Below are 288,358 nucleotides of genomic sequence, written 5' to 3'. Positions count from 1 at the left end.
ACATACCACCGATGAATCCCTCACACTTCCATCTCGTAAGCAATTTCTTACTCCGTCACAGTCCAAACTACCACCACCGCCCGTAAGGGTGACATCTTACCTTTAAGGGCCCCTCTGCACCATCAAGGCACATTGAATCCTATTCTGCAACCCCAGGGACCACATATCTATCCCCACCGCCAATAGATGGAATGACCATGCCCCCATTTCGAATAAAAAATCAGCCCACCACTTTATTGACTTTAATGCGGGCCTTGTTGAGTCTTGCAACCGACCTCACCATGCGCCAAGTCGTCTGAGCCACCACGTCGGACCACAAGACCAGCAAATTGGGGAAGGCCGTACGGAGATGCAGGAAATCTATCTTGATATCTATGATAAGCTTCCTACTGGAACAAATCCCCAGATCGTTCCCTCCAACATGGAGCACTATAATGTCAGGTGACCTGTCAAGGCGCGCAAAACGATGCACCTCCGGCACCACCCTGTTCCACATCATCCCTGGTATGCCTAGCCAGTGAATACACGCTTCCCTCCTTGAAATAACTAGCCCCCTGCCATCCGGCTTAACATCAGCTCACCTGGCCCCCAAAATACGTATGAGTGGCCAAAAATCCAGACGAGGTGTATCTGCACTCCATCTGAAAGAAAAGAAACGAGAACCACAGGATAACACCAAGACCATCATGACTAACTCGCCCACATGCAAGAACCACAGCGACCTATCCTTTATCGGTCACCACCCATGATCGGCTAATCGGCTAACAAATGCGGGTGAATGTAGGCACGAAATCTCCTTGAGTCCCACCTACCAATCCTCCTCACAGCCGCCTCTCGTCCAGCCCACACCAAGCGGCCTCCGTGGCTGCCCCGAAGCGGAAGGAGTGAGAGGCATACTGTTTTTCTTCCAAACTGGTCGCCCGAAGACTCTTCCTGAAAATGGCTATGAACTGAAACTTGGGCAACGGCGACCCATCCCCGTGTAACAGAAAGGACCCCGCCAAGAATTCCCATACGACCCCCACCGGACACACCGGGAAACCTGGCAGTTGAAACAGTTGTACCCACGTGCCCTTACCGTCTTGGTCTGTCTTGGACCTGCATAGCAATACCTGCACCCTGTCCCTCTCCCAAATTACATCCCTCGCCAATATTCCTCCCGGAACCTTCCTAGAAGGACTGACCAGCTTGCTGATCCGGAACGCCCCAAAAAATGCCAAAGAAATAGCCGCTTTAAACAAGGATATCTCATACCTGGAAGTACAGATGGTGCCCAATTGCATAAAAATGGTTACCCCTTTAAAGCCTGGCAAACTCAAAAATCTTTTGTGAAATCAACCCCACCCCATAATTTAAAGAAAAAGGCCGCCAGTTTCCGCTCAATGGCAGACGCTGACACGCCCTGCTCCAGGTTCCTGGAAACAAAGTAAAGGACCATCAGCCTTACCTCCGACTCCTGCCGAACCCCTTCTGTGTTCCGCACCAACTCCAACCATTCCTACCATACCTTGGTATATGCCGCCCATGTGGCCTCACTCACCGACCTTCTGATCCATCCAGCAATGGCTCCAAGGCAATCTCCCACAGCCAACCCGGACAAGGAACCCCCGTCGCTGCTGGTGCCAGCTCTCGGAACCTGTCAAACTGAAACCGAGACAAGGAGTCAGCCACAGTATGGTCTATCCCCGGGAGGTGTACAGCATATGGAAAAATATTCATCTGCAGGCAGCGGAAGACACCATGTGGCGCAGCAGCCGTATCACAGGTTGCGACTACGCTGAGATGCGGTTAATGACTTGGACCACACCCAGGTTGTCACAATTCAACTGAAGTTTCATATTCCGAAATGATTCACCGCAGTTCTGACCAGGACTTCGGCCAAGGTCCTGTGCTCCAGTGACCCTGGTAGAATGCCTGCAGCATTGCACTCCAGTGACACTGCAGCATCTGTAAACAGCTCCAAATCAAAATTACTCACCGGTCCGGACATCCAAACTGATCTCCCATTATAGCTTTCCAAAAATGTGTGCCACACCCGCAAATATTCCCGATGTTCCCTAGTGAGACAAATAAAATGGGTAGAGGACCTAATCCCTGCCGTCGCTGCCGATAGCCATCGGCAAAACACTCTACCCAGAGGGGATTGTAGCCTCTGAAGCTGAATCTTGCGCAGTCCTACTATCTCTAATCTCCGTCTTGAGTGCCAACAATTTATCCTCTGGCAAGCGACACTCCATGGTGTCTGAGTCCAGTACTATGCCCAGGAAACTGCGCATGGTCGTCGGACCCTCAGTCTTGTCCTCAGCCAAAGGAATACCAAAACTCTCTGCAATGTGCTGCAACATGGCGAAAACGATCGCACACACATTAGAAGCAGGCAGCCCCACTCAAACAAAATCATCCAAATGAATGACAGAATTCACCTCCGACAGATCCCGAACCACCCATTCAACAAAAGGACTGAACGTCTCGAACAGAGGGCAGGAAATGGAACAGCCCATGGGGCAAGCAGCGATCGACATAAAATTCGTCCTGCCAACAGCACCCCAGCAATCAAAAACTGTCAGGATGAACTGGGAGCAAACGAAAAGCAGACTCAATGTCAGATTTTACCATTAGAGCCCCTTTGCCTTAGCAGCAAACCCAGCTCACCGCTGCGTCAAAAGAAGTATACGACACCTTACACGCTTCCGGATCAATTGCATCGTTGACAGAATCTCCCTTCGGGAAGGACAGGTAATGGATCAGAGGCAGAGGCTTCACAGCAAAAGGCCCACCCATGCGACCCAGTGCCACCTCCTTAGCCAATTTTTCAGATACCACCCCTGGATGCTGCAATGCTGAACGCACCATAGGCGGCACGGTCGCCAAGGAACATGGGATGCGAAAACCTTCCAAGAATCCCTCAACAGGCACGCAGCATCCTGGTCTGGATATCTACTTAGGAAAGGATGCATTATTTTCCCCCTCACCAGCATCATTCCCCTTGTTTGCAAAATCTCCGGCACGGGCCTTGCCTTTTTTAAAGCATCGGGATACAGGGTGCGAACCTCCACAGCCTGAGCATTCATGTTTAAAACGGCATGATCCCCCCCAAATTACATGATCCCTCGTTGTATTGCCAACATTTGGCTGGTTGTCCAGTGGATGCTGCACCACCGCCCCCCCTGGAAAAAACTGATTCGTGGCCCGCGCTGAGGACATGAGCCGCATCCAGAGGCTAATGTCCTTGTGGTCCCACTGAAGGGACAACTGGATAGCCCTACGCTGCCGAAACTGCTCGTCATGACGTAGCCAAGCAGTTCCCCCATAGAATCTGTGAGCTTCGCCGATGGTGTCCATGTAGCAAAAAGTGCCAAACAGTGTTCTAGATTCTTATCCCCGATAATGCTCTCCATAATGGCAAATGCTTGCAGCCAGTTGGCGAAAGTCCGTGGAATAAATCGATACCGCTGCTTCTCCTTGTCCTCCTTTTTAGTGTTGTCAGGCTTGCAGTGGCGTCTCCAGCTTTCAAATTTAGGGGGGGCACATGGGGGGACAGGGACAAAAGTAGGGGGGCAACTATAAAATGCATATATATATATATATATATATATATATATATATATATATATATATATATATCCTGGGGCCCTTTACTACGACCCCACAACGGGCCCTTTCACATGTTCTGCAGTGAGCTCCCTTCCTACTGTATTGGGGTCCCCCAGGGTGGCAGAAAACAAGAGATATATGTCACCAGCATATCAAGAAAATATAAGGATCCAAAGCAGTGGGAGAACTATCAGGGTTGTAAAGGTTGTCTTGCCTCCGGGCCCTGGTGTTCTGCCACTGTGGGGTTCCCCAGCCTCCTCTTGCTGTCCTGCCCCTGCTATTGACAGCTCTGGTCTGGCATCTCTTGGAATTTACAGGCTGGTCCTCCTGTCCTAAGGACGGGAGAAATCAGTCTGTTTTTTCAGTAACTGAAAGTCCTGGTGGAGTCCTTCCTGCAACTCGCTCTTCTACCTGCCAATGAGGATGCAGGTGAAGGAGCAGATCAGGCGGCCGTGGTTGTGTGAACGCTCGCATTATGCAGTGTCAGCGAGCAGGGGAGGGGGGAGGAATCACCCGCAGGAGCTGACTGGGGACTCTCTCCCTCTTAGACATTGATTTTTTGTAAAAAAAAAAAAAAAAAAAATTTTTTTTTTTTTGGGGGGGGCACATGGTGGGGCACAGCATAATGTTGGGGGGGTCAGGGCCCCCTCTGGCCCCCCCTAGGGTCGCCATTGCAGGCTTGAACCTGTCCAGGTTAAACTTCTCTAAAGGCAGTAAGGAGAAAATCTCCACATACTCACCCTTGCAAATCTTTTCTCAGAGTTCCTGTTTTAAATGCACCCCTAACGGACCCTCAAAGCATACATAAACTTTGCATTTTGCCACATTGGCTAACCGCGCAGCATCCGTTTTTCCTGAGACCTCCTCCCGTCTTCTCAGGCACCGCAATAGTTGCCCCCACTGCCGGGGGCGACACTGAAATCCCTGTAGCTACCGGGCCACCACTGAGACTGAATGTAGAGGGGTGGGCACAGCACTGGACCCCTGATTTGCCCCGTCTAATACTGCCCCTCCACCCGGCTGAAGCCAAGGTGACACCTGTGGGGACTGTAACCCTTGCAGGCCAGCCGCCGAACCCCGGCCTGCGGCGCGACCCTGACATCCACCGAATCCCCCCCATCCCCAGACTTACCGGGCTGACCAGGGGAGACCGCAACAGCCGCCGCTCCCAAATCCACCGGTGTCGGCTGGTTCTATGACTCCTCCTCAGAGCATGACAGCTCTCCTTCAGATGGCTCTGCTGGAAGGTGCTGCTCCTCCGCTCTTCGCACCCCAGGTGTGGAGGGCCCTGGATGCCAAGGACCCGTGCCGTTGCTGGCCCCTCCTCACAGCACTGGATCCGCCCCCTGCACAGCTTCTGAGTTGTTCCACCCGTCTGTTGCCCCCGGAAACCGCCTGTGTTCTCCTGTTTCTGCCCCTACCGCCTCTTACAGGGGGACCTGGCCTAGTGTTGGAGCCGCCGGCCACGTCTGGCTCCAACACTGATCGTCTCCTTCGCTGGGACCCCCCCTCTCAGCAGCGTCAGAGGGGGCGGAGTCCGCTGGCTCCCGACAGTGACACCGATCAGGCGGGGGCGCAGTTTGAGCATGACCCGCTGCCTCGCTAGCAGAGCTCCGCCTCTGATGAGGATTCCATCCAGGCGATCCACCTGCTGCTGCTGATGGTGGCCCAGCATGTGTCTCTGACGGGTCCCGTTCGGGGCTCCTGACCTGACGCAAAGCTCGGGGGGGGGTTCTGGGGAAAAATGCTCTGGAGGCCGAGACCTCCGAGCGCGTGAGAGTTCCTACCCCCCGTTGCCGACCCAGATGCCTGGCCCTCTATAAGGGACCCTACCTGTCTATGCAGCCACTCCGGTCCCCTTGTGGTGGCAGCCAACCGCAACTGGGCCAAAATCCTGTCCACCTCTGCCATAACTGTTGCTGTTCAGCATGTAAACTGCCTGCTTCTTTACCTGCTGACCCTCCAATAATGTCCGAGAGCCCTGCCTCCCCCCTACCAGACCCCTCCTTTTCCTGCTTTTCCCAGCCAATCCTCTTTTTCCTGCTTCTACAACTTTAACTTCCTTAACCCCTTCATTGCCTCTCCTTCTCACTCTGTCATGCTGGCCCTTCACTATTTTCATTACATTCCTATCGTTCCGGGCCTCACTCTTGGGCTGCTTATATGGGTATCTCCTGCACACTTTGCAAACCTATTCGCAATGAACACTGCACTTTTAGGTCCCAGACTTTCTTAGTCAGCCTCTCACTGTCAATAACCATTGTAAGAGCTGCTTGGTAGATTGTGTTTTTTCTTCTTCTGTCTCGACGCTGAGAACAACCTCAGCCCCACTGACACACCAGGTTAAGCAAATGGATACTGCACTGCTATTGGGAGCATTAATTTAGATACCCTGCATGCAAATAAGGTTCATTATCAAAAAGCAAACATCATGGTAAATGAACCCAATATATTGTCACGGGTTGCAGTAAATAGCAGTATGCACGTAAATCAGTAAGTAAAGAATTAGATCAATCACAGTTCACTAGACAACATGATCACTAGACTATAACAGCATAGAATTAAGTTCTATGCAGCTAAATTAGAGTAAAACTGGTAACCCACAAAATCAGCAAAAAGTAATATTTTACACTTTATATAAATGGCAGCAATTAAATTTGAGATGTCCTAAAAAGGAACCTCCAAATATGGACAATAAACAAAGTTCTTGGGAAGCTAGCTGAGTGAGCAGTCTTTAGCCCTAGTTCTTCAGCCGGCTAATGTTGGGGCCCAGTCTCTATGGTGATACACATGAGTACAGTCCCAGTAAAGTCTGCATGCAATAAATAATGCTGCTAATGAGATGACCGGCCACTTTGTGCTCAATCTCTGCTAGCAGCAACAAGTTAATGGCAACAGTGTCCTCTCACCTGTCCCAGCAATACAGCAACAGGGGTCTCACTGTTCAGATGTCAGCCCATTTTTGGATCTGCCTGGAACGACTCTGGTCCTCAGCACACAGCCACAGGCTTGCAGCAGATTGATGTGCAAACAGGAGCAGTGATGTGCACACCTTGGTCTCCTCGCAGCAAAGATGCAATTCCTCCGTATTCAGCCTGTGAAAATACAGCCATAGCTCTCTTTATACCCATCTCGCATTAGTAATTGTAGTTATATAGTCTCATTTACTCCCATAGCATGATCCTTCCCCTGCACTACATCTCCCATGATTCAGTGCTGCCCACGATCAATTTTCTTTAGCTCCTCCTGGTGGATGGAGGCTAGGTAGTGTTAACTCATTCAGCTGAAGTCCATTGGGAGCACAGAGAGCACTGCAGCACAGTGTCCTAAATCTCTCTCTGTCTCTTTAGTCAAGCACCTGGCCACACATGGATTGCTGCAGCATTGAGGAGCTTCCTGAGATGTCACATGTGTGTAGGCAGATGTAGTCTTCTTTCTCCACTGCAAGTTGCACTTAACTGTAGCGGCATTGCAGAGGGAGAAGAAGTCAAGAGGAACCTAGTTCCTCTATGGTTTCCTGGGTCACAGGGGCAGCTATCTGATTGGATGCTGGCATCCCATGTGACTCTGGTGGCCATCTTGGGTCAGGCAGAGTCTATTTTAGACCCTGGTTCCCAGACTTGGGCCGTGCATTTCGTATGTGGGTAAAGTAGGGACAGGTGACTTGTCTGTTAGGGATATGCTTAGCGTCAGGGAGAGATTCCTGAGGAGTAGGGAAAGTGCAGGGATACGCCATCCTACCTGGAAGCCTCCCCACTGGTGTACGGACTGGCCAGGCCACATTCTGCTTCTCAAGACAGATGCTCTAGACGTGCCTGTGACCTTCTGCTACTGAAACATCGCTGCTACATCTGTGAGTGCTCCCAGTCGTGTTGCCTTCCCATCGAGCTTGTTGTGTATTCCCGAACTTAAATTACAGTATTCCAGTTACTGTGCATCTGGAGTGTTTTCTGCTACCACACCACACCACACCTAACAACGTGTGCCTGCAAAGAGGTCCTGTCATTCTTTATCTATGCAGTAGGTGCTCTATGCTTTTCTGCAGTGGGTATCACAAACCTGGGCTTATCTTCTGCTCCTCTATCTTCTCTACAGCAAACCTCTTTATTTCAGACACGCACAATGATTACTGTAACAATGTTAGTGTCCTTTAGTGTATGGTGGTATTTATATGCATTGTCATCAAAAACCTCACATTTCCATATCCCTGTATCCCCACAATGCGCTATAACCACCTGTTGTCTCATCATTTTTATTCTTTGTCTTTTGTTCTTCTATACCTTCATAGGTGTCCCATTAAAATCACAGAAGGTCAATGCAGAGAATATAATAAATTGCCTCTGGGGTATTTGCTCATGGTGCCTAGACTAGGATAAAGCCTGGCTATATAAAGTCATTAGACTTTGCCTTGCACCTAGAAGCAGATTGTATGTACAGAACAAATGACTTGTCACATGAATTTTCCTGCCTTATACTCCTGTATTATGGGAAACCATGATCAACTGCAGATTAAAGTGTTATAATAAGGATCCTGTTTACATATCTTACAGTAATCCAAATGTTCTGTTTCTTTTCACAAGAGGCAAGGATATTTGGCCAGTGGCTGAACAAGAAATATAATTATCTGATCATTTTTTTTTTTGGGACGTATCTTTTTTCAACCAAACTAGAAACTTGAAAGTGATCCCTTGTAGTGGATCTGCGTCCGGACTCCAAGGGTTGATTGCTCATTTAGTCTAGGGGAGAGTAAAAACATTTTTACTTACCTGATCCTCCACTCCCCTGGCAGGTGGCCCTCTTCCATGCTCCAACAGTGGACTGTCTCTGAGCGTCATCTTCGTCAATGCAGGGATATGGACCATGCACTGGTCTTGATGACATCAGGACCTTTATTCCGCTGGATCTAGGGGCAGAAGACGCCGTGGAGACTGGTCTAGCAGTGCAGAGGATCAGATAAGTAAATCTACTTTGAGCAGCATCACTGCAAGAGATAATTTTCATGTTTCCCTCTGGGAATCCTAGAGCTCTGAGAAATAGGGGATCCTCCCTCAAAACTCGTCAGCAGGGCTCTGAGGAAGAGGAGATCCCCATCGAAACGCATCAGTAGTTTGGACAGTCTTTTTATGTTTGGGACTTGCGTAGGTGACCAGGCTGCTTCAAATATATTGTGGACTTTGATGTGCCTTATTGCCAATGTTGTTTGTGAATATGCATCTGTCTGTTTTACACAATAAAGCTTTTACAAAGATAATGCGCTAGGTTGGTGTGCCCTCTGTTACTTGTTTTTGCAGTATTTCCTTTGGGTTTCCCCAGCCTGCGGGGGCAGTAAAACCGGTGCAAAAATTGGATCTGTTGAAGAATATGGATTGTCTTTGGCTGTTGCACCTCTCTTGAGTCCAGGAGATTTGTCTTGTGTTATCAGAGACTGGCTATAAACTCCAGGCAGAATGCTAAGCACATACACCAACCTGTCTGTGCTGTCTGGCAGGGGAGTCTAAAGTACAAGTTTGAAGAGAATTGCAAATCCTTTTTATAGGCACGAGGGTTCACAAATATATTTTAGCTACAGTCAGGTCCATAAATATTGGGACATCAACACAATTCTAATCTTTTTGGCTCTATACACCACCACAATGGATTTGAAATGCAGACTTTCAGCTTTAATTTGAGGGTATTTGCATCCAAATTAGGTGAACGGTGTAGCAATTACAACAGTTTGTATATGTGCCTCCCACTTTTTAAGGGACCAAAAGTAATGGGACAGATTAACAATCATCCATCAAACTTTCACTTTTTAATACTTGGTTGCAAATCCTTTGCAGTCAATTACAGCCTGAAGTCTGGAACACATAGACATCACCAGACGCTGGGTTTCATCCCTGGTGATGCTCTGCCAGGCCTCTACTGCAACTGTCTTCAGTTCCTGCTTGTTCTTGGGGCATTTTTCCTTTACTTTTGTCTTCAGCAGGTGAAATGCATGCTCAGTCAGATTCAGGTCAGGTGATTGACTTGGCCATTGCATAACATTCCACTTCTTTCCCTTAAAAAAACTCTTTGGTTGCTTTCGCAGTATGCTTCGGGTCATTGTCCATCTGCACTGTGAAGCGCCATCCAATGAGTTCTGAACCATTTTGCTGAATATGAGCAGATAATATTGCCCCAAACACTTCAGAATTCATTCTGCTGCTTTTGTCAGCAGTCACATCATCAATAAATACAAGAGAACCAGTTCCATTGGCAGCCATACATGCCCACACCATGACACTACCACCACCATGCTTCACTGATGAGGTGGTATGCTTTGGATCATGAGCAGTTCCTTTCCTTCTCCATACACCTCTCTTCCCATCACTCTGGTACAAGCTGATATTGGTCTGATCTGTCCATAGGATGTTGTTCCAGAACTGTGAAGGCTTTTTTAGATGTTGTTTGGCAAACTCTAATCTGGCCTTTCTGTTTTTGAGGCTCACCAATGAAGGCCTCTTGAGCCCCTAGGGAAAAAGAGCATTGACTGATGGGGGCATGGCTAGGTGTGTATCAAGGGGAACGATTGGTTGGGACATTGGGATGGGATGGGCCTGAGCTCAGGAAATCGTGTGCCCCAGGGAATTCTGGGTCTTTCGGAAGAGTCGTTGGAAGAGCTGCCCACCCTCCCGCCCCCTTTTTTCCTATGTTTGGTATGTCACAGCTTGCTGCGGTTTTCTTGACCTTGCCAGCAGTTAAAGTTGCTGTAATGGGCTATGCCCTTGATGGAAAATTGGAAATAGGCTGTCTGTCCAGCACTTATAGTAAGGACAGGCCCCACTTCCCTCTTTTGGTTAAGTGCTCACAGTACGACTGTGACTGGTACTGGTTAAATATGTTCACCACTTCCCTCTTTTGGTTAAGTGCTCACAGTATGACTGTGACTGGTACTGGTTAAATATGTTCACATGTTATGTGTTGGAATTTAATAAAGCTGTGGCCTTGCCCTTTCCAACCTAATGGTTGTAAGTGCCTTATTTAATGGAGTGAAGGGCAAGGGTGGTGGGGTATTTTATCCCTTCGTGTTAAGTTACGTGGGACCTAAGCCCATTGCGCCTCAGCAGTCATGGTTTACATCTTGTGGTGAACCCTCTGTATTCACTCTGGTGAAGTCTTCTCTTGGTTGTTGACTTTGACACACATACACCTACCTCCTGGAGAATGTTCTTGATCTGGCCAACTGTTGTGAAGGGTGTTTTCTTAACCAGGGAAAGAATTCTTCGGTCATCCACCACAGTTGTTTTCCGTGGTCTTCCGGGTCTTTTGGTGTTGCTGAGCTCACCGTTGCGTTCTTTCTTTTTAAGGATGTTCCAAACAGTTGATTTGGCCACACCTAATGTTTTTGCTATCTCTCTGATAGGTTTGTTTTGTTATTTCAGCCTAATGATGGCTTGCTTCACTGATAGTGACAGCTCTTTGGATCTCATATTGAGAGTTGACAGCAACAGATCCCAAATGCAAATAGCACACTTGAAATGAACTCTGGACCTTTTATCTGCTTCTTGTAAATGGGATAATGAGTGAATAACACACACCTGGCCATGGAACAGCTGAGCAGCCAATTGTCCCATTACTTTTGGTCCCTTAAAAAGTGGGAGGCACATATACAAACTGTTGTAATTCCTACACCGTTCACCTGATTTGGATGTAAATACCCTCAAATTAAAACTGAAAGTCTGCAGTTAAAGCACATCTTGTTTGTTTCATTTCAAATCCATTGTGGTGGTGTATAGAGCCAAAAAGATTAGCATTGTGTCGATGTTGCAATATTTATGGACCTGACTGTAGCTAAAATATATTTGTGAACCCTCGTGCCTATAAAAAGGATTTGCAATTCTCTTCAAACTTGTACTTTAGACTCCCCTGCCAGACAGCACAGACAGGTTGGTGACCTCTACCTCACTGTAATAATCAAATTGTTTTATTCTGGGATCAGTAAGTTAAGACACCACATCCCATATTATTTAGACAAATTACACAGGGGATTTTTAGGGTGCCAAGAAATTAAATATGTAGAAATAGTATTAAATCTCTAAAAATGCATTGTTTTTACAAATTCACTTTAAAACCATAATTTCATAACATTTATAGAAATTATTTTAAGGGATCTCATAGGAAGATTTCGATGTTAGAGATACCTGTACACTACCCATATACATAAGCTCTCTACCATCCACCTGTTGGTGCAGAATACATCAAGTTTAATAAAAATGAGATGGTGACAATGGGGGTTATTTACTAAAGGCAAATCCACATTGCACTACAAGTGCACTGAAAGAGCACTTGGAAGTGCAGTCCCTGTAGATCTAAGGGGGACATGCAAGGGAAATAAAAAACGGCATTTTAGTTTGCACATGATTGGATGATAAAATCAGCAGAACTTCCAAATAACCTTTCGTAAATAACCCCCAATGTGTTACATGTGTCTGAGAAACAAGTCTGCTTTCTTAGACTGTATGAGATTAATAGCTAGAGTAAGTATATATTTATAAAAATTGGATCACATATCCACTATACAAATAAACATCAAAAGCATCACCCATTTAATCCAATATCACTTACATATGTAAGGTAAGAAGCAGACTTGCTTCTGAGAAACATGTTGTACATTGCCGCCATCTTACTGTTAAAGTAGAACTAAAGGTAAAACTTTTTATTAATTTGGATAGATTAAAGGGGAGGGTTATAACCCCTGTCAGGTTTCTTTGCCATCGTGTGTATTATGTGTGTATTGTGCTTGTATTGTGTAAACCTTGTGTGTATATTGCGTGTACCTTGTGTGTATTGTATGCAATGTGTGTGAATTGTGTAGCACCCCCCCCCCCCCCCCAAACCCCGACCCTGTGATGTGTACCACCTGTGAAAGAGAGCTGAACCCTGCACTCTATGTACCGCGCTTCCTAACCCTGCACTCTGTACACAGTGCACCCCTGAATTCTGCACTCTGTACATAGGGAACCCCTGAAACTGAACACTATAAATAGCGCATCCCTGAATAACGCACTCCTGGTATTTATTGCGTGTAATGCACCTATTCTCTGAGAAAAAAGCCATGGATAAATTTATATAGTGTAAAGCTCAGTACACACGTGCGAAATGCCGGGCTACATCAGCTGGTTCAATAAAAACCGTCCGACATTCGGATCATGTGTATGCCAGCTGGTCCGACAGAAGCCGGCTTCTGTCGGACGAGCATGTCGACCGGCTTCCCAATCGGTGCTGATCGGATGGTTCTGGCGGGGGAGGGGGGGGGGTATATTGTCAGCCATGTTGCCTTGCAGCTACCTCCAATTGCCAGTAGACTCTTTCTATTAATGCCACACTGTGTTGCTCTGGGGATGTTGGTGTGTATGTTTTGAACCTCAAAAGAAAGGAACGTACAATGTGAATCTCCTTTTTAAAGTCAGTTTAATAGCACATAAAATAGACATAGTAAGGCAATTCTAGTTAAGTGAACAAAGGCGGGTGCCAACCTCCCTGCCCTTCTTACATGCTGTCACATCTCTGAACAGTGAAAGCTGAAATTATCAGGAGCAGAAACGAGACTTCATTTCTCTATGTAAAGTAAACAGATTCCATATTTCATTAGGGAGAAAACATCCGCTTACATCCAGCCGCTCATATAGGGATACATTGCAGTCCGTTTTTGATGTGCCTAATCATGGGTCAAAAATGAACTGACAGTATGCCTGTGTGAAAGGGGCCTAAATGTGAGATTTAGTAACTGAAGCATGGATAGTCAACAAAGAATTGGTGAGATTCCATCCATACAAGAAACTGAAACTGGCATCTATTAAACACAGAAAATGCTTAAAGGATCAGTCCACCCAAAAGTTATATTTTCAGTAAAGGTGGAGCTTGCCAGTCCCTGCATTCTCATATGTCTTAGATATTCACATTGCTAAATCTCCCAGTCCTAATTCTATTCCTATTCATCTGGGAGTTTTGTGCCCCCCTGCCCCCAACCCTTTGAGTGTTCCAGTTCCTCCTATTGCAGTTGACATAGTATAAAATAAATAAAAACCTACAGCAGGAATAGTGGGAACCCCTCATAATGGTCAGAGGAGATGTGCAGGCCCAGGGACTAAGACGTAGATATCCTCCCTGCAGACTAAGTATATTTGTTTTTTCTGTTTCTCCACACAAACAAGCATTCCGCTGTAGCCTGGGTTCACACTTGTGCGTTGAAGACACCGTATATTTGATTTGCACAGGAATCGCACCGCAATCCTGTGCACATCACATGTGATGTCTGTGCGGTGCGATTTGTGCCATACATTTTGCATGGCTCAAATCGCATCAGCAAAAAAATGGTGCAGGACCCTTTCGCATCTGAATTGCATTGCATGGGTATACACACCCATGTGATGCGATTCTGGCAATCACACTGTGTTTTGCAATCTGTTTTGGGGTGTTGTTATTTAACAGTGACACCTGCAGCAGATCACATGGATGCCATACGATTGCAATGCGGTGCGGGAAATGCACAGGATTCGCTGCGTTTCCCGCATCACATCAGTGTGCACCTAAGTGGTAGTTCACAGGAAGTGACAAAGACGCTACATTTCTCGCAAGGTCATCAAGTACTTGGCTGAAAATGTTGTTGAAAAAAACGTATGCAGCCACCAGATCTAAGGACTGATAAGCTGCAATATATTACATTTATGTTCTTAGGTCTACAGTAGATATACTTTAGTTTCCATGTACACTTTTTGGGTGCATTAATGTGCACTGTGCTAAGGCAGCCCATTAAAAAAATGGCAAAATATCAAAAATCAGACGTGACCTATTTTTTTCTAATGCAACTCACTGACATTCATACTACCAAACGTTGCCTTAGGGCGGCTATACACGGATCGAATCTCAGCCGGTTCAGCAGGAACTGGCTGAAGTTTAAATCATTTATTAATCAACTTGGGTACAACTAGCCTGTCGGATTCGCTTCTGATTATAGCAAGCAGCTGCTATAGCCACTAGCGATAATCACTGGGGACACCCATGGTTGCAGAAAAGAAATTTGCCCCATGTATGGCCTGCCTTAGTGTGTTAAGGTGTCATTGGAACCAATAGACAGCAACGCATATAACACAATGATGTAAATGGGCCCCTAAGGGTCTATTTGTTTTCAGATGGTGTGATCAGCATAGAGGAAGTTCATAGAGGAGCTTTTAACGTTATGGCTCTCACTGTGAAAACAAGGGTTCTGTATCTGGTTTAGTATTTAACAGTGTAGGAGAGAGGAAGACGCATGACTTGTGAAATAATATAATGTTACAGCTCTGCTTATCATATCGCACGCTCTGACAGGAGAACAGGTTTGCCCTTTGCCCATATTGTACAGTGCTTATCATTCTCAGTACATAACATTTATAACCCTCCCACCTATAGATGTTTTATTAGTAGACAGAGACGTGTAAAGCTGGCAGGCCTTATTTATACACAGTTTTTTTTTTTTTTTTGCTATGAGATCTATAGTAGTTATGTGATGGAGGAGTACTGGACCCCAGAGTGGGCCAAGATATAGCAGTCAAGATTTTACTCTCAGAGGCAGCTCTCAGGCAGGTTGTCCCATGGGAACCCCGGAGAAGTCTATAAAGCATTAGAAGGATGAGAGCCACACTAAGCTTGATTCAGTCCACTATTAATTTTATTTTTCACCAAACGAAAAAAATCCAACGCATATTGGTTCAAAACTCCCCCTTCATCAGGGCTTGTATGCTGACAGTGGGTTTAAACTTGTACTGGACAACAATTGTAAAATCATATGGATAATATGAGATCCAGGGTGCCAGATTAGCAGCCAAGTCTGGTGACCGGAATCTCATATTATAGGAATTGTTTTACAATAGTGGTCCAGTACAAGTTTGAACCCACTGCCAGCCAAGCCCTGATGAAGGCAGAGTTTTGAGCCCTTGAAACGTGTTGGGTTTTTTGATTACTCTTTGGTAAAAAAATAAACTGAAAAGGGAAGTGTGGTCAAAGCTTTTTTGGCCATACTTCTCTTCTGAGCTACAGGAGTGCATTTATTTTAGCTCTCCTGTGACCCAGAATCAACCGACAATGACCTAAAGCCTGCTGTCTGCTGACATAGCAGAGCCACTTCAAGCTCTGAAAGGATCCTAACCATATTGTCGGGATCCACCCAAATAACTGATTAACAACTGGCTCCAGCTCTCAGTGTTGCTGAGAGCTGAAGCCAGCTGTGCCCACCCCATCTCTAGCCCGGCGATCCAGTAAGCACTGGAGGGGCAGAGTAGGGAGCTGGGACTGAGCATCGCTGCTCTCTGCTCTGTGAAGACTGAGAACTGAGCTATCAGCAGCCATGTGATCGCTCGGTTCTTGGTCTTAGAGCTGATGTGGGACAGCTGCAACTTCACACTAATGCTGCAGCATTGAGGTGAGTATGTATTTTTGTTTTTTTCCAAGTCCTTACTTCTTTAATACAGGACTGAATAAAGCTTTGTGGTGCTCTCATCCTTTTAATGCTATATGAGATGCCTTCATATAGGAGAAATAGGGTTCAAACCATGTTAGCAACATTTCTCATCACTGTTAAAACACAAGGCATGTCATCAATGGCTTCTCTGGAGGTGACAATAATCCTTTGTTCAAGCAAGAACATGCACAGTCCATTGTAGAGGTCACTGGTGCTCAGTGTAAGGTGCACTTAGGTACGAGGTGCTCCAGATGGAATAGTCAGATCAGGTGTAGGCTTCTCTGAGGGTGAAGAGGTGTGTGCTGAGGATATCTCCTCATGTGCGCTGGTTTGTGCTGTGCCTGGCTTGGGCGTGTTTCTCGCACACCAGGTTGTTGCCTGCCCAGAAGTGTCCCCTCATTCGTAGGTTGAGGCCACAATCTTCACACACGTAGCACGCTGGGTGACGGTACTGTCCTTCTGAGATCCTCACAGCCAGATCACTGCACAGACACAAAGATGACATTAGAGCTCCCGTAATTATTACACGCATTATCTAATCAGCTATACCAATAATGAAAGGGATTTGCATTTCAGTTAGAAGAGTCATATGTCTGTCTTTTACCCTTTCATGTCCATTTTCTTCTGTATACTACAGCCTGATATACTAAAGAGACTCTGTCATATGAACCTTCTAATGGATCCTTTTCTCTGTGAAGCCTTCAATTTCGGCAGTGGCCTTGACACAGTCTTGACTAGCAGGGGAGGAGACCTGATTCTTATCTGCTGCAGTTGCTACACATACTTGTCCCTCCTCCAGCCTGTGACTAGACAGTGAAAAGAGAAGCAGCAGACTATAGAGCTGGCCTCTCTGTCTCTCTGCTCTTGTCTCCTATCAGCAAATCCCTTCCACTGCAGCACAACTAATTGACTCCTGGTGGTGCTTCTCTCTCTCCCAGCCTGAGCTCTGCTAGTAATTACAAGAGGCTGATACCAAGTCAAATTTAAATATTTGCACTTCTTGCATTTAAAAAATACACTTTGAGGGATATTAAAAGAGAAGTTCGTCCAAAGCCTTTTTGGCCATACTTCTATTTTGGGTCACAGAGCTGCTGCAGGCTCTCGAAGGATCCCGGATGTCGGGATCCACCCAGATGCCCGATCAGCAGCTGGTTCATCCTCGCAGTTCCCCACTGAGAGAGCCTGAGCCAGCTGCTCCCACCCCCTCTCCAGCCAGGCGCTCCAGGGGCAGAGCAGAAAGACGTTGACTGACAGTCACCACTCCCTGCTCCGGGAAAACCTAGAACTAAACACCGTAGTCACATAATCTCTCAGTTCTCGGGCTTAGAGCTAGTGGGTGACAACTACAGCATGAAGGTGAGTGAGTATGTGTGTTTATTTGTTTATTTTTTTATTATTTTTTATTCCCATACTTCTCCTTTAATTATTACAGACCTGCATTAACCACTTGACCTCCGGAAGATTTACCCTCCTTCATGACCAGGCCATTTCTTGCAATACAGCACTGCGTTATTTTAACTGACAATTACATGGTCATGCAATGCTGTTCGCAAAAAAAAAAAGATGTCATTTTTTTCAAACAAATATAGCTTTCTTTTGGTGATATTTGATTACAACCGACAATTTAGAAAAAAAAACAATATTTTTTCCTTTCTGCTATAAAACATATCCACAAAAACAAAAATAAAAATTTTTGATCACATTTTTTCATAAATTTAGGCCAATATGTATTCTGCTACTTATTTTTGGTAAAAAATAAAAATCCCAGTAAGCATATATTTATTGGTTTGAGCAAAAGTTTAAAGCATCTACAAACTTTGGGATATATACTGGAATTTTATTAATTTTTTTTTATACTAGTAATGGCGATGATCAGCGACTTATAGTGGGACTGCGATATTGCAGCGGACAATTGGATACTGACACTCTTGACCCTTTGTGGGAACCAGTGACACTAATACAGTGATCAGTGCTAAAAATATGCACTGTCACTATACTAATGACACTGGCTCAAAAGTGTTTAAATATGTAGGGCGACCAAAGGGTTAAATGTGTGCCTAGCCAGTGCTTTTGTGTACTTTGTGAGGTGCTTTTACCAAGGGATGTCATGGATTAAATCCATGACATCCCCACTATCAGAAGGGAGCTCTGCCTTGTTTACATAGCTCCAGCCTCTCTTCCAGACGATCAGCGGGTGCAGGCGGTCATCCATTATCCAGCACCCGCTGATCGGCTTCTGCTGCGAATAATCACAGCAGTAGTGATGCACCCCCTAGGCGGAAGTGCAGAATCATGTGTGTGTGTGTGTGTATATATCTATAGATCTATAGATATATAGATATATAGATATATACATACATATCTATATATATATATATGTGTGATTCTGCACAGAACGGACGCCCTGTAGCAGTAAATCTGCTATAGGGTAGTTGTTAAGTGGATAATCTGTGTCTTTTTGCATCTGGCTGCAGTTTAGCCTTGTAGAAAGTCCACTGATACGCTAATACTGACCTACTGACCACAGCAAAGGGCATGAATTCAGAAATAATATATTGCTTTACTTATTATATAATTCAAAAGGTATAAATGCCAACTCATACAGCTGCCACACAGTGTCATACAGACAGGACAGGCCCATGAATCAGATAAATCCGCTGCAATTTGCATGAGATGCAAATGATTGTAACCAGAGTTTACCGTCAGTGAAATCAGCATGTCAGAACATTTAGGGCTCATGCACACTGGGTGGCAAAAACGCCGCTTTTTACAGGCATTTGATGTTTTTTCTTTCTACCTCTAAACGCCCCTCAGTGTTAGCCTATGTATCTATGGACACATAGATGATTATAGGTGTATAAAGGCAGAGAAAAAAAATCATCGGAGTGTTTGGGCAAAAAAAAGCTGATTGTGCCTTAACGCACTTAATCGCGCCCTATGCCCGTTTAGCACTTGAGCGTTCATTCATTTCAAAGGCCAGAATAAATGAATATATTGTGGCCAATGGAATGGATGAAAGCCCAAATGCTTGACGTGCCTAAAACACATGTGCAAAACAAGGCTTTTTTAAGCTGTTTTTTTCCTGCCAGGAGCAAAGGAAAGCTGGGCAAACACCCACTGCGCATGAAGTCTTCAAAAATCCAGAGTTGTAGACAGCTGATTTTCTTTTGCCCGAATCTTAAAGTGGTTGTAAAGTCAGAAGGTTTTTCATCTTAATGCATTAAGATAAAAAGCCTTCTGTGTGCAGCAGACCCCCTAATACTTACCTGAGCCCCATCTCTATCCAGCAATGTTGCACGAGTGCCTCAGCCGCCTGGGACTCTTCCTCTGATTGGCTGAGGCACAACAGCGGCACCATTGGCTCCCACTGATGTCAATCAAAGTCAGTTAGCCAATCAGGAGATAGAGGGGGCAGGGCCGAGCTGTCTGAATGGACGCACGGAGCTGCAGATGGGATCGGGTGCCCCCATAATAGGCTGCAGGGAACTATAACATGTTTGTTATATTTAAAAAAAACTAGACTTTAGTATCACTTTAATATCACTTTAATATAACTTTCCCTGCAATTGCTAGTTTTGGCCTTACCACCTCCCAATCCTCCTGATTAGTCAGTCAGGTCACTTATCAGATTACAGACCAGAAATGAGGCTTTGGAAGGAATGGTGCAAAGGTCAACTGTTTCTAAAAATACACAGAACTTCAGCTGCCTGCATTACTGGGTTGACGGTATGGGCTGCCTATTCACCAAAACATTCTGAAAATCAGACAAGCCATAAAAGTTGTAATGCAACACACCCTAGTGCGTTGCCATGTGTTGCGGCATGCTGCAACATGTGCATTTCCTTTCCATGCATCGCCTTGCATCACTGCGATGCAGAGGTCTAAGGTCGTTTACACCTATGCATTTTTTAGTGCGTTTTCAGTTTTTCATAAACACACTACAGTCCATTTAACATGATTTCCTATGGGTCACATTCACATCTGTGCATTTTATGGAAAGGGCCAGGGACTTTTTTCATTTTTTTTGTTCCATAGACTTCAATGGATCAAAACCGTGTATTGCAAAACACAAAATGCACCCAGAATATGCAAACTGCAACCTGCATAGGTGTGAGCCAGGCCTTAAGATATACAGCCTGCATTTTTTTAGGGCGATCTTTGCATTGTGGTAACACGCACTTTTTCCAAAATGCATGGTAATAAATGTTATAGTACATATGTCGCAATGTCATAATTTTGCATGGCACGCCACTGTGTGGAGGCAACACAGCATGTGGCAGTACACCATAGTCTGATGCATTACAAATTTTGTAGCACATTCAAATTTCAGGACCTTTAGGTGTGTTGGCAACCCAGTGATTTCAATGTTCTGCCTAAACATAGTGCACATTAATGCACCAGAAGAATGTAAATGAACCCTTAGGCCTGGTTCACAACTATGCATTTTTTAGTGCATTTTCAGTTTTCACACTACAGTCCATTTAACTTAAAGAGCTGTACAGAAGACTCCTGCGCTGTCAGAGGAATCCTATACTAAGGGGACACTGCTGCAACACACAAAACTGCTCCAAAACAGATAAAACAATAAATATACTAAGAGGGTGGTGGCTGCGCTGTGATAGAAAAGGAAAGGGAAGGGGGTGGGGGTAGGTAAGGGGAGGGGGGGGGGCTATACTAGATGGATCAAATGACCTCCGTTATAAATAAATGATGTGGAAACGAGATCACAAATGCAAATGTATGAACAAATAAAATAAAAAATAAGCACAAGCAAATATCAAGGGATAATATATCCCAAATTCATGTGATCAAATCTAAATGAAAATACAAATAAATGTATATCAGCAACGTATGTGCAAGGGTATGTGAATCTGCTAGAGAAGGAGCATAAATCCGAAATCTATCGTGATAACATGAAAAGGTGCTCCAATGACATTACTAGAACCATGTGTATAAAAATAGAATATAATATACAACTAATAGGTCCACACGTGAATAATAAACAATGTGAATACAAAGTGGATATAGGTGTCCATAAAAATAGTCCCAGTGATTGGTGTTGGTGTCCCGCCAACACTTGGCGAAAAAATACCATAAAAATAAAAAATGATAATAATAAAGATGACAACAGTCCCACCACCAGATGTAACAATCCTGGATATAGATAAGGTGTTGATGAATCAGGGGGAAGGAAAAAACCAGTGTGCTGACAGGTGGGGGCACCTTCATGTTCCCAGGCCCCTTACCTTACAGCTGTAAGGTATACAGCATATGCCGAGGAGGCCCCGCAGGCGGGGGAGTCCAGCAATCCAGCAGGTGACGTTGGTTGGTGATGCCGTGTATCATATATAAAAAACAAAGAACGAGTGGTATATGGTATGATACCGTTTGATGTAAAGACACAGGTGGGAGAGAGGGGGAGGGGGGGTTGCACTCACTTTTGGACAATGAGCGCACGCCTCAACCCACGAACGCCGAGCTCATATAGTCCCAGGCTCTGAATCTTCTGAGGGACTCTCCCCGCTTCCAAATCCACCACCCGTTGTGCAGAGTTGTTTAGTGCGGTATATAGGAAACAGAAACCGCACATAGCATAATCCCGTATGTCATATACTTTATTAAAACATTCCTAAAATTTGTACACTTACATTTAAAAACAGCTGGGGGGTAAAACATCTACGAGCGCCCAGCTCGTCACATCCAGCTAGTGTGTGGCAGCGTCCCGTGCTCCTGACGCGTATCGTCACGTCACGTGACTTCTTCAGAGGATACTCTGTTTTTTATATATGATACACGGCATCACCAACCAACGTCACCTGCTGTATTGCTGGACTCCCCCGCCTGCGGGGCCTCCTCGGCATATGCTGTATACCTTACAGCTGTAAGGTAAGGGGCCTGGGAACACGAAGGTGCCCCCACCTGTCAGCACACTGGTTTTTTCCTTCCCCCTGATTCATCAACACCTTATCTATATCCAGGATTGTTACATCTGGTGGTGGGACTGTTGTCATCTTTATTATTATCATTTTTTATTTTTATGGTATTTTTTCGCCAAGTGTTGGCGGGACACCAACACCAATCACTGGGACTATTTTTATGGACACCTATATCCACTTTGTATTCACATTGTTTATTATTCACGTGTGGACCTAACTATTAGTTGTATATTATATTCTATTTTTATACACATGGTTCTAGTAATGTCATTGGAGCACCTTTTCATGTTATCACGATAGATTTCGGATTTATGCTCCTTCTCTAGCAGATTCACATACCCTTGCACATACGTTGCTGATATACATTTATTTGTATTTTCATTTAGATTTGATCACATGAATTTGGGATATATTATCCCTTGATATTTGCTTGTGCTTATTTTTTATTTTATTTGTTCATACATTTGCATTTGTGATCTCGTTTCCACATCATTTATTTATAACGGAGGTCATTTGATCCATCTAGTATAGCCCCCCCCCCCCCCCTCCCCTTACCTACCCCCACCCCCTTCCCTTTCCTTTTCTATCACAGCGCAGCCACCACCCTCTTAGTATAGTCCATTTAACTTGGTTTCCTATGGATGTAGTTCACATCTGTGCATTTTATGGAAAGGGCCAGGGACCTTTTTCAGTTTTTGGTTCCATAGACTTCAATGGATCAAAAACGTGTATTGAAAAATGCAAAATGCACCTGGGATATGCAAACTGCAACCGGCATAGGTGTAAATCAGGCCTTACTGTTTGGTGGTAACACACTGACTACAACTGGATTTTGCACAACCTGGTAATCTTATAGAAATCTGTACTAGGAGTAATATGAAAGATGTCATGATGCTGACCTACCTCTTAAATCACCAGAGGCCTCAGTGTTTATAGCTTCCATACTAAGTTATAGATTACAAACAACATGTAGGTTAGAAAGCCAAAGTGAAGAAAGATCTCCTTATCTGTATACTTATCAGAAAATACTGAAGTCACTGGATTAGTATGACAGTCAGACAGCCAGAGAAATGGTATTTTGGAAACTGGAGGTCAGCAATTTTAGCCTCCAAACTTCATTGTAAGCATCGTCAACCATGTTCACCATGGATAGGACCCGTGAGTATGACCATCTGTACAGTGTGTCATTATCTTCCCAGGATGGGCAGATCAGGAATCCGCTTCTGAATGCTGACTGATCGCTGTGTACTATACTGTACATATCAGTGTTGGTCACAGCACTGCCTTATTAAGCAAACCTGTTCCCTGTTCATCTGAAGGAGGAAAGTCTCTATAAACACATCCCAGATTCTCAGCATAGCAGTGATCATGATGAATATTGCTTATGGAATTCCAGTTACTGTGACACACACTGGATAAACAAATGTCATACACTCCACATACATCACTAAGATAAAACATACATTATATCATTAGGAAATACTTTCAGAAGAATGGGAGTGCCACCAAAGATTTATGACATTGTCATTATGACATACCTGGTCAGTACGCAACAGACACGTAAACTAAGATCATAAGTGTCAATCGCATGCAAAATGAATGAACTATATACACAATTATAAAGCCTACACATCCTTACTGGAGGTAAAGTTTTTGATGGGTTATAGCTGATAATGACTATCCATGGCCAACAATTTTCTGCACCTCCATCATTGCACCTGTACCATAGGGTTGCCAACTCATCCCTTTAAAACCGAACACATATTAATTACACAGGTTCTGAGGCTGATTAAGGTGGTAATTAAACTCACTTGGTGCCTTACCTGCATTTAATTAGCCTCAGAACCAGTGTGATCAATATGTGATTGATTTTAAAGGAATGAGGTGACAAACCTACTGTACCCCCTCTCTCACCAAGCCTGTGCATGCCTCCCTCCACTCTCACTCCTTACCCCTCACCCCTGCTAATACCCTATGCATGCTGGAAGCACACCCTCTTTTTTTTTTTCTATAATCTTTATTTATAAAGGACAAGGTTGTACATCTCAATAAAGGTGCCATAATAAGCACATCAACTGTCTCGCTTGTAATTTTTTAGATAAAAAAAAAACATAGAACAATGGGAATAAATAATAAAGTAAATAAAGAGAGGAGAAAACACAAAAGACAAGAATAGGATTGATTGTCCAACTAATAATGTGAAGGGCTCAGTATTGGGTGGTTTGTGGGGTCTCCCTTCTCTCTCGGGGACTGAGGGGTATATCTTCTACCTCACTGTCCACAATTCGTTCTGAGTGTTCCTGACATAGGGGTCTGAATATGAGAATATGCCAGCCAGGACCTTGGCGACCCTTAAATTAGAGTGAGTCACAGTGATTTAGAGATGGTTCAACCGGGCGGGGCATAAGGACAAGGGGGCATCCATTAGCCTCCAACCAACCTATCCCCATACACCACCCGCATCGAGATCACCTCAAGGCAGGGCGGCCTTTCCATGCCAGCACTATTGTTGTCGACCCCTGAATGAGTTGGGGCACACCCTCTTTTACACTCAATGCACCTAAAATGAATCCCTCCTTCCTGTTCTTGCCTCTGCACCTGCAACACACCTTCCCATGATTATACCACCCTGACCCTGCCCATTCTAGAACAGGCACACTTTTGCTAGTTCACCTTATAAAGTCTACACCCCCCTTACTGGAGATAAGGCTTTTGATGTGGTTAAAGCTGACAGTGACTATCTATGACCAATGCTTTTCTGCAGCTCTGTATCTCCTTCACCATTGCACCTGTACCCCCTCTCACCAAGCCTGTCCACACCTCCCCCCACTCTAACTCCATGCCCACCCCTGTTGCTACCCTATGACTGCTGGAAGTGCATCCTCTTTTACATCTAGTGGGCCTAAAACAAATCCTCCTGCTCCTGCTCTTACCTCTGCTCCTGCAACTAACCCCCCCCTTCCTTTCCATGCTTCTACCACCCTGGGCCTGACCTCACTCATTTTGGACGAGCACTCCATCATAGAGTCTACATGACCTTACTGGAGTTATAGTTTTTGATGACGTAGAAGCTGACATATACTATAAAAATGGGCAGCGTTTTGTCGCTACTGAGGTGCAGGCTGAAATCTGGACAACTGGAAGAGTCAAGCTATTGAAGACATATGAGAGGCCAGGGGCTGACCTTGCAAACCAGACTTGCTTATAGAAAAACTGCATCTTTATTAAGCCTTTTCGCTGCCAGAGCCATTTTTTGAGTTTTTTGCACAAATGTTTAAAAAATAATTTTAGGCCTGAAGATTACACAAAACCCACAAATATTACATATTTTCTGAAAGCAGCCACCCTAGAGAATAAAATAGTTTTTAGGTCACGCGATTTTACCGCAAAGGTCTAAGAAACGCAAAATTTCAGTAAAAAACACACTAACGTGAATCTTTGGCCGAACAAACACAAATTTTCAGTAAAATATAAAAGACGAGGTTGCTCCGAGTAAATAGATACCCAACATGCCAAACCTTAAATTCATGTAAAAACCATGAAATGGTGTCAAACTTCAGTACACTATATATTTTGTATAAGCGACGGTTCAAAAGCCCCCTATAGGTATCAGAGTAGTGTTATGGAGGAGGTCTGGTGTTAGAAATATTGCTCTCACTCCATCGTACGTGGCGATATGTAACATGTGTATCCTATTCAACATTTTCACGCGTAGGCGCCCGACGCATGCGTTTACGTTCGTGTGTGAGTATATGTGGTTGTGGGGGGCCTCAAAACAGTTTTGGGGGGGGATTTTATGTGCTTGGGTGTAACACAGTCCCCTATGTGATGATTTTTAGGCGACCGGTTCTCTTTATTGAGATATGCAGCATCTAAAAGACCACACATGTCTCCCCTGTACTCCACTGAATGTTTTGTAATGCAGATCGCATTGCAAAACATCCTTTCTCGGCTAAGCGAGCTGGGGATACCGAGAGCTCGACCCGAGATGTCGCTTTCCGGGTCACAAGAAGAAGGGGGGGAGAGTGGACGAGCGTGTGTCTGCTCTTCTCCTTCCCCTCTACCCGCCAGCACCCGCCATGGAGATTTCAGGCCGCAGATGGGCAAACTGGGCCTGGTAAGCATGGCGGGGCGCCCTGGTACCAGGGGTGTGTGCGAGCAATCGGGCGGCAGCGGATCCGCCTGAATGCTCTCACCTGACAGCCAGGAGTCTGCCTGTCAGTTTCACAGGGGGTGATACCCCCCGCCATTAGGTCCGTATGACGAATGGACCTGGCGGCGAAAGGGTTAAAGGCCCTGGCTTATTATGTCTTCCATATTTCAAATCTTCCAGGCGCAATCTGAGTTTAGTTAGCGGAGGCAGTGTATATCACAAACAATTGACATTTTAAAAAATGTGGAAAATTGTAGGTTGGGCCCATCTGAGGTATGGGTGTCCCTTCCTAACAATACGGTGGTAACATTGGGGTATTAATTAGGTTGTATCTGGTAGTACGTAAGGGGTTAATTGTCCCTGAGACGGTGTAGTTGTAGCTGGTGGCCTTTGATTGGGTGGCAGATACAACCGGTAAATCAGGCTTTCAAAGACCTTAGACCGGGCATAAGCTGAGGTTGGTTTATTTGTTATGCACTGACTGTATTATATGCATTAAACTTGTTTTTTTGGGAATGTTGTATTTAATGGTTTGTAATAAAAGGCTGCTATGGCCATTCGACTCCAAATAAAATGTGTCGTCTGGTCAATTTGGAAGGGGGGATTGATCAAGTGTTTAATGTTTTATAGATAATCGGAGCCTCTACATTCTGCAGGTCCCTCAGTCATGGGTTTCCGGATGGTGACAACAGCGCACCAAGCCTGAGTAATGTGCGTTTAAATGGCCAATCATAGCCTTTATAGGAAGCCGATATGACTGGGTGACAACATAGGAACACAATTGGAAGACAAGGAGAGAGTGTTGCCACCCTAATAATGGGAAGTGCCTGAACAAGGACCTTCATGGAAGGATCACCAGGAATTATATAAAGCAAAATGTTATATATGTTTGATTATTGCAAAAATTACCCGTTGGTCATGCCAGAAAATCAGAGTTGTCCTGTGTCCCTTGCACACTTCCTGTGTTATCTGGTTCTTATCATGGACTACAGATGGATTAGCTCTAATGCCGCGTACACACGGTCGGACTTTTCGTCTACAAAAGTCCGACAGCCTGTCCGACAGACTTCCGGCGGACTTTCGGCGGACTTGCAGCAGACTTTCTAACGAACGGACTTGCCTACACACGACCACACAAAAGTCCGATGGATTCGTACGTGATGACGTACACCGGACTAAAATAAGGAAGTTCATAACCAGTAGCCAATAGCTGCCCTAGCATGGGTTTTTGTCCGTCGGACTAGCACACAGACGAGCGGATTTCGGGGTCCGTCGTAGTTACGACGTAAAGATTTGAAGCATGTTTCAAATCTAAAGTCCGTCGGATTTGAGGCTGAAAAAGTCTGCTGAAAGTCCGGAGAAGCCCACACACGATCGGATTACCAGCCAGCTTTAGTCCGTCGGCGTCCGTTGGACTTTTGTAGACGAAAAGTCCGACCGTGTGTACGCGGCATTATAGTGTAGGGATCTAAACTGGGAATGGTTGAGCAGTTTAGCAAAAGGCACTGGGCAGGGCTGACACCACTCAGTCCACAAAATCGCTGTACAAGAAGACATTTGACAGATCAACAGGCATTTTCCTGTACTTGCAAGGTCTGTAAGGCAGAACTAAACCCTCCTTTCCTTTACAGCCATGGAAGCTGCCATCTTAGCCTCTGTTTGACCAGCAGTTGCCATGGAAGGAACAGGATGGAAAATGTTTCTCGAATGAACAAAATTCTAACTGTGAGGCTCCAATCACAGCATGGGGTCCGGTGTATCCCTGTTCACCGATTCAGGTGCGAATCGGGTCCAAATCTTTGCCTGAATTCACACCTGAATCAGGCCAGAAGGCCCACAGGACCCTTTCTAAATGCGCATCACAGCCGCCCCGGAGCTGTGTGAACCGGCTCCATTGAGAGCTGTTCACAGTCTCCTGTCATGCAACTTGGATGCGGAGAAATCTGAATCCAATTCGCATATATGTGAACCTGGCCTGAATGTGGTTTTTGTTCAAGAAAAATAATACTTCTTGTAATGATACCTGTTTAATACATCTGGGATTTTATTCAAATAGCAGATCTGGGTGAGATTTTAAGGGCTTTAGGATGAAATGTCTGTATAAAAGGGTGCTCATTCGTTAAGTGAATTAAAGGTGGCCATTTTGCATAGATTCCATCAGTAAATTTGACTGGGTGAATCTGTATGAATTTGAACTGAACTTTGAACTATTATTAATTTTATATAAATTTATAATAGTGTTTACTTGACCCAACTATTACCCTCTCATTCACCGTTGAGATCATGGTGTCACAGGACTCACCTGATGCCTTTGTTGCACTTCTCGCATACCCTCACCGGGGAGGGCACTGAGTTGAGGATGGGTTTCTGCATAGTACTGCTGCTTATAGGTTTCTGTGCACTGGGTGACAGCCTGCTAGGGAAGGTCGTGGAAATACCTGGAATACAGCAAAACAATCCCCCTTATTGTGAGCTCCGTACAAGACATTCAGAGATTCCGATAGGACTGAAACCTACATTTTCCAACTATTCCTACAAATAGTTTCTACAAGTGAATGAGTCATCTTTATTTTATTCAGAGATGTGTTTCCTATCTGTGCACCTCCTGAGCATGTCACATCTTCCTAGGAAAAAGATAAATCGCATGACTGTTCCAGTTGGTTCTTGGTGCCAGCCAGATCACAAGACCGTTTCTATTGTTTGTCCATGTGCATACTTCAAACACTGAAGGTTGGCAGCTGATGTGTACAGACAACAGATAACAACTGTTTAAATGCATCTCAACATGTTTGTTACATTTTATTAAATTGATTCAAATGTAGGGGATGTGAAGGGTTATGGTTTTCTCAACCAGGATTCTTTTGAATCCTAGGGTTCCTCCAGAGATTGATAGGTGTTCCTCAAACAGTGAGTACTTTTTTAATATTGGATAAGCTACCACTGGCCCTAATGAGATTTTCAGCCATCTGTAAGGGGCTATCTTCCTACTGACCACTAATGTAAGGGAAATTCTTCCCAGTAACAACTAATCTAATGCCGCGTACGTGATGACGTACACCGGACTAAAATAAGGAAGTTGATAGTCAGTAGCCAATAGCTGCCCTAGCGTGGGTTTTTGTCCGTCGGACTAGCATACAGACGAGCGGATTTCTGGGTCCGGCAGAGTTACGACGTAAAGACTTGAAGTAAGTTCCAAATCTAAAGTCCGTCAGATTTGTGACTGGAAAAGTCTGCTGAAAGTCCAGGGAAGCCCACACACGATCGGATTGTCTGCCGGACTTTTGTAGCCGAAAAGTCCGACCGTGTGTACGCCCCATAAGAAGCAGTCATCCCACTGACCACCAATATAAGGAGTAATCTTCCCAAGGACCAGTAATGAAAGGAACATTCTTCCCACATGTCCCACATGACTACCAGTGTTCTAGGTGTTCTAGGGTTCTTGTATCACTAACCAGCAAGAGGTGACTTTTTGACTGACCACCAATCTTAAAGAGCATTGCAAATTTCACTGTCTGTATTTATGTTCTGACCATTATTATTTCATTTTAATAGAATTACAAAATAATTATATCGTATGGAGCAGCCTTGGATGTCAAATATAAGTACGACAGATTCCTTATTCTTTCATCTTAGATCTACAACTTACGGTTTACACTTGTAGGCTGTATTTATAAAAATGATCAGTAACCTTTCCCTGAGATCTTAAAGTAATTTCAAGGGTTGCTCCATGTTACAAAGGTTGAGAAAGGCTGGTTTACAGTAACCAACCAGTCCTTTTGAGCTTCTAACTTGTGCTAGAAAAATGACAACGGAAAACCTAATAGTTGTGTTGGCAATCTGTGTACATTTCCCTATATACATATAAAAAAAAAATAACCTATTTTATTTATGCTGTAGTTCTATAAAGTATCTACCCCTGAAAGATTAACTTCAGAGATATTATGTCGAATAAACAAGTTGAACTTTTAGTGCTGTGATTGCTTCATAATGTAAAGCAAGCCAAGTTTTAGTTCTTATTGCTTAAATTTAGCCCTAACCTTCCCCTTAGGTTTGTGTTTATGTCGGTCTACCTTAACAGTCCTGTAGAAGAAATGTCTCTGTTATCTTCAGATCATTAAGTATATTCCTATACATTAAGCAATCAGGCCTTTTGGCAATCTATGCAGTTTATCTGTTAGTCCTCAAAGTGTCACTACATACTTGAAATGAATTATTGGTCTCATAGCGTTGAGGCAGCTTGTGTTTTGTCTGGACTTAGTTTGTACAGCTTTAGATTCAATGCCTTATAAGTCTATTTCAACCTCACCCCAGACTGCGCCAGATCTTGGGGCATTCCAATAGGTGCTCCAGTCTCAGCACTGACAGCTACAAACTCTGATCCCTGCGTTCAGTTGGATCCTTATCAATGTCACAGCCTGGGGAGTGTACACTAATCTCAGTGCTGTCTTAACTTGTTCAGAGGACATGTGACTATTCTACCAGTATCAAAGCACAGCGTTAAGAATTTCTAGTCTGGGTCAAATGCAGCCGTGTCATTGACCTGAACGGTGGGATCTCCAGACAAACGAAAAATGTCATAGTTCCCAGCCGTCCTTCTTTTCGGCCCCGATCCCTGTTGACTCCACAACTGTTCCTTTTTAAGGACTGATGTATAAATTGGTATAATACCAATGTATTATTTAATCACAAACAGATTGTTTTTTAACTGCTTATTTTCAAAAAGTAAAAGTAGTGATATTGCCCATAGCAGCCTTTCCTAACTTTTTTATCCCAGAGGAATCCCTAAAATAATTTTCAGGTCTCAAGGAACCCTTACTTAAAGCTCAAATCCGGGTAAAAGAAAAACAGTTTCCCCATGCAGTCGGGCTGTGCCCGCACTGCACAGATCATCTGTTCCTGGGGTGAGGAGAAAGCTTATATTAACCTGATCCTTCATTTTACTGAAAAATGGCACTCCCCTACAGTCCAGTGGTGGATTGTTCCTGGTCTATGGAACCTGCTCTGGGCTTGATGACATCAGGAACAGTCCACAAATCAAGACTGGTTGGAATGCAGGGGTGCCAGAGGATCATAGGATTAGGTAAGTATATCTCCTTTCTCCTCTCCCATAAACAAAAAAGAGCAGTTAACCTGTGCAGTGAGGGCAGATGGGCTTTAAACAAATTCATCAGAGGATTAATGGGAAAAATGCCCATATGTTGGAGATTAGTAGTCAGAATATCTCTTACATATGTGGTCAGAATTCCACTTGTATAGACAGCTAAAAAGATCATTGGTATCATGCTACTGGCTTTACCAAGTGGCGTTGGCACCAGAACGATGCTGGCATTTTTAAATTAGCAGGACAATCAACCACAGCTCAAGGAACCCCTAGCAACTTATGGAGGAACCCTAGGGTTCCAGAGAAACCTGGTTGAGAATGGCTAGCCTATTGCAACCAAATTTCCTTTCTCATGGGTATGTGGAAGGATGTGATAAGGGTCTGTTTTGTGCCTTCAAAGGCGTGTAAATATATGATATTACAGTGAAAAGCAGAATGTAAATAGAAAGATAGGTGCAACTGTGAATCTTGTTTCAAATGGCAGCTATATGTTCGCCACCTAATTGTAGACTTAGAACATGTCAGTCATCGTTATCATAAGAGAAATATATAGGACTTTCCTTTTAAATAAAATGCTAATTTCCTGGGTGCTGTGCTGATGCTTGTAGATATAATTATAGATATAAGGTATTCTGACTTGCCTAATGTCTAAACTTTTTTTTTATAGTTTTAGAAGGGTTATAACTTTTTTCAAGTTTCTATTGCTGTCTGTGTCGCCGCTGGTGAGATTTGCCCTAACTATTTGTTTTGGTAACCATTGTCTCCGGTACAGAAAGGAAATGCAAAATGTTTAAGTTATCCAGGAGGTGAGGAGAAACTTCCAATGGGGGCACTTGTTCTGGTGACAACAGTCCTAAAGGGGATATCCCCTGTGAAGCGCTCTTCTCTCACTTCCTGATGCATCTCTGGGACAGAAACTATCTCCCTGGTGGGATATGGACTGCAAAAGTAAAAACCTGATAGGGGTCTTAGGTCCCATTCACACTTGCAAATAAGTCTGCAACTTATTACTTGCGAGAAACCCAGCAGGTGTTCCTGGCAATTACATGCAGTAGGAAGCCCCATTGAAATCCATTACATGTGATGACATGTGAGCGGCCGCAATTAGCTGTGGGAGCTCTCAACCACCTATTGATATTAATGAGGCTGCCTCCCACATCTAATTGTTTGGAACCCCCCGCTGAGGTTCTCGCATATAATTGGTGATGGCCCCATTCCCAAGTGTTAATGGGTACCTAACCTACTCCAACCAAAATTACAAAAAAAGAAAATGTTGGCTTCACACACACTTTATAATGGCAGCCTTCCTATTCCTCTTATAACAGGTGTACTTTAACACCAGTCTTCACAGTGTGGTGGACAAAAATGGATGACTGACTGTGCCAGCATGCAGGCAACACCAATTAGTAAGAGCAAGAAGAGTTTTGTCACAAAATAGGTTTTTAAACCATCAAGCCAAAGAAAACTGGTATGTCAGTGATGGGTGGATGCTAGTAGGATAAATCATCTACTGTATTTTTTGATGACACCTGCAATGACATCTCCCTACCAGAATTCACATCTCTGCCTGACACCTACTATGTAGTCTCACTCCTTCTGATACATACATAAAAAATCCAACAATAAAGCTCCCTCCTACACAGAGATTAGATGACAGTCTTAAATGGTCATGTTTTCACCATATCTGATGACCATTTAGGTGGTCTATAAAGCCCCCACAGACACTGCCAACAAAGGCTCATCTGGAGAAATACTGGTGAGACAGGTTAGAAGACCTAGTCCATTTGTTATTGTTCTCCCATAGTAATCAGACCCTTGAGGTGTCTGCAGGGTGCCTTCCCAACCCCCTTGCATGGACTGTCTAAAACCCTCTAGAAGCAAAATATTCTGATAGCCATAGAGAGAAACCTTCTAGTATGGTAGCAGTGTCTTGGACGAGTAATGACAGGTACTGCCGGTGGCAGAAACCCAATTTCCTCCTTCATATCAACGCATACCACAGACTACATCCTCCTTTACTCTGCATACCACATACTGCATCCTCCTTTGCTCAGCACATAGTTAGTAAGCTATTGGTTCACTTATGCAACAGTCTTACTAATAGAAGTACTTGGTATAAAAATAAATCAGCTAAAGACGGTGCTAAGCTGATGGTATCTGTCAATGAATCTTTAGCAGTTACAGTATGTGCAGTAGTAGTAGGGTGAGGTACAGTCCTAAGTGGTGGCATGGTCTACAGGTAGAGATATTGGTAGTTATATTTATGGGATTATTGGTATTGCTGCACAGTAACAACCCAAACAATTACATCAGCTATTAAAAGAACTATCAGCTAGAATGGGGCAGTATGTTAAGTGGCAGCAGTGTATGCAAAAGCCCTTAGGACTTACCACCTACTAGAGGGTGTGGCAACAGCTATAGTGTTAATTATATTACTAACACCTGGTTAGATGGCTGTAGTGGCAGAGTGTCCTGTTGTGGAACCGTCACAAATGAGGTGGCGACCACAGGCTGAAGCTTAGGGAGGGTTCTAGTAGTGGTAATAGCTGTTAGTAAGTACCAGTAACAGTCATATATAAAGTGGTAACCCCAGGGTGAAGCTTAGGGACAGTACTAGCATTGTTAATATCTGCTAGTAAGTACTAGTAACAGTCACATATGAGGGGGTAACCATAGCTTATGGAGAGTCCTAGCAGTGGTAATATCTGCAAGTAAGCCAGGACTGGACAAACTCTTGGAGCCAGGCAGTCAATGCTCCATAAAAATTACAACTGGCACCTAACTTTTGAGGTTTTCTCTAGTCGCTGTCAGTGGAGCTAGCTCCCAAAAATAATCCTTCTTTCTCCTGCATTGGACCGATTGGCTTCTATATAGTAACAGTCGATAAAAAGGTAGTAACCACAAGCTGAAGCTCAGGGAGAGTCCTGATACTAGTACTATCTGCTTATAGATGCCAATCAGTCGCAGCTGTCCTAGTAACCACAGGTAAAGCCTGAGTGCAGGTTCAAGCAGTGGCATGTTTAGCGTCAATTGTCAGCTTATAGCCCTAGAATTAATAGCACCCTAATACCAGGGTTCCTCCAGGGGTTGCTAGGAGTTCCTTGAACAGTGACTCATTTTTGATAAGTAACCACTGACACCAATGATCATTTTAGCTCTCTTTAAGGGGGCATTTTGCCCACTTGACCACCAGTATAGGACATATTCTACCAGCTGACCTTATTGTAAGACGCATTCAACTCACTGTCCACCAATGTAAGGAGTTTTCTTCCCACTGACCACCAATGTAGGCATTCTCCCCAGTAACCAACAATGTAAGTAGCATTCTTCCTACTAGTCACCAATGTAAGCATTCTTCCTACTGACCACCAATGTAAGGAGCATTCTTCTCACTGACCACCAATGTAAGGAGCATTCTTCTCACTGGCCACAAATGTAAGGAGCATTCTTCTCACTGACCACCAATATGAGGAGCATTCTTCTCACTGGCCACAAATGTAAGGAGCATTCTTTTCACTGACCACCAATATGAGCAGCATTCTTCTCACTGGCCACAAATGTAAGGAGCATTCTTCTCACTGGCCACCAATGTAAGCATTTTCCAACTGACTACCAAGGTAAGAGGCATTATTCCCACTAACCAACAATGAAGGTTCCTACTGGTCACCAATGTAAGCATTCTTATACTGACCAACAATGTAAGAAGCCTTCTTTCCACTGACCACCAATGTAAGGAGCATTCTTCTCACTCACCACAAATTTAAGAGGCATTATTCCCACTGACCACCAATGGAAGGAACATTCTTCCCACTGAACTCCAATTTAAGGAACATTCTTCCCACTGACCACCAATGTAAGGAACATTCTTCCCACTGACCACCAATGTAAGGAACATTCTTCCCACTGACCACCAATGGAAGGAACATTCTTCCCACTGACCACCAATGGAAGGAACATTCTTCCCACTGACCACCAATGGAAGGAACATTCTTCCCACTGACCACCAATGGAAGGAACATTCTTCCCACTGACCACCAATGTAAGGAACATTCTTCCCACTGACCACCAATGTAGGCATTCTCCCCAGTAACCAACAATGTAAGTAGCATTCTTCCTACTAGTCACCAATGTAAGCATTCTTCCTACTGACCACCAATGTAAGGAGCATTCTTCCCACTGACCACCAATGTAAGGAGCATTCTTCTCACTGGCCACAAATGTAAGGAGCATTCTTCTCACTGGCCACCAATATGAGCAGCATTCTTCTCACTGGCCACAAATGTAAGGAGCATTCTTCTCACTGGCCACCAATGTAAGCATTTTCCAACTGACTACCAAGGTAAGAGGCATTATTCCCACTAACCAACAATGAAGGTTCCTACTGGTCACCAATGTAAGCATTCTTATACTGACCAACAATGTAAGAAGCCTTCTTTCCACTGACCACCAATGTAAGGAGCATTCTTCTCACTCACCACAAATTTAAGAGGCATTATTCCCACTGACCACCAATGGAAGGAACATTCTTCCCACTGAACTCCAATTTAAGGAACATTCTTCCCACTGACCACCAATGTAAGGAACATTCTTCCCACTGACCACCAATGGAAGGAACATTCTTCCCACTGACCACCAATGGAAGGAACATTCTTCCCACTGACCACCAATGGAAGGAACATTCTTCCCACTGACCACCAATGTAAGGAACATTCTTCCCACTGACCACCAATGTAAGGAACATTCTTCCCACTGACCACCAATGTAGGCATTCTCCCCAGTAACCAACAATGTAAGTAGCATTCTTCCTACTAGTCACCAATGTAAGCATTCTTCCTACTGACCACCAATGTAAGGAGCATTCTTCCCACTGACCACCAATGTAAGGAGCTCTTTTCCACCCTGACAACAAATGTAAGTCAAATGGCCATAAATTCTTACCTTTGACCACCACATCAATGTACTGTGAGTTGTAGCTATAAAAAAACATTGGCAGGGGTTTTCTGAGAACTAAAACAATTATTTTAAGGCTTCCTTCATTTAAAAAAGTTTGAGAAAGGTTGATCTATAGAATAAAGTTCTCTAAGTACCGTCAGGGTTGTTCTCCAGGGCTTCCGCCAGTATTTTGAAGCTGCTGGACTGTCTTGGGCTAGTTCTGACCTCCTCGTTCCCATGAAGCATCTTGTACACATCGGATTGTTCTTGCGTCCAGCTCATCTTGTACGATTCGTCCTCTTCTCCTCTCTAGACTGGAATAGAGAGAGTTTGAGAATTCAGCAAACACAAAAGACTGTTTACTTCTCACACTTGTCTTTCATCCCTCTTCAGCAGACTTCCTCTCTCACTAATTTTCCCCTGTGTAAGCATGTTTCCGCCCTGTGCTCGGCTCACTCTGGTGCTTTTCTCTCTATGCACTTTTCTTTCTTCTCTGAATATTTTCTCTCTCCCCCCCCACCACACACACTTTATACCCAGCACTCTATAATTTCCACCCCATCTGTACTGCTGGTCCCCTCCCTGCCCTCAGGCTGTCTGTATCCTAGACTGCTCACATGTCAGACAGACGTCTCTTCTCTTGCCAGCGATGCCCAATGTACCAGTGCCAGTCGTAGATTCTGAGTCTTGGTCTGCTGAGTGTGTCTGCTCCTGCTTCACTCTGTCTGTCCTTTCTTCTGTCACTTGCAGTCTCTTCTTCCTGTCCTGAGGACACACCTGATTCTCTGTGTCCCCGCCTGTGTGTCTCTCCTCCTCGCACCGCAGGCACACCTCTGTCTCTTCACTCTCTACCCCCCTCCCGTTCTCTATTTCAAATTCAAATAAGCTCTATTGGCAGGACCAAATACATTTTAGCATTGGCGGCAAAGTGCAGAAACAATAAAGCTAGCCATACACAAGTAGATTTGTGAATGAACATTCTCGGTGCATTCGATGACTTGATGAATGTCAATTCAAAAGTACGTCAACACTCTCTTTTGCTCTTAACAATCAATTTTGAAATGAATGGACTTTACTGAAGGCGGCCAAGCGCAGGAAGGAGGAAGTGGGACAGGAAGCCCCACTCTAAACCAGGTACCCCCCACCCCCCCAAAAAAAATGACATGCCAAATGTGGCAAGTCTGGGGGCGAGGAGTGCTTAAAGCAGAAGTTCCACTTTTGGGTGGAACGCCACTTTAAGGGTAAGAAAAAAGAGGGGGAAAAATGCACTAGACTGCATCAAAAACGCACCAAAAACGCACTGGAACAGCATCAAAAACGCACATGCAGAAAAGCATCTGGAACGCATCCAGACAGCGTTTTTATGGTGTGAACTGGCCCTTAAGGATAAGGGACGGTTCACAAACGAATGTGTTCTTGCGCATCCCAATAGCCCATTCATTTTAATGGGCTGCCAAACGTGCAGGAAACGTGCGCACCAAACTGCATGGTACTGTGGTACTTTGCATTTCAGTTTCCGCAATGCGCATGCACTTGCTAGATGCGTTTTTACAATTAATGGCACCCACACGTGTCCAACGAGGGCAGCCCGTGTTCCTGTGCAGTATGGAAAACACGTATTTCCCACGCCACAGTTTTATTATTATTATACGAGATTCATAAATATAAAAGGAATAGGAGGGGAGTCCAGGTCAGTTGTCAGATTAAAGCTGTGCATTGGCCTCATGCACATGAGCATAGGCGTGCGCAGGGGGTGTGCAAGGTGTGCTCGGGCCCCCCTTTAATCACTCTGTGTGGTGCCGATTCCCCTAGTGCCCGGGCTTCCCCTCGTATTGTACCCTCCACCGTAGTGCTGCTGGCTTCCCTCCTCTACCCCTGGCTGCTGCAAGGGGGGGGGGGGGGTGTTTCAGGATGGAGAGTGGGGGAAGGAGTTAATCAATATGTCATTTACCCCTTGCTTTTCTAAATGAACACAGTGAACACACTCACTGTGTTCAATCATAGCAGAAGCATAATAAACTGTGTTTACTATGCTTCAATTTGTAAATGAATAGGAAGCCGCTCAGCGCAGATCACTATCCCGTTCATTTACTGTCCTGTGCAGCTCAGGCTGCAGAGAAAGGCATGTGTGTTTGAGCTTTGGGGTGCACACCCTAATGCAATAGGCTGCGCACACCTATGCACATGTACATTTAAGTTTCGGTTCACATCTACAGGTTTCTGTGGATTTTTCGCATGTTCCATTGAATTGTGTGAAGGGCAGCCTATTCATTTCAATGGGCTGTTCTACGCATGGGAAACGCAGACTTATTTCAAAAACGTGCCACACCAAACCACACAGCACTGCAGAACTATGCAGTTTGACACACACAAAAACACGCTTGTTTGGAGATGTTTGCGGGGGTACCATTAAAAGAGAAGTTAAAGGTTTGAAAAAATAATAATATATGCTTACCTTGGCGGATGCAGCATCTATCTGATGCTGCATCTGTCCAGTACTGGCTCTGCATTGAAAACTGAGTGATCAAACACCGCTGGTCGCTCAGTTCTCAGCATTCTGTGAGTAGAGAGTCGGGAACTGTTAGTCTCGGGCACTCTTCTCTGCCCCCCAGGCTCACTGGAGCACTAGGCTATGGAGCTGCCAGTCCAGAATTTTGGGTGGATCCCAACCATATGATCGGGAGCTTTTTAGAGCCTGGACCAGCTCTGTGACATGAGACTGATGAAACCCGCTGTCAGCTGAAAACAGGTCACAGGAGTGCAGAAGCAATTACGTGCGTAAGGGGTGTGCCAGGTGTGCATCAGTTGTGATCTACCCGTCAATCGGAGGCAGGTGACATGTAAACCATGATCCTTCCTTACTGACCCCCAAAACCTGGACAGTAGGAGTGAAATGAGTGGAATCGATCACATTTTCCTCCTGCAACAGCAGCTAAAAGTCGGTCTCTCCTCCTCTCCCTCTCGCCAACATTCAGCTGCCACAGGAGGAACATACAGGGGATTGGAACCAATATATGCCACCCACCCTGTCCCTGTTCCTCTTCTTTCTGCTGCCCAGGTCCCCCTGTGTGCTCCCTTGCCCCCTCCCCTTATTGTTTCAGGATGTAGAGCGAACACACGCATATGTGTTGGAGCTTTGTGGTGCACACCCTAATGCGATAGGCTGCGCACACCTATGTGCAGAACGAACTGCACTCCTGTGATCCATAGGAGACGTATGGCCAAAAAAGCTTTGGCCATACATCTCCTTTAACAATTGCACGTGCATTTAGCAAACACATGGCGGTGTCATTAACAACTAATGCCAGAGCTGTGTGTCTGCTAAAGGGCAGCACGCATTGGGAAAGTGCGTGATTTTGCATGCGTTCTCGACGCGCAGAGAACTGAACCTAGCTTTAGGGAAAGAATATGAATTCCTGCGGGAGGCTCTGCATGATTTCTGCGAATAACTGCGAGCATATAAAGCAATGAGAGGCTGACAGCAAATGCAGCTGTTCGTGGCTATTTGCATATAATGGGACATGCAGCGATTTCAGCTTGCGCCCACAGTCGATCATCCACAAGTAATCGCTGTAAGTCTGATTACATGCAAATGGCCACAGCTGTTAGCAGAAAAACTTCTGAGTGCTTTTGTCCATATGGTATAAAAGCCAGGAGTATTCCTGAGCCTGGGTGACCCATACAGCCTGCTGCCAGCAGCCTGTCAAAATCAATGACAGGCTAAAACATGCAGCATCTGAACAAGTAAGTACCACATGGAACATCTCCAGGCATGTACAGCCTCTACGTATTTTTGCCTGTCATTGATTCCGACAGACTGCAGGCAGCAGATTATTCTGGAATATGCCTGAATTTTAGGCTCTGTTCTCACTTGTGGGACTCTAAAATGCGACTTTGGAGTGCAACTTTGATGCGACACTCTCTGGCACTCAATTTTCAGCAAAGTAGTGCAGGAACCTTTTCAAAGTTGCTGCAACTTTAAGTCGCATAGATCTGAACGAGTGCCATTGGAAACAATGGGCTGCCACTTGTCATGCGACTTTATGTGTCAAAAGCCACATGACAAGTCACACAAGTGTGAAAAGAGCACTACTCTTAGTGGGCAAAAGCACCCGTTTTCATGATATATATATAGTACAGTATCTCACAAAAGTGAGTACACCCCTCACATTTTTGTAAATATTTTATTAGATTTTTTTTATGTGACAACACTGAAGAAATGACACTTTGCTACAATGTAAAGTAGTGAGTGTACAGCTTGTATAACAGTGTAAATTTGCTGTCCCCTCAAAATACACTCAACACACAGCCATTAGTGTCTAAACCGCAGGCAACAAAAGTGAGTACACCCCTAAGTGAAAATGTCCAAATTGGGCCCAAAGTGTCAATATTTTGGCCACCATTTTTTTTTTCACTGCCTTAACCCTCTTGGGCATGGAGTTCACCAGAGCTTCACAGGTTGTCAATGGAGTCCTTTTCCACTCCTCCATGACGGAATCACGGAGTTGGTGGATGTTAAAGACCTGGCAGCACTCATACGTCTATTTCCCAAAGACAACCTCTGGATATGACGCTGAGCACATGCACTCAACCTCTTTGGTTGACCATGGTGAGGCCTGTTCTGAGTGGAACCTGTCCTGTTAAACGGCTGTATGGTCTTGGCCACCGTGCTGCAGCTCAGTTTCAGGGTCTTGGCAATCTTATAGCCTAGGCCATCTTTATGTAGAGCAACAATTCTTTTTTTTTCCTAGATCCTCAGAGAGTTCTTTGCCATGAGGTGCCATGTTGAACTTCCAGTGACCAGTATGAGAGAGTTAGAGGGATACCACCAAATTTAACACACCTGCTTCCCATTCACACCTTAGACCTTGTAACACTAACAAGTCACATGACACCGGGGAGGGAAAATGGCTAATTGGGCCAAATTTGGACATTTTCACTTAGGGGTGTACTCACTTTTGTTGCCAGTGGTTTAGACATTAATGGCTGTGTGTTGAGTTATTTTGAAGGGACAGTAAATTTACACGGTTATACAAGCTTTACACTCACTACTTTACATTGTAGCAAAGTGTCATTTCTTCAGCGTTGTCACATGAAAAGATATAATAAAATATTTACAAAAATGTGAGGGGTGTACTCACTTTTGTGAGATACTGTATATATATATATAAAGAGGGATAGGGGTGAGTCTATGACAGGGATTATAAGTTCACGATTTCTCAGTCTGTGACATTTTGTAACCTATCATGCAGCTGTTTTCACCTCCCTCAGTTCTCGATGTGCGTTTCTGGATGCATGCAATAAGGCACTCGGGAGACGTGTGACTTCCCAAGTAACGGCATCATCCTGAATTCTTGGTCCCCCACATAGGAGCCTCTCACATCTGCTTTTGGTTAAAGAAAGTCTAAGAGACGGCCAGGAAAAGAGAGCATGAGACTGCCAAGGAAGAAAAGGAGAGCTGCGGGGTACTCCCAGAGATAGGGGCTGATTGCTCAAAAATTAAGCAAGCTGATATGGGTTGCCCAAGGTGACCACCAAGGTTTTACTTTTCATCTAAAACAAAGGAACTGATTGCTGTAGGCAGCAGATTTCCTTCTATATCAGATTTCACTGACACTGAAAACCGAAATAAAAGTGACAACGGTAACCATAGCAACAAGTTTGTTTTTACCCTTTTGCTCTCCGGGTAAATGAAAGCAGGAGTGTGATTGGCTGCTGGAGGCGCCTGCTTCAGATTTATTCTCATTTGATTCCTAAGTCCCCCGTAGGGGAAACAAGAAGACGGCAGAGGAGGAACGCAAGTCCTGTTCTGACTTCACAAAACCAGTTGCTTAATTTTTTGGAAACCGCACAAGAATTTGCTAAAAATACAAGTTATGTCTGCAGATTCTTGTCTGGAGGGGGTGATGTTCAGTGAAATCAGATCCAAGTCATTGGCATGGAGTGGACTAAGGACTCAGCAGTTCTTTATACTGGGGGAAAAAACATTTTTTTCTTAGTTTTGGATAATGTGTGAGTTCTCACATAGGGCTCATTCACACATGAGGTGGGGGGGGGGGGGGGGGGGCGGTAAACTAACCAGGTGGTTAAGCCTCCCAACTGCCCACACTCACACACAGCCAGCCAGACCTGTACACATGCCACAGGTGTGATGCTGTACCTTACGGCTGCGGCAAAACTCAAATAGCATGTTGCTTTTGTTAGGTGCTGCCTAATGCAGTTCTATGGGGCTGCGCCGCAACCATGCCACGTGTATTTCGTGCAATTGTGGTGCAGTAGTACGACAATTATAGCTTTAAATCAGGCACTGAGGCAGCAACATATCGCTTCCTCACCACCTGTCAAACGCCTCTGACAATTGGTCCAAGCTTGGAGTCCTAGGATCCCCAATTTTTAAACAGTGGTGGGGTAGGACTTTGGCTACCTACCCTCCAAATTTAGGGTCTTTGTGACCCCAGGTCGCCGAGCTACGACCCTCAAAGCTTGATAGTTTTTTGGGGTTTTTTTGTAAATTTTTTTTTTATGTTCATGGCAGGTGAGGCTCTGCCACCCCTGACTGGCACGTCCCTGGTGTACAGTATTACCACTGATCACTGTATTAGTATCACTAGCAAAGTCAGTGTCAGTGACCCTACCAAACAGTTACATAGTTACATAGTAGGTGAGGACGGTGAGGTTTAAAAAAGACACAAAGTCCATCAAGTCCAACCTATGTGTGTGATTATATGTCAGTATTACATTGTATATCCCTATATGTTGCGGTCGTTCAGGTGCTTAATAGTTTTTTGAAACTTTCGATGCTCCCTGCTGAGACCACAGCCTGTGAAAGGGAATTCCACATCCTTGCCGCTCTTACAGTAAAGAACCCTCTACGTAATTTAAGGTTAAACCTCTTTTCTTCTCATTTTAATGAGTGGCAAAGTGTCCTGTTAAACTCCCTTCCGTGAAAAAGTTGAATCCCTATTGTGGGGTTACCAGTATGGTATTTATAAATTGAAATTATATCCCCTCTCAAGCGTCTCTTCTCCAGAGAGAATAAGTTCAGTGCTCGCAACCTTCCCTCATAACGAATATTCTCCAGACCCTTTATTAGCTTAGTTGCCCTTCTTTGTACTCGCTCCATTTCCAGTACATCCTTCCTGAGAACTGGTGCCCAGAACTGGACAGCATACTCCAGGTGCGGCCGGACCAGAGTCTTGTAGAGCGGGAGAATTATCGTTTTATTTCTGGTGTTGATCCTCTTTTTAATGCATGCCAATATTCTGTTTGCTTTGTTAGCAGCAGCTTGGCATTGCATGCCATTGCTGAGCCTATCATCTACTAGGACCCCCAGGTCCTTTTCCATCCTAGATTCCCCCATAGGTTCTCCCCCCAGTGTATAGATTGCATTCATATTTTTGCTACCCAAATGCATTATTTTACATTTTTCTACATTAAACCTCATTTGCCATGTAGTTGCCCACCCCATTCATTTGTTCAGATCTTTTTGCAAGGTTTCCACATCCAGCGGAGAAGTTATTGCCCTGCTTAGCTTAGTATCGTCCGCAAATACAGAGATTGAACTGTTTACCCCATCCTCCAGATCATTTATGAACAAAATTAATAGGATTGGTCCCAGCACAGAACCCTGGGGGACCCCACTACCCACCCCTGACCATTCCGATTTGACCATACTCCCCAGTTATCACCACCCTCTGAACTCGCCCTTGTAACCAGATTTCAATCCATGTACTCACCCTATGGTCCATGCCAACGGGCCTTATTTTGTATAGTAAACGTTTATGGGGAACTGTGTCAAATGCTTTTGAAAAATCCAGATACACCACATCTACGGGCCTTCCTTTAACTAGATGGCAACTCGCCTCCTCATAGGTTAATAGATTGGTTTGGCAAGAACGATTCTTCATGAATTCATGCTGATTACTGCTAATGATACCATTCTCGTTACTAAAATCTGCTATATAGTCCCTTATCATCCCCTCCAAAAGCTTGCATACTATTGATGTTAGGCTAACTGGTCTATAATTCCCAGGGATGTATTTTGGGCCCTTTTAAAATATTGGTGCTACTTTGGCTTTTCTCTAATCACCTGGTACCACTCCAGTCAGTAAAAATTAGGAACAATGGTCTGGCAATTACTTGACTGAGTTCCCTAAGTACCCTCGGATGCAAGCCATCTGGTCCCGATGATTTATTAATGTTAAGTTTCCCAAGTCTAATTTTAATACTGTCCTCTGTTAACCATGGATAATATATGATTGAAGAGAAGTCACCTGAGAGTTATTTCCCAAAAAAACCCCTACCACATCCCATAATACAACAATTTTGGAAAGAGATGCCCTGGGGATTGTACAGGTAGGAGTAAAAAGTAAGGGATAGCTAAGAGAGTACCAGAATGTAAAAAATATATACATTTTATTACAAAGTAACCAAAATTACAATATACAAATAAATGCACCTAAAACAGTGAATAGGACGCATATTACATATACAGTTTCTAATTTTTGGAACACACAAAAAGACTCCAAGCACATGGAAAGTGTGATCACAAAAGATCCCAACATGTTTCGGAAAAGCGGGGGAATAGGGGCATGCGTATTGATTTCCTTCCTCAGGAGTTAAACAGAAGCAAACTGTTCTATGTCTAATAAAAAGAGAGATTTTTTTAAGTATAACAGAAAATACAATAAAAAGTATATATTTGTAAATATAACACAGTGATTGATGTAACAAAGCAAATTAAACCATTGGGAGAAACAGTACTCACAATTTCAATGTCCTTTTAATTGAAATGCACAACCCTCATTGCAGAGAGGTGGGTTCTCGGGTCTCAAAAGCTGTTGTGTTGCACAATTAAGGACAATTAAAGACCAATGGAATGGGGTTCAACCGATCATTTGTCCAGTCTCCAAATTAGTAAAAGAAGGGTGAAGTCCCTATACTGGAACACTAACTAAACATGTGAGGCTATGGTATATGATGTCTCCACCTTCAGGCAGCGCACCAAAGCCCACAAGGAACACCCATAAAGACAGGGGAGCAGCGATCTGGCACAGAAAAAAAGAAATGTATATGGGTCGGTTTGTATTCAAAACTACTCATAAGCATATATGTGTGTGACTGTTTATAAAATAGAAAAATTGCCAGAGCCCGAAGGTAGCTGAGCTGAATAAGGGATAAGCTATAGTGAAAAGTAGAGAGCAAGGTATAAAAATAAATAAAAATATGAGCATAGATGTAAACCATATAGCTAAAGAAGTTCATATTAAAGTGAGAAAACAACCAGAAGTGGTCAAATACATCCTGAAGCATTGTCTCACCTTATACAGCAATCCCTGTCTGTGGCCGAATCCTGGCTGTGCAGCAAATGTAAGCTGCATTTGGGATGTATATAAGCCAGGATGGGCCAGTGATCAACCAATGGTTGATCAGTCAGCTAATTTGGATAGGGACAGAGGCTTGAGATTGATGGAATATGCCGATCAACTGCGCCTCAGGTGTGTGTGGGCGGCGTTCCCCCGAGGGGGCAATCCCCCGGCCAATGCGGCGTCTGGTGTCACCGCGTGGACAACGCGGTGACGTTGACAAGGCCGCCGACACAACAAGTGGGCGGACAAGTACTGGCAAGATGGAAAAAAGCTAGACAGCGCAGGCGCCGCACGGAAGAACCATCCAAGCGGCCGCACAGTGTACTGCAGCCCCACAAGTGGGCAGTCAGTGCTGGCATAATGAAAAAAGCTTAAACTGCGCATGCATCGCCATCGCCCGGAAAGGCATCCAAGTGGCCGCGCAGTGTACTACAGCCATGGAGGTGCTTCCTGTGATGTGTCATAAGGATAAACACTGTAGTTTCGGTTACTGAAGCCCCCCGATTCCTTCGTGAAGACTGAGGAGAAGAATAAATTCAATACCTTTACCATCTCCCCATGCTTTGTAACCAGATGTCCTTCCTTATTCTTTATGGGGCCAATATAGTCTGTCCTCCCTTTTTTACTGTTTATATACTTAAAGAATTTCTTGGGATTTTTTTGCTCTCCTCCGCTATGTGTCTTTCGTGTTCTATCTTAGCCGTCCTAATTGCACCCTTACATTTCTTGTTGCATTCTTTATAAAGTCTGAATGCTGATGATGATCCCTCAACCTTTTATTTTTGAAGGCCTTCTCCTTTTCTTTTAGATGCATTTTTACATTGGAGTTAAGCCATCCAGGACTTTTGTTCGCTCTTTTAAATTTATTACCCAATGGGATGCATTGGCTAATGTCCTTATTTAATATGCTTCTAAAGCAAACCCATCTCTCTTCCGTGTTCTTTGTTCCTAAGATTTTATCCCAATTCACGCTTTCTAATAAGGTTCGTAGTTTAGGAAAGTTGGCTCTTTTGAAATTCAGTGTATTTGTATTTCCCTTATGTTTCCTATTTGTGGGATTTATACTGAAGCCAATTGACCTGTGATCGCTGTTTCCTAAATTGCCCCATATTTCCACATCCGTGATCAGGTCTGTATTGTTGGTAATCAGTAGATCAAGTAATGCTTTATATCTTGTTGGTGCGTCTACCATCTGAACCATGAAATTGTCCTGCAAGACATTTAGGAACTGGCGAGCCTTAGACTAATGCGTGGATCCCTCTGCCCAGTCTATGTCTGGATAAATAAAATCCCCCATTATGATAACACTTCCCATACTTGCTGCTAATCCAAATTGTAATAGGAGATCCGTCTCCCCCTCCTCCCTCAGGTTAGGGGGCCTATAGCATACCCCCAGTATTATTTTCCCCTTAGCTTCATCCCTTTGGAGCTCTACCCATAAGGATTCCACCACTTTCCTAGCTCCCTCAGTGATGTCATCTCTCACATTCACTTGTACATTATTATTGATATATAGGCATACCCCTCCCCCTGTTTTACCCTCTTTATCCCTGCGATAAAGGGTATACCCTTGAATGGTTGCCAGCCAATCATGAGAGCTGTGACTTTATCCTATCATATACAGGCATTGTTTGGATATTCAGACAGCCACTGGTACCATGGCTGCTAAATACAATATCAGTTGCTATTAGCATGGATGGTGTTATCAACTGAGTTTATTCTTGTTTGGCCTGCGGGAAAATCTTGCCGTGTCTGACTACCTTATGTCTGTCTGTTTTACTGCTCTCACCACGCTACTTTTTGATTCCCACTTAAAGCAGTTTTGGGAAATTGTCTCTGACTAGTCTGACTTGTCCTCCTCAATAATAGGGATAAAAGCTTCATAATCTTCCCTCCTGGTAATTATCCTGTGAATGTCTCTATGCTGGAAATTCAGGAGATTAACCTTTGAGTAACACTAAAATTCAGCTAGAGGGGGGATTTCACAGAGAGACATAAATGCTGAGTAGTATTCCATAATGTGCTGAAATAACGACTTACAGTAATCTGTAACAATGGTTTGAAGCTTTGATCTGCTTGAGTAGAATGCTAATAGCAACAGTGATTGCAGGTCACCTTATAGATTCAGCATCAGTAGGTCTTAAAGTGTATGGCCGGGCAAAATTAAAAAAAAACATACTTATTGTATGCACTACATCTCTGCAATACAGGCATATTTCCAGTGTTTTATCCATTTAAAGACAAGTGCAAGTATCAAGACTGCCAGAAGTACATAATTTCTTCTTGTGGTTGATAATGCATTGGCTGAGTGGTGTCAGCCCTGCCCATCTGTCTTTTGCTAAACTACTGAACTCCTCCCATTCTCTAAAATCCACAACATAGGGGCTAAATGATCTGTAGAACAAGATAAAAGCTGGAAGGGCTCATTAGACTTCTTGGTATAACATAGGAAGTGTGCTGGGGACTCTGAATTTCTGACAAGTATGCTGTTTGCACTTATCGAATACGTACAACAAAATACTTTCAATGGCATTTAAGTATGTAAACCTCAACAAAATGGTGACTGTCGGCACACAGACACCGACTCCCTGCTACATAAATGTGAATGAGATGGGTAAAAGATGGCTTCAGTTCCTGTTCTCCACCAGTAGAGAACTCCTCAGACGTGTTTTGTCCTTTTCAAGGGGCTTAATCATAGAGGCCAACAGTACTATTTTCATTGTTCTGGGCTACATATATAAGTATGTAAGCTGCCTTTGCTGACTTCTCATTCCCAAAATTCTAGTTGCCTGGCTTCCAGGACAACATTTTACTTGAATATTTTGAATAAGAAACCCAGAGGAAGTAAAGTGCACCCAGAAAGTATTCACAGCGATTCAATTTTTCCACATTTTGTATATTACATTCTTATTCCAAAATGGATTAAATTAATTATTTTCCTCTAAAGTCTGCAAACAATACCACAGAATGACAACGGGAAAGAAGTTTATTTGAAATCTTTGCAAATTTATTAAAAATAAAAAATGAAACAAATTAATTGGAGCCCACCTGTGGTACATTCAGTTGATTGGACATAATTTGGAAAGGCGCACACCTGTCTATATAATGTCCTATAGTTAACAGTGTATGTCAGAGCACAAAACCAAGTCGTGAAGTCTGAGGAATTGTCTGTAGACCTCGGAGACAGGATTGTATTGAGGCACAAATCTGGGGAAGGGTACAGAAAAAGAAAACTTTCTGCAGCATTGAAGGTCCCAATGAGCACAGTGGCCTCCATCATCCGTAAATGGAAGAAGTTTGGAACCACCAGGACTCTTCCTGGAGTGGTTCACCCGGCCAAACTGAGCGATCGGGGAAGAAGGGCCTTAGTCAGGGAGGTGACCAAGAACCCTATGGTCACTCGGACAGAGCTCCAGCATTTCTCTTTGGAGAGAGGAGAACCTTCCAGAAGAACAACCATCTCTGCAACACTCCACCAATCAGGCCTGTATAGTAGAGTGGCCAGATGGAAGCCACTCCTCAGTAAAAGGCACATGACAGCCTGCCTGGAGTTTGCCAAAAAGCACCTGAAGGACTCTCTGAAACAAAGGTTGAACTCTTTGGTCTTAATGGCAAGCGTCATGTCTGGAGCAAACCAGGCACCGCTCATCACCTGGCTAATACCGTCCCTAGAGTGAAGCATGGTGGTGGCAGCTGTGGGGATGTTTTTTCAGTGGCAGGAACTGGGAGACTAGTCAGGTTCGAAGGAAAGATGAAGGCAGCAATGTACAGAGACATCCTTGTTGAAAACCTGCTCCAGATCCCTTTGGACCTCAGTCTGGGACGAAGGTTCATCTTCCAACAGGACAATGACCCTAAGCACACAGCAAGATAACAAAGGAGTGGCTACAGGACAACTCTGTGAATGTCCTTGAGTGGCCCAGCCAGAGCCAAGACTTGAACCCGATTGAACATCTCTGGAGAGATCTGAAAATGGCTGTGCACTGATGCTCCCCATCCAACCTGATGGAGCTTGAGAGGTCCTGCAAAGAAGAATGGGAGAAACTGGTCAAAAATAGGCATGCCAAGCTTGTAGCCTCATACTCAAAAAGACTTGAGGCTGTAATTGGTGCCAAAGGTGCTTCAACAAAGTATCGAGCAAAGGCTGCAAATACTTGTATACATGTGGTTCTTTTCGTTTTTTTTTTTCTTAATAAATTTGCAAAGATTTCCAACAAACTTTTTTCAAGTTGTCATTATGGGGTATTGTTTGTAGAATTTTGAGGAAAATTATGAGTTTAATCCATTTTTGAATAAGCCTGTAACATAACAAAATGTGGAAAAAGTGAAGCGCTGTGAATACTCTCCGGATGCACTGTATACAGAAAATATTTTTCTTTCACTTTCAGGACCTACATACTTGTCTTGGGTCCGTGACTCATAAAGGATTATTATCTGGCACGGTTACTAAACAATACAGTAGCTCATAGGCAAACAATAATAATAAAAAAAAAAAGAGTGGTATTTTTCCTGAACAAGTGATTGGATTGACTTGAAATCAAACATTTCTTATGACCTCTATCGTACATCCATCACAACGTCTGAAATGTTTGGATACTATGATCAACACAATTTCTTTAAACGCCCTAGAATCATGAAAGGTGGATTTTATTTGCTGCGGTCAGGACCATTCTTTCAGGCATATCTTCTATCAGGCTTTTCGAGTAAAGCAGTACAAAGAGCGGTGATGATGTCATCTAGTTACAGTATTTAGCCCTTTGCCCGCTCTTATTACATTAGCCTGTGCTGGTCATTGGGCTTTCATCCTGACATCCAGAGGACCATGTGCTCTTCATTATATTAGCTAGAAAAGTCATATGGAGTCTCTGTACACTGTGTAGTTCTTTCTGTCAGTTTAACTTACACCCTCCTGTTGCGTGAACATGCTGTATATAATCAGATGTATACAAGGGAATATTGTATTCCTCGTAATGATATACTATCTACGGCTGTTAAGTGCCTTCCTTTGCATCATCGCCATAACCTTGTTTTATAGACAATGTTCTCAGGAGGTTTTGATGTCAGATGACTTCACTCTAGATATACGCCGCTCTCTGCTTAACTTTGCCCTAGTTTTGAAGGTGGAGTTGGTATGCACCACTCACAGGGAGATCCACCTTTTGGTGCCTAATGCCTATTGCATTAGGGTGTGCATCCCAAAGCTCAAACACACATGCCTTTCTCTGCAGCCTCAGCTGCACTAGACAGCGGATGAATGGGAAGTGATCTGTGCTGAGTGGTTTCCTGTTCATTCACCAACGGAAGCATAGTAAACACAGTTTACTATGCTTCAGTCATGAGTGGACACAGTGAGTGAGTGTGTTAATTTAGAAAAGGAATGGGCTGGTAAATGACATTATTGATTAGCCCCTTCTCCCACTCTCCATCCTGAAACATCCCCCGCAGCAGCCAGGGGGAGAGGAGGGAAGCAAGCAACACTGCGGTTGGGGTGGGGCACAACACGGGGGAAGCCAAGGCAGTAGGGGAAATCGGCACCATACAGAGTGATTAGGGTGTGTCCAGGCACACCCCCTGCGCACGCCTATGTTGGCGCCATATTTGTGGATGACTAAGGGCCCATTCCAAACTTTGATGTGATGACTGTATTCACTTCCTTTTTAGGCTTTCATCTTCTAATTTTCAGCAGGTCTGTTTTTCAAAAGCACAAGCTCTCCACCAAAATGTATCAGTTTACATGAAGGAAACAAACCGCTTAACACTGGTAGGGGTGTTTTCATTTATTTATGCAAAAACTTTATCCCAAAAGGAAAAAAGAAACTGTTTGATGTAACCCTTATCAAGTGTGAGCTGGAGTTTGCTTTTAGTGGAGTTCCACCCCCCAAAAAAAAAATTAGTAATATTCTTAAAAAAAATTTAAAAAAACATTTGGAGAAATTTTTTTTTTACTCACCTCTAAATGCCTGTTGCTAGGGGGTCCCTCGTAGTCTACCTCCTTCGGTGCCTGGGCTCCTGACGTCACTTTCCACGGCGCAGGAAGGGAGATCGCCACTCCACCCTCCCTCTTGTCAATCATCTGGGACACGTGACCGGTCCCAGATGATTGCGGGGCCAGTGACGGCACGCGGCTTGTGCATGTGCAGTGGGTGCCCGGCTGTGAAGCCACAGCCAGGCGCCCACAGTTGAAATGCCGGCGCTGAAGAGCAGAGGGGGGGGACGAGCGGGGCTTCGATCCCCCGCATCGCTGGACCCTGGGACGGGTAAGTGTCCAATTAAAAGTCAGCAGCTGCAATATTTGTAGCTGCTGACTTTTAATTTTTTTTTTTTAAATGGGAATCCCGCTTTAAATTTGTCAGTGTATCTAAATCTGCTAATACATTTAAGACTCGCCTCCCCCTAGACCAGTGATGGTGAACCTTGGCACACCAGATGTTTTGGAACTACATTTCCCATGCTGCTCATGCACTCTGCAGTGTAGTTGAGCATCATAGGAAATGTACAATAGTTCTAAAACATCTGGGTTGCCAAGGTTTGCCATCACTGGTCTAGACTGACAATGCTGTTGTCTGCTGTGCTTGATTCCATTGCTGCTACCACGCTTTCAGGTTGAATGTTGGTTGAACTCTTTCAGGTTGAATGTTGGTTGAACTCTTTCACGTTGAATGATGGTTGAACTCTTTCAGGTTGAATGTTGGTTGAACTCTTTCAGGTTGAATGTTGGTTGAACTCTTTCAGGTTGAATGTTGGTTGAACTCTTTCAGGTTGAATGTTGGTTGAACTCTTTCACGTTGAATGATGGTTAAACTCTTTCAGGTTTCAGGTTGAATGACACTCAACTGCATCCTTCAATCTACTTCCTGTGAACCAAGACTCTCATGGACAAACTCCCTGAGGGGTGTGTCATCCCATCAGGTTTCCTGCACCACTCCTATATGAACCTAGGCTTGCATTGTGATTTTGAGGTTCACACAGGAGAGGTGCGGGAAACCTCCCTGCATGATGGGGTTCCACCAGCTAAGGCTCCCAATCTAACTGTGGACATCTGCAGCTGCGACTTGGGCTCCTCCTGCCTCTCCCATGGCTTTGCTCCCCACATTTCCAGGGGCTCTCTCCCCTCAGCCTGACAGTATGGACTACAGGGGTTCTAATTGGTCAGCACTGTCACATGGATGTTGCTGACCAATCAGAAACTGTCTAGCCTGTACTGTCAGTACTGCAAGGAGAGCAGAAATCCCTGGACCGGTGAAGTGGCTTTTCGGTGTCTGACAGCGTCAGTTTGCAGCAATCTGGTACAGCGAGACTGGGGGATTGGGGGAGGGGGGGTCCAGTGGATGGTTGGAACTGCTGGAGGCTGGAGGGAGAGAGCCCCTGGAGATACAGGGAACAAGGCCATGGGAGAGGCAGAATGAGCCACAGTGAGATCGGTAGCCCGAGCTGGTGAAACCCATCATGCATGAAGGTGTCCCGCACCGCTCCTGTGTGAACTCAAAATCACTATGACAAGCCTGGGTTTACACAGAAGCAGTGCGGGAAACTGCATGTGATTCGGACAGGAATCGCAACGCATTGCTGTTCAAATCACATGCAATTCTTTGCAGTGTGATTTGCGCCCATTCATTTTGTATGGATGAAAGTCGCACTGCAAAGTATCAGTACTTGGTATCAGCGAGTACTTGACCGAAAGTATCAGTACTTGTATTCGCTGATAAAAAAAGGTATTGGTGCAACCCTAGCTTACAGTACTATTGCACCTTGTCATTACATGTGTGCTGTGCAGGAGTATATCACTGTATACCCCATAACACAGTGTGTGTGTGGGGGGGGGAGGGGGGTTATGGTGTAGGGAACTGCGGATGTAGCTGCCTGTAGGCAGGTAAAAGATTAAGTGTTTCTAGCTCAGTACCAGAGCTTTTGATCCTAGCCAGCACACCTGCCACCAGTGTCGGTATCCAATAGCAACTGGATCAAAACTCGCATTATGAAAATCTATGGCATGGTCACAAGGTACCAGAAGGAAAGAGTTATGTGAGAGCATGCAGGAGGTCCACTCTAAGTGCTTGATGGGACCCCATTCTGTTAGTAGGAGTGCGGTAACAGAGGTACGCTGGGCTGGTGACGTGGGCACAGGCTCAGTCGCTTTTCAGAGGAACTCTATATTTTTTTACTGTACACAGTGAAAGTTTATCTCAGGGGACTGCCTTAATATTTGATTCTTCACATGACTGCGGTCTCCGCCTGGTCCCGGGCACTAATGAGCACGCTCCTCGCGAAAAGGTACCCCTGCATGCACAGGCACAGATGACCTTGCCCACATGCCCATTCTAAAGCCAGAGGATGAGAATGGCAGCATAGAAGCTTATCCCTGGTAGTATAAATTGTCCTAGCTGGGACCAGGATGTGGGACAAGGACAAAGATATGCCATGATGGAGAGATGATTTATCATGGACCTGGTAAACACTGAGAGTCAGCACAGCTGGAGATACTTATCCCTAAAAATAGCCATTTATTTTAATAAAGTACAGAAATTTTTACATCCTGCAGCAAACAGACCGACGTTCACAAAGAGTCATATTTACTATACGAAGTCATAGTCTCATCCCAAGAAACTTTGTTTCTGCTGGAGCTAAAAGAACATGTTATAGGCTCCTGCTACTTCCTGCAGTTGGTGGATTTCAGTTAGTGAACACTGCAGCAGTCCAGAGTCCAACAAAGTTCTGTAACTACTAACCAAACACATCATATAACTACATTGCATGCCATAAACTAGGACTTTGAGAATCTCCCAGCATTCCGCTCTGTACATTTATGGGCATATATTTATAGAAATGCAATCTATCAGATAGTCTGCATACTAGCGCTGCATTCCGCTGTGTGTCTTTTTTTTATGGTCTGGTGTATACATGTGCAGGACATAGTTGGCAACAGTCCCTAACATCACGGGACAGTCATGAATTTCATTATTTTCACCCTGGGGTTTTAGTTGTTGGAGACGACCTGATTTTTATTTTAGCGTACTGTGAAAATGAATTTTTTTTTTTTTGTTTCTCAGCAAGTCATGATTTTATATAATCTTCTAATCTTCCTGTTCTATAAAGTAATATGGAGGGTTCTTCAAAAAGTTTCTGCACTTTTTTAAAAATTCTTTTTATTAAGAATTTAAAAAACAAATTATATCACGTTTATACCGTGTTTCCCCAAAAATAAGACTGTGTTTTAAATTAATTTTGGCTACAAAAAACACACTGGGGCTTATTTTCAGGGGATGTCTTATTTATTTACGGTATGTACAATGACGATCTTAAAGTGGTTGTAACCCTAAAAAAAAAAAAATCCTGATCCTTTAAAGCAGTGGTCTCCAAACTGCAGCCCGGGGGCCAAATGCGGCCCTTTACTTGACTTTATCCGGCCCTTAAAGCATTGTTCCAGCCACTGACACCAACAATGGGACATAATTCCTTCCAATGATGGGACAGTCTTGCTCTCACTGAAATCAACGATGATGCACTATTGCTCCCAATGACACCAACTATTTTTCCTCCTAATACCAAAGGTGGGGCTTTGTTTTCAACCACTAGGCACAGTCCAGCCCCCCTTAAGTCTGAAGGACAGTAAAATGGCCCTATGCTTTGAAAGTTTGGAGACCCCTGTTTTAAAGCATGATAGACAGCACAGTGTTTGTGCTGTGTCATTTACCCCTCTATGTTCTAAAAAACCTGGAATAAAACCTATTTTATAAAGTTCCTGTGTCCCCAGTGTTTTCTCCGCCCAACCCCCCCCCCCCCCCCCCCTCGTCAGCTCAGGAGTCATCTTTAATCCCAAAAATAAGCCTTAGTTAAAGTCATTGTACAAATATATAATCTTTTTACAAAACATTACATAATGCCCAGTGTGTCTCCTTTTGTAACTTTATTGTTGAAAATACCTTATTTGCAGCGCTGCCGGGCGCTCACGTGACCGGCTGGGGCTCTTCTTCCCTGCTGTGAGCACTGCCGAGGGAGGGGCCGAGATCCCCACTGACATCAGCCCCGCTCCCAGCATTGCCGAGGGAGGGGCTGCTGACGTCAGTCGGGAGGATAGGAGGAGATCCCTGGCAGGTCACGTGAGCGCCCAGCGGTGCTGTAAATAAGGTATTTTCCACAATAAAGTTACAAAAGAAGACACACTGGACATTATATTATCCTTTAACAGCACAGAATACATATTTTTACAAGAGCTTTACTAGGGCTTATTTTCGGGGTAGGGCTTATTTTACAGCCCTCCCCGAAAATCACATTAGGTCCTATTTTTTGGGTAGGGCTTATTTTTGGGGAAACACGGTAGTCACCTTCCTTTTACGATGCATTTTCCCCAGTCACAAGACACTCTCAGACATGACCAATTACTACTCCTCTGCCCTCACTGTTTCCAACGGAAATAGAAACGTGCGGAAACTTTTTGAAGACCTCTCAGAAAATGTATATTACGGCACAACACTATGGTCAAAATGTAAAATGAAATATTCATTTCCATGTTGTATTTCAATTATTTCTAGCCTACTCCTATTACTCTGGACAATCCTGAAGTTTGTAAATTTACTTTGTGAAGATCCCACATATTTACCTTCTTGAATTCTGTGACACGTAGTCACTATGCTCAGTGGCTAGGTACTGCTATGTCAAACCTTTCACAGAGCCTACCTTCTTATCTACAAAGGCGATGAGAGGAGGAGTTTCAGGAGGTGGAGTCAGTACAGGAATCACGGCTTGCAGACGGCAAGATACCATGGGATATGTAGTCCTCTGAAATGGGAAGTAAACAGCAGAGGAGAAGCCCTTCCAGAATACCAGTGTTGTCACTCTGGTGGAGGAGGCTGATCCCTCCCACAAGCGTCATGCCTAGCTCTTCCTCTCACTCCTCTCAGGTAATTTGCTGCTGATCTCTGATTTGCATGGGATTTGACATCAGTAGAAGAGACAAATCGATCATGTTATTCAACACCTTAAAGAGATTTTAAACGATTACCTTGTAAAACAATCCATTCGGGTTAAAATAGAAATGAAATGCAAAACATTTGGGTACAGATATTAAAAAACATTATAAATACCTTTTTTCTTATCGTACATCATGGGACACAGAGCCATAGTAGTTACTATGTGGGTTATAAGCCACCTTCAGGTGATGGACACTGGCACGCCCTATTACAAAAAGTGCACTCCCTATATAACCCCTTCCACTACTGGGAGTACCTCAGTTTTCGCCAGTGTCTAAGGTGTTGGTCACGAGTAAAGATGTGCTGTGCTGAGCTCCACTGGAGCAATCCTTGCTGGAGCTAGCCATGCAGCCGGATCCATTCAAAGTGTCTTTTAGGCCGAATTGAATGGTACCCGGGTCTCGTATCTGAAGAAACGAGGTCTTGCCTGTAACGCTTCTGTTTTTAGAGAGCTGGAGCCCGGGATCCAGTACTTTTTGGTATTAAGGCCATAAAGTCTTACTGGCGGTGGTGCTAATACAGGTCTTGTGGGTTTCCCCGAGGATCCCCAGCTCCTGAAGGTTTAACGGAACCCACCATGAAGGATGAAGATTGGGTCTGTTGGTTTACCACAGAAAACTCTGCGGCGGGAAAGGTAAGTGGTGTTTTCTAAGAAATTTTCAAAATTTTCTTATGAATGTCTCCTTTGATTTTGTAAATGTTGTTATGCCTATGTGTCACCACTGGGGGCTGTATAGAGCACTTACCGTCTCATGCATCTCAGAAATCCCACGTGTCTAGGAAGCAGCAGTTTTTTCTTCCTCCAGCCGGCAGCTGACCTCCGGTAAGTCTGGGAGGGGGGGGTTTTCCTCCCCACCAGATGCCCCCCTGTGCTGTTTTTTCTTCCCCTTTTCTCGGGGAAGGAGTGCTTCAAAAAAAAAAAAAAAAAAAGGGCACGAACGGCGCGCCGCTCGACGACTTCCAGGCCCCCCTTCGCCATGTTTTCCCCTCTCTCTGTGATCCCATAGGATCAGAGCCCACACTCGCACGGGAAAAGCTCTTTTTTGAATGCAAGTAAAGTAAAGGCCGTAGACGACGGGGGGGTGGGGCTTGTCGCGACGTTGGCGTCCTCCAATGTCCAGCGCGGGAAGGGGTGTTTTAACCGCTTGCTGACTGCCGCATGTACATTTACGTCGACACAATGGCACGGACAGGCAAATGGGCGTACAGGTACGTCCCTTTAAATTTGCTGCCATGCCATTGCGTGCACACCGCCACAAGCTCCGTGAGTGTGATTGCGGGTCCCGCGGACTCTATGTGCATGGGGATACCCGCGATCGTCTCACAGAGAAGAAGAACGGGGAAATGCTGATGTAAACAAGCATTTCCTCATTCTGCCTAGTGACAGGACACTGATCACAGTTTCCTGTAATCGGGAGCGGTGATCAGTGTCGTGTCACACATAGCTCCTCCCCCCCCACAGTTGGAATCACTCTTTAGGACACACTTAACCCCTACAGCGCCACCTAGTGTTAACCCCTTCACTGCCAGTCACATTTACACAGTAATCAATGCATTTTTAATCGCACTGATTGCTGTATAAATGTGAATGGTCCCAACATAGCGCCAAAAGTGTCCGATGTGTCCGCCATAATGACGCAGTCACGATAAAAATCGCTGATCGCCGCCATTACTAGTTAAAAAAAATAAATAAATCAATAAAAATGCCATAAAACTATACCCTATTTTGTAGACGCTATAACTTTTGCGCAAACCAATCAATAAACGCTTATTGCGATTTTTTTTTTTTACCAAAAATATGTAGAAGAATACGTATCGGCGTAAACTGAGGGGAAAAAAAAAATTTATATTTTTTGGGGATATTTATTATAGCAAAAAGTAAAAAATAATGCGTTTTTTTTCAAAATTGTAGTTTTTTTTTTTGTTTATAGCGCAAAAAATAAAAACCGCAGAGGTGATCAAATACCACCAAAAGAAAGCTCTATTTGTGGGGAAAAAAAGACGTCAATTTTGTTTGGGAGCCATGTCGCACGACTGCGCAATTGTCAGTTAAAGCGACACAGTGCCAAAATCTCAAAAAGTGCTCTGGTCTTTGGCCAGCCAAATGGTCTGAGGCTGAAGTGGTTAAAAGGCACCATTTTTGCTGTTGCACAAGAGCAAAGGTGGCATGTAAGAGGTTTGGTGACACAGGCATTCCTTTTGACACATTTACTACTGCATCAGGCTGAGCATTAATAGCAGCAGCAGAGCTGGACTATTGCTCAAGCAGTGGATGCATTCCTTCTGGTAGTATCTCTGCTTTGTGCATCAGGCTATGGTCGGAAAGGGGGTTTAAAACACCTCAAAAAGGGGCTCTAGAAAGACTATAGTCACACAGGAGCCTAGAACCATCTCAAAAACTATGGCATCCTCCCCTGAGAGTAATATGGCTGGTCAGAGTGAGCCATCAGGATGGGCAAGTGTTGCAGCTGCTCTTAACACTGCAGCCCCTGCATATATTACTAAGGAGGTTTTTTCTTCAACCATTTTAAGTTTGGAGCAAAAAATTGATGCTTTAATCGCATCCCAGAGTGGGACTAAGCGTAGCAGGTCCCCATCCATTGCTCAGGACCCTCATGCTGAGGAACAAGGGCGAGAGATGACAATTTTCTCTCAAGGGACCAGGAAGAGGCTGATGTCTCCTCTTCTGGAAAACCTAATACGGAAGGATCAGGTTCGCAGGAAAGGTTGTTGGTACAGTCTCTCAATGAATTGGTCTGTTCCACATTTTTACTGCCAATAACGCAGTCAGTCGATGAGCCCACTTCTGGTTTGGGTTCACTAAAGCCTCCCCAATCTGTTCATGCTTTTCCTATCCATTCATGGCTAAAAAAGCTTATGTATTCTGAGTAGAAGCAACCAGATAAACAGTTTTTTCCTCCGAAAAAGTTTTCAATAATTTATCCTATGGAGGAAGAGTTCTTTAAGAAATGGGGAATTCCAGCAATTGATGCTGCTATATCCTCTGTAAACAAAAACCTGACTTGTCCAATAGACAATGCTCATATGCTAAAGGATCCAACAGAAAACAAGTTGGAATTCCTTTTTAAAAACTATATTTTGCTCGCAGGTTCAGTCGTTCAGCCTGCGCTGGCAGCGATCAGTGTATCTCAGTCGTTAAAGGACCAGTTTATAGAAGTGCTCAAGGTTATACCTGATCAGCAGGCCCAGGATTTGGCGGGGATATCAGAAGCGTTGTGTTTTACAATAGACGCTATGAAAGATTCTGTTCTCCAGGCCTCACGGCTCATGCTAGGGCTGGTACATGTGCGTAGAATCCTATGGTTGAAAAATTGGTCAGCTGAAGCACCATGCAAAAAGCTCTTGGCCAGTTTCCCATTTCATGATGAACGCTTATTTGGAGACAATCAGGATATGTATATCCAAAGAATTTCTAATGAGAAAAGTTCCCTTTTACTGGTTAACAAGAAGTTTAAGCATTTTTCTTTTAAACGTGCTTCTTCTCCAGTGCCAGGGGCATCAGCCTCCAGACAGTCACGATGGCCTCCAAGTCAGGTTCAAGAGGTAAACCTCAGGGTCAGTCCCAGGGCCAAAGAAGGACCAGGGGGAGGAAATCCACAAAACAAAATACTAAAGCCTCCTTATGAAGGGGCGCCCCCGCTCGCTCGAGTGGGGGGAAGGCTTCTACAGTTTTCAAGGGTCTGGCAGGAACAATGTCAAGACAGATGGGTGGCTTCCTCAATTTCTCTAGATTACAAACTAGAGTTCCGAGAGTTCCCATTTCCTCGTTTTCTCAGATCAAACATTCCCAGAGATCCAGTGAAATAGAATTCTCTATTTCTAGCTTTGGATCATCTTTTGTCTCAAAGAGTGATATCGGTGGTCAAGGATTAGGGTCTTATTCAAACCTATTCATGGTTCCAAAACCAAACGAGGATGTCAGACCCATTTTAGATCTCAAAGATCTAAACCAGTTTTTGAATATCCGTTCCTTTCATATGGAGTCAATCCGATCAGTAGTCTCTATCCTACAAGGGGGAGAATTTCTGGCGTCAATCGACATCAAGGATGCTTATCTCCATGTGCCAATTTTCTCACCAGAAATGTCTACACTTCGAGGTAGAAAATCTTCATTTTCAGTTTGTAGCTTTGCCTTTCGCTCTAGCTGCTGCACCTCGAGTGTTTACCAAGGTCCTGGCTCCTCCTTTAGCCAGGTTAAGGGCTCAAGTGGGCTGTCAGCTTCAGTAGTTTCTACTTTGCTTAATGCTAGGAAGCTGGCCTCCAGAGTCATATACTATAGAGTCTGGAAGGCATATGTCTCCTGGTGTGAATCCAGGGGTTGGCACCCCAGGAAATATGTCATAGGTAGGATCCATGAATTCCTACAGATGGGATTAGAAATGAAGATGGCCTTGAGTACTATCAAAGGCCAGGTGTTGGCCTTATCGATGTTTTTTCAACGACCTCTTGCTTCACACTCTCTGGTTCGTAAATTTTCTCAGGGGGTAACATGGATTAATCCTCCAGTTAGGTCACCCCTGAACCCTTGAGACTTAAATTTAGTCCTGTCGGCATTACAATAACAGCCTTTGGAGCCAATACGAGATATTCCCTTAGTCCTCTTGACGAGGTAAATAATTTTCTTGGTTGCCATATCTTCTGCAAGAAGAGTATCAGAGTTGGCTGCTCTTTCTTGTAAAGAGCCATATTTGATTATTCATAAGTATAAGGTTGTATTGCGGCCTCATCCTAAATTCCTACCGAAGGTGGTGTCAGGTTTTCATTTAAATCAGGATATTGTTCTGCCTTCATTTTTTCCAGAACCTTGTTCTTTGGAAGAGAGGTCACTACATTCTCTTGATGTGGTAAGAGCGGTCAAGATCTATTTGAAAGTGACCGCTCACATTCGTAAAACTGGTGTTTTGTTTGTGTTGCCAGACGGTCCTAAAAGAGGACAGGCAGGGTCGAAATCTACTATTTCTAAATGTATTTTTCAAGTGATTGTTCAAGCTTATGGTTTAAAGAGGAAAATTCCTCCTTTTCATATTAAAGCAAACTCCACCAGGGCTGTTAGTGCTTCTTGGGCAGTGCATCACCAAGCCTCCATGGCTCAGATCTGCAAGGCTGCAACTTGGTCTTCAGTCCATACATTTAAAAGATTATATCAAGTAAAAGGTCATGAGGATATCGCCTTTGGGCGCAGTATACTACAGGCTGCAGTATAAGTCCTCTAGTCTCTTGGTGCCCTACTTTTGTTGTGTCTCTCTCTCTTCAGTTGGCATTGCTATGGGACATCCCACATAGTAACTACTATGGCTCTGTGTTCCGTGATGTACGATAAGAAAATAGGATTTTTATAACAGGTTACCTGTAAAATCCTTTTCTTTGAAGTACATCACGGGACACAGAGGTCCCTCCCTTTGTACTCCCAGTAGTGGGAGGCGTTATATAGGGAGTGCACTTTTTGTCTTAGGGCATGCCAGTGTCCATCACCTGAAGGTGGCCTATAACCCACATAGTAACTACTATGGCTCTGTGTCCCGTGATGTACTTCGAAGAAAAGGATTTTATAGGTAAGCTGTTATAAAAATCCTATTTTTTCTCTTTTTTTATAAGGGATCACATTCTCTCTGTTTTTAGCTGCATAAGGGCTAGGGGGAGGAGAAGCGGGGGGTGGGGGGTGTCAGGACAAGTCTGATCATTGGAGGAATTTCCAGCATAGCTAGAGATATGCTCTCCTGTTTAGTGTGGTCAGTTTTTTTAATAGTAAAGCAGAGGGACTGGCAGGTACACCAGGAATTTCACACAAAGGAAGTGATACATAGAGGACAGGATACTTTCTCATACAAGTACATAGTACAGCAGGCACATATCAGGAATAATAAATGTTGGGGTAACAACCACTTTACGTTCTTGCCCAGCATATTAGACAAAAGTTGTCACATGACTGCTGCAAATTGGTTAGAAATGGTATTTAGAAGTATTTTTAAAAATATATTATTATGAGAATTATGTTTATTAGTAAATGCCATGTATTTTATTTTGGTGGCTTAAGCGGTTGTAAAGGTTTGATTTTTCTCTAAAATAACAAAGATGTTATACTTACCTGATCTGTACAATAGTCTTGCACAGAGCAGCCCTGAACCTCCTCTTCTGGGGTCCCCTGCTAGCACTGTCCGCTTCTCCTCTGCTATGTCTGATCTATAGCAAACCACTTGCTATGGGGGAGACTTGCGGGTGTACTCCCAAGTAGTGTGCGTCCTTCGACACAGACAGAGTGGCTCAACCCTGCTTCCTCCTCCCAGGATTCGATTGACAGCAGCAGGAGCCAATTACTCCTGCTGCTGCCTCTGTGTCCTGTGAGGAGAGGGACAAAGAGCAGCGCCGATGCAGGTAATGCATTAAAGTGATTGTTACCCCCCCCTCAAAAAATGATGCTCCTATCCCTTTAAGGTACAAACTGTAGCATAGTACTTTTGCTTTTTTCAATTGCCCCTTCCTATCTACAGTACCTGGTTGATCCTGCCTGGTCCTGATTTCCCCTCTGAAAGCTGACCGCTGTCTCTGCTCTCTCCCCCTCCCTCCCTGCCTGTCAGCTCAGTCTGTGTGTCAGCCATCTCCTCTCCGTCCCTCCCCTCTTGCTGCATGCTTACATGAAGCTTCAATGTGCACTATCTCTAGTTTTTAAAAATGATTCGACAAAATACCTTTTTTACAGAGCCGCTGGGCGCTCACATGACCTCCTACCGAAACACTGCCCCTCCCACTGTAAAAAAAAATGTACTCAGTACATATTTCTAATGCACATTGTCACATGCTGTATATTTTTAGCATCACTACAAGTACAGAAAAATACCCATTGGTCCTGCCAGAAATTCTGTAAGCTTCTAACTTCCTGTGCTGCACTGAAATCCTAAGCAGTGTTAATAGCCCAGTTATCTTCTGTGTAACACTAAACATATCCCATATTTATTTGGGAGGAGGAGGAGAAAGGGAGGTGTTCTGTGGTGTTCAGAGAGAAGTTTTGGATTTTTTTTTCTAAAAATCATACTTACCTAGGTGGATGCAGCATCTGTCTCCCCCCCGTGACTGTCAGTCACTGTTGCCTGCTCTGCCCCTCCAGTGCTCACTTGAGCACTGGGCTAGGGAGTGGAGGGAGCAGGTGGCTCAGTCTCCCAGCAGTGCTCCTGGGTGGATCCCAACCATATGGTTGGCATCTTTCCCCAGCCTGGGCCAGCTTTATGACATCAGCTGACAGCAGGCTTTACCCTGTCGGCTCAAAACGGGTGACAGGAGTGCAGGGTGAACACAAGCTTTGGTCGTACTTCCCCATTAACACACTTCCTGTCCTAGGGTGACAATGCTGCTCTTTCATAGATACACTACACTTAGTGAATGTTACCACCTAGGACAGGAAATAAGTTAGGCCTCTTTCACACTTATGTGACTTTTCCTGTGACTTTGGCAAGTCGTACCCCATGATTCCCAATGATAACCACTCATATCTGTGCGACTTGAAGTTGCACCGACTTCAAAGTAGTCCCTGTACTACTTTGGTCCAACTTTGATGCGAGTTGAAGACCTTAAGTTTACAAAGGCATTCCCTGAAATCGCATCAAAATCGTGGCCGCATTGCGTGACTTTCAAGTCGCGGCAGTGTGAAAGGGGCCTTAATGGCAGGATCCCCAGGTGAAAATAAAGAAAGAAATACCAAAAAAAAAAACAAATTCAGCCACAAAATCAAGTAAGTGGAAGGCTGCAATATTACATTTTTATCCTTGGATTTAGATTTGCTCTAGGTTTACATCTTCTTTAAAGCCCAAATCTTGCAGAAGAAAAAAAATGCCATTGCAGTGGGGCCCCTCACACTGCAAGGGTTAAATGATTTTTTTTATTTACCCTGTGTAATAATACTTGCCTTATTCCTTGCTCCAACAGAATCCCTGCAATGGCGTGATGGGTCCTGCAAAGCTATTGCTCTAAGGCGCTCCTGGCCATGGCCGCGCTCCTGCCTCTTCCACATACAGTGCAGGGTTAATAGCCCTGCATTGTACGTATAGCGGTACCCCGTAGGAGCTGCTGAGTGTTGTGGCCCACCTGTCACCCTGCCAAGACCTGGCGTTCACTCCTCAGTAACTCTCAGGCAGAAAACAGTCTATGTGCTTGTTTTTGTTATTTTTATTAGGGAATTTACTCGGATGGGGTCAGGGAATTATGAGATGCCCAGCAGATTGTATCTCAATAATTAGGTGGATTGTATATCAATCAATTAGAGGATTGCATATCAATCAATTGGGACAACTATGTACACAATACTTCTCCAATATCCTCCTGCACAACTCTTGCTTGCAGACTATTGCTCTTTCTCTCTCTTCCTCCTGCACAACTCTTGCTTCTCAGGAACAGCTAGCACATGGTTAACCCCGACACTGAATCAGCCAGGCCCAAATAAATTGCCCTTTGCAGGCAGGGACCGCGGGCCCCTATGGTGTAGCAAAAAAAAAAAATAGGAAGTCTTTTTATGCTAGCTGTCCTATAGGTGGACTACTGCTCCCAGTCAGCCCTGTTCAGGCCCTGCCAGCCCTCCTGGCTGCAGCGGCCTGACTCCACTGCCCATGACATTGCAGTCCTCACTACTGGCTCTGCACCCATCTCTGACTGCAATCTCCCAGTCCTCTCAGGCGTGCCTCCCCAGTCCTCTTGACTGCACATGTCAGTCACCAGCCCTCCTGGCTGCAGCCGGTGGTTTATTCCTAAAGACTTGCCCTGCTGTCCTCTCTTGCTCCTCCTGTGCCTCCTGTTCAGAGCCTCCACGATTTCCTGGAGCCCATCCTGCACCCGAGCCCAGGCCCAATGTCACTCCCCCCCCTAGACTGGGGAACTCTCTCAAAGGCCCAGACAGCGTAGTACTCAATCCTCAGTTCTTCCACCTGACAACTCCTCCCCAGCTGGGCTGACTCTAGGTATTTAAGGAGGCCTGCCCCCAGCCAATCCAGGTTGGGGATTAGTCAGGACTCCTTAAAACACCCCAGGCAGCTCCACCTCTCCTCCTCTTCTTCCAGCATCCTCTAGAAAGAAGAGGAGGTCTCAGTGACACTGCCTGTGAGCAACCAGCTGCTAACTCTGAGCCACTCCCAGCCCACACAAACCAAAACAAACAGGAGCTAGGCCTGCTTAAATTTGCCTATACATAAAAAAAAAAAAAAAAAAATGAATCTAGCACCTACCTTTGTAGAGGGTGCAACATACGTTATGACACTAAAGGACTGACCAGAGCCGACAGGAGCGGGGGCTAGGAAACAAATGCAGTTTTCTCATCTCTCCCTAGATCAAATGAGCATTTAACCTTTGCAGTGCGGGGAAGGGACTTTAAAGATTCATATTTAAAATTCCCTATAAAAGGCTGCTCTCTCTATAGTAGCTGGCCATACTGCAGTGATCTCCGCTGAGCCTGATTGTTCCACCCATAGGTCTACGAATTGGTGTCAGCATATTTTATATAAGCATGCAGAATAAAAGGTGTATATACAGCAAAATGAGCTGGCCACATCCCCGTACAGAAATCTCAGGTGGCCTGATTCATACGGCATGGATGTGGAATGCGAACAACGCTTCACCTCACCCCACAGCTCTGCCTTGGGCACTGGGCACAGTGACAGGTAGAGGCATGGCTCTTATATAAGGAACACTGTGATCTCCACACCTAGGGGAGGGTAGAACACCAGACAAAGGTGAGAAAGTGAACAGAATGATGCGGTGCAATGACATAATATATGGGCTGGAGGGGGAGCAGAGGAGAGATGATGGGGAGGGAAAGTAATACAATAACCATTAAAATAACCACATGACAATTGACTATGCTCAAATCACACAGACCCACAATATTGTAGCTGATCTAGTCATTTATGTTGCCTTGAGCAATGATGACATCTTCACTAAATAAAAATAGTATTTAACCAACTTATCAACTTTTAGAAATAGAAAATAAGGGGCAGATTTAGTAAGAAATATTGAAAATCAACATAGCAAAAATGACCTGTTAGGCCCCTTTCACATAGATCAATCAGGGGATCAATAGATAGATCTCTTCCTGAATTGGATCAGTACAGAAATGGGTGAATATATGTGACTTCTGTGTCCGTTCTGTTTTTCCTCCATCTTGTGATGAAGATAAACAGACCCATATACTCCCTCTGTGTGGTTAAATAAAAATGGATGTGCATCCATTTCTATTTCTGTACATCCATTAATTTCTGTTCAGGTCTGCAAAACCAGACCTGGATGCAAACATATTGTATTCGGTGTGAGGAACCTGAGTGGACCAGATTGTTAATGGACAATTTATTTACCTCCAGACACACATAGAATACATTACAGTGCATTTTTTTTCTACTTATCAAAAGTCAAAAATGGACTGATGTAATGTCCGTATGAATGGGGCCTAGAAAACTCCAAAATTAATTCAAATATTTTCCCTGAATGAACAGTTCCAGCTATGTAAAAGACTAGCTTAACAACCTTTTATTTACTAAAATTCACTTTGGAAAGTGAAAAGACACTTTAATTGGTAAACAGCCTTTACTCTATTAGTAAATCAAGCATGTTGTCTCACACAGCTCAGTCGTCTTCTGCTGCTGCCTCTCACTCTTTGACCTTCCAGTGTAAAAATCCCTCAAGCAGCTCATATCTCTCGCCCTTTCACTCACTCACTCTCTCTCCCCTTCTCTCTCTCTCCCCCTCTCTCCCTCACCTTCCAGTGTAAAAATCCCTCACGCAGCTCATCCTTATGATGCTGCCTCTCACTCTCTGACCTTCCAGTGTAAAAATCCCTCAAGCAGCTCATATCTCTCGCCCTTTCACTCACTCACTCACTCACTCACTCACTCACTCACTCACTCACTCACTCTCTCTCTTTCCCCCATCTCTCTCTCTCCCCCTCTCTCCCTCACCTTCCAGTGTAAAAATCCCTCACGCAGCTCATCCTTATGATGCTGCCTCTCACTCTCTGACCTTCCAGTGTAAAAATCCCTCAAGCAGCTCATATCTCTCGCCTTTTCACTCACTCACTCACTCTCTCTCCCCCATCTCTCTCTCTCCCCCTCTCTCTCTCTCCCCCTCTCTCCCTCACCTTCCAGTGTAAAAATCCCTCACACAGCTCTTCCTTATGCTGCTGCCTCTCACTCTCTGACCTTCCAGTGTAAAAATCCCTCACACAGCTGTTTCCTCTCACTCTTTAACCTACCTCACCTAACCATCACAGTGCACTGAACAGAGTGATTACTGGAGGTAGGAAGACAGGGGAAGTGCTTCCCCTGCCTACAGCAGACTGGAGACATCATTTTCCTAGGAAGCTCCTCCCCTCTAATAAGAAAGCCCAGTACTGTCTGTTTAGTGTGGAATTCCTGCCTAACACTAACTATGTCTAAAAGTGGTCCCCCCCCCCAACACCTATTCTGACGAACCTGTGTAGGAAAGATGTATATACTTACCTATTTTCATCTAGACACATGACCCCCTGTGTCTGCCATTGGCAGCTACAGGTGAGAGGAGAAAGCACACCAACAACTGATGTAATGGGCGTGGTGACGTAACCTATAGCTTGCATGGCCCATCCATTGTCGGCGCTCCCTCCTCTCCTCTACAGCCACCGCTGACTGACTCAGGGGAACAAGATCATATGACCGGAGCAGAGCATGCTGAAGATAGGTAAGTATACACACTTTTATTTCACACAGGTTAGGCAGCATAAGTAGTAGGGGGGGGAGGGAGCATTTGTAATAATAGTTAGTGTTAGGCAGGAATTCTACTTTAATTCTAGTCTGCTGCTGCTAGGATTGAGGAAGGAGGGTCTGCTGTTAATGCCTGTAGTTAGCACAGCTGCAGAAAATCCACCACAGCACATATAGTGCCACCTGCTGGATGCCTATGGTAAATATGAAATGCTCATTTTACCTTGAGTCTTCAACCAACCTATTTGAAGGCTAGAGCCCTGAGAAAATATCCAGAATGTCTGGGTATAGGGGAGAAGGTGAACTTCTCCTCTTTTACCCACAATGCAATGCTCAGAGCCTGATTGGGTAATCATCAGAATGAAGCACATGCAAGGGAATAAAGCAGAACTAAACCCACTGATTTAATAGTTCGATTCAAGGCATGCCAAGAATAATAATTGCGCAGTTCCGGCACCTCCAGCACTGAATGTATTCTATGGCAAGGTGTGCTGGAGGGTCAATTGATGCTGACTGCTGGGGGATCTATTGTTACTGGGGATCTATTTTTTTTTGTGGGGGATTATTGTTGCTGGGGTGGTATTTTGTTGCGGGGGGGGGGGGGGTCTGTCGTGTGTGGAGGGGATCTATTGCTGTGGTGGGGTCTGTTGCTGCTTGGGTGGGGTCTATTAAATTACATACAATTTAGTAGCACAAAATGATACTTGGTTCTGTACTCTCTAAAAGGAGCGGTACTGGGAGGTGGGTAGGGGGTGGAGCCAAGAGACAGTGCTCGGAGGTGGGTAGGGGGCAGAGAGGAAGGAGGACTCATAAGGAGGGAGTTCCTGCACCTATTCTCTGAGAAAAAAAGCCCTGATTGTTACAGTTACTTTTGCTCTCAACAGAACTATGAAGCCATCAAGTGTTTGGTGTCATAACTGATCACATGTGCAGCATCATGGTAATTGCTGAACAGAGGCCAAGATGGCAGCTTCCTTGGCTGTAAAGGAGAGGAGGGTTTAATTCCACTTTAAGTAATTATATTTTTATTTATGAATTGCTGTTCAGCAATAAATGCAGGAATATGTAATGATATATGACCTCTGGTAAACTGATATATCACTATATTATAATATCAGTTCCCTGCCACCCCCAGCTAGTGCAACCTCTATAGCCCCAGCCTGTCCATCCCTGGGATTCCTCAATCCGTTACAAGCTGAGACAACACAGAGCTGTGTCATTTTGTATCGGGGGAAAAATTCCACATCTTGGACAGAATTTTTCTTTTAACCTTTCCAGCCCTTCACTTCCTTTTCATGAATTTCTTTCATGTATGCTGATCTCTTCTCATGCCACTGGTTAGTATTATGTTGTCGGATGTAATATCATCTGAGGTTCAAGATCCCTTCAATTATCATAAATTAGTTAAGGTTTGCACTCTTGTGGGGGGTTTTTTATGCATCTTGCATATCACATGTTCACATTGGCGGCTGGTGCTCAAAATTTTTGGGAGGGGGCGCAAACAAACTGAAAAAATTTTGAAAAAAAAAAAACATCAATTGCAGCCACTATGCCCATCAAACGCTGCCACTGTGCCATCAAATGCAGCCACTGTGCCAAACGCAGCTACTGTGCCAAACGCTGCCAGTGTGCCCATCAAATGCTGCCAGTGTGCCCATCATATGCTGCTAGTGTGCCCAACTGCCCATCATATGCTGCCAGTGTGCCCAACGCTGCCAGTGTGCCCAACTGCCCATCAAATGCTGCCAGTGTGCCCAACTGCCCATCATATGCTGCCAGTGTGCCCATCATATGCTGCCAGTATGCCCTTCAAATGCTGCCAGTGTGCCCATCAAATGCTGCTAGTGTGCCCATTAAATGCTGCCAGCGTGCCTCCTGCCCGCTCGCCATCTGTCCAACACTTACCCTGTGTCTGTGGGGCAGCGGGTGAAGGCGATGAGCGGGGTCCTTCATGCGTCTCCTGCCTCCTGATAGGCGTCCAATAGCGATACCTGTCGTTTCAGCCAATCAGGTGACAGGTAACAGACCCGAGCTCCTGATTGGCGGAAAGGCGGTTCAGTGTTGGCAAAGCGAACAGTCATTCACTTTCCTAACACAGCTGAGTGGACTGTGAACACCAAGCATGGCGCTCGCAGTTAACCTATTTTGCAGCCTCACTTACCAGCTCCGCTCGGGCTGTGTGTTCCACGGACCTTCTGATGTCACTTCCGGTTTCCCTGGCACAGGGAAACCGGAAGTAACATCTTAATTCCAAGAACAAAGCACTGGCGGAAGTTGTTCGGCGCAATGGAATGCGCCACAAAGCAGGTAAAAATCCTGCAAATGAAGCACCTCGTCTACAATCTCGTGAGCGCATTGACGTGGCGCTTCCCCTAGTGTACTGTGTCTGGCGCCCGAACACAGTGCACTTAAAGGAAATTTCTTTCTATTTTTTTCTAAAGGGCCTTTTTAAAAAAAATTAATTTAATTTTTTTTTTTTTTTTTTACTGCTGGGGGGGGGCGTTTGGGGGCGCCCCCTATGGACGGGCCACCATTGCATGTTCATTTAGACTATGCTAGAGATGGGGACGAGGGACATTGCTAGCTATGCTGAGATGGGGACGAGGGACACCTAATAGCAAAAGTAGACAAACATAGGACGCCACGCCCATTAAAGGAGAATTATACAAAAAAATTAGTTATGCCTAAAATTGCTTTTTTTTTTAACCACTACTCTTTCTTTATACTGCCTTTTGAAATCTACAAATGCAGCCATATAGAAAGTGGATGAAATGTTTAGCACTGGCCAGTGGCGTTGCTAAGGGGTGGATTTTGGTCCCTGCAGTCTCTGCAGGGGTCCCCAAGGGGAGGGGAGGCTCTGAGGTGACCCTGATGTAAGTGGGGGGCTCTCTAGGTACCCTGATGCAAGGGGGAGGCTTTCTGGGGACCCTAATTTTAAGGGAGAGGCTCTCTGGGGACCCTGATTTAAGGGGGAGGCTCTCTGGGAACCCTGATGTAAGTGGGGGGGGGCTCTCTGGGGACCCTGATGCAAGGAGGAGGCTCTCTGGGGACTCTGATGTAAGAATGAGGCTCTCTGGGGACCCTGATGTAAGGGGGGCTCTCTGGGGACCATGATGTAAGGGGGGCTCTCTAGGGACCCTGATGTAAGTGGGGGGCTCACTGGGGATATATATATATATATATATATATATATATATATATATATATATATATATATATATATATATATATACACACACACACACACACACGTGCACACACACACGTATATTACTTTATATACATGTGTATGCCCGCCCAAGCTACATACGCTGCTATGGGCTCCAGATCTTTTGTAGACCTAGCAACACCCCTGCGCTGGCAAACACTTCTTGAAAGATAAAAAGTGTTTTTTTATATACAACTATATAGATCAGACCAAAATGAGGGACAAATGAGGAGGAAAGAGGGACAGAGGGACTTTGTTCCAAATCAGGGACAGTTGGGAGTTATGTAATTCCTTTAAAGGGTAACTTCACTTTTATGAAAAATATAGCAAATAAAAAAAAATGTTTGCATATATAGTTTCTGTATTATAATTTTGTTATTAAAAATTACTTTCCGTTTCAATTTGTAGCCGCTGTATTTATTTAGTAAAAGAATGCAGTTTGGCAACCTGGAGGCCAACTGTACACAGTTGGTGTACAGATCTTTTCCAGAAATGTCATTTCCTGCATGTGTTATTGACTGACTGATTTTCCCAGAAGTTTGCAATAAGATACAAATCAGATTTTAGGCATCCTCTGAAACAGGAATTATATTTTTGGTTAGATACACCCTAAGGGTTAATTACTTCTAAAGGGATGCAGACACAGCAACTTTTCCCATTAGAAGACCATGAGTGCATCAGCTGATTAGACTGAATGCAAACACTCCCATTTACAAACCAGACTACCATGGACATAGTGGCACATACAGGTTTTTCTTAAAGTAGTTGTAAACGCTGTTACACCACTTGTACCTACAGGTAAGCCTATAATAAGGCTTACCTGTAGGTACTGTAAATATCTATGGCTTCCACGGACCTTCTGATGTCACTTCCGGTTTCCCTCTGGCACAGGGAAACCGGAAGTAATGTCTTAACTCCAAGAACAAAGCACCGGCGGAAGTTGTTCGGTGCGATGGAATGTGCCACAAAGCAGGTAAAAATCCTGCAAATGAAGCTCCTCATCTACAATCTCGTGAGCGCATTGACATGGCGCTTCCCATAGTGCACTGTGTCCGGCGTCTGAACACAGTGCACTTAAAGGAAATTTCTATTTTTTTTTAAAGGGCCTTTTTAAAAAAAAATACATTTTTATTTTTTATGTTTTTTACTGCTGGTGGGGGCGGCGCCCATGTGCCCCCTATGGACGGGCCACCACTGCATGTTCATTTAGACTATGCTAGAGATGGGGACGAGGGACATTGCTAGCTATGCGGAGATGGGGATGAGGGACACCTATTAGCAAAAGTAGACAAGCATAGGACACACCCCCCCTGTCACACCCCTTAAAGGAGAATTATACAAAACAATTATTAGTTATACCTAAAAGTGCTTTTTTTTAACCACTACTCTTTCTGTATACTGGCTTTTGAAATTTACAAATGCAGCAATATAGAAATTGGATGAAACGTTTAGCACTGGCCAGTGGCGTTGCTAGGGGGTGGCTTTTGGCCCATAGCCCTGAGTCTCTGCAGGGGTCCCCAAGGGGAGGGGAGGCTCTGTGGGGACCCTGATGTAAGCAGGGGGGCTCTTTAGGGACCCTGATGCAAGGGGAGGCTCTCTGGGGACCCTAATTTTAAGGGAGAGGCTCTCTGGGGACCCTGATTTAAGGGGGAGGCTCTCTGTGGACCCTAATGTAAGGGGGGCTCTCTGGGAACCCTGATGTAAGTGGGGGGGCTCCCTGGGGACCCTGATGCAAGGGGGAGGCTCTCTGGGGACTCTGATGTAAGAATGAGCCTCTCTGGGGACCCTGGTGTAAGGGGGGGCTCTCTGGGGACCCTGATGTAAGGGGGGGCTCTCTGGGGACCCTGATGTAAGAGGGGGGGCTCACTGGGGATATATATACACACAAATGCACACATACACGTATATGTACATGTGTATGCCCGCCCAAGCGTATGACTTTCTTTACTATGCTGCTATGGGCTCTAGCCCCAGATCTTTTGTAGACCTAGCAACACCCCTGGCACTGGCAAACACTTCTTGAAAGATAAAAAGTGCATTTTATATACAACTATATAGATCAGACTAAAATGAGGGACAAATGAGGAGGAAAGAGGGACAGAGGGACTTTGTTCCAAATCAGGGACAGTTGGGAGTTATGTAATTCCTTTAAAGGGTAACTTCACTTTTCTGAAAAATATAGCAAATAAAAAAAAATGTTTTTTGCATATATAGTTCCTGTATTATAATTTTGTTATTAAAAATTACTTTCCGTTTCAATTTGTAGCCACTGTATTTATTTAGTAAAAGAATGCAGTTTGGCAACCTGGAGGCCAACTGTACACAGTTGGTGTACAGATCTTTTCCAGAAATGTCATTTCCTGCATGTGTTATTGACTGACTGATTTTCCCAGAAGTTTGCAATAAGATACAAATCAGATTTTAGGCATCCTCTGAAACAGGATTTATATTTTTGGTTAGATACACCCTAAGGGTTAATTACTTCTAAAGGGATGCAGACACAGCAACTTTTCCCATTAGAAGACCATGAGTGCATCAGCTGATTAGACTGAATGCAAACACTCCCATTTACAAACCAGATTACCATGGACATAGTGGCACATACAGGTTTTTCTTAAAGTGCTTGTAAACGCTGTTACACCACTTGTACCTACAGGTAAGCCTATAATAAGGCTTACCTGTAGGTACTGTAAATATCTATGGCTATGATTAGGCACCCACTTGCAGTGTGAAACATGTAAGCCTTGCCTTGTCCTGTTCCTCTGGGATCGATGTGATCGTTTGTGACTGTTTGGATTTTATCTGACCTCAATAAAGGTGTCTTAATGGAGTGTGGCTGTCCAGCCATTTTTTGCTCTTTCTATACTGTAAATATCTCCTAAACTTGCACAGTTTAGGAGATACCCACTCTATACACTGCTGCCGACATCATCAGCGCATGTGCACTGAAGAAACGGGCCTCTGGTGCCGTTTTTTTTCAGGGCCCGTGCCATGACCGGCGGCTCCCAAGCGCATGCGCGGGAGTGACGTCATCACGGCTCCGGCCAATCACAGCACCGGAGCCCACAAACCCAGAAGTAACCCCGGTAAAAGCTGTTGGCCGTGGGAGTGGACTACGGGCGGCACTGCAGGGCATCATTCTAAGGTAAGTATTTCATAAGCTCATTATGCCTTTGTCTTGCAGGGTTTTTTTTTTTGGGGGGGGGGGGGGGTTCGGAGGTTTACAACCTCTTTAAAGAATGTGTTGATGTTTCAACAACATTTTATATTCCTGGTATGTGCTTGGTGTACCATGTACTTGTTTGACAATGTATCCTGTTCTCTTTGTATTGTTTCTTCTGTGTAAAATCCCTGGTGTTCCTGCCAGTCCCTCTGCTTTCCTATTAAAAACTGGCCACACTAGGTATGAGAGCTCAGAGTGGTCAGTGTTCTAGCTATGCTGAGAATTCAGTCTGCTCTCCTGCAATTCCAGCTAAAATAGTATGAATGAGCGCTCAAAAGAGGGATCGCAGCTAGCACAAAAGAAGGTGATCGGCCAACCTTATATATAAACACAAAACGTGATAGTGCAGCGCTTAAACCAATATAAATACACTATACTGTAAGTGACTAATAAAGTGCTAAAATTAGTGCCAAAATGAATACGCAACCAATGATAAAAAATTAGAACATTGGCAGCGCTAAACCATTGTTTTAGCATAGAGTGTCCAATAGTAAATAATTCAAAGAAACAAAATGTCCTGAATATAGATAAAATCACTGCGTTATGGTGTTCGGGCAATAGCTGTCTTTGTTTGCTGTCAGTAAAGTCCATGTCTGATCTTTGGCAAGGATACAATGACTGAATCTTATGGTTTTTTTTTAGTTCTCCACCAAAGAAAACAGTTAGGATTGGAGGAAAAGTGACGGAAGTCCTGTCTAAGTATTCAGAGTCCGTCTCTGTACCGCTGATGAGCTGGGGATCCATTAGCAATCAATTGGAGTCCAGTATTTTAAGATCTAATCCCCGTGAATCGGTGCTTGGAACTTGAGAGCGTTTGTGTTGGGAGTCCATACAGATCTATTATTGGCGAAGTTAGGACTGAAGCTTAAGAGGTAGTCTGTACCATGATCTGACGATCAGAGGAGGAGGTCTGCTAATCTGTGGAACTTAAGGCTGATTTCCATTTCTGGTAAGTGTAACATCCTAAGGGAGTGGTGTTCCACGCAGTGTGGCGAAGGGATGAAGATATTCAGTGATTAAATATATTTTTTCCCAACATCCCTCCGTGCACTGTCCGTCACCTTGATACAGCTGACCACTCCATACAGACGTTCTTATTTTATCTATATTCAGGACATTGTGGGGTTGATTTACTAAAACTGGAGAATGCAGAATCTGGTGCAGCTTTGCATGGTAGCCAATCAGCTTCCATATAAAGCTTGTTCAATTAAGCTTTAATATTAAAACCTGGAAGCTGATTGGTTTCTATGCCGAGCTGCACCAGATTTTGCACGCTCCAGTTTTAATAAATCAACCGCTGTGTTTCTTTGAATTTTTACTATTGGACACTATGCTGAAACAATAGTTTAGCGCTGCTAATGTTTATATTTTAGGGTGTGTAGATGTGTTTTGTACTATCTGATTTATTTACTAGCAGCAGCTGAAGGGTCTGTGACCTTTTTAGTTTAACAGGTTCATGAGCGCTGAGGGAAAGTGGATACGTGCCTTTAGGTGACTGTTTACTTTCATTTTTGTGGATGATGATAAAATAAATTTCAAATACAAATGTGCTACCCCAAATAAATTTTATACAAATAAAAATCTGTCTCTAATAGTGCAAAAAAATAATGAAGGAAAGGGCCAGAGTTTGCACATGTTGAATTTGGAACTATAATTTTACACTATTAAGAGAGCTTTTTATTTGTATATAATGTATTTGGGGTAGCACCTAACTATATGAATTATTTTTTTTCCTTATTGGATGCATATTAATTTTTGCATTAGTTTTAGCACTTTATTAGTGACTTATCGACTTACAGTGTATTTGTATTGTTTTGAGCGTTGCACTATCAAGCTTTGCTCTCCTCCAATGATTAGACTTGCAATCATGCCGCCACCCCCCCCCAGCCATTTACTGGGAAGACTAGTGTCTGCTGTTTCCCCTCCCCCAGCCTTCTGAGCTCCTTATGCAGCCGAGAAAAGAAGGTATGTGATTACTTTAAAAATAACATGTTTACACAGATGTTTTGCCTTTTATTTCTATTTTAAACTGCATGGGTTGTTTAGTTTTACAAGGTTTACACCCAGGAAAGGTTTTTTTTCTTAACAAAAGTGGAGTTAAAGTGGTTGTAAACAAAAATTCCCCCAAAAAAACTGCAAGACAAAGGCATAATGAGCTAGTATGCATAGCATACTAGCTCATTATGAATTACTTACCTGAGATCGAAGCCCCCGCAGCAGTCCTTGTTCACCGCTCCAGCTGCCGACATCTCTCCCGGGGGTTACTTCCGGGTATCGCAGCTCCGGCGCTGTGATTGGCCAGGGCCACGATGACATCACTCCCGCGCATGCACGCGGGAGCCGCCGGTAACGGCACAGTTGACTTTGCTTAACTGCACATGTGCCGATGACGTCGGCACATGCAAATACAGGGATATCTCCTTAACCGTGCAGGTTTAGGAGATATCCAGTGTAGCTACAGGTAAGCTTAATTATAGGCTTGCCTGTAGTAAAAAGTGGTTGTAAAGGGTTTACAACCACTTTAAGCCTGGTACACACAGGTATTTCTTTTTTTTTTTGTTCAACACAGTGGACCGAAAAAAAAAAAAAAAAAAACGTGGAGCTTGCTGTACTATGTGATTTTGGTACAACGATCTCCCCGCTGAGCTATTCTATTCTCACCATAACACAGCGGTCAGCGCTTGCAGCTATTGGCTGCAAGTGCTAATCGAATGCTGGTTGGCTGCTGGTTGGCTGCTGGTTTTCCAGCATGCCTGTTCGATAGAAGCCAGAGGTTAGTGCTGTATACACTGGCTGAATGTTGGACAGTTTCTGTTGAACTGGCTGATATCTGTCTCATAAAGTTGTATAGAAAGTTGCTACTAGATAACTTGTTAGGTTTAACAATATTTATTGCAATATTAGCTCATTTCATCAGCCTGCATAATGCAAGTGCACAGATAACCCACAGCCCTCCAATTTATTTGGTGTAAAAAACATTTCTGTGCATTCAAAAAGCAAATACAAAGCAACCTAGTATGGATGAGACCATAATACCATCCTTGTTTATTCATTTACCTTTTCTAAAAATTGATTTACAGGGATTTTATACCTAAAGGAAACATACTGAGAGTGATATGTAGGCCATTGACAACTTCCTTCTAAAAATAATAGTTGCCTGGGTACTACCATGCTACGACTGTAAGAGAGGCCTTGAGAGGATGTCACTAATCTCCCTTAGGAAGTTCCTTGTTTGGTCTGTGAACATTTTTAGTAAAGAGACAGCTCCTTAGGGTGTGTGGCATAATTTAGGGCACTTGAGAAGATATCTGAAGGTTTGGAGGCCATGTCTTGGATCTTTCTAGAAAGTGGTGAATGAGAAGTCGCCATGTAATCAGTATCTGGGTTCTCCCAACCAGGAGCAGAATAGCATTGTTGACTGTGCTCCTTTGAGCATTCCTCTTTATTGTAGCTGAGGTGAAATGGAAGAACATTTGGTCGTCTGTGTGAAGTAAGGCTCCTAGAATTCCTGTGGAAACTTCAATCCTAATATGATACTCATACTTTGAAGTGAAAAGTTACTGTTAATTCTGTGCATAACAGAATAACAATCCAGTAAAAAAAAATAGACCTTAAATACAGTTATGTGGACATTGAACACTCTTTTACATCAAAAAGAACACCTGGTCTAAAAATTATACAGCTACTTTAGAAGGGACATGTCCAAAGAGAAGTCAATAGTGCAAAGAGGGAGGAGACCACTGTAGAAGCAACTGGGGCCAGAAAACCTAGGTGTAATCAGACAACTTGAAGTCCCTCCTGTGAGAATTTGAAGTTCATCTACGAAAGCCTGGAGAGAAAGAAAGGGATGGCTGATCTGCTGGGTACATGAGAGAGGCAGGGAAGAAATGCCCATAAAACTGAGCCTAGCCTAGTGATGTCCTGTAAGTGGCAAAGCACTAAGGGAGAACTCAGCTGCATGAGGCCTAGTGAGGTTCTGCTCATGGTAAAGAAAAGCAAATGGCATTGGGCACAGCACATACTTGCAGAGAAGTATTCCTTCTACCTAATATATACAGTTCATCCAGGACAAAAAAAAACAAACAAACAGCTAGGTGGTATAAATTGTAAGATCGGCTGTACTATCAGCAAAACAAGAAAGAAAAAGGTGCATTTAAAAGCTTGAAACAAGGAACATACGTGGAAAATAAGATGGAGTTATGGTGTATGGACAAATTGGAGGGTAAGATCATTTGGACAAAAATATGGTATATAGTAAGAATAATATTAGTCATTTTCCCTCAGTTGCAGTGCTCTGTTCACTGACAAGGTAGGTTGCATCAACTAGTCCCCCATCGGCTGAAGGCCATGGCTAGTATATGCCAGAAGGTTATTTCCTCAATCTCTTCCCTGTATTTCAGCGTGGCCACAGCTGTCCATGAAATCACTGAATCAGAGGGGTTGGCACTACTAGTCCAAGAAGGATTCCATAGAATGTACACAAGCACTTGAAAGTGAAGCCTCCAGGACTAAGAAGTCACATATGGAACAACATAATTTCCAGGGAAGGTTCCAAATTGATGTGTTCTCCAGCAGACACCTGAGAAAGGGAAAAATGGATGACTTACACATTCCGGTGATATATTGTATACTGTCAGGATCTTTTATTCCAGTTCAAAGTCACTTACCTACATACCACCCATCCTCACACTGCTGTGTCACAGTCACCACATCCCCTGCCAGCAACTGCAGCTCATCTGAGTTATTAGGAGAGAAAGGAAATACTGCTCGGTACCTAAAAACAACAAGAAATTATATTTCTTGATTAACAACTTCAGTAGCATAACCCTACATACATGATTGGTTCCACTGTAAAATCATGATAGGGACAACAATCCCTGATCTTTAAATTTTAGGAACACCTCAACTGTAAAGATTTGGCTAAAAAAGGCTATCAGAAGTAGTCATCAGTATTGTCTGTGGTCTCCATGCAGGTGATTACTGACTTGCCATGCATTCTTCTGCACTGTGCTCTGTGTAGAGTCGGTCATATTAGTATTGGAGAAGGTTTTACTACCTCATGTCAGAGCTGCCCCTCTGATGCAGTGGCGGCCCGTCCATTAGGGGAACAGGGGAGCCGCCCCCTAATCCATTTGCCCGGCCCCTAATCTACATGCAGAGCGCCGGACCTATGGATTTCAATGGGGTTTTTTTTTTAAGCACATGATTAGAGCCTGAGGCTCTAATTGGCTTCAAAAAAGGGTGGGCTCGGGGTGTAGAGGATTGCGCCCTGAGCCCACCCAGTTATGTGACAGTAGCGAATTAATATTCGCTATCGTCTTCCTGATTCTCCTCCCGCTTCCTGAGACCCGATTGGCCGAGTGGAGAAGCGATCGTATTGGCTGACGCGCCGAGGGAAGCCGCCAAGGAGGAAGCTGCCGTGAAGCCCGAGACGCAGGGTAAAGCCGCCGAGGAGGAAGTCGCCGCCGAGGAGGAGGAGACGCAGGAAGGAGCCAAAGCTACCTAGTGACCTAGATGGGGTAAGTGCAGTGCCGACTGATCAACTGGGGGGGTGGGGTGTAAGAGTGCAAGGCAGACCAACCGTGGTGGGGGTGTAAGGGTGAGGACGGGTTGTCTTGTTTGCCCCCCCTCCTCAAAATATACAGCACCAGCCGCCACTGCTCTGATGACTGCTAATCTGTTGTGGGTTATGTTCATAAGTAGCTGGAGAGGTGCAGAAAGCACAGATCCACAGAATAGATGAAGCAAAAATGAGATCCTTGCACTGCAAATGCTCAAGCACACCTTCCCCTCCAGCAAGAAGAAAAGTAAGCAGCACAGTAGTGGCATCACTAAATCTCACTCCAAACTTCCCAAGACTAGTAGTCACAGTCAGCTATGCTTAGCTGTAAATCTGCAGTGTGAGATCAGCTAAGAGTCTAGAGTCACAGGAACTGAACTGCTATTTTTTAGGAGGAATTAAAGGCCAAAGTACATTTTCAGCCTACTGTTCAAGCACAATTACCATTTCTGTATGTTCTCTATAGCAGTGTTTCTCAACTCCAGTCCTCAAGGCGCCCCAACAGGTCATGTTTTCAGGCTTTCCATTATTTTGCACAGGTGATGTGATCAGTTTCACTGCCTTAGTAATTACCACAGCTATTTCATCTGAGGTAAATCCTGAAAACATGACCTGTTGGGGCGCCTTGAGGACTGAAGTTGAGAAACACTGCTCTATAGGATAGTAGATCTGCACTTTTTAAGTTTAGGACCACACAGGCTTTGTTTTAGCAGAAGCGCATCATATTAATAATATATGTATTCCCTTTATTGCGTATTAAAGTGAGCCAGTTTAAAGCTGATGTTTAGCCATAAAAATAAAAAAATCTATGTAGATTTAGTGAGTTAACTTACCTGTAATGAAGGTTGTACCACATCATGCAGGCAGCTGGCTCTTGTAGAAATCTTTACTGCAGGGATGCCCCGTCCTCTTCCTGTCTCTAAACTTCCTGTGCTGCAGGATTAATCGCTATGGGTCTTCTGTGAAGCTGCCGTGAAAAAGTTACCGATGAGAACCCACCCTCTCCTCCCACTTCCTCCATTGAGAAACATTCTTTTTTTCACTGCTTTTACTGCCTGTAACACAATCTAGGAATGATAGAGAGCCTGATAACTAACAATATTCTCTCCCCCATTTACAGATCGAGTTTTAGACAGGTCACAGCAGGAAGCGGTTGCCCATGTGGAAGTTTTTCACAGCAGCTTCAGAGAAGACCTGAAGCTATTAACCCTGCAGTGCCAAAGGTTCCAAAAAAGGAAGGACAGGCCACCCCTGCACAGAAGGTTTTGATGGTTCCACCTGTTTGCACAATGTGGGGCATACTTCATTACAGTTAAGTTAGGTCACAAAAGTGATAGAGAATGTGTTTTCATGGCTCAGCTTTAATTGTACCAAACTGGCAATATAAGTGCAAAGCAAGCACCCGAAGCTGACTGCCGATACCTTTCATATCTTTTTGACTTTAATGGGAACCCCGTAGCCCAGGGCATTCATAGAGAGTATTATATGTGTAAGCACTCCCAATTATATGTTGCCTACTCCCAACACCTTGGTGTGCAACCCCCAGATTCTTGGAAACCATCCCCAATGCAGTGTGGGTGGTTTGTGGATTTGATTGGCAGTATGCCTTCTTGATTCTTTAAAAGTTAAGATATGCATGTGAGTTCTTGGGACTCCCAGACCATGCTTAAGACCCATTTAAATATGCTAACGCATCTTGTAAGCTATGGGTGCTCCAAATATCACAAAAAAATGAAGTAAATGGTAACGCTTCTATCAAAAACTAAAAAAAAAAATGGTATTTGGTGTAGATAATCTTTATTACGCATAGGCTGCAATGTAACATCTAGATCTATGCCCTTGTTTGCTAAACGACAAATTTGTAGCTAGACCTAAAACACAAAATGATTTAGCCCAAAATGGCAGAATCTCTAAAAAAAAAAATATAAGTCTCCTCACCCAAAGGGATTTGAAAGACAGCTAACAAGTATGATGGATAGTCCCCATCATCCATATGTCTTAGGTTCTAACACAACTTACATAGTCCCCTGGAGCTGCTGCAGTTTATTGGATGCAGGTACCTTGACAACACATGGTTTTTCTCTGAGTGTGACACCATCGGAGACCTGATAAGGAAAATAAGGTAATTGGTCTAAAAATACTTTTTATGTAGTAAAGCAGTTTTAAAACGATCACTGGAGTTTTTCTACATCCTGGCACCTGTAGTGGCAGACTCAGGCACCCGGTCATGCTTGGCCATCCATGTCCTCCATTGTATGCCTGCAAGGGGCCAGTGTGCTAGATGCTTGTTTTAAAAGATTGTAGTAGAACAGAAAAAACTAAGTGCAAGAAAAAAAATTACAAGCAAGTTAACTTTTCAGCCTCAGATGTCAAACAGGAAGGTTTTTTTTTTTTAAATCTCTGTTTCACTCTAGAAGCCAAGGAACATGTATGCATGTTGTATTTACACCAAACACAATCTAAGACCTTCCAGTTATGAACTCCAGCATGCCCTAACATATGTTTAATATAGACATACTATAGTAGTTAGCACAAAAAGGCTGTCATATTAACTATTTGTGCTGAGAAAAGTTGTTTTTAAAGCTGAACTCTGGGCGCAGAACTTTTCATTTAAAAACATTCCACAATAAGTATAAATCCTCTTTAGGTGCACAAATTGCCTTTGCAGACCCAATTATTACCTTGTAAAAACAGTGATGACATCATTGTGCTGCATATAACCTGTGCTGAGAGCAGAGCTGTGGGAGGGACCCCTAGCAGGGCCATCCACTACAGGCTGTATGCAGAAAACTACAGGAAGGGGCGAATACTAGACCAGTCACCCTGCTCCGAAGAGAGAGCAGCAGTGCCCAGTCTTTATTATAGGAAGCCCCTACACAAAGATAAAGCTTCACACTGGATTACTGCACAGATCTGGAAGAAATATATAAGTAACTCAAGTAAGAATTCACATGCCTCTTGTATTTAGACAATATTAGTTTATCCCAAAGTTCAACTGTAAGTCTTTAAAGCAAAAGTATAGTCAAACTTTTTTATGGTTTTGGAATCAACAGAATTGCTATCAAGTTTTTATTGCGGTCTGTGTCCCTGCTAGATAGATTCACTCTTCTGTTTGTCTTTTTTGACCACTGTCAAGAAAACAAATATATAAACCTTCTCCGCTCTATTCAAACTTTGGCTTGGTTCACACCTATGCAGCTTGCTTTTGATCCATTTCTGAAGTGCTTTTTGCTGGATTTCATTTTGCATTTTTTATACTTATTTCTTTTCAACCAATTTGATGTTGGGTATATAAAAAAAACATGTGAATTGTGGTGAAATCGCAGCAAAAACATACTATATGCTTTTCTGTAGCTTCTCCATTGAAGTCTATTGAACCAAAAAAGAACCGTTTTGCGTTTAAAAAAAAAAGTCAGACTCTTTCCAAAAATGCAGCGGCTGAAAAACGCATTGATGTGAATGTGTCCCATATGAAAAAATTTAAATGAACTGTAGTGTGTTTCTGCAAAACGCACCAAAAAAAATGCATAGATGTGAACCAGGCCGAAACCAATTTTTCTGCTCCTAACAGGTCTGATAAAGATTCAACTTTTATAAAGTCAAAACTGGGGAGTCTCAGGGTGGTCTGGCTGAAATTTGGAATGGCAAAGAGTACGGGGTAAGCAAATAGGGGCAACCTACAAGGTCTGTAGTTCCAAAACTTGTTACTGTGCCCTGTATATGGGCAAGTACGGGTACACTTTTTATGACGGCCAGTTTTCTTGCCAATACCTTTACAGTTGGCTTACTTGTGTCACAAACTACCTTCTCCTTTCTATGAAACCAATCGGATTCTTCTTTCCTTTTAACCAGATAGCACTTGAGCAATGACATTGAGAATCTGGTTTCTATAGAGAACAGGTCCTCCCTCAGTCTATGTCTAAGTTGAGAGTCAGTGTGTTAGATATTGTTAGTACCGACCTGCACTATAGGCTTTGTACTTTTCATTGCCTTAACTTGAGGGATCTCCTTCTTTTTCTTCAAAGGCCAATCTTTGATCTGCACATAGTTTGCTGGAAACAGACCAAGACGTGGAGAACCTTCAACTCGCCCTTCAAACCACCTACCATCCACCCTGCGAGTTATGGAGACAAGCTGACCCTGTTACAAAGACAACAAAAGAGGCACATTGACACACATACAAGGACCAACACAGTTAGGGGGATCTGAGGGGGTACAGCACATGCAGGGATTAGACTGATCACAGACTGAATACAGTATTATTTGGACATGAGCACATGAACAAATACATCCTTTTATGTTTAGTGTGTTACAATGGTGACCCATACAATGGCAGTAACACACAGAGTTGAATTTCTGTATAGCCACCATAGGCCATGACCAGGGGCTGTCAGGGGCCACATGCTACCACCCTATTATGCCCGGAGCTGCCCGCCATGGTGGAGGTTGCGGATCAGCAACAGAACTTCTGTCTTTTGGTAAGTTTAAGTTTAGGCAATTAACACATATGAGGATATATATATATATATATATATATATATATATATATATATATATATATATATATATATATATATATATATATATATATATATATATTACACACAGTGGATATAAAAAGTCTAAACACCGCTGTTTTTTCCACCTTTTATGTGACCTGTAAACTGTACAACTCAGTTGAACAACAAACTGAAATGTTTTAGGTGGATGCGAAGTAAAAATAAAAAACTAACATATGGTTGCATAAATGTGCACACCCTTAAATTAATACTTTGTTGAAGCACCTTTTGATTTTATTACAGCACTCAGTTTTTTTGGGTATGAGTCTATCAGCATGGCACATCTTGACTCTTCTTTGCAAAAACACTCCAAATCTGTCAGAATTCGGGGACATCTCTTGTGCACAGCCCTCTTCAGATCAGCCCATGCATTTTCAATGGGATTCAGGTCTGAGCTCTAGCTGGGCCATGCCAAAACTTTAATCTTCCTCTGGTGAATCCATTCCTTTGATGATTTGGATGTATGCTTTGGGTTGTTGTCATGCTGAAAAATTAAGTTCCTTCTTCATGTTCAGCTTTCTAGCAGAAACCTGAAGGTTTTGTGCCAATATTGACTGGTATCTGGAACTGTTCATAATCCCCTCTACCTTGACTAAGGCCTCTGTTCCAGCTGAAAAAAAAAACAGCCCCAAAGGATGATGCTGCCACCACCATGTTTTACGGTGGTATGGTGTTCTTTTGGTGATGTGCAGTGTTGTTTTTGTGCCAAACATATCTTTTGGAATTATGGCCACATAACACATTTTCCCACATGCTTTTGGGAGACTTCATGTGTTTTTGCAAAATTTAGCCGGGCTTGGATGTTTTTCTTGGTAAGACGATGGGCTCTGCTGATGCCACTGCGTCACTTTCCACACTTTTTACTACAAAGCGCTTTTTATCTTCATAAAATGTGAGTGTTCCCTTTTTTATATACAATAAATGTTTTATATCGAAATGGAATCACACGATGTGGCCTATTCCTTCTTCTCCTAAACATACCACTTGGGAGAGATTTTCTGATTGACTCTCTGGTCATCACCCCTCCGGTGGATATCCATTGGAAGCTGTGCTGTGAAGTATTATAGGAGTCTATATCCTCAACTGGATGCCGTGTGTACCGATGAATGGTTCCCTAGGCGTATTACACCACAAGCTTTACTGACTTATTAGGCATACGCCTATTTGGGTTCATCTTTTCCGGTAAGCCTTGTATTTATCGGTGGTGGATTATCTACTGGCAAATTGTCTGCACCAAGTATTTATTTCAAGTCACCATGTCACTATGATTATCTGTTCATGGACTTTGATATTCACTTATGAACGTATATTTATTTCACAGTATTTTTTTTACAACTGTCTATGGTCTATGTAACTACATGGAGATAGTTTGATTGTTTCATTACCGAGCATGGATATAATTTTTTATACATATATATATATGCATCTTTTACTTATGAGGTCACTGCATTGAGTATACTTCCTATTTTTTTTTGTGGTTTATTCCACCGATATCACATTAGCGCTGCACTTTGTTATACATATAGTTTTCTGCACTTTGCAAATTGATCTCTTGCTGTGTCGGCTGCTATTTTTCCATTTAAAGAGACAGGGCGGCTTACCTGTTTTGAAAAAGAAAAGGCTTCTGTCTTGCCACTCTACCCCATAGCCCAGACATACGAAGAATACGGGAGATTGTTGTCACATGTACCACACAGCCAGTACTTGCCAGATATTCCTGCAGATCCTTTAATGTTGCTGTAGGCCTCTTGGCAGCCTCCCTGACCAGTTTTCTTCTTGTCTTTTCATCAATTTTGGAGGGACGTCCAGTTCTTGGTAATGTCACTGTTGTGCCATATTTACTCCACTTGATGATGACTGTTTTGACTGTGTTCCATGGCATATCTATTGCCTTGAAAATTTTTTGGTACCCTTCTCCTTCACCTTTTAACATTGATATTCCTCTGATGCTTTGGAAGCTCTCTGCGGACCATGGCTTTTGCTATAGGATGCGACTAAGAAGATGTCAGGAAAGACCTACTGTAACACCTGAACTTTATTTGGGGCTAATCAGAGGCACTTTAAATTATGGCAGGTGTGTACTGACTCCTATTTAACATGAGTTTGAATGTGATTGTTTAATTCTGAACACAGCTACATTCCCAGTTATAAAAGAGTGTGCACACTTATGCAACCACAATATTTTATCTTTTTGTTTTTACTCCCCCCCCCCCCCTAAAAGATTTCAGTTTGTTTTTCAATTGAGTTGTACAGTTTATAGGTCACATTAAAGGTGGAAAAAGTTCTGAAATGATTTATCCTTGTTTCACTTTTTTACATCACAGAAACCTGACATGTTAACGAGGGTGTGTAGACTTTTTATATCCACTGTACATTTCAGACATTTCTAAACCATGTCAGCTGAAAATTGGCCAACTTATGCACATTGCATACTTTTCTTTCACATAAAAAATGTTTATTATATTTATTGTTTAACTATATATAAATAACAGCAGTTTTTTGTTATTGTAATTCATTTAAGTTACTTTATAGAAATCTGTTTTCACTTTGACCTTAAGGGTCGGTTCACACTGGGGCGACTTGGGATCCGACTTGTACGCCCTCAAGTCGCCCCAAGTCGCTTTGCATTTAGATTATCATGGTAGGCAATGGGAGCGTCTTAATTGACACTACTGAAGTCGCTCCGACTTCAGAAAAGGTTCCTGTACTACTTCTATCCGACTTGTAGGCGACTTGTACCCATTCAACTCAATGTAAGTCGCCTGCAAGTCGGATCTCTCAAGCGACTTTGCAGAGAAAACCCCTCCCTCCCCCCTCCCTCCCAGAGAGGTGATTGGCCACAGGCGAAGTCGCCTGTCATGGAGGCGACTTCAAGTTGCCTCGTAATTTGCCGAAGTCGCGCTGAAGTCGCGCTAAAGTCGCGCTGAAGTCGCGGTACAAAGTCGCGCTAAAGTCGTGTTGCCCATGTGTGAACCGACCCTAAGGGTTCATGCGCACTGGGCTTAAAAATTGTTGCTTCTACAGGAGTTTTGTGTTTTGCCTGTAGAAGCAGCTGAATGTTATCCTATGTGTCCATGCACATTGGGACGATTAGAGGCATATTTTAAGCTCAGCGTTTAGGAGACAGGAAGAAAAAAAACCTTCTGGCTTGCGTTTCTGATTGGAGCTTTCTGGCAGAAAAAAAAAAAAAAAACACTAAACACTGCTAAGACCCATTTCACACTGGGGGTGCTTTTCAGGCGTTTTAGCGCTAAAAATAGCGCCTGTCATGCCACCCCAGTGTGAAAGCACGAGTGCTTTCACACTGGGGCGGTGCGCTTGCAGGACAGGAAAAAAAGTCCTGCAAGCAGCATCTTTGGGGCGGTGCGAGAGCGGTGTATACCCCGCTCCCAAAATGTCCCACCCATTGAAATGAATGGGCAGCGCTGCCGAAGCGCCTGCAAAGCAGGCGCTATTAACCCTTTCTTCGGCTGCTAGCGTGGGTTAAAAGCACCCCGATGGTGGCCAAAAAGCGCTGCTAAAACAACGGTAAAGCGACGCTAAGACTAGCGCCGCTTTACCACTAACGCCCGCACCGCTCCAGTGTGAAAGGGGTCTAAGCTCTCCTAAACTCCTGTACAAACACGCTCTATGAGCTTTTTTTTTTTTTCTGCCAGGGGAACTGGCATTTTTTTAGCCCAGTGTGCATGGACCCTATCAAGCAAGTTCTGTTAATCAGTATAAAAATGTAAAAAAAATCTTAAATCCATCATAATTCTTAGTGACAAAAGCTTCCTTTTTGGTGCATACTTTTTGTATTAGGCATTATCTCACATAGAGCAGAGTGCATACTAAACAAGAGGGTACATATATTATAGAGCAATTTATATATTGTGCAGGTTTTAGTGGTAACACTGTATGTGAGATTTTTCTGGTGAATTCCCAGTTCACTTCTACAGAACAGACTATGGCTACTGTTTTAAATGATATGCTACATTATGGCTAGGGTCGAACCTATGCGCATTTGGATGCGGGTTTCCCCGCATCCAATTTGCATAGCAGGAGATTGTGACCGTCTCTCTATGGAGCCAGTTCACACATCTCCGCAGCAGGTCCTGTGCGTTTTTCAGGAAAAACGTGTGCTCTTTTGGTCCGTTACAGGTCCAAATTCAGCCCAAAATTCGGTCTGAAATCAGATCTGATGGTGAACCAGCACGCACCGGACCCCTGCTGTGCGACGGATGCAGCTCATATGTGAACCCAACCTTAGGGTCTCGGTTCTGGTTGGATGGGGGTTAGGTGAGGAGTGCCACAATAATGGTATTGCCTCTAAATTCCTGTAGGTATGTTAGCAGCCAAATGCCATTCTAACTGCATTTGACTTTAATCACGCATCATTAAAGGATCTATTTATAAAATAATAGGGAAACTATGAAGGCTTCATTATCCTCGCTAGATCCTCTTAGATCCTTCTGCTTTAACTGTCAACCTCCCTAGCAGTTAAAGCATGGCTAAATGTTATAATTAGCAATACGTAGGTCTGTAGTGGTGGATTTTCTGACATTTACAAATCTTTTTTTTTTTTTATTGAGATTTTAGAAGAAAAGAATTACAATGCATAAAGAGATACAAGTTATATGGTAAGTATGAGAAGTACAGGCGCTATGGAGGTGTCATTCCACAGTATAGTAGTTTGAGCATTACATCTTGCACAATGGTGCAATCTTGCATAAAGTATGATCACCTCAAGCAGGTCTTGGAGGAAACTACTGGATTGGATACCCGGAGGTTTGAGGGAAGGATTAAGTGTGGGATAAGGGGCATGGATAAAAGGCAGAGGAGTTAACAGGAGGACCTCCCTGAGGAGCAGAAGAGTACAGAGAGGTTGGAGCCCATCAAGTTATGTGTAGGAGTTGTTTTTATTATTCTGAGTATCTAAAGGCCAACTATGGAGGGAGCCAGGTAAATCAGAAAGTTTTGTCTTGATGGTTTTGAGACATGCTGAGGTCTTCAAGTGGCAACTAAAGTTCAGTTCTCTCTACCAGTCTTGTAGTAGGGGTATTCAGTTATTTCCAAAATTTTAGTATAGTACAAATCCTGATTTCTAGAGAACAGATATCCACTGAAACAGGTTAGCTTACATGAGCAAAGCGTATGTGTATATCAGTGAATCGCACTGGACATGAGCGGCAAGTTGTAAGTGCAAACAGCATGCTAGAAAAGCAATAGACAATTAGTTGAAAAATTGTCACGTTCATACAGACCTCTAAAGTACCAGGTTTTTATACATCTGCTAAATTGTTGCTCCCTTCCATGCATAGGGAAGAAAAATCTTGGCTGTGTGCAAAACTGGTTTCCTTTTACTGGCTAGGGGTGAAGCACTTTGATGGGGTCTTGATGAGGTGATGGAGGGGCTAGCATGAGAAACTCTTTGGTGGTGAACTGCTGTCTGCTGTTATGTGTAATTATGTTTAGGACATTAGACAGGGAGCTCTGTGACTGATGTGATTGTCTCGGTGCATTCTGCAATATTATATTACATGGTATAATATTCTAGTGCTGGGAAGAAAAGGGAGTGTAGGTACTCAGAAACTCAGGAGGCTGGACTACGCAATTAAAAATGTATTACTCTGGATTAAGAATCTAGAAAAACAAGTTGGGTGTCTGAACTTTGTTTCATACGTAGAGGTGTGTTTGGCAGCACAGTTTCTCTGCACGCATCTGATCGGAGCCTCACCATTGCGTTATGTACATGGATTTTCCCTGGATCAACTTTACCTATACATTTATAGGTAAAGTTGATCCAGGGAAAATCCAATTGCCTCTTGGGGGATCAGGAAGGAATTTTTTCTCCTGCTGTAGCAAATTGGAGCATGTTCTGCTGGGGTTTTTTTGCCTTCCACTGGATCAAATGAGGGTATAAAATTAGGTATATTGGATTGTACGATATTTTTTATTTTATTTATTTATTGTTTTTAAGGTTGAACTGGATGGACTTGTGTCTTTTTTCAACTTGACTAACTTGTAACTATGAGGCCAAACCTATAACAACAAGCCTGATATGTACTCTACCAAAGTCTCCTGCGCTACCACACAAATTGTGAACCAAATTGAATAAATAATATAAATGATTGCTGCAGCTGTTGCCATGGGTTCCCACAACAAAAAATGCAATAAAATTAAATAAAATTCCACGCAGTCAAACAAAACTAGACCATATACATAGCATATAAATCTCTTTCAAGCGCATGAATAGATCGGTGTGACAAAAAAAATACTATCTGAATATCTTCCATTCCAAAAGATAAAGTGCCAAGTCCAAAATACAGTGTAGCATCCACTTATATGCAAATGATAATAAATAGTGAAAAAAAGCATATATATATTTATATATTAATAGTCCACCTCCTTTTTCTTCCATCCCAATTTGAGTCCATAAAGAATGAAACGTGCACCAGTGAATATTCTAAATGAATCACCACCAGTGCTTTTTCCACCTTCCAAACAGGCTTCTTTCCTCAAATTTTGACCTCTTGAAAATTAGGTCTCTATGCGCCTTGCCCTTTAAAAGGGCTTTGCAAACTTTCATCTGTGTCTTTCTCCACATTTGAACACCTTTCCTCCAAAAGGTGTAGCTCAAAAGAACAAAAAGAACCTCATTGCGCAATATATCAGCTTACCAGATCAATTTGTTAAAACAAAGGATTAAAATCCTACTCACAAAATGATTGCACTTCATCAAGTGCACATAGAAACGATTATCTTTTTAAACAAACATTTCCCCCTTAAGGTTAGACTTTAGCTTCAGATACCTATCCAAGATGGCCAACTTCTGGTTCCTGTCATCCGGCGTCACTTCCTGACATCATCCGGCCACGCCCTTGATGCGTTTTGTCATGCAATCATGACTGCTTCTGCAATTGTTTCTATGTGCACTGGATAAAAGTTCAAAAGTGATGTAATGTATTGCATTGTATTTGTATTGAATTTTTTTTTTTTTGCAAATCTGTTTATTGAGTTTTAAAACATTTAACAAACAACATACAGTGGTCATGACGAGCGTTAACTTTTGGTTTGTACAGAATTATGACATAAGGTAAACTGTTACATGAAACACGACAGGGATCATACGGTATCACGATGATTGCAGTAGGCCTGCTCCATAAGTAGGAGGACAGCGTGGAGTTAGAATGTGCATCTCAGAAAAATATGTTATATTCACCATTGCATATTTCTATCTATTAACAAATGGTAATGGGTTAAGTAGGGTGCGAGTCTGAGGCTGTGGAGGAATCCGCCAGCCATTTGGACCAGACCTTGTCATATTTTTGAGGGCATCCCCTATTAGCATAACAATCTTTGTAAATAGGTAGGCTGTTGTTGATCAATTGTTTCCACAGGGAGAGAGGAGGGGGAGTAGGCTTACGCCAACTGAGGGCTATGGCTTTGCGGGCGTAAAAAGAGAAGTAGCTCGACCAGGGTGCGGCCTGCCACCGTGGGTATTAGTTGTTCTATCAGGCCCAATATGCATATTGCCATGGAGGGTTGGAGTGGTATGGTGGTGACCTGTGTTATGACATTTAGTATCTCCTTCCAATATTCAACAACGGCCGGGCAGGTCCAAAAAGATATGAGTAAAGTCACCAGGTTATTGTTCCACAAGGCCAGCACCCTGGGGGAGAGGCGGGGTTAATTTTGTGTAATCTGTGCAGGGTAAAATATGCACGATGGACCATCTTGAACTGGATTAGTCGGTCTCACAGGAATCTGAAGGGGAAGTCCCATATGTGATCCCACACGTCATTCTTAAAGTCGGGAATGTCTTGTAGCCATTTGTTTCTGAGTTTCTCCAGGGTAGGGAGGGAGGTCATTATCAAATGGGAATAAAGTCTCAAGGTGGGCTTATTTGTACACTTGTATCTGAGGATGTCCTCCAATGTAGACTGAACGATCTGGAGGGGAGAGCTGGAGAATTGGCGACTGAAGGCATGGGAGAGTTGTCGATATCGAAAAAAATAGTTCTGCAGGACCTTGAAATTGGAAATCAATTTAGAGAGTGGGGCCAGAGATTGATTGGATATTACTTGGTCCACTGTTTTAATGTTAAATTTAGTCCAAGCGTGGGGTTCGGGCAATTTGTAAATATGCTCCAGGGTGGGGTTCAACCACAAGGGGGCAGTTGGAGAGAATGCATTTTTTGAGTATCTTTCAATTTTAAGGCCCGCCCCCCCATGCAGGTAGCGTGGTGCGCATGGAGAGGTTCAGTGGGTATGGGGCCCTAGGGCCACGGAAAAGTAGAAATTTCAGCGCTTGCAACGATTTCACCACTGCCGCCTCAACCAAGGTAGCGGGGTTTGTCGTGTCGGGAGTGAGCCACCAAGCCTCTGTAACTAGCTGGGTGGACAGGAAATATTTATATAGGTCAGGGCATGCCAGTCCTCCCTGGAAGAACGGGCGCACAAGTACATCCGTATCTGGGGGAATCAATTGCGGGGATTGGCGAAGTAGGTAGGTAAATTTGGGTAGGATTTTCATTTTTATCAGATTTATCTGACCTAGCAATGATAAGGGTAGTGACTCCCACGCCTTCAGTCTCAGCCGTGTCTCCTCAACCACTGGGGAAAGATTTAGGGGTAAGAAATCTGAAGTCTCGAGATTACCACCCCAAGGTTGAAACTTTCAACCCATTGTAGAGGTATATCAGAGGGGGTAGTGGTACGAGCTGCAGGGTCAATAGGGAACAGAAGGAACTTTGACCAGTTAACCTTGAGGCCTGTGACCGTGGAGAATGAGTTCAGAATCTGCAGTGTTCCTTCGAGCGAGGAGTCTGCATCGTTGAGGAAAAGGAGGAGGTCGTCCACACACAGGGCGACCCTCTCCTCCAGCCAGCCAACGTGCAGGCCCTTGATCTGTTGGGAGGTGCGCAGGGCCTCCGCCAGCGGTTCCATCGCGATGGCGAAAAGGGCTTTCGAAAGCTGTGTACTAATGATCAGATTTTCGTATGATCACTTTGAAAGTGGTATTTTTCGTATGATCTTCTGATCATGTGTACTAGGCTTAACATTGGTAAGCAGGACAGTTAGAAAGATTGAATCTTCCTAATAGGGACCTCCAAGCAGTAGAATGCAAAACTCAAGCAATGCTTCTCTCACATTTTTCAGAGACTGGAAGATGCAATTTCAGACTTTCCTTAATGACATTGACCTAATATGACCATGTGACCATATGAGGGCATAACATACATTGTGCCCTAGTTAGGACTGTGATTACTGTATCTTTATGTCTTAATTTTATTTGTTTAGCCACTTCTTGTACACTGTGCATCAAACTAGAGAATAGGAGTGTTTCTTTATTAAACTAAAATGTCAAAAATGTAATGGCTCATTGAAAACCACTCTGGCATGGACTGTATTGATTCATTGACCAATGTTACACTAAAAACAGTTCAGCACATACAACACATAATTCACTGTGCAAACAGAGGTCAGTACAAAAGTATTCTTCTATTCTATTCCTCTTTCAGTTCAATCAGAGTGTGTAGACTATATTGTGCCATTGCACTTGGAAAGCCATAGAACTTTAATAAACATTCAGTTATGTAATGTATGTTTGTACTTTAGTAATATGTTTCTGAGTCATAGCTAACAATACCAAACACATATGGTGATGGTTACAGTGACTGAACACCAAATTCACCAATATTTCAGTAACTGGTTATCATACAGTCATATTTTTATATCTCTATGCAAAAGCAGGCTCCATGGGCTTATACCCAGGAGTATACCCTAGGATGTCTACACAGCTGTAATAGGAGACCATGCTGCTCAAAAGTGAATAATAATACCCTTTCTCACAAACTTACCTACTATCCCCTGGGTGGATGTACCTAGTCCACCTAACTTCTTCCCACAATTTGACTATATTTAGAAAGCCCACACTCAGTTTTATCAAACTCTGCTTGTTTCTGAAACTGCACAGTAGAGAGGTAAATTGTGAACTCTAAACTTCTATCAGATGTCGCATGATTAATATTAAAACCAAAATGTGCTATTGTAAGCAAAATGCTGCCTTCTTTGTAATTGGTGTTATCTTTGAATTGTGTACCCCACCAACATTGCGCTTTTAGAGCACTGGTCTCAAAACTGTGGTCCGCAGGGCCAGGTGTGGCCCTTTGCTTGCCTTTATCAGGCCCATGGTGCACTATTCCTCCCACTGATACAAGCCATTATTCCTCCAACTGACACCATTAATGCGACACCATTTTTTCACGGATACCAACAATGGGGCATTATTTCTCCCACTGACATCAACGAAGGGGCACTATTACCCCACTCACACTAACAATGGGGCACCATTCCTTCTAATAACTCACTATTTCTCTCATTGAAACCACCAATGAGGCATTTAGGGCCCTTTCACACTGGGGCGGCGTTGGTGGTAAAGCGCCGCTATTGTAAGCGGCGCTTTACCGTCGGTATTCGGCCTCTAGCGGGGCAGTTTTACCCCCCGCTAGCGGCCGAGAAAGTGTTAAAAACCACCGCAAAGCGCCTCTGCAGAGGCGCTTTGCCGGCGGTATAGCCGCGCCGTCCCATTTCAATGGGCAGGAGCGGTGAAGGAGCGGTATACACTCTGCTCCTTCACCGCTCCGAAGATGCTGCTAGCAGGACTTTTTTTCCCGTCCTGCTAGTGCACCGCTCCAGTGTGAAAGCCCTCGGGGCTTTCACACTGGAGAGACAGCAGCGGCACTTTCGGGTCGGTTTGCAGGCGCTATTATTAGCGCAATAGCACCTGCAAACCGCCCCAGTGTGAAAGGGCCCTGATACAGAGGGGCACTATTCCTACCACCAATAGCAATGATGGGGTATTATGGGGCATTACGTAATATTTTTTAATCCCACTGACTGCTAAGCCTAAAGCTGGCCATAGATGCATTGTTTTTGTGTTTTGATCAGCTGGCAGGTTGATAAAATAAAAAAACAAACAAACAAATGGACACACCCACCCAAGCTGGTAAATAGTGAAATCCTCCCTGCTGTGCTATTGTATTCTGACAGCAAGACGGTTACATGCGCTGATCGAGTGAAAATGTTCTCATTAGCAAAATAATCTCATTAGATCGACTTCTCTCAAGCAGGTACATCCATAGATGGATCAAAGACTGGCCTGTCAATGCTGAACCGGATGATTTTGGAGTCCGGCCCCTCTAAAGTCAGAAGGACAGTAAAGTCGCCTTTTGTTTAGAAACTTTGGAGACCCTTGCTTTAGGCTCGGTTCACACTGGGACGACTTGGGATCCGACTTGTCGCCCCTCAAGTCGCCCCAAGTCGCCCCAGAAAGAGATTCACATGAGAGTGAATGGGAGCGTCTTAAATGACACTACTGAAGTCGCTCCGACTTCAGAGCGTACTCCCTGTACTACTTGGATCCGACTTGGTAGGCGACCTGTACCATAGAAATCAATGGAAGTCGCCTCCAAGTCGGATCTCTCTGTAAAGTCAAGCGACTTTGCAGGGAAAACCCCTCCCTCCCCCCCTCCCTCCCAGAGAGCTGATTGGCCACAGGCGAAGTCGCCTGTCATGCAGGCGACTTCAAGTCGCCTTGTAATTTGCTAAAGTCGCGTCGAAGTCGCGTCGAAGTCGCGTCGAAGTCGCGTCGAAGTCGCCGTGCAAAGTCGCGCTGAAGTCGTGTTGCCCCAGTGTGAACCGAGCCTTAGAGGAGGAAGATAAGGCTGTGTGATACTTGCTCTACAGAGCAGCTTGGCTTGTGAGACCTCTCAGAAGTTCCTATACTTCATAACCCCCCCTTCAGCTCTGCTAATATAACAGAGTGGGCACAATTTATTTGTGCACACCTGTCTTGGTTTTGCCTTTCTGTATTGGCCTAAGTTCACTCCCCCTTTATTAATGTGGGTGCACCTTTGGCAGGTCATTTCTGCCCAATGGTGTACAAGGGACCTGGCCAGGTGTCTTGGGGCATTGGTATTTAAAGGGGCCTTGGCTGATGGTTGGCCTTTTGGCTGAACAGTTTGAGCAAGAAGAGCTACTCCCCCCCCCCCCCCCCCCAGGTCATCCAAAGCACTTTATGTGGTTCGTCACCTTTGTATCAAAGGCGGAATTTATTATGAATTGAAAGTTATGTTTGTTTGAGTCGTTATGGCTAAGCATTATCTTTTTGTCATATGAGAATATAATGCATTTATTTTGTATTTGCTAAATGGTCTGATTTTTGAAACCAATAAAAGTGCTGTGGGCAATTTATGCCAATTTCTGTATTCTGTGTTTTCATTAGTTAAATTTGGTTGTATTTGGTATGTTTTTTGGGTCATGTGTGCAAAGTGCAATCCCATGGATTTGCCCACGAATGTTCATGGGGTAATCTGACTTAAATGGTGTAGACTTCCACAACCAGGTAGGATCAGAAGACCGTACAACAGAATTAAATTGTCTGTATTCAGATGTAAAACTAACAAATTGTAGATAAACTGCTTGGATCTAAGCATAGACTTTAGTCTAGTTCAGGGGTCTCCAAACTTTCTGAACAAATGGCCAATTTACTGTCCTTCAGACTTGGAGGGGGCTAGTCTCTGGGCAAAGAAAATGCCCTGGTATCAATGACAGTAAAGAATGCCTGATCAGTGAGAGGAATATTGCTCCATTGTTGGTATTAGGAGAAGGAATAATGCCCCATCATAGATGTCGTTGCACATCCGGCGGTTCTGGGTGGGTGTGATGGACTGTGTTAGGTCGGTAACTACAATTGCTATTGAAATTTGTCTGTTGGGCCTGGTAGACACATTAGCACCCAAAAATGTGATCCATACTCTGCTCACATTGCTCCTGTATTATGCTAGCAAAGTGATTAGCTTATTGTGGAAGTAACCGCTGGCTCCTACCCTCATGGCCTGGAAGGCATTGATTAACAAGGCTCTACCGCTGTATGAAGCTACATATCTCAGTAGAGGGGTACCTGATGAGTTTAAAAAGGTGTGGGGTGGCTGGATAGATGACAATTCAACTGCATCATATTGCCTCCTGGTGATTAGTTGAACTATGTGGCGGATGGGGAGGCTTGGGTAAGCTTAGATGGGAATTTATAATCTCCTTTACTACGGCTATTGGAGGATATTATACTGCATATAATGACTGTATATTGTATGTGTCCTCCCCCTTCCGCTCTTTTTCCCCTTTGCTATGATTTTTATATGGAAAGATTTCTGATGTCTGTTATTATTAAATATGGGAGCTGCATTGTACACTGGTGCTGGAAATTGTACAGGCATAACCCACTTTTAAGTACACAATGGGGTTTATTTACTAAAGCTGGAAAGTGCAAAATCAGGCTCACTGCTGCATAGAAACCAATGAGCTTGTAACCCCAGCTTGTTCAATTAAGCTTTGGTAATAAAACCTGGAAGCTCATTGGTTTCTATGCAGAAGTGAGTCTGATTTTGCACTTTCCAGCTTTAGTAAATAAACCCCATTGTGTACTTAAAAGTGGGGTATGCCTGTAGTGCTGAATGTTTATTATATTCTATGTTTGTATGTGTTTTTTTTTCTATGTGGAAAACCTTTAATAAAAAGAATTTCCAAAAAAAAAAATTGATGTCGTTGTGAAGAAAAGGGCACTGCAGTTGGTGTCAGTGGGAGGAATAGTGCCCCATCATTGGTGTCAGTGGGAAGAATAGTGCCCCATCATTGGTGTCAGTGGGAGGAATAGTGCCCCGTAGTTTGAGGTCAGTGGTAGAAATAGTACCCTATTGGGATCAGTGACAGGAACTATGCCTTGTATCAATAGAAGGAATAGTGTCCCAAGGGCCTGATAAGTTGGTATAGGCACCCACTCCAAGACCATTACCATTTCCAGATAAGCCAGTAAAAGAGTCTACAACTGACTGCACAGTGCCCCAAGGCAGTAAACATTATCAATCATTGACAATATTTTCATATATAGTAAGTCCAATGTCCACTCCCTTATGGTAAATAGGATTCAAATCAGATAATGAAGTATCAGCACAGAAGTGCTAAGTCCATACTCAGCATTCACATCACGGCACTGAAACTGCCATAGGCCATCAGATAAGATATAGTCAGTGACCCTGTACCTTTCTGACAGCAAAACACCATCAACATCACGGACAGGTTGCAATGGAAAAACAGACAGTTCTTATTTCAGAAAGGTTGACTACTGTGGTCATTCTACAAAAAAAGGACAAACGGACGCAAAACACCGCTGCTGGGTTGTGCATATGGAATGCAAAGTGTGTGTAGAAAATATTTTGTAAATGAACATTATTTTCTATCTTGTATGTGATTTATTAACAAACAGAAACAACAGGATCTTTCATTATCATGGTCCTTAGTTGCCTGTCTGTAACTGATTTTTTTTAATCAAACATTTAGTTATTTTAGCATTTACACCAGCCTTGTCACTCCCTCAGAATCACACTCCCCCGGCGATCAGCACTTTCAGCACCTCTCCTCCTCATTGTCCATTCTTCTACCTACATTTCTGGAATGTTCCATCAAGGCTGAGTTGGTGTGTCATGTTTTGACTGTCATCCTCCTAGTGATAAACCCGTGGTATTTTTTCATGTTTATGTATCCATGGCAATAACATTTGCTTCAATTTCATGCTCTCTTCAGATAAGTATACGAATCCTTCAGTTACTTAAAGTGGTAGTAGGTCATTTTTACCTACAGGTAAGCTTGCTCTAAGTATTTCAAATGTGGGTACTCCCCCTGTTTCCAGGTTCCAGATACTTTGGAATGTTATTTGCTTTGAAATAAAAGCGTAACTTTAATGACAAAAGTGTTGAGTGATTTTTTTTTTTTTTTTTTGTTAGCAGAAGCGACTTTGCATGTCCTGTCCATTACCATTGCCAGCTTTCCTGAGGAAGCCCCCACCACATGTAGAGCCTGCATGGTCCATCAGCATCCTCCCTCTAGCTCCCTGCTCCAGTAAGTAGCCCTATTTATTCTTCTGTCATGCTACCACTTTCCCTGTGTACACTTATATGCTCAATGTGTCCTAGCTTCTTCCCCCTTAAATCCATTTTGGCACAATGCACATTAATTATTTATTTACTTGCAATGATGCATACTGATTCAGGGTTAGATTGGTCATTATGGCTTCTAAATTGATTATATCCTTGTCTAATTCTGGTTTAATGTGGTTTTAAATAAAAGATTTCTTGTCACGTAGGCCTATAAGTTTGCTATTGTTTCTTGGAATTTTTCAGTTGGTAATAGTTAGCTTTGTTCCAAGGGTAGCATGCCTGGACCCTGGCTCATCTGGGCCTGCTAAGGATGACATGATTGATCACCTAAAGTCTAGAAGTACTTCACTTACCTTTATAACAAGTCTAGGAGTACTTCACCTACCTTTATAACAAGTCTAGGAGTACTTCACCTACCTTTATAACAAGTCTAGGAGTACTTCACCTACCTTTATAACAAGTCTAGGAGTACTTCACCTACCTTTATGACAAGTAGATGAAAGGTAACGATTAAGGGTGCAGGAACACTTTAAGACCGAGGCATGGGAACCAGAAGTAACAGAGATTGCAGTTGCCTCTTGGCCCCTAGGGGAACGTACAGTCTATATGTATAAAACACACCCTTCTGTCACCATCACTATAACCTGTGTATCTAAATTACTTTTCCTGAGAAGATGGGACAAAATGTGAAAATCAGGGATTTTAGGTAGAGAAGCAACTGGGATAGGCATTTTATCTAACTACAGGGAAAATAATAGTGTTTGGGGATTTTAAGCTTAGAGATGTGGCAGGTGCATCAAGCCATGGCATTACCTTCAGGCTGGGTTCACACCCATGCGAATTGGATCTGCGAATTACACAGCATTCAATTTGCAGAACAATGTAAAATCTATTACTTTCAATCAGTCTGGTTCACATATGTGCATTGCATTCGCACTCCGCATTGCCCAAAAAAATGTGCGTTTTCTAGGAAGTGCGGTGCGAATTCCATGCACATATTCTTCTATGGGAGCGCATATGATTTCTGTTTCTGCATCTGTTGTGAACAGGCATTCTCTCCCCTCCTCACTACACCTCCCCCTCTCCCTGCTCAGCTGATTCGCAGCTACAACGGAGAGGAAGCGCTGAACAGCTGCTTTTTCTCTTCGCACAGAGAACGGAGCTGGAATTCGCACCGGACTGGTGTGAATCCAGCCTTAGAAATATATAGCTCTATTCTGTAAAAAAAACAACAAATACCTACCTTGAAATTATGGTTGCAAAAGCTTGACTATACCTACAACATGGAGGATCTCCCCTTAGAGCTCCATAATATCCAAGCAACCTTCACTGAAAGGTGGGCATGTTGGCTGACGTTCAAGTCCTACCCTCAATATACAGAGATTATATCCTCAGCTTAGAGCTTATCTCGCTCGGTTGCTCAGTCTATGCTTTGGCTACTTATAGTCGTATATCACTTTTAATTGTGTTGTTAAAAGAGAAGTATGTTTTTTTTTTGGCTAATCATACTTACCTACAGTAGGTGGATGCAGCATCAGACCAATGCTGCAGCTGTCCCCCGCCATCTCTGCACTGAGAACCGAGCCACCGAACACCACCGATGGCTCGGTTCTCACTCCTTCTCGAGCAGAGTGATGCTGACTGTCAGTCAGCATCGCTACTGCTCTGCTCCTCCATGCTCATTGGAGTGATGAGCTGTGGAGGAGCGGGGAGCGGCTGTCTCAGCGGCTCCCTGAGACGCTGAGACTGCCATCAGTTAAGGCAGCTGGCGGATCCAGACTTGGAAAGTTGGGATGATGAGCTGCCTCGACTGATAGCAGTGAGGTCCGCGGAGAGCAGACTTCAGTCCGCTCTCCACTGAAAACGGGTCATAGGAGTGCAAAACGAATTGCACTCCTGTGACCCAGAGGAGAAGCCCAGCCTAAAAAGCTCAGGCTAGACTTCTCCTTTAAGCTACATATAGTGACAAATAGGGTCACCGATTTCTGGTTTATCTCGGCACCCTCCCTCCTCTTCTTCCCTCTCTACTGTTACTATGTCTTTCTTTCCTACCTTTCCATTCTTCTTCTGTCTCCCTACCTTCAACTCTAATATAGCGTAAATATACCTGAGATGACTCATTACACCATTTCTCTTTGTATATATTATTGGTAAACCTTAACCTCTTGTCATTTTAACTGTATATGTACTGTTTTACATTATGTTTCATCTCAATAAATACATTTAAAAAAAAAAAAAAAGGAAATATATTTTTTCTAATATGTGAACTTTACAGGTACCATTGGAGACAGCAATGCTATAAAACATATACAAATGTTTATTGTTCACGTGGCTTTATTTGGATCCAAACTGATCCCAAAATACCGCAAGTGTATACATGCAATACAGCACTCTGTTGCAAACAGGAAGGAAGGGACGCTTAGCACCAAAATTGGCCCAATACATTTTCATAGGTTTAGTTTTTCAAAGTATATTACTATATTACACAAATAAGAATTTAAGGCCCATGACAAACATTTCTTTCACTATTCAATGTGTTTCGTGGATTAAAGTTGCTTCTTCAGGACAGAACAGAAACACAATAGCAAATTAGAAAGTTGATTTGTCCAAACGTGTGAGACCATATCATGGATGGGCAGCATGGACATAGGGACAAGAAGACACTAGTTCTGGTTCTGGTGACCTGGGGGTCCGCAAGAGATTCCGTTAATTTACAGAGATTTCCTCTCATTTCCTGATTTGGCTAATGGACAGGAAAGTGAAGGTAAATCTCCCCAATGGAACACAGATGGCAAAAATAAACTGACAGGGGTTATTACCCTCCCTTACTCTATCAATAATGCAAAAAAAAATTTTGTCTATAGTTCTACTTTAACAGACAGCAAATCTAATAATTTCAGGTAATTTTTTTTTTAGGTAAAGTAGCTCGTTATTGGGATATTATAGCAATGGTTAATAAAACACGTCAGTCGGGTCATAGTCATAACAAAATGGTGTATGTCTGAGTAAGCCCCTGACACTAATTTGAGCCAGCACCATTTTCCAGTACCATCGACATGCGTGAAATTGCTCTGAAGACCGTTATGCTATTGTAATTCCACTGAAACTTTGCCCACCATAAATAGCATAAAAATCTTGAATTGCATTTTTTTCATACTTTGGTTCTCTTTCATGTACTAAACTTGAATGCATCTCATTAAAATACAAAGAGAACTGTGTGCTACTATGTGATGGCTGCCAATGTTGATTCACTTGGAGGTGTATTCACCAAAATTACAATCAAAATAAATAATTCTATATATGGAAGAAAAGTCAGCATACAGATCATATTTGGCAGGTTGACGGTGAAGATTTTACGGTTGTTTGAAAATAGCCATTTAAGAAATGTCGTTGCTAGGGATTTTATTTGTTTGCAGAGAGAGAGAGAGAGAGAGAGAGAGAGAGAAAGACTGAGAAATATATTAACCCAGGTGTAATAACATTGCCTTTCCCTTACTTTACGTAGTGGTAGCTCTACGTCAGAGTCAGCCTTGAAGTCATACAGAGCAATCGCTGAGAGCTGGGGAGTGTCCGCTCCATCATGCTGATCAGGGGAGATAACCTGCAGGAACAAGCATACAATGGCTGTTGCCTTAATACTAGAAGGATCACACTTAGCTGATTGTTTGGTTATAGGATATAAAGACAATACGCTATAGAAAACTGGATAATAAATTGCATGTAGCACTCTGTACATACACGCAGAAAATTAATATATTGCAATATCTTAAGGTGTGTCAGGGAATCTACAGCACCTCTAAATATGACCCGATTAGAACTGTAGGCTGCCCTAAGCCCACTTGAGTGATGACATCCCATTGTAGGGGCTTAGGGGTTTGACAGGGTCAGGTGTCAGGTGTTAGGGGTTGCGCGACACAATTATAATACAATTCTAGAATACTCTATTCTATAAAGACAGAATAAAATAAACTCCTAATACGTTCTATTAAGATGCTGTATGGGCACAAAACAATGTACTAGTCAATGTGACCTGACCAATGCACATTATAACAATACAAGTATATCACAAAATCTAGAATGCTGAAATCCACCATTTTCAACTCTTTTTTTTCTACCATGGAGGAACGCTTGATATAGTGTTCAAGTGTCAGGGAACCAATATTAAAAATTACATCTGCAGATCGTTGTTCATCATCCAAACCACATTGGTTGTCAGGAGAAGGACACCCCAACAATGGTCGTCTGTAGAAAGAATGCCCATTATAGTGGTAGTCAGTCTATTTAGTCCCATACAGTGGTGGAAAAAGGAAAGAATGCCTTTTACAGATAGCATTGGTGTCAGTGGTGTTTGAGATTTAAAAAGGAGAAGTTCCACTGGTCAAATGACGATGGCTTTGCTAAGTGACCTTGGTGCCAAAATTTTGCAGGACCATCAGGCAGGAGCTCAATCTACTACTGCTCAAGGAACCCTTAGCAACATATGGAGATACTCTAGGGCTCCACAGAACCCAGGTTAAGTCTCTAAACATGATTATGACAAGATCATAATACAATTCTATTAAACTCTATATAAACACAAATCACTACACTACTCAACATGAGCTGACCACTGGATATCATCACAGTGCAATTATTTTACAATTACAGAATACTATATTCTATAAATGAAGAGTACAGCAAGATCATTATGCAATTCATTTACATTCTATATGGACACAAGACACTCCCCAATGTGACTGTCAGGAATCAGCAGCAGAGATGGACAAATCTGCGAGGGTACACTCAGTAAAATTGGACCAGACTGTGTATAGTATGTTTTTAAGTGAGATAAATTTACAGTGAAACAAAATCCTTCCAAACACCAGAACACAGCAAACATGAAAATTTAAGTGAATCAAAAAACCCAGTGATAGAATACCGGACTAATAACAAACAGGGGGATCAAAACTGGGATCAGGAACAAGAGAGAGCAGGTACAAGGCAGCAACGAACAGGACAGGAGCAGGAACAGGATAACAGCTAGCAGTATCTGGCAGCAAGCAAAGCACTGGAGTGAGAGGCACTTAGTAGGGGAGGACCTAAATACCCTCCCAGCAGCCAGCATCAGGTGGAAACTGATTACTGGGGTCTGCTGGCTGCTAGGAGACACCCGTTGATGGACACTAGAATTACAACTCTCCGCCAAGGCAACCACAGTCCCACCAGTAGAAGATCCAGGTCTTGACAGTGACCTAACCAGTGAATATTCTAGTAAAACAAATATAATACCTCTTATATGGGCACAAAACACTGTACTCCACAACACAACCCGACCACTGCACATAATAATTATGTTATAATTCTAGAATGCTTAATTCTATCAACAAAAAAAGATGACAAAATCACAATACAATTGTATTACACTCTAAATAGTCGCAAAACACTGCAATAGCCACCATGACCTGATCACTAGACAAGTGTCTGTGTTGTCCTTTCAGTATACTCCAAATTTTACAATGACAGCTGCAATTTGATTAGTTGCTAAAGGTAACACAGACACTTTCATTTTAGAACCTTTTGATTCATAAGGCCAAGAATAATCATATCCGTAATGCCTTCAGCAAGTGTGGTAACAGACCTTGACATAGCTCTCGGGGAACAGGCCTCGTCGCCCTTTTTGTTCTACCAGAAGCCAGTTTTTGTCTATTTGCTTCAAAATGTGGACTGTAGTTCCACGCTGCAATGAGATTTCTCTGTAAAAAGAAATACAGTAAAAGAAGACATATGGAAAATTAGGAAGGAGTCTTGTCATATCATATATACAAGAAGTCTAGGACAAATTCACGGGCTCATATGCACAGTATTCCATAGATCAGAGACTTAAACTTGCCATAAACATCAGACATGCTGCAGGACCATACCATCTGAAGATGTATTTAGGTCCAGAACAAACATAAGTGCTCAAGACATCCTAGTGTTCATTGTTATTCTATGAAGTAAAAAGAGGTCATGCAGACACACCTGGATTCTCTTGAAGGAAACAATAGTGATCAGTGTTTTCTGACTTGTCCAATTAATATCTTCTCTGTGATCTCCAAGCCCAGGAGCCAAGAAAAAGCAGCTTTCCCAGTCCAGCAGGGACACTGACTATACATTGGGTGATATTTGTCTGGTTCCTAAAACACCATTCAAAATTTGGTCAGTGGGTGGCCCACTCTACCCAACACCCTTCGACTAATGGGTTGGTGGACTGTTGGTGGAACAGCAAATGCATCTAATTAGATGCAGCCACTGATTGGGTATTTTGACTGCCAGTGATGTGACAGTCACAACCATATCAAAAGATTTGTCTATCTGTACTGTTTAGCACAGATAGAAGTCCTCCTCTTCTTGGGTCCCTCGCTGGCCCTCCTGGCTCCTCCCTCCTGCCAGGTGCCTCCACAGCAAGCAGCTTTCAATGAGGTCACCCAAGCAGGCACGCTCCCGATCAGCAGCTCTGTGTGTCCATTCACACACGGAGCCGTGGTGCGGCCCCTCCCCCTCCTGATTGGCTCATTGGCTGTGATTGACAGCAGCGGGAGCCAATGGCTCCCGCCGCTGCCAAAAGCCAAATCGGCAGTGCGAGTCCCGGGAGAGGCAAGGCTCTTGTGGACATCGCTGGATTGAGAGGGGGCACAGGTAAGCATTAGGGGGGCTGGGGAGGCTGCTGCACACAGAATGTTTTTTACCATCATGCATAGAATGCATGAAGGTAAAAAACCTTGTGCCTTTACAACTACTTTAACCCTTTTCCGCCGACAGTACACATAAATGCGGCCTCACTGGAGTGGGCTTTTTTTCCATGGGGCTGCATATACTGTATGTGTATCTGTCTTTGTGCCAGCACAGACACCAGGGTCTCACCGAGAGCCTCAGGTCCTGTACTAACTGCTGGTTCTGGGTCACCTGATTGCTGTGAGAGCCTCTGATTGGTTATCACAGTGATCAGTCACTGTGAAGCCCACCCCCATGTTTTCATTCTCTCTGAATGGAGGGGAGAAATACATTGTATCTCTCTCCTTGCAGAGAGAAAGAAATAAACAAAACTGTGTGTAAAAAAAAAAGTTCAGTGCCTGGGTTAGTGTTTTGGGTCAAAGTCAGGGTCAGTATATTTTGATCAGGTTTTTTTTTTTTTTTTTTTTAAAGCATTTTTTAAATGAATATAAGTGTCAGTTAGTATCAGTGTGTTTTAGGTAGGATTAAAAAAAAAGCAAAATGCGCACTATTGTTTCTGGGCTGTACTACGGGTACAAACAACAATTAACATACACATATGTAGTATCGCTGTGATCGTTGTGAGCAGAATTTATTTTTGCTTGTTCTTTGGTGGTAGGTTATGGTAGTAGCAGAAAAAATATACAGCTAAATAAAAACAATAAAAAAGATTTTTTTTTTTACTATTTTGGTCCAGTTTTTCTTTGATAATAATAATAAGAAAAAATCAGGAGATAGCCATTACTATTTACCACCAATTGAAAGCCCAATTTGTCCTAAAAAAAACCAAGGTATAATCCACCTGGATGCACAAAGTAGATGTGATGATAAGTATGGTTGTACTAACCCATGTCACAGTTGTAAAATTGTGGTTAGGCAATAAAATTTATTTTACCCTTTCACACGGAGGTGCTTTACAGACGCTATAGCGCTAAAAATAGCGCCTGTAAAGTACCTCTCCTGTCACTCCAATGTGAAAGCCCGAGGGCTTTCACACTGGAGTGGTGCTCTGGCAGGACATAAAAAAAAAGTCCTGCAAGCAGCTTCTTTGAGGCACCGCTCCTAAAGCATCTCTGCTGGGGCTTTTAACCCTTTTTCGGCCACTAGCGGGGGTTAAAAGTGCCCCGCTAGCGGCCGAAAAGTGCCGGTAACCGCCGACACCCAGGCGATGTGAGTGTCAAAGTGCCCTTAGGTGCAAAGGGGAGTGTAAGTGTGAGATTGATGTACTATTTAAAGTAGACTTATGTATTTTTTTTAAGAATGCATAACTATATTAAATATTGCAGCTTGCCAATCTTTAAATAAGATGGCTGTATTTGTTTTAATTCTTTTATACTTTTTTCCTTCGTTTTTGACCAGTAACACACTTACTGTCTTAGGGTGTTGCAATTGTGGATTAAGGACTCAAATAACAATTTGAAGTTGAACTCCATTTAACACTTCTTAAACAGTTAAAGCAAACAGTTTTTTCCTTTTGGGATAAAGGTTTTACATAAATGAATAAAAGCTGTTCATTGTAATCCCCCCATTGTTATGGTAAGTTATTTTAACCCTGTAACTTCTACTTTTGCTGGACAGCTTAGTCTGTTATTGAAAGTAGAAAAATGACAGATTTACTGTCAAGTTTACCAAGTGAAAATAAAGGAAAAAAAGCCTAAAAAAAAAAAAAAAAAGAAAATGAATGCAGCCATCGCAACTGCAGTAAATATTGGTGAACTGCAATATAAACCATTTTTGGTTTTGCATTTAATACCGCTTTAAGTTTTCAGCGGATAAAACATTGCGTTCTCTATATTTTTCCCTTCAAAGAGGTGCACATCTAATAGACCTCCTCAGGGGCTTGCTTTAAACTGCCGCAGTGGTAATTCTAACAATCAAAGAAAGAATTTACAAAACAGCTGCAAGCTCATAGTAATTTGGGCTCATTAGTGCAAATCAGGGTTATTTTTAAACTCACCCAGCAATATTGCTTTTTTAAACACTTTATTAGCTTAAAGGACACATGTTTCTTTATTTAAAGAAAAAGAAGACGCCTTGTAATAGCCCGTACGCTGCCAACATTTAAAGGAAACCCATGTGAGAAAACCTGGAAGTTTCCATTGCTGACCTATCACTCAGCAGAGGCAGATTACCTGACTGTTAGGCCCCTTTCACACGGGCGGATAGAATTGTGCTTTTAGCTGCGGACAGATGAAGTTATCTACCGCACCTAAACGCACACAATGCTTTCCTATGGCCTCATTCACACACTGCATTTAGCGACGGTTTCGTTACATGCAGTTTTGTGCAGATAGAAAAAATAAAGTTGACTGTGCCCAGGAACGATTTAGCACAGCTATCTGCACATAATCGCAGGTAATCGCAGTGTACTATTTCTCCTGCAGATAGCAGCGGCAACAAAGAAACAAAAACAGGCAGCACATCAGAAATGGCAAGTATGTTCTAAAACGCAGCCGCATGTAAACGCACGTAAACGCAGCTAATCGCAATGTACACCTGCAAGTAAACGCTGCGCCAGGATTCTCTGAATTTCAAAATAACAAAACATGCTTTTAACAGCGGCAGAACAGTCGCCCGTGTGAAAGGGGCCTTATGCTGACTACCTGATAGCTACCTAGAGGATGCAGGTAAGGACTTCAGACTCACAGCATACCTGCAGCTAGGGGTGAGTGTAACAGCCAGGGAACTAGCTCAGCAGTAGGGTTTCCACCTCATCCCTTTAAACCCAAACCCATATGAATAAGGCACCAAGTGAGTTTAATTACCACCTTAATCAGCCAGAGAACCTGTTTAATCAATATGTGTTCGGGTTTAAAGGAATGAGGTGGCAACCCTACACAGCAGTAGAGTTGGGCGAACGGTTGGGGCTGAGCAAAAGTTCGGCCCGAACATTGCCTATTCGGTGAACACCTGAATTTGCAGAGCATTCGATGGATGCTGCCCAACGCCCTGCAATGCGCTGTGTGTTGCAAAGTGCATTCTAAGCCCTGATTGGGCGCAGTGAATAGCAGTTTGTTAAGGAGCGGGGCTGGAAAGCTGGCTGGAAATCCTTAATAATCGATGAGTCATCAGCAGTCAATGGGCTTCCCCGCTGACAGCTGAATAAAAAAAAAAAAATAATAAAATTGCCGGAAATAAAACAATGAAAAAAAAAAATGACGTGGGGGTCCCCCACCCCAAAATCCATACCAGACCCTAATCCGAGCATGCAGCCTGACAGGCCAGGAAGGGGGGGGAGCACCCACCCCTAAGCACCTTGTCCCTATTTTGATGGGGACAAGGGCCTCTTCCCGACATCCCTGGGCGGTGGTTGTGGGGGACTGTGGGTGGGGGGCTTTTCGGAATCTCAAACCCCATTTAACAAAGGGCCCCCCAGATCGTGGCCATGTGAATGAGTATGGGGTACACAGTACCCCTACCCATTCACAAAAAAGGTGTCAAAAAGTAATAAAAACACAGAAACAGTTTTTGACAATTCCTTTATTAGAAAATAAAAAAAATGATGCCCCCCGATGCAGAAGCCAACGCCACCAGCGGTTAGCGGTGGTGGCGGCGTGATTGACAATGGATCTACGCTGTTATTTAATTTTTAAGGAATTGTCAAAAACTGCCTCCTGTTTTTATTTATTTTTACACTATTTTGGTGAATGGATACCCCATACTCATTCACATAGAGGGGGCGGGATCTGGGAGCTTCCAGGTTCCGATAACCTCCTGCCCGCAGACCCCCGCAAACACCCCCCCAGGGATATCAGGAAGAGGCCCTTGTCCCGCTCGCTCGTCCCTACCCCCCTTTCCTGACCTACCAGGCTGAGTGGTCGGATAAGGGCCTGGTATGGATTTTGGGGGTGGGGGGGGGGGGGGTGGGCCCATCCTGTTTTGTTTTATTTTACATTTTGGCGTGGAATTCCCCTTAAAAGAGAAGTATGGGTTTCTTTTTTTTTTCCTATTCATACTTACCTAGGTGGATGCAGCATTGGTCCGATGTTGCATCTGCTCCCCAGTGCCTCTGCACTGAGAACCGAGCAATCGAACACCGCCAATCACTCGGTTTTCAGAGCTCCACGAGTAGAAAGCTGTAGACTGTCAGTCACAGCTCTCTGCTCATTTCCCTCCGTGCTCATTGGAGCGCTGAACTATGGAGGGGGCGGAGCTGGACGTCTCAGGCTTCCATCGGCTTGCTGAGAGGCTGAAATGGGTGTCAGTCCAGGCACCCGGATCCAGACTTCCATTGTCGTGATGATGCGGTGCCTGGACTGATTTCTGTGACATCAGCAGAGAGCGGACTTCAGTCATAACGAATTGCACTCCTGTGATCCATAGGAGAAGCCCAGCCAAACAAGCTTTGGCTGGACTTCTCCTTTAAAATCCATACCAGACCCGAAGGGGGGGGGGTGTTCGGCCATCTCTACTCAGCAGGCGGTCAGCAATGGCAGACCATTTATTTGGACTTTGCACTTCGGGCAAGATCTACTTATTCAATGTGGCTCTCTTTCCTTAAAGCGGAATTCCACCCAAAAGTGGAACTTCCGCTCTTTTGTTTCCTCCCCCCCTCCTGTGCCATAATTGGCACCTTTGGGGGGGAGGGGGGACAGGATACCTGTCTTTGACAGGTATCCTGTTCCCACTTCCGGGAGCTTTAGCCGCAGATATTGACGTCATGGCTCGGCTCCCTCCTCTTCCCCCTGTCACCAGGCCAGTAGAAAAGAGGAGTGGAGCTTCGCGCATGCGCAGTAGGGTTCCCGGCATGAAGCCCTAAGGCTACACTGCTGGATCCCCTTACCTGCAATGGCGGCGGCATGCACCTGACAGCTGATGGAAACATCAGCTGCAGTGCCGACATCGCTGAACTCCAGGACAAGTAAGGGTTCTATCATTAAAGCGGAGTTCCACCAACTTTTTTTTTTAAAAATATAAAATATGGACACTTACCTGTCCAGGGCGCCTGCGATGTCAGCACCCAAAGCCGATCTCTTGGGTGGAGGCACCGCCATCTTCGGTAAGGGAATCAGGAAGTGAAGTCTGGTTCCCTACTGCGCATGCGCAAGTCATGCTGCGCGATCCGCCTGGCTCCTGCTGTCTTCTGGGACTTGTGTGACTCCCAGAAGACAGCAGCGGGGACGGAGGAGGGGCCGGACAAGGCGTAGATATATACGCGGATACTGCGGCACCAGAAGTGGGAGCAAATACCTGGATTAGACAGGTTTCTGCTCCCCCCTCCCCACTGAAGGGTGCCAAAAAGCTGGGTTGATGGCTACAGTCCGCATCAGCGGGGCCGTTTTTAAGGCAGGGCAAAAGGGGCAACTGCCCTGGGCCCCGTCATTGTTTTGGGGCCCAAAGCAGCTGCCTCATACTTGCCAACTATCCCAATTTAAATTCCTTTGACCCTTGAAATTTTAGTCCTGTGCCCTGATATCTCAGTGTGAAGTTCTGTTACTAATGCTGCCCAGCTCTGCCCTATTGTTATATACAGTTGACTCACCTGCAGACACCGTGTTTACATGAAAAAAACCTGCATTGCCATGTAAATAGCAGCAGCATTAATATGTTAATAGCATTGGACCGTCTGCATTGATTTGTAAATAGGAGGCGGCATTCATATGTATATCATGCAGAGTACAGTCTAGCCATCAATCAGTAAGCAGTACTAAAGTGCAGTAACCTCTAGCAACCAATTAGTGAGCAGTATTGATGTACAGTAATCTCTAGAAACCAATTAACAAGCAGAGGTCATGTGCTGTAACCTCTAGCAACTAAATCAGTGATGCATAATCTGTGCTGTGACCTCTAGCAGCCAGTCAATGAGCGGTAATGATATGCTGTAATCTCTAGCAACCAATCGCAATCATTGCCTGATCTGATTTAGTAAACTGATTTTGAGTCTAGCTGCTATTGTATGTCTCAGAGCAGGTGAAACACAAAATTGCATGGGGGGGGGGGCTAAGAAAATGTCTGCCCAGGGCCCAATCAATAGTAAAGACGGCCCTGTGCATCAGACTAGTCTTTATTAACTAAACACCAAGCTGATGCAAAATTTGAGTCACTGGATACATCCTGTAGAGTTTGCTCATCACTTCTATTTAAGCTGCATTGCAATGGCAATACAGGTCATTGATGAAAAAAAACACTTTCTACCTTGGAAAGTGCAGCTCACAGGTAAATGTTGGCATCATACAGCTTGTAGAAGCTTTTTTTAACAATAATCTTCTCATATACCCCACAGAAAGATCTGCATGTTATATACTGTATATACCGTATGTTACATAAAAGAGTTGCTAATAACATTTACAATTATGTATATATAGAACCCCAATTCCAAAAAAGTTGGGACGTGTAAGATCTACATAACAATAGAATGCCATGATTTGCAAATCCCATAAACCGATATTTTATTCACAATAGAAAATAAATAACATATCAAGTGTTTAAACTGAGAAAATGTGCCATTTTAAGAAAAAAATAAGGTAATTTTGAAATTGATGACATCAATCCATCTCAAAAAAGTTGGGACAGGGCAGCAAAAAGCTGGCAAAGTAAACGGTACTAACAAGGAAGAGCTGGAGGAACATTATGCAACTAATTAGGTCAATTGGCAACAGATAAGTAACATGATTGGGTATAAAAAGAGCATCTTAGAGAGTCCCAATTTGGAATTGTACTACATTTTTGGTTTTGGGCTTGATTCCACTTTCATTTCTCAAAAAGCGGTTACATTAACCACGTAAGGACCAGCCGCCGCAGTTATACTGCTACAGTTTGGCTCTCCTGGGCGAATTGCCATCATGGTACGTTGGCCACTTTAGGAGCTGATGCCCGCCAGCCACCCGCGATCGCTCCTGACAGAGACAGAGCGGAAATTTGTCAATGTAAACAGACAGATCTCCATTCTGTCAGGGGAGGAGAGACAGATCTGCTGCTCCTAAAGATTAGGAACAGCGATCGGTCTCCTCCTCCAGGCAGTCCCTTCCCCCCACAGTTAGAACACACACGAGGGAACACATTTAACCCCTTGATCGCCCCCTAGTGTTAACCCCTTCCCTGCCAGTGACATTTATACAGTAATCAGTGGCTATTTTTAGCCCTGATCGCTGTATAAATGTCAATGGTCCCAAAAAAGTGTCAAAAGTGTCTGATATGTCCGCCGCAATGTCGCAGTCCCGCTAAAAATCGCTGATCACTGTCATTACTAGTAAAAAAAAAAAATTATAATAAAAATGCCATAAATCGATCCCCTATTTTGTAGATGTTATAACTTTTGCGCAAACCAATCAATATACGCTTATTGCGATTTTTTTTACCAAAAATATGTAGAAAAATATATATCGGCCTAAACCGATGAAGAAATTTGTTTTTTCAAAGTTTTTGGGGGGATATTTATTATAGCAAAAAGTAAAAAATATTGTTTTTTTTCTAAATTGTCACTCTTTTTTTGTTTATAGCGCAAAAAAAATAAAAATGCAGAGGTGATTAAATACCACCAAAAGAAAGCTCTAATTGTGGGGAAAAAAAGGACATCAATTTTGTTTGGGGAGAGCGTCGCTCGACCGCGCAATTGTCAGTTAAATCACAAAAAATAGCCTGGTCATTAAGGGGGCAAATCCTTCTGGTCCTTAAGTGGTTAAACTAAGTTTCTTTTACAGAAGGCAATCTATACACCGTACAATGCACCAGCAGCCTGGGAGCCTGTTTGCATCATATTGCTCACAATGGCAAGTGGTCATTGGTCAGTGTGCCCATGCAACCACGCTGACCAAGAAGAATCTCTTCTCTCTTCTGTGACACGGGTCCAGAAGAAGAAGCCCCACAAGAGATTCTGATTGATTAGTACAGTCACATGGCCACGCTGACCAATGACTGCTCCCCATTGTGAGGGTTATAAAGCATATAGGCTCTGGGGCTGCTACTGCAGTGTACATTGTTTGGATTGAACTCTGTAACGGTAGACTTACCCTTACCCTTAAAGGCAATTCTGTTTTATATTAACCACAATTTAAGATAATCATATATTCTATTGCAAATGGCCACTGGATCACTGCTCAGAAAATGTCACATACTCACTTTTCCGAATCTGCCACAAAGTCAAATTTTACGATTGCCTGTGCCACGGGGGAGAGAGCCTGCCGAACAGAGAAAGATTTATTATAATGAAAATATGACATGAGAATTAAAACAGATCTCCAGCCACAACTTTTTTATCACTGGTTTCAGTATTGTCTACCCCTGTCAGGTTTTTTTGCGCTTTGTGTCCCCATTTTGGGGTGGTTTTACTAAAGGCAAGTAAATGAGCAGAAGCTCTGCTGACTGCCATCATCCAATCATGTGCAAGCAAAAATGCATTTTTCCTTGCATGTGATTGTGTATTGTTTGCAAAGTGAAGGTTTACCTCATTGACTAAGCTCTGGAGCAACTGCGCTTTGCAAAGTAGACATTCTATTTCCCTTTAGTAACTCACCCCTTAAAAGGAGAAGTCCAGTCTAAGCTCATTTGGCTGGACTTCTCCTCTGGGTCACAGGAGTGGAATCCGTTTTGCACTCCTGTGACCCGTTTTCAGCAAAGAGCAAACTGAAGTCCACTCTCTGCTGACGCCGCTGGAATGAGTCCAGGCAACGCCTAATCGTGACAATGGAAGTCGGGATCTGCCAGGTGCCTGGACTGATGCCTGTCTCAGGCTCTCAGCGAGCTGTCGAGAGCCTGAGACGGCCGCTTCCCGCCCCTCCACAGCTCAGTGCTCCAGTGTGCGTGGAGGAGCAGAGTGGAGTAGCTGCTGATTGGCAGTCAGCAGCTCTCTGCTCGGGGAGCTGAGAGAACTGAGCCATCGGCGGTGTTCGATCGCTTGGTTCTCAGTGTAGAGGTGCCGGGGGACAGATGCAGCATCGGACCGATGCTGCATTCACCTAGGAAAGTATGATGGGGGAAAAAACCCCAAACCCATACTTCTCTTTTAATCTGACTTTCTACCATAATGACCATTGCCATTGGAGCAAAGAGTGGAAATCTGAAATTTTACAGTTGTCAGGGGAACGGAGGTAGAGGGGAAATCTTTTTTAGGTAGTTTATAAAGGTCTTAGGTTAGTTTTGTTGTAGTTTAAGCTCACTTGTTTTTAATCAAATTATTTTTACTATAAATACAATATGTGCTTTACAAATGGACATTTAACAAAAGACAAAGGATTCCCAGAACACTATGGATTAGCTAATGAGACAGCACATCAGAGAAGCTTGCTTTGAGGCTCTGTCTGATTGAAGTCGACTGATAAAGTACAAGTCACTGTTGTGCCTCATTGAGTTCTGAGAACACTTAGCTTCTTTTAGTACAGCCAAGACTGATATAATGCCAGTGATGTGAAAGCACTGTAAAGCCTAATAATTAAATGACTACCCACTCCGTGCTCTTACTATTGTATTAGAAGAAAAAAATGTGTGCTAGTTAATGAATTAATCCCGCAGCTGCAGTATACACCCCTAACCTATATAACAGAATATGCAGATACTATAAAAATCACAGGAATCTACCTTGCTGCACTGTAAAGCCCGTGCCTGCAATCTTTAGAATTATTTAAAGCAGTTTCCATGTATACATACCAGTTTCGTTATGCTGCAGAGAAGGACACTTTCTCTCTGAATGGAAGCAGTGGTTCTATGTAGAGGTCTGACATGCCCTCTGCTGAGTCAGATCTAGAGCTCCCCAACCAGCGGTGGGCATGAGCTTTACTGGTTTGCATAGTTTTAGGTATGATTCAGCAAGAGGTTAGTCAGATGGACCTCTGCAGAGAGACCACTGCTTCCACACAGATAACTAGAGTCCTTCATAGAAGCATGCTGGCAGTTGACAGGCTTTTCTACTTTCTAAAGCAGGGGTCTCCAAACTTTCTGAACAAAGGACTAGTTTACAGTCCTTCAAAATTCAGGGGGGCCGAACTGTGGCCAGTAGGAGAAGAAAATGTCCTGGCGTCAGTGGGAGTAAACAATGCCCCATCATTGGTATTAGGGGGAATAATAGTGCCCCATTCTTGCTATGAAATAGTGCTCCGTCATTGGTCTCAGGGGGGGAATAGTGCCCCATCATTGGCATCAGTATAAGCAATAGTGCCCATCAACAGTGTCAGTAAGTGTAATAGTATCCCATTATTGGTGTTAGTGGGAGTAATAGTGCCCCATCTTTGGTATCAATGGGAGGAATAGTGCCCCACCATTGTCATTGCCCCAAGGGCCAGATAAAAACAAGAAATGGGCCACAGTTTGGAGAACAATATTCTAAAGCAAACAAGCACACCTTTTTTAAAGGCACCCAATGTATATTATAAACACACACAAGGGGTACAGAACAGTCATTTTATTTTATTTATTTGGATTTGGGGAGGACACAACTGGTTGCATGCATATATAAGTCGTTTACAGTGGAACAAATTCCAGCATCTAAAATGAACCTGGCTTATAGTCAGATTTTGGCATTGTCATGTTCTGAAATATCACCCAGCAATTGTTGGCATAAATCTGTGATTAGCAACTCTGGCAGTTTCATGTTACAGCTCAGAAATATTTAACTGTTCTCTTTAAGCCAATGTCACAGAATGCAATGCCTGCATTTATTTATTTGGATTTAATCATGGTATTTGGATGGAAGTGGCTATGAATAGTTGATTATAAGCTGGCAGGGATAAAAATACTTAAGTGGCACCGCATTCCTCACATCGCCACCATCTATAGTTAGGTCAGTAGCTTAGGACAATGACAGATGGGCGATTGTTGTAACACGTTTAACTGGAAGGACAGAATTTATAAAGTAACACCTGCTGTCACATTTGTCACAGTGTAATCCACTGCTATGCTGCCACGTGATCAACCTGCACATCTTCATAGAGCCTGCCCAATGTGTTCTTGGAAAGGATATGATATGTAGTTTATTGATAAGCTCCACCGCCCTGTCTGACAGATGGGCATGTTGTACTTTATTTTAGTATAAGGTGTGTTTTCCTTTTTTTGAAACGTAGTGCTAAATTGCTCTTTTTACCATGTCCTTACACTATAGTACACTATGGTACCCACCTGATTGTCCTCTGTGTCACTTCTGAAGTTCTGAGCTGCACTGTTCTGAGTACTATTTAAGTTTGACTCAGCTCTGCCATCTGCTGGAAATAACATGATATAGTTACAGTATGAAGGTAGCATTGAAAACGTATTGTTTCATCCATTCCTCTGGTGCAGCATAAATAAAGTGACAGATTTTTTTTAAAATCACGAACTCTATTGAAAAAGAAAAAAAAAAAAAAAGACACTTCAATTCCAGTACAGATCAGTATCCACAGCCAAAGCTAGCAGTTTCATGTACAGAATCAAAATCATCCAATGATACAGACTGGGAATGTCCTAACAGAGACCAGCAAGTTTTTAAAAAATCATCCTAGCGGCACAATAAATGAAAGACATTATACAATAGAGGAACCTTCTTTCGTTTTCCAGCCTCTAGGCTGCATTCAATAGCCAATGGACTATACTTTAACCGATCAAGAACCTATCCAAGATTAGGTCAAGCGTGTCCAACTATGGGCCCCCCGGAGGGTTATCATATTTTCGAGGGCATCCCCTGTGTTGGTATAAGTACTTCTCCATCTTGAGAGTTTCTCCCGTACACTGAAACCATTCTTTATAGGCAGGGCCGATCCTAGGGTCACAGACGCCTGGGTGCAGAAATATTTCTGGTGCCCCCACGTGGGCGTGGTCATCTTACCAACTCCTCCCCTTTACAAATGTTACTATGGCAACAACTCAAACACAGAGATGCTCCCCTAAGAAGTCTTCGTTACCCTGGGATCCTCCCATGATCTTTTAACAATAAAGAAAATGCAGGAAGAGCGTACACTAATGAGACCTGGAGGGGAGTGTCTCTGATGCACACAGAGAGGGCTTCTGTTAGAGTGTCTGTTAGAGAGAGGCCCCAGACATAGTACAGGAAATGGTTAGAGACAGTAGACATGATACAAGAGATGGTCAGAGACTGCAGACATACTACAGGAGATGGTCAGAGACTGCAGACATGATACAAGAGATGGTCAGAGACGGCAGACATAATACAGGAGATGATCAGAGACTGCAGACAAAATACAAGAGATGGTCAGAGACTGCAGACATAATACAGGAGATGGTCAGAGACTACAGACATGATACAAGAGATGGTCAGAGACTGCAGACATAATACAAGAGATGGCCAGAGACTGCAGACATAATACAAGAAATGGTCAGAGACGGCAGACATGATACAAGAGATGGTTAGAGACTGCAGACATGATACAAGAGATGTTCAGAGACTGCAGACATAATACAGGAGATGGTCAGAGACTGCAGACATGATACAAGAGATGGTCAGAGACTGCAGACATGTTAAAAGAGATGGTCAGAGACTGCAGACATAGTACAGAAGATGGTCAGAGAATGCAGACATATTAGAGGAGATGGTCAGAGACTGCAGACATACTACAGGAGACGGTCAGAGATGGCAGACATAATACAGAAGATGGTCAAAGACTGCAGACATAATACAAGTAATGGTCAGAGACTGCGGACATATTACAGGAGATGGTCAGAGATTGCAGACATACTACAGGAGATGGTCAGAGACTGGAGATATAGTACAGGAGATGGTCAGAGACTGCAGACATAGTACACGAGCTGGTCAGAGACTGCAGACATGTTACAAGAGATGGTCAGAGACTGCAGTTCCTATGGACGTTAGTAGATAATAGCCGATCGGCCCTCTCACCTGACCTAGCAACAACGGTTCCTCTGATCAGGAGTCAGCTCACTCTGAATTGCCCGTGGCGACTCCGCTGGGTAGAGCCCAGATCTGTATTCTGGCAATGACTCCATTCCTTTCTCCGCCAGGGATGGCACTAGGCTGTGTGGCTTTCCCTCTGGTGGTGCAGGGCAGCAGGGTTCTCTCTCTGATGGTGTTCTCTCAGCACTGTCCTCTCCCTCTGGAGTCCTGGGTGTACTTCCCCGAAAGCTTTCCCGGGCTCCTGTCTCTCTCTCTCTCCCATTCAGCTGAGCATGCTGTGTGGGCTGCAGTTTCTGCGTTACAGTGGGGCTGCCAGTCCTCGGGACTACATGTTCCACAATCCTCTTTGCTCCTTTTTTTTCTTCCCTGGCCGATATGAAGGCGGGGGAAGAAACATAGTGCGTCGCTCACTAGTACAGTAGCGTGCGCGCAGAGGAGAGGGAGAGGAGTGTCACCCGGTGCTGTAAAAGATGGTATCACCCCCCTCCACCAACTATAGTCGCCCCTCAGTACAGACCCCCTCCATCAGTGCAGACCCCCCACTAAGTATAAACCCCTTCATCAGTACAGACCCCCCATCAGTATAGACCCCCCAGGACAAAACACCCCCTCTATCTGTATAGACCCCCCTCAGGACAAACCACCCCCCTCCATTAGTACAGAACCCCCCTCAGGACAAACCGCCCCCTTCCATTAGTACAGAACCACCCCCTCTTTTAGTACAGACCCCCTCAGGAAAAAACAACCCCCATTAGTACAGAACCACCCCCCTCCATTAGTACAGACCCCGCCAAAACAAACCACCCCCCTCCATAAGTACAGACCCCCGGGACAAACCACCCCCCATTAGTATAAGACCCCCCTCCATTAGTACAGACCCCCCCCAGAACAAACCACCCCCCCTCCAATAGTACAGACCTCCCTCCATTAGTACAGACCCCCCAGAACAAACCACCCCCCTCCATTAGTACAGACCCCCCAGACAAACCCCCCCTCCATTAGTACAGACCCCCCAGGACAAACCACACCCCCTTCATTAGTACAGAACCCCAGAACAAACCACCCCCCTCTATTAGTACAGACCCCCTGGACAAACCACCCCCCTCCATTAGTACAGACCCCCCAGGACAAACCACTCCCCTCCATTAGTACAGACCCCCCAGAACAAACCACCCCCTCCATTAGTACAGACCCCCAGAACAAACCACCTCCCCTCCATTAGTACAGACCCCACCCAGGAGAAACCACCCCCTTCATTAGTACAGACCCCCCGGACAAACCACCCCCCCTACATTAGTACAGACCCCCAGAACAAACCAACCCCCTCCATTAGTACAGACCCCCCGGACAAACCACCCCCCTACATTAGTAGACCCCCCAGAACAAATCACCTCCCCTCCATTAGTACAGACCCCCCAGGACAAACCATCCCCTTCATTAGTACAGACCCCCCGGACAAACCACCCCCCTACATTAGTACAGACCCCCCAGAACAAACCACCCCCCTCCATTAGTACAGACCCCCTGGACAAACCACCCTCCCTACATTAGTACAGACCCCCCAGAACAAACCACCCCCCTACATTAGTACAGACCCCCCAGAACAAACCTTCCCCCCACATTAGTACAGACACCCTGAACAAACCACCCCCCTTCCATTAGTACAAACCCCCCAGAACCAACCACCCCCCTCCATTAGTACAGACCCCCCAGAACAAACCACCCCCCTCCATTAGTACAGACCCCCAGAACAAACCACCTCCCCTCCATTAGTACAGACCCCCCAGGAGAAACCACCCCCTTCATTAGTACAGACCCCGGACAAACCACTCCCCCTACATTAGTACAGACCCCCCAGAACAAACCAACCCCCTCCATTAGTACAGACCCCCCGGACAAACCACCCCCCTACATTAGTAGACCCCCCAGAACAAACCACCTCCCCTCCATTAGTACAGACCCCCCCAGGACAAACCACCCCCTTCATTAGTACAGACCCCCCCAGACAAACTACCCCCCTACATTAGTACAGACCCCCCAGAACAAACCACCCCCCTCCATTAGTACAGACCCCCCCAGAAAAACCACCCCCCCTACAATAGTACAGACCCCCAGAACAAACCACCCCCCCTACATTAGTACAGACCCCCCAGAACAAACCACCCCCCCCCCCCCACATTAGTACAGACCCCCAGAACAAACCACCCCCCTTCCATTAGTACAAACCCCCCAGAACCAACCACCCCCCTCCATTAGCACAGACCCCCCCAGAACAAACCAACCCCCTCCATTAGTACAGACCCCCCGGACAAACCACCCCCCTACATTAGTAGACCCCCCAGAACAAACCACCTCCCCTCCATTAGTACAGACCCCCCCAGGACAAACCACCCCCTTCATTAGTACAGACCCCCCCAGACAAACTACCCCCCTACATTAGTACAGACCCCCCAGAACAAACCACCCCCCTCCATTAGTACAGACCCCCCCAGAAAAACCACCCCCCCTACAATAGTACAGACCCCCAGAACAAACCACCCCCCCTACATTAGTACAGACCCCCCAGAACAAACCACCCCCCCCCCCACATTAGTACAGACCCCCAGAACAAACCACCCCCCTTCCATTAGTACAAACCCCCCAGAACCAACCACCCCCCTCCATTAGCACAGACCCCCCCAGAACAAACCACCCCCCCTCCATTAGTACAGACCCCCAGAACAAACCACCCCCTATATTAGTATAGACCCCCAGAACAAACCACCCCCCCTACATTAGTACAGACCCCCCCAGAACAAACCACCCCCCTACATTAGTATCAACCCCCCCAGGACAAACCCCCCCAGGTGTAAAGACCCCCCAGGACAACCCCCCCTTCCATTAGTATAGACCCCCGACAAATCACCCCACCCCTCCATTAAGATAATTAAAAAACACCCGGGCAGCAGCTGGAGAGGAGAGGTTGGGCAGCAGGCGGGAGTTACACAGGAGAAGGAGGAGAACTGGAACACGTCGGGCACGGACCGCCCCCCGTGACGTCACTGCGCGGCTGGTCTCTCTGCACACAGAGACATAGCTGCTCCGATCTCCAGCTGTTTCTGCTCCCCTCCTCTGACAGGAGGAGGGAGGGGGGATGGGCTTCGGCAAGAGACACAGCGGCGGCGACCGGCAGAGAGAGCCGCCAACGTACAAGGGGAGGAGGAGGAGGAGGGAGGGGAGCACTCTGGCACTTCAGCGCCCCTACCTCCGTGGCGCCCGGGTGCACTGCACCCCGTGCACCCCGTCCAGGATCGGCCCTGTTTATAGGAAGGGGAATCAGGTGATTTCTCATGCCTTAAAATGACTCTCTGGGCTTGAAAAATGGCTCTAGCCACTGCTTCTCTGGTGTAGGCTGATAGTTGGAGGTCATCTAGTATGCCCAATAGGCATGGTTTAGGGTTGAGTCAAAGGGAGATCTGATTGGCATTTACTGTGTTCACTACCCCTGCCCAGTAAATGTGCAGTTTGGGGTATAGTAAATTAATTAAGCTGCAGTTTGGGCCATAGTAAATTCATTAAGCTGCCGTGGTCTCGGCAAAGTGACAGAGCTTTACCTGCTTCTGTTCTGTATATTCTGAGAGAGGCTTTCTGAAAATTTGACTAGGAGGTTCTGCTGTTACTATTATTAACCTGTAATAACCCAAAAGGCTAACTTTTTGCCCCCTGATGATCTACAAAATGAGGTGACTATCACTGTGAATTCCTTGTCGGTGGTGCACAGCAAAATACATAAAATAAACCTAGTAATGCTAACTCCTCATAGAAGCAATAACACAATATAATCCTGGATCAAATCCCATAAATGAATGATCAGCTACTTCTACAGAAATGTAGAATATCACACTACATTTAGAACCGTTTTGCCTTCTGCTTCTATTTTCAGCAAACGTTTACCCCATGGTTAGAAAGTTCCACATCCCAGGCATGAGGTCTTAACTGTGGGGCCACCATACCTGGCTTGGAGTAGGTAACGCGGTCTTTATGTATAAAGGAGGAATCCAGGGACTGAGATACCAATATTAGACAATGTACAGCTTGGAGTAGTATGTCCATATGTGTGACAAACTGAGGAAGGACTCATAACTTAGTTCTAGATTAATATTGTAATAATATCGCAACACATAAAGAAATCCTGACACTCGTTCGTAACATCTGAACAATGGTTTATAATAGTAGCATTTTGCGCAAATCACTATGAAAACAAACCCATACTCTTACATTCTTTACCTGCAGCTATATAGTTCCTCTGACTCAGCCCTTTTCTTCATCTATTTGTGTCACCTCACAGCACATCATGTCTTTCCACTAACTACACCCAGAAGACATTACATCAGCTTTGCCCATATTCACATGAACACCAGAAATGTGTACAGTCACTCATGGACTTTAACAGGTGAATGTCCTACCAAGAATGGTGGCAACAGTAGAAAGTCACCAGAACTCCAAAGATGCATTTCAAACATTTATTATGAGCACATAATGCCACACAAGGTCAAAATGTCAATGTTTTGAGGTCTTGCAGGGCCCCCTTCCTCTGGGCAATATTGGTAATATGTATGTAACCTATGTGTTCATAAAAGAGTTTGAAAAGTATCCTTGAAGTGCTGGTAATTTTCTACTGTTACCACTGGTTCTGCATGACACCATCCTTTGTGGTCACCACAAGCATCCTCTTGGATTATATCTGGAATGTGCAGCTCTATACGAGAATTTTTTCACAGATGGCAAGACACCTGTCCATCTAAAAAGCATCGCCACTTTGCATGGACCTGGTGAAACCTTCATGGCTGATGGGTGTTGGCAGTCAAATATTGTACATCTTTAGAGGGAAGAAGGCACTATGTGTCACATATTTTGGTCATGCCCAAAGTCTCAAGTCAAATGTATTGTCTACAGATTGACAGACATTCAGATGCCGGCTGACCCTGCTGATTCATCCTCCACATGACCCCTATGTCGTTAAACAAGTACAAATGTTCTCTACTCATCCACTTACTTAACACAGCCAAAGCATGCATTCCACTGTATTGGAAACAAACCACACCCTGGCCAATTTGCTTATGGTTTGTCAAGATAGAGGAAATACATATGATAGAAGTATTAATGGCCATGGGTAAGAACAATGAGACTACACAGCCTACCACTTCATGGTATCTTACGCTGAATAGACAAACAGTCCCCTCTCTGGACACTGTCGGCACAGTGCTTCTGCTGCAGGAAATCTTGCACTTCCCCCTTTACTGCCTGTTAATTACCTACTTTAATCCCTACCATCATACTCACAAAGATTCTGGCTACAATACACCAGCTAGCTCTGGACCAGAAGTATGAAGACATAAAAAGCATGAACTAATTATTATTAAAGCTCTTTTACTTTAATGTTTTGTGATTTCATGTTCCTAGGAATATTATATTATTATTATTATATTATTATACATGATTTACATAGTGCCAACAGTTTACGCAGCACTTTACAATGAAGAGGGGGGACAGCACAATTACAGTACAGTTCAATACAAAAGGGACAGGAGGGCCCTGCTCGTAGAGCTTACATTCTAAAGGGAGGGGGTTGTGGTACAAAAGGTAATAGATGCAGGGAATGATTTGATGGAGTGGCTCAGGGACAGTTGTTAGGTGGGCGTGGGATAGGCTTCCCTAATTAAGTGAGTTTTTAGGGATCTCCTAAAGGTGGACAGGATAGGGGATAATCGGATATACCGGGGCAGGGAATTCCAGAGGATGGGAGAGGCTCTGAAGAAGTCCTGAAGGCGAGCATGGGAGGAGGTAACAAGGGAGCTGGAGAGCAGGAGGTCCTGGGAGGAGCGGAGGGGACGATTTGGGCGATATCTGCAGATGAGGTTGGTGATGTAGCTGGGGGCGATGTTGTGGATGGCCTTCTATGTTGTGGTTAGCATTTTGAATTTTATATGGTGGGGTAGGGGAGCCAGTGAAGGGATTGGCAGAGAGGGGCAGCAGTCACGGATTGATTAGTGGTGTGTATTAGTCTAGCAACAGCATTCATAATAGACTGAAGGGGGGATAGCCTGCGTAAGGGTAGGCCATTAAGGAGAGAGTTGCAGGAGTCAAGGCGAGAAATAATTAAGGAGTGAATACGTTGCTTTGTGGTGTCATTAGTCAGGAAGGGTCGAATTTTGGAGATGTTGCGGAGGTTAAGGCGGCAGGATTTAGCCAGCGATTGGATGTGGCATGTGTGGAGGGACCAATGGTTGTGCTGTTGATCTTAATGGTAAAGTCATGGGGGGGGGGGGACCGGGAAGGAGAAAATATTACAAGCTCAGTTTTAGAAAGATTGAGTTTGAGAAAGTGGTGTGACATCCATACCGATATGTCATTCAGTAAGTTTGAGATCCGTGAGGAGATCGAGGGGGTGAGTTGAAGAGTGGAGAGATAGATCTGGGTGTCATCGGCGTAGAGGTGGTATTGTAAGCCATGGGAGGTTATCAACTGGCCAAGGGAAGTGGTATAGAGCGAGAATAGGAGGGGCCCAAGGACGGAGCCTTGGGGTACCCCAACAGAGAGAGGAAGAGGAGCGAAGGAGATGGAGTTGTAAGTGATAGTGTGCTGAGATAGGTAGGAGCAGAACCAGGATAAAGCAGAATCACAGAGGCCAAGGGAGTGTTGTTTTGTCGATGAGGTGCAGGTGGTCAACTGTGTCGAAGGCAGCAGAGAGGTCTAATGCCCTATACACATGGGCGGACTTTTCGGCAACAAAGGTCCGACAGTCTTTCCGACAGAATTTCGACCGACTTTTGACGGACTTTCCAACGAACGGACTTGCCTACACACGATCACACCAAAGTCTGACGGATTCGTATGTGATGATGTACGACCGGACTAAAGTAAGGAAGTTGATAGCCAGTAGCCAATAGCTACCCTAGCGTCGGTTTTCATCTGTCGGACTAGCATACAGACGAGCGGATTTTTCGACCGGACTCAAATCAGTCAGACAAATTTGAAACACGTTCCAAATCTAAAGTCCGTCAGATTTTCGACCGAAAAAGTCCACTGCAGGTCCGATGGAGCCCACACATGGTCGGATTGTCAGCCGAATTCGGTCCGTCGGACCAGTCCGGCCAAAAAGTCCGCTCGTGTGTACGCAGCATTAGAGTATGAGTATGGAGTGATAGTGATTGGTTTTAGCAGTTAGTAGGTCATTGGTGAGTTTTAGTAGGGCAGTTTCAGTGGAATGTTGTGGACGGAAGCAGGACTGTAGGGGGTCGAGAAGGTTGTTGTCCGTGAGGTAGCGACTCATTCGGTCATGGATAAGGCGTTCGATGAGCTTGGAGGCAGATGGGAGCAGGGAGATGGGTCTTAAGTTATTCAAACAGGTGGGGTCTAGTGAGGGTTTTTTAAGTATGGGGTTAACCAGTGCATGTTTGAGCAGGGAAGGAAAGGTGCCGGAGCAGAGGGAGAGGTTGAAGATGTGGGTTAGGGAGTTTAGGATAGAGTGGGAAGGTGGTTGCAGTAATTGTGAGGGGACAGTGTCCAGGGGACAGGTGGTGAGGTGGGCCATGGAGAGGAGTTTATCAACTTCATAGGTGGTAACTGGGCAGAAGGAGGAGATTATTTAGTGTGGTGTTGGACCTGATGTGTTGGGTAGGGGAGCAAGTTGAATGCTGGATATCTCCTTGCGAATTGTGTTGATTTTGCTTTTGAAATGGTTGGCAATTTGTTGGGCTGTAAGCAAGTTGGTGGGTGGGGGCAGTGGGGGTGAAGTAAGGAATTAAGGATAGAAAAGACTTGACGAGGTTTGGAAGAGAGTGTTTTCATGAGAGTGTTGTAGTAGGTTTGTTTAGCAGTGTGGAGGCAGAAGTTGTATTTGAGAAGGGCAGATTTGTAGAGGGTAAAGTCTTGTAGGGACTTATATATGTTGAATATGTTGTCAGCGATGATTCTAGTTTCTTCTTGATGATATCATGCCTATACATTTATATGGTTTTATTTCTATGTATGACTATAAAAACTTATTGTAGAACAAAAGGCAACATTTTTTTTTCATTTTGGATAGAGTAAGGGACATTATTTTTCGCCATCTGTGTCCCATTGCAGAGATTTCCCTTCACTTTCTAGTACCTAGTACGTGATCCGGCACTTCTGCGGTCGTGCTATGATTAAACACAGCATATGTTGATCAGCAGGTGCCAGACAATAGGTCATCGTGTGAAAAACACACAGGACAAGGCTCTGCCTATGTAAACAAGGCAGAGCCCTGTCCTGTCGGCAGGGAGGTGCTGGATTTCTTTTTCCCCGCAAAGCAGGAAATGAAATCCATTACTTCCCTTAGTGAAAGTTCCACACATAGTGTACACAAACACTGGCTAGGCACACATTTAACCCCTTGATCGCCCTTGATGTTTAAACTCTTCCCAGTCAGTGTCATTATTACAGTGACAGTGCATATTTTTAGCACTGCTCAATGTATTAGTGTCACTGGTTCCCACAAAGTGTCAGTTAGACCATCCGTAATGTAAAGAGCGGGTCTAGTTGTTATATTACTCTGATTGTGTTACCCCTTTTTTGCTACTTGATTCTGTTATCTGTCACTAGTGTATACCTTGACTGTTAAAAGCAGATTATTTAGGAAAATAAAATAAAGGAATTACAAAAAATAAAGTGTCAGTTAGTGTAAGCGTACATATGCTGATTGGGATTTTTTTACCCAAAAATATGTAGCAGAATATATATTGGCCTAAAATGATGAAGAAATCTGATTTTTAAAAATTTTTTATTGGATACGTTTTATAGCAGAAAGGTAAAAAGATTGTTATGTTTTCAAAATTTTCTTCCTTTTTTTTTTTGTTGCGTAGCACATCACAGCAAATTGTGGATGCGGCTATATTGCAGTAACTGTCAGCAGAGCCTAAAGGGGTATTGTTAAATAAAGCCTGTGCCTATTCTGCTATAGAATAAGAGAGCATAAAGCATAGAGCTCCGGGGTCAGGATTACATAACGCATGGACTGAAGGGGTGAGGAGTAAATAAACACATAGTTCAGGGGTTAGGATTAAGCAACGTGCAGTAACCTTCCAACTTCCTAACCCAAGTGGTTTGATACAGGTTCATAAACTGCTTGCGTAAGGGATTTGCAAGCATTGAATATTGGACACCACACCAGTGAAGACAAGCTCTGGAGGTCCATATCTCCTACCTCCCCTCCATTCTAGCACTGTAACCTCAGAAAGCCTCTTTGGCATGCAACTCTTCTGGGAGTGTTGAAAGCTTGTGTCCCCACAGGTTCATTCTACCAAAGCCCACATTGCTGCAGTCCTGTAATGACCACCAAACACTGAAAACCTTCTAGATGTTTTATGGTAGATTTCTATGATGAAATAAATTGTTCTGGCGTCTAAACCCACTGGTAGTGCTCTTGTCTCTTCTAAACTTCTGGATCTTTCCTGCATGTCTGACCCCCTCCTGTGTCTTTGGCTCCCCATAGACTTAAAATAATCTGGGTAAGTTTGCTGATTTCAGTTCTGCATAGATTTATGGATACCATTATCAATCCACTGACTGTTTTGTTGCCTGCTGTTAAGTTTGAATTATTTTGATGTAAAGAGCAGTACAATATGCTGTTACTTTAAAGGGGTTGTAAACCTTCGTTTTTTTTCATCTTAATGACAAAAAACTTCTGACACTGACTGGCCCCCCAGCCCCCCGTTTTACTCACCTGAGCCCTTCGTTACCTCGGGGGAGACGTGCTCTTCCTCTCTGCCCGGGGTTCTCGGCTCTTGTTTGGATAGATTCATAGCAGCGCAGCCATTGGCTCCCGCTGCTGTCAATCAAATCCAATGACACGGGCACTGGGGGGGCGGGGCCAAGTCAGGTATTCTGTGTCTGTGCACGCAAATGCTGGATTCGGGAGCGCACCCGCAAGGTAACCCCCCGGCAGAGTGCTTCTCCCAGGGGGTTTAGTGATGCGGGGAGGAGCCGCGAGCGTCGCTGGGGGACCCCAGAAGATGATGAACTGCACAGTGGAGGTAAGTATATGTTTGTTCAGGGCTGATCCCAGGTAGGTGCACGTGGTGCAGTGCACCCGGGCGCCAGAGTGGTGGGGGTGCCGAAGCGCCGGAGTGCTCCCCTCCCTCCTCCCCCTCCTCTCCGTATCCAGAGGTGGCTCCCTCCGCAGGTCACCACCGCAGCGCGGCCGCTGTGTTTTTCGCTGCTAGAGCCCGTCCTTCCTCCCTCTTCCTGTCAGAGAAGGAGAGCAGCCACCGGAGATCGGAGCGGCTGGTCTCTGTGTGGAGAGAGAGACCAGCCATGCAGTGACTTCGCTGAGGGGGAGGGCGGTCCGTGCCTGCAGCCTGACACAGGTTCTCCTCCTCTGTCTCTCACTGCCGCCCAAGCCTGTCTAGATCTGCTCTTCACCCGGGCGGCGCGGCTGCACACTGTCCTCTCCTCTCTAGCTGCTGCCCGGGTGTTAATGGGTCTCTACTACTAATAGAGGGGGTTTTGTCCTGGGGGGTCTGTACTAATGGGGGGTTGTCCTGGGGGGGTCTGTACTAATGGGGGGGTTGTCCTGGGGGGTCTGTACTAATGGGGGGGTTGTCCTGTGGGGGGTCTGTACTAGTGGGGGGTTTGTCCTGTGGGGGGTCTGTGCTAATGGGGGGGGTTGTCCTGGGGAGGTCTGTACTAATTGGGGGGTTGTCCTGGGGGGTCTGTAATAATGGGGGTGGGTTGTCCTGGGGGGTCTGTACTAATGGGGGGGTTTGTCCTGGGGGGGTCTGTACTAATGGAGGGGGAATTTTTCCTAGGGGGTCTGTACTAATGGTGGGGGTTTGTCTTGGGGGGGTCTGTACTAATGGAGGGGAGGGGTTTGTCCAGGGGGGTCTGTACTAATGGAGGGGGGTTTTGTCCTGGGGGGTCTCTACTAATGGAGGGGTTGTCCTGGGGGGTCTGTACTAATGGGAGGGTTGTCCTGGGGGGGTCTGTACTAATGGGGGGGTTGTCCTGGGGGGGTCTGTACTAATGGGGGGGTTGTCCTGGGGGGGGGTCTGTACTAATGGTGGGGGTTTGTCTTGGGGGGGTCTGTACTAATGGAGGGGGGGTTGTCCTGGGGGGTCTGTACTAATGGAGGGGGGTTTTGTCCTGGGGGTCCCTACTAATGGAGGGGTTGTCCTGGGGGGGTCTGTACTAATAGAGGGGGGTTTGTCCTGGGGCGGTCTGTACTAATGGAGGGGGGGTTTGTCCTGGGGGGTCTGTACTATGGAGGGGGGTTTGTCCTGGGGGGATCTGTACTAATGAAGGGGGGATTCGTCCTGGGGGGGTCTGTACTAGTGGAAGGGGGGTTCTCCTGGGGGGGTCTATACTAATGGAGGGGGGATTTTTCCTAGGGGGTCTGTACTAATGGTGGGGGTTTGTCTTGGGGGGTCTGTACTAATGGAGGGGAGGGGTTTGTCCTGGGGGGTCTGTACTAATGGAGGGGGGTTTTGTCCTGGGGGGTCTCTACTAATGGAGGGGTTGTCCTGGGGGGGTCTGTACTAATGTGGGTTGTCCTGGGGGGTCTGTACTAATGGGGGGGTTGTCCTGGGGGGTTGTCCTGGGGGGTCTGTACTAATGGGGGGTTGTCCTGGAGGGGGGGTCTGTACTAATGGGGGGGTTGTCCTGGGGGGTCTGTACTAATGGGGGGGTTGTCCTGGGGGGGTCTGTACTAATGGGGGGTTGTCCTGGGGGGGTCTGTACTAATGGAGGGGGTTTGTCCTGGGGGGTCTGTACTAATGGAGGGGGGGTTTGTTTGTCCTGGGGGGTAGGTACTAATGAAGGGAGATTTGTCCTGGGGGGTCTGTACTATTGGAGGGGGGGTTCTCCTGGGGGGGTCTGTACTAATGGAGGGGGGATTTGTCCTGGGGGTCTGTACTAATGGAGGGGGTATGTCCTGGGGGGTCTGTACTAATGGAGGGGGGTTTGTCCTGGGGGGGTCTGTACTAATGGAGGGGGGTTTGTCCTGGGGGGGTCTGTACCAATGGAGGGGGGATGTCCTGGGGGGTCTGTACTAATGGAGGGCGGTTTGTCCTGGGGGGTCTGTACTAATGGAGGGGGGGTTGTCCTGGGGGGTCTATACTTATGGAGGGGGGGTTGTCCTGGGGGGTCTGTACTAATGAAGGGGGGGTTTGTCCTGGGGGGTCTGTAATAATGGAGGGGGGTTTGTCCTGGTGGGGGTCTGTACTAATGGGGGGTTTGTCCTGGGGGTCTATACTGATGAAGGGGGTCTGTACTGAGGGAGGGGTTTATACTTAGTAGGGGGGTCTGCACTGACGAAAAGGGGTCTATACTTAGTGGAGGGGGGTCTGTACTGAGGGGCAACTAAAGTTGGTGGAAGGGGGGTGACACCATGTTATACCGCAGCTGGTGACACCAACCCTAGTGACGCCACTGCAGCTGCGGGCTCTTCTTTCCCCTCTTCCCCTCCCTCTCCCTCTCCTCCGCACGTGCACTGCTAAACTAGTGAGCGGCGCTGGCCAGCACAGCCTCCCACTATGTTTCTTCCCCCACCTTCATATCAGCCAGGGAAAAAATAGAATAGAAAAAGGAGCAAAGAAAAGGATTGTGGGACATATAGTCCTGAAGACTGGCAGCCCCACTTTAACACGGAAACTGCAGCCCACACAGCATGCTCAGCTGAATGGGAGAGAGAGAGACAGGAGCCTGGAAAAGCTTTCAGGGAAGTACACCCAGGAGAGAGAGAACCCCCACTGCCCTGCGCCACCAGAGGGAAAGCCACACAGCCTAGCGCCATCCCTGGCGGAGAAAGAAATGGAGTCATTGCCAGAATATAGATCTGGGGTCTACCCAGCAGAGTTGCCACTGGCAATTCAGAGTGAGCAGACTCCTGATCAGAGGAACTGTTGCTGTATCAGGTAAGAGGGCCGATCGGCCATTATCTACTAACGTCCATAGGAACTGCAGTCTCTGACCATCTCTTGTATAATGTCTGCAGTCTCTGACCATCTACTGTATAATGTCTGCAGTCTCTGACCATCTACTGTATAATGTCTGCAGTCTCTGACCATCTATTCTATCTTGTCTGCAGTCTCTGACATCTCCTGTATTATGTCTGCAGTCTCTGACCATTTCCTGTATTATGTCTGCAGTCTCTGACCATTTCCTGTACCATGTCTGCAGTCTCTGACCATTTCCTGTACCATGTCTGCAGTCTGACCATCTCCTGTACCATGTCTCTGACCATCTCTTGTATTACGTCTGCAGTCTCTGACCATCTCCTGTACTATGATTGCAGTCTCTGACCATCTCCTGTACTATGTTTGCAGTCTCTGACGTCTCATATCATGTCTGCAGTCTCTGACCATCTCCTGTATTATGTCTGCAGTCTCTAACCATCTCCTGTACTATGTCTGCAGTCTCCGACCATCTCCTGTACTATGTCTGCAGTCTCTGACCATCTCCTGTATCATGTCTGCAGTCTCTGACCATCTCTTGCATCATGTCTGCAGTTTTTCACCATCTCTTGTACTATGATTGCAGTCTCTGACTGTCTCCTGTATCATGTCTGCAGTCTTTGACCATATCCAGCACTATAAATGGGGGCTCTTTCTAACAGACAGCCCTCTGTGTGTGCATCAGAGAGACTCCCCTCCAGGTCTCATTAGTGTACTCTCTTCCTGTATCTTCTTTATTGTTAAGAGATCATGGGAGGATCCCAGGGTAGCAAAGACTTCTTAGGGGAGCATCTCTGTGTTTGAGTTGTTGCCATAGAAACATTTGTAAAGGGGAGGAGTTGGTAAGATGACCACGCCCATGTGGGGGCGCCAGAAATATTTCTGCACCCAGGCGTCTGTGACCCTAGGATCGGCCCTGTGTTTGTTATTTTAAAAAAAAAATCTGAAGGTTTACAACCACATTAAGTATTCAATAACAATAATTTCTCCATGTACAGTGAGTGGACTAGTCATTTAAGAAATTTTTATAAACAGCTGTCTTACCTTCCCTGTATGAAGATCTCCGTAATATAACCTCCTGTAGAGATAGAAAAATGTTAGGTCAGTACAATATAATAATTACCAGTACTATATGCTGTATCACTCTCCTGTCTCACAACTATATTCATTATTAACACATTCTCCTTAATTACAGCAAATATTTACCAAGTACCCCTTGATGTGTGTCATTGTTTTTAAAAATATTTTTTTTTAATGTTTTTTAGTTAGATAAATCTAAAATACTGAATAATTGTGTATGTTTTTTTCTAGTCAGCTACATTTCACATGCTTACCTGTCAATTCTATTCTGCTTTGGTAAAAAAAGAAAAAAAAAAACCTCTTGTTCACAGGGGTCAATAGCTCAAACTGACACACACAGCTAAATAAGTCAAAGCAGTGACTTCTCCTCCCTCTTGCTGTGTACAGACGACTCCATATCAATCAGAGGTATGCTGACTAAAGGCAAAAAGCTTCTGCTTTCTTTTTAGAAATCCCCAAGTGCTCTGTGAAGTTTGCATCATGGGTTCACCCTGTATCCAATGTTCATTTGTAGGTGTCTTGCTAAAGTTTTGTAGAATGTTGGCAAGTACACGGTACAGGAGGCATGAAGACCCATTTAGCTACTGTGTAAAATTGTTAATTTTGCTATATGGGAAATTGTAATGTATAAGAAGCATGCAGAGGAACTTGTCTGAGGGCACCAAAATGTGGAGAAATAGTCCTTACATTGGGACTTGCTGTAAAATGCTTTTGTTTCTATATTTCCACAAGGTCAAATAACTAAAGCAGACCAATTTTTGGTAGTGAGGCAGGTTGTTGTTTTTAGGCCATTGAGCACATATATAAAAGTAACATAATTACTATTTTTTTCTCATTCGTGATCAACAAATGTCATGTTAAAGTAGAACTCTGGGCTAAAACTATTTAAGCTTAAAACTGCTCCCAATGACCTCTTCTCAAAACCTGTATTAATTACCCTCTAGAAGAAAGATGCATATACTTACCTATTCTGCTCTGTTATGATCACGTGATCAGCTCTTCTCTCTTAGCTAGCAGTGGCTTAAGGAGAGAAGAGGGAGCACCGACAAGGGATGGCCCATAGTAAGCCTATGAGTGACATCACTGTTAAGGCATTCCAGCCATTGTTAAGTGCTCTCTCTTCTCCTTTGTAGCCAGTGCTGCCTGGTAATTGGAGCAGAGTGCCCTGGGAATAGGCAAGTATACACGTTTTTCTTCTACAGGGTTAGTATAGGTGTTAGGGAAGGGATGGGAGCAGTTTTAAGGTTAAATAGTTTTAGCTCAGAGTTCTACTTTAAGTGCATCCATGCTAATTAAATCATATTTAGTGCCTTTAACAAAAATCACAGAACTCCTCCCTACAATGTCTCCATCTGCTTTTCTTTCCAGTAGGATGGAACCATCTTTGTTCAGGCACCTACAGGGTTTGCATCTATTTACTGGACTGAGATGCTGGCTCAGAGTTGAATTATTCAAATCTTGGTGCCTGTGCTTATCTTGGCTGTGTTCACAAATTTCTGGCACAAATAACCCCTGCTGCAGCCTCTTACTTTGTGATTTGCTACAAAATTACAATGCTGCAGTCCAATTAGTGGGGAAGAGAGGACTATCTGGCCATAGATGAAAGACAAGTCTTTTTTTTTTTTCATTCAGCCATTGGGAATGGAGGAATCAAACCCTCTTTAGATCTGCCAACAACTTTGTAATGCTGGGGCCTGCCTGATTGGATACAGATTGATATGGCACTTTAGGTAGGTCCCAGGCATGCACTGGCCATCGGGACTACCGGGAGTTTCCCGGTGGGCCGATGGCTCAGTGGGCCGGTTTCAGTGACAGCCTGTCAAAGTAATGGCTTTGTGGATTGTGCAGCGATTAATTTGAGCACCGCTGTACTGCCTATAAGACAGGCGTCACTAAATGACGGACCGCGGTGCGGTTCCGGCCCCAGTGGCCATTTTACCCAGACCTCAGCCTTGCCAAGTAGTTTCCTGTGTGTCCTCTCCCCATCGCCGGCTCACCTGCCGCTGCCACTATGTTCACAGCATGGCGTGGCAGGCCCGTCTCTCCTGTAATATTGCTGCACTGCCCCCCCCCCCCCCACACACACACACACACACTGCCTGTCTTAGTCACACAAAACATAAAGCGTGGCCGCTCTGGACATAGGGCGGGACTTTTTGATGGGACAGGTCAGTCTGTAATGGAGGTCTGTGATTTGGGGAGTCAGTCTGTGATGGCGAGGGTCTGTGCTGGGTCAGGTCAGTCTGTGATGGGGGGTCTGTGATTGGGGGATCAGTCTGTGATGGGTCAGACTGTAATGGGGGGTCAGTCTGTAATGGGGGTCTGTGATTTGGGGAGTCAGTCTGTGATGGCGGGGGTCTGTGATGGGTCAGGTCAGCTTGTGATGGGGGGGGTCTGTGATGGGTCAGGTCAGTCTGTGAGGGGGGGTCTATGATAGGGGGTCAGTCTGTGATGGGTCAGTCTTTAATAGGGGGGTCTGTGATGGGGGGGGTCTGTGATGAGGTAGCCTGTGATGTAAAATGAGGAGGGGGAATGTGATGTGAAGGGAGGGACTGAGGACACTGATGTAAAAGGGGGTCTGTGATGTAATGTGAAGGGGGACTGAAGACACTGATGTAAAAGGGGCTCTGTGATTTCTGCACTAGCAAATCACTGGTCTCTGCAAGGGCAATAGAAAACAATTGTTTTCTATGTTTCCTCTTCACACTGCAACAGCGCCCCTGAGTGTTGAGCAGTGCGGTACAAAATGCATACTGTTTTTATGCACCGCAACTGGGCTGTGGTGCATAAAAATGAACAAAATGTATTTTGACATTTCAATAAAGTTGAAAGAAAAAAAAGCACAAAGTGTGATGTGTGTGGGCCCTAAAGCTGTGTGCGTGTGTGGCGCTGTGATGTGCATGGGAGGCTGCGATGTGGAGGATATTATATGGAGTCATAGCACCGTTGGAAAAAAAAAATTCTGACCGGACCCCTGTGAATTTTAATTCAGTACCCCTGCTATAAGAGAAATAAAGTGGAACGGCTAAGAGCCAGTGAAGGGGGGGGGGGCTTGTGTGGCCATCAGGGTTGGCCGGCTGGTATGGGAGAGACCTGTCATCTACACTGCCCATCACCTCACTTCATAGTACGCAACCTCAACCCGGCTCAGTTTCAGCGCCGCTGCATTGCTGAAAGGCAGCCAATGGCTGTGCACCAATGCCAGTTTCTGAAATTCCAGCCAATGAGGCTGTAGCAATATTCCTGCATGACGTTAGCCCTCCCACTTCACTTGTTCACTTGTTTTTGTACGCTTTCGCAAAATTAAAGTGGACCAGTCTGGATGAAGTCCAGGGCCAAATTTTTGTCCCAGTCCAGCCCTAGTAGGTCCTCATATTACATAGGTTTGATAAATACAAAGTTGATTGTAAAAAAGATCATATTATTATACAGTATATGTACACTCACTGGCCACTTAATTGGGTACACCTTGCTGGTAATGGGTTGGACCCCCTTTTGCCTTCAGATCTGCCTTCTTTTTGGCATAGATGTAACAAGGTGTTGGAAACATTCCTCAGAGGTTTTGTCCACATTGATATGATAGCATCACACAATTGCTGCAGATTTGTTGGCTGCACATCCATGATGCATATCTCCCGTTCTACCACATCCCAAAGGTTCTCTATTGGATTGAGATCTGGTGACTGTGGAGACCATTGGAGGACAGTGACCTCATTGTCATGTTCAAGAAACCAGTTTGAGACAATTTGAGCTCTGTGATATGGTGCATTATACTGCTGGAAGGAGCCATCAGAAGATGGGTACACTGTAGTCATAATGGGATGGACATGGTCAGCAACAATACTCAGGTAGGCCGTGGCATTTGCTTTGCTTTATTGGTACTAAGGGGCCCAAAGTGTGCCAAGAAAATATCCCCTACACCATTACACCACCACCACCCGCCTGAACCATTAATCCAAGGCAGGATGGATCCATGCTTTCATGTTGTTCACACCAAATTCTGACCCTCCTATCTGAACGTCGCACCTGAAATCGAGACTCATCAGACCAGGCAACGTTTTTCCAATCTTCTATTTTCCAATTTTGGTGAGCCTGCGCAAATTTTAGCCTCAGTTTCCTGTTCTTTGCCGACTGGGTCGGACCCCCTTTTGCTTTCAGATCTGCCTTAATTCTTCTTGGCATAGATTTAACAAGGTGCTGGAAACATTCCTCAGAGATTGTGGTCCATATTGACATGATAGCATCACGCAGTTGCTGCAGATTTGTTGGCTGCACATCCATGATGCAAATATCCCGTTTCACCACATCCCAAAGGTGCTCCATTGGATTGAGATCTGGTGACTGTGGAGACCATTGGAGTACAGTGACCTCATTGTCATGTTCAAGATACCAGTGGTGAGATGATCTGAGCTTTGTGACATGGTGCATTATCCTGCTGGAAGTAGCCATCAGAAGATGAGTACACTGTAGTCATAAAGGTATGGATATGGTCAGCAATAATGTTAGGTATGGAGTTTAAACAATGCTTTATTGGTACTAAGGGGCCCAAAGTGTGCCAAGAAAATATCCTCCACACCATTAACCACCACCACCAGCCTGAACTGTTGATACAAGGAAGGATGGATCCATGCTTTTATGTTGTTTCTATCATCTCAAACCAGTCTGCCTATTCTCCTCTGACATCAACAAGGCATTTTCGTCCACACAACTGCCGCTCACTGGATATTTTCTCTTTTTCTGACCATTTTCTGTAAACCCTGGCTTCAATAACCATGCCACATTCAAAGTCACTTAAATCCACATTCTTCCCCAATCTGATGCTCGGTTTGAACTTCAGCAAGTTGTCTTCACCACGTCTAGAGGCCTAAATGCATTGAGTTGCTGCCATGTGATTGGCTGATTAGCAATTTGTGTTACCAAGCAATTGAACAGGTGTACCTAATAAAGTAGCTAGGTATATCACTTTAAAATGAGCACTAACTTTTTTTTATAACAGGACTCTACGGTCTAGTATACTATATCTGAGTCCAAGGCAGATCAGCACACAACTTCTGCCGGCAAAAGGTGCCTCTGACTTCTGATCACATTTGTAAGAGCCTCTATATATATATATATATATATATATATATATAGTACGGTAAGTATGAGCTCCTAACACTTTTCCATACGCTTTCAGAATGCGGAAATTGTTACTCATGGCAGGATTATACTAAGTGTAAATAATAGATGGTGTAAGCTTTCAGTCCACATAATGATAGGATAAATTACTGTTTAGCAGTGGAACATTTTCTCCTTCATTATATTACTGGTTTCAGTATTCGAAGATTGAACGTGTTGAGAGACACTTGATATAATGGTGTGCCATTACGTAATTCACTCATTCACATTCCTTCTAAATGTCTGTCATTTGGGGAGACCGCCCCTCTTTTGAAACCTAATCTCTCTGCCCCTCCATTCTCCTCTTTTTAATCTATGTATTGACTTCTATACAGAATGTACTAGTTAAAGAAGAGCTTTAAATAAAAATTCAAAATATGAGAACAGACAGGTTTTTTATTCTAGAAGAGACATACCAAATATTCTGAGAATGTTCTTGTGAACTTTTGTTCGAAATTCTACTAGTGGATGGCCAGCTTCACTTGCCTGTTCACAATCATCTTTCACCATCTGCTGGGGTGAATTAACTCATGTGTCGGAGATATGCCATTTTGGTACAGCCAGTCAACATGGCTAAAGATCCTGAACCAAGAACAAGACTGGGCGAAGATGTCAGTGCTGGCCAGAGAGCTCACATACATTATATCGCTAGAGGGGAGTATAGTCCTTTATCTACCAAATGTGTTATACCACACCCAACATCTAAATAATTCCATTTGTTTTTTTTTTAAAGTCAGTACAAAGAAAAAGGAGCAATAAAAAAAAAAACCCTTGTGGGTTTAACCAATCATATTTTTGAAAATTCATTCTTCAGGTCCAAATGGGACATGGCAAAGGTGTGTCCTTTGCCTACATACTTAGTGGTATGGGATATCGCTCTTTCTCATCTCAGAATTTGCCCAGAGATGCCAATAAATGACACTGGGGTTAATTTACTAAAACTGGAGGGTGCAAAATCTGGTGCAGCTCTGCATACAAACCAATCAGCTTCCAGATTTTATTGTCAAAGCTTAATTCAACAAGCTGAAGTTAGAAGCTGATTGGCTACCATGCACAGCTGCATCAGATTCTGAGTACTCCAGTTTTAGTAAATCTCCCCCTATGTCTTTGATGAATTGTAAAAAACATTCCTGTTGCTGATTGGTGTATTTCTCTGGGAAAAGACGACTGGATATAACTGACTTCTCCTGGTTAATCAGGAGTTTTCAGACAGTATAAGGGCTCATGCACACTGCAGCTCAAAGGAGCTCAAAGAAGCTGCTCCCAAAGGTTTTTGAGATCTTTTGAGCTCTTATTTCTTCTGCCTAGAAACTCCCCTCCATGTTAGCCAATGTGTCCATGCACACTATGGCTTTTTCAGGCATATGCTCCTACAGGCAGAAAACTTGTGTTTTTGAGTGAAGCTAGTGCCCCGAAAAGCGAAAAAAATCTCAAAAACCCACAAAAACATTTGTTCAAACTTTTTGTTTTGTTTATACAGTGGTTAAGAAAATACTATCCAGGAGGGTTGGTGAAAAAAAAAACGCTTATGCTCAAAAAAGCTTGAAAGAGCTCAATAAAAACATGAGAAAGAGCACAAAAAAGAACAAGCTTCTTCAAGCTTTTATAGGCAGAAATAAAAGCTCAAACGCCTGTAAAGAGCAGCTTTTTATTTGAGCTGCAGTATGTATGAGCCCTAAAGGTGATAAGGACTGCTTACAGGTGGGGATTTTTTTTTTTTTTTTTTAGTGTGCTGGCAAGACCTCTTTTCTAGGGACAAGGTATAATTTCAACATCATGTAGGCCCCTCACCTAGGAAGAGCCTTGAGATACCATGAGAGTGCCTGGTATCTCCTGTGCTTTTAAGATCCAATGCTCAATTCAAAGCAAGAAACAAAACCCTGAATGAAATGACCATAGGTACAAACGTTACTACCTACTTTGCTCTCCATTTGAAAAACAAAAAACTGATTAGAACCATAAATAAAATATTAACACACAGTGCGAGTCTCAAGTTATTCAAATTTTCATCAAAGAGCTTGTTCTGCCTTCAGCAGGAAATTAAATTATGCTTGTTCTCCCTGCAATATTACATTTGGCCATTAGATGGAGCCTCGAATAAATTTACTGTTTTACAGACATTAGAGACTGTTTTGTTTTTAAAGTGGTTGTAAATTCTGTTACACCACTTGTACCTACAGGTAAGCCTATAATAAGAGCCACATGGAGAGTGTGGGTGGCTGCTAGACGTAGACTTGTACAACCCAATCAGCTGTTGCCGGCCCAACCACTTTGGGGTAATCCCAGCTTGCAACAGTTCCGTACCCTGCCTGATCCCCAGGCTTGGGCCAGTCGAGGTGTTGTAACCCTGGGAGATGTCATGCATCAAGGAGCTTTACTCCCCATGGATGACTTAATTCACAAATTTCAACTGCCCCAGTGGATGTGGTTTAGATATCTTCAACCGCGACATGCCGCTAGAGCACAGTTTCCCCAGCCGCTGCTCCTCCAGGCTAACCCTATTGAAGACTTAGTCTCCCCCCGGTGACTTAGATAAACCCCCATTGACCTTGCACTTTTGGGCACTGACTCCCCTAAGATGGAAGGGTTGTGTAAGGTGTGGCAGAGTGATCTACCATCACTGGACAGGGAGGACTGGGATGACTGCCTGGAACAGGGACCCAAACTAGTAATCTCCTCTAGGGACAAACTTATTCAAGTGAAGTTCCTACACAGGGTATACTACACTCCTCAGAAACTACATCGTATTTTCCCGGACCGAGACCCGATATGCCCCAAATGCAGGACACAAGTAGAGTCTTTCCTGCATATGTTCTGGCAATGCCCGATTATAACATCTTTTTGATCAGAGGTCTTTAGTGAAATTAATCTTAGCCTACAGTTGTCCCTTTCAGTTACACCTAAATTGGCACTGCTTGGGGTACATGATGATGCACAACGTTCCCACCACTTGAAACTGCTGATATCCTACCTCCTGTTTTATGCAAAAATGGAGATTCTCCTGAAGTGGATATCCGTCGCCCCCCCTTCTCTCTCCTCCTGGGAAGCTTTGATAGATGCAGCCCTACCCATATATAGATTAACTTACATTAATAGAGGATGCCAATGGAAATATGACAAGGTGTGGGCCCCATGGGCGAGCACGTAGAGACTAGAAGGGTGGGGTATGGGTATGTATATGTTTACTAGCTACAAATCTCTTCTCCTGTAGCTGTTTATCTCTGATTGCAAACATGTACTTAATCAATTACTCTGCTGATTACGGTTGTGTCTGTCCTTACCTTCTGTATGGTATCCAACCATTTTGTAAGGTTTTGTTTCAAGCTAATCTGTATGCTCTGTCTTATTCGTTTTGACAACAATAAAGTACCTTTGTTTTGTTAAAATAAGCCTATAATAATTCCGTATACATTGTAAAGCACTGCGTAAACTGTTGGCGCTATGTAAATCGCATATGATAATAATAATAAGGCTTACCTGTAGGTACTGTAAATATCTCCTAAACTTGCACAGTTTAGGAGATATTCACTAAATGCACTGCTGCCGACGTCATTGGTGCATGCACACTGAAGAAACAGCCTGCTGGTCCTGTTTCTTCAGGGCCCGTGCCATGACTGTCAGCTCCCGTGCACATGTGCGGGAGTAATGTCATCGCGGCTCCAGCCTATCACATTGCCGGAGCCTCGGAACCCAGAAGTAACTCCGGTGAAAGATGTCGGCCGTGGGAGCAGAGTGCGGGCGGCACTGCAGGGCATCGTTCTAAGGTAAGTATTTCATAATGAGCTACTATGCGATGCATAGTAGCTCATTATGCCTTTTGTCTTGCAGGTTTTTTTTTTGTTTTTTTCTTTCGGAGGTTTACAACCTCTTTAATAAGAGCTCCCTTCATCAAAAAGAAACAGGTACTTTCTTGGAGCTCAGACTCCATTTCAAGAACTGAGGGATAGGAAACCAGGGACATGCAGTCAGGGGAGGCAGGTGAGGCAGAGCCATGAACATTAAAAAAAAAAAAATCGAGCTTCGAGGGTCATAGCTCGGCGACCTGTAATTTGTAGTATAAGTCCTACCCCACCACTGGTAACAATTTGGGGCTCCTACGACCTATGGTTCTGGAGATACGGGGCTCCTTGTGCAGCCTGTCAGAAGCTACATACAGAGCGGCCAGTTTAAATACAAGCTGGCACACTCTGTTTGCAGACTGAGAGGATGAGCTCACAGTGCCTCTCCTCACTTCTTGTCAGAAGCACTGAGCTCAATGGACAGCTTGGAGTCTTAGACCAATAGTAAAGTATCATTAGCCCAATCTGTCCAATAAAAATGCCTCTCACTGCAGTGTCATAGAAGGGGGCGTGTGTCTAAAAGACAAATGCTCCTTTCCCAGCCCTCTTAAAGCGGAGTTCCACCCAGAAATGGAACTTCCGCTGATCCAATTCCTGCTCCCTCCGGTGTCACATTTGGCACGTTTCAGTGGGGAGCAGATACCTGTCTAATCAAGGTATTTGCTCCCACTTCCAGCGAAAGAGCGCCACAGAATCTGCGGCTAACTACGCCTGGTCTGGCCCCTCCTCCGCCCCCCCCCCCCCCCCCCCCCGCTGCCTTCTGAGAGACACACAGATCCCAGAAGACAGCAGGGACCATTCAGAACGCGCAGCACACCTCGCGCATGCGCAGTAGGAAACAGGCTGCAAGGCTTCACTTCCCGATTCCCTTACTGAAGATGCCAGCGCCTCCACCCGGGAGCCAAAGGACGGGTCGGCTTTGGGTGAGGACATTGCGGGCGCCCTGGACAGGTAAGTGTCCTCATTTTAAAAGTATTTGTAGCTGCTGACTTTTAATTTTTTTTTTTTGCAGGCGGAACTCCGCTTTAACTACAAGGAAATACATGGGTTTATGGGTAAAGGATTTATCCACAATCCCATGTTTTTCTCACACAGTTAAGAGGAAGAATGAGAATCTGCTGCTGTTGAAAAGGTACTGTTTTAATCAAGCTAAATCATATATTATTATGCTATATATAAGATAATTTATTATTTATCTATTTATTGTGAAATTACTGGTTGGAACTTATAACTTCAAACTTCAGTAATTTGTCCGTTAAGCCACCTGCTTGAGTACAGTTTTTGAAAATATAGTAAATTACCTTAACAACAATATATAATAATTATTTGTATATTACATACTTTTGGTAATTACCCCCTTCCACCCAGGCCAATTCTGACACTTCTCTCCTAGATGTAATATTCATAATTTTTTTTGCTAGAAAATTACTCGGAACCTCCAAACATTATATATATTGTTTTAGCAGACACCTTAGGGAATAAAATGGTGGTCATTGCAACTTTTTATGTTACATGGTATTTGCGCAGCAATTTTTCAAACAGGTTTTTTTGGGGGTGAGGGGAAACTGTTTCATAATTATAAAAAAAAAAAAACAAAAAAAAAAAACAAACACTAAAGATAACCCGATTTTTTCATATAATGTGAAAGATGATGTTACACTATGTAAATAGATACCCAACATATCATGCTTTAAAATTGCGCACACTTGTGGAATGGGTCAAACTTCGGTACTTAACCACTTCAGCCCCGGAAGATTTTACCCCTTTCCTGACCAGAGCACTTTTTGCTATTCAGTACTGCGTTGCTTTAACTAAAAATTGCGCGGTCATGTGACGTTGCACCCAAACAAACTTGATGTCCTTTTTTTCCCACAAATAGAGCTTTCTTTTGGTGGTATTTGATCACATCTGCAGGTTTTTTATTGTGCTATAAACAAAAAAAGAGCGACAATTTTGAAAAAAAGCAATATTTTTTACTTTTCGCTATAATAAATACCCCCCAAATATATATAAAAAAAACGAATTTTTTCCTCAGTTTAGGCCAATATGTATGCTTCTACATATTTTTGGTAAAAGAAATCGCAATAAGCGTATATTGATTGGTTCACGCCAAATTTATAGTGTCTACAAGTTAGGGGATAGATTTATGGCATTTTTATTATAATTTTTTTTTTTTATTAGTAATGGCGGCAATCTACAATTTTTATTGTGACTGCGGCAGTATGGCGGACACATTGGACACTTGTTAAACTATTTTGGGACCATTGTCATTTATACAGTGATCAGTGCTATAAAAATGCACTGATTACTGTGCAAATGACACTGGGAGGGAAGGGGTTAAACACTAGGGGGACATCAATGGGTTAAGTGTGTCCTAGGGAGTGATTCTAACTGTGGGGGGGATGGGCTTCAACTCACATGACAACGATCACTGCTCCCGATGACAGGGAGCAGTGATCCCTGTCATGTCACTAGGCAGAAAAGGGAAATGCCTTGTTTACATAACCACTTCCCCGTTCTGCGGCTCCATGACGCGATTGCCGGAACACCGGCGGACATCGAGTCCACGGGCCCCACGGGCACGGTCACGCTGTACGTGGTAGGCGCACACGTGCCCGCTAGCCCCGGCAATTAAAGGGCACATACAGGTACGCCCATTTGCCGACGTATATCGCCGTGCAGCAGTCGGCAAGTTGTTAAAAATCTCCATAGGAGACACTTTAATTTTTTTTACAGGTTACATGTTTAGAGTTACAGAGGCGGTCTAGTGCTAGAATTATTGCTCTCTCTCTATCGATCGTGGCGTATGTAACCTGTGTGTATCTGGCTCTGATACTAGCCAGTGCCTCACCATCCACTGACCTCACCGCACGTTCCTGGAGATAACCAGCCATCATTCCTGCAGCACAGGTTGGTGAACTAAACCTACATCCCCTACAGGCATCATCGCTGGTGTGCATGGACTTATTGCCATCTGCAGACTAGTTATTTCATTGTGTTTTTGTATGGTTCATACATTGTATGTATTTCTCATCTGTTTTCCCCAATAGTTTCACCCCCCCTGTTTTTGTCAATAAAGCTTCAAGATTCCATTCAGTCAGGCTTATTGCAGAATAGGAAGGTTTAGCTGCATGTTGAGTTACACACAATAAAACGTGCCGCAAGAACAGAACAGAGCTTGTGCATGGGAAAGAGAGTCAAGGATGCTCTAAGAGAGAGAGGACCTGGCCTGAGACAAGTGGGCCACCAGGAGCTGGAAGAGGAATAAAGTTCAGTACAACCAGCCTGTGAGGGTTTGTTCATGAGATCATAGCCAGCAGCTTAAGCCGCCAGCAGTGATCATTGTATTCTGATGGTGGGGAAACTCTCCTCTGTCAGAATACAGCGCAGCAAGAGAGATTCCCCCATCAACACCGCCTGTGTTGATGTGGGAATTAAGAGATTTTCTTTCCTTCAACCTGCGGAAGGAAAGAAAATTTCATAATCTATGGCCAGTTTAGTGAAAGTGAATAATTTCCATGACCTGTGGGGGGAGCAGGCAAACAATTTGCTTTTCATCTGAGAACAATAAAGTCTGTACTTTATTTGCAGTGAGTCAGATGGAAACACATCACATCACATCATCCGCTCTGATGTGTTTCCTTTGCCAAAACACAGTAACTACATAATATGAGCAGCCCAGCTCTCTTCACAAAAGTTGATTGAAATAACGGATAGCGCTAGTAAGCACGCAAGGCCTTATGTATAAAAAGTGTGCCAATCAGAACAACTCTTATTGTCCATTAAAACCAACTAGCTTCCAACATTTCTTTTTGCAGTGGAGAGTTGAAAGTGAAACACAGACTTCGATTAGTTGCTAGGGCTGCAAAAATGTTCTTGTTAACACACTTGCATACATACTGCTATAGCCGCCAGCAATGATCATTGTATTCTGCCCGTGGTTGAAGGAAAGAAAATTACATAATCTATGCTCAGCTTTAGTCTTCCATAAGAGGGCTCCCCCAACAAAGCCTTCAACCAAATAGCTTTTCAAGTATTAGTCATGGGGAATTTCAGTGGGGTGTTGATGCAAAAAAGGTAATTTCCAACATCTCAGGGATGTGCGTTTTTTTTTACTACTGTGTTTCCCCAAAATAAGACCTTCCCCCGAAAATAAGTCCTAGCGTTATTTTCCAGGAGGGCTGCACTATATCCCCTACCCCGAAAATAAGCCCTTGTTTAAAATGCTTGTAAAATCCTATAATCCACTCTATTACAGTAGTATATAATGTACAATGTGTATTTAGCGCTGGTAGATTTTTAATATACCGCTGATAGGTGAATCTTATGGGTTACTTGTTAGGTGAAGTTAGATTTGCCTCTGTTCCAGCTTGGCTGAGTTGCGTGTGATTCCACACTGTGCCGGTGGTGTCGTTGTCACCATGGGTCGGTGTTGGAAAGGCAACATGTTGAAGCGTATGAGTGCTCCTCTGTCCCGGAGACAACTCGGTGGAGGTGGTCCTCCGAGTTGCATTCTAGGAGAGGGTATTTATGGGACAGACGCCATGTTTGGGTGTTTGTTTTCAGCCACCTGCTGGCCCTCCTGGCCGACAGGTATGCGTTAAGAGTACCACCTCGTGGTCCTCCGTTCCGGAGGCCCGCATCACTGCGGTGTGTGGGTGGGCCCAGAAGTCTGTCTGGGGCCTACCACAGCAGCAGAGGAATGGTCCTGGGCTGTCTATCCTGAGTGAAGAAGCTGGACAACTGAGGAGATCCCAGGGGAGGACCCGTCATGGAAGGATCATGCATAGTGCTGGTCTGGAGAGGGGCCTGGTGACTCAGTTGGAGGACATATCCTGAAGTACTGCCGGGTTGGCTTAAAGGTTCAAGTACTGGATCGTACGGGTTTTATTCCAAACAAGTCTGTGGCAGAGACTTTTGTTCATGCTGCGTACTGGCTGCTAGGCAAGTGAGAGAGGCCTAACGGGCAAAGATTGAATCCCACGAGGGGAGCGCATTCAACTACAAGTGTTCAATTCCAAAGAATGTTCTAAAGAATACTAAGGAAAGGTATTTGAGCTTCCCTGCAACTTTCCTTCTGCCTCTTTCCTGCTACTTCCATTATTACTTGTTCAATAAAGCATTGGAAAATATATTCAAGTGTTTGGTGCCTACATCGTCCAGAGGTAAACTCAACGGGACCCTAGACCCCGTGGCGGTGAAACAGAGGTGTCGAGAATGAAGGTAACAGCCCGTTTTAAACCAGCAGCTCCGCTGAGAGTTAGTGCTACATGTATGTTTCTGTAATATAATTGCGGGGAAGAGAGCTCTGGCAGGTCACAAAAGAGCAGAGCGGTGCTATAACAAAGGTATTTGGCACAATTATATTACAGAAACACACACATTGTACATTATATACTACTGTAATAGAATGGATTATAGGATTTTACAAGCATTTTAACTCAGTTCACACTGGGGATTCCTGTCAGTCAGGGAGAGAGAGGGAGAGAAGACAGCACATACACATTGTAAGACCTACCCTGAAAATAAGCCCTACTGTGTCTTTTGTTGCCAAAATTAATATAAGACCCAGGCTTATTTTGGGGAAACACGGTAACAGTGCTGCAGATTAAGAACTTTCCATAGGCACACCGCCATCTAGTGGCAAAGGGAAGAAAATTCAATTTGGTGGGAAGCAGGATCTGCTGTGCTTCATTTGTATTTGCATGGCTCAGAGCTGACTAAAGTGAAGTGCACAGGAGGAGAGGGAATCATACGGGCATTTCACTACATTTTATAACATTTCTAAACCTCGGGGAAGGATAGAGCCATATTGACCCCAAAAACAGTGAGTGTTTTCAAACAGGGTGGGTTTTTTCTCTAAATTAAAAAAAAAAAAAAAGTGCTTCCCAGAGTTCTTCTTTAACGGTCAGGTTTACCTTTGTATAAAATTTTGTCATGTTCCATCTCCCAAAGCTAAACAATGATACCTCCTACCTCCTACCATAGTCTTTCACATTAAATAGGACCCCCTACCTTGGTCTGGCAGTCCAAGCAATTCGTGAGATACTAGCCCCCCATGTGGCTTGATGAGCGAGTTTACAAGTTTATGTTTGTGAGTAGACATCTTTTTGATTTTATCAGATATTTTTAATAAATTTGTTGGATAATGCACTAGGCCAGTGTGTCCTCTCTCTATTTTCTTATATTCCCACAGTGATAGCATTGCATTGGTTTGTTGTTCCCTGAAATGGTCATTTGACTTTATAAGATGTGTGATATTTGCAATATGTGTTTCCAAATTAATCAATAGATAAAACATTGTTATTTATTGTTGCCCCTCTTAAAGAGGAAGTAAACCCTGATGGGTTTTACTTCCTCTTTTTTCCCCTGTAAAGTAAATGCATAATGGGCTAGTGTGCATCGCATTATGTTGCACTTACCTGCAAACGAAGCCCGCGCTGGTGGCCGCATCCATCTTCACCCCACTTCCTTCCGGGGCCGTGGACTCCGGCTCTGTGACTGGCCGGAGTCGCGTGACGTCACTTCAGAGCATGCGTGCGGTAGCCGCCGGTCACGGCACGGGCCTTTTAGAAATGGCACAATTGTGCCCTTTCTTCAGTGTGCATGCGCCGATGTCGGCGCAAGCATATATGGTAAATATCTCCTAAACCATAGTTGCCAACAGTCCCGATTTTCCCGGGACAATCCAGATTTTGGGACCCTCGTCCCGATTGGAGGCTGTCCCGAATCAGTATTTTCCATAAGGAAAATCGGGAATGTTTTTTTTTTTGTTTTTGGAGCAGCTGGCTCCAGCAAAATGGCGGCCAGCGCCGCCGCTCAATCTTCCCCCTAGTGACAGTGTTGAGTAAGTGGAGAGAGGAAGGGGGCTCGATCCGTGCAGCCAATGAAGCAGCTTCTTTAGCTGCACGGCCCCTCCCCTCTCCACTGAAGCAGAAGACAACGGCGCCGCTGTCGCCGTGTCTTGGCGAAAGTTCCCCAGGTGAAGTAGGTGAATATGCCATTAAAGCCTCTGATACAGATGCAAAGATGAAGTAGATGTGTATATTTACCTTTGTCCTGATGTCCGCCGTTCAGCATGTGTGAAGTAATGAGAGAATGTGTTGCTGTGGATTACTGTGCACTGTTGCTCTTTGCACCATGTTATGTGTATTCCTTTGTTTGAAACCACTGACTCACTGACTTTTCTGGCATCTTTTGAGTCTTGGCATCTGACCGATTCTTGTCACACTGTCTCATCCACTGCAGCACTCTGTCCCTTCTGACAGTCTCTCTCCTTTCCTGTTCTCCAGTCCTCTCCCCACCTGCAGGTATTGGTTGTTGCTGCATGTCAGTGACTGCCCTTTAAATTCCACTCCCATTGCTTTTGAAATGTGTGTCCCCCATTTCTCCCGTTTTGGGTATATTTTCCAGATGCAACAAGCCATTGTGTATGAAGTTTCTATCCAGAAAACATGGCTGAATTACCATTTACTGCAGTCAGTCTCTCATAGCCTCTCATAGCTGATGAATGGTGCAAAAGGCCGCATAACACTTCTGATGCACAGGTTTCTGGTTCTTTGTAGGCAACAAATAGCATAGCTTAAAGTGACTCTTTCAGGGGCTTCAAAACACTTAAAGGTGGATGTGGATCTTATATTCTTCTGTCATGGAGCATTGCTTAGGATTGTTTCCTGAACTTCCGCAACTCTGCCACAAAGTTGGGTCCCCCAAAAAGGACTGTGACCTTTCCTGATAAATCAAATGAAATCTACATAGAGTGCCAGTCGTCTTGGAAGTCCATGAGAGTTTAGTTTGTCTTGTTTCAGCCCCTGAAATGCATTGGCTGCCATTCATATTCTTGCGCAGCGCTGCGCCTGCGCAGTACAGGGGGTCCTTATTTGCCGAGGGGAACTTTCTCGGCAGAACACCGGCCGCTCCTGCACTGAGCGGGGGGGGGGGGGGGCTGCACTGAGGGGGGGCTGCACTGAGGGGGGGCTGCACTGATGGAGGGGGTCTGCACTGAGGGGGTCTATACAGACTCTGCTGGGGACACCTGATGCAAGGACAGACTCTTCCGGGGGCACCTGATGCAAGGACAGACTCTGCTGGTGGCAGGCGACGTGGCTAGTTACACGCTCAGGGATCCCACTGATTCGGCATTATGGTGAGTTGAATGATTTAATTTTATATTACAATGTAATAATAGAAATAATGCGCTTCAATCATCCTGACACCATAACAATCATGGTGCCGGGATGATTGAAGCGTTAACACCAGGCGTTTGGAGTATCTTTATCTGCTGATTGTTAAACTTTCTAGAGTACACATATTTCTATTGTGTAGGATCTGGGGCTGCTGTCCCGTCATTCCCCTCTCCCCCTTTCCCTCTCCATCCCTCATTCATCTCAGACTCTAACCACACCCTCTTGAGCCATGCCCATTTAAGCCACACCCACTTTTCACGTAAGCCTCGCCCATTTTTCACCACAGCGCGCGAAGCGCGCCGCACTTGTAAAATTTTTATTAAGCCACACCTATAAACGAATGCCCCGCCCCCTAATTATTGTACAGCTCCGCCTACGGCCAAAAAAGTGTCCCACATATTTTTTTTGCAATGTTGGCAACTATGCCTAAACCGTGCAGGTTTTGGAGATATTTCCAGTACCTACAGGTAAGCCTTATTATAGGCTTACCTGTAGGTAAAAGTGGTGTAACTAGGTTCACAACCACTTTAAGCTGGTTATACGCTTGCAGATTTTTAATGAACACTCATACAAACAATTGTACAAAAATTCATATCAAAATTTCCAGTACATTTGATGACTCGAATGTCATTTTGGAACAAATGGACTTTTCCCAAACAAAAACTACATACACTTAGAAACGTTTTCTTTCTGAAAGCTTTCTATCCAGTTCCTTCAAATGTTCTCATCACTGCAGTCAAAAATGAATTTCAAATTTGACCCCACTAATGGTTAGAATATTGAACAAACGTTCTTAAGATTGAACATTTCAAACTAAATTCTTTTAGTGTTAAATTGGCTAAAAAACAAACAAATTTCTCCATCCACACAAACAAGGTAGATGGAAGAATCCCCTACCGGGAAATAATATTTTGACAGCGGCACCCACTGCTATCAGAACACGCTGGTCACGGCAGCAGCCACTGATCGAGAAAAGATTTTCCAATGTTTCCCTTCGGCAGAGCTTGACCAAACTATTAACTTCTGTCAAGCAAGGATGGCAATACACTGATCGAAATTCAATTGGTATCTTATAAAACAGTAAAATTTATTCAGTGTATGGCCAGCCTAATGCCCCGTACACACGGTCGGACATTGATCGGACATTCCGACAACAAAATCCATGGATATTTTCCGACAGATGTTGGCTCAAATTTGTCTTGCATACACACGGTTGCACAAAGTTGTCGGAAAATCCGATCGTTCTGAACGCGGTGATGTAAAATACGTACGTCGGGGCTATAAACGGGGCAGTAGCCAATAGCTTTCGTCTCTTATTCTGAGCATGCATGGCACTTTGTGCGTTGGAATTGTCCACACACGGTCAGAATTTACGCAAACGGATTTTGTTGCCTGCTCTCAAACTTTCTGTGTCGGAAATTCCGATGGAAAAAGTCAGATGGAGCACACACAAGGTCGGAATTTCTGACAACAAGCTTCGATCGCACATATTCCGTCGGAAAGTCCGACCGTGTGTACAGGGCATTAGTCTGCTGGGAGTTTGGCTTATCAGGACCAGAGTCCCAAATATAAGAGAGATGGTTGTGTACTTGTTCATTTTCTCACCTCACACAGTTCCAGACTCTCTGTGCGTTTCCGGGCCTGCAGATCTCTGTCCAGCTCCTCTGTGAACTCACGCAGCTCTGTCTCCAGCTGATCCTGTCATGTAATGAGGAGATACAAATTCTTTTATGATATATTTACAGAAACAATATTTTCTTCACTAGAGTGTATATATATATATATATATATATGTGCACTGAATTTCTGCAATCTCATGCACATTTCCCCATGTTTTATCTATTCAGATAAAGATCTGCAACACTTGCTGCCAAAAATGTCCTCAGCTACTAGTCAGCTAAGGTGTCAGCCCTGCCCAGATGACTTCTGTTTAACTACTGAAACCCTCTCACTCTCCTAATCTCTGCCACATAAACACAAATTATTCTGTAGTTTTGGATAAGAAGTGGGAGGACTCATTAGACTTGAGATAACACAAGGAGAGTTAACAGGACACAGGACAACTATGAACATGACATGATCAGTGGCGGCCGGTCTATAAGGGGCGCCCCCTCCCCTAATTTCCATGCGCTGGACTCATAGTTTTCTATGAAGTTTTTTGTAAGCACATGATTAGAGCCTGAGGCTCTAAATGGCTTCAATAAGGTTGGGCTCAGAGCGCAGAGCACTGCGTCCTGAACCCATCCACTTGTGACATTAGCAAATCAATATTCGCTATTGTCTTCCGGCTTCTCCTCCCGGCCAATCGGGACAGGAGGCTGATCTTCAGATCGGATTAGCCAGGAGGAGAAGTCAGGGGAAGCCGCAACCATGGATGGGGTGAGTGCGGACCCGGCAGGGGGGGGCTTGTTTGACGCCCCTCCCAAAAAAATTGAGCACCACCCGCCACTGGACATGATCAACTGTTTTTTTTTTCTTTGCACTTACCCAATAGATATAACAAAAGTGAACAAATAAGAAAAAGTCATTGTTAGGGTTTATGTTTGTGGATATCTTTGCCAATATAAATGATTGTATGGTCTTGGAAACATGGCATGACTTTAGCCGATAAAAAAAAAAAAAAAAGATAGTTCTAGCCAATGAAGAAAGAAGGGATGATTTTTTTTTATCTAGGCAGACTATAGAAGACCAGACTATACTTTAAAAGTCAGATTTCCAGTCTGAGTTTTCACAGCTGCTACTTGTGAATTGCTAGAGACGTACACGTACAACATCAGCTATTGGATAGCAAGAGCAATAGCATGGTTCACCTTAAAGCACTCTACTGATGAAAAACTCAGCTCTAAACCTGCACTGTAACATCACATCTGTTCGAAGGGAAATTTTAATCTAACTGTTATGTGTGCACAATGTAGACAGATAGTAAATGAGACATTTAAGGAACATTTAAAATCAAAATATGTTTTTTTGTTGGTTTGGATAGTGAATGGTTAAAACCCCTGTCAGGTATTTTGGTGCCTGTTTCCCATTATGGGGATATCCCTTCACTTCATGTCCCACAGAAGAAAGAGAGGTGAAAGGGAGGGGAAATCCTCTCTTTGCCTGTTATCACCAGAGCAGATATCCCAACTGGAAGATTTTTCCAATTATTTCTGTTCCAACTGCAAATTTTGGATTTCCTCCCATTATCCTATCCACTTACCATGGTCACTAGAACTAAAAAAAGAGTAAATCTCCCCAGCAGAAACACTGACAACAATAAAAAAAAATAAAACTGGTGGATTTAACACTTTCCTACTCTTCAAAACTTTAAAAAAGTTAAACCAAAATTCATCCTAAATAGGTGAATGGATGTTCTGCACATATATTGGTCACAAACTATCTTGTTCCATAATATCTGGAACACACATCATATTCCAGGCTTTTCACACATCCACTCAGTCACCACTTACCAACACTTTAGAGGATTTCATTCGATCACTGGATGTGGGGCTTAAAGAACTTCTGGCCGAAGAGTTGACTCCTAAAGTGAAGTACTTGATCTTCTCTGTGGGGCTTTTTAGAGAAGTTGTCTCCCTGTTTGTAAGGGGTGATTGAGTATGAGGAAAGTCAGAGACTCTGGAAGTGTACGATGGCCTAGAAGAGTCTGAATTAGGCAAAGTAGGTTCTGGAGTTTGCTTCTGGTTGGCATTGGCCTGTGTTTGTTGAGGCTGTTTGGAGGTAGAGAATGTTGAGGAATATGTACCAGTGGAGCAACGTGTAAACTGTGACTCTTCAGACCTGCTAGGTGGAGATCGCTGTTCTTCTGATGGTTTATTTAATAAGAGATGAGAATATCCAGTGGTGTGTAACAAGGTTGATGAAGGGGCTACAGATGTCTGAACATTGGAGGTTCCACTTATCTTGCTGGGTGACTCACTGACAGTAGGTTTCAGTTTTATATGCAGGTGGCTGGTTTCTTTACTTCTTCTTGATTGCTCATCCTGATCTGGCTCATTTTGTGGATCTTTATTTAGATATCTGCTGAGAAGAAAATGATATATATTGAATAATAAACTATAAATGTAAATTGAGTGATCCGGTCATGTAGTATAATCAGGCTGTAAAACGTTGCTGTATCTGAACCCAAGAAAAAAGAAAAGCATATCAATAAAATGCTGTTATGGATTGACAGAGTTAATTCAATATTTACCTAGAAACTTTTTTAACATGGTGGGTCCGTGATCCATCTTCAGCCTGGATGGACCCCTCACTGTCACTGTCTTCAGCATCTGAAAAAAAAAAAAAACTTTCATACTGATCTTTATGGAGATTTATATTTTATATTGAGTTATTTAGTGTTAGTGGTACTTACCTGACAGTGGATGGAGGATTCTAAACATGTTCTTGTACCATTCACGGGGTTTGTCCACACTCTGGAAAAACAAATATAATCAGGTGAGGTTAATATGCCCATGCTGGCCCCCTACATGTTTTATAGAATTACAGGTGCTATCTGGAATACGGTTATATTACAGGACATGCTGGACAAAAGCCTAAGTCAAGAAACTGTCAGTACAAGCAAAACTATTATTTCAGTTTTTGCCAGATGCTGGAGAGGTAAATCACCTAATACAGCGGTCATTTCATCTCATTCTATGGTGAGATCTATGGGCTTTGGTTCCCACATTGGAACATCTGTTATTGAATTTGCAAAAATCTCTGTTGAAATTTTATTTTTTAATGTTAAAAAATAAATCCAGGTATGGCATATTAGACATAGTTACTTTGGTCCAGCTTGGCCCAATGTAACTATGCATATACTATACCTGTGGGATCCCTCTAGACGCTAAAAATGACTGTAGTAGACACTGCTACTCCAGTGATCTCCATCAGCTTCTGGGTCCTGTGCCAAGAGGCTGCATTTCTGAACACAGGAAGTCAGTTGCGTGGAGCGGGCACCATTCAGAGAATGCTTTTCATAGTTCTCAATAAATGCTAAGCATTCTCTGATTGGATGAGGTGGAAAGGAGGGACAGTGATGTCACACTTTCCACCATGTCCACTCAGAGCATCCTTTGCATTCATTGAGAAAATGTTTCTTCTAGGAAGGTGCCACTTGGCAAAAGGCTTGTCAACTTGTCTCATGGTAAGACAAGCTGATGGCTATTGAGGTATTTAGGTGATACACATATTGGCCTATATATTGTTTGGACATTTGTTGTCATGTATTTATCTGAGACATTTATGGATGTATATCTTAGGTCTCCTACTCATGGACATTCAGTCTTCTAAGCTGCATACTCAGTTCTTCTAGGCATGGTGCACAAATGTGTCCTCCAAAATGATAATAATGTCTGGAAGGTGGACGGGACACTGGAAGGCATCTATACTCATGGATACTACAATCAGTTCTCATTAAACCTTGCGTGTTAGATGCAGCTAAGGTGAATTTAGCACTGATAACATTTTTGAGTAGTATCACATGAATCTATCAGCAAAATCTATGGTCTCTGAACACTGTGGACCAAAGCACCTGGAGGTATTGGAAAACAAGCACCAAAGAGTCCCTTTCCATTGCAGGAATACAATACTTTAGAACTCCAAACCATTATTGTAAAGTGATTTGGTGTTATATTGTATAGTTACTTTACAAAAGCTTGAAATAGTGGCTAATATTTAGCTCCACCTATTTGCTATGACAGTGACCTATAAGCAGTACAGTAAAACCTTTGTTTGAAAATAACTTGGTTTGAGAGCAATTGCAAGACAAGCAACATTTTTAAATACATTTTGACTTGATATACAAGCGATGTTTTGATATACAAGTAGCGTCATGTCACAACTGAGTATAAAAGAGAAGAGAGGCGCCTCTAACGCTGTGATCGGACATTACGAACAAAATCCTGGATTTATTTCCGACAGATGTTGGCTCAAACTGTCTTGCATACACACGGTTGCACAAATGTTGTCAGAAATTCCGAACGTCAATGCGGTGACGTACAACACGTACGATGAGCTGAGAAAAAATGAAGTACAATAGCCAGTGCGGCTCTTCTGCTTGATTCCGAGCATGCCTGGAATTTTGTGCGTCGGAATTGTGTACACACGATCGGAATTTCCTACAACGGATTTTGTTGTCGGAAAATTTGAGAACCAGCTCCCAAATTTTTGTTGTCGGAAATTCCGACAGAGAATGTCCGATGGAGCCTACACACGGTCAGAATTTCCGACAACAAACTCACATTGAACATTTGTTGTCGGAAATTCCAACCACATGTACGCGGCATAAGTGTAGCAATATGGTTACATTTAATGAAGGTACAACATTTAGCAACATATTGCTACACTTAGAGGCACCTCTCTTCTCTTTAATACTCTGTAGCGCCTGCTGGATTTTGCTTCTAATCCTCTTGTGGAGGCTTCCATTTGTGGATGGACATTTTATGGTTACACAACCTGGTAACATTGTTATAATCTTTTTATATGGACTATAAACTGAAGGACCTATGAATAAATGGTTGTGGAACGAATCATTCTAGTTTCCATTATTTCTTATGGGGAAATTTGCTTTGATATGCAAGTGCTTTGGATTACAAGCATGTTTCTGGACGAATTATGCTCGGAATCCAAGGTTTTACTGTATATGTAACACATATCATGTATTAAGATTAACACACAGAAGGCATCCTTTCAGATATAAATAAGACCAATGAAATAGCTCCCTGTAGTGGGCCTCTTCACCTTCTTTGTAACGCAAGGTTTATTTGTTAATGTTTATTTATGTGATATATAAGTACATAGGGTATCTAATGTTTGAGATTTCTTTTTGTCGATTTTGGATCATGAGGAAGTCTGGACAGAAGTAGGTAGAATGAATTATAGTATTAACATTTTGTTATGGCCAAAGATGTTTTCACATAGATCACATAGCTTCTAGAAATTGCAATAATATATTCTTCTCTTTAGGACAAGGGGTCCCACAGCTTTTTAGAACAACCAGGGACTAAGGCTGGCCATACATATATAGTTACATAGTTGGTGAGGTTGAAAAAACACACAAGTCCATCAAGTCAAACCTGTGTATGTCAGTATTACATTGCATATCCCTGTATGTTGTGGTCGTTTAGGTGCCCATCTCAGTTTTTTTAAATGATCTATGCTCCCTGCTGAAACCACTGCTTGTGGAAGAGAATTCCACATTCTTACCGCTTTTACACTAAAGAACCCTCTACGCAGTTTAAGGTTAAACCGCTTTTCTTCTAATTTTAGTGAGTGGCCACGCGTCTTTTTAATTTCCCTTTTATCCCCATTGTGGGGTCACCAGTACAGTATTTGTACAGTGAAATCATATCCACTCTCAAGCGTCTCTCTTATTCTCCAGAGAGAATAAGTTCAATGCTCATAATCTTTCCTCATAACTAATATTCTCCAGTCCCTTTATTAGCTTTGTTGCCCTTCTCTAGGCTCTCCCCAGTTCCAGCACATCCTTCCTGAGGACTGGTGCCCAGAACTGGATAGCATACTCCAGGTGCGGCCGGACCAGAGTCTTGTAGAGTGGGAGAATTATTGTGTTATCTCTGGAGTTAATCCCCTTTTAATGCATGTCATGCCATAAAATCTTCTCATACAATTTTCATTTAGATTTACCAAAACCATATAACTTGAGGTCAAACCTAAACACTTTCAATTTGTATGTAAACAGGCAGGCCCTTGCACTACATAGTTGAAGATAAATCTATAGAAAATTGTAGAATTGTCCCATAGCCAAACAGAAAGTGAGAGGAAATCCCTGCAAGTTAAGGGAATTTTTTGGGGATACTAGCTTTGGTGAACAGGGGGTCCCCAAGAAATTCCCTTAATTTGCAGGGATTTCCTCTTACTTCCTGTTTGGCTATGGGACAGGAAGTGAAGGGAAATCTCCGCAATGAAACAGAGATGGCGAAAAAAATCTGACAGGGGTTATATTTCTCCCTTACTCTATCCAAAATGAAAAAAAAAAAAGTTTTGCCTATAGTTCTACGTAAGGAGATGTTTTACAAAAACAAACAAAAAATGTCTTGATTGTCCTATGGGAAATACAGCAATTGTAATAATATCAGAAGGAACCTGCAGCTCACAAGTCATACTCCAGAGTGTAAAATGTAACCTATATTATATCTTTGAAAATAAAAGGCACCTCATAGATTCTCTGTATAGTACCCTATGGTGAACTATAGTTAGATCAGGGACTAATGACTAACCTCTCATCATCTAGAAGAGACTGTAAATATATGATATAAGAGGGACAGCTAGAGTACAATATATTCCCAAAAGTTGACAGATCTAGTCCATACAAAAACATAAATAAATATGTAAATAATGAAAGTATCAAATGATTATGTATGAAAGCAAATACACAAATAATGTGATAATAAAAAAATTAGTGAATCAGATCATGTAAAAATATAAAGTAACTAAAGTCCAAAGACAATTGATGTCCCAATGCAAATAGGAAAAAAGTCCATAAACAAATGGACTTGAAACATGTGCTTGACACGTTTCAAAAAGAAGACTTCCAGGACACATTCCAGAAGTGTCAGGAATGCTGGGAGCACTGTGCTGCTGTGAAAGGGGACTATTTTGAAGGTGATAGTGTGTAAATGTAAATAAATAAAGTACTTTCTTGCAAACAGAGCTATTCTCTAAACTTTTTGATACCACCTCGTATTGATTTCATCAGGGGATATGTGAAAATCAAAAACAGAAAGGTGGGGTGCACACCATAGGAGTAATTGCCCTTCACACACATTAAACACTCACAGATCTGGACGCGAAGGGCAGTCCATCTTCATCTGTAGGTCCAATGCCATCATAACGGATCCAGCGCCTCTGTGTACGTGGACTCGGGCTGTCCCAGGTGTCTTCAGAGGTGAGCACCAACGTGGCTTTGTACATATGGTCTTCATTATCAGAGATTACCTGTATTTATATTAAAATGTAATAAACAATTTAGGTCCTGTATTCAAGATGGTCTAGCTGTGCTACTGCAGAAGTCCTGGAGAGAAGGAGGCAGGAGAAAACGGCACTAGGAGAGATGGCGGCGGGAGAAGATGGTGGCGTGAGAGATGGCACTGGGAGAGACGGCGGTGGGAGAAGGCAGCTCAGAGCTATTTATAAAGGACTTGTCAAAAACCAGCTCTTGTTTTTTTTACTTTTCACTGCTTTTTTTGTGAATGAGTAGAGGTACCCGATAGCCATTCACATAGGGGGGGGCAGTATCTGGGGGCCCCCCCACCCGCAGACCCGGACAACCACTGACCAGGGTTGTCGGCAAGAGGCCCTTGTCCCTCATGTTGAGGGCATGTGGCCTGGTATGGTTCAGGAGGGGGGGTGCTCGCTCGTCCCCTCCCTTTACTGACCTGCCGGGCTGCATGCTCAGATAAGGGTCTAGAATGGATTTTTTTTTGGGGGGGGGGTCCCCTCTGAATCCATAATAGACTTGAAGGGCCTGGTATGGCCCTGGGGTGGACCCCACGCCATTTTTGTCACTAATTTTTTTTTTTGCCAGCAAATTTTTTTTTCTACATTCAGCTGTCAGCGGGGAACCCCTGCTGACAGCTGATGACTCGTCGGTTGTTAAGGACGCGGCAGCCGGCTTCCCAGCCCCCTCCCTAGCAACCAGCTATATACAGTCTGTTTAATGAGGGAAAAAAAAAAAGGGGTTGAAAAACAGATCTCAGCGGATCAGATGTAAGCAGATCATCCGTTCTGTTTTTTTTTAACGGAAGAAAAATAGGGTTTTCTTCCGTTTTAAAAAATGGAGCTTAGCTTAGCTTAACGGAGACGGATGTCAGCGGATGATCAATCCTCATAAACCTCATCCAATCAGAGAAGGTTTTGCATTCATTGATGTAAAAAAAATGCAAGGCATTCTCTGGATGGGAACTGTGTAGCCATTGGGCATGGGACCCGGAAGACTGCGGTGATCGCTCTAGTAGTGGTGACATCTACAGTGGTTCCCTGCTTCTTCAGCATACCCACATCATGTACCTGTGAAATACAAACCATACCTAGAATTCAGCTTTAAAGAAGAAGTATTGGGAAAGTTATAAAATGCTTGTTAAATCCCCTAGGGGACCCAGTGTACATCACACTTGTCCCCATTCCAATCTGAGCAGTATTTTAGTAAATATAATTCAATTTTAAATACTAGGGTTGTCCCGATACCACTTTTTTAAGACCAGTGCAAGTACCGATAGTTTTTTTCAAGCACTTGCCGATACCAATTATCGATACTTTTTTTAATGTCATGTGACAGTTTGACTAATGGGCACTGATAGGTTGCACTGACTGATGGCTAGCACTGACTGATGGGGACTGATAAGTGGCACTTATGGGCACTGATAGGTGGCTGGCACTGATAGGTGGCACCGACAAGTGGCTGGCACTAATAGATGGCACTTATGGGCACTGACAGGTGGCTGGCACTGATGGCTGGCATTGAAATGCAGCAATAAATGACATGAGGAAAGGATTTATTTTTGAAATGCTGTGCTGTGACGCCCATCTTGGTACACCCTGCCGCAGTAAGCAGCAGCAGACATCTTGTTACACCCAGCTCGAACTATATGGGCTGGGTGTAACAAGATGTCCGCTGCTGGCTTACTACAGCCGAGTGCAGGGTGTACCAAGATGGGCGACGGGATGTTCAGCCGCTGACGGCTCTCTCTTTTGTCTCTCTCTCGTATGTCTCTCTCTCCCTGATCTCTCTCTGTAGTTTTGTACCTGGATCTCCAGATGAGATAGGAAAGTGAAAGTAAACTCAGCTTTAATCTCTGTCACAGCGAGGTACAGGGCAGCAAACTTACGCCCCTTGTAATGTGTCTCATTACACAGGCTGACTCCACCCGCTGACTCTGCCCGCCCTCTTCGTCCACCCGCTGTCTCCACCCACCCTCTCCATCCACCCGCTGACTCCGCCCGCCGACCAGGTATCGGATAAGGCATCGGGAGCATTTGTGCGAGTACAAGTACTCTCGCAAATGCTGGGTATCGATATTGGGACAACCCTATTGAATACAGTCAAAACTGACTGTAGTTCCTCCCCAGGCTGAAGCCCAAATTATGTGTTTTGCTACGTGGGAGTTACAGCCAGCATTGAAGCCCCGCCCCCTTTACATTCTGCAGCCATACATGTAATCTAGTAGCCCTGTCTGTGCCTCCTCTGCTGCCTTACTTGTACATAAAGCACCAACTTGACTGAGCCCAGAACTACCCACCAGCCACCTGCATGTTCTTGTGAATGACAATGGCTGCACAGAAGGATCACCATTCACAAAAATACAAACCCACAACAATCCAAGTACAAACAATACAAATGGAATGACTTCACTAGTGCAGTATGTGTTGTGTTGTTGTAGGCTTATATTTTTATTAATGATGGAGCTCCTCTGTCAATGCCATCATTTACAAGGAAACAAGCCACAGCTTGCAATGGTAGCTGGATAAGGGTGTACATATGCCACAGCTGCAATGCTTTGCGGCCACAGCTAAAATGATCCCTGCCTCTTTCAGGTAAATTAGATTGCACAACTACGCTCCAAATGCATATAATGCGCGCAGTGCTGTTGCATTTACAGGCCTAGAACAGGGAGTGACATGGGGACATATTGCCTCCTCAATGCCTTTTAAACACCTCTGAAAAGTGATCAGCCACAGATTGCATTTCAGAAGGGTGGCAAGCACTACTGAATTTGTAAACCAAGTCTTATAATTAAATACTTTTAAGGCCTCTCTGACATGTGCATATTTGCCCACACGGAGATGCACAGGTGTTCCATGCATCCCCGTGCAGGCAGTCCCATTCATGTCAAGAATACCTGTGCATCCCCATGCGGGGCAAACACAGTCCTCGCACAGGTGTACGCTGTCATATGCCGTGTGAACAAGGCCTAAAGGGATGCAGACACTGAAATGTTCCTCATTAGAACACTGAAAGTGCAACAGGTGGTTATAATGGGTGCAGACCCTCGTATTTAGGAATCAGTCTTGAAAGGACATAGTGGAACAAACTTTTTTCTTCAGAACAGAAAAGGGTAGGACTCTGCTACAAAGTACATACAGTGTACCCTTACCTGGTGGTCTTCTGTGTAATTGTTGCTGGACTTGCTCTTCCTCTGCAGGTGTGGAGGGATGAAGTCATCCAGTGATAACTGGAGATCTGTCTCTACCCACTGCAGCGCCATCTAGAGGAACAGAGAGCACATATCAACCTGCAGCACAGAACAGACCAATTCAGAGCTTACCCAGGTAGTGCAAACCTGTAGATCGCTCTGTGCTCAATTTGATATCATCACAGTCATTTCTTCTACATACCAAGCACCGATCTTCACATTACACCTGTATACACACATTCTTCCACTCACAACACACTGCCATTCTCCCCGCACACAGTCCTGGATACCTGGCAGCCTGTCACCTCACAACAAAGGAATACTCACACCAGTTGCACAACACTGTGCACGTCACACCAGATCCGACAATGACATCTGTTGTCACACACTTTTGTGCAGAAAAAAAAAAAACTCTTTTCTAGTGTTCTGCAAAGTTGGAGCACACACCCTGCACTATAGTGAAGTACCATACACACCCCGGCTGTATATTTTCCATGGTACACTGTACACACCCTACCCTGCGTGTCCCGTTTGTGACACACACACACCCTCTGAACTCTGCCCTACAGGCTAGATAATGTTTAATAGCAGTACAAGGACAGAGATGGCAGGGAGAGGTGGGAAAGAAGAGCAGGGATGACAAGGAAGAGAAAGGATGGGGATGGCAGTGGTTGCACAGAGATAGAGGGAGGGCGATAGGGAGTGGGAGAAGGAGAGAATGTGACAGGGAGGAGAGAGGACTGGTGACTCACACAGAGGTCAGGAAAAGTTGGATGCAGAACCTGTGATAGGAAAAAATGATGGAGCAAACGAGAGGGAAAAATACGAATTTCCATAACACAATACAGACCTGCATCTGCAAAGGTTTTCATTATTTATGCTGGATTGTGCTTATTCATCATTATATACACCGACCAGCCATACATTTATTGCCACCCACCTAATATTGAATAGATTCCCCTTTTGCCACCAAAACAGCCCTGACCCATTGAGACATGGACTCCACTAGACCTCTGAAGGTATGCTATGGTATCTGGCACCAAGCCATCAGTAGCAGATCCTTTAAAGCAGTGGTCCCCAACCTTTTTGGCACCAGGGACCGGCTGCGTAGAAGGAAATTGTGGCAAGGCCCGGCAGAGGTGGGGGGAGTTGTGGGCACACGCGGCGGAGGGGGGGTAGTTCGCGAATTTCACGGGCAATTTATTGGGGCAATAGCTGGTGCTCTGCTGTTGGTACTTCAATCATCATGGCACCATGGTTGGTATGGTGTCAGAAAGAATGAAGCGCATTATTTCTTATATTACATTTTAATATAAATGAAATAGTTCAACTCACCATAATGCAGAATCAGTTGGAGCCCTGAGTGTGTCACTTTCCACGTCGCCTGCCACCAGATGAGGAATGCCACTTGCCATGCTTGCCTGCCACCAGTTGAGGAATGCCACTTGCCACGTCACCTGCCTGTGCCATCAGATGAGGAATGCCACTTGCCAAGCTGCCTGTCACCAAATGAGGAATGCCACTTGCCGCGCTGCCTGCCACCAGATGAGGAATGCCTCTTGCCACGGTTGCCTGCCACCAGTTGAGGAATGGCACTTGCCACGCTGCCTGCCACCAGATGAGGAATGCCACTTGCCGCGCTGCCTGCCACCAGATGAGGAATGCCACTTGCCACGCTTGCCTGCCACCAGTTGAGGAATGCCACTTGCCACGTCACCTGCCTGTGCCACCAGATGAGGAGTGCCACTTGCCATGCTTGCTTGCCACCAGTTGAGGAATGCCACTTGCCACGTCACCTGCCTGTGCCACCAGATGAGGAATGCCACTTGCCATGCTGCCTGTCACCAAATGAGGAATGCCACTTGCCACGCTGCCTGCCACCAAATGAGGAATGCCAATTGCCATGTCACCTGCCTGTGCCACCAGATGAGAAATGCCACTTGCCACATCACCTGCCAGTGCCACCAGATGGGGATTTTCATTGCATTGGTGACACTGGTTTAGTGATCATTCTTGAGTGAGGGCAGGAGAGCAGAGATGAGGGGCGGGCGGTGAGAGATGATGTCATCTCTCTGCTCCCCGCCGCACCTCCGGCATTCTGTATGCTGTGAGGGCAGAAGAGCGGTAATGCTAGGCAGGCAGGGAGAGATGATGTCATCTCTCTGCTCCCCGCCGCACCGCCATCATTCCTCACGCTGTGAGGGCGGAAGAGCAGTGATGCTAGGTGGGCAGAGAGAGATGTCATCTCTGTTTGCCAGCCCGCTTCCCTCACTGATCCACCGCCAACTCAAAATGTCATGCCACCTGCCGCGGCCCGGCTGCAAAGACGCTACGGCCCGGTGGTGGCCCGCGGCCCGGGGGTTGACGACCCCTGCTTTAAAGTGTAAGTAAATCCCTCTATCATTTTCAGCCAAGAAAGCTGCCATCTTTGTCTCTGTTTAATCTACAACTGCCATGATTCTGCACACGTGATCAGTTATTACACCAGCCAGTGGATGGTTTGACAGTTTGGTTGAGAGCACAACCAATGGGAGTGGTACATTTCCGGAACGTGCCAGAAATGAATCTGTTTTATGGCTGTGTTTACTTCCGCTTAAAGTCCTGTAGGTTGGGAGGTGAGGCCTCCATAGATTGGACTTGTTTTTCCAGCACATCCCACAGATGCTCAATTGGCTTGAGATCTGGAGAATTTGGAGGCCAAGTCAACACCTCAAACTCATTGTTGTGTTCCTTAAAGCGGAGTTCCACCCAAAAATGGAACTTCCGCTTTTCAGAATCCTCCCTCCATCCGATGTCACATTTGGCACCTTTCAGTGGGGAGGGGGGAGCAGATACCTGTATAATCCAGTAGAATGAAAACTCAGAGGTGCCGACAGCATTTGTCTCGAGGAGCGGAATGCAGCCTGGCCGGTCCATACCCAAATGGGAAGGCTTCCAGAAAGGCTGGATTGTCCCTGCACTTTCCCTACTCCTCTGGAACCTTTTTCTGACAGACGGGTATCCTGTCCCTACGCTGCCACTAGCAAACCTGGGAGCCAGGGCCTTAAATAGACTCTGCCTGGCCCAAGATGGGCACCAAAGTCACATAGGGCGCCAGCATCCAATCGGTTAGCTGCCTCCCTGTGACTGAGGAAACCATAGAGGAATTAGGGTCCTCTTGACTTTCTTCCCCATCTGCATTTCCAAAACAGATGAGCGCCACCTGCAGTGGAGAATATAGACTGCACTGGCCTACAGGCACCCTGAATGTTCTGAGACTATACAGCCGAATAACCAACAAACTGCAATGCCCATTTTTTTCTGCTTTCAACTTCAGGGACAACATGTTCACTTGTTGCCTACTATATCCCACCAACTTTCAAGTGCTATTTTAATGAGATAATCAGTGTTATTTATGTAACCTCTCAGTGGTTATAAAGTTATGGTTCATTGGTGTGTGTGTGTGTGTGTGTGTGTGTGTGTGTGTGTGTGTATGTATGTATGTATATATATATATATATATATATATATATATATATATACACACATACATACATACACTCACCGGCCACTTTATTAGGTACACCTGTTTACTTGCTTGGTAACAAAAATTGCTAACCAACCAATCACATGGCAGCGACTAAATGCATTTAGGCATCTAGACACATCAGAATGGGGAAGAAAGGGGATTTAAGTGACGTTGAATGTGGCATGGTTGTTGGTCCCAGACGGGCTGGTCTGAGTATTTCAAAAACTGCTGATCTACTGGGATTTTCACACAGAACCATCTCTAGGATTTACAGAGAATGGTCTGAAAAAGAGAAAAAAAACAGTGAGCGGCTGTTGTGTGCAGGAAAATGCTTTGTTGACGTCAGAGAAGAATTGGCAGAATGGTTCGAGATAATAGAAAGGCAACAGTAACTCAAATAACCACTCGTTACAACTAAGGTATGTAGAATACCATCTCTGAACACACAACACATCGAGCCTTGAGGCAGATGAGCTACAGAAGCAGAGGAACACACCGGGTGCTACTCCCGTCAGCTAAGAATAGGAATGCGAGGCTTCAATTCACACAGGCTCACCAAAATTGGACGATAGAAGATTGGAAAAAAGTTTCCTGGTCTGATGAGTCTCGATTTCAGCTGCGACATTCAGATGCCTTGTATCAATGGTTCAGGCTGCTGGTGGTGGTGTAATGGTGTGGGGGATATTTTCTTGGCACACTTTGGGCACCTTAGTACCAATTGAGCGTTGTTTCAATTCCACAGCCTACCTAATATTGTTTCTGACCATGTCCATCCCTTTATGACTACAGTGTCCCCATCTTCTGATGACTCCTTTCAGCAGGATAATGCGCCATGTCACAAAGCTAAAATCATCTCACCACTGGTTTCTTGAACATGACAATGAGGTCACTGTACTCCAATGGTCTCCACAGTCACCAGATCTCAATCCAATAGAGCACCTTTGGGGTGTGGTGGAATGGGAGATTCACATCATGGATGTGCAGCCAACAAATCTGCAGCAACTACGTGATGCTATCATGTCAATATGGACCACAATCTCTGAGGAATGTTTCCAACACCTTGTTGAATCTATGCCACCAAGAATTAAGGCAGTTCTGAAGGCAAAAGGGGTTCCAACCCGGTACTAGCAAGGTGTACACAATAAAGTGACCAGTGAGTGTATATATACACAATAATACTTACACTATACATTATTATACCACATTATATAATCTAAACAGGAGACAAGGACAGGAAACTTAGCCAGGTGACAAAAGAATATGCTCAGAATTTCATTGGTCACTTCAAATGTATCTTTAGCTAAGAGCGAAGTTATTACATTCTTGCTGTGCGTTAATGCCTGTTATGTTGTGCGTTAACCTGTCTCGTGTGAAGGCATCCCATCAAAAGCAATCAGCTGCCGATGCGCCAAAACACCCTGAAAATCAGACGTACCACAAAATTTATAAACCACACTATGGTGTTATGTGGAACTGGAAGATACAGAGAACAATGCAATCCCCAGTCTTCCTCTTTCTACTAAATAAACAGGGCCGTCTTTAAGGCAGGGCAAAAGAGGCAGCTTCCCTGGGCCCTGTCATTGTTGTGGGGCCCAAAGCAGCTGCCTCATACTTGCCAACTATCCTGGTTTAAATTCCCTTGTCCCTTGAAGTTTTAGTCCTGTGCTGTGTCCTGATATCTCAGTGTGAAGTGCTGGTACTATTGCTGTCCAGATCTGCCCTATTGTTGTGTACAGATGACTCACCTGCAGACCCTGTGTTTTCATGTAAATAACCGGCATTCATATGTAAATAGTGGCGGCATTACTAAGTAAATAGCTGCGGCCGGCAGCATTGATATGTAAATAAAGGCGGCATTCATATCTATATCATGCTCCCCTGCAGTGAGGAGATGATGTGCTGTAACCTCTAGCAACCAATCAGTGATCAGTATTACTTTACAGTAATCTCTAGCAACCAATTAACAAGCAGAAATCATTTGCTGTAACCTCTAGCAACTAATCAGTGAGCCGTAATGTGTGCTGTAACCTCTAGCAACCAGTCAGTGAGCAGTAATGATATGCTGTAACCGCTGGCAACCAATCGCAATTGCTGCCTGATCTGATTCAGTAAACTGGTTTTAAGTCTAGCTGCTATTTATTGTATGTCTCAGAGCAGGTGGAGAGTGAAATTGAATGGGGGGGGGGCCCAATCAATATTAAAGACGGCCCTGTAAATCAAAGTCTTTTTTTCCCCACAGCGTCTGTCCCTATGAAAGAATTCCCATCACTTTTTGTCCTTGTTGTGATTGGACAGGGTAAATGTTCCTAATGGGGGGTCACACTGCAATACAACCTGACAGTGACTTCAAAATTCTGCCCTTCATACAAACCTAAAAAAAAAAAGTGGTTGAAGTTGGGCTTTAGGGAAATGCAGGGGCTGACATTTTTGTCCTGAAAATGCTAGCTGCCTGGCTGTTACATGTCCTGCTGACTATCTGGCTACAATGTTTTTTTCTGAGTCACTTACCCAAGATGTGCAGATCGGGAGTTCTGTCCTCGCAGTGCCAGAGATGGAGGGAGGGAGATTGTTATAGAGAGTGGGAGAAGAAGAGAATGTCACAGGGAGGAGAGAGGGGACGAGGGACGTAGAGAAAGGTCAGGACAAGTAGATGATCGGACATGGGACACCGCAGGGACAAGGGTTCAGGGAAAACAGCATCCAGTACCTGCGGAAGGATGGAGTGAAAGGAGAGCTGAAATACAGAAAAGGATAGTATTACACAATACAACACTATGACTCACACACATACTGTACATACAAGTGGGATGTAGAAGGGCCTCATTAATACCGGCATTTACAAACCTGCAAATCTATGTTTTTACAGGACATTTATAAACGCATGTAGTGATTGTTTTAGGCCTCATTCACATGGGAGCACTAATCCGTACATCCAGGTGAAGGGCTATCATGATGTACCCAGGAGTTCCGTGCAACTGCGTGCAGACAGCCTGCTAAAATCAATAGTAGCCGGGCCCGTCCCTGACTGCACATCCGTGTAGAACTGATACAAAGATCAGAACGCAGTACCATGCGATTCAGGGCAGGCAAACGCACTGCCTTTGTGATCTACATTTAGGGTGTTATTAAAGGGCACCTTCAGTCATTTTTTCATCTTTCCATCTATTAAATCTTCTGCCCTTGTTGTTTTGACTTTGGATAGTAAAACTTTTTTTTCTGCCAGTAAATACCTTATACAGCCCACTTCTTGATTCTTGTCTGGTAAAAAGCCTAGGCTTATGACATCATGCACAGCTCTCTCTCTCTCTCTAACTCTCTTGAGAGTTTGCAAGAAAGGGAGGGGGGGGTGAATCATAAGAGGACCAATGAGAGCTGCAGAGCTGGAGGTGTGCCTCTGTGTGTCTGTGTAAATCCAGGAAGTGAACAGGCAGCAGCTTCAGCTGCCCACAGTTAAAATGGCTGCAGCCAGACTCAGTGGAGGGAGATTTCTGCAGCATATTTGGCAAGTACAGAATCACAGTATATATAAAATAATATGCAAAGTGGTTGGAGGGAAGCTTCAGAATAGCAAAGATGTTTTTATTACAAATTATGTGAGCAGACCGCAGTTCCTCTTTAAGTTAGCACTGACACCAGCTGCAAGTGCAGTGCTTTTGAAATGTGGTGCGGGAAATGCACACAGAAGCGGGTGACCCTGGCGTTATGAGATTATCGCTGCTCTCTGTAGTGTTCCACCAAGAGCCCAGGACAACGAGGTGGACAGGGATTGAACATTGTTGATCATTTAACTCGGAAGAGGACTGAAGCTGGATGTCAGAAGCAGTGAGCCTTCATGGGACAGCTATAGACAGAAGCGAGTATAGCAGCTGGAGCATTGTTTTGTTACAACACACTGCACTGTTTCCTTTTTTCTTTTTTTTCTAACTTTATTGAAGTGTCACAAATTGACAATCTATGCACTGCAGTGATATGATGCATTTCTGTGCAACACACCACACTGCACCTCAGCACAGTGTTATGATGTGCATAGGGCACATAAAAAAAACAATTGCTTTCTATGTGCCCTTGTGTTGTACCTGTAATGATCTATGCAGATCAACACAGCTTAGCAAATATGGTGTGAATGAGCCCTAAGATTAAGCCGTTGTGGGGAGGAGCTTGTGCGGCTAGTGGGGATCATATCTTGGTATGCGGTTGGCATGCTGTGAATTGGAAGTACATATGGTCAGAGGTGAGCCATGGAAGACCTGGACCTGAGGTGGCGTGGACAGAGCACACACATGCGCCTGCAACGGAACATTGCTTTCTTCAAGCACTACAGTGCCTTGCAAAAGTATTCACCCCCTTGGCTTTTTACCTATTTTGTTACATTACAGCCTTTAGTTCAATGTTCTTTTAATATGAATTATATGTGATGGATCAGAACACAATAGTCTAAGTTGGTGAAGTAAAATTAGAAAAATATATACATAAAACTATTTTTCAGAAATAAAAAACTGATAATTGGCATGTGCGTATGTATTCACCCCCTTTGTTATGAAGCCCATAAAAAACTCTGGTGCAACCAATTACCTTCAGAAGTCACATAATTAGTGAAATGATGTCCACCTGTGTGCAATCTAAGTGTCACATGATCTGTCATTACATATACACATCTTTTTGAAAGACCCCAGAGGCTGCAACACCTAAGCAAGAGGCACCACTAACCAAACACTGCCATGAAGACCAAGGAACTCTCCAAACAAGTAAGGAACAATGTTGTTGAGAAGTACAAGTCAGGATTAGGTTATAAAAAAATATCCAAATCTTTGATGATCCCTAGGAGCACCATCAAATCTATCATAACCAAATGGAAAGAACATGGCACAACAGCAAACCTGCCAAGAGATGGCCGCACACCAAAACTCATGGACTGGGCAAGGAGGGCATTAATCAGAGAGGCAACACAGAGATCTAAGGTAACCCTGGAGGAGCTGCAGAGTTCTACAGCAGAGACTGGGGTATCTGTACATAGGATGACAATAAGCCGTACGCTCCATAGAGTTGGGCTTTATGGCAGAGTGGCCAGAAGAAAGCCATTACTTTCAGCAAAAAACAAAATGGCATGTTTTGAGTTTGCGAAAAGGCATGTGGGAGACTCCCAAAATGTATGGAGGAAGGAGCTCTGGTCTGATGAGACTAAAATTGAACTTTTTGGCCATCAAAGAACACACTATGTCTGGCGCAAACCCAACACATCACATCACCCAAAGAACACCATCCCCACAGTGAAACATGGTGGTGGCAGCATCATGCTGTGGGGATGTTTTTCAGCAGTCAGGACTGGGAAACTGGTCAGAGTTGAGGGAAAGATGGATGGTGCTAAATACAGGTATATCTATGAGCAAAACCTGTACCACTGTGTGTGATTTGAGGCTAGGACGGAGGTTCACCTTCCAGCAGGACAATCACCCCAAACACACTGCTAAAGCAACACTTGAGTGGTTTAGAGGGAAACATGTAAATGTGTTGGAATGGCCTAGTCAAAGCCCAGACCTCAATCCAATAGAAAATCTGTGGTCAGATTTAAAGATTGCTGTTCACAAGCGCAAACCATCCAACTTGAAGGAACTGGAGCAGTTTTGCAAGGAGGAATAGGCAAAAATCCCAGTGGTGAGATGTCCAAAGCGACTTGGAGCTGTGATAGCCGCAAAAGGTGGCTCTACAAAGTATTGACTTTAGGGGGGTGAATAGTTATGCACATTGACTTTTTCTGTTATTTTGTCCTATTTGTTGTTTGCTTCACAATAAAGAAAAAAATATTCAAAGTTGTGGGCATGTTCTGTATATTAAATGATGCAAATCCTCAAACAATCCATGTTAATTCCAGGTTGTGAGGCAACAAAACACGAAAATGCCAAGGGGATGAATACTTTTGCAAGGCACTGTACATCATGAAAATGTTATTTACACCATGTTCCTTACATGACCATATTATTACAACAGGAAATCAGATATGACACTGTACTTTGGCTTTTCCATTTTGTAATAAAAATAAATAAATAAAAAGTTTCTGATACGATGAAAGCACATAGTAAGTTTGGTATCAACTCTTATGTGTGTAATGTCTGCCATACCCTGGATAACCAAACCATGGGTTGGCTGATTGCTGTGTTTGAATCCTAATGGGAAGCAAAAGAATTGCTCAATTTATGGGCAGCACGGTTTACTCTCACGCCGCAGTTTTCTTGCAACTTCTACTATTTTCAATACGATTGGACTGTGCTTTGTGGTCAACTGCAGCCTATTTCCATCCGCCATATAGATATAAATAGGTCAACCTTTACTGACATGTTGCCTTGATCCATGTAATTTTTTTTTATGATTGAAAGGTGGTTCATTTGAAGACTATAATGGTTTTGGCCAATTTTATTTTCATTTTTGTAGCAGACCAGGGGTGAGTCCCATGTGTTCCAGAAATCTCCTGAATTAGTATGTCCCAAAAAGCTATTACAGGGGCTGTCTGAAACAAATTCATACTAAGGTCTCGTTCATAGACGGCCATGTTTTTACTGCCCCCTGAGCACCTACCTACAAAATCAAATTTTAACTATATCAGACAGAGCTTGATATGCCCCTTGCCAAACTCTTCTATTGGTCAATAGGACCCACACTGCAACCGTGAGCATTTAGAAGGCAGCACTATTGCCTCTCGAAACACTTGCAAATCATATCTGAAAAGCCATCTACTATGGATTGCATTTCGGAGGGGTGTTAGAGACTGATGCCAGTGTGAACCTTGCCTTAATGCAGTACTCGACTCCCCCCACACCCACCCATTTTTTTTCCCTCTCATCTGTAGTGCTGTGCTCTCTGCAAATCACAAATTCACCTGCACAGTGAATCCAGGGTTGTCCCACTGCGACCCCCTGTTCAGGTGCCATACATTGGGTCCCACACCATCATCTTGACCCTCTCCAACTGGCGGTCTCTTCTGGGCAGGCAGCCAGCTCTGATGGTGTGCCGGATCCGACCCCCAGCTGGCCCATCGGCTGCTTTATGAGCCCATCATGCAACCTTCTGCAAGATGTGAGGTATGTATTCTAGGAGGCTGCAGGGCCAGGTACACATTATTCTGATCTAGGCTTGGCCTTGGATTGTGGTCGGGGGTGGATCCAAAAAGAAAACAAAAACGTCAAAAAAAAGTATAGAAAAAAAAAATTACAGCAATTCTGCTTGGGTAGGGATTAAGTGTTGAATGGATCTCCCCAAACATTGGTGTCACTTCAAACCTTTATTTAATATACTGTCTCAATGTATATAATCTTTGTTTCATAAATAAACATTAAATACGGAGTTCACCCTTGACAAAGGATACACAGAGAACTGTGAGAAAAGTAAGAGGGCACAGCAGTAGTTGTCTCCTTTCAGGCTCTCTGTCTGCAATTAAAACCTTGGAATTAAAATATGTAAGCAGTGAAAGAGGGGGAGCAATCACACCTTCGGCTCGTTCACTTGTGTGTTTCACTTGTGTGTGTCAATCTCCGTTTGAGTTACTGAACTATGTAAACAAGAGGCCTTTGTTACCAGGTGACTGAGAAAATTGTAATCATAAAAAGCATGAAACGCCACCTGCTGGATATATATATATATATATATATATACACAAAATATCAATAAATAAACGGCCGATAAGAGGCGTACGCTGCCAAAAATCAGAAAATTTCTGCAGCAGGTAGCACAGGCGTTTGTGATTACCTGCAGCCAGCAGCTTGCACAAATCAATGACTGGGTGATAGCGGCAATGTTACCATGGCATAGGCATTTATATAATGCTGACAGTTAGCACAGCACTTTAAAGTATGTTCACATTAGTCCCAGCCCTCAAGTTCATTTTCTCACATACATACAAATACATACCAATTAGCTTACCCGCATATGTTAGCAGTGTGGGAGGAAACAGGAGTACCCAGAGGAAACCCACACAAACGCAGGGAGAACATACATGTGGATAGTGTCCAGGCCAGGATTTGAACCGAGAACCCCAGTGCTGCAAGGAAAAGGTGCAATCCACTAAGCCGCTGTCCTGCCACCCAAACACTAGATCCTCCAATTCAAATACTAATTTTAGATGGATTTTTTCTCATGAAAATACACCCCAGTTGTAAATAAAGGTTTGGTGTTAGGCTATACCATTTCCTTTTTTAGTCATCAAAAGAAGAATTCTTGGGTTAATCTTTAACCCTTCCTATCGCTGTGTAAACTGAAGACAGGGGTATAGAGACATGACAATCATTATCTTCAGGAAAGTTTACACATGGCATTCATGCTTACAATTAAAAGTAGTTTAGGCAACTTCACTTTCCAAGTTATTTAAACAAAGGGCGTTCACCTAATAAAACTTCAATGGTATTCACACTTAGTGACGGAACATCTGACTTATAAAACTGCTCATAACAGTAATCTTTTATTTCCTAATAGTTTTGTTACCATCATAAATAAACATATACACAATATTGTCAAAAGTATTGGGACACCTGCCTTTACACACACTTTAATGGCATCCCAGTTTTAGTCCATAGGGTTCAATAATGAGTTGGCCCACCCTTTGCAGCTACAACAGTTTCAATTCTTCTGGATTGGCTGTCCACAAGGTTTAGGAGCGTGTCTATGTTATGAATGTTTGACCATTCTTCCCGAAGCACATTTATGAGGTCAGGCACTGATGTTGGATAAGAAGGCCAAAGGTGTTCTATCGGGTTGAGGTCAGGACTCTGTGCAGGCCAAACAAAAAAACTCCTCCCCAAACTCACTCATCCATGTCTTTATGGACCTTGCTTTGTGCACTGATCCAAATCATTTGGTGGAGGGGGGATTATGGTGTGGGGTTGTTTTTCAGGGGTTGGGCTTGGCCCCTTAGTTCCAGTGAAAGGAACTCTTAAGGCGTCAGCATACCAAGACATTTTGGACAATTTCATGCTCCTAACTTTGTGGGAACAGTTTGGGGATGACCCCTTCCTGTTCCAACATGACTGCGCACCAGTGCACAAAGCAAGGTCCATAAAGACATGGATGAGCAAGTTTGGGGTGAAGGAACTTGACTGGCCTGCACAGAGTCCTGACCTCAACCCGATAGAACACCCATAGACACACTCCTAAACCTTGTGGACAGCCTTTCCAGAAGAGTTGAAGCTGTTATTAGCTGCAAAGGGTAGGCCAACTCAATATTGAACCCTATGGACTAAGACTGGGATGCCATTAAAGTTCATGTGCGTGTAAAGGCAGGCGTCCCAATACTTTTGACAATATAGTGTATGTTTGATTATATTGACGTTTCTGGCATAAAATGCTATTTCAAGAATTTTTTAAAGTAATTTACACCTTAAAAGCTGAACTGCAGGCTCCAACAGTAAAGTGCACTGATAAAATATATATATGGGAGCTGTTTTACTTCAAGGATTTATATTTTTGTCTGCCTAGTCCTGAGATTTGCACAGACACCCTGGTGACCAGACTTTCCTCTGCTAAGCTTAAAGTGATTGTAAACGATCACCTTGTAAAACAACCCATTTAGTGCAAAATAGAAATGAAAGGCAAAACATTTGTGTATACAGTGCCTTGAAAAAGTATTCATACCCCTTGAAATTTTCCACATTTTGTCATGTTTGTGACACATAATTGTGAAGTGGAAAGAAAAAGATAAATGGTTTTCCAAATTTTTTACAAATAAATATCTGAAAAGTGTGGTATGCATTTGTATTCAGTCCCCTTTACTCTGATATCACTAACTAAAATCTAGTGGAACCAATTACCTTCAGAAGTCGCCTAATTAGTAAATGGAGTCCACCTGTGTGTAATTTAATCTCAGTATAGTATATGTAGCAATAACTCACGGTGGAGCTGCTGATTTAAAGCGGGCTGTTTCCGTTACCTTTTTACCTGTAATTTCACCAATTCCGGGTCTAGGGTCCCCGTTGAGCTTTTTATCAGACAATATAGGCAACAGTCACTTTAGTACTTTTCCAATGCTTTAATGGGAGATAACTGGAAGAAGTAGCAGGAAAGAGGTATAAGAAGAGTTGCAGGGAAGTTCAAATACCTTTTTCTTGGTGTAGCACTAAGGAATCGAAATCTCAAAGATGAATGTATCTTCAGTTCAGGATTAAATCTTTGCCCGCCCGGATCTTCCCGATTGTCTGGCTTCTTCCTGCAGGACAGACAGCACAGGACCATCCCAGCCATAGCAGGCCCCAGACAGGCATCTGGGTTTACCCGCCCGGCTGCAGCAACGCAACCCTCCAGCCCGGAGGGCCGCGAGGTAGAACTCACTAACACATACCTCTAGGCCAGGAGGGCCACGAGGCAAAAAGACCTCTAGAAACATGGCATCTGTCCCATAAATACCCCCTCCCAGAATGCAACTTGGAGGACCACCTCCGCCGAGTTATCTCCGGGATAGAAGAGCACTCATACGCTTGTTGCTTTCCAACACCGACCTATGGTGACGACACCCACAGGCACAATGTAGAACTGCACGCAACACAGCCAAACTGGAACAGAGGCTAATCTAACATTAGATTGAGTCTGAACTATGTACAGAACAGATGACCCACCGAATTTACATATAAGCAATAGATTGGAAAATCTACCAGCGCTACATATAGATACAGCTGTTCTGTGCAGCCCTCAGGGGAGGGGGTGTCAGGACAAGTCTGACTATTGGAGAAGAGTACACTGAGTTCACAGCATTGTTAGAGAACTGACTGTGATGTGTTCTCCTGCTTAGTGTGGTCAGTTTTTATTAGGAAAGCAGAGGGATTGTCAGGAACACCAGGGATTTCACACAATGGAAGCTATAAAGAGAGAACATGATTTTTTTTTTATACAAGTACATGGTACAGCAGGCACATATCAGGAATATGAAATGTTGGGTTTATATATTAGGTCACCTCCCCACCCCCAGCCTTTGATTGCACAGCAAAGGAGCAGAAACAAACTGATGAGGCCATCTCTCTGCTCTCTCTTGTCAGCAAGTTCCTTGCCAGCACAGGCACATGAAGCACATCTTATTGGCTCCCAGTGTTGCCCTCCATCTTTAAAACTAGGTATCTTGCAACGTGAACTCCAGACACAATGTTTTTATTATCTTTTGATTTAACATTTAATATGACCACTCACCCATGCCTTATTCATTTTCTTTCCTCTGATAAGCATATACAATTACTTGTAATCTCCACTGAATGTGGATTTATGATTACCAGAGAAAATGAAAACCAATAGGGAGCATGTGAAAAATATGTAATCAGAAAATATTTGAAAAAATGGTATGCCAGTTTTAAGTCTGAGTGCTGCTGTACAGGGGATTACAAGGGGCTGATATCAAGTCAAATTCAGGTATTTACACTAGCTGCATTTACATGAAATTGAATGATATTTTCGTAAATACAGAAGTACAATCATTGACTTATTTTTATACCTGCCTTGAGTTTAGATTTAAAGGGAAACTATAATCACTTTGGATCATTTTTATTTTTAATTAAAAAAAAACAGCTTTAGTATGTAAACATGTATATGTTTTTCATTATATTATATAGATACCATATTTGTTTAAAAATAAACTTCTAATGCATAATGAGGGACTCCCAGAGCACCGTGGGTTAGATGGGACAGTACAACAGAGTCCTCTGATGATTTCCTGATGTGATGACTCATTGACTTTAATAAACATTGGGCTACTTTCACAAAAGTGGAACTGACTTTGTAAAAAAAAAAAAAAAAAAACTACAGCTCCATCTGCTGGCTGGATAAAAGATTGCATAATATTAAAATGCAATGTTTTATATTTGGTTAACTAAAAATACAAAATATTTCTGTTCATAATATATATGTACAGAGCCACTACACATTCTTTTTAATAGGAATTGCATATTTTATCTCAGTTTTCTAATAAAATTGTGTTTTTGTTCGGCAATTTCTTCACTAGTAAAATTATATGTACACTTGAATAGGTTTTTCTAGATGATAAAGTGAGCTATCTTGCTATGATAAATACTTGGGGCTAATCAAAGCAAGTACGTAAATGTGTAAAAAACTGGCTGACTTTGGAATAAACATTTACAGTAACAATGACTGTTCACTGGAATTGCACAATTGGAAGCCCTTTGGAAATGTAAAGAGGCAAAAAAGTTTTGTTTTTAAAGTATGTGTGGGGTGTTCATGAATCTGTCATTCCCTTGTGACATGACCTGTTGACAGTGATAAAATAATACATTATAAGATGATGTGTATAATTGGACCCCCCGGCTCATTCCTGAGTTCTATAAGACATGCCATGCGGAGTCTGGTCATTGTGAGTTGGAAGACAGTGACCTTTCACCTTCACCCCACACACATATCGTGGGCATGAAAGGTCTATTGTGCTTTTATTTGCATTTTGCCTGTTTTTAAATCTGTCTTTCTCTCTATGATTTCTCTGAAGAATGCCGGGGGAGACTCTCGCTTACTGGCCAAGGTATAGAATTCATTCATTTAATTCAAGCTAAACTCGAGGATTATAGCTAAATACACAGCTGAGATACATACAGTATATTTGAGCCTTTTTACCTGTCAATTCTCTATAGTCTTATGAAGCAGGCTTGCCTGCCACAGTAAACAAACAGGTCAGTGACCTCATTTTTTTTTTTTGACTTGCAGCTAAGTAATACACAGGTTGGCCATAGACCTGCTTACAGGCTGCTGGGTGGACAATGAAGGAGCAGCAGCACACTGATGATGTCATCTCTATGTCTTCACCATGCCCATGAGCATGTTCACAATGTTAAGACTGGTAGCACATTTTAAAGCAAAAGAGCCTCATCTACAGGCTCCCACTGATATCATTTCCTCTTGGGAAAGTTAAAAAAACAACTTCAAGGTGAATCTTTCTATTATGCTCCATCTACAACTGAAATATCACCTTTGTGTGGTCTGACACTTTTTGGTTATTTACATCAAGCTGATCACAATCACAGATGGGCTGAGGAAAGTATAATAATGTATATTAGTAAAAGTATAATAAAGTATAATGGCATATAATAGTATAAATATAATGATGTGGAGTAGACCATCGGTGTCCTGGCGTGATCTAGGACACTGAATGCATCATCTCCCACGGTATACTTGATCTACTTGGTCCTCTCCATATACATTTATGTTCCTATTAATGTCGGTTAGCCTTTTCCCATAGGTATATCATATCACTTTGCTTTTACAGATGTTCTCCTCTTCTGGTTATCATATACGTAGTACAAGTGAGCACCTGTTGCTAATTTTATAGTATCTTTACCTATTAAGTCTGCTGCACATACCTTTACCTCTTAAGGAAAGCCGATCTGGTTGGAGTTAGCTGGGAGCTTCCTTCCAGGCTTTCTCTAAGCACTCCCCCACTTAGGCCTGCACTCTCACATCCATCCGTGTGCCGGAGAGTGTCTTAGCAAGTTTTCTGTTTCTGAAAATTTCTGTTTCCCAAATTGCTTCAACTACTCCCTCTCTCCATCTTGCCATCCTTCCTGATTTATCTTTAACTTACCTTCTCTCCCCTCACCTTCACCCAACCTCTTCCCCTCCCAACCTCCCTTTTTTTTCTGCTTTGCCACCTCCTGGCTGCAATGGATGCCATCTGTATTGTATCCATTAATGCCAAGGGACTTAATGTCCCCGAAAAAAGATGTATGTTACTCCATGTTTTGAAACGTCTGCATGCAGATTGCATTTATACAGGAAACCCATTTTAGAGATGACAAACTGCCTCTTCTCAAAATGTTTTTTAATATGACATATCATTCCACGAACAGGGCTGCTAAATCGAAGGGAATATCCATTGTACTCTCCCATAGATTACTATGCAGTGTTAATTTAGTCGACTAAAACATTTTAGTCGACTAAAATGACTAAAACATTTTAGTCAACTAAATGAATACTATTTTGGTCAACTAAAATACGACTAAAACAATTGCAGAAGACTAAAATGGGACTAAAATGCCATTTTAGTCCTAAGACTAAAATTAACACTGTTACTTATGAACATGTCTGAATAACCTAGTTGACCCTGATAGGCGTTTTCTGTTTGTAAAGGGCACAATTGGTGGCATTCAAGTGACGCTGGCTTTCATTTATGTACCCAACATCCACCAAGATAATTTTGTTGGTCCAAGTCTTGAAAAACTCCTCGAGTTTGCAGAGGGCCATTTGATACTGGGCGGTGACTTCAATGTTTCCCTGAACCCTCTGTGGATACCTCCACAGGGTCATCCTCTGTACCCACTGGGTCCCTCAAGCGAATCTCCAGAGCCATACATAAGGCACAACTGATAGAAGTGTGGCACTTACTGCACTCAGGGGAAAGAGGCTATACCTTTTACTCTTCACCTTATAAACTGTATACACGTACAGACTATTTTCTGATCCCACATTCCCAACTACATGCAGGTATAGATTGCTCCATCAGTACGATTACATGGACCCATAATCCTGACATATGATCTTTCAGCAACGTCCTCCTCTACCACTAAGTCTTGGAAGCTAAATGAGAGGCTTCTCCAGAACTCGGAAATATTGGTGGATGTGGTTAAGGAAGTGGGCTTTCACTTTCAAACCAATGATACCCCTGATTACAATCCAGGGATTGTATGGGAAGCACATAAGGCGGTTATACAAAGGGTACTTATTAAACATGGTTTACGAGTCAAGCAGGAGCGTGAAGAGAAACTACAGTCCCTCGTGGTAGACATCCATACTCTGGAGCCCTGCCATAAACATGCCCCTTCTCTGAAGAAATAAAAGAAACAATTAGCTTTACGTACACAGATTACTGCCTTAAATGCGCTTTTAAGCTAAAGCAGTGATACAAACATGTCGGAAATTATCAGTTGGCGGGGACAAATGTTGTCGCCTGCTAGCCAAGTCTATCCAAGAACAAAGATTAGCAACTTACATCCCTCAAATTACTGAGTCGCTTGGCCAGAAAGTCACTCTTTCTAAAGAGATTACACAAGCGTTTAGAACTTTTTATTCATCCCTCTATAACTTACCGGTTACGTCTCCCTTACAGAGTCAACTAGATGACTATTTAACCTCCTCCAGCTTGCCTACATTGCCTCTTATGATTTAGGAGGAACAGGAAGCGCCCATCACCCTGGAGGAACTCCAATGAGTGGTGAGCACCGCTAAACAAGGTAAATCTCTGGGCCCTGACGGGTTCACGATTCAATATTACAAACTTTTTCTGCTCTGCCTTGGCTCCTACATGACTAAAATGTTTAATGCCCTGGGAAAAGGAAACACCCCTCCCTTCAGAAACCTGAAAAGCCCATAGCTCTGTAATCTCCAAAGACAGCAAGGACCCCGCGGCTTGTAGCAGCTATAGACCAATATCACTCTTGAATGTTGATCTCAAACTGTTCACTAAGATATTGGCCTCCCGACTCCAACAACATCTGCCTGATCCACCTAGATCAGGTCAGATTTGTTCTGACAGCTTTAGACAATACTGTTAAGGTTTTAAACTTGCTCCATGCGGCTACTCAGAACAATATCCCGTGTGTGTTCCTCGGCATGGATGCTGAGATAGCGTTCAACCGGGTGAACTGGTGGTTTATGTTTTTGGTCTTACAACGGTCTTACTTGGGAGTACCATGATCAGTTGGATCTCCAAAATTTACTCTAACCCGACAGCACCGGTAAAGGCCAATGGAGTCCTCTCTGAACCCTTTCCCATTATCAATGGGACAAAGCAGGGGTGTCCCCTTTCCTTTTTGCACTTTCACTTGAACCCTTTCTTAGTAGTATCTGCCTAAATCCGGACATTACAGGTCTCGAGCTGGGAGGGGTCCAACACGATGACATGCTCTTCGCTGACCAACCCGTCGGTATCTTTCCCTTATCTCCTTCCGGAATTTGATCTTTACGGAACACTCTCTAACCTGAAAATAAACTTTATTAAATCAGAGGCGATGGGGGTGGGAATTCCACAACCTCTTCTCCAGACCCTACAGCTGAACTTCAAATTCAAATGGACAGACTCGGCGCTCAAGTATCTGGGCACGTATGTTCCGTCTCGAACGTCCCGTATGTTCGATCTTAATTTCCCCCCTCATTTAAGTAAGATTCATACCTTACTAGAGACACGGTAGGCGGCCTTCATTAATGGTTCGGACGCTGTAATATTATAAAAATGAGCATCCTTCCAAAATTCCTATATCTTTTACAGGCTCTACCTATAATGATCCCACCTCAGTATTTTAGACAGGTAAACTCTCTGTTTACTGATTTTATTTGGGCCCGCAAGCGTCCACGACTCCATCAGATGACGCTCCCTCCCTAAGCAATACGGAGGATTGTCAGTCCCGGATATTAACAAATACGACCAAGCTACTCACTTGGGTAGACTTATTGATTGGTACGGGGATAACAAGCTTTGGTCTGAACTTGAACAAGCCCAAAGTACTGTTCCACTATCTAGAGCGCCGTGGTGCTAACACAGTACTAGCAGGAACTTTGGAAAACCACCCTTTAATAGGTCCTACAAACTCGTATATATGTTCTCAGCTAATCAAACACGCTTCCATCTCTTCTCGAAATTCCCCACTATTCCTGATAGGACGACCCTGAGAAACCCACAATTCTCCCCAGGTCTTTGTCCCCCGGGTACTTCCAAGCCTCCCATTTTTCATCAATGGGCACCTGGCTTTCTTTGTCTTTCTTGAGAAATCCTACCAGACCTTTCCGCCTGGACTTCTGGAGAGCCCTGCAGCTACACCATTACTTCCATTCCCTGTCATCTCCCCATTTCTTTAACTGCTGTCTCACTACCTTGGAGGACTACTGTTCTGACCAAGGGGTACTACCACATGTACTTGCCAAGACCTATGATCTATTGATCACTCCCCCAGAAGACTATAAACTACCCTGTATAATAAAATGGGAGGCGGAACTGAACCGTATGCTCACTCCAGATCAGCAAACCAACATTATCAGATTTGCGCTTAAATCTTCAATCTGCACTAAGATACAGGAAACTAATTTCAAAATACTGACACAATGGTACTATACACCAACTCCTCTGCATAAATTCTTCCCAAATACTACTAATTGTTGCTGGCGGTGCCAAGGGGAACGATGCTACGTATCTTCTGGTCCTGCCCCAAACTTGATCATTACTGGATAGAAGTCCAGAGGATCGCCAAAAATTTACAGACTACGAGGTTCTGGTAGACCCTGCCTTTTTTTCTCCTACACGTTTCCACTATCCCAGCCGAAATCTACAAACGTTCTATTATACATCACCTTCTCAATGCCGTCAAGTCTTGTATCCCTCCCACTTGGAAAAACACGCAACCACCGACAATTGGCCTTTGGCTTAACAGGGTGGAAGACATAATGGAAGATCTCATGCTTACAGCACAACATAAACGTGAACAATACTCCAAAACCTGAGGAGGGGATAGCCCTTTTTGTTACAGACCATTGGTCAAACGAATCTCCATGATAATAATTAAACCTCAACCGGAGGATGGTAACTGCCTATTTGTTTTGTTTCACACCCAACCTTATATAAATTCCCCCCCCCTTTCTCTATCTTCTGCTCTTCCTCTCTTACCTTTTCTCTCTTCTCCTGCAAAAACAATAAAAGAAAAGATAGGCAGTTGGTTTCCTTTTTCCCTTTAGGGTCAGACCTGCGTTGTCTTTGATCACACGGATGTAATATGTGAATTGCATATTGGTCAAGGATGGTGTCTTACATCAGTTGACCCATACTTCTTCCTCTGTGTGAATTTGTGTACACTGTTTTATGATTATACACTAAAATCCCTGCACCTACAGACATCCACGATCTAACACTAAGCTATCTAGCCCTGTAATGAAGAAATCACTATACATGCCTTTTTTGAAGCCGATTCGATCCCATGCTGAGCTGTCAGCCGCGGCTTCACTGTGGAGGGGGGGTGTAGAGGACACACTTGACAATGGAAGCCCCATAGTAAGCCTATGGGTGACGTCTCTCACTATTCATTTCACAGCCATTGTCGGCCGTGTCCTCTGCAGAGCTTCTGCCACTGGAGACTGTATCGGACCAGCTTCAAAAAAGGTATGTATACAGACTTTTAGGTTTAAGGTTAAAAAGGTTAGTGTTAGATCGTGGATGTCTGTAGATGCAGGGATTTTAGTGTTGGGGTGGACTTACACTATAATGTATTTACTGTCGTGTTGACATGGAAACTGCCTTTTCCTGCTTAAATAAAATATTTGAAAAAAATATAATGATGTATAATAATGTAGAACAGTATAAAAATAATATAGTGCAATAATATAGGTATAACAAAAGTATAATGATATATAATGGTGTAAATATTATAATAGCATACTGTAGGTATAAACCTTCTCCCCAACTCCGTAGGGTGGTGCAACCAGTACTTCTCTGCACTTTCCACAAGGTGAAAGAAAGCAGCAGAAATCCAATATCTAAAATACTTCATTTATAACCCACATACAGGAGACAATATCTGTTGATGTTGCAAGCCTCCCTATACCCTATGATAACTGCCCCTCCAAGATTTTCTAATCACATGGTTATTCTATTAGAGCTGTGGGTCTACTCTCTGTGTAAGCTCCATGTCCTTCTCAAAACTAATGTCAGCACTGCATCCTGGGAGATGGTCACATGCTCCTCCATACCTTGAAGTACCAGGTCTTTTCAAGAGCTCCAACAAACAGAGGGGTAAGGATGAGTAGCGGTGGATAGAAGAGAGGCCTATAAAGAGACATATTCTCCTTAATATCATTAACCTCTGAGTGCATGCAAATATGCCTTAGCACCGAGCATTTGTACATTTACTTGCATTAGCACCGACAGTGCAGTGCTGTGACTTTTCTGGTCATTTGAGCGCTCTGACAGCCAATCATGGTGGTTACGGGCTATAAGCCCCACCCCCGGCACAGGAAACCCCTTACAGGGCAGGCTTCAAGGGGTTAAATGCAGAAGGATGTATTAAGTCAAATAACATGCATGGACATGGCAATACAGATGTCATTTTGATATCTCTTTCCTGCTCCTTCCCTAAAACCGGCCTTAGACGGTTCGACTCTGCTGAACCAGCTGAAATTCAAATCACGTTAGGGCAGGCTGATTGTACCCAAGTCAGGCCATCGATCAACTTGGATACAATCAGTATATCGGATTTTGAGGATGCAATTATGGGCAGTGGCTATAGCCGCTAGCAGTAATCACTGTGTTCCCCTGGCAGGGATGGCTCTCCGTGCCCTCTGCCTAGAGAAAAACAGCTCTATTTGAGGCATTTCCCCATCAACACAGTCAGTGTTGATGGGGGAATCAAGTGATTTACTTTCCTGTTACCAGCCGTATCATCTATGACCTGCTGAAAGCTCTAAAGCTGGGTTTACACTAGGAGCCAGTCGCTCAACATTTTTCATTGTAAGAACATTCATTTTTTTTTCTAATCATTAGTGGGGTTAAAATGATGTTTGTTTTCAACCACATGGATGAGAAAATCCAAAAGAGCAGGATGCCAAATTGTTCTCGAATGTATGCATTTGTAATAGTGAATGTGGTTTTCGTTTAGTAAAGTCCATTTATTCCAAAACCGAATGTTAAAAGCAAACTAAATCTTGAACTACCACGCCTCCCCCAAAGCTAAAGTGCGCACTAACAACTCACTCTCGAGGGATTTTCCACTGGGCAGGTATACCAGGCAGGGGTGCCCACCATCACCTGGGTTGTTTGCCTTGGCCGTGGAGCCCCTGGCATCGAGGATTCGGGCAGAGCCCGTGATCCAGGGAATTTAGACAGGAGTGGTGGAGGAGAAAATATCCATATATGCAGATGATACAATCCTGTACCTAAACGATGTCTCCTCCTCACTCCCAGCGGCCTTGCAACTGGTTAACGAATTTGGATCCTATTCAGGAGTTAGGGTTAACTGGGGGAAATCCCTGATCTACCCCTTGAATCCTACCAGGCCTAGACTACCTATTCAGAGTCGGGTTGGGAGTTGGGTTGACAACTTTCTAGGGATTCGTATGGGGGGACCAGTGGCCAAGTATATGGATCTTCATCTAAACCCCTTGCTAGCACAGTTTTTGAAGCGGTGCGCAGACTGGAGGTCACTCCCCCTGACTCCGGTAGGGAGAGTAAATTTAATAAAGATGGTTTTTCTCCCAAAGTTTCTCTACCTGTTCAGGAATACCCCAATACCGAGCCCGGCGTCATATTTTAACAAATTAAGAAACATAGTTACCTCCTTTCTGTGGTTGGGCAAAGTGCCAAGACTGGCAATGTCCACACTACAGTTGACAGTGGGCCAGGGAGGGTTGGCCCTTCCCAACTTTCAGCAATATTACTAGGCAGCCATACTGGTGACAGCCCGATGGTGGTTTTCGCAACCCAGGGACAATCCGGCAGTGACCCTGGAGGCTGCGATTCTAGGATCATATGCCGCACTTAGTAACTTGGCGTTTCGGGGAGTCAGGGCTTATCCTAATTTGACGACCTTAATGCGCACAACCATTACGGTCTGGCATAGGGCTAGGGCGATTCATCGCTCTCCAGGTAAAATCTCACCTCATACAGCCCTATGGGGCAACCCTAATATCCCCCATTTGCGTAGTGTGCCTGACCCACAGGTATGGGCAGCTAAGGGTATAGTGGGGCTAAAACACTTGGTAACAGAGGATAGGTTGAGCACATTCCCGGAACTTAAAGAAAAATATGGATTACCCAACTGGATGTTCTTTCGCTTTCTACAAGTTAGACATGCATTTCAACACCAGTTTCCCGGTGGTATTGCCCTCGAGTCAGACCCGGTAGAATGAGTGCTGACCACTAAAGTTCTGACAGCACCCCTTTCATCAATATATTTCCACATATCAGCCTCCAAGCCCACAAAACTTACTAAAACATTTACAAGATAGAAACAAGATTTGCGATCTGTAGAGGAAGAAGATTGGGAGACCTGTGTCTCTTCATACGTCTCTAACATGATCTCCGCTAAAGACCGATTCCTGCAACTAAAATTCTTGTACAGGGCCTACTACACACCACGTAGACTGGCTGCTATCTACCCCGACAGGTCCCCAGCCTGTCCTAGATGCAGAGACATAGAGGCCTCCTTTATACACATGACATGATCATGCCTCTCTCTGCAGAAGTTCTGGGAACAGGTCCTGGCAGATGTTAATCAGGCCGCAGGAACTTCGGTCCCATTGTGCCCCCAAGCTATGCTGTTAAATGTGATCGTTGACTCTAATATCGGAAAATACACAAAATTGTTTATAGCATATTCTACCTATTACGCCCACAGGGAAATTGTGCTGCAATGGAAATCGGAAACGCTGCCCACCGTCACCACCTGGAGAAACACCCTAAATGCTGTATTACCTCTATACAAGATAACATATATTAACAGGAACTGTCCGAGTAAATTTGACAAAATATGGTCCTCATGGATAGACTTCTGGGGATCCCTCCCATTGGGGGTCTCTCCACCCAGCTCAGAAGCTGACCCTTAGGTTGGATCTGTTGGGGTTGGGTGGACTGTGGACCTTCAAATGTTAAAGATGCTCCGCTCTCCTCCCCTCCCTTCGCCCCCCTTCCTATATCCTTCACGTCCAGTTGATCTGGCTCTCGTCCCCCCCCCCTTTTTTTCCTTCCTCTCTCTCTCTTCCTACTCCCTTCCCCCTTGGGGAAAACCCTTCCATTATAACCATTTAGAACTCACTGGTTCGGGTGAGGGAGCTCCCCTGGTAATGACTTGCTAAATATAATCACAGATTCTGTTGGAAGTTTGGTAATTAATGACAATGCAGTTACCTGTAAGTTATATATCTGTAATCGTGCTAATTTCAAGCTCTATGTACAATATACTGTAAACTGACGTGTATATTTTGGTCCTAATAAACTTACCTTTGTTAAAAAAGAAAATCTTAAACTACCTTCAAAAATGACATATAAATGTACCCAGCTTTAATCAGCTGTCAGTCCCGGGCCCACACAGGCACAAGAGCTCTTACAGAATTGTGATGCATAAATAACTAGAGCTGCTGTTATTTGCACCAGAGCTATTTTGCAAAGAAGAATGGGCAAAATTTTCACTCTCTAAATGCAAAGCTGGTAGAGACATACCCAAAAAGACTTGCAGCTGTAATTGAGCAAAAGGTGGTTCTACAAAGTATTGACTCAGGGGGCTCAATACAAATGCAAGCCACACTTTTCACATGTTTATTTGTAAAAAAATGTTTGCTTCTTCTCAGCAAAAGTGCAGTCTGAACTTCCCATATACAGTGCCTTGAAAATTTTATCATACCCCTTGAAGTTTTCCACATTTTGTCATGTTACAACCAAAAACGTAAATGTATTTGTTTGGGATTTTATGTGATAGACCAACACAAAGTGGTACATAATTGTGAAGTGGAAGGAAAAAGATAAATGGTTTCCAAATTTTGGTGAACCTCCGTCTTTTGCAGACTCACAGGTTTTCTTCTAAGATTGCCCTGTTTTTTGCTCCATCCATCTTCCCGTCAACTCTGACCAGCTTCTTTGCCCCTGCTGAAGAAAAGCATCCCCATAACATGATGATATCACCACCATGTTTCACTGTGGGGATGGTGTGTTTTGGGTGATGTGTAGTGTTCGTTTTCTGCCACAGATAGTGTTTTGCTTTTAGGTCAAAAAGTTCAGTTCTGGTCTTATCTGACCAGAGCACCTTCTTCCACATGTTTGCTGTGTCCTCCACATGGCTTCTCAAACTGCAAATGGGACTTCTTATGGCGTTCTTTCAACAATAATGAAAAATGGGAGGAGGGGCCTCAAAGGAGGACCCTCTAGTAATGGACAAATTGTATCCGGTACCACATCCTAGGAATAGACTACACATAAAACCCTAACTAGATAAAGGACTTTAACGGTACCAATGGATAAAAACAAATCAAGACATTTTATTGTATAAGGCTAAAAATCTATATGAACATAATAAAGACAGATATGAATATATCACAAACAGATATGACAAGAACAAATGTTCTTTAGTATTTTTCTCTTCTACCCCACTGCAGTTAGGGGATGAGTAGCTCACTGTGGTTTCGACGCAGGTGTGTTTCACAAGTCATAGCCTGCAGCTGAGCACTAGAATAAGAAATATTGTAAACATCAGTTCCAATCTTAATTACAGCAACAAGTATATTGGCTCAGTAGGTTTTTGCCACATACCTCAGAGTTTGTAAACAAGAACAAAAAAATAGGATTTTTTCATCATACTTACCTGGAAAATAGGATTTTTACGTTCTACTTACCTGTAAAATCCTTTTCTTTGAGCACATCATGGGACACAGAGTCAGGCTAATATTCATTACCTGCTGGGTTATACTTCATCATTAGATGAATGGACACTGGTAGACCAAAGGTCTTCAGACAGGAAGTGATCCCCTATATAACCCCTCCCATACAGGAAGTACTTTAGTTTTGTAGCAAGCACTAAATCCTCAAAAAACAGGGTAGGGATGTCTGTGTCCCAGGATGTACTCAAAGAAAAGGATTTTACAGGCAAGTATGATGTAAAAATTTTCTTTTTCAGACATCATGAGACACAGAGTTAGGCTAATATTCATTACCTACTGGGACGTCCCAGAGCAATAGCCTTGAGGGGAGGGAGACACCCTGCCAAACAATAGCTATCAGACCTTATACGGCAGCCCGCAGTACACTGCAGCTGAAAGCCAAATCCTCGGCTGCTTGAACATCCACTTGATAACATTTTGTGAAGGTATGCACTGAAGACCAGGTAGCAGCCTTACAAATCTGAGCCACAGCTACCTGATGGCAAAAGCCCAGGAGGTTCCTACACCCCTGGTAGAATGAGCTCTCACTCTAAAGGGAGGAGCTTTACATTTCAGACCATAGGCCTGAATGACCAATTGACGGACCCAATTGGCAATGGAAGCCTCGGAAGCTGCCTGCCCCTTTTTGGGTCCATTTGGTAAAACAAAGTCTGATCCCTTGGATCTCCACAGATTTAGACAAATAAACCTTGACTGCCCAGACAACATCCATGGAATATAAGTCTCTCTTTCGCCGAACGAGGCTGAGAGAAAAAAGGCAAAATAATTTCCTGATTTAAATGAAAGGCTGACACCAATTTTGGCAAAAAGTATGGAAAAGGTCGTAACGCGACCCTGTCGTGGTGAAGGATCAAGTATGGTACCCTGCACGAAAGGGCCGCCAATTCCGACACCCGTCTAGCCGAGGTGATGGCCATCAGGAAGGCTAGCTTGCATGACAGCAAGCTTAACTGAATTTCCTTAATAGGCTCAAATGGTTGTTTCTGTAAAACAGACAGCACCAAATTCAAGTCTCAAGGACACATAGGTGATTTAATAGGGGGAAGCAAACGAGTTGCCCCCTGCATAAAGGTTCAGACCAGCGAATGGGAGCCTGAAGGCCTTTGGAAGAATACTGACAGGGTCGAAATCTGACCTCTGATTGTACTCAAAGCCAATCTGATTTCCACAGCTGACTGTAGAAAAGAGAGAATCTCCCAATCACGTATTTCCGAGGATGCCATTTTTTTGGCTTCACACCAAGCAATATAAGTCTTCCAGGCCTTATGATAGATCTTCCTAGTGACAGCTTTTCTAGAATTCACTAGGGTAGACACCACTGGTCCTGAGATGCCACGGTCCTTTAACACCCTGGCTTCAATAGCCATTCTGTCAAATTTAGAGATTGTAAATTGGGTCGGAATATAGGACCTTGAGAGAGTAGATGGGGGCGAAGTGGTAGTATCCATGGCCCATCTATTGTCAGTCTTACAATCTCTGGGAACCAGGGCCTTTTGGGCCAGGCTGATGCCACCAGAATGGTTGGAACCCCCTCTCTCAGAATCATGTGCAACAATTGTGGAAGGAGAGGGACCGGAGGGAAAGCATAAACCAGGGATTACTGGCCCATGGAACTACCAGTGCATCTGCTCCGATTGCCAGAGGATCTCTTGTTTGGGACACAAACTGCTGTAGCTTGTTGTTGAACCTGGATGTCAGTAGGTCGACATCTGGCCATCCCCAACGCCGGCAAATTTCCTGGAACACCCCTGGGTGTAGGGGCCATTCCCCCGGGCAGATCTGCTGGCCACTGAGATAATCTGCCTTCCAGTTCTCTACTCCCGGGATATGGACTGCCGATAGAATCGGCACCTGTTCCTCTGCCCAGGCTAGTATGTGGTTCAATGGCACTGCAGTGGCATTGTCGGACTGAACCCCGATAGGGCAGTCCTGAAGCTCCACCATCCAGAACCGTAGGGCCAGACGTATTGGCCGTAATTCCATGACGTTGATGGGCAGACCTGTTCTGTCCTTGACCATTTCCCCTGAGCCGTGAGGCCCTTTAGGGTCGCTCCCCAGCCTGAGAGACTGGCATCTGTATTCAGTACTCTCCAAGTTACTGGGAGGAAGGATTTTCCCTTTCATAGGTTCTGATCCTGCAACCACCAGTTTAAGCTTAAGCGTGCCCGAGGAGATAAGATCAATGGATAATCCAGGGCTTGTCCTCTTCTGTTCCAAGCCAACAAGATGTCTTGTAAAGGCCTGGAATGGAACTGGGCATAGGGCACTGCCTTGAAGGAGGACACCATCATCCCTAGAGGAATGGAGGGTTGTCTGGTGCCCCTTATCTGACACACCTGATCATTCAGGGCACAGATCCTTACGGGTGGCAAAAATACTCTTGCTTGGACCGTATCTATGATCAGACCTAAATACTTTAGACTTTGAGCTGGTCTCAAGGTTGACTGTTCTGTATTTATGATCCAGCCTAAGCTTTCCAAATACTGCACTGTGCATGTTTTGCTCTGTTCTAGAGCCTGTAGTGAGTGATCTCTGAGCAGGAGGTCATCCAGATCCCTTGGGCCCTTAAAAGACCCAGTACTGGTGCTAGGACCTTTGTGAACACCCGGGGAGCTGTAGCAAGCCCGAAAGGTAGAGTCACAAACTGAAAATGACATTCCTCTACTGTAAATCAACCTCTGATGAGGCTGAAAGATAGGAACGAGTAAATACGCGTCTTTTATATCGATGGAGGCTAGAAAGTCCTGAACTATTGTTCTCCAAATGTCCGCAAAGTGCAGCAGCCTTCCCTCCACCCGATAGAGTGGGGGCGTCCCCTCAAAAGGAGGTCTTAGTGCTGGGTTTAAAAGAGTTTTGGACCCAGGGCTTTTTCTGGCCCTGGCCTTGCAGCTTGCCCCTGGCTCAAGCGCCCTCTTGGCGGCGGAACTGCTTTGGCGCTGAGACACTTGAGGAAACAGTCCCTGAGGTTTTAAACAAGGGGCGCCTAGTGCTTTTCTTCATAGGAAGTAGAGAACTCTTCTCTCCGGAAATCTTTTGGATATACTTGTCCAAATGATCACCAAATAAATGTTCCCCATGAAAGGGAAAACCTGCCAATAACTTTTTACAAGGAAGCTCGGCTGACCAGTTGTTAAGCCACAAAAGTCTGCGCATATGTACAGACAAGAGAGCCAAACGAGAAGCCTGCTGTATTGAATCCTTTAAAGCGTCAACAGCAAAACACAGCGCTCAAGGAATATCTGTCTTATTTTCAGCCAGATCATCCTCCTGGTTAGGCCTGTCAGGCAGTCTGACCTGATACATGCCGTTTGTTTCTAGTAAGTAGGAACAGCGAAATGTCTCCTCTCCTACTCAGTCCTACCCCCATACAGTTAGAACACACATTTAACCCCTTGATCGCCCCCTAGTGTTAACCCCTTCCCTACCAGTGTCATTTACACAGTAATCGGTGCATTTCACTGATCGCAGTATAAAATGTCAATGGTCCCAAAAATGTGTCCAAAGTGTCCGATTTGTCTGTCGCAATACCGCAAAAAAAAAACAAAAAAAAAAAAAAAACGCAGATCACCGCCATTACTAGTAAAAAAAAAAAATAAATGTATGTGTATATATATATATATATATATATATATATATATATATATATATATATATATATATACATATACACACATATATATACACACACACACACACACACACACACACACACACACACACATATACAGTGGCTTGCGAAAGTATTCGGCCCCCTTGAACTTTTCAACCTTTTGCCACATTTCAGGCTTCAAACTTAAAGATATAACATTTTTATTTTTTGTGAAGAATCACCAACAAGTGGGACACAATTGTGAAGTGGAACGAAATCTTTTGGATTTTTGAAACTTTTTTAACTAATAAAAAAATTAAAAGTGGGGCGTGCAAAATTATTCGGCCCCCTTGCGTTAATACTTTGTAGAGCCACCTTTTGCTGCGATTACAGCTGCAAGTCGCTTGGGGTATGTCTCTATCAGTTTTGCACATCGAGAGACTGAAATTCTTGCCCATTCTTCCTTGCAAAACAGCTCGAGCTCAGTGAGGTTGGATGGAGAGCGTTTGTGAACAGCAGTTTTCAGCTCTTTCCACAGATTCTCGATTGGATTCAGGTCTGGACTTTGACTTGGCCATTCTAACACCTGGATACATTTATTTGTGAACCATTCCTTTGTAGATTTTGCTGTATGTTTGGGATCATTGTCTTGTTGGAAGATAAATCTCCGTCCCAGTTTCAGGTCTTTTGCAGACTCCAACAGGTTTTCATCCAGAATGGTCCTGTATTTGGCTGCATCCATCTTCCCCTCAATTTTAACCATCTTCCCTGTCCCTGCTGAAGAAAAGCAGGCCCAAACCATGATGCTGCCACCACCATGTTTGACAGTGGGGATGGTGTGTTGAGTGTGATGAGCTGTGTTGCTTTTACGCCAAACATATCGTTTTGCATTGTGGCCAAAAAGTTTGATTTTGGTTTCATCGGACCAGAGCACCTTCTTCCACATGTTTGGTGTGTCTCCCAGGTGGCTTGTGGCAAACTTTAGACGAGACTTTTTATGGATATCTTTGAGAAATGGCTTTCTTCTTGCCACTCTTCCATAAAGGCCAGATTTGTGCAGTGTACGACTGATTGTTGTCCTATGGACAGACTCTCCCACCTCAGCTGTAGTTCTCTGCAGTTCATCCAGAGTGATCATGGGCCTCTTGGCTGCATCTCTGATCAGTCTTCTCCTTGTCTGAGCTGAAAGTTTAGAGGGACAGCCAGGTCTTGGTAGATTTGCAGTGGTCTGATACTCTTTCAATTTCAAAATGATCGCTTGCACAGTGCTCCTTGGGATGTGTAGCCTCCCTGGCGGTATTCCCGAGTGTGGCTCGGGGTTAAAATTCAGTTCCATTAGCGGTAACCCCGAGCCACACTCGGGATCGCATTGCAGGATCCTGGGGCGGCGTTACTTACCTTGTCCCCGGGATCCTGCGATGTCCCCCGCAGTGTCCGAGGGCTCCGTCCTCCTCCGAAGCCTCTCCGTGCCAGGCTCCGTTCCCTGCGAGCGGCGCGACGCACGGGGGCGGAGCCTGGCGGCAAATTCAAAAAATGTCAAAATCATAACACATACAGTACTGTAATCTTACAGATTACAGTACTGTATGAAATGATTTCACATCCCTTTTGTCCCCAGTGCTCTGGCCCATGCCCTGCATGCAGTTTTACATGATATACACTGTTCTTTCTGCCTGGAAACTGGAGATTGTCCATAGCAACCAAAAAGTGTCCCTTTACGTCAAAAGTGGCTTTAGACCAGCTAGAAAACAGCGATAGTAAATTAGAACACTTGCAGAATTGAGCGATAGTGAATTGTGGGGAAATTTATTTTATTACTATTTTTTTTAATTTTTTTAAATTATTTATTTTTATTTATTATATTATAATTTATGTTTTTGTGTTTCAAACTTTATCATACCCGGGATATCTACTAGACTCTGGTTTGGACAGATTTAAGTGTGTTATTGTTAAGATTTACAGACCTACAATATAAAACGCCAAATTTCCATGCAAAATAATTGTACCGCTTTCAGCACCTAAAATCCGAAATAATCATACCGCCAGGGAGGTTAAAGCTTGGGAAACCTATTTGTATCCAAATCCGGCTTTAAACTTCTCCACAACAGTATTATGGACCTGCCTGGTGTGTTCCTTGGTCTTCATGATGCTCTCTGCGCTTTCAACAGAACCCTGAGACTATCACAGAGCAGGTGCATTTATACCGAGACTTGATTACACACAGGTGGATTCTATTTATCACCATCAGTCATTTAGGACAACATTGGATCATTCAGAGATCCTCACTGAACTTCTGGAGTGAGTTTGCTGCACTGAAAGTAAAGGGGCCGAATAATTTTGCACGCACCACTTTTCAGTTTTTTAATTGCTAAAAAAGTTTAAAATATCCAATAGATTTCTTTCCACTTCACAATTGTGTCCCACTTGTTGGTGATTCTTCACAAAAAATTAAAATTTTATATCTTTATGTTTGAAGCCTGAAATGTGGCAAAAGGTTGAAAAGTTCAAGGGGGCCGAATACTTTCGCAAGCCACTGTATATATTTGTTTTTTAAAAATATTTTTGGGGATATTTATTATAGCAAAGAGTAAAAAATATATATTTTTTTCAAATTTGTTGCTCTTTTTTTGTGTATAGCGCAAAAAATAAAAACCGCAGAGGTGATCAAATAGCACCAAAAGAAAGCTCTATTTGTGGGAAAAAAGGACGCAAATTTTGTTTGGGTACAGCATTGCACGACCACGCAATTACCAGTTAAAGCGACCCAGTGCCAAATTGTAAAAAGTGCTCTGGTAGGGAAGGGGGTAAAACCTTCCAGGGCTGAAGTGGTTAAGTTTAAGGAAGAGACTGCTGCATCTATGGCTGGCATGCTTCACTTCTTAACCAACTTTATATCCATGGGATATAAAAGGGAAAACCTCTTAGGAGGAACAAAAATCCTGTCAGGATGTTCCCAATCAGCATACACCTCCTGTTCCAACAAAGGGTGTAAGCGGAAAGCCTGTGCGGCCTGAAGAGGCCTCAGAGACCCCAAAGAGGACCATGGGGGCTCAGTCACCTCTGTAAGAGGTAACAAAGGCAGAGTTAACCATCTTTGTAAGAGTCTGGAACAAAAGCCTCTGCGACTGAGGAGGCAGACATCAACTGGATATCTTCTTGTCCAGATTGCTCAGAAGCAGACTCATCCGCCAGGCCCTTCACAGAAACCTGAGCTTTTAGCTCTTCCCCATCCAACACATTCCTGCTCCAGACTAGGAGGCTCCGGGGAGGGGGATCTGTCACACTTTTTGCCACCCTACGGGATGGAGGTAATCATGCCAGTAATCCTGTGCTCTAACCCGGCTAGGGCCGAGGACAGTTCATCTTTGGTGATAAAGGGTGAAGCAGCAGCATTGACTGTAGGCACAATACCAGATAGGCGCAGCAGCTCAGATTGCCTGGAAGCCTCTGGTCCTTCGGGGGATACAACACTAGGGATACGACTAGGTTCATCAGTATTTACTGATGACATAGGTGTGCCCTTCCCTGTAGTGTTAGTCCCACTCCTCTTTTTGAAGTCATTTACAAGCCACAAAAAGTGAGTACCTGGGTGTAGTATTAACACACCTCAGAAGGGAGACCCTTTAATAGGGCTCACCAAACCCCTATGCAACAATCCTGCTAAGCACCTTTAGCCCGCCAAGCAACACCTGGTGACTCACGTGACCCGGGTAAGGAGAAATGAACTGCTGCAAATGCCTGGTTCAGACCCTGCTCTTTGTCCCACAGCTGCCTTCTGGAAGCACCGCATGCTTGGCATACACAGCTTAAATAAGCTGGTTGTGTGCCGGAAAGTTCTGTGCATGCATGCGCGCCCTGGTGAACGGGCGTGGCTGTATTCGCGTATGATGCAAATCTTCGTGCGCACAGATAAAGGCTACAGCGCATGTGCGGCTTCTAGTGAAGCCGCGTGCGCCATGGCTGCCAAACTGCTGAGCACAGCAGCACTCTTGCGAATGCACATGCGCCATGGCAAAATGGCGCACCGTCGTGCGCCATCCTACAGGTAAAAAACAGCCAGACACAGAAAAACTCCCCCGTATGGTCGTTGCACACAGGTTTCCAGCCTCTAGCTAGATTGTTTCAATCACTGGGACACCCCACAATAAGTAAATAAAGGTTACACTTACCTGTCCAGGCGCAGGGCTGCTTAGTAAACTAAGAGCCCACTCTTCACCCATCACGGCGGGTTCCTGTCACTGAGGGACCTTCAAGGACTGGGTACCCTTTTCATGTTTGGGGTCCACTCCTTTGGACCTGTACAGCACCCTGCAGGAATGCCTTAGCACTGTGGTGTCCAGGATTCCACTTCGCAGGGTCCAGCACCTGGAGGTTGAATTACAGGCAAAACCTTGCAGGATCTAAAATCTTCTTTGTGAGGCTCAGGTACCATTTAAGCATATAGAGCCTGTGTCAAATGGATCCGATCGGTCAATCCCTTGATTCATTTAAGAACCGTTTGTGGGACTAGAGACCTGGAGCTCAGAGAGCTCAAATAACCGTGCCATCCACCTTGCAGACAATGGTAAAAAAACTGAAGTACTTCCTATTTTAGAGGGGTTATATAGGGGATAACTTCCTGTCTAAAGACCTTTGGTCTACCAGTGTCCATTCACCTGGAGATGAAGTATAACAGTAGTTATGTGCCACTTTGTGTTGGTCTATCACATAAAATCCCAATAAAATACATTTACGTTTTTGTTTGTAACATGACAAAATGTGGAAAATTTTTAATGGGTATGAACACTTTTTCAAGGCACTGTAACAGCAGCTTATAAATGTGCACATGCTAGAACTGCACATAAATGTTCTCCTTTCTATATCCTTCTGTATGTTCTTCATATTTACAGAAACATGTCGGCAGTTGCTATACACGCTTCCCTGGCAGTCATAGGGTTAAAGAGTACATATATGATGCCATAAAATCATACAAAGGTCATAACTAATAGGATCTGATGTTGTGCAGCAACACACGTACAAAATACAGCCATAAAAGGAATCTATTAATAGAATGTGCGCATATAACCAACCCATTTCCCAAGAGATTCTGGAAATGTCACCAATATAAAATGTCTCTGTACAGTCTATACTCAGCCCCACCAGTACCAGTACCCAGTGTTTTTTTGTATGACCAGAAACCCTGAGCTGGAGAAGTTTTTCTATTTAGCTTCCACCTGTCCCTCAGATGAAGGAACTGTTGCCATTTCCTAAGTTATTCATATTTCTAGTCAATGTATAAATTGATATTAAAAAAAAAAAAAAATACCAAAAAGGTGTTATAAGACCTCATGCACACAGGCTGTTTTGCAAGCTTTCCTAGACTACTCTCTTCCTGGCAGCAGCGTTTGGCAGAAAATAAGCCTTACGCTTGTAAAAATGTCTAGCATTTTTATAAGAGTTTTGGATACAGGCATCAAGCGCTTGGGCTTTTATTTTACTTCATTGGCCAGAATAATAATTTATTCTGGCCATTAAAATGAATTACTGCTCAAGAGCTAAACACACCTAACATTAACATGCGTTTAGACACGTTTACAAGTGTCAAGTTTTTTTTCTGCCAAAACACCCGCTGCTAATGGACACACTGGCAGTGTTTTTTTTTTTGTTCTGCCTCTAAAAGCGACTGCCATTCAATTCTGCTATAAGCCAAAGTTTTCATGGACACATAAGCTAACATGCAGGGGAGTTTTGAGGCAGGGAAATAAAAAAAAAAAAAAACGCCTGACGCCCCCCCAGAGGCAGCTTAAAAAATCCAGTGTGCACAAGGCCTAAACCTTTCCAGCCTCTAAATGATTGCATTTGTTATTTAAAGAAAAAACAATATAAAGAAAAAGTCGTAATGAAAAAAAAACTCAATAATTTTTTTGTATTAAATATTTGTGGTCCATATATTCGTTGGCTGGGCGGGGGGCCGTCCTTTGTCTGTGTACCGTTTTCTGTAAGGTATTCTCTCTAATTTTAAAAAAATCAGGAGCTATCATTTTTGTAACAGGGAGGTGAAGTAATACTGCGCAAAAACATATACCAAATATGACAGCAGCTACACTAAATGTGACAAACATCAATACAAGGGGTGTGAAAAAATGTAGCTCTTAACAAAATGTGTACAAATAGTAAGTGCAATACAGTGAGAGCAATACGTATGTCTAAGTCCAACATATATAGAGATGTGACTGAGTCTCTAGCCCCAAATCCTAACCAGGAAATGGGAAAACAAACAAAAGTCCGCAGACAATGAAGAGAGAATCTTCTTTGACGTGCAGGGAATAATGTGAAACATCCACATTGGTGAATCCAGAAAAATGAAACAAATTGGTACTCTTACCAGAGCAGGTGGACCCGGATGTCAGCGACACCGAATAGTAAAAGATTAAGGATCGAATCCGTGGCACTCTCAGATGGAAGTAGAGGTCCAGGGTCTTCTACGGATGGCTCCAAAGGATCTTCGCAAACTCTACCTGACCAGGAAACAAACGTCTCGGAAGGAACCTCAACAGCAACTCTCATCAAAAACAACGGTGTATAAAATTTTTGTAAGCTTCTCAGCTGTTTCCAGGAAAGACTAAATGAAATCTAGATTTGATTTGATTGGTAAAGTCATACTTTTTTTTCTGTAGGCCATAACGTGTCCCTCCTTGCATTAAAGTGGTTGTAAACCACAGACATGAAATAAGAACAAAGTATATCTCTCTATAGCATGTGCTCATCTCAATTCAGAGCACTAAGCTTTTCAGAGATCCTGTGTAAATTCGACACTTTGAATGGATGTGTGGGAAAGACGGCTGTAGATAAACAGGTATTACCTGAGGCCAGTCACTTCACTGGGTATATGGAGAGGCTTACAACCACTTTAAGTTTATCTATGCTGCTCATTTGTCTGCTTTACAATCCATCATATCAGTCACTGCTCCAATATCCCTAACACCAACTATAGGTCCATTGTATGTGGGAGCCAATCAACCCCTGCTGGTGTGTTTTTGGCTTGTGGAAGGAAACCCGTGCAAAAACAGAAAAAACATACACATTTACTACAGAGAACGGTGTCCCTGATGGAGATCAACAACTGGATCCCAGCATTGCCAGGGAAGCATGCTTACCCTCTTCTGCATCACGCAGCTACCATGTTATCTTCATTACAATTTGCTTTAAAATAGGGATTAATACTAAATAACGAAAGAAATTGCACAAATAGATGGAACTGCACATAACCACATACACATGCCTTGGCACCCCAACATCAGGCAACTGCGCAGTTCATAACACAGTCACTGCTCACCTCTCATATCAGCTCAACACAACCCTGCTCACAATAAAAGACAACAGACACCTTGGTTAACTATTTTGTCATTTAATCTGAACATTTTTTTCCTCCCATTCTCTTGTGGAAAAAAAAATCAGCATTGTACTTCTTTAAAAACATTTCCATAATTTTTTTTTCTTTTTTTTAATTCCTTTTTAATACAAGACAACTCAGCAAATAATAAACTTAATGGAGAGAAGATTAATGAAGATGGAGAGCAGGGGACTGGGCACATCGCCAAGCTTCCCCTAGGATGGGCCATCTAAAACCTGAATGTAGATGTAGGAATTACTGTGCCGCTACGTGTCTAGAGGAACCATGGAAAACGTCCTCATATCTGGATGATGTGACTCTTATGTGGTTCTCAAAGGACCCCGCAGGAGATGTTCTAAGGATGAGATTGTCTAAGGTAACCCAGCTCCTGAGTGCCTTATTGCCATGGCAGTACTGGCCCCTGGTTATTAAAGAAGAACTCCAGTTGGTGCCATTATAGTCTAACAAAGTCATGTGGCAAACTCAGTGTTAAATACAAAAATAATAAAAAGTTGGTTCCTTCTGGATGATATTACCCAAAAGCAAATTTCAGCACACTTCACAGGTGATATCAGGAAGTACAAGTTATTAGAAACCAAAAGGGAATCCTTTCAGACACCCAAAGGTAAGGGTAGGCATACACGGCTTGATTTTCTATTCAGTCCGTGGTTCCTCCCCACCCATGCTAAGCTTGCATTCACACTTGTGTAGCATGTGATCTTGCATACATTTACAATGTGCAAAAAAGAATAGTTAATGTTGCACTTGCGGTGTCATTCATTATTAATGGCACCCCAAAATAAGCCAAGCAATATGTGCGGTTTTGTGCTTGAAAGTTCAAAAAGAACTGTCTGAACAGGAACTGCACCTGATAGGATGCAGCAATTGTTGATCTAATAATTTTCTACCTGGCGCAGTTGATTTTACATCAAATTTCTTCAAGCTAGGTGGTGCTTGCAGGGCGCCACCAACAGCTCACATTTCAGTTAATTCAGCAGGAACCAGAGAAAATTTGCGCCATCTATGCCCAGCTTATGCATCACAGGGTTCTTTTTATTAGATTCCACTTTAAGGACCCAACAAATGCATGTGAGAATGCAAACATTCATTGGCACTAGCACTTTATGCCAAATAAAGATTACAACATTTGATGTCACATTTCAGGGAAGGGCAGGATTTCTCCTCCATTATCAGGACAATCAACTTTTACATTCATGAGTACCTGTCAGAAAAGTTTGAACTTTTGGAAATTAAAGTCGGTCCTAAAGCAAATACCACTAGGTCTCCTTTCTTAGGGATCAGCCAGTAAAGTCTCTTCTGTGTACCTCTCTCAGAATCTACCCTGACAACTACCACTCTCACCGAGAATCAGAAGTCAGATTCCCATGATAAAGAGATAGTTCATGTGAGGAGCACACTTTCCAGCAGATATGAAAAGAGCAAATCTAGGCAGAAATTTACCACTAAAAGTTCAAAATGGTTGAATTCTGAACTGTGTGATTTTTTTTTTTTTTTTTTACTTTTGACAACTATTGGTATTAAAAAGTCAACTTGTGGCAAGCCACAGCTCACAATCTCAGCAAAGTTCCAGAAGAAAAAGTGAGTTTATGGCAACACATAACAGCCATGTTAATTTGTATATTAAATTTAAAAAAAAAAAGGTAAGTGAAAAATTGTGTACCCGTAATTTTGGCTTTAGGCTGCACTCATCATCCTAGCCTGGAGTTCTCCTTTACAATATGGGTATCCTAGTATTTGAGTGCCATATTAATTTTACAACTTTGTGTCACCAAAAGCCCTTGTAGTACAAAGGTTTCCTCTGTAGATAGCCCTAAAATTACCCCCCAACACAATGGATGTGCCCTAACAGGGGGAGGTACAGGGGTGAACAGGAGTGTGCGAGGTTTTTTATGACCCCTTCAAGAATGAAAATAAATTAAATTCTCTTAGTTACAACCATTAGTGCTTGCAAGACCAGCTGTGCGCAGCCGCCTATCCACCAGCGGTACATTCTGTGCATGCAGAGCCACCCAGATACAGCAGAGCCACCCACGGCAGTGCAATTGGAGTGAGGTGTCACCCATGACAGAGTTCAGTCTGCAGAGCTCCTATGGTGTTGCCTTCTGCAAAGGGGGAATCATACCCCAGGCAGCGTGGTAGATAATATGTGCAGTACATGGTCAAAGGAGGGCAGCTTGTCTGTTTGTGGTCATCATACATTCCATGTCAGGCTAAGTTCTGAGTGGTGAGCTACTTACATCTGCAGAAGTGGGGGAAACCAGGCTTAGGAGGTATGGTGGTACAAGGGTGCCATTTAGACCAGAAGAAAATCTGTGCTGAGACCAGCCTGCCATTGCTGAATCATTCTTCTGATAAAGCCAACTGCTTGACTGTCATATTGATCCTATGGCTTCAGTTCCATGAACAAGCATGCAGATTAGAACTTCACTGGAGAAGTGAAAAGAGCAGCATGACACAGCCAGGCTACTAGCATTTTCAGATGAAGTCGGCAATGGCAGGATATATATTCTCTTGTGACAGTATTCCCTTAATGTTATATACCAGTAAAATAGAAACATAGAACAATAGAAAATAAAACCCAATAAGGGGAACGCAGCCTTTAGTTCTGGCTTTTGTACCTGGCTCTGCCACGATCCTCATCTGACGAGGAAGGCTGGGTTCACATATGTGCGGCCACTGTTCAAAGCATGGGGTCCGGTGCGAATCAGGTCAGAATTTTTGCCTCAATTCACACCTAAACTGGACCTAAAGACACACTGGACCCTTCTGGAATGCGGACCGCTGCCACCCGGACTCGTTTGAACCGGCTCCTATGCGAGGCGGGCAAATTTGCCTGTCATGCGAATTGGATGCAGAAAAAGCCACATACAGTTCGCACATATGTGAACCCAGCCTTAGAGAATTGTAGGCCAAAATGCATAGCATACTTTCTTTGAGACTGCAGCAGAGTCAGCCACACACATGCTGCAGTGACATGTAACAAGAGGTTACAGTTCTATATAGAAGCAGTGTGAGAAGTCAGATGAGTGTGGCTAGCAGGGAATACATATCATTACATGGTTACTTCTGTCAGTCAGTTATGAAAGAAGCACATCACTAGCAATCATTTAAAAACACCAGCACCCACCCCTGTGTGACCACAGCCAATCATATGTTCGTTATCAAATGCTGTGATTTGCTGCATACAGCTTCTTTAAAAAAAAAAAAAATATCATCATGTACAGTTCTCTCACCTGTACATTAAAAATCTTCAATCAAAAAAGAAATAAGCAGTATGAAACTAAAACTCATCATAGAAAGGTCACATTTTATAAAACACACAGCAGATCATTGGAATGTGACTCTCACATTTAAAATGACAAGTAGGCAAAATATAATCAACACTCTATATGCAGAGATGTGTTTTTTTTACCCTGTAGTAGCGGTTTTAACAGATTTACACAGCTGTACATGCCCAATAATTAACCCAGGATAGATTCTGCTGAAGTCCTGCCCTAAGCTTGCCATACGCGGCTGGATTTCCAGACAATTCCTGCTGAATGAGCTGAAATTCAAGCTGTGGGCAGATCTGAATAGATTCCTAAACAGCGTTTGGACAGCGTATGGCCAGCTTTAGCTGTTAACACAATTAAGGTGGAAGTAAACCCATTGATTTAATGGTTTCAGAAAACAGTTACATTCCCAGCATGCTGGGATTGCTTACAGTCACCCAAACTGTTAAATCACCCATTGACTGGTGTCATAACTGATCACATGTGCAGCATCATGGCAGCTGAAGATCAAACAGAGGCCAAGATGGCAGCTTTCTTGGCTGAAAACGATAGGAGGGTTTACTTCCACTTTAAAGGGAGAAAGGATGAGTAGGATGGAAGAAAGACACTGCAGTCTATGAAAGGAAGTACACACACATTGGCTGCTGTAAGCTGCTCTAGAATCAGATTACATGCAGTCTGTTCATTCAGAGTCTGTCTCTCCTTTTGTGAACTTTATGCCAGACATACAAATCGGCCAAAAACGGTGCCTTCGGCAGTTACCTGCCGTCTTTCGGACAGTGTGTACAGCTCCTCATCCAACAGAAACAGTCTCACAACCAGCTTCTGTTAAACGAGCGAGCGGGAAAACCAGAAACTGTTCGGCATCCGATCAGCGCTCACAGCCAATGGTTGCGAGTGCTGACTGTTCTGGCGGGTAGGCAGTCCCTCTGTCAGAACACAATAGCACAGTGGGGAGATCGTTGTACTAACATCGCATAGTTAAGCCTAGTACACACTAGTTTTTTTTGTTCAACCCAGCAGACTGAAGGAAAACAAAAAACTGACAGCTCAGGTTGGAGACGCTGTACTAACAATCCAATGATAGTACAGCAATCTCCCCTGCTGTTCTATTGTGTTCTGACAGGGGGACAGCCGCCCCGCCAGAACACTCCGGTTAGCGTTCTCGGCCATTGGCTGAGAGTGCTATGTGGAAGCCGGTCGGCAGACCTCTTTCGGCCATGCCCCTTCGACAGACGTCGGCTGGTATATAGTGAACGGGCCGATGCCACCCGACATTCGTCCCGTGTGTACAGGGCTTTAGTACAGCGAGCTCCTCAGTTTTTCTTCGTTCAGCCCGCTGGGTTAAAGGAAAAAACTGCCTGTGTGTACCAGACTTTAGAAGACGCAGTATATTTCTCTAACATAAAAGTGTAATCTAATGTTTTTGAAACATAAAAAATACAGTTCTGCCAGGGCTCCAATTTATACCATTGTAATGGAATTCTGCCATCTTTCTGAGTCTGAAGTGCTGGTGAGGACAGCAGCCATGTGTCACCACTCACAAAAGCCTGATTAGCACCAAATCTGATTGTTTTTTTTGTTCCATGCAGCAGTAGCCCGTGTGGACGGGTCTGTTCCTGGGTGCAGTGCAGGTGGCTCTGCGCTGGGTTGGAGGGGGCAGACACACAGCTGGCCCTTTTAGTATGGTAAATACTGAAGCTGTAGCCGCCAAACAACCCCTACATTAAAAAACAGGGTTTTTTATATTACACATGTATAAATATATATATAGAACGCAAATGACATTTACAAAGAGAATACAAACTGCGGGACAGACCATTTCAGTGTATGTGTGTGCTCACAACTCGTGTTCAACAAACCTGTGTGTGTGTGTAGATGTCAGTCTGTCTGCGTACATCTGTAATCTCTGCATTCATATGTCCCTGTTTCTACAGCAGATATCTGTGGCATGATGTTTTGGACCCTTTTTGCACAAAATACTTGTAGATTAGTTGGCCTAGTTTTCCCACCTGTGTATTTTACTATGGTACCTAAAGGTTTGTATGCAGAGCAGCAGCTAAGTGTGTAGATCACTATGGAACCTGTATGGATTTGAGGCAATATGGATCCTGTATAGGTAGGTAGGTGCAGCAGAACGGATCCTGTATAGGTATGTGTGTGGAGCAGAATGGATCCTGTATAGGTATGTGTGGAGCGGAATGGATCCTGTATAGGTATGTGTGTGGAGCAGAATGGATCCTGTATAGGTATGTGTGGAGTGGAATGGATCCTATATAGGTATGTGTGTGGAGCAGAATGCATACTGTATAAGTATGTGTGTGCGGAGCAGAACAGATCCTGTATAGGTATGTGTGTGGAGTGGAATGGATCCTGTATAGGTATGTGTGTGGAGCAGAACGGATCCTGTATAGGTATGTGTGTGGAGCGGAACGGACCCTGTATAGGTATTTGTGGGGAGCAGAATGGATCCTGTATAGGTATGTGTGTGGAGCAGAATGGATCCTGTATAGGTATGTGTGTGGAGCAGAATGGATCCTGTATAGGTATGTGTGTGGAGTGGAATGGATCCTATATAGGTATGTGTGTGGAGCAGAATGGATCCTGTATAGGTATGTGTGTGGAGTGGAATGGATCCTATATAGGTATGTGTGTGGAGCAGAATGCATCCTGTATAAGTATGTGTGTGCGGAGCAGAACAGATCCTGTATAGGTATGTGTGTGGAGCAGAATGCATCCTGTATAAGTATGTGTGTGCGGAGCAGAACAGATCCTGTATAGGTATGTGTGTGGAGCGGAACGGACCCTGTATAGGTATGTGTGTGGAGCAGAACGGATCCTGTATAGGTATGTGTGTGGAGCGGAACGGACCCTGTATAGGTATTTGTGGGGAGCAGAATGGATCCTGTATAGGTATTTGTGGGGAGCAGAATGGATCCTGTATAGCTATGTGTGGGGAGCAGAATGGATCCTGTATAGGTATGTGTGGGGAGCAGAATGGATCCTGTATAGGTATGTGTGGGGAGCAGAATGGATCCTGTATAGGTATGTGTGGGGAGCAGAATGGATCCTGTATAGCAGGGGTCTCCAAACTTTTCAAACAAAGGGCCACTTTATTGTCCTTCAGACTTTAGGAGGGCTGGATTGTGGCCAGCAGGGGCAGAAAGTGTCACGGACCCAGCATCAGTGAGAATAAAGATGGCCTTAGGATTGGTGGTCAATAGGAGGAGTATTCCCCCCTATTAGTAGGAGCAATAGTATTCCATCATTGGTATCAGTGGAAGATATAGTGCCCTATTTTTGGTGTCAGTGGGAGGAATAGAAGAAAGGAATTGTGCCCCAAGGGCCGCATAAAGGCTAGCAAAGGGCCACATCTGGCCCTCGGGCCGCAGTTTGGAGAACCCTGCTGTATAGGTATGTGTGTGGAGCAGAATGGATCCTGTATAGGTATGTGTGTGGAGCAGAATGGAACCTGTGTGCAATAGGCTGACCATGTGTGCGGAGCAGTGAGCGGTACACACTGAGTAAGGTGGTACACATCAGCAACATGTGTATGGTTTCAGGATTGTAGTGGTCCTGGTTATGTGAACAGCAGTAAAAGTCCTGTGTGTAGACAATTCTAGAGATGTATTTTGTGTATGGCAGTATATTATATAGCAGTATGGGTTCAATGTACACAATACATGTGCAGGTGCCATAGATAAAGCTATATAAATGCTCGGTAGGGGCACGTGTATACAGTAGTAAGAATCTTGTTTATATGCACAGCAGATTCTTTGTGCAACTAGTGCTAGGGATTTCCTGTGTATATGGCAGTGTACAAATCCCAGGTGTACAGTAGCATGGCTTCTGGAGTGTGGGTGTGTACAGCAATAATGGACCCCACCATTTATGAGTCCTCCATATAGAACTGTGGGTCCAGGTTTATAAAGTCAACGTACATGTATACATGTACAGTACAGGTCCTAGAAATACAGCAGTATGGATCTCCTGTGTGTATACAGCAATACAGAGCTTGTATATTTGTGCACAGCAGTAGGGATCAGCAGTGACAGTTTAGAGCCAGGGTATGTGTACAACTGTACCGATCAGCAATGAGTGTGTACAGCTATACAGATAACCCATAGGGGTTTGTGTGTACAACCATATGGAAAACCCACAGGGGTAGGTGTGTACATCTTTAGGGATCAACAAAGTATGTACAGCCATACAAATAACTCATTGGAATTTGTGTGGGCAGCTGTATAGATCAGCAATGAGTGTGTACAGCTTTATGTATAACCCATAGGAGGGTATATGTTTATAGCTACACGGATCAACAATGCGTGTTTACAGCTGTATGCATACATGAATATCTCAGGGTGGGCCCTTGTATAAGGTATATTAGTTTGTATGGATCAGTATTGAGTAAGAAATTGTAGAGCAGTGTATATGTGTCCTTTGCTTGGATTGAGAGTCCGGCCCTCGAGCACACGATATCGGTGGAGGTGACGGGAGAATTGCACACAGATTCAGAAGGTCACTGCTGGCCTTTGTTACTGTTCTTATCGGTAGAGTTCAGATTGATGTCCTGGGAGGAGGGGCGGCGTGGGGGCATGCGCTCATTGATGCGATCCAGACCCCTGGCTTCTTCAAAGCTGCGGATCTTGTGCTGTGGAGAGAAGCTTTGGACAGCTGTGGGGAGAAAAGATTGCCGATGAACACATCTCATGCTGTATACATAACAAACCTAGAAGATTTTTAGGGAGCACCTTTAGCAAAAAAAAAAAAAAAGCAAAAAGCTATGCATGCTATGATTGCTAACCTCCTTCTGAGATTGGTTGTTTCCTGGATGCCTTATATTTTTTGTGCCACTAACCTGGAATGAGCATGCAGCCAGTGAAGTCTGATCTGTATTAGAGACCAAAGCTGACCATAGACGGTCTAAATTTCGGCTGATTGAGCAGGGACCGGCCGAGATACGAACCATCACCATGCGATTTTTGCCAGCTGCTATAGCTGTTGGCAGTAATTACTGTGAGTTCTCCTGGCCGGGATTGGCTCCCCCCGTTGGGAGAACACAATCGCTCCATAGGAGGGATTCCCCCCATCTAGAAAATCTAATAATCTATGGTCTACTTTAAAGTGGGAGTAAACTCCTATGCATAAGAAAATATTGTGAATTGCTGGAAGTTGGATAGTCAAAGAGGCACCACATCCCTAAGAATACATATATTGGTAGGAGAGAGGATATGGAATTTTTAGGGTGCCCCAGAAAAATTACTAGTCAAATATATAAAAAAAAATATAGAGATTAATACAAAATGTATATAAGACATCACAGTATCAACATACAGTAACCATAATATGCGTAACCAGCAGCGACTTCTTGCTCTACATGTTTCGCCATGCAATGGCTTCCTCAGGAGACTTCCAACAAGCACTGCATAGCATTGTAACTATAGGTGAATATATTAAAATCCATATTTAATAATCAGAACAATATTTTTAACAAATCGAAAAATAGAAATTTAGTTTTCTCGCAAATACAGTTAGACCAAAAGTGCCCCAACCCCCCCCCACCCCCACCTGAACTATGGACCCTGTTCTATCTAAGAAGGTCGCGACCCTGATGTCTCGAGGACATTGAAAAGATGCAGAGAAATCTGGTGTATCACACTGAAGGACATACAGGCACCATGAGGCAGAGTGTTATCTGAAAAAGGGGATACATTGTGAGCTCAGGCTAAAAAAACAAAAAAACTGTACTGACCACGGTAGAATAAATATATTCAAACCTTAGAATGCAGATATGGGAACCAATTAGTAATACTGGATGGTATCATAGCAGGTGGTACTTCCAGACATTTAGTGGATCTGAAGGTAGACTTTCCCAGAAGAAACTTCCAAGCAGTCATATACCCTAATCAACAAGCAACAAACAGGAAAAAAGAGACATTCGTATCCAACCTGTAAACTTCCAATCTAAATTCCTACAAAAGTTTAGACGATTTTACCTTTCACAGATTTGAAGCATCACATATCGCCTTGCCCTAGACTCCACCGCTGCCCTATCTGCAGAAAAGGGAGATCCTTTTATGTCCCCTCCACCTCACCGGCGTTCAATGGCGCCAATGAGGAGCGTACGCCGAGAAATTGCCACCGCGCATGCGCGAGTGGCGCCGCAACGTGCAAGCATGACAATCACCCAGCATCATGATGAAGCGCCGGAAACGATGTCACGCGCAAGCGCAACATCCACACGACGCCATTTTGGAAAGTCTGCCCGCAATTGGGTGCAACCTCTGGCTATCAAAGCCAATGAACATCCAGTTTACGGGACGCAATGAGCAAGTGGCTAGTGGCGCCAGCTCCCAAACACATATTTGGGAATCCCCTTATATGGTTGGCGGAGAAGATGCCCGCGTGATCACCTATCTCCAATTTCAATGTACTAGAGGGTAACTAAATCTAATCAAATATTGCCATAAATGGCCTGCCATAGGAAAAAAAAAAAAAAAAAGAGGAAAATCCCAGGCCTATCAATTGATAAGTAAATTCTAAAAATTAATGTTTAACTTCCATATAAGGGAAAGGACATGTAAAATACCAAGTTCAAGGGGGACGGAACAAACAGAGAACCTCTCAGGCCAAGGTAGAAGCGAGTTGAGAAACATAATATACACTTAGATACAAAAACAAATACATTAAATTATTGGAATCCTACACAATGAATCCCAATCACAAGGCATTTTGGTTATTTTTAAATCTCTTATAAAGAGAGATTTATATGGCCCTAAAGGAAGGGTTTATAGCCAATACTCGTTCAGTCCAGGATGTTTTGTAGCTGAAAAGGTGTGGATCCATTTTGTTTCACGCTGTAAAAGAAGTTTATCCACATACTTCTCTGTGAAACACCACATTTCTCCGCATCTTTTCAGTGTTCTCGAGACATCCGGGTCGCGACCTTCATGGATAGGACATGTTTCACAGTTCAGTTGGGGACACAATGGGGGGCACTCTTGGTCTAACTGTATTTGCAAAAAAATTTCATTTTTATTTTCAAATTGTTACAAATATTGTTCCGATTATTAAATATGGATTTTAATATATTGTTTTTCACCTATAGTTACCATGCTATGCAGTGCTTGTTTGAAGTCTCCCGAGGAAGCCATGGCGAAACGTGTAGAGCAAGAAGTCACAGCTGGTTACACATATTATGGTTATTGTATGATGATACTGTGATGTCTTTTATACATTTTGTATTAATAAATTTCTATATTTTTTATATATTTGACTAGTCATTTTTTCTGGGGCACCCTAAAAATCCCACATCCTATGCATAAGGCTTACTTATACAGTAGGGGGAAAAAAGTTTTTGACCGTCTGCTGATTTTGTACATTTGCCCACTGACAAAGAAATGATCAGTCTATAAATTTTAATGGTAGGTTTATTTTAACAGTAAGAGACAGAAAAACATAAAAAATATCCAGAAAAATGCATTTCAAAAAAGTTCTAAATTGGTTTGCACTTTAATGAGTGAAATAAGTACAGTATTTGATCCCCTATCAGCAAGATTTCTGCCTCCCAGGTGTCTTCTATACAAGTAACGAGCTGAGATTAGGAGCACTCTCACTGGCTCAAAAGTGATATGGTCCAGAAATATTTATACAGAATAAAGGTGAATAAAGCACCTGGATTCCACCCACGAATCCTAAAAGAATTGAGCTCTGTCCTTTCAAAGCCATTGTATCCAATTTTTAGGAATTCGTTAATGACTGGAATGGTACCACTGGATTGGCGTAGGGCCAGCGTGGTGTCCATATTTAAAAAGGGATCAAAGCACTCGACAAGGTTGCCCCCTCTCCTATTTGTTGTTGTGACTGAGCATTTGGCATGTGCCATTTGTCAGAACACCTCTATCCAAGGTGTTCAAACTCCCTTTACTCACCATAAGCTGTCCCTTTATGCTGACAACCTGTTGATTTTTGCCCAGCAACCTCATACAACCCTGTCTTCGTTGTTTTCTGAGTTCCGGCGCTTCGGTTCTTTTAGTAACTTCAAGCTTAATATCTCCAAAATGGAGGCTCTCAATGTCTCTTTAACTGCCCCCACGATGTCCTCACTTCATTCCAACTACTTCCAATGGCAAACCAAGGGCATTTCCTACTTAGGCATACTGATACCTGTTAACCTTTCTAATCTATTTTTGCTAAACTATATCCCTCTCCTCTCCAGTCTACGAAAAGAACAGGAATCCTGGGGGGGCTCCGCTTTACCCTGGTTTGGCCTAATCAACACCATTAAAATGGATACCCTACCAAAACTACTGTATCTCTTCCAAACCATACCAGTTTGAATACCCAAATCCTTCTTTGCTGCCCTACGCTCACTTTCCATTCACTTTATCTGGAATCGTGGCCTATCTAGAGTCAAGTATAATCTACTCAACCTTCCAAAGTTTCAGGGTGGCACGGGACTACCTATACTACAAAGCTACTCTTATGGCACGCGCCCTTGAGTGGTTCCCACGTCCTTTCCAAAAAGCCTCTGTCATGATTGAGCCGGGTTTGGCCCTGGTTGATATGCATGCCCTCCTATGGAGATACAAGGGAAATTTCTCTCACTTGACCCCCGCCTCGCCACTAACTATTGCTGTTCTCACATTATGGTACCGAAGGGGGCTATGTGCGGTCCTCTACTCAGACCCCTTTCCCCTATTCGACAATCCTATTTTCCCTCAGGGAATAGGGGTTCCCACGTTGGGTTCATTCCATCGCTCCTTATGGCCCCAGGCCCATACCTTCATTCGATCCAGACTTAGGTGTATGCTCAGGAATGATCGGGGTCCCATCTTCCTTTACAAAACAATTGTTTCTTTCTTCCCAAATACACTGTCCTTTCTCTGAATTTGAACATTTAAGCTCTCTCCAAGATATGCCCAGACATCTATTTTCCTCTTTATGGTTTAGTTCAGGCTCTCACACATGATGACCTACCCCCCCTATACTAAGATGTCGGAAAGAACCTCTCAAGGGCAGAGTGGCAGGCCCGCATTCCACTTCACCCACAAGTCCTCGATTTCCTGCTACTCACAGAAAAATAATTTTTTAAGATCCTGTCCAGATGGTAAGGGACCCCCCCCACATTACACAAAATTTTCCCCATCTACTTCTGCCTCCTGCTGGCGCTGTTGTACGTCGTCCGGTACTTACCTCCTTGTCTGGTGGGAGTGTGAACAGATACGACCCTTCTGGACTCAAGTATTTCAGGTGTATAACGCTATTTATGAAGAATCTTTACAGCCAACTCCAGAGATTGCCCTTCTCTCCGTGTTGCCGGGCTCTGTGGCCTCACAAAAACGATGCCTTCATTTTTTTCTGTCTGCAGCTCGGCAACTCATCCCACTTTTTATGGAAGCCCATCACTGCTCCCCCATTATCACTGAGGGTCTCCACAGTGAACGACGTCATGAGAATGGAGCAGATGCTGGCGCTTGAAAATAACACTTATGACAAATATAACGTTTTGTGGTCCATTTGGCTCCGTTTCTCTTCCTCCGATACCCTGGCAGACATGCTCTCTACCCCCTCGAGCTCATCCCCGCCTTAGCTTTGATGTATAATGTATAACGATGGTCCCCATAAGAACCGTTCCTATTCCTCCTATCCCATGCTCTCCCAGCAGACTTTTTCTCTTTCCTCTTTTCTTTCTTTCTTGTTTTCCCTTCTTCTCTATCTCCACTCCCCTTTTCTCTTTTTATCTATTACTTGGTTTATATTCTTTTATTTTTTTATTATTTCTTCTTTTAATTTATTTTTCTTTCCCCTCCCTTAATTTTTTTTAATGTGATATACAGAATACATCTGAGTCCCCGACTTGCTATGACACTTGTCGTAATCCCCTGTGTTATTACTGTTTGATGGAGCGAGCACAGCTGTTGTAGGCGATAGCCAACTCGCTGCCCTTCTTTTCCATTTGATGTCTCATGTCTGTATTTGTTATGCTGTTCTTAATAAAAAACATTTTCAACCCTAAAAAGGGATCAAAGTCTTTACCAAGTAACTATAGACCTGTTAGTTTAACTTCTATAGTTGGGAAGATATTGGAGAGTATAAAAAAAAGACCACATAGATGAGTTCTTGCTGGAAAAAAAAATATTTTAAGCAACAGACAGCATGGATTCATGAAAGACAGAAGTTGTCAAACAAGCCCGATTTCTTTCTATGAGGAGGTAAGTAAAACCTTGGACAGAGGGGTGGCTGTGGACGTGGTATACTTGGATTTTGCAAAAGCATTGGACACAGTTCCCCACACACGGCTCATGTGCAAGGTAAAGTCTACAGACTTGGAAAGATCAATTTGTAAATGGATAGAAAACTGGCTAAAAGACAGAATTCAGAGAGTAGTGGTTAATGATTCTTACTCTAATTGGTCTAAGGTCATCAGTGGCGTACCCCAAGGTTCAGTGTTGGGACCCTTACTTTTTAATATCTTTATAAATGATGTAGGGTCTGGGATTAAAAGTATCATTTCAGTGTTTGCAGATGACACCAAGCTATGCAGTGGAATAAAGTCCCTACAGGATGTCTCCAACTTACAAGCCGACCTCAATGCACTGTTTAATTGGGCAACTATGTGGCAAATGAGGTTTAATGTTGGTAAATGTAAAGTTATGCACTTGGGGCTAAGAATATGCATGCATCATACATACTAGGGGGAATACAACTGGGGAATCCATAGTAGAGAAGGATCTGGAGGTTTTGGTAGATCAAAAGCTTAAACCAGTTGCCGCCCACCCACCATCAAATGACGGAGGGACAGTGCGGCTCTTGTTCTGGGTGGACGTCATGTGACGGCACACCTGAATGGCCGCTCCCGCGTGCTGTGTTGCTAGGACACATCGCGACCCTGATCTCTGTAAAGACCAGCTGACTTGGCTCTTTAACCATGTGATCGGATGTGTCCAATCACAGTCGGTCACATGTAAATACAGGTTTCGGTAATCGTCTCTCATCGCCTCACACTGACAGAGTTACGTACTTCTTCTGTTCTTCATTGCTGACCTGTGCCTGTGTGTATGCTTGTGCTGCCGGCGCATTGCTGTTGGTGTGTGTGTGTATTGGTTTTTCTTTCTCCCCCTTTTCACTCCCTTTGCAGCTGTGGCTTAGCTCTGCGGCTCCCCCGCTGGTCCCTGCGCGGCCCCCTCCCTCTGTGTTGTGGGGGGGGGCGTGTCTCGACACGTGAGGGGAGTCTGCGCGCTCTGTGGCTTCTCCTGGAGCCGTGCTTATGGCTGGCACGGTGTCCTGTCGAGAACTGTCCCCCCTGTACTGCGCAGGCGCAGCACTTGCGCAGTATGGAGGACAAAGGAGACGCCGAAAGTCTCTGAACATGAACAGCTGTTCATGAGCTGTACACGGTGCATGCGCAATTAACACTACATTGTGCCACAAGCTCCCGATGCTCGTACAACTCTGCAAGGGGCGGATTCATGCAGGAGATGACATCTGCCCCTTTGAAAAATCCACCACCATCGTATGAGCTCTGACCATCTTCTGTATGCATCCGCCCCTACACCTGCTCCTTGCAGAATTGCACAAGCATCAGGAGCATGTGGCACAATATTGTGTTAATTGCGCATGTGCCTTGTACAGCTCACCAACACCTGTTCATGTTCGGACACTTTCGGCGTCTTCTTTGTCCTCTGTCCTGCGCAGTGCCTGCGCAGTACAAGGCAGACACTATCCGATGGGGGGACCTTCCTCGTCAGAACAACGGCTCTCCTCATTCGGTGGCATCGTACGCTCAGAACATCTGTGTGTGCGGTGGTAGCCGCTTCCGCCCACACATGCCCTAACTTACCTCCTATTGGCCAGCTCCCATTTGCGTGAGACAACGTCCCACATGACATGCGCCGCTTACTGCGCATGTGTGGGCGTTGTCTCGCAGCTATATGAGGAGGAAACAATCTTCCCCTCATTAGCTGCTTCTCTGCTGTCTGGGAACTGTCCTCCTTTTTGCATACATTATTGCTCTGCTACTGGGACCTCTGGAGGTTAGTCCATACTTATGTCATCTCACACCTATATTGTTTTGGGATTTGGTGCTTCCTTTTCTTTGGGCATAGCCACCGGTTACCCTGTCATTATGTATATGTGTGTGTATGTAAATATATAATATATATATATATATATATATATATATATATATATATATATATATATATATATATATATATATATATAGTATTTTTTTTTTTATCTGCTCAATCTTAGATGGGTTACTATTCCCTTAACACTTTACCATGCTTTTAGTGCTATATACACCCACCTCTAACTATAGACGTATAGGTTACCCCCTTTGTACCATGCTTATTATTATAATAATCAGATCTAATTGCTTTGTCTGTAAACATCAATATATCAGATCTTTACATACGCATCAGACATTTAATTTTTTTAATGTATTCATTTTGTTTTAAGGTCCTTGCTTCCTGTCCAGAGGCTGCCATTCCTGCATAGCAACAACTTGTGGGTCCTCAGCCCGGTGGTACCAGTAGGGGACATTTTTGTCCTCATTTATCACCATCTATCTCACCTCCGCTGTAGGACCTGTACGGCATCACCCTTGCACCGATAGCATGTGATTCCACGCTTTATTTATAATTGGCAGTCTTCATTTTCTTCTTGCTGTTATCATTCTTTTTCCAAGTGACTGGTATGTATGTTTTTACTCGGCCTCAATGATGCTCATCCCTGCTTACTGTGAACCTGAATCTTATGTGTAATTTTGTCTCATCGTAGAATACCAATACAGCAGTGTTACCTTATACGACATACATACCCCTGAAGAAAGGACTCTACAGAGGTCCAGAAACATGTTGGGATCAGTATTTAAGGACCTGTCTTTTTTAAATTCATGTCTACTATGTGAATTTGTCTATGCTGTATATGCAATATAATTTTTGGTGTTATGTGCACCGATATTTTTTATAAATAATAAATTATAAACGTTTTTTACCAACCATTGATCAGTTGCCTTTAAAGTCCCTAGTATTCATTGGGGGTACTTTCTCTATATTATTGTTACATTTGGGATGTTGGCAACACATGGGTCTTCTTGGGTGGATTACTTTACTTTAAATGACTAACGGGAGTGCTCCTAATCTCAGCTTGTTACCTGTATAAAAGAAACCTATCCACAGAAGCAATCAGATTCCAATCTCCACCATGGCAAAGACCAAAGAGCTGTCCAAGGATGTCAGGGACAAGATTGTAGACCTACACAAGGCTGGAATGGGCTACAAGATCATTGCCAAGCAGCTTGGTGAGAGGGTGACAACAGTTGGTGCGATTATTCGTAAATGGAAGAAACACAAAATAACCGTCAATCTCCCTTGGTCTGGGGCTCCATGCAAGATCTCACCTCATGGAGTTTCAACTATCATGAGAATGGTGAGGAACCAACCCAGAACTACATGGGAGAATCTTGTCAATGATCTCAAGGCAGCTGGGACCATAGTCACCAAGAAAACAATTGGTAACACACTACGCTGTGAAGGGCTGAAATCCTGCAGCGCTCACAAGGTTCCCCTGCTCAAGAAAGCACATTTACCGGCCCACCTGAAGTTTGCTAATGAACATCTGAATGATTCAGACGAGAACTGGGTGAAAGTGTTGTGGTCCAGAATCTAGCTCTTTGGCATCAACTCAACTCGTTGTGTTTGGAGGAGGAGGAATGCTGCCCTAAGAACACCATCCCCACTGTCAAACATGGAGGTGGAAACATTATGCTTTGGGGACAGGACAACTTCACTGCATCAAAGGGACGATGGACGGGGCCATGTACTGTCAAATCTTGGGTGAGAACATCCTTCCCTCAGCCAGAAAATTAAAATGGGTCATGGATGGGTATTCCAGCATGACAATGACCCAAAACGCATGGTCAAGGCAACAAAGGAGTGGCTCAAGAAGAAGCACATTAAGATCCTAGAGTGTCCTAGCGGTTTCCAGACCTTAATCCCATAGAAAATATGTGGAGGGAGCTGAAGGTTTGAGTTACCAAACAGCCTCAAATCCTTAATGACTCGGAGAGGATCTGCAAAGAGGAGTGGGACAAAATCCCTCCTGAGATGTGTGCAAAACCTGGTTGCCAACTATAAGAAACGTCTGACCTCTATGACTGCCAACAAGGGTTTTGCCACCAAGTACTAAGTTATGTTTTGCGAAGGCACGGGAATGACGTCTTTGTGGCTCCAGCCACTCACACACCTGAAAGGAAGACTGGGTGAAAATGGAAGTGCCTTCAGTGGTGACAGTGCAGCGCTGGAAGGCTTCTTTTGCTAAGGTAGGGTTTCACACAATGTGCTAGTATGCGATGCATACTAGCACATTATGCCATTGCCATGCAGGTTGCAAAAAAACAAAACAAAACAAAACACAAAAAAAACAGCGGTTTACTACCGATTTAAAGTATCAAAGCCACTAGATCAACGAGACAGCTCAGCTTTAGGCAAAATACTATAGGTTCCTTCAGTATAGGTTTCCTTTAAGCCCTGCTTATCTAAAGCAACCATCTGTTATATACAAGATCCTTCAAGGTGTGTTGAAAAAAACAAATGAGAGAAGATAACTGAATGCAAAGAGCAACGCAGATATTGCTTCATTCAAAGCCATTGATTAAGGATGCCTTTTGTTTCTCCTGACAACCACTTCTATCTTTGAATGTGCATGAGGGGTGCTGGTTTTATCCCTTGACTTACCGTCGAGTTAATCCTGCTGCAGAAATCTCACCCTACCTGAGTTTCTGTCATGCAATGCTGTTGTAACATTTGGTACCATTGCCAACATAACCACACACACACAGATTAGGATCAACATCTGTCAAAATGACAGGTATCAGATGCTGACCTTCATAAAGCTGCTATGTGCAGTGTATGTCATCTTAACACTGAATATGCTGACAGGTAGAGGAGCACAGGGAGTGGTGTGCTGCTGTCCCCTCACTGTCCAATTAGGTGACTGTACGAGAAAAGGTGACTAAGGATACACCCATTCTTTCTTGTAGTTACCCATCAGTTAGGCAAGTATCATTACGATGATTTTAGGGATGGACATCAGAATAATAGTGCAGATTCCCATCAAGTATTTTTCAACTGATCTGGGAAGCCCCAAAACCTGGAAAGTTCTTATAAGCAAATACGGGCCAGGCCAAAGCATGGGCACCGTGGTGGTGGTGGGGGATTACCGTAGTTGGGCTGCAAGCCTCTCCTGCCTCTGCATCACCCAGCCATGTCCTGAACTGTGCAGGACTCAGTTGTCAATCGGACAAAGACCACACTGGGAGATCTTTATTCTCCCTGCTGTCCATGTGACAGCCATCCACTCTGTATCTAGAGCTCTTTGCGCTTGGCTATCACAGAGCTCTAAAGACTAGACAGAGAGAGAGCCATGCTTTCCCTGTGTAATCTGAAGAACTGAGCTATCAGACAGCTCAGATCCTGCTTTGCCTTCATTATGAATGGAAGCTGCTACTACTGTTATGTGTAAAACGGTTTGCCTAAAAACTTTTGGGGTTACAAAAAAAATAAAAACACATACTCACCTCTATGCTGCAGCATTACTGTAATGCTGCAGCTGTCCCCTGAGGGCTCTAAAACCTAGAACTGAGCGATCACATGAGCGCTGATCACTCAGTTCTCAGAAAGCTATGACTGTCATCCACCACTCTCTGATCTCCCCCTCCAGTGCCAGTCTGGACAGGTGCAGCTGGCTTCAGCTCTCAGCCATAGGCTGAAAGCCAGAGCCAGCTGTAAATCAGACATCTGGGGTGAATTCTGACAAAATGGTCCGCTGTCCATTGACACTGTGCATTTCAAAAGAAAATCAGCATCTGCATCCTCTTTATTTATTTTGATGTGTTCCACTGGAACAAAAAGCACTGAAACCATTTGGATCAGCATGGCAGCCAAGGAACAAGAATTTTCAGAAGGAAAGATTAAAAGCAGCTTCCTCAGTACAGGTTTCCTTTAAAGCAAAAGCTTCTAGGTGAAACACAGAGCTGGTCATTGATACATCTCATTCTGCACATGCTAGTCTCCTAGCCGTCATGTTTACCCTCTTGCTTTGATGCTCTGTATCCCTTTCCTGCCTGAAACAAGCATGCAAATAAAAATATGTGACTTCACAGATTTGCATATTTGTCCCAGGTTAGTGATTCAAACCTTTCTGAACCCAAGTGGTCAGTGTACTGGTCACACAGCTAGCATCTTCAGAAGGGAAATGGAAGCTCTTAGGTCTTTTTTTTTAAAGGCATTAAAAATAATTCAAACAGCACCCCCTTGTGTCAGTTCTACTGACTGCAGGAAGAATGATGGTAAACAGAACACATTTGTGCAGCAGCTTTATATAAGAAATAGACGTCTCTTACCTTCCTGAGCTTCAACTGTGGCTGTAAAATAAACACAAAAAGAACAGCGTTATATTTAAACCAAATTACAGATAATGCTGAACCTCATTCAAAGAAAAGGCCTGCATAAATCAGCCAAAATTAGCCACATTTGAATAAAGGGTTCAAGAAAGAATCTGACTGGGCCTACTATTCCATGTAGCTATTGATATATACCCACTTGTCGACCACTGTAGGCAAGACGATGTACTGGTACGTCGCTGCCTACTCCTGGGTTTAGGGCACGCACATGTACACAGCAGGAGCCTGTCAGCAAGTCCCGGCCAATGATTGACGGTCGGGACGTGCTGATCAGCTGTGTACATTCACAGCTGAGAGATCTGTGGTGAAATTTAACATAGAGCTCTGTACACAGGAAGCAATCTGCCAATTTCTCATCCCTGCTTTAAATTGAAAGATCATTAGTAAAAAGCATTTCACACATTACACATAGTTAGGCATATATTTAACCCCTTGATCTCCCTAGATGTTAACCACTTCCCAGCCAGTGTCATTAGTACAGTGACAGTGTATATTTAGCACTAATCACTGTATTATTGGCACTGGTGAAGTCAGTGGCAGTTAGTCAGTTTCCCCTAGCGTCAGTTAGTGTCAGATTATCCACTGCAATATCACAGTCCCATTACAAGTTGTTGATAGCCACCATTAGTAGTGTAAAAAATAAAACTAAAATCATATATATATATATATATATATATATATATATATATATATATATATATATATATATAAATAATCAATCATAGTTAGTCGGCGTTGACAGAGTCACCAGCTCTCTGCTCACGGAACACTGAGAACCAAGCAATCAGTGGTGTTGGATCGCTCGCTTCTCAGTCTTAGAGCCGGCAGGGGACCAATGTGCAGAATCCACCTAGGTAAGAACGATTCCTAAAAAGAAAATTATAATTCAAGAACTTTTTAACAGATGTAATAACTTACAGGTCAATGCATCAATAGCCAGCATAAAGCAATAAACTACATCTATCAATCCATAGCAGTAGAATACTCATCCAGCCAGTAATGGGGAATAAGCTGTTCCTTTCTGCAGAGATCAACAGCCAGAAGGTGGTGGTCAAGCATGAGGTCGTTCAGCTAGCTCCACCTGCGTCCCCCCCATAGTACCTTGTTGCTAATTACATACATTGCATTACATGTCAAGGTGAGTGTCTAATGCAGGATCCAGTGCCCAAAGCAAACATTACAGACCAGCTTCTACATACCGAAGCTAATCCTTCTGGAAATTGCTAGATAGCTCAGGGCACTAAGCAGCTCCAGAGAGTTATACATGCTTTAGGGGCGGCCCCAATGTCCAGTCACCTTAACCACTTCCAGACCGCCCACCGTTGTTATACGGCGGCTGTTTGAAGAGGACTCTCGTTGTTATGGCAGCAGCTGGCTGCCATAACTCCGGTATCCTCTTCTTCAGTGAGCGGTCCGGTTGCAGACAAAAGTGGTCTCTACAGCAGATTCGCCGGCAGCGGTGGAGGCGATCGGACCTTCACCCTTGCTGGGCATGGAGACGAGTGAGGGGAAGATGGCCCGCCCGTCTCCAGAACAATGTAGGGCGGAAGCAACGTCAAAACGTCACTTCCACCCATAGCTCTTAAAGGACCATTTTTTTTAAATTATTTTTTAAAATGACAATTTTTTTTTTTCTTAAATTGCATTTTAGTGTAAATATGCCATCTGAGGTCTTTTTGACCCCAGATCTCATATTTAAGAGGTCCTCTCATGCTTTTTTTCTATTACAAGGGATGTTTACATTCCTTTATCTTTATCTTTGACATTATTCATTTTCTGGATAGCTGATTGCCAAGCTTAGAAAGTCTAATCAAAGCTAGACAATCAGCGTCTTCCTGTTCTTCAGGGACAACCTTATTTCCCTTTATCTGAATTTTGCCTCTCACTTCCTGAAAACGTTGCCCTTCTCTCCTACACAGGCATGCCTACTGAGAGAGAGTGAGAGTGAGAAAATGCGCGCGCGCGAGAGAGAGAAAATGCGAGAGAGAGAGAAAATGCGAGAGAGAGAAAATGCGAGAGAGAGAGAAAATGCGCGCGCGAGAGAGAGAAAATGCGCGCGAAAGAGAAAGAAAATGCGCGCGAAAGAGAAAGAAAATGCGCGCGAAAGAGAGAAAATGCGAGAGAGAGAGAGAAAATGCGAGAGAGAGAGAGAGAAAATGCAAGAGAATGCGAGAGAGAGAGAGAGAGAGAGAGAGAGAGAATGCGAGGGAGGGAGAGAGAGAGAGAGAGAGAGAGAGTGAGAGAGAGAGAGAGAGAGAATGCGAGGGAGGGAGAGAGAGAGAATGCGAGGGAGGGGGAGAGAGAGAGAATGCGAGGGAGAGAGAGAGAGAGAGAGAGAATGCGAGGGAGAGAGAGAGAGAGAGAGAGAGAGAGAGAGAGAGAGAGAGAGAGAGAGAGAATGCGAGGGAGGGAGAGAGAGAGAGAGAGAGAGAGAGAGAGAGAATGCGAGAGAGGGAGAGAGAGAGAGAGAGAGAGAATGCGAGGGAGGGAGGGAGAGAGAGAGAGAATGCGAGGGAGGGAGAGAGAGAAAGAGAGAGAGAGAATGCGAGGGAGGGAGAGAGAGAGAGAATGCGAGGGAGGGAGAGAGAGAGAGAGAGAGAGAGAATGCGAAGGAGGGAGAGAGAGAGAGAGAGAGAGAGAGAATGCGAGGGAGAGAGAGAGAGAGAATGCGAGGGAGAGAGAGAGAGAGAGAGAGAGAGAGAGAGAGAGAGAATGCGAGGGAGGGAGAGAGAGAGAGAGAATGCGAGGGAGGGAGAGAGAGAGAGAGAATGCGAGGGAGGGAGAGAGAGAGAGAGAGAGAGGGAATGCGAGGGAGAGAGAGAGAGAGAATGCGAGGGAGAGAGAGAGAATGCGAGGGAGAGAGAGAGAATGCGAGGGAGGGAGAGAGAGAGAGAGAATGCGAGGGAGGGAGAGAGAGAGAGAGAATGCGAGGGAGGGAGAGAGAGAGAGAGAGAGAATGCGAGGGAGGGAGAGAGAGAGAGAGAATGCGAGGGAGGGAGAGAGAGAGAGAGAGAATGCGAGGGAGGGAGAGAGAGAGAGAGAGAATGCGAGGGAGGGAGAGAGAGAGAGAGAGAATGCGAGGGAGGGAGAGAGAGAGAGAATGCGAGGGAGGGAGAGAGAGAGAGAGAGAATGCGAGGGAGGGAGAGAGAGAGAGTGCGAGGGAGGGAGAGAGAGAGAGAGAATGCGAGGGAGGGAGGGAGAGAGAGAGAGAATGCGAGGGAGGGAGGGAGAGAGAGAGAGAATGCGAGGGAGGGAGAGAGAGAGAGAGAGAATGCGAGGGAGGGAGAGAGAGAGAGAGAGAATGCGAGGGAGGGGGAGAGAGAGAGAGAGAATGCGAGGGAGGGGGAGAGAGAGAGAGAGAATGCGAGGGAGGGGGAGAGAGAGAGAGAGAGAATGCGAGGGAGGGGGAGAGAGAGAGAGAGAGAATGCGAGGGAGGGAGAGAGAGAATGCGAGGGAGGGAGAGAGAGAATGCGAGGGAGGGAGAGAGAGAATGCGAGGGAGGGAGAGAGAGAATGCGAGGGAGGGAGAGAGAGAATGCGAGGGAGGGAGAGAGAGAATGCGAGGGAGGGAGAGAGAGAATGCGAGGGAGGGAGAGAGAGAATGCGAGGGAGGGAGAGAGAGAGAGAGAGAATGCGAGGGAGGGGGAGAGAGAGAGAGAATGCGAGGGAGGGGGAGAGAGAGAGAATGCGAGGGAGAGAGAGAGAGAGAGAATGCGAGGGAGGGAGAGAGAGAGAGAGAGAGAGAATGCGAGAGAGGGAGAGAGAGAATGCGAGAGAGGGAGAGAGAGAGAGAGAGAATGCGAGGGAGGGAGAGAGAGAGGGAGAGAGAATGCGAGGGAGGGAGAGAGAGAGAGAATGCGAGGGAGGGAGAGAGAGAAAGAGAGAGAATGCGAGGGAGGGAGAGAGAGAGAGAGAGAATGCGAGGGAGGGAGAGAGAGAGAGAGAGAGAGAGAATGCGAAGGAGGGAGAGAGAGAGAGAGAGAGAATGCGAGGGAGGGAGAGAGAGAGAGAATGCGAGGGAGGGAGAGAGAGAGAGAATGCGAGGGAGGGAGAGAGAGAGAGAATGCGAGGGAGGGAGAGAGAGAGAGAATGCGAGGGAGGGAGAGAGAGAGAGAATGCGAGGGAGGGAGAGAGAATGCGAGGGAGGGAGAGAGAGAGAGAATGCGAGGGAGGGAGAGAGAGAGAGAATGCGAGGGAGGGAGAGAGAGAGAGAATGCGAGGGAGGGAGGGAGAGAGAGAGAGAATGCGAGGGAGGGAGAGAGAGAGAGAATGCGAGGGAGGGAGAGAGAGAGAGAATGCGAGGGAGGGAGAGAGAGAGAAAATGTGAGGGAGAGAGAGAGAGAGAGAGAGAGAATGCGAGGGAGGGAGAGAGAGAGAGAGAATGCGAGGGAGGGAGGGAGAGAGAGAGAGAATGCGAGGGAGGGAGAGAGAGAGAGAATGCGAGGGAGGGAGAGAGAGAGAGAATGCGAGGGAGGGAGAGAGAGAGAATGCGAGGGAGGGAGAGAGAGAGAATGCGAGGGAGGGAGAGAGAGAGAGAATGCGAGGGAGGGAGAGAGAGAATGCGAGGGAGGGAGAGAGAGAGAGAATGCGAGGGAGGGAGAGAGAGAGAGAGAGAGAGAGAGAGAGAATGCGAGGGAGGGAGTCACCTTAACCACTTCCAGACCGCCCACCGTTGTTATACGGCGGCTGTTTGAAGAGGACTCTCGTTGTTATGGCAGCAGCTGGCTGCCATAACTCCGGTATCCTCTTCTTCAGTGAGCGGTCCGGTTGCAGACAAAAGTGGTCTCTACAGCAGATTCGCCGGCAGCGGTGGAGGCGATCGGACCTTCACCCTTGCTGGGCATGGAGACGAGTGAGGGGAAGATGGCCCGCCCGTCTCCAGAACAATGTAGGGCGGAAGCAACGTCAAAACGTCACTTCCACCCATAGCTCTTAAAGGACCATTTTTTTTAAATTATTTTTTAAAATGACAATTTTTTTTTTTCTTAAATTGCATTTTAGTGTAAATATGCCATCTGAGGTCTTTTTGACCCCAGATCTCATATTTAAGAGGTCCTCTCATGCTTTTTTTCTATTACAAGGGATGTTTACATTCCTTTATCTTTATCTTTGACATTATTCATTTTCTGGATAGCTGATTGCCAAGCTTAGAAAGTCTAATCAAAGCTAGACAATCAGCGTCTTCCTGTTCTTCAGGGACAACCTTATTTCCCTTTATCTGAATTTTGCCTCTCACTTCCTGAAAACGTTGCCCTTCTCTCCTACACAGGCATGCCTACTGAGAGAGAGTGAGAGTGAGAAAATGCGCGCGCGCGAGAGAGAGAAAATGCGAGAGAGAGAGAAAATGCGAGAGAGAGAAAATGCGAGAGAGAGAAAATGCGAGAGAGAGAGAAAATGCGCGCGCGAGAGAGAGAAAATGCGCGCGAAAGAGAAAGAAAATGCGCGCGAAAGAGAAAGAAAATGCGCGCGAAAGAGAGAAAATGCGAGAGAGAGAGAGAAAATGCGAGAGAGAGAGAGAGAAAATGCAAGAGAATGCGAGAGAGAGAGAGAGAGAGAGAGAGAGAATGCGAGGGAGGGAGAGAGAGAGAGAGAGAGAGTGAGAGAGAGAGAGAGAGAGAGAGAGAGAGAGAGAGAATGCGAGGGAGAGAGAGAGAGAGAGAGAGAGAATGCGAGGGAGAGAGAGAGAGAGAGAGAGAGAATGCGGGGGAGAGAGAGAGAGAGAGAGAGAGAGAGAATGCGAGGGAGGGAGAGAGAGAGAGAGAGAGAGAGAGAGAGAGAGAGAGAATGCGAGAGAGGGAGAGAGAGAGAGAGAGAGAGAGAGAGAGAGAATGCGAGAGAGGGAGAGAGAGAGAGAGAGAGAATGCGAGAGAGGGAGAGAGAGAGAGAGAGAGAGAGAATGCGAGGGAGGGAGGGAGAGAGAGAGAGAATGCGAGGGAGGGAGAGAGAGAAAGAGAGAGAGAGAATGCGAGGGAGGGAGAGAGAGAGAGAATGCGAGGGAGGGAGAGAGAGAGAGAGAGAGAGAGAATGCGAAGGAGGGAGAGAGAGAGAGAGAGAGAGAGAGAATGCGAGGGAGAGAGAGAGAGAATGCGAGGGAGGGAGAGAGAGAGAGGGAATGCGAGGGAGGGAGAGAGAGAGAGGGAATGCGAGGGAGAGAGAGAGAATGCGAGGGAGGGAGAGAGAGAGAGAGAGAATGCGAGGGAGGGAGAGAGAGAGAGAGAGAATGCGAGGGAGGGAGAGAGAGAGAGAGAGAATGCGAGGGAGGGAGAGAGAGAGAGAGAGAATGCGAGGGAGGGAGAGAGAGAGAGAGAGAATGCGAGGGAGGGAGAGAGAGAGAGAGAGAATGCGAGGGAGGGAGAGAGAGAGAGAGAGAATGCGAGGGAGGGAGAGAGAGAGAGAGAGAATGCGAGGGAGGGAGAGAGAGAGAGAGAATGCGAGGGAGGGAGAGAGAGAGAGAGAATGCGAGGGAGGGAGAGAGAGAATGCGAGGGAGGGAGGGAGAGAGAGAGAGAATGCGAGGGAGGGAGAGAGAGAGAGAGAATGCGAGGGAGGGAGAGAGAGAGAGAGAGAGAATGCGAGGGAGGGAGAGAGAGAGAGAATGCGAGGGAGGGGGAGAGAGAGAGAGAGAATGCGAGGGAGGGGGAGAGAGAGAGAGAGAATGCGAGGGAGGGGGAGAGAGAGAGAGAGAATGCGAGGGAGGGGGAGAGAGAGAGAGAGAATGCGAGGGAGGGAGAGAGAGAATGCGAGGGAGGGAGAGAGAGAATGCGAGGGAGGGAGAGAGAGAATGCGAGGGAGGGAGAGAGAGAATGCGAGGGAGGGAGAGAGAGAATGCGAGGGAGGGAGAGAGAGAATGCGAGGGAGGGAGAGAGAGAATGCGAGGGAGGGAGAGAGAGAATGCGAGGGAGGGAGAGAGAGAATGCGAGGGAGGGAGAGAGAGAATGCGAGGGAGGGAGAGAGAGAATGCGAGGGAGGGAGAGAGAGAATGCGAGGGAGGGAGAGAGAGAGAGAGAGAATGCGAGGGAGGGAGAGAGAGAGAGAGAGAATGCGAGGGAGGGGGAGAGAGAGAGAATGCGAGGGAGAGAGAGAGAGAGAGAATGCGAGGGAGGGAGAGAGAGAGAGAGAGAGAATGCGAGAGAGGGAGAGAGAGAATGCGAGAGAGGGAGAGAGAGAGAGAGAGAATGCGAGGGAGGGAGAGAGAGAGGGAGAGAGAATGCGAGGGAGGGAGAGAGAGAGGGAGAGAGAATGCGAGGGAGGGAGAGAGAGAGAGAATGCGAGGGAGGGAGAGAGAGAAAGAGAGAGAATGCGAGGGAGGGAGAGAGAGAGAGAGAGAGAATGCGAGGGAGGGAGAGAGAGAGAGAATGCGAAGGAGGGAGAGAGAGAGAGAGAGAGAGAGAGAGAGAGAGAGAGAGAGAGAGAGAGAGAGAATGCGAGGGAGGGAGAGAGAGAGAGAATGCGAGGGAGGGAGAGAGAGAGAGAATGCGAGGGAGGGAGAGAGAGAGAGAATGCGAGGGAGGGAGAGAGAGAGAGAATGCGAGGGAGGGAGAGAGAGAGAGAATGCGAGGGAGGGAGAGAGAATGCGAGGGAGGGAGAGAGAGAGAGAATGCGAGGGAGGGAGAGAGAGAGAGAATGCGAGGGAGGGAGAGAGAGAGAGAATGCGAGGGAGGGAGAGAGAGAGAGAATGCGAGGGAGGGAGAGAGAGAGAGAATGCGAGGGAGGGAGAGAGAGAGAAAATGTGAGGGAGAGAGAGAGAGAGAGAATGCGAGGGAGGGAGGGAGAGAGAGAGAGAGAATGCGAGGGAGGGAGGGAGAGAGAGAGAGAATGCGAGGGAGGGAGAGAGAGAGAGAATGCGAGGGAGGGAGAGAGAGAGAATGCGAGGGAGGGAGAGAGAGAGAGAATGCGAGGGAGGGAGAGAGAGAGAGAATGCGAGGGAGGGAGAGAGAGAGAGAATGCGAGGGAGGGAGAGAGAGAGAGAGAGAGAGAGAGAGAGAGAATGCGAGGGAGGGAGAGAGAGAGAGAGAATGCGAGGGAGGGAGAGAGAGAGAGAGGAATGCGAGGGAGGGAGAGAGAGAATGCGAGGGAGGGAGAGAGAGAGAGAATGCGAGGGAGGGAGAGAGAGAGAGAATGCGAGGGAGGGAGAGAGAGAGAGAATGCGAGGGAGGGAGAGAGAGAGAAAATGCGAGGGAGAGAGAAAATGCGAGAGGGAGAGAGAAAATGCGAGAGGGAGAGAGAAAATGCGCGAGAGAGAGAGAAAATGCGCGAGAGAGGAAGAAAATGGGAGAGAGAGAGAGAAAATGCGAGAGAGAGAGAGAAAATGCGAGAGAGAGAAAATGCGAGAGAGAGAAAATGCAAGAGAGAGAAAATGCGAGAGAGAGAGAGAGAAAATGCGAGAGAGAGAGAGAGAGAGAGAGAGAGAGAGAGAGAGAGAGAGAGAGAGAGAATAATATGCGAGAGAGAGAGATCTCATATTTAAGAGGTCCTCTCATGCTTTTTTTCTATTACAAGGGATGTTTACATTCCTTTATCTTTATCTTTGACATTATTCATTTTCTGGATAGCTGATTGCCAAGCTTAGAAAGTCTAATCAAAGCTAGACAATCAGCGTCTTCCTGTTCTTCAGGGACAACCTTATTTCCCTTTATCTGAATTCTGCCTCTCACTTCCTGAAAACGTTGCCCTTCTCTCCTACACAGGCATGCCTACCGAGAGAGAGAGAGAAAATGCGAGAGAGAGAGAAAATGTGAGAGAGAGAGAGAGAAAATGCGAGAGAGAGAGAGAGAGAGAAAATGCGAGAGAGAAAATGCGAGAGAGAGACTTTGGAAGTATGTTCTCTACAGTGTACAACCACGTGGTTGTTTCTGCATGGAACTGAGATGGGCACTGTGTGCATGGTGTGGCACATGTCCAGCTGAGGGAGCTGCATGTGAGTAATGAGTTTAAGGCTCCGTTTCCACTAGTGCGACTTGTCATAAAACTTTAGACACATAAAGTCACATCACAAGTCACAGCCCATTGATTTAAATGGCAAACGTTCCCATCTATGCAACTTTGAAAATCAGTGACTTTAAAAAGGTGCCTGCACTACTTTGATACAACTTTTGATGCAACTTTGATCCAGAGTGTAAAGTTGGATCAAAGCTAAACTAAAAGTCACACTCTAAATCGCACAGATTTGGAGTCGCACTAGTGGAAACGTAGCCTAAGGCTAAAGTGTGACTGATGCAATTTTGAGTGCAGCTTTGATCCAGCTTTACACTCTCTGGTTTAAAGTTGTATCAAAAGTCACATCAAAGCATTGCAGGTACCTTTGCAAAGTTGCATAGATGGGAACGTTTGCCATTGAAATCAATAAACTGTGACTTGTCTTTCGAATTTATGTGTCCAAAGTTGCATGACAATTCATACTAGTGGAAACGGAGCCTAAGTCGCATTACAAGTCGTACCCCATGATTTCTAATGAGTACCGTTCATATCTGTGCAACTTCAAAGTAGTCCCTGCAATACTTTGGTCCCACTTTGATGCGACTTGAGTTCCATAGACCTCATAAATACACAGGGATCGCTTAAAGTTGCAGCAAAAATTGAGCGACTTTCAGGTCACAATAGTGGAAAATTAGGCTTAGGCCCCTTTGACACTGGTGCGACTTGTACTGCGACTTGGGACTGCAAAGTTGCATGACAAGTCGTACCCCATGATTTCCAATGAGTATCATTCATATCTGTGGGACTTCAAGTCACACCGACTTCAAAGTAGTCCCTGTAATACTTTGGTCCGACTTTGATGCGAGTTGAGGTCCATAGACCTCAATTTACACAGGCATTCCTTGAAATCGTGGCAAAAATCGCATAAAATGGTGGCAAAATCGCAGCAGTGTGAAAGGGGCCTTAGTCTACGTTTCCACTATAGCAACCCCAAAGTTGTACGATTTAGAGTGCGACTTTGATGCAACTTTATGCTCTCTGGATCAAAGTCGCATCAAAGCATTGCAGTTACTTTTTCAAAGTCGCATAGATTCGAACCTTTACCATTAAAATCAATGGGCTGTGAGTTGTCAAGTCACATTTCCACTATTGCGACCCCAAAGTTGCATGATTTAGAGTGCGACTTTACACTCTGCATCAAGAGTCACATCAAAGCATTGCAGGTACCTTTTCAAAGTCGCAATTTTCAAAATCACACAAATGGAAACAGGTGCCATTGAAATCAAGGGGCTTTGACTTGCCATGCAACTTTATGTGTCCATAGTCGAACCAGTGGGAACGGAGCCTTAGTGTGGATGCTTGTACTATGATCATTGTAGACTGTGAGCTGAGACCCCAGAGCACTTCCAGCTACACTGACAGTCCCTTCCTGGAAGTGATGTCACTAGCTTTCAGTAACCACACCCATTGTCTGCTTTTAAGCTCAGAAGGAAGGAGAATTGAAGAATTCATGTGACGGCACTGGAAAAAAAACTGCAAAATAAAAAGGTAGAAAAACTGGGATTTTTTCATTTTGAGGCATAAGGCTGAACTTGGCTTACATTAATGATTGCAGGGGAGAATTTAAGTGTTAGGGTGGACTTCCACTTTAAGATAACCTGCATATAACTCATTGTCTAAGAATACAAGTACTGTAGATTTTGCAGCTTAAAGACATGAGCTGCACAATGCAACACACCAAAACATTCCACCTGCAACCACTCATTGCTCAAACATGTATGATGAGTGGATGGGAACAAAGCTGCTGTACAATTCTTTCATACAGAGTCATCACTACATAGTACAGAAAGCCCCTGGAGAAAGGCATTGTTATAATTGAAGGAAAGGCTAATAAAAGCAAGCCTAATTACCCATTTCTGTGTGCAGTGCTGCAAAGTTGGACAGACAAGGCTACTAAAAAATACCAAAATACTCTATAGGGGAGATTTACTAAAACTGGAGCACTGGGAATCTGGTGCAGCTGTGCATGGTAGCCAATCAGCTTCTAACTTCAGCTTGTTCAGTTAGGCTTTGGCAATAAAACCTGGAAGCTGACACCTAGATATGACTGGTTCCTAGATACTTTATATATGGATACTGAAAAGATCAATGTGACATATTTCCTCAAATGTATATGTACATACCTGCATATGATATCTAGCACTGCTAGGGTTCCCACAGACGTGGCAGTGGCCTAAGGTGGCTGTTTTTGGCAGATCAAGCCATAACCTAATGTCTATTGGGCAGCCCAGGCCTTTGCCTCTTTTCTCCATAGCTGGAGTTTCACAAGTATTGCTGTGCAGACCTGAAGCTGTGCCAGAAGACATCAAATCACTTCAGAAACCAGACTGATACAATTTGTAACAAGATTTCCACTGTGCTGATATCTCCCTTACCTAACATTGCATGTCCACCTACGCACAATGCCTCGCTTGATTGCCTACCCCGAAACCTGGAGGAGTTGCGGCATTTAGTTGAACCGATCGGCTCCCTCCCTGCAGCCATTGAAAGCCCCCTTTTCCTCTCCCCCCCCCGCCAGCATTCAGCGGCTGCAAGGAGGAAAATACAGCCATTGGTTCCACTGAATGCCGCCCCTCCTCTCCAGGTCCCTCTTCTGCTGCCCACTTGTCCGGCCAATTTACTGGACCCTTCCTTTTTTTAATGAACACAGTCAGTGAACGGTACTGATCACTGACTGTTCAGTCACAGCTGAAGCTTAGTAACTTGTATTTACTATGTTTCGGTTTGTTGATGGAATGGGAAGCAGCTCAGCACAGAGCACTTCCCATTCATTCACTGTCCTGCCGAGAAAAGGATGGGGAATCTTTGTCCTCAATCCCTTTCTCTGTCACAAAAGTAAGACATCAGGAGTCTGATATCTATATACCCTGATATTTCATTAAAGCCCCTCGACGGCACACCATCCACTTTCCTACTGACACCATCCTAAGCCCTACTGACTGACACTGTCCACTTAAGGTAGGCTAAATTTATAATTTTACAGTGACATTTGTTTTATTATATTTTTTAAAGTTTTCCTTACTCTTTAGTTAGGCCTTCTAGTTTATTGCTTATATTAAAAAGGGCGCTGAAGCCCGGTGATCTTTGATCTCTTTCATGATGTTCAGGTAGATCACCACCTCTCAAAAAGGTTGCCTACCCCTGCTATAGAGGAAGTCACTAAACATTTTTCTAATGCCCACCTAACCACATGCCCCTTGGACCCTGTTCCCTCACAAATATTACAGTCATGCACTGTCCAACTCACATAAACAATCTCTCACTTTCTACTGGCTTCTTCTCCAACCGTTTAAATCAGGCATTGGTCATCCCCATAATTAAGTACTCACTGGACCCCACTAACTCTTGGACCTCTCTGCTGCCTTTGATACAGTTGACCACCCCCTCTTCCTACAAAAAAACTCCATTCCCTTGGTGTTTGTGACTGTATTCTTCGTTTGTTCTCATCTTAAAGAGGCGTTCCGAACCCCCCCATGAAAAATTTAAAGTCAGCAGCTACAAATACTGTAGCTGCCGACTTAATATTAGGACACTTACCTGTTCAGGGTTCCCGTGATTTCGGCACCCCAGCTGATTTTCGGATTGGCTGTCGGGTGCTGCCACTGCCATTCCTAGTAAGGGAAACCGGCAGTGAAGCCTTTGGCTTCACAGCAGCGCACTGTGCTTTCTAATTGGCCCGGCTCTGGAGGAAGGAGGAGGGGGCGAAACTTCTGAGGGACGGTGCCATCTCCGGAAATGGGGAAGGGGACCTGTCAAAAACAGGTGCCCGTTCCCCCTCCTGAAAGGTGCCAAATGTGGCACCGGAGGGGGGAGAAGAGAGATAAGCAGAAGTTACACTTTTGAGTGGAACGCCGCTTTACGTATATTACCGCACCTTCAGTGTGACTTACAAGTCCACCTCCTCCTCATCTCTTCCTTTGTCCTTTGGGATCCCCCGAGGTTCTTTCCTTGAACCTCTCTTATGCTCAATCTACACCTCCTCCCTGGGTCAGCTGATCGCCTCCCAATCCTTCCAATACCATTGCTATGCTCATGACACCCAAATCTATCTATCTCTACCCCTGAGCTCACCCCTTCAATCTCCTCATGCTTAACTACCTTACTAACAGACATATCAGTATGGATGCCACACTTCTTCAAACTCAATCTATCCAAAACTGACCTCATAATACTTCCTCCCACACATGCCCCTTCCCCTGACTTCTCTGTTGAAATTGATGGCCCAACTATCAGTCCATCCCCACAAGCCAGGGTACTAGGTGTAATCCTGGACTCTGAACTCTTTTCGGCCCCACATCCAATCGCCGTCCAAATCTTACCACCTCAACATCTCCAAAATACACCCCTTCCTAATCAATACTACAATGCTACTGATCCACTCCCTGGTCAGCTCTCGCCTTGACTACTGCTACTCCCTCATTGTTTTACCTTTACCCTATTTAATCCATCATGAATGCTGCTTCCATTTTATCAACCATTGCTACCCCTCTCTACCAATCCCTCCCCTGGCTTCCGCTCCCTAAACAAAAAAATACAAAATACAAACAACATACAAATAGCCACCAGCTACATCACTAATTTTGTGTCAAAATACCAACCAAACCATTCTCTTCATTCCTCCCAAGACCTCCTGCTTTCTAGCTCCTTTGTCTCCGCCTCCCATGCTTGCCTTCAGGACTTCACCAGAGCCTCTCCCATCCCCTGGAACTCCTTACCCCAATCTGTCCAACTATCTCCTACTTTTTTCACAATATGGCCTCATACACACGGGGCGTTAGAAAAAAACATCTGCAAGGCCACTACCAACGCCAGAAAAAAGCAGCTGTAAAAACTTGTTTTTTAGTAGCTTTTTGCACTGGGGTTAATGCATGTTTAGCTGCGCCAGCTTTTAGAAGCGTTTCTCTGCCTCTATTCAAAATCAATGGTTCCCTATGAGAGCCCAATGATTTGAATAGAAGTCGCACCACAAGTCGGATCATGATGAGCCAACTTGTGGTGTGGCTAATGCGCTCAGTATTTTGAAGGGAAACCCTCGCCAAAATGGAATATAAAAAAACCGAAGGGTCTGGTATGGAATTTTAAAGGGGAACCCCCCTCCACCTGTGCCCAAAAAAAGGGTGTGCCCCCCCCCCAATCCATACTAGACCCTTATCCGATCACACTGCCTGACAGGTCAGGAGGGGGGGGAGCAGGCAGCTCCCCCCTCCTGGACCATACCGCCACCCCAAAGCACCTTGCCCATGTTGATGGGGACAAGGGCCTCTTACCGACAACCCTGGGCATTGGTTGTCGAGGTCTGCACTCCATCATGCCCAGTGCGGTGACGTCACAAGGGGGTAGGCCTCCAGATGACATCCCCGGGTGGCCCCGCCCCATGGCTATATAAGTAATGGCACACGGTGGCCCTAGCATTACAGCGGGAGAGAGCGTTGAGAACATTGGAGGAAGAACAGAGGGAGAAGACAGCGGAGAGAGGAGACCCGGCAAAGGGAGAAGACAGTGGAGAGAGGAGAACTGGCAGCAGGAGACATCAGCGGAGGGGGAAGAACCGGAGGATGAAGACATCGCCAGAGGGAGAAGAAATCGGAAGGAGAAGAGATGCTGGAGCTGCTTCAAAAAATTACTTTGTCAAAAGCCTGTGTACTGTTTTTATTTTTGACACTTTTTTGGGTGAATGGGTAGGGGTACAACGTACCCCATACTCATTCACACAGGGTGGGGGGCCGGAAACTAGGGCCCCCTTGTTAAAGGGGGCTTCCAGATGCCAATAAGCCCCCTGCCCGCTGACCCCCACAACCAACGGCCAGGGTTGATCAGGAAGACGCCCTTGTCTAGCACCCACCGCCCCCATATTGAGGGCATGAGGCCTGGTATGGTCCAGGAGGAGGAAAGAGAGGGGGGTTGGGCACTCGCTCGTCCCCCTCCCTTTCTTGACCTGCCGGGCTGCGCGCTCAGATAAGGGTCTGCTATGGTCTTGGGGAGGGGGGGACCCCACACCAGTTTTTTTCATTTTAGCAAGGATTACCTTCAAGATCCTCAACGCACAAGCCGCACCACAAGTCGGATCATCATGATCTGACTTCTGTTGCGACTTCTATTCAAATCAATGGGCTCTCATTGGGAATCATTGATTTTGACATGTCAAAAAAAAAAAAAAAAAAATGCTTGACGAGGCTTAACGCAGCTGTATCCAGCGCTAAGCCGCGTTTAGCAGCTTTTACCAGTGTCAGATATTTTTACCGCTGTAAAGCCGGTCCTCAGAACGCACTGGCCCTGGGTTTTTTTTGCAGCTTGAAAATGCCTTTGCCACTTACAGCTTCTAAAATCTGTGTGTGCATGGACACATAGAACAACATGGAGAGGCGTTTTTAAGCTGGAAAAAAAAAAAAAAAAAAAGTCTGACGCTGCTAAAAGCAGCTGTAAAAATGCCCTGTGTGCACAAGGCCTTAGGAGATCCCTGAAAACCCATTTCTTGAGAAAAGCCTATCCTGCTTTCACATAAGTCAACTTTTACTCACCCCCCGGTTATTACCTATTGTATGACTTGACCCTCCCTTTTAGATTGTAAGCGCTAATGAGCAGGGCCCTTTCATTCCTCTTGTATTGAATGGTATTGTAACTGTGCAGTCTGCCTTCATTTTGTAAAATGCTACACAAGTTGTTGGCGCTATATAAATCCTGTATAAGAATAATCATCATAACACGGTGACTGAACACTGCTAGACAACCATTTCATGATGTATATGGCCTCCTTAGAGGGGCCCAGGTGATGTTGCCATGTTAAAGAACGTTTAAAGTTTTCTATTCGAACAGGCCATAATCCAGCCCCCCCTAAAGTTTGGAGACCCCTGCTCTGGACCATTACAAGAACAGAAGAATGTTGCAGGCAGTGGCACTAAAGAGAAGCAGTTATTCGCAAAATGTATGAGGTTTGCGTCATCTCTTTGGGAATAGCCCCCTCTAGTGGTCACAGAGAAAAACAAAAAAAAAACGCAAATTTTTTTAAAATCCTGGCTCTGACTAGGTCCATGGGCCAACTCAAACTGGTGATTTTAAAGTACACCTGTCATGAGAGAAATATTTTAGGTAGCCGTTGTTGATTGCTCTCTCTTGAGAGAAATGCTGGGTCCCTGGCTGTTGTGGTGCTTTGGTTTCAAACATAATCATGGACCTGAGGCAAGTAAAGGGATTTGCTTGTTCTGTTACCTAAAACCACTGTAAGAGCCACACAACTAGCATTTTGAGAGAGGCCAGCAATGAAAGCCCACCTTTTTCTCATGACAGGCACATTGGAATCCTTTTGCAGCCACACTTGAACCCCCCCCCCCCCCCCCAAAAAAAATATATTATATCTATATATCTATAGATATAGATATAGAGATATAGATATATATATATATATATATATATATCTCTATATAGATATATAGTCTGAAAGCAAAGGGCCTGTATGTAGAATTAAACACAAGGGGCTGCGTTTTCCTGCACTGGTACGCAATTGCAACACAGTGACTACACAGACACAGCTGCTGCTCCCAATTTGACATCTGCAGTGCATGTACCTGAACACAAAATTACTGCATTTGGGGACACACATCCACAGAGATGTCAATTTGGGAGCAGCGGCCACATCCCAATTGATTTGGATGGGACTGCCTGCACGGGTCACCTGTGCATTCCCTGTGTGGGCAAACACGGCCCTCGCTTAGGTGTTTAAACGACTGTGTGAACAAGGCCTATATTTTCAATAGAAAGATACACACACACTTATTTAAGTGCAAACAAACACTATAAAATCACATCTTTTATTGCAAAATCCAAAAAATGTGATCATGTTGAGTAAACACCAAATAACATGTCAAGCCTAAAAATGTGTGTGCACCCAAGAAATGGCAACAAAGTACAATACCCAATATTGTCTTTTGGTGATGCACAGGACCCTCAATGTTTCTCCTGTACTGTCCGGAGCTAACTGAAGACAGTTGAACTCATTCCAAACCATAAGGAAAATAAAATGATGGAATTATCCGCTCTTTTCTGCTGAAGTTTAGAAAGCAGCAGATGGCTTAAAGATATGGCTACAGTTAAAAAAAAGAAGCAAATGACTCCAAAGCATAGCTCTGAAACTTCAATAAGGGTGGAATTTGAAGTGGACTTTCACCCTAAACCTTTTCTCATCCTGCCTCCTCCCCCTCCTTCTCTTTCAATGGGATATAGAGGGAGGCGAAAATAATGTTTGTGCCACCCTGTACAGATTCTGCGCATGCTTTCCTCCATACATCTGTGCAAGCATGGCTTTCCCCATGCATAAACAAAGACGATGATTACGGATTTTGGAAAACTGCGCTCTCATTGTGCATGCACAGGAAACATCCTGCACATGTGAAGATGTACCGATGGGCTCTGCCAGGACCCAATGGCAGGGCAGAGCCATTCTGCATATCTGTGCAGGTGCCATGATGGTGGCTCCATCAAAAACGGGGCTAAAGCTTCTCCTTAATTTGGGAATGATGGTGCGCCTTTTAAATATATGTTAATATAAGAAGCCCTTTGCCGCAACCACTTGACTGAACCGATTGTGGACCACATCCCTGATACATAGAGTAAAAGATAGGGTCCTCAGGTTGGGACTTTAAACTGCCCACAAACAGTTTTGTAGAAAAAAGTATATACACATTTATTGCACATTGTTATCAATTACAACATAGAAATGGGAATAAAAGCAACAAACACATATATTGGGAACAGAAATGGAAACAGCTGCGGAGAAAGCCTAGAACTTGTCGGACAGACAGAACGTCCAACGCGTTTTGAAAAAACAAAATGCAGATCTGGGATGGAATAGTATGGCTGTTTGTGTCTGCCAGGTAGAACCTATTACAACCCACCCATAAGATCAATAAGGCCCATCCAGCTATCAGGTTGACTTGTATAACCATTTCTAACCTATGATGATCTGGACGGTTGGATCCAAGACCCAGACTCCACTCCCTATCAACCGGATGAGTGTTTAGGGGGGGAAGAAGAAGTATATTTCTCCTCTAAATTCACGGTCAATATAGAGATATACCATAAAACTGCATAGTGGGACTACTTCGTACTATGTGGATCATTGACTGTCATCTCCCTAGTCTGATGCCTGTGCGCTGCTCTGACGGACATAGCTCTCTTTTCATTTTTGAGTTATGATTTCTTTCTGTATGGCAGGAGCATTAACATTTGGGATATAAGCTACAGATTTGGAACCTGCAAGCCATTTGTCGCTGAAGAAGATCTGCATTTTGTTTTTTCGAAACGCGTTGTATATTCTGTCTGTCCGACATGTTCTGGGCTTTCTCCACAGCTGTTTCCATTTCTGTTCCCAATATATGTGTTTGTTGCTTTTATTCCCATTTCTATGTTGTGATTGGCATTAATGTGCAATAAATTTATATACTTTTTCTACAAAACTGTTTGTGGCCCGTTTAAAGTCCCAACCTGAGGAACCTATCTTTTAATTCAATCTTATTTTATTCAATAGAGAAACCAAGAAAGACAGATATTATCTTTCACATTACAAACAGTGATAAGATACAACAATAGGCATCGTGTGTGTCAGAACCAATACATGTTTAGGTTACAAATAAAGGGATTGAAAGCATGTGTATAAGGCCAACCAGGAGACCTTTTGTGATAACAATCCCTGTAAAAAAACAAGCTAAAGTAACCTTCATCCTCATTTCAGTTAAGGGGATCATAGATGCCCGTACGTAGTGCATCAGAAGAGATTATATATAAATCTGTATGAAAAATATGACGTAGGGGTCACACATCGAATCGGTAACAATAGATAAGTTGAAGCCATGGTACGTTGGCTTGATGGATTCCTAAGGGTGTATTTAAATATAGAGAAAAGAAAAAGGAGCAAGGGCAGACAAGAGGGGGCAGAAAGATAGGGGACAAGGATCACTCTATCATGGTCCCAGGGCGACGTCATCCAGGCCATGTTCAGCCCAGGAGATAAACTCAGAGGAGTATCGGAACAGGCACCATGAATTCCAGGTGAGAGAAAACTGTTCATCTTTACCGTATTCCTCTGCCAGCAGATGTTCAAGGTCCCTTATGCGGTCCACTTCAGTAGCCCAATCCCCCAGGGAAGGCATGGTTGTCAATCTCCAATGACGGGGAATCACTACTCTGGCCGCCGCCAGAAAGTGTCGTAATACATCTTTTTTGATGGATTTGAACGTTCCAGGGAGTATAGATAAGAAAGCCACCTCAGGTGAAGGGTGAATAGAGGTCACCATCAGTTTGCAGTATAGTTTGAAGATCTGTTGCCAATACCCCTGCACAGGAGGGCATTCCCACCAGATGTGGAGCATGGTTCCCCGGGCGCTAAGACCCCGCCAGCAGGTACCTGGTACTGCCGAGTTGAAATGGTTTATAGTCGACGGGCATCTGTACCATCTCGTTACCAGTTTGAATCCCTTTTCCTGGGTTTTAGTGGCTAGGGATAGTTTGTGTGTCAGGATAAAACATTTTTGCCAGTCAAGAAGGGAGATAGAGTGTTGTAGTTCTGCCTCCCAGGCCACAGTAAACGGTGGGAGGTCAGGGGAGGAGATATTGAGCAAGAGGAAGTAAAGTTGAGATACCACATGTGTTGGAGGTTCCGCCTGCATGAGCAGTTCCTCAAATCCTGTCGGTTCAGCAAGGATGTCTGGAATGGATGGGAAAGTCCGGATGTAGGAAGTAGTCTGTTGTCTCTGAAGTCACTGCATGGGGTGTCGGGAGGTCAGACCAGCAGGGGTATCTGTCCTTAAACTGGGGTCTGCTCGAAGGACTTGGGCAAGTCTCCTATGGTTTTCTTTTCGCCATGGACCGAATCTTGTTACATACATAGCTGGTGAAAAGACCGGGGTCCCAGAGAAGGAAGTCATAGGCCCCATGTGGTTTGATAAGCCCCTTCTGGTCAGCATACGATCCCAGATCTGGATCATTTGACGGGTAAGGTCATTGAGGGGAGGAACCTATCTTTTACTTTAAATATATGTTAACATTTGTAACAATATTTCTTAATACTACTTACAGTGGTTCTGGAGCCTTATGTTTTTTTTTAAATCTTATTGCATTCTCTGCATTAAGGTAAAAAACCTTCTGTGCTGCAGGATCCCCCAGTCCCCCCTATACTTACCTGAGCCCGATCTAGTGATGTGCACTAGAGCAGTGCCTCTTGCCGCTGTCTCCCTCCTCACTGGACATGTTCTCTGTAAAAAGCAGCAGTCTGGATCTCTAATGGTCCCACAAACGCCCCCTTTCACAGAACTACTGTGCTCCCTTCTATTTGAATACACAGCTCTAGCTGTGACCGGTAGGGGGTTGGGGACATATCAGAAAAATGCAGAGAGGACTGATGCTCACACACAGATAGCAGCCATCCTCTTTGCAGCGCACCACTGGGGTCTACGTGCCGGTTCGCACATAGGCATTGCGTGTGAGTCGCACCACTCACTGTGCAGATCACATGCGATGTCTGTGCGATGCGACTTTCAGGCATACAAAACCGTATGGCTGAAATCGCATCGCAGTCGCATTAAAATTGTGTAGGACCCTTTTTTGGTCTGCACTGGAATCATTTTGCATTGGTGTTCACACCTATGCGATCCGACACTGCACCATTTGACAGTTCGCACTGCGATGTGCGAACCGATCTGGGGGTGTCAACTTTCCATTGACACCCACAGTGGTTCGCATAGGGCAGTGTGAACCACCGGCCGGTGGCATGCGATGCGGGAAGCCGCACTGGAACCGTGTGGGTTATCGCATATGTGTGAACCAAGCCTAAAGCTTTGATGCTGCTGTTACAGTTGGAAAGTTTTTTCAAATACCAGAAACCCTTTTAACAATATACTGTATGTTTTCCTCTTCTTCTCTTAGGAATATAATAAGACTTCAATTTTTCGAGTTCCTTCCTTACCGCTTTGCAGGGTCTGTCTTCCACCGGACAGGACCCCTTGGGGAAGTGTTCCTGTGGGTGTCAGTCCTTTCAGTGTCAGCACACTCTCACTTTCCTCCCTGTGGAATAGAAGGGTAGAAGTCAGACTAGAATTGCCATTTGTTACAAACACACATTGTTCTGAGTGTGTAAATGGATCCAGAGATTTACAGGTGAATGCTTCCACCCTTACAACAGGATCTAGTACTTCTGAGAGCATTGCTTCTTCAAAAAGTTTAACTGGGGGTGGAAGAGACAGATTGACACACCACAGCCCTGACACTCTGCTGATAACCTGGACCATGGTTTTTAAGGATACAGGCTGTTAATAAAGTGGGTGCTTATTAGGTAGAAGACCCTTTTTAAAAGCCATTATCACCCAAAACTGTTATTATCTAAAAGCTGAACTTAAGACACTCCTTTATTCTGTATTTCGGAAAGACATGACACCGTTTGATTTGGTAATGACTAGTTTACATAATTTTTTGACCATTAGAAAAGAGAAATGTCAACCTATGATCAGGTTAGGTGATAATTAATAAACCTGGTCTGGACTATAAGAACCTTGTGACACAATCTGAAGAGAGCATTCCAAGGACCCAGTTTACTGTCGCAGTTTGTTTGAGAATTGCCTACATATGAGAAACCTCTACACTTTTTGGGTGCTCACTTACAACATCATCTCATCTTTCCAACAAGCATTAACAAGTTTGTCAGTGGAATTATCTCAGGTACTCTGACTCTGCAGATCAAATCCATGTCAGTGCAGTTTTATAAGTCGTGGCCTGGAGATGCATTATTAAGAGACAATAAACTAACAGTTCAACTGACTTATCTTCCTGAACAGGAACTGAAGAAATGTAACAAAACAAAGAAAAAAAAAAAAAAATGTTAAACAACTGTCTTTAAATATACCTGCCTATCTATTTATTAATGCTAGCAGCATAAGGATTAAAAATAGTTTATGTTTTATTTTGTCCGTTTCCATGAGTGGTCTTTGACGCTTGTGCTGTGTCCCGAATTGTGTAATGCTTGTTGTAATCTGAGTTGTATTACTATACCATACTGTCCTTTGATGTATACCTTTCTGTATTGTATGGAAAACACTGTGTTTTTTTGTATGACAAATTGTCGAAACCTCAATGAATGCTTAAAAAAATAGGTAAAGTGATTGTAAAGTCTTGTTTTTAAAAAATAGGATTTTTTTCGTCATACTTATCTGTAAAATCCTTTTCTTTGAGTACATCATGGGGCACAGAGTCAGGCTAATATTCATTACCCGCTGTGTTATACTTCATCTCCCGGTGAATGGACACTGGTAGACCAAAGGTCCCGAGATGCCACGGTCCTTCAGCACCCTTGCTTCAAAAGCCATGCCGTTAAATTTAGAGACTGTAAATTGGGGTGGAATATAGGACCTTTAGACAGTAGATCAGGGTGACGTGGAAGCTTCCATGGCCCGTCTATTGTCAGTCTCACAATCCCCGGGAACCAGGGCTTTTTGGGCCAGGCTGGTGCCACCAGAGTGACTGAAACCCCCTCTCTCCGAATCCTGCGCAACACATGTGTAAGAAGAGGGATTGGAGGGAAAGCATAAACCAGGGAGTACTGGCTCCATGGAACTATCAGAGCATCTGCTCCAATTGCCAGAGGATCTCTTGTTCTAGACACAAACTGCTGTAGCTTGTTGCTGAACCTGGATGCCAGTAGGTCGACCTCTGGCAATCCCTAATGTTGGCAAATTTCATGGAACACCTCTGGGTGTAGGGACCATTCCCCCGGGCAGATCTGCTGACGGCTGAGATAATCTGCCTTCCAGTTCTCTACTGCCGGGATATGGATAAAAATCGGCACATGTCCCTTTGCCCAGGCTAGTATGTGGTTCACCTCCTTCAGAGCTTCACGCCTGATATAGCCTTGGTGGTTTATATAGGCCACTGCAGTGGCATTGTCGAACTGAACCCTGATAGGGCAGTCCTGAAGCTCCACCATCCAGGACCGTAGGGGCCAGATGTACTGCCCGTAATTCCAGGACGTTGATGGGCAGAATCTGTTCTGTCCCTGACCATTTCCCCTGAGCTGTGAGCCCTTCTAGGGTCGCTCCCCAGCCTAAGAGACTGGCATCCGTAGTCAGTACTCTCCAAGTTACCGGGAGAAAGGATTTTCCATTTCGCAGGTTCTGATCCTGCAACCACCAGTTTAGGCTTAAGCGTGCCCGAGGAGATAAGCACACTGGATAATCCAGGGCTTGTCCTCTTCTGTTCCAAGCCAACAAGATGTCTTGTTGTAAAGGCCTGGAATGGAACTGGGCATAGGGCACTGCCTCGAAGGAGGATACCATCCTCCCTAGAAGACTCACACAGAGCCGAATGGAGGGCTGTCTGGTGCCCCTTATCTGACGCACCTGGACCTTCAGGGCACAGATCCTTACTGGTGGCAAGAATACTCTTGCTTGAACCGTATCTAGGATCAGACCTAAATACTTTAGACTTTGAGCTGGCAAGGTTGACTTTTTTGTATTTATGATCCAGCCCAAGCTTTTCAAATGCCGCACTGTGCACATTAAGCTCTGTTTTAGAGCCTGTAATGAGTGATCTCTGAGCAGGAGGTCGTCCAGATACCAGAGAACCAGGATCCCTTGGGCCCTTAAAAAGACCCAGTACTGGTGCTAGGACCTTTGTGAACACCCGGGGGAGCTGTAGCAAGCCCGAAGGGTAGAGCCACAAACTGAAAATGACATTCCTCTACTGCAAAACTCTGGTGAGGCTGAAAGATAGGTATGTGTAAATACGCGTCTTGTATAATCGATGGAGGCTAGAAAGTCTCCCCTCTGGAGTGAGGCTACTACTGAGCGGACAGACTTCATCCAAAAGGACTGTATCAGTAAATGCTTGTTCAGGGATCTTAGGTCCAAAATGGGCCTTGTGTCCCAGTTTGGTTTTTGAACCGTAAACAGGACTGAGTAAAACCCTGTGCCCCTTTCGGATACAGGAACTTCTATAATCACTCCTTGATGTAGTGCCTGAAGCAATAAGTTTGTTTTTGGAGGATCTGAGGGAACGCTGGATCTTAAGAACTGGTCAGTGGTCCTTTGCTTCCTTGTAAAGGAACGTTTATTTGGTGATCGTTTCGACAAATATATCCAAAAGATTTCCGAAGGGAAGAGTTCTCTACTTCCTGTGAAGAAAAGCACCAGATGTCCCTCGTTTAAAACCTCAGGGACTGCTTTCTCAAATGTCTAAGCGTCAAGGCAGTTCCGCCGCCAACAGGGTGCTAGGGCCAGGGGCAAGCCCCAGGGCCAGAAGAAGCCCTGGGTCCAAAGCTCTTCTAAACCCAGCACCAAGCCCTCCTTTTGAGGGGACGCCCCCACTCCATCGAGTGGGGGAAGCCTGCTGCACTTTGCGGACATTTGGAGAACAATAATTCAGGACAAGTGGGTCACCTCAATTATATCTCGTGGTTACAAACTGGAGTTGCAGGGGAGTTCCCCCTCAGACGTTTTTAAGCCACAAAAGTCTGTGCATGTGTACAGACAAGAGAGCCAAATGAGAAAACTGCTGTATTGAATGCTTTAAGGCGTCAACAGCAAAACACAGCGCTCGAGGAATATCTGTCTTCACTCCAGGCAGATCATCCTCCTGGTTAGGCCTATCAGGCCGTTTGACCTGATCCTTTATAGACTGGCAAATACCACTTGCTGCAACAGCTGGCTGAATAGCTGAACTGGCCAAAGAAAAGGAAGCCTTTAATAATGATTTCAATTTCTTGTCAACAGGGTCTTTCAAGCCCTGTGAGTTATCTACCGGACAAGTTAAGTTCTTGTTTAAGGAAGAGACTGTTGAATCTACGGCTGGCATGCTCCATTTTTTAACAAACTTTTCATCCATGGGATATAAAAGGGAAAGCCTCTTAGGAGGAACAAAAATCCTGTCAAGATGTTCCCAATCAGCATACACCGCCTGTTCCAATAGGGGGTCTAGGGGGAAAGCCTGTGTGGCGTGAAGAGGCCTCAGGGATCCCAAAAAGGACCAGGGGGGCTCAGTCACCTCTGCAAGAGGCAACTTAAAGGCAGAACAAACCATTTCGGTCAGAGTCAGGATCAAAAGCCTCTGCGGCTGAGAGGCAGACATCAACTGGATATCTTCTTGTCCAGATTGCTCGGAAGCAGACTCATCTGCTGGGCCCTCCACAGAATTCTGAGCTTTTAGCTCTTCCCAATCCTCAACCCATTCCTGCTCCAAACTAGGAGGCTCCGGGGAGGGGGATCTGTCACGCTTCTTGCAGCCCTGCGGGATGGAGGCAATCATGCCGGCAATCCTGTGCACTAACCCGGCTAGGGCCGAGGACAGTTCATCCTTGGTGATAAAGGGTGAAGCAGCAGCGTCGACTGTAGGCACAATACCAGATAGGTGCAGTGGCTCAGATTGCCTGGAAGCCTCTGGTCCTTCAGGGGATATGACACTAGGGATATGACTAGGTTCAACAGTAACTACTGACGACATAGGTGTACCCTTCTCTGTAGTGTCAGTCCCGCTCTTTTTTGAAGTAATTTACAAGCCACAAAAACAGAGTACTTGGATGTAGTATTAAAACACCTCAGAAGGGAGACCCTTTAATAGGGCTCACCAAGCCCCTATGTAACAATCCTGCTAAGCACCTTTAGCCTGCCAAGGAACACCTGGTGACTCACGTGACCCGGGTAAGGAGAATTGAACTGCTGCAAGTGCCTGTTCAGAGCCTGTTCTGTCCCACAGCTGCCTTCTGGAAGCACCACACACTTGGCCAACACAGCTTAAATAAGCTGGGTGTGCGCTGGAACGTTCTGTACGTGCGCACGCACGCACATGCGCGGTCCTGGCGAACGGATGTGGATGTATTTACGTATGACACAAATCTTCGTGTGCCCAGATAAAGGCTACTGCGCATGTGCGGCGAAGCTGCGTGTGCCATGGCCGCCAAACAAACAACTGCTGAGCACAGTGGCACTCTTGCGAATGCACGTGCACCATGGTGAACCAAGAGGAAATTATGCACCGTCGTGCGCCATCATACAGGTGAAAAACAGCCAGACACAAGCAAAAAAGATACACTTTGCAAACAGCCACAGCTAGCCCAAAATTGCCCCGTATGGTCACCGCACATAGGTGTCCAGCCTCTAGCTAGCTTGACTGACTGTTACAAATCACTGGGACACCCCACGATAATAAAGGGGTTTCACTTACCCGTCCAGGCGCAGGGCAGCTTAGAAACTAAGAGCCCAAACTTCACCCATCACTGTGGGTTCCTGTCACTTGAGGACCTTCAAGGGCTGGGAACCCTTTTCATGTTTAGGGTCCACTCCCTTAGACCTGTACAGCACCCTGCATGAATGCCTTAGCGCTGTGGTGTCCAGGATTCCACTTCGCAGGGTCCAGCGCCTGGAGGTCGCATTACAGCCAAAACCTTGCAGGATTTCGAGTCTTCTTTGCGAGGCTCGGGTACCATTGATCTAAGCATATAAAGCCTGTGTCAAATGGATACGATCAGTCATTCATTTAAGAACCGTTTGTGAGACTAGAGACCTGGAGCTCAGAGAGCTCAAACAAACCGTGCCATCCACCTTGCAGACACTGGTAAAAAACTGAAGTACTTCCTGTATGGGAGGGGTTATATAGGGGATCACTTCCTGTCTAAAGACCTTTGGTCTACCAGTGTCCATTCACCTGGAGATGAAGTATAACCCAGCAGGTAATGAATATTAGCCTGACTCTGTGTCCCATGATGTATGAAAAAGAAAACAAAAAAACGAAAATACAAAATATTCATACTTGCCTGCCATTCGGCCCCGCCCCCCCTCTCCTGATTGGCTAACTGACTGACAGCCGCAGGAGCCAGTGGTGCTGCTGCAATGTCAAAGCCAATCAGGAGGGAGAGTCCAGGACTGCCGAGGGACTCGTGGACATCGCTGGATAAAGAGGGGGCTCAGGTATGTATTAGGGGGTGCTGGGGAGGCTGCTACACACAGAAGGCTTTTTATCTTAATGCATTATGCACTAAGTTAAAAAACCTGCTGTCTTTAAAACTCCTTTAAGGTTGGTTGAGAGAGTTTAGTTCCGCTTTATATAAACTGATAAGCAGAATTATAAACATGGGTTCAGCCCTGAAAATCTGTCAACAGCCTTATCTAATAAGGAAGTGCAATGTGCAATAACCCATAGCTACCGATCAGATCTAATCTTTTAGGGCTATTGTCTTTAGGCTTCCATGGACAAATTGCATTAGTTTGAGATGCATTTGTCATCATTCATAAATCCGTGCAGGTGCATTTGACCTGCAACTGACCACCTTCAAACCTGCATTTGGCCGTGTAGCCACGCATCGGGACAATGTCTCACTGCTTGCGATTAGCGCTCGGCAGTGCCGACTTCCTGGTGGGCTCTGCACGTGCTGTTTGCGAACACGCCTGAGCTCATCCTTACTGACCACCTTCAAACCAGCATTTGATCTGCTGCCAGGACGCTTTTAATTCTTATAGACATATATGGGGACTGAAGTAGCTTTGAAGCCCTGGCTCATGTAATCTGAAGTCCTTTACTTGTGTAGATTCAGCAGACTAAAATTAGGTTAGTCGATGCAGGTCACTGCACTTTGCAATGCTTCTGAGTCCATGTCCTGTCTTATTACATAAGCTTGCATGAGTGAGAAACCAGCCTTTCAGTAGCAATGGTTTGCTAAAAATAATTACCATCACTTTTATCTGAATCACAGAACTTTAAGTACTACACTTGTCCAAAGGCTGTTTGTATTTATTAGTCTTGCATATTCTGCCCATAGCCACAGCTACTGACATACATTGTTTTATTTTATTTGACATGCGAAGAGTGAGTAGTGTGTTGGCCTATCAAAGATCAGAGGACATATAACAGCTACATCACCTGAGCACTGAGAATACTCTGGCCATCTTCCCGATCGCTCGGATCTTATTCCGTATAATCTCTTTACGTACAGTGGCACCACCTAAAGAAGACCAGAGATTATTATTCTGATGAAGGAACAACACTAATGGGTCAATGTGAGACAAGCTGCATAAAACTTTGGCTGGTACAATTTTAAGAACACCATGTGAATATATAAAAGCGTCCTTAGGGATTCCTTCAAAATTGCATGAAATCACTTTTCAATCCACCTGTGCAATCACCTGAAATCCATATTTATACTGAACTGCCACACACTGGGGTAAAAGTTTAAGTCAGGCTTCCCTGTTCCATAAAGCTAATGTAAGGGAGAATGATGTACTCCAGAGGGCTAGTACAAGTAACAGCACTCACAGGTGGCATTACTATGGTGCAGGGTGGATAAAAGTTGATTTGTTTTCTTTAAATAAAAAAAAAAAAAATCTGATTTTTTTTTAATTTAAATCTGATTTTTTTTAATTTAAAATTGGATTTTTATTATTTTTTTTATTTTTAATCAAATTTATTTTAATAAAATGCTTTTGGAGTAAAAATCTATCTAAATATAGTTTTCTATTTAAGATACATTAATAATTTATTCAGCATGAAATGAAGCTTAATGTAGCATGAGGCTGTATATTCTGCAATATTTACATTCTTGAGATAACCTGCACTGCATTGATGCATTCCCACAATTTCACAGTAGCCATGAGATCAAACAAAGTTCAGGAATATTCCTTTATCCCATTGTTTTGCAAATTTATGTACACTACAAACTGTATGATTGCATCTGGCAGCTTATTATTCTAAATAGTAAACCTTCATTTTGTTTGCAAATATTAGAGATTCTAACTACCAGCAAGAATGAGTCCTTACATTTAAAGAGCACCTGTCATTTCAGATCCATCATGGCAGCGCCTGTTAGCGGGCATCCACTCACCTGCTGTCGCCACGTCCCTCACCTTGTTGGGTCACTGCTGCATCACCAGCCGTCCCATTAAAGTGAATGGGACTGTCGATGAGTCAACAGCTGGTCAGAGGAGGAGCCGCTACGGGACAGAGATGACAGTTGCTATTTAAAAATTATGATTTAAAATCGAGTTTATTTAAATCAAGCCTTTTTGCTAGTGATTTAAATCGACTTGATTTAAATCAAATCCATCCTGCTATGGCGGTACCCTTAATATTGATATGAGCATCACTGAATGTCACAGGATGCTTAAGTATTGATACTGACCCTGTGCATCCCTTTATGGGTTCTAAGGAGGTTGATCTAAAAGCGTTTACACAGATTATTTCATCATCATCTATCTCATTTCTTTGGCTGCTACTCTGGAACTGTGAAAATGCTGACGATTATGCCTGCAGATTCTGAACAGCACAATCTGCCACCTCTAAGATGATACTTCATTATATTAGTGTCTATGTAAACAATATGCAGAGCAGCAGAAGTGGCACAGCAAGAGAGGAATGTAATATGGAAATTATAACACGATAATAGAGGGAAGATATTTGACTTACTTTCCAGTGCGTCCTCTCCTTCTGTGATCAGCTCATCATCCGAGCAGATACTGAGAATATTTACCAGCATCTCAGTGACTAGGAGAGAGACAACAATGTACAATCACCATCTCATGTCACTTATTATACCATGAATATATCATGTATTGACTTTCCCAGATATCTCGCCATTAAACGTAAAGTTGAGCGACAATTACGTATCTATGTTGCCCTTAAAAAATTTCTTTGATTAATCTAAGCTGCACTAGAAACAGGCCCATTGGAATCTGTTTGCCAAGGTCAACTGACATTTAAGCAGCCTATAGACTATTCAAATTTTTTCATTCAACCAAAACCAGACCCATGATCCCATTCACACAGAGGTGGATGGGGGAATTACTCCCACTAAGCTATTGTATTCTATTAGTGGGGAGACTTCCCCGCTGTCCAAATACACTGCTCAGCACTGCCGGCTATAGTCGGCGGCACTGATCGAACAGCATTTATTCAACAGGCTGGTTCTAGGCCTTTTGGCTAAGATCAAGTGTAGTATCTGTTCTAATCAGTTTAATTTATTCAACGGGCTGGTTGTGCAGAAATTAAGGCCCGTACACACGATACAAAAATCGGAAGTAAAATTACGTCCGACGTATGATCTGCCCATTTTCAGATTGTTAGTATAGAGCTTTCGACAGGTAAACACAATTTTTCGTATGACAAAAGCTGGATGTGCAGACTATAAATTTTTTTGTCGGATGTGAACACAACGTCCGATTTTCTTTTAGTTAGTACAGTTTTCGTCCGAAAAAGAAAATCATAAGAGCAAGACTACACATGCTCAGAAACAAAAGAATACATACAAAACTATTCAACACATTACATCACTTCTAAAGTTGAATTCTGTTGTACGAGAATTTTCGTATGGTGAGTAACCTCTTCTCTCTTTTTCGACACGAGACTAGCGTGCAACAAAAAACGGATGTACGTTCATCCAAAAATCTGATCATGTACGAGGCTTTAATCAGATGGACTTTTGTACAACCACTGACCCTATTACATGGAGTGTAAATTGGCCAGTCCAGTTCCTATAAACAAAAAGGTATATGAAGTTTGCAAAGCTGAAAAACAGGCAACGATTGTGCTTGACTGACAATTCTGCAATCTTTTTACTGGATTCTACAGGTAACATGAGCAAATACTTTAGACATTGTTAACATTTGTATTTTGTTTATGAGCATTTTCTTTCAAGGGAGGCTCATGTAAAGGGTGATGTAATAATTATCTCAAAGATCAAGGTTTCTGATGGTCACTTTTAAAGTGATTGTGAAACTTAAAAAAATAAAAATAAAACATGGTATACTTACCTGCTTTGTGTAATTGGTTTTGCACAGAGCAGCCCCGACCCTCTTCTGGGGTCCCCTGCTGGCACTTCTGGCTCCACCTCTTCACAAGTGCCCCCATGGGAAGTGCCCCCTATAGATACAGACAGCACGGCTTGGCCCTGCCCCCCCCCCACAGGATTAAATTGACAGCAGCAGCAGCTGATGGCTCCTGCTGCTATTAATCTGCCCTGTGAAGAGGGAGAGAGTGGAGAGAGCCACTGCGCAAAACCAGAGCGCTGGATCTAGATCAAGCTCAGGTAAGTATAAAGGTGGGGGGGATCTTGTGGCACAGAAGTTTTTAACCTTTAACAACCACTTTAATATCTGCTGTGCATCCTGAGAAGACAGTAAGGTAAAGACGGAAATTGGAGCAGTCATGTGACCAGGTAATGGGCAGGGGAGAATTATTAGAGGTGAACTCTTAAACTACAGGTGATACTTCCATGCCAGGTGTGTGCAGCAGGACAAGTGGCTCTTCTGGGAGTGTGCAGCAGCACAGGTGACACTTCCAGGAGTGTGCATTGTGACATGTGACACTTCCAGGGCTGCTCAATGGGACAGGTGGCACTTCCAGGAGTGTGCATTGTGACATGTGACACTTCCAGAGCTGCGCAGTGGGACAGGTACCACTTCCAGGGGCATTGAATGCCTTCAACACCAGTCACGCAGACTACAAGCCTGCGGGAGGAACCACAGAGCACAGTGGGGGACCAGACATACATCACACCCTCAAATAACAGATATGAAGAGGCTGTAGCACTTAAAGAGAACAAAGACTGGAGGAACAGATGGTAAAACGGGCAATTATAAACACTCTTATTTTACAGGTCCTGTTTGGTTTTTGTTTTTTTTGTAACAAAGTGAGTCATTTTAAAGAATATGTCCTTTGTTCCATAAAGCTGAGTTCACTTCAATCATTCAGTCATTAAGTTGCACAAGATTCCATGTTTAAGGTAAACAAAGGGTCACTGGATCTTCATACCCCATTTAATAAAATCAGTCCATTGTCTTCAAATATACAAGTAACTCGAGGAAGCTATAAACACAATATAAGTGCAGCTAAAAGACATTTTTTATATTAATTTTCAGATGTAGCTTTTCACAATCTATTAACATGCTAACAATAGAGCTTTGTTCCCAGTATAAGTCTACATCTACTATGTATGTATGTATGTATGTATGTATGTATGTATGTATGTATGTATGTATATATATATATATATATATATATATATATATACACACATACACATACACACACTCAGTTCAGTGTGTTTATTACCTTTCTCTCCAACAAAGGGCAAAGACCAAGTGAACACATCCATGAAGTTTGGCAGCCAGTAAGGATGTGGAGAGCAATTAAATTGACGGATGTTCATCACATTATTCTCATATTTGAGCACTGCGGCTGTGAGGAGAGAGGAGAGGAAGGAGATGATTTTACATACATTGCAGACGCCTACACAAACAAGCAGTGCTAGTAACTGCTTCCAACATGCACACTATTGGCTGCACAGACTTCCACCACACACACATAGTGAAGACTCCAGCTCCAGCCAAACAAAGACAAGCTGGAATAATCACATCCAGCCACCTATGTGAAACATACACTAAGCCATCATTCATCATATTGTAATACAAAGAAACATCAAATATTTGTCACAAAGCACCTTAAACTGGAGCAGATAAGAAGGCTGTCTTCAAAAGCAACCAATCACATTTTAGATTTCATTTTCAAACCCACATCGGACCATGAAACACTGGCCATTATTCATAAACCAACCCAACAGTGCTCCTAATGTAGACCTGTGCTTTAGCCCAGCAGGGTATTTCTCTTTGCTTTTGAGGGCATTGAAGGGAGGGAGAATATGTGCTGCAGGCCAAGGGGGAAGTTAAAGTGGAAGAAAAGCCTAAAGCTGCCAATACAAGGGACCGTTTTTTGGTTCAGCCAACCGGCTGACCCTATTCCCCAATCCACACATTCAGTGTGGATCAGGGAATCCTCCCCGCTGTGTGTTTGGAGTCTGATAGCAGACTCCCCTGCCTCCCACTGTTAGAATACAATGGTCAGCGCTGCAGGGCTAAATCAAACTAACATTTTCCAGCAGTCCTATTCGTGATAAGTCGATCAGTGGAGCGACATTTAATGCAGAGGAATGAACATACATGCATTGAAATTCATCTGGTTCCTGGTGAACCGGTCAAATTTCGAACCATATATGGCCTGCCTTGGTTTAGCTAACGCATTCCTAAAAATGTTCCCTTCCCCCTCTTCTTACCTACCCTGCCTAACCTGTATAAAAAAAGATGTCTGTACTTACATATTTTTAATCCACTCAGGTCCAGCAGCCTGGCTCAGGGAATGCTAAGCAACAGCTGAGAATTTGGGGAGCCATGAAATCACCCATAGGCTCCCATAGCTCAGCCATTGTCAGTGCTCCATCCTCTGCCCTGCAGCAGCCACTCACTGACACAGGGAAGCAAGAGTGGTGGGATCACATGACGGGACCAGGGAAACTTTCCTAATGCACACGTTCCTGCAAATGGCTTCAAGGTAAAGGACTGCTGCAACAACCACTAGTTGGGGTCCGGAGAACAGCACGGATTAGAGGATTTGTTACCAGCACACCAAGGCGACCCACAAACCCGCAATAAGACAACGCACACATGCCTAAGGAAGGGGTCCTGATCGGTAGATCGACTTCTGTTCAACCACAGTGGTCACACATGGATAAAACGTCGGCTGGTCTCTGCTGAACTGTCTGAATTTCGATCCATGAATGGCCAGCTTTAGGCTTTTCTTCCACTTAAAGTAAAAGGATTTTTTTTTGAATAGCACAGGTAATTGCTAGATCCCTGGTCAGGTTTTTATTGCAGTTTGTGTCCCCCATGACAGATTCAGCCTATTAGTCTCGGTTACCATTGTCACTGGAACAGGAAATCTAAATTTTACAGTAGTCACTGGAACAGGAGGCTAAGGGAAATCTTCCAATGGGAGCACCTGTTCGGTAACAGATGTCTAAGAGGGGATTGACCCTACGTTTGGGACCCCTATGGGACACGGACAAGAAATAAAAAGGAGAAAAAAAAAAAAAAAAAAACACACGATATGGCTTTTCACCATTCCAAAAGAGGTAAAGCACAGGTTCACTTTATGAGCCGCTGATAGTGATCATGAGGACGTTGACATTACCAGTGTGTATAACTGCTAGACCTATTTTGGGCGCTTTACTGTAAAATGTGCACATGACCATGCATGTGTATCAGCACATACCACAGCAACATATGCGATGCATGCTAGCATATGACATTATCTTGCAGGGTCCAAAAAAAACATCCAGCTGTTTACAACTGCTTCAACCACTGCTTAAAGCCCACCTTCGGGCAATTTTTTCCCCCCATGCAGTGTGGCCGTGCCCACACTGCATGGGTTATTTGCTTATTTTGACTAGGGGCGAACACAGCACCTATACCCACCCAATCCTTGGAAAAACAGCACTCCTCCACATCCAGCGGTGGACTGTTCTTGCCGTCTTCAAGTCTAGAGTCAAGACCACTAAACAGCGTGGGATGGGGGGGATGCGGACGCTGATGGGACTGGTCTTGGGCTAGGGGAATCGGAGGATTAGAGGAGTAGATCTCGGCTTTCTGAACCCCTAGACCAAAACGGGCAGTTAACCAATGCAATGTGGGAACAGCTCCACTGTATGGTAAAAACAAAATTTTCCCTGAGTTCTGCTTTAAAGAACCCTTTGCAACCTGTGGAGGAAACCTTGAGTTACAGAGAACCCTGGCTGAGAATGGCTGCCCTAGAAGAGTAATGGGCCCCCCTAAAGAAATTTAAAACAATAAACAAAAACAACAGAAAAAAAAGTAATTAACCATGTGCCCTTGGGAGTCCAATAACTGAATTATGGTTCCTAACCACCATATATATAGCAGCATAAATACCCAGGAATAGGCACATATCAAATGGAATCAATCTTGTAGGCAAATAGAAGTGAAATCCACTATATAAGCCTGTGAGCATGTTTGTTAGGTCCATATAATGTCTGAAAAATATCCATTCATTAAAATGGAAGAGTAACCTCTATCCTCAGAATTAAATACAGAAAAAAACGTAGAACGGTGTGTGTCAAAGTACTGTATTGGTCAAATCAAATCTGTACATCATAAGACTCCAAAATGTATCCACACAGAACTCCACAAAATAGCTGTCCATCTTAGGCCAAATCCTGTTCCGATGGCTACTCAGGCTGCAGATGGCAGGTTTGCTCAGAGTACAATGATATGCATAAGATAGTAACAGTACAGAGATGTCCAATTAGGATAGCAATCACCCCACATCTCTTATGTTAAGTTGGCCCAGCTCTAGGGCAAAAAGTTTCTCATTGAAATGAGAGTCATGCCTCACTAATTTGTAGCCATCCAGGGAAGAAATTAAACTGTCTTTTAGGGTAATAATGGATAACAAATGATGATAAATGTTGACAGCACAATCACATCATCCAGCAGACCCCCCAGAGCTATACAATGCATTAAGAAAAACACCAAGGTCCTAAAAGACCAGAGTCAGTCCCTTCAAAACTTGGTGGGGGGGTTAATAAACAGCCAGATGACTAGTGGAATATTGTGCAATACCAAACAATTCACACTTCACTAACTCTACCTGCCCATTCCAAAGAGGTAGATGGTAGAATATTGGAAGAAAGTCCATCCATGAATCAAAAAACTATGGTAATGGCTAAGCAGACAATGCTTAATCATAAAAAACGTAACCCCCAAAGTAAACAGATTTTTCCCTAATTTAGTTTTTAGATAGGAAAATCAGAGAGTTTAGCAATGGTTTTTGCCATGAAACACCAGCCAAAAGGGAAAGCCAATCACCAGCCAATCATTAGAACTGCGTTGTGGTGATTTTCTTGCAAAATTCTGCTAGAAAGCGACCCTCAAACTCAACTCCTCACCCCCTCACATGCCACGTTTGGCATGTCATTTTTTTTGGGGGGGGGGGGGGGGGAGTGGGTGACTAGTTTTGAGTGGGACTTCCTGTCCTACTTCCGCCTAGGCGTCTCCTCCTCTCCCCCTAAGCAGCCCCTCCCTCTCGGCAATCTTCTGGGACATGTGACAAATCCCAGAAGATTGCCTGTCCACTGGGAGAGCACAGCGCGACTCGCGCATCTGCAGTTTGCGCCCGGCCATGAAGCCGCAAGCTGTCACGGCTGGGTGCCCACGGTTTCAATGGAGGCGCTGAGGAGAGGGAGAGGAGCGGGGCTCTGTGCGGCCGCATTGCTGGACCGTGGAACAGGTAAGTGTCTGTTTATTAAAAGTTAGCAGCTAAACTTTTTGTAGCTGCTGACATTTAATAAAACAAAAAAAGCCTGGTACTCTGCTTTAAGGAACTGTGACAGAATTGCAGTGTGGCGTCTGAGGACAGCAGGTAGTGACTGCATGTTTTTTTAAATGACTTCACAGACTCCTATACACACACAGTTCAGATATTCAGCAGTCTCTTCTATAAGAGTACAGGCATTGACAAGCCAGTATTTTGTCCACAGAGGTAATGACCATAACATTTACAATATGCAAAGTTTATAGAGTGCTCACAGTGTTCTTTCCTCATATGTCTCAGACAATGTCTCTTCTGTCCTGGCAGATATCACAATCTCCTATGTACAAAGTACAAACAGGGACGACTGCTAGGGATGAGTGAATCCGCCTGGGTTTGACTGGTAAACTGCTTCCCGAATCTTGTTCAATGTTTGAGAACTTTTCGGAGAACAACACTGAAGTTATACTTACCTGCTCAGCACAATAGTTTTGTACAGAGCAGCCCCAATCCTCCACTTCCTGGGTTCCCCACTGGCACTCCTAGTTCCTCACCCTTCTGAGTGCAACACTATAGCAATCCACTTATGTGGGCTCGCTCCCGAGCTGTGCTGTGTGTTTCCACTGACACCGAGAGTGTGACCCGGCCCTGCCCCCTCTCCCTCGTCGCCTGCTCCCACTGCTATCTCTGAGCCTATGAAAAGGGAGAGAGCAGCTGCTCTCATGCACAGCACTGGATCGAGATGGGGCTCAGCTAAGCACAGGGAAGTGGGGGGTGGCTGGGTGGGAGCTGCATTTAGAAGGTTTTTATACCTCAATGCAGAGAATGCATTAAGGTTAAAAAAAAAAAAAAAAAAACACTCTCAGCCTTTAGAACCACTTGAAGTTTCATTGCAAATATATGGTAAAGGCCAACCCAAATCTCATCCCTAGTGACAGCACAGATACACAGCAAAGTACAGCATAATTACAACTAAAAGGCAAAATTTTTTTTTTTTTTTAGTTTTGGATAAAGTAGAAAGGTATTAATTAGAACATCTGTCAGGTTTCCATTGCTGTCTGTGCATACATTAGGAATATTCACCCTCTGTTATTGAATACTGTTACCACCGGCAGTGAAAAGAAATCTAAAAATTTTGTGTTATGCCAAGAACAAGGATAGACGGGAAATCTTCCAATGGGGACACTAGTTCTGCTGACCCTGGTCTGGTGAGAACCAGGGATTGTCTCACCTTGGAGGGATTTCCTCTCACTTCCTGTTTTGGCTATGGTACAGTAAATGGACAAGTAAATGGAAATTTCCCCAATAGGGCACCACAGATGACAAAAAAAAAAAAAAAACTGACAGGGGTCAATATTCTCCCTTACACTACCCATAGTAGAAAAAAAAAGTTCTCTTTAGTTCTTCTTTAACATTCTAAACACTGTGGCACTTTACCGCAGTAAACATCTTTACAAAGTTGGCACTTATAGCAAGAAGTGCAGAAAACGTACCACCCAGCTATTGGCCATCAGGGATAGTCTCAATCTTCAGTTACTGTCTCCTTCCCTTTGTATGGCTTAGGGAACAATTAAAGTACCTAAAGTAAAATGTTTTGGCTTACTATTGGAGTGGTTTTATTAGCCAGGGCAGAAAAGTGGTTCCTTGTAATGGCCATTATTTTAGGGTGTTCTGTTTTTATTTCCTAAAATGTAGGAAGGCCCCTTTAACTACAAGATGCACACAAGCCAGATAACCCTCTAACCTTTGTTGTTGTATACGTCAAGGTAATTTGGTGCAGAGAAAATGGTGATGAGAGATGGGAAACCAGTCGTCTGGCTCTTTCGGTACATCCGGTAGCTGCAGATTGAAAGAGAAGCATGATGTGGTGTATAACAGGCATTTAACTCTACATCACTGGCCACCGTCTGCACTGACACTTTCTGATTAAACCAAAGAGTGCACAAATTTCTTTATAGCTATTCCCAGTCTCTGCAACTGCACCTCTTATCTGTCCTCCCCTCCCTATTTATTTAACATCATCCAGAGAGGAAACCACAGTATGACGTGATGGCATATTTTCTCTGCCAGATAACAATGGGAAGGGGAAAACATTACCCAGCATCCTGTGCTTCATGGGCCCGGATCACTGACAGGAGGTTGTTGTTCTGTAGGAATTCACAGACAGCAGGGTAGCTAAAACACAGGCATCATATTAATTAAAGATTATAGGAATTAGTTCTAAAATACAACAGCAAGCTACATGTAGCATAGGCCGAGTACCAAGGCAGTCACCTGTAGAAATAGGAGCAGCCACGCACTGTGTTGTGGGTGAAGTGCTCCAGTGTCTTTTCATTGCCGTAATCCTCAGCAGGGTCAGACCATAGCAAATCACACATAGGGCCGAAGGCGGGCGGCTCCTTGAATCTGTCTAACTGATGAGGTGGAGAGAAAGAGGAGATAGCAGAATTAGGGTAGTATAAGCAAAATACCAGTCCCATAGTTCCTGTGCCAAGGCGAGCCCCGCCCTTTCCCAGAATTCCTTTCAGTACCCCCCCCTTCCCTCTGTGTTTCAACAGCAAACAATCAACTGTCCAGAGGCAGCAGAGTGTTTACTGGCTAGAACACCTAGACCTAGCAAGAGATAAAAAGAAGCAGGGTCTTGGGCATCGGATTCTGTCAATCATGACATCTCCTGTGCCTATAATAGTCACATTTCTGCTAGCAGAGAATGGCCAAGCTTACCCAAACCCAGTGTTCACCTTAAAGCGGAAATTCACTCTCTCAATCAGCACTGGTTACTCTTAATCCTTATAGCAAATAGATAGGAAAGTATATTACATTTACTTGTTTTAGTTACTTTCTGGTTTTCAGGCCTAGGCCAAAATCATTTCATACGTTCCAGGGGTCTTCGGGAGGGGAGGAGGCCTTTTCTCAGCTTAAAACACCCTCCTGCCTGCATGACTGAGTTAAGGGCAGATGGATTCCAGAAAGTAAATGCTACATGAATCATCTACCCTTACTCAAGATGGCCACAGCCAGAAATGCTGCCGAGCGTTGTGATTTCTCAGCAAAATAAAGCATGGAGACATGGATGGGTGAGTTTGGTTTGAATATTAAACATGAATTAACTTTTGTTTTTGGTTTGTGGTGCTCACATGCAGTGTAGTTCCACTGTATCACATGGGCTGATTCCAATGAGTGCTACACACACTGGACAAGCCAGACACATGGTTCCTGCTGAACACAGGCATTATTTTTTTATTTAGCAATTTTTCTCGCAAAGCAAGGTGGAGACCACTACTGGCTTTTCTTTTAGTTAAACAAAAATGTATTCATTATACTGTCTACCCAAAACTTTTCATGAGTGTGTTGATGGTAGTGGGCTGAATCAATGAGCAGCTTCATAAATATCTAGAGGATTCTAATTGTAAGAACTGACCACCATGCAAGGTCATTACAAGGGAGTCTAAGGCCAGCCATAGACTGTCCCTGCTGAACTGGCCGAGATTTGAACCATGTATGGGTAGGCCGATTGTACCAAAGTTGATCCATCGATGCCGCTAGCAATAATCACTGTGTGTGTTCTCCCGGCAAGGATGGTTTCCCCCCACCGGGAGAACGCAATGGCTCTGTGTGAGGGATCGAGGGATTTTCACGGGTTGCAGGAGAGAAAAATGGCCAACTTAAAGCGTTTGTTAACCCCCAAAAAAACAAGATCCTGTTCCCTTAAAGCACGTTACACAGCACAGCGTTTGTGCTGTGTCATTTGGACCCCTGTATCACCTAAAAAACCTGGCTGATCCTGCCTGGCTATACCCTCCCCTCTGCAAACTGACCACAGTAATCAGGGCTGCTGAGCCCTGACACCGAGGTCCGTTTACGCGATTCCATCATCCACAGCCCTGCTCTGTCTGTGTCCCCCCCCCCCCCCCATCTCTGCTTGTACCAGTGAACACTCCCCCCCCCTTTCTGCTGCTCTCATAACTCCTGGCGCTCAGCTGACTGTCGGCTCTCTCTCTCTCCTCTCTTCCTCTACTCCCCAGCTGACATCAGCGGGAGTGCTCGGCCCTGCCCAGTGCAGCTGTGAGCCGGGGAGTGAAGAAATCAGCCAGGAGCGGAGCTCATATTAGGTACAGATCAGAAGATTTTTTTTTACAATACACAGACACAGGGACACTTGTTATTATGGTACAGAGGCGATAAGATGATTTTATTGCAGTGGGTTAACAACCAACCACTTTAACTCCAATTAAATGGATTCTTTATTTCACATAAACACTGCAGCAAGGGGAATGTGACTTACCTGGATTCTAAGAACTCTGGGAAGTGCTTTACAATGAATTCCCATGAGCTCACAAGCAGGATACTGGTTCTCACCGGACCACCAATGATGCTGTGTAGGCTGCGAGTGCACGTGAGGGGGTGAATACCTGTGTATTGTATTGTTGAGCATTAGTGTCAGGAAGCTAGTTGTTAGGTAATTTGGACAGGGTATAATCCCCAATCCTCATTAAATTAGTAGGTACGTCGCCCGGCAGGTGTGGAGATGCGACTCGGTGTACATCTTGCGGCATGTATGCGTTCCTTGATCATCTGATCGAGGGCGAATAATGCTGTGCAAAATGTAAGCACATTGTTTCCCTGGAAGTCCAGGTTCTGAATCTGGGGAAGCAACTGTCAGCACTGAGAAGACCCGCCATACTAAAGGAGAGCCGGGAATGTACCCGGCAGGTGCTAGCAGCGGCCAGCACAGAGGCAGGTGGAGACAAAGAGGTGCAGGCACTAGCAAAGAGTAGATGGGCGACAGTCAAGAAGGATAGAGGGGGGAAGTGCCAGGGAGGCTGATCCAGGGCTGGAGCATCCCAATAAGTACGCTCCATTGGTGATGCTGCTCAGGGACCAGCACTGCTAGAGCTGAAGGACGACTCTCCTAGCTGCCAGGGGAAGAACTCCTCCAGTGATAGTGAGGGCTAAGGGAAAGGATAGACAGAGTCTGGTGGTAGGGGACTCAATTCTTAGAAGGACAAAGAGGGCAATCTTTAACAAAGACCTGAAGCGCCGAACTGTATGCTGTCCAGAGGTAGAGATAGTTATCAATGAACATATTCCAGAGAGTAGTATTGGGGGCATTAGTGGTAGATTGTCTAAAGCACATAAACCCAAGGTAAGTATAGTAACAAGTCCTATTTGCAATCTCGGAACACCCAATAAGAGGACAGTATGCGACCGGTCTAAACTACATGGCATGTTCACCAATGCCAGGAGCCTAGCTGACAAGATGGGTGAACTAGAGATACTGTTGAACGAAGAGGATTTAGATTTTGTGGGAATTTCAGAGACCTGGTTCAACAGCTCTCATGATTGGCTGGCAACCATTCAAGGGTATTCCCTTTATCGCAGGGATAGAGAGGGTAAAAAAAGGGGGAGGGGTATGCCTATATAACAAGAATAATGTACAAGTGAATGTGAGAGATGACATCAATAAGGGAGCTAGGGAGGAGGTGGAATCCTTATGGGTAGAGCTCCAAAGAAATGAAGCCAAGGGGAAAATACTGGGAGTATGCTATAGGCCCACTAACCTGAGGGAGGAGGGGGAGACGGATCTCCTATCACAATCTGAATTTGCAGCAAGGACAGGAAGTGTTATCATAATGAGGGATTTTAATTATCCAGTCATAGACTGGGTGCATTCATCTAAGGCTTGCCAGTTCCTAAATGTCTTGCAGGACAATTTCATGGGTCAGATGGTAGATGCACCAACTAGAAACAAGACGTTACTAGATCTACTGATTAACAACAATATAGATCTGATCACAGATGTGGAAATACGGGGCAATTTAGGAAATAGCGATCACAGGTCAATTGGCTTCAGTATAAATCCCACAAATAGGAAACACAAGGGGAAGAGACACACTGAATTTCAAAAGAGCCAACTTCCCTAAACTACGAACCTTGCTAGAAGATATAAATTGGGATAAAATCTTAGAAACAAAGAACACGAAGGAGAGATGGGTTTGCTTTAAGAGCATGTTAAATAAGGGCATTAGCCAGTGCATCCCATTAAATTTAAAAGAGCGAACAAAAGTCCTGTGTGGCTTAACTCCAATATAAATGCATATAAAAGCAAAGGAGAAGGCCTTCGAAAAATACAAAGCCGAGAGATCATCAGCATTCAGACTTTGCAAAGAATGCAACAAGATATGTAAGGGTGCAATTAGGGGGGCTAAGATAGAACACGAAAGACACAGTGGAGGAGAGCAAAAAAAAAAATCCCAAGAAATTCTTTAAGTATATAAACAATAAAAAAGGGGAGGACAGACCAAATTGGCCCCATAAAGAATGAGGAAGGACATCTGGTTACAAAGAATGGGAAGATGGCGAAGGCATTGAATTTATTCTTCTCCTCAGTCTTCACAAGGGAATTGGGGGGCTTCAGTAACCAAAACTGCAGTGTATATCTTCATGACACATCACAGGAAGCACCCTCATGGCTAACAGAGGACAGAATTAGAAATAGACTTAGGAAACTTAACATTAATAAATCACCGGGACCATATGGCTTGCACCCGAGGGTACTTAGGGAACTCAGACAAGAAATTGCCAAACCACTGTTCCTAATTTTTACTGACAGTCTACTGACTGGAGTGGTACCAACTGATTGGAGAAAAGCCAATGTAGCACCAATATATAAAAAAGGGGCCAAATCCCTGGGAATTACAGACCAGTTACCCTAACATCAATAGTATGCAAGCTCTTGGAGGGGATAAGGGACTATATACAAGATTTTAGTTATGAAAACAGTATCATTAGCAGTAATCAGCATGGATTCATGAAGAATAGTTTTTGCCAAACCAATCTATTAACATTCTATGAGTAGGTGAGCTGCCAATTAGATAAAGGAAGGCCCGTAGATAAGGGGGAATCTGAATTTTGCAAAAGCATTTGACACAGTTCCCCATAAACGTTTACTGTACAAAGTAAAGTCCGTTGGCATGGACCATAGGGTGAGTACATGGATTGAAAACTGGCTACAAGGGCGAGTTCAGAGGGTGGTGATAAATGAGGAATACTCGGGAATGGTCAGGGGTGGGAAGTGGAGTCCCCCAGGGTTCTGTGCTGAGACCAATCCTGTTTAATTTGTTCATAAATGACCTGGAGGATGGGGTAAACAGTTCAATCTCTGTATCTGCAGATGACACCAAGCTAAGCAGGGTAATAACTTCTCTACAGAATGTGAAAACCATCTGAACAAATTAATGGGGTGGGCAACAAAATGGCAAATTAAGTTTAATGTAGAAAAATTTTAAATTTGCGTTTGGGTGGCAAAAATATGAATGCAATCTACTCATTAGGGGGTGAACCACTGGGGGAATCTAGGATGGAAAAGGACCTGGGGGTCCTAGTAGATAATAGACTCAGCAATGGCATGCAATGCCAAGCTGCTGCTAACAAAGCAAACAGAATATTGGCATGCATTAAAAAGGGGATTAACTTCAGGGAAAAAGCGTTAATTTTCCCACTCTACAAGATTTTGTCCGGGCTCACCTTCAGTATGCTGTCCAGTTCTGGGCACCAGTCCTCAGGAAGGATGTACTGAAAATTGAGCGAGTACAGAGAAGGGCAACAAAGCTAATAAAGGGTCTGGAGGATATTAGTTATAAAGAAAGGTTGCAGGCACTGAACTTATTCTCTCTGGAGAAGAGACACTTGAGAGGGGATATGATTTCAATTTACAAATACCATACTGTGACCCCACACTAGGGATAAAACTTTTTTTGCGAAAGAGTTTAATAAGACACGTGGCCACTCACTAAAATTTGAAGAAAAGAAGTTTAACTTCAAACTGCGTAGAGAGTTCTTTACTGTCAGAGCGGCAAGGATGTGGAATTCCCTTCCACGGGCGGTGGTTTCAGCAGGGAGCATCAATAGTTTCAAAAGACTATTAGATATGCACCTGAATTACCACAAAATACAGGGATATACAATGTAATACTGACATATAATCACACACATAGGTTGGACTTGATGGACTTGTGTCTTTTTTCAACCTCACCTATGTAACTTTCTCAGTGGCATGTTTGTATATGATTATTGAAAGTGAAGAAGTTTTAATTTTTCTATCAGCAGTGAATTTTACAGGTGTGAAATTTTGAAAAATGAGTGATCCTGTATAATAGGTGTAAACTTTTGTCCAAAACAAAACAAAAGAAAATTCCGAGCTCAACTCACCAGCCAGTCTGCAACCAACCAAATTATCCTGTCTTAACAGTTTGCGTTAAAAACAGGGGTTTAGTTAGCACACAGAAGCAAATTGAGCTGGGAAATTTCTTTAGTTTTGTTTTGCGTGTGTTGCCCTTCCATGTGCTCCTTGCTGTGAAGGCCAATTATAGGTGGGGCAGTGGCCAGTTGTTTGTAAACTTTTGTCCATATATGAACAGACTATTGTCATATATCCACTGCATTACTAAGAATTAGTAGAGACTCACCTTTCTGATGTCGTCCAGGCAGGTGATTTCTGGAGAGAGACCCCCGTGCACACACAGGAACTGCTGGTTGAGCAGAGCTGCCAGAGGGAGGCAGTCAAAGGCATCCATGCAGGAGTCGTACACTCGCTCCGAGTACTTAATCTTACCTGAAGGAATAGGATGGGGTGGGATAGTTAGAAAAATATAGACACAACAGTTTGAATGATATCACAAGAGCAGCCATCTTCCAATGCACAAGAAAACTAGAGTCTCATCCTGAACTCCTTGCATGCAAAAATCAGTGAAAGTCGTTTACTTTCCTGTTGCCTGAATTGATTTTACAAACCACAATGGATTTTTGGGTACACGTTGGTTCCCTGCTCTAGAAGGGAGAAGATAAGCACATTGCATTCGTTATCTGCTAAACACAAGGCAGACACATAACAGGCTTTGGACTTGCAAACTCAAAAGAATGAATGGTCATGTGGTACACCACAAATGTTAACCTTGCACTGCTCCACGGCAGCAGCAAATAACAGTTAAAGTAGAATAACATTATTCAGCACATCTAATATTTCTGGCGACACTGTAAAAATGTGGCTAACTAATATAGACGATAGAGACATAGTCCACTGACACACACAAAGTCCGAAAAATAGCAAATTAAAAAATAAGGTTTAGGGTCTGGGGAAGATAGGGGTCAAAGATAGGGGGAGGGTCTGGGGAAAGCAGGGTTGGGGTAGTAGGACAAGGGTAAGTAAGGGTAGATAGGGACACTGGGGTTGTTAGAAGGGACAGAGGCCCTGTCGGTGTGAAGAACCCACAGGATACAAAAGTCAATGAGCTTTCATTCATCCACCTTAAAGCCCCGTACACACGGCGCGAATGTTGGGTGACAAAGGCTGGTTAAAAAAAAAAAAAGAAATGTCCGACAAACGCCCACGTGTATGTCGGTCTGTCTGACAGAAAGAGGGCCAGCTTCTGTCGAACTTGCATGCTGGAAAACCAGCAGCTGACCGACTCCAAATCAGCGCTCTCAGCCAATGGCTGAGAGCGCTGATCGGAGTGTTCTGGCAAGGGGCTGTCCCCTGTCAGAACACAACAGCTCAGCGGGGAAGATCGCTGAACTAACCTCGCAAGGTTAGTACAGCGACTCTGACGGGAGCGGTCAGTTTGTGCAACACACTGGATTGCACAAAAAAAAAAAAAAAAAAAAAAAAACTGTAGGGTTTAACGGGATTTATTTTTATTTCACTGTGATTTTCCTGATATTCATGCTTGCAACTAAGACTGCGAGAAAGTTATAAAGCCAGAGTCAGCCGGGCAACTAGCATTTTCAGAAAAAGGTCTCCAATGGCAGCCTCTTTTTATTTCTTTTAAGTACAGGTTTTCTCCACTAGAAATAAAACCTTTAAATTGGCTGTGTGCATAAATCTTTAATCCACACATTTCAATATTTTATAAAGCCATTTTTAGAAGCAATAAGAGCTTTGTAAGTATGCAGCAGATTTGCAGTGTTCAAATGAAATTCTGTCCCATTTACTCCAGATTATTTAGGTTAGATGATGCCTGTGCACCACAATTCTCTACTGGGATCAGGACTTTTACTGGGACACTGTAGAATATGCACCTATTTTTCCCCATTACCAAGGTATGATAAAGATGCCGCTTAAAGTGGCTCTAAAACATGTTTACCTGATTGTATTCCCTGCATTAAAGAAAAACTCTGTGAGCAGAGCATAAGGGGGGACCAAGCCCACATCTATTGCCCCCATAGCAAGTGGCTTGCTATGGGGGCAGAAACAAAAGAGAGCAGGAGCCAAGATGTCCAGCAGGGGACACCAGAAGAGAAGGTTTGGGGTCACTCAGAGCAGGTAAGTATAAGATGTTCATTATTTTAATAAAAAAAAAATGCTTTTAGAAACAGTTTAATAACATGTTTATTTTTAAGTAATGTTAAAGGAGTTGAAAAAGGCAGAAGATTTTTTTATCTTAACACATTCTCTGCATTAAGATAAAAATCCTTCTGTGTGCAGCAGCTCCCCTCGGCCCGCCTTATACTTACTGGAGCCACATCTCCGCATCTCCGTCCACGAGATTCTTCCTCTTGATTGGCTGAGACACAGCAGCGCAGCCATTGGCTCCCGCTGCTTTCAAAGTCAGCCAATGAAGAGAGAGAGGGGGCCGGGCCGCAGCTCTGTATCTGAATGGACACATGGAGTTGTGACTCGACTTGGGTGCCCCCATAGCAAGCTGCTTGTTGTGGGGGCACTCAACAGAAGGGAGGGGCCAGGAGCACAGAAGAGGGACCCGAGAAGAGGAAGATCTTGGCTGCTCTGTGCCAATCCACTGCACAGAGCAGGCAAGTATAACATGTTTTTATTGAGAAAAAACCCCCAAAAAAACAAGACTTTACAATCTCTCATATAGGTTGGTGTTACACAGACCTCTTAAAGTAAACCTGTGCTGTGTTTTTTGCAGGTGCTGTCTCATCCCCCAGATTCCTGTAGCATAAGTTTAGATGTGCAGTTAGGGGCAGTAAAAATGCACAATTGAGCCATGTCTTTACCCCCCCCCAAGCTGCAACAGGCAGTGGATGGGGGCGTTTACATGCCGCAGTCACAATGCTTCATGTTCGCGGTATAATCTTCCCAACATGTAGAGATCAGCTGCAAGCATTTGTGTGTTTGTCAGCAAAAAAAAAAAAAAAAATCTAAAACAGGCGGTGAAGAGGCGTCACATTACTTCCTCACTGCCTGTAAATCACCTCTAAAGCTGCAATCCTGAATACAACTTAGATCCATTTTTTCCCCCTTACTCACCTTCTCTTGGCAGTGAAGACCGAATGGCTCATGTAATCTTCTGCTCAGAGCTTACACATGGCTAAGGACTTTCTTCCCCACTTTGGAGCTTGGCTATTGGCTGCTGAGGCACCCAGAACTGCATTGTAGTAGGAATAGGGGAGAGTCACAAGTTTCTCTACACCCAGAAATATTTTGCATTTTCCTCTCAATTGGGTGAACAGAGGCGATGGAGCAAAGAGATGGGAAATGTATGCATAGGTGGAGAGGTGATAAAGTAAACCTGGGGCTTTGTCATACATAAGCAAAACACATGTTCACGTCATTGATGCACCTTTACTCCAGTCTCTGCTGCTAAACTCTGTAGCTGCTATAAAACCTATATAGAGAAGCAGCTTTTACAAGGAGGAAGCAGGGAGGGTATGAGGAGGGGTAAAGCAACTTTTTTAATCTAAAACTGTGTTGGCTTTTATTTCCACTTGATATGGTAGAGTGACTTTTGTTCTATGATTATAATAAATTTGATATGTTCCCTAATGCAGAAGAGACGTCCTCTAATGCATATACTACTACCTCTTCAAAACTGATGAACAGCCAACTTAAATCTAGCAATAGAAACAATGAAGTTGCAGAAGGAAGCACAGAAGCAGACAGCGGCTGCAGCAGACTAAACAGATGGGACAGGCTGACATGTGCTTCATACTGAAAGCAGCTGGATCTCAGCTTTACAGATGGACATTGTAGAACAGATTGGACAAAGAGCAACAGGAGGGACAGGGATTGAGTGCACAGTATGGGTACAGGTGGCAGCAATAGCTTCAGCAATGGACAAGAATGGAGTACAATTTTATACAGCATAAAAAAAATACATACATTTTAAAGACACATGTATTTAACTCCGCTAGACATATGGAGGGATAAACAAATGCACCTAAGAATAGACGACAACAAGATCAGGTAAGAGGATGGTATGATTCACATGGAGAGGAAGACAGTATACAAATTCAGCTTTAAACTGGTCCACCTAAAAATATCAGAATACTATGTTAATACTAAGTTATTCAACATGGAAACCGTTCGAAAACTGGGGAGTCAAAAAACAACCAGACTAACCTTTATGGTATAGTCTTAACCACCTGACTTGTGGATGATTTACCCCCCTTCATGACCAGCCCCTTTTTTGCCAAACAGCACTGCGTTACTTTAACTGACAATTGCACCACAGTCATGCAACGCTGTACCCAAATATTTATGTAATAATATTTCCCCCCCCACAAATAAAGCTTTTGGTGGTATTTGATCACCTCTGCGTTTTTATTTTTTGTGCAGTAAAAGTGCTATATGGAGCGGTCAGCAAGCAGTTAAACTGGCCATAGATGGATTGAATTCAGACGGTTAAGCAGGGACCAGCCAAATTTAGCAGGTACCGGCCAAGTCGATAGGGAATGTTGGAAGTCCCACTGTCAGAATACAATGTCTCATTGGGGAAGATTCCTCTACCACTTTGCTTGTGTGGATGGAGGAATCCAGTCATTTTATCAATCAGCCGAATAATGGCTGGTCAAACAAAAATAAAACTAAAATGCAGCTGGATGTATATGGTCTTATTAATGTTTTAAAATGACCCCCCCCCCTATCTAAAAAGCCCAGCTGCAAGCAGATCCGTCTGCTGAACTAAAAACATTCTCAAGTCATGTGCTAAAGGTTTTGTGTACTCACATTTTATTCCACTTCCTGGTATTCAGAGGCACTGGTGATATAACCAGAGCTTCAAAGCTGCCCCCGGCTACATCACAAGTGCCTTCCAGGGAGATCTTGTTTGAAAACTGCAAACTCCTGTGGGATTTTGGGGAAAAAGGCATTGTTAACAAATCGTGCCAGATCCAATACACGGCATGCACCAGATCTGGCACAGAAGTCCTTGGTGGGCCAGCACAGAGTAGGAAGGAGGAAGCCGCCAACCATTGTGTGTTTTTTTGTTTTTTTTATGTCAAAAGCAGGTTTTCAATCCTACAAACCACAAGACACACAAAAGCGCATAGGACCATATGCAGCATCAGTTAAAGAGAAGCAGCATTAGGGAACACAACAAATTATAAAATTCAGCACAGGACTGGAGTACATGATGGAGAGAAGGAGATGTATACCAAGGCAGGATGTAGATAACTGGAGCACAAACAGCCATTTTCGATCGCTTGGCTGGTAGCAGTATATATGCTGGGATCTCAGCCCTTTAGTCCCCTGTGATCTCACTACACCAGTGTTTTTTAAATTGTGTGCCGGGGCACAGTTGCACGTATGCCGCGGGGAGCCGTCACTGTAACAGTCAAGCTGGGGGCACTGCCGCGGCGGCTGGCTGCTGTTGGTTTCTGTGAGTTTTAGTCTGTGCTCAAGCGCATAGGAAACTACAATTCCCGGAGACCGGAGTCTTGGAGGCAGTGCACGCAAGGGAGTCGGGATGCGTGACTGTCTTGGGATGTGGGGATGGGTGCTGGCAGCAAATTTACAACAGGATCAGGAGCATCACCCCCCTAGGAGGCCATGGCGTGCAAGGACCTGCAGAGCTGAGCTGCCAGGTGAAAGACCCCCAACACCTCCACATCCCATCCCCACTCCTCATGCACTCCATTTGCCCTGCCCCAGTGATCAGGCTGCATTGCAAAGATTTTCAGGTGTGCCGCAAACATTTTTTACATCTTTTTGGTGCGCCGCAAGACAAAAAAGTTTGAGAGACGCTGCACTACACAGTTCTTGACTAAATACAGAGATGTCTACATAATTTGATGTGAGTTTGCTATAATATTGGGCTAAATTATCAAGTATGGACTGGATAGAATGTTATACAGCCACATACCTGATATAATACTCTGTTTTATTATAGATTTGCCTCCTATATTTTTCTGCGGAAGCAAACTGGGTTCTTCAAAACGCGTCGAATGAATGCTGCTCTTGTTACACTGTGATCCTTAGCAATTAATGAGCTAATTAAATGTAAAACCTATACAGCTTTAAGTCTACCATGCCGACCAGCAGATATTAATAGGTGGTGATATGAGTAATTTATACTTAGTATAGTCTGCATCCTTTTACAGGTATATGAAATATTGTATAGCATTGTTTATGAGCTTTTATTGTAATAAACAATCCTTTTAATTTTTCTTAAGTTGTATTCTGTTGCTGTGACACTTGAAATGTCATGTGAGCTAAAATGCATTTCTCGTTTGGTTTTTATTATGCTCCACTGGTGAAAAATGGACAGACACAGGAGACAGAGAAGAGAGCTGCAGTACATAAACAGGGGACAAGCTCATGGAATACAAATAGCCACAACACAGAATAGGATGTAAAAAGGACAACAGGTAAAGCAGAAAATATAGCACAGCTGCAACAAAATAGCATGAGGTAGACAGGCTTAAAGTAGAACTAAAGGCAAAACTTTTCTTTTCCATTTTGGATGGAGCAAGGAAGGGTTGTAACCCCTGTCAGATTTATTTTTCGTCATCTGTATCCCATTGCGGAGATTTCCCTTCACTTCCTGTCCCATAGCCAAACAGGAAGCGACAGAAAATCCCTGAAAATTAGGGGAAAAAGAAAAAAAGTGTGTGTGTACTTGAATTTAAATCTTGCAGTGCCCTGTACATCAGAGCCAAGACTGGCTGCAGGAGAAGCAGCACAAAAAGCCAGTCTATTCATGTACTGACACAGAGCATGCTGATAGAAGGAAACCGCATAGTGACAGAGGGATGAGCTCATCCTTCTGCTGCTTCTCCTTTCACTGTCCAATCACAGCCTGGGGGGACAGACAAGACCTATAAGTGTTACTTAACCACTTGCTGACCACAATCCATTATATCTATCTATATATATCTATATATATCTATATCTATACATTGCAGTTTGCAAGTGGTTTACCGGGGTTATGGCTGAAGATATCAGCCAAAACCCCCAGTACCGTTTCTTTCAGCAGACGGCCGGCTTTCTCACAGAACCGGTCCGAATGTTTCATAAGTCGCTGGGCCGGATTTCTGAAGAGGCGGAAGAGGACGCCCCCCCCCTGGTGCTTCTCGGTTACCGTTACAGCCGGTTCACCCGAGAAACGATGCGAGAAACGATGCGACGGTGCAGCTGTCTGGTCTCATAGGTCGATCAAAGAGTTAACACTTTTTATACGACTCTATGGCCTTGGAGGACCAGAGTGACGTCATGACATCACTTCTGGACCAGGGTGAAAGAAAAAAAAAAAAAAAAAAGAAAAAAAAGGAAAGTGAAGGACCAAAACATGTTTAATTTTTTTTAATCTTTTCCTTTTAACTACTACGCATCCGCCCTTTTGCCGAATGACGGCCACAGCGTGGACCTGAATTCCCGGGAGGCCGTCACATGACGGCCTCCCGTGTGCACGCTCCCTGCGCGCGCCCTGCAGGGCGCGTGCCGGGCGCGCTGTGATCACAGAGTCACTGAGACTCGGCTGATCACCGATCCGAGTAAGGGGCTGGTCCCTGCCCCTTACCATGTGATCAGCTGTCAGCCAATGACAGCTGATCACATGATGTAAACAAAAGAACTGTAATCGTTTTTTTTTTTTTTACTCGTGCTGACAGCGCGAGTAGAAAAAAAAGCCGATCACCGGCTCGGATGTCAGGGACATCGGTCCCCAAGTGGAAGAGGCACATCTGCCTCATCAGTGCCACCTAACAGTGCCCACAGTGCCACCTAACAGTGCCCACAAGTGCCACCTATCAATGCCAACACGTGCCACCTATCAATGCCCACCTGTAGTGCCAATCAGTGCCACCTGGCAGTGCTGCCCATCACTGCCACCCATCAGTGCCCATCACTGCCGCCTCATCAGCGTACATCAATGAAGGAGAAAAATGACCCGTTTTAAATTTTTTATAACAAAATATAAAAAAATAAAAAATTCAAAAAAAAAAAAAAAATTCAGTTTTTTACTTTTTTTTTTAACAAAAAGTAAAAACCGCAGAGGTGATCAAATCCCACCAAAAGAAAGCTCTATTTGTGGTGAAAAAATGATAAAAATTTAATTTGGGTACAGTGTTGTATGACCGCGCAATTGTCATTCAAAGTGCGTCAGCGCTGAAAGCTGAAAATTGGTCTGGATAGGAGGGGGGTTTAAGTGCCCTGTAAGCAAGTGGTTAAAAAGGTAAAATGAGATTGGGGGGGTCTTTTTGACACCTGATCTCTTCCTAAAGTGGATGTGTCCTCCTTATTTCTATTACAAGGGATGTTTACATTCCTCACAATAGGAATAAAAGTGATAAAAATTTTTAAAAAAGGTTTAAATTTAAAGTGAAATAAAGTAGTGAACGCATACGCAAGTTGCACACGCATATGTTTACACCACATATGTTCGGGGTTCGAACCACACATGTGAGGTATCACTGCAAATGTTAGAGCAAGAGCAATAATTCTAGTGCTCTAAACTAGGGTTGCACCGATACTAGTATCGGTGTCGATACCGAGTATTTGCACAAGTACTTTCAGACTTGGCTCTTTGAGCTGTCAGTGGGTCTCCCCAATGTTAAAGAAGTCCGGTAATTGGAGTTGTCAAAGGCTCAGCCCTGAAACACTAGAATAAAAAGAAACATTGTTTCTTTTTGTATATTTCTGTTTTTTCATCTTCAGTTCAAAGGAATGAACAAATGTTCCTCTGTTTAACCCCTTAATAAACCTTAATTCACTATTCTCCTCCATTTAATTATTATTTTCCTGCTTTTTTTCTTTTCTTCACGTCTATTTTATAAACGATAAACAATTAAAACTTTTTTTTTTTTGTTTGCTTTGTTAGTAAATATTTTTACACATATATATTAACATATATTTACACATTTCACATTGAAAAAGCGCTAAATTAAAAAAAAAATGAATTTCATTTGTAAATAACTTTTCAATGCTTTGTACAATTGTTGACAGCTGAAGTTAAAACAAAATAGTTGTGGTAGGTATTGGTAATTGGTATCGGCGAGTACTAAAAAAAAAGTATCGGTACTTGTAAAAAAAAAAAAAAATGGTATTGATGCAACCCTACTCTAAACCGATAACCTTTAAATTGTGTTTAACCAGTACCGGACCAGACGCCGCAGTTTTACTGCGGCAGGTTGGTCCGGCTGCGAGAAATTACGTTAGTGTACCCAATGCGCGCGGCTGGCTGAGGGGGCGCGCGACGATCGGTTTTGATCAGGAACGGATTAATCCCCAGGCCAAGCAATTTATCACATCAATCTTGGTGTGGTCAGATGCTTTGAGAGCAGGAGAGATCTAGGGTCTCCAATTTAAAAAAAGGGACCCCAATTTAAAAAAAAAAAAAAAAAGTACCTGTCACTACCTATTGCCATCATAGGGGATATTTACATTCCCTGAGATAACAATAAAAATGATAACAAAAAAAAAAAAAAAGAAGAAAGGAACGGTTTTAAAAATATAATAAAAAAGCAAAATAATAATAATAAAAAAAAAAAAGCACCCCTGTTCGCCCGTGCTCACGCACAAAGGCGAACAGAAGCGTCAGTCTGGTGTCATATGTAAAGAGCAATTGCACCATGCATGTGAGATATCACCACGAAGGTCAGATCGAGGGCAGCAATTTTAGCAGTAGACCTCCTCTGTAGATCTAAAATGGTAACCTGTAAAGGCTTTAAAAATGTATGTAGTTTGTCGCCGCTGCACGTTTGTGCGCAATTTTAAACCATGTCATGTTTGGTATCCATGTACTCGGCCTAAGACCATCCTTTTTGTTTCATCAAACATTTGGGCAATATAGTGTGTTTGAGTGCATTAAAATTAAAAAAAGTGTGTTTTTTAAAAAAAAAAATTGCATTTGAAAAAAAATCGCTACGCAAATACTGTGTGAAAAAAAAATTGCAACACCCACCATTTTTATCTGTAGGGCCTTTGCTTTAAAAAAATATATGTTTGGGGGTTCAAAGTAATTTTCTTGTAAAAAAATATTTTTTCATGTAAACAAAAAGTGTCAGAAAGGGCTTTGTGGCTTCTAAATGTTGTGCATAAAATGCCAGGACAGTTCAAACCCCCCCCAAATGACCCCTTTTTGGAAAGTAGACACCCCAAGCTATTTGCTGATAGGCATGTTGAGTCCATGGAATACCTTATATTTTGTCACAAGTGTCGGGAAAAATTACACTTTTTTTTTTTTTTTTTTTTTTGCAAAAAGTTGTCATTAAATGATATATTGTTCAAACATGGCATGGTTGTATGTGGAATTACACCCCAAAATGCATTCTGCTGCTTCTCCCGAGTACGGGAATACTTTGGGAGCCTAGCCACGCACAGGACCCCAAAAACCAATCATCACCTTCAGGATTTCGAAGGGTGTACATTTTTGATTTTACTCCTCACTACCTATCACAGTTTTGAAGGCCATAAAATGCCCAGATGGCACAAAACCTCCCCAAATTACCCCATTTTGGAAAGTAGACACCCCAAGCTATCTGCTGAGAGGCATGTTGAGTTCATGGAATATTTTATATTTTGCCAGAAGTTGCGGGAAAATTAAATTTTTTTTTTTTGCACAAAGTTGTCACTTAGGCTTCATGCACACGAGATGCCGGTGCAAACTCTGCTGAACACTTTTTTAAAAGCTGAAACTGGCGTTTAGAAATGCCCGCTTTGCCGCATTTACATGCTGCGTTTAGCGGCATTTTACAGCTTTTACGTCTAGAAGCGTCTGCAGAGCAGAGAATGACATTTTACGACCCAACTTTGGGGCCCCGTATCTTAGGGCCACTTGGTGCCATTTGGTGTGCTAACACAGTGGAACTAACACTATAACATATCCAAAGCTGGGGTTCCTAGCACTAAGTGACCCCAAGATATGGGGCCCCAAAGTCGGGTCACAAAATGTCGTTCTCTGCTGCAGAAAAGTGCTTAACATTTTGTGACCCGATTTTGGGGCCCAGTATCTCGAGGCCACTTGGTGCTATGATATGTTGTAGTGCTAGTTCCACTGTGTTTTCACACCAAATTTGGGGTTCCTAGCACCGAGTGGTCCCAAGATATGGGGCCCCAAAGTCGGGTCGCAATATGTCATTCTCTGCTGCAGTTTACCATCATATTTCTGTGTAAATAGGGTTCCTTTAAAAACGCTTATAAACGCAAACGCAGCTAAATGCGGTACCGGCGTTTGCCGTCTGAAACTTGGAAAACTCATGTGTGAGACTTTTTTGGAGCCTAGCCGTGTACAGGACCCCGAAAACCAAGCACCGCCTTCAGGCTTTCTAAAGGCATAAAATTGTGATTTTACTCCTCACTACCTATCACAGTTACGGAGGCCCTGAAATGTCCAGATAGCACAAAACCTCCCAAAATGACCCCATTTTGGAAAGTAGACACCCCAAGGTATTTGCTAAGAGGCATGGTGAGCATTTTGCAGATCTCATTTATTTTTGTTTTTTGTATTATTTTTATTTTTCTAATTTCAAAAAACTTTGTGACAAAAAGTGAGATCTGCAAAATACTCAACGTGCCTCTCAGTAAATAGCTTGGGGTGTCTACTTTCCAAAATGGGGTCATTGGGGGGGGTTTGTGCTAACTGGGCATTTCATGGCCTCCAAAACTGTGATAGGCAGTGAGGAGTGAATTAAAAAATGTACGCTCTTAGAAAGCCTGAAGGCGGTGATTGGTTTTTGGGGCCCCGTACACGGTTCCACACATGTGGTATCCCCATACTCAGGAGAAGCAGCAGAATGTATTTTGGGGTGTATTTCCACATATAACCATGTCACGTGTGAGCAATATATCATTTAGTGACAACGTTGTGTAAAAAAATTGTAATTTTCCCAAAACTTGTGGCAAAATATAAAATATTCCATGGACTCAACATGCCTCTCAGCAAATAGCTTGGGGTGTCTACTTTCCAAAATGGGGTCATTTGGGGGGGTTTTGTGCCATCTGGGCATTTCATGGCCTCCGAAACTGTGATAGGTAGTGAGGAAGTGAAATCACTGTTTTATGCCCTTAGAAAGCCTGAAGGCAGTGATTGGTTTTCGGGGTCCTGTATGCGGTTAGACTGCCAAAAAGTCTCACACATGTGGTATCCCCGTACTCAGGAGAAGCAGCAGAATGTATTTTGGGGTGTAATTTCACATATGCCCATGCCATGTGTGAGCAATATATTTACTGACAACTTTGTGTAATTTTTTATTTATTTTTTTGTCATATTTCAATCACTTGTGACAAAAGAAAAATATTCAATGGGCTCAACATGCCTCTCAGCAATTTTTTTGGGGTGTCTACTTTCCAAAATGGGTCATTTGGGGGGTTTGTACTGCCCTGCCATTTTAGCAACTCAAGAAATGAGGCCGTCATAAACTAAAAGCTTCATAAATTCCAGAAAATGTACCCTAGTTTGTAGACGCTATAACTTTTGTGCAAACCAATAAATATACGCTTATTGACATTTTTTTTTTACCAAAGACATGTGGCTGAATACATTTTGGCCTAAATGTATGACTAAAATTGAGTTCATTACATTTTTTTTTTTATAGCAAAAAGTAGAAAATATCATTTTTTTTCAAAATTTTCGGTCTTTTTCTGTTTATATCGCAAAAAATAACAAATCGCAGAAGCAATCAAATACCATCAAAAGAAAGCTGTATTTGTGGGAAAAAAAAGGACGCAAATTTCGTTTGGGTACAACATTGCACGACCGCATAATTACCAGTAAAAGCAGCGCAGTGCCAAATTGTAAAAAGTCCTCCGGACATTGAGCTGCCAAATCCTCCGGGGCTGAAGTGGTTAAAGTTTCGCCTATGGAGATTTTTAAGTACCGTGATTTGGTTGCCATTTCACAAGAGTCGCAATTTTAAAGCATGACATGTAACTATTGTTTTTTTTTTGTTTTTTTATTCATTAAAAAATTTATTTTTCCACAAAAATTTGTGTTTGCAAAACCGCGGCGTAAATACCAAGTGACATAAAAAATTGCAACGATCGCCTTTTATTTTTTCCCTAGGGTCTCTGCTAAAAAAAAAAAAAAAAAAAGTATAATGTTTGGGGATTAAACGTAATTTTCTAGCAAAAAATACGGATTTAATTTTGTAAACAAAAAGTGCCAGAAAAAGCCTGGTCAGCAAGTGGTTAAAGTGGTATTAAATCTAAACGCAAAACAGTTATATTGCAACTTACCAATTCTTAGATGTGATGGCTGCATTTGTTTTATTTTTTAGACTGGTGATCCAGCCACTAAGTCTGTTTTTTTTTTCTAAAAAACTGCTTTCTTGCAGATGTATCAGTTACAGGGATGAGACAAACAAATCAGCACTGGCATAGGTGCTTACAAGGATCAGTTTTGTTCATTTATGTAAAACTTTTATCTCAAAAGGGGGAAAAAAACTGTTTGCTTTAAATGTTTATAACTCACTAGCTGGAGTTCAGCTTCAGTTTGTTAGTGTGTTAAGATCTGCTAGTACATCTAACACTCTCCCCCCACCCTGACAATGCTGCTGTCCAAAAGGTGCCCCTGCGCTCATTCATCCAGAGTGTAGGCACTCTAATATATGTTACCGGCCAGATCACCAGGTGAAAACAGAGGAAAAAAGCCTAAAAAAGAAAACCAATGCAGCCACCACATCTAATGATTAGTAAGCTACCATATGTTATATGTTACCATATGTTACATTTTAGGTTTGGGGTTTATTACCACTTTAAATGCAGTACAGAAAAATCAGGTAAAAATCAGCTAGACTGGAAGGACAGAAATACAAATCCTTTGGCAGGTAAAACAGCCCCCATATACTGTATGTATTCCATCTGTGTATTTTGTAGTTCTGCTTTAAAAAGGGAAGTCACGTTATCTCTGAGGTTATCAGCATTTCCTGTAAGCACCACCCAAAATGAAGAAAAAAAAAAAACAACATATGGTCAAACAAATATGTTGGATCACAAACAGGTACAATGCCATTTGGAAATTTCAGAAACCTGTGAAAATGTTACCATCGTGTTAATTTCTGTTCACAGAAACCTATTTTGGTCTTATCTTTATGTTACAGTAACAGTCTTGCAGTGTGCATCCAGATCTGTTGTTGTAAGAGTGAAAAAGCTCTCTTACATTAAGAGACAAACTTATTTTAAAGTAAACATCAGCTGTGTAAATTAGGTAAAAAAAAAAAAAAGTATGCATTTACTACCCACTACTTTCCAAATCAAAAGGATAAGTTCACCTTTGGGAACATGTTACACGTTCCACCAGTTTTTAGGGTGGAACATGTAACATGTTCCTGCAGCCTCTCCCCAATCCCCCTTCTAATTGTGACAACAGGCCGGGGGATCTTCTCCCCGCACCAGCTGTCACAATTTGAAAAGAAAGGGGCTGTGCGGGGCTCCATCCACATGGCTGCGTCATTCATTCACAGGTCTCTGAGTCAGTAGTGACATCCTTTGTGGCTGATGGCTTGTGGTTTTCAATGAACTACCAAGGCGCTGATGAGCGCTCTAGTAGTTCATTGATTCTTCCTGTCATTCAGTAACTGCCTGCCTGTACGAGTTACAGACAGACAGTCCGCAGGAGCCTGAGATTGTATCCATGATATGCTGATTGCGGGTGAAATGCTTTACAGGCTCCTACGAGAAAAAAAATAAAATTAATAATAATTAAAAAATAATAATACATTTTGCAAATGCAAAAAAGATGTGCATTTATTATTATTTTTTTTTTTAAAAGGTGAATTTAGCCTTTAAGGTCATATTGGTTAAAAAAAAAAATACTACGGTAATCCAGATAGGTTACAAAACCTAAAAGGTGCACAACTGAGACACCTATGGGAAGAGCTTTAAAAGAAAAAACTTTACTTCTCTGTTAAAAAAAAAAAAGAAAAAACTTTCATTAAGGGCAAAGTGACAGGGTCTCATAAAAGCTTACCACCTGATCCACTTACTTACCAGACCCACGTTCTTCCGCTGCTCTGTTCCTTCAGAGGTGCGAGTAAAACTCTGTATAAACAGTGGTCATCAACCCTGCCCTCAGGGCCCACCAACAGGCCAGGTTTGCAAGATAACTGAAATACATTACAGGTGATATAATTTGCTGCTTAGTGATTGCAGTATTCTAGTCTGCATCTCCCCAAGGTAATACATAAAAATTGGCCTGTTAGTGGGCCCTGAGGACAGGGTTGATGACCACTGCTGTATAAGCTTACACATTACTGTATTGATGTCATCCTTCTCTCGTGACAGCTTTTAGGCTGGGATCACATATATGCAAATCTCCCCGCATCCAATTCGCATGACAGGCGAATGTGCCCAGCTTGCAATGAAGCCGGTTCACACAAGTCCGGGGCGGCCGCAGTCTGAATTCCAAAAGGGTTCTGTGCGTCTTTCAGTCCTGTTTAAGTGTGGATTCGGGCAAAAATTCGGACCCAATTTGCACCTGAACCGGTGAACAAGGACGCACTGGACCCCATGCTGTGAACCGCGGTTACACATATGTGAACCTGCCCTTAGTCCTGGCGATTGGCCATTCATGCCCAAACACTGGGGGTCACATGCTTCCAATTCCCAGAATTGTGGCAGATGAGTCTGGCAAAAGATGAGTATGAATAGGTCAGGCTGAATGCCAGATTTTGAGAGCGAAAAGAGACAGGGTCTCTGTTGGTGGAAAGGGAAGGGGGGGGGGGGGCACTGACTGTTAAAGGAGAGCTCCAGGTAAGGTGGGTAAAGGAGAGCTATGGTAATTATTGTAGGAAAGGGCTTATTTTCAAAAGGATCAGTCACCAGAAATCCATGAGACCACCATTGCGGTAGCCAATGCCATAAAAAAATAAACAGGCACTAGAGGCAGGATCCACAATGACCAGAATCGGTGAGCCAACAATACCACTAAGCTCCTGTAATTGTAAGCGTACTTACACTTTTATAGCTACCTCGAGCAGTCCTTCCCACATAAAATTCCTGGAGTTATCCTTTAAGCAGGAAGATTAAAAGAGGCTAGGCAAAGTGAAATGTACAGCCTGCTCTAGTTGGTAATCAACAAACTTCTATGTTCAGTAACATAACAAAAGTATATAAGGGCAAGTCTTTAATAGGGTGAACTTCATGTTAAAAAGGACTTTAAGGTAAACATTCATTACACTATGCTGAAAAAAATAAAATTTCCAGAATTTCTGAACAGAATTTACATCGGTCATTCAAGGTGTTACTTGTACTTCATCCATATAATGTAACTCCAATATTAGATTTAGAGATGCTTTAAGATATTTCCTCCAAATAATATCTTTAGTGACAGAGTGCAGAGGGGACACAACAAGACACAAAGAAACATAGTATAGTCTATACTTACATTCTTGCTTGAAGGTGAAATACTCTGTTAAGTGTCGGCACTCATGGTTCCCTCGCAGTAGAAACAGGGTTTTGGAGTGGATAATTTTCAGGCTCCAGAGGTAAAGAACACACTGGAAGAAGACAGAATTAATAGCAATTGTTCAGAAGTAAGCTGCTATGTAGTAGATGTCCTGTACATAAGATATACCAAAAGGGTCTAATGCTTAAATTCTACACACGGAAGTTTTTTTTTCGTTCAACCCAGTGGGCTGAATGAAAATAAATAAATAAACCTTACAGATCATCGAACATATCCGATGTTAGTGCTGTGATCTCCCCGCTGAGCCATTGTGTCCCCCCAGCTAGAACATTGATCAGAGCTGGTTTTCCAGCACGCCCGTTCAACAGAAGCCAGTTGTGAGACCAGCTTCTGTCGGACGAGGAGCAATAGACATGGGCTAAAAGTCAGCCAGTTCCTGCCAAACCCACCATTTTCCGACAATTTTCTGCCCTTGTGTGACAAGGTTAAGGAAATCAATCGTATTCTTACATTACATTATTTGAAACATAAAAAGGTAAAGACATGAATTCAAAATACTAACAACAACTTACAAAGCCATCCACAACTCAGCCCCAGCTACATTACTAACCTAGTCTCAAAATACCAACCTAATCATCCTCTTCGTTCCTCCTAAGACCTCCTGCTCTAGCTCCCTCATCACCACCTCCCATACTCTCCTCCAAGACTTCTCCCGAACCTCTCCAATCCTCTGGAATTCCCTACCCCAATCTGTCAGACTATCTCCAAATCTATCTACTTTTAGGCGATCCCTAAAAACTTCTCTTTGGAGAAGCCTATCCTTCCCTAACCTAACAACTGTTGTACTGTTTGCCCTAACGTTGTAAAGTGCTGCGCAAATGGTTGGCGCTATATAAATCCTGTATAATAATAATAATATTATTATTATTAAGTGGCTGCTGGGACTAACATGAACAGGTCTTCCTTAGACAATGGATAAATTAGGTGTGGGGCACACTTGACAATCTACAATGCACTGACCTCTATACTGAAGTATCCTCGGTCCACGTAATCTCCCAAGAAGAGGTAGCGTGTGGTGTGAGGAGAACCACCAACCTCAAACAACTTCATAAGGTCAAAAAACTGTCCGTGGATATCTCCACACACTGCAAGAGGAAAAAACACAAGAACACACAAGGTGTGAAACACGTTTTAGGTACACAAAATGAAAAGAACTTTGCTATACATTAGAATAGCTATATACACACACACACACACACCAGGATTAGCTTTTAAATTGTTTCAGCGTCGGAAGCTTCTTGCTAGTCATGTATGCCTTGGTTTATTTTTTTATTGCTTTTTTCAGTTGCACCACCCTCTTTCGTATACAAAATATCAATGCAGCCTAGTCTAAAATGTAAATGTTATTTTTCATCAATAAGAAACTCGAGTCTGGGACAGTGCACACAGTCAACTTGGTGAAATTAACTTCACAATAAAAGCCCCCCCTTCATATTAGAAGTTCCCCCATCATATCAGAGCCCCCTTTCACATCAAAGGTCTCCCTCACGTCAGAGTCTCATACCTGACAGCCCCCATCACATCAGAGTCACCTTTTATACAGAGGCCCCCTATACATGTGTCCCCATCAGAGAGCCCTCCAGTCACACCTCCCCCCAATCAACCAGTCCCATATTTACATCAGAGCCTTTCCTTTTGGCTCCAGCAATGCTGCAGAGGGAGATCGTCTCTGGAGGCGGGAGACTTCTGTCTTCTCCTGAATGCTGGATCAGAGTAATGCGTTGCCATGGTGCAGGCAAAATTTCTACAATCACCATACCAGTAAATGATGCAGTGCGTTCTGGCCTTAAAGTGTCACTGGTTGTTAAGGTGCTGGCGGCCCACCCTCACCATGATAACTCATGACATTTGTTGGGGAAATTATTTGATCCCCAGCTAATTTTGTTTGCCCACTTACAAAGAAATGAAGGGTCTATAATTTTTTTATCATGGGTGTATTTTAACCACTTGCGGACTGCCCGCCGTCATTATACGGTGGCTGTTTGAAGTGGGGTATCGTTGTTATGGCAGCATATAGCTGCCATAACCCTGGTATCCTCAATGGCAGACGGTCCTCTTTCAGATAAAAGTGGTCTTCGCTGTGGATTCGCCGCAAGATCACTTTTAATCGGGGGAGGGAGAGGCCCCCCCGCCTTGCTCTGGTCCTCTCTGGCTCTTACCGGACCCGCCGGTAGCAGCGGAGAAGATCGCATCCTTTCCCCTCTGAGGCTGGATGCAGAGTGAGGGAATGATGGCCCCCGCTCGGCTCCATACCAATGGATGACGGAAGCTACAACCCCAAGCAAAACATGACTTAGTACTTGGCGGTGAAGCACAGAGGTAAGACATTTCTTGTATTGGTGACCAGGTTTGCACACATCAGGAGCGATTTTGGTCCACTCTTTACAGATCTTCTCTAAATCCTTAAGGTTTCATGGCTGTTGCTTGGCAACTCGAAGTTTCAGCTCCCTCCATAAATTTTCTATAGGATTAAGGTCTAAAGACTGGCTAGGCCACTCCATGAGCTTAATGTGATTCTTCTTGAGCCACTCCTTTGTTGCCTTGGTGGTATGTTTTGGGTCATTGTCATGCTGGAAGACCCATCAACGACCCATCTTCAGTGTTGTGGCTGAGGAAAGAAGGTTCTCATCCAAGATTTTACAATACATGGCCCCATCCATTGACCCCTCACTGCAGCAAAGTCAGTCTGTACCTTCAGCAGAAAAACAGCCCCAAAGCATATTGTTTCCACCTCCGTGCATGACTGTAGAGATGGTGTTCTTAGGGTCATAGTTAGCATTTTTCTTCCTCCAAACACAGTAAATCGAGTTCATGCCAAAGAGCCCAATTTTGATCTCATCTGACCACAGCACATTCTCCCAATCCTTCTCTGAATCATTTAGATGTGCATTGGCAAACTTCAGATGGGCATGTGCATGTGCTTTTTTGAGGAGGAGAACCTTGCAGGTGCTGCAGGATTTCAATTCATGGCGGCGTATTGTGTTACCAATTGTTTGTTTGGTGACTGTGGTCCCAACTGCCTTGAGATCATTCACAAGCTCCTCATGTAGTTCTGGGCTGATCCCTCACTTTTCTCATGATCATCCTTACCCCATAAGGCGAAATCTTGCACGGAGCTCCAGACCGAGAGCGAATTATGGTTATTTTGTATTTCTTCCATTTGCGAATAATCGTTCCAACAGCTGTCTACTTCTCACCAAGCTTCTTGCTTATGGTCTTGTAGCCCCCATTCCAGCTTTGTGCAGAACTACATTTTTGTCCCTGACATCTTTGGACAGCTTTTTGGTCTTGAACATGATGGTGAGGTTTAATGAAAGAAATATTCTGTGGACAGGGGCCTTTTATACACAAAACGAGTTGTCGTTGGGAGCACCTTCTTAAAATTGAGAGGACTAATCTGTGTACCACATGAGCACATACTGTAGCCAGTCTGTGGGAGCCAGAATTATTGTTGGTTGGTAGGGGATCTAATACTTATTTTACTCACTGAACTGCAACTCAATTTATAACATTTGTATCATGTGTTTTTTCTGGATTTTTGGTTGATATTCTGTCTCTATCATTTAAAATAATAGATAAATATTGTAGACCCTTCATTTCTTTGTAAGTGGGCAAAATTATAAAATCTGCAGGGGATCAAATAATTATTTTCCCCACTTTATTGCTTACAAGTTCTATTATTGTTGTATACATGCCAATAGAGATTTTACAACCAGAAAAACGTTTCTATTATTGCAAAGTTATTAGTCAAATAAGACAATGAAGGACCATAGGATGTATCAATGGTCATGAGGTGTGTAACATCTATGTATTCAAGTGGCATAAAAAAATTGTATCACGTCATTACATTGAGGTGTTGACTGATCCTGTGCTGTGATGATACTAAGTCTACCAGTCTAAGCAAAAAGGTGAATATAGATGCCACCAACTTGCCTGTGATGGGGGCCTCCACCTCAAGCATGGTTTTCTCTTGTCGCAATACGGCTGCTCCCTCTCGGATTATACGCAAAGCCACCTCTTCCTCCAGTCTCCCCTCCTTGACCAGGTGATTCTTCAGCGTTTCCAACTGAGGACGACCTTCCACAAATACTTCATTCATAGCCAGCCGCCGCGTGGGCGGAAAAGGGACGGCTGCAATGAAAAGAAAAGTAATCACTGTCTAAAATAATGATGAGCACAGAATATATGAAGGGACAATGCGAAAGGAAGAGCGCAAACATTAAGTCAAAGAGCAAACTCCATCATGAATGTCTACTGAGGAAAAGAAAAACAAACAATCAGGGCAACTGTGTCCTGTCCTTTAGTCTAGCTATAGGAATGAGCTAGCAAAAATGAAGTGGCAACACCTGAATGCATTCATTGCCCCTGCCACTTGCTCTTGTACTTTGGCAGCCATGGTCCATGTATGGGTCAAAATAACAAAAGGAAGTCTAACTAGCATAGCCAAACAGAAAAAGCCACCTACGCAAGTCTTCCAGTCACATGTGGCAGCACTACCTGACAATGATCTACTGTATAAATCCAAGTTAGACCAAATCAAGTAGCAGTCATAAAGCATTTAGCAGAATCGAGGGAAAGTGGGAAAACAGTTAGGTCTCTAATACAGGGCTAGACAAATCACAGGCGCCAGGTCGTCATGGCAACAAGAAATTGCATCCTGGTGCCTGGGCTGCCGCTCAAATGCTTCCTCAGCACCCACTATGTGTCCCAGGCCGAGAAGAGGGGAGGGAAGAGAGTGGACTCATGTCTGCTCTCCTCTCCTTGTTGCTGACATGTATATCCTCACTTCCGGGTTCCCATTAACAATTTCAAACAAGCCATCAAGGCCAGGAAAGAATGTATTGCAGTGTGATGTGCATTGCATTACATTACATTACAGTACATTCAGTGACGCACAGGGGAGACATGCAGGGTCTTAGACCCACCAAATTTCCTGCCCCACCACTGTAACCCTCTGCTCATCTGTCCCACCAATACACCTCCTTTCACATCTGCCCCACTGCTCTATCCCCCTGCTTTTCTGTCCCACCACTGAACCTCCATCTCATCTGCCCCAACACTGAACCCCCCTGCTCAACACTGAACCCCGCTGCTCACCTGGCCCAACACTGAACCCCGCTGCTCACCTGGCCCAACACTGAACCCCGCTGCTCACCTGGCCCAACACTGAACCCCGCTGCTCACCTGGCCCAACACTGAACCCCCCTGTTCACCTGGCCCAACACTGAACCCCCCTGTTCACCTGGCCCAACACTGAACCCCCCTGTTCACCTGGCCCAACACTGAACCCCCCTGTTCACCTGGCCCAACACTGAACCCCCCTGTTCACCTGGCCCAACACTGAACCCCCCTGTTCACCTGGCCCAACACTGAACCCCCCTGTTCACCTGGCCCAACACTGAACCCCCTGCTCACCAGGCCCAATACTGAAGCCCCCTGCTCACCAGGCCCAACACTGAAACCCCCTGCTCACCTGGCACAACACTGAACCCCCTGCTCACTTGGCACAACACTGAACCCCCCTGCTCACCTAGCGCAACACTGAACCACCCTGCTCACCTGGCGCAACACTGAACCCCCCTGCTCATCTGCCCCAACACTGAACCCCCCTGCTCATCTGCCCCAACACTGAACCCCCCTGCTCACCTGGCGCAACACTGAACCCCCCTGCTCTTCTGTCCCACTGCTGAACCCCCTACTAATCTCTTCCACCACTGTACCACCCTGCACATCTGCGCCCCCCCCCCCCCCCCACTGTACCCTCCTGCTCATCTGTCCCACCTCTGAACCCCTCCAGCTCAATTTCCCCACCGCTGTACCCTCCAGCTCATCTGCTCCATGGCTGTACCCTCTTCTCATCTATGATGTCTGTGATATGCAGAGTGGTAAAAGGAAGCAGAGGTGAGACACATCTACCTGTCCTGGCACACTCATCCTGATGATCCAACTCTCGCATCCAGCCCACGTGCTTGTATGTGATGTATGTGATGTTACATACAAGCATCTGGAATGGATGTGCAATGATGAGCTCAGATCAAGGGCAATTTCTGAAAGCAGTGGGCCTGTGTGCAGGATCACAAGTTGGGCCCCCACAGCTGAAAAATAGTGCGGTGCTCTGCGCCACAGGAAAAGTTGGGTGTGATTTTCATTGCGCTGAATACTGGCTCTGGGTTAAAAGGGACACAGAGTGCGGGGGTTAAGTAGTAAGTGACACAAAGGTTCAGGAATAATGTCAACAAAGTTCCCAGAAACTCAACAGTAATTCCACAAACTGTCCCCTGATTGTGGTTCTCAATCACAGTGAAATTCCTTCTTTCTGAGATTGGTAGTGGCAACCAAGCGAGTCATCTTCCTCCAGATAAGGGGTGGGGGCTAGCAGAACTGTGATTGGCTTTAGCAATGGCCAATGACAGTCCTCCTCCTCCTCTTGGAAACAGGGACCGCCCCCCAGCAGAACTGCACCCAATTTCTTCCCCATCACAAAAGCCGACGATCGCAGCTACAGCAAAGTTAGAGAACCAAACAAGGTTTCCCATCTTTTACAATGTGTGGGGGCACAGTGCCTCCCCCTCAGTGCAGGTGCAGCGTGGGGAAATTGGAAATGGACTAGTGTCTCACTGACACTTCCCTGCGCTGCTCTGCTGATGGGGAGGGAGTCAAGTGCTGGCAAAAGAGGCTTCGTGTGCTGCTTGCAGCACCAGTGCCGGGGGTTGACTACCCCTGTTGTAAGACATCTACACAACAGCAAAAGTAGAAGGTAATTGCTTAAAGCAGAGTTCCGGTGAAAACATAAAAATAAAAGTCAGCAGCTACAAATACAGCAGCTGCTGACTTTTAATAATAGGACACTTACCTGTCCAGGGCGCCCGCGATGTCCTCACCCAAAGCTGATCTGTCCCTCGGCTCCACGCGCCGGCATCTTCAGTAAAGGGAATCAGGACGTGAAGCCTTGTGGCTTCACAGCCTGGTTCCCTACAGCGCATGCACGAGTCACGCTACACAATCTCATTGGTCCCTGCCGTCTTCTGGGACCTGTGTATCTCTCAAAAGACAGCGGGGGGGGGGGGGGGGATGGAGGAGGTGCCGGACATGGCATAGATCACCGTGGAATTGACGGCGATCTATCGCCGGAAGTGGGAGCAAATACCTGTATTATACAGGTATCTGATCCCCCCTCCCCCCTAAAAGATGCCAAATGTGACACTGGAGGGGGGAGGAAACAGAAAAGCAGAAGTTCCATTTTTGGGTGGAACTTCACTTTAGTTAAAGCAGAGTCTTGGAATACAGGATCCTCTTGGGTGTTCATTGCCCTAGCTGTGGTCTGACATACTGAAATTGCATCAAGAGATGGTTGCAGGGCTTGGCCTACCAGAGTAAAGAGAGCCTTCAGAAGTGTCTCAAACTTTATATCTGCAG

At 44.1% G+C, this 288,358-nt stretch overlaps 3 protein-coding genes and 1 pseudogene across 15 annotated transcripts in view; 1 reads left to right on the top strand and 3 right to left on the bottom strand.

The window, feature by feature from the left end:
* Window positions 1-13,009: 13,009 nt before the first annotated feature.
* PDLIM2 (PDZ and LIM domain 2) lies at window positions 13,010-37,012 on the bottom strand. Of its 3 annotated transcripts, none has more exons than XM_073622291.1 (4): window positions 36,839-37,012; window positions 36,332-36,490; window positions 28,446-28,581; window positions 13,010-16,536 (listed from the first exon to the last, which is right to left on the bottom strand). In XM_073622291.1, exons 2-4 carry the CDS (start codon window positions 36,456-36,458, stop codon window positions 16,371-16,373), a joined length of 429 nt encoding a protein of 142 aa, XP_073478392.1. In that variant the 5' UTR covers window positions 36,459-36,490; window positions 36,839-37,012; the 3' UTR covers window positions 13,010-16,370. The 3 variants fall into 3 exon arrangements, with proteins under 3 accessions (XP_073478392.1, XP_073478390.1, XP_073478391.1); XM_073622289.1 differs by having other exon boundaries at window positions 36,794-37,005; XM_073622290.1 differs by lacking the exon at window positions 36,839-37,012 and having other exon boundaries at window positions 36,332-36,741.
* Window positions 37,013-78,771: 41,759 nt separating this feature from the next.
* Window positions 78,772-168,863, bottom strand: SORBS3 (sorbin and SH3 domain containing 3). 9 transcript variants are annotated; one of them, XM_073622282.1, is made up of 16 exons: window positions 168,634-168,863; window positions 162,579-162,689; window positions 159,265-159,423; window positions 154,838-154,898; window positions 154,676-154,754; window positions 153,936-154,506; window positions 152,089-152,181; window positions 133,266-133,299; window positions 117,543-117,625; window positions 114,555-114,613; window positions 105,382-105,496; window positions 103,261-103,365; window positions 84,192-84,371; window positions 82,251-82,336; window positions 79,339-79,445; window positions 78,772-79,250 (listed from the first exon to the last, which is right to left on the bottom strand). In XM_073622282.1, the coding sequence occupies exons 2-16, from the start codon at window positions 162,687-162,689 to the stop codon at window positions 79,180-79,182; spliced, it is 1,914 nt and encodes a 637-aa protein (XP_073478383.1). In that variant the 5' UTR covers window positions 168,634-168,863; the 3' UTR covers window positions 78,772-79,179. The 9 variants fall into 9 exon arrangements, with proteins under 9 accessions (XP_073478383.1, XP_073478381.1, XP_073478387.1 ...); XM_073622280.1 differs by lacking the exon at window positions 168,634-168,863 and adding an exon at window positions 162,945-163,360; XM_073622286.1 differs by lacking the exon at window positions 168,634-168,863 and adding an exon at window positions 162,945-163,349 and having other exon boundaries at window positions 117,543-117,622.
* A 31,586-nt stretch (window positions 168,864-200,449) lies between these two features.
* PPP3CC (protein phosphatase 3 catalytic subunit gamma) overlaps window positions 200,450-288,358 on the bottom strand; it is a 140,245-nt gene continuing 52,336 nt past the window's right edge. For all 3 annotated transcript variants that reach the window (XM_073622277.1, XM_073622278.1, XM_073622279.1), the window contains exons 2-14: window positions 284,876-285,073; window positions 281,903-282,027; window positions 280,862-280,973; window positions 264,770-264,915; window positions 258,576-258,715; window positions 258,399-258,476; window positions 258,046-258,140; window positions 252,255-252,380; window positions 249,612-249,689; window positions 248,073-248,154; window positions 241,141-241,238; window positions 220,152-220,172; window positions 200,450-208,417 (exon numbers count right to left, since the gene is read on the bottom strand). In XM_073622277.1, the coding sequence (XP_073478378.1) occupies window positions 208,263-208,417; window positions 220,152-220,172; window positions 241,141-241,238; window positions 248,073-248,154; window positions 249,612-249,689; window positions 252,255-252,380; window positions 258,046-258,140; window positions 258,399-258,476; window positions 258,576-258,715; window positions 264,770-264,915; window positions 280,862-280,973; window positions 281,903-282,027; window positions 284,876-285,073 (1,454 nt within the window). In that variant the 3' untranslated portion in view covers window positions 200,450-208,262. The remainder of the gene's footprint in view (window positions 208,418-220,151; window positions 220,173-241,140; window positions 241,239-248,072; window positions 248,155-249,611; window positions 249,690-252,254; window positions 252,381-258,045; window positions 258,141-258,398; window positions 258,477-258,575; window positions 258,716-264,769; window positions 264,916-280,861; window positions 280,974-281,902; window positions 282,028-284,875; window positions 285,074-288,358) is intronic.
* Window positions 250,105-250,209, top strand: LOC141135822 (U2 spliceosomal RNA; annotated as a pseudogene).

This window comes from Aquarana catesbeiana, linkage group LG03 (genome assembly GCF_042186555.1).
Source record: "Aquarana catesbeiana isolate 2022-GZ linkage group LG03, ASM4218655v1, whole genome shotgun sequence".
In the NCBI taxonomy this organism is placed as follows: Eukaryota; Metazoa; Chordata; class Amphibia; order Anura; family Ranidae; genus Aquarana; species Aquarana catesbeiana.
This window is presented reverse-complemented; position numbering and strand designations above follow the sequence as displayed.

Excerpts from the sequence above, each read along its gene's own strand:
- SORBS3 (XM_073622282.1), bottom strand. The coding sequence starts at position 162,689 with ATGGCGCTGCAGTGGGTAGAGACAGATCTCCAGTTATCACTGGATGAC. Across the intron at positions 114,614-117,542 it reads GTGACACAGAGGACAATCAG|GCTCTCTCCCCCGTGGCACA; the intron begins GTGGGTACCATA and ends TCTGTTCGGCAG. Across the intron at positions 79,251-79,338 it reads TGAGGATGGGTGGTATGTAG|GTGTCTGCTGGAGAACACAT; the intron begins GTAAGTGACTTT and ends TCCCTTTCTCAG.
- PDLIM2 (XM_073622291.1), bottom strand. The coding sequence starts at position 36,458 with ATGAGCTGGACGCAAGAACAATCCGATGTGTACAAGATGCTTCATGGG. Across the intron at positions 28,582-36,331 it reads CCTGGAGAACAACCCTGACG|GTATTTCCACGACCTTCCCT; the intron begins GTACTTAGAGAA and ends GCTGTATTCCAG. Across the intron at positions 16,537-28,445 it reads AAGTGCAACAAAGGCATCAG|TGATCTGGCTGTGAGGATCT; the intron begins GTGAGTCCTGTG and ends GTGTCTGTGCAG.